General features: G+C 39.9%; 1 long non-coding RNA gene across 1 annotated transcript; it reads right to left on the bottom strand.

The window, feature by feature from the left end:
- Window positions 1-99,195: 99,195 nt before the first annotated feature.
- On the bottom strand, window positions 99,196-220,402 carry LOC309845959. Its single transcript, XR_014301622.1, has 4 exons — window positions 220,302-220,402; window positions 186,838-187,046; window positions 128,744-128,859; window positions 99,196-100,105 (listed from the first exon to the last, which is right to left on the bottom strand). It is a non-coding gene; the product is annotated as an uncharacterized lncRNA (long non-coding RNA).
- Window positions 220,403-288,358: the final 67,956 nt, after the last annotated feature.

The raw sequence follows: 288,358 nt of genomic DNA, 5'->3' as shown, positions 1-288,358 counted from the left end.
GACCCTGAGATCATGACCTGAGCCGAAGGCAGCGGCTTAACCCACTGAGCCACCCAGGCACCCTGAGTTTGTTATTCTAAATGTTTGACTTTTCATGTTATTTTTCCCTCCCTAATATTCTGAGAACCTCTTGGTTTTCTGAATTGGAAAATCTAGCCCTGGAGAATGTATCAATGTGCTCAAAGATATCTGTGAAAGTAACTATAAAGATAATGGTATAGTTTTGCCATTGTCTATTATAACATCTACAAATCATTATTTTGTTTCAGTATTCAGGTACATAGAGGAATGCATATTGTTGAGCTTTGCTAATAAAGAATCTCTCCAGAAAAGATTAATTAGTATCCAAGAAAGACTTGGAGATCTTAAAAAATAGAGGGCTCCAAGTTACAGATGGATTACAGGATGGCATATCCACTTCAAAGGGTCAGTATAGAAATGTTTCATTAGCCAAGAAATAAGACACTTTGGATTCACAAAGACACTCTTAGGAATCAATGGAGGGGATTATATAGAAGTAGTGTCAATAACTTTTTTTTTTCTTTCTTTACTTGCAATAATAATACAAGACATGAGTATACATATCTTTGTAGGGTTATGCACTTTTCACATACATTATAAGTCTGCAAGGACATATTTACAACAGGAAAAGTCAGAACCTTAGAAAGGTTAAGTTCAAACAGAAGGATTCTCAGAGTAAAATGAAAATTTCTGCTTGCAAGTCTGTGCAAATATAAATGTTTCCTGGGGTATAGTATGTTAAACAGGCTATAAGAACAGCTCCCCCCCCCCCCCAAAAAAAAACCCCACAAAACAAAACAAAATAAAAAACCTCTTACTAATTTAATATATTCTGTTATTCTCTCTCTCTCTCTTTCTCTCTCTTTCTTTCTTTCCTTTCTTCCTTTCTTCCTCCCTCCCTTCCTTTCTTCCTTCCTTCTCTCAGCGAGGTGCTTTCTTTTGTTGACTTCAAGTTTAGTTTCAGATACAGTATGTTAGACTTTTACAAAGAGAAATCGTTTTTCTTAGTCATGACAGGAGACTGAAGTTAGTTTGGGGGAGGGGCGTTGTTTGTTGTTTGTTTGCCTGTTTGTTTTCTAATGAAAAAATGTGTCCTCCATAACTGATCTCTTATGATCAGCTGTTTCATTACTTTTCCTTTGCCAATGAAAGTGAAAATCAGACCCAAGCACAATGTAGATACCGTGCCACGGTGGACAGGGAGCAGGTGGAGACGCAGAGTGACTGAGTATTTTATGGAGTCAGGCTTCGACCACCTTGGACAGTGGCTGAACAGTCGTAGTCCAGTTAATTCCGTGGGAGAGACCTGGAGGCCACATTTCAAGGAAAAGATTCCAGATGTTTAAAATGAGGAGTTGGTTCTATTTTTATTTCACTTAAGGATGCCTGGTGTCCTATTCCTTGTGCTATAAACAAGAGATGATGAAATTTTCCAATTAAATAGAAAATGCTCAGGCTGGGTTTATGAGGTGCCAAATAATTCAGGGAGAACCCTCCTCACCATGGAACCCTGCCCACATTCACTCAAATATCCAGAATGTTTTGTCCATAACCGCTAACCACTGGGCTATGAGGAACATTGCAGGTGTCTGAATGCTTCAGTTGCTAGGCAGATGCTGTCATTTTGTGTCCAGAGTTGAGAGTTAGCAGGGACTATTTTATAAATATCCTCTTGGGCTTCATTTCGTCTATGAATCTTATTTCTTTTACGGATGTTAATTCTTCCAACTAAACCAGTGTTTTCCAAACATTTTGGTCTCAGGATCCCCTTTATACTCCTAAAAATGTTTGACAACTTGAAAGAGCTCTTGTTTATGTGGGTTTTTAGCTATCACTATTAGAAATTAAAACCTGCAAGTGTTAAAAGCACTTTTTAAATGATCACAAAGCAGCAATTATAAGCCCATTACAGGTTAACATGAATAACACATATTTTTTTTATCAACATACCAATATTGTCTAAATAAAAGGTTTAGTGAGGAAAGTGGGGTTGTTGTATGTTTCTTGTTGTTGTTTTGCAAATCTCCACAATGTCTGGTTTAATAAAAGACAGCTTCTTCATTCAGCCTATTGTGACATCCCGTGTCAGACAGCCTCTGGAAATCTCCAAGTAACCTCGTGAAATACTAACAGTATTTACTGATAGTATTTAGTATTTGACAGAGGCAAGATCATTTAAGTATTATGATCTTAGTATCATGGTTTTGACCTTATGGTGCCTATGACAGGGAGGAGCCCATCATTGGTCTCGGGATAGCCCTTTGAGAACTCCTGAGGTAAATAAACCCGAATAAAATTATGATCAAGTACAGTATCCTGGTTCAGAACTGAGGAAGTATGGACACTGGTTCCTTATTCTCCAGAAGTTAGCTGAATTGTCACCACCTGAGAGGCTTTCCCTGACTTTCCCTCACTTCTCTGAAGTGAGCTTTCCCTACTCTCAATGTTCTGGAGGTTAGTGCCCTGTTTTGTCTTGTTTGTTTGTTTTTCTTTTAGAAACGTATCTCAATTTGTGATTTTAAAACTTACTTTTTTCTCCCTTTCTATGAACCTATCTCCCTCCCTACATTATATACTTCTTGAGTTTTCCTGTCTTACCTACTGTTGTATCCCTCATGTCCAGCATTGTGCCCCGCTCAGAGCCAGTATTCAGTAATTATTTGCTGACTTAATTGATGAGTAAATTAGTTACAGATTTGTTTTACTCACTTTCCTTTTGGCCCTTAGTTCTTACACTGAGATGATCAGTGGACATAAGAGAACTGAGGTAAATATGTTCTCACTCATTCAAAAAATGTTTCTAAAGGACCTCTTCTGTGCTGGTTAAGTTTATAGGATAAAAAGACAAGCAAAACATAGTATCTATCTCGGTCATATCCTTATATAATGGGGCACACTGAGAAAGGAAACTTAAGTTGAATCCTAAATAGAAAATGTAGTTTCTGTCAGGAGAGAAGCAAATCACAGTCTCTGAGATGAATGGAGGCCTGGCCTATTGAAGACGTTGCAAGGAAGTCAATATGGCAGAGTTGTTCAAATGGCCGGAGGATGGCAGAGGGGAACCAGGGAGAAGAGTGAAATGGGAGGCCACAGAGATATATAGTACCCAAGACCTCACAGGCCAAAGTCTTGTGGGTTCTGTACACCTCTGTGGCCATCTAACCCTTCTCCCTGGTTCTCCTCTGCCATGCTCTGGCCATTTTAACAACTACCATACTGACTTCCTTTGCAATTTCTTCAATATCCCAGATATTTTTTTGTGGAAATTGACAGCCTGATTTTAAAATTTATATGAAGTGTAAATGGCCAAAATTAGCAAAGATCCTTTTTTTTTTTTTTTTTTTGGCAAAGATCCTTTTGAAGGAGAAAGAGGTCTTATATAGGTATTTACTAAGACTACATTAACTAAAATAGTATTGACACAAAGATGGACAGAGAAGTTTCTAGAAAGGATAGAATCCAAACACAAATTCACATACATAGGATTTACAACAAATGTGCCACGTCAATGTAGAGGAAATACTATTTTCCAAAAATAGTATTAAATCATTTTGATATCCCTATTAAAAGAATAAATAAATCTTGACCCTTAACTCACACCATATACAAAAATCAATTCTACAAGCATCACAGAAACTAAAGGAACAGGAACAAGTTAAAACCATATAGATTCTTAGAAGATACAGAAGAGTTTTTTTTTTTATGCCTTGAGTTAGGCAGTTTTCTTAAATAGAATGCAAAGAATAGTAGGCATAAAGGAAAGATTAGTTAAACTGCATTATAAGTCAGAATCTTAATTCATTAAATGACATCATCCAGATGATGAAAAGACTAGGAAGAGGGTGGACAAATTAATTGCTATTAATGTATTTCCAAAAAAAAATTCTTCCCCCTCCTCTGTCTCTATATGTCCCCATATATATGTATATGTGTATATATATATGCATATCTATAAAACACATTATTACTGAACATATACATTATACATATACATTATATATGTATATGTTTATATATGCATATATGTGTTTACATATGTAAAGCTGTGTTCCTCAATAAGAAAAAAATAGATAACACAATATAAATGGGCAATAACTTGAAAAAACACTTTATCAGGAAGGATCTCTATATGATCAATGAACATATGAAAAGAAGGTCAACATTGTTAGGTATTTGGGAAATGCAAAAAGAGGCACATTGAGGTAACACTACACATTTGCAAGGATAACTAAGATAAACCCAAACCAAAACTACTCCAAAATATATCAAGTGTCTTATGTGTGCAGAGTATGGGAACTCTCATACCCTTTGCCAAACTGTAGGGAAATACCTTCTAAAAATTAAAAGTGTGCTTATCCTCTAACCTGATTATTTCCCTCCTAGTTGTATACCCCAAAGAAATGTTACATGTGCATTAAAATACGTACAATAATGTCCATAACAGCCCAAAACTGGGAAAAAAATATAAACATCCATTAAAGAAGAATGGATAAATAAACTATGCTATACTAGCACAATGGAATACTATATAGCAATGAAAAATGAATGCATCACAGCTACCTGCAACAATGTGGATAAATCCCACAGACACAAGACTGAGTAAAAGAAGATCGACATACATGGGTCTATGCAATATAACACATCTATAAGAAGTTAAACAAAGGCAAACAGATCTTTGGTAAGAGATCCTACAGTTCCTTTTCTATGGGTTGGGAATGGAGTAAGTAATGAGTAGGAGAAAGGTATGAGGGAGATCTCTGGTTTGCTAGTAATGATTTTATCTGTTGTGTTTCTTTGGTAAAACTTGTTACAATGCATACTGAAATTTGCACCTTTTATGTTATGTATACTACACAGCAATAAAGGAGTAAAACAAAACAAAACAAAACAAATCTGTTGTTTTCTAACTAGAATGGAGGCATACATTTGGGATTCCCTCTCATACTACAGACTCAATATTTTACTCTTTTTTAAGATTTTATTTATTTATTTGACAGAGAGAAGGAGAGAGAGAGAGCACAGCAGGCAGAGCAGCAGGCAGAGGGAGAGGGAGAAGCAGGCTCACTGTGCAGGGAGCCCAATGTGGGACTTGATCCCAGGACCCTGGGATCATGAACTGAGCTGAAGACAGACGCTTAAGGACTGAACTACCCAGGCACCGCACCCCGTCGATATTTTACTCTGTGTCTCAGAAATTACTTTTACCAAATATGTAGATAGTATATAATGTAACTAATAGCTACTTTTTTTTTTTTTTTTTTAATGACAGGGTAGCTGGTACAGAAGAGAGCACTGGGATGCCAGGCTCTTTCAAAGACCGGCAGCAGGCCATGAGATACTTGGCTCGGTTTGAATCGTGTTCGTCAAGCAATTTGTTGATTCTGTTGAGTATCTAATTCTGCTGTTGCTTTGTGTTTAGCTGAGCAACTCTGACTCATAATAGCTAATAAGAAATGTATTTGTAAACACACCAGAGGAGGGACACAGTGCAAGCAAGTCTTTTAGGAGGGTTTTTAATATTCGAGGTTGATAATGGCTTGAGGCACCTTCAAAGGATGGGGCTTCCATGTGGGGAAACAGAGGGTAAGATTAGCCCCCAACCAGGATGGACAGAAGCACTCAGACAGACAAACATCCCCCCAGACAGGGAGCCAGACTGTGGTGGGGTGGCTAGTACCCAGAAGAAACAAGGTTGAAAGGTATGTGATGACTTCAGGGAAGTCGAAGTGAATGGATAATCCATTCATTCATTCACTCATTCAACAAATATTTATTGAGTGTCTACTCTAGAACAAGGACTATTTTAGTCAGTGTTACGGTTAAACAATCACCACAGAGGGACCACATCCTCACAAGGGCTATGATCTAATAAACATGGAGGGTACAGATTCACTTAACATTCCTATTTCCAGGAAGGCAGTTCCTGTGCTAATGAGAATATGTTTATATTTACTTTTTTATAAAAAGTATAGTCTTTTACTTGTACACTTCATCTATTGCTGAATTGTACAGAACACATGGTGAGGGAGTCTTGGTGGGAGTCATCCACCAAGAAAAAGTCATTCTTTTTTTTTTTTTTTAAAGATTTTATTTATTTATTTGACAGAGAAAGATCACAAGTAGGCAGAGAGGCAGGCAGAGAGAGAGAGAGGGAAGCAGGCTCCCTGCTGAGCAGAGAGCCCGATGCGGGACTCGATCCCAGGACCCTGAGATCATGACCTGAGCTGAAGACAGCGGCTTAACCCACTGAGCCACCCAGATGCCTCAGTAATCCACATTCTTATCTTGTCTCCCTATAGGCAACATCACACACCAAATGTGACATTTGGATAATAAATAGTGGGCACAAGTTGTAGTAAAATGCCTCAGTTTATACGTGATCTGTACCAATGCCAACTGAGTGCAGGACTTGCCTATATAGCACAGCATGAATTATTCAACTATTTTGTGTTAAATAGCCATTTTTGGAATCAAGTCTGTATATTTGGGATTTTTGTATTTTACATGGTGGACTTAATTTGCCCTTATCATGAAATTATAAGGGTCATTCTGATATGCTGTCTTTGGCAAAGATTGTACAGTTATGTATGGAAAATGTATTTTAGAATAACATAATGACTCTTTTAAACACACCCATGGACACACACACATCATGGTTGGCTGTTACTATATAACATACTGTGGCAGTCCTGGGCACACTACATATTCTGAAATATTTTTATCATGTCCAAGGTTCCAGAGGTTTTAGAAGTCAAGCATAAGCTGTGGATTTTTTTTCCATTACAATGTAAAAAAATGTATGTATGCAATAGATGTGCAGAAGCAATTCCCAACCAAAAGAATAAAAAACTAGTAACATAAAGTGGTGACTGCAGGCAGGGCGTGCAATCCGACAGCCGAGTGTAAAGTTAGACTCTGCTGTTCACTAGCGATAGAATCTTGACCAAGTGACTGGACCGTGTTCAGTTAGGGCCAGAAAGAAGAAAATGGGGGTTCTGACAGCACTCTGTTCAAAGGGTTATTGGGAATCTTAAGTGAGATAAAGTAGACAGAATTTCTATCTCATAATACGCATTAAAAAAAACAATTTTTAGGAGAAACTTCTATGCCAACCCACTTTATTTTAATCCTGTCTGCTGGCTTTATTTAAAGTCCAGTATATTTCTACAATGCTATAGGCCATTTTCACTTTTCTCCCAGGAGACGAACGTCCCTGTTGTCACTTGGGCACTCCTGGCCTGGATCATCTTGGGTGTCTCTATGAGGTGTAAATGAAAAGAGAGGCTATTTTGTGCCATGATATGATTTAGTTCATCATCAGGTGAACTGATAAAATAGATTGAAGGAAGTGGAGGCATTGTGAACTATAGTTAATCCAAACAGACATCTCATCGATGTCTTTGGGAGTCGAGCCTGGAACTTCTTAGGAGCCAGTCTCCTATTTTGGAAAAAAAATTAACCATTGTTTCTGATTCAGGGTTCATAGTGGGGCATATATGTAAAATTTAATTAGATCCTTTTTTCTGGGGCTAGATTGTGTAGCCCTAGTATTGCCTTCCTCCCCATGCTCTTTATCCATTTTGCATATATCATGTGAATTACTATATTTAAGATGAATATTTGGGTCCTAAATGAATGGGGGAGTAGATGTCTATTTTTAAAATGAATTCTCCTGGGGCACCTGGGTGTTGCAGTCAGTTGAGTGTCTAGCTCTTGGTTTTGGCTCTGGGCTTTGATCTCAGGGTCATGATCTCAGGGTCATAAGATCGAGTCCCGCATTGGGCTTCATACTCAGTGTGGGGTCTGCTCCAGATTCTCTATCCTTCTGCCCTTCCTGCTCCTGATCTCTCTCTTTGTAAAATCAATAAATACATCTTTAATTTGTGCAAATATTTATATCTATATACTTTCTGTTCAATATTCTCCATTTAATTCCTCTGTTTTCCTTGGTTATTGGCTGACATCTGGAAACATTACAGAATCTCTTATCCAGTCAAAAAAAATAAGGTGGGGGGAGGTAGGCAAGTCAGTAACTTACTCCTGGCTTCTCTGAGAGTATCTCTATGCCAATAAAAAGACTATTATTAGGCACCGTCTTAGTCAATTCAGGTGGCTAAAACAAAAATACTATAGACTGGGTGGTTTCAAGGACAAATATTTATCTCTCACAATTCTGGAGGCTTGGAAGTCCAAGATCAAGGTAAGGCAGTTCTGATGTCTCCCAAGGACCACTTCCTGGCTTGTAGAGGGCTGCCTTCTTGCTGTGTCCTCACAAGGGAGAGGAAGCAGGGGAGAGGACTTGGAGGAGGGGGAGCAAGAGGGCGAGGGGAAGGGGAGAGTATCTTCTCATAAGGGCACTAATGTCATCATGAGGGCCCCATCCTTCTGACCTAATTATCTCCCCAAGGCCCATCTCCAAATACATCATATTAGGTACTTAAGCTTCAACATATGAATTTGGACAGGACACAAGCCTCAGTCTGAAATAGTAATATTACTACCCAATTGCTTTCCTCAAGTTCCCACTTCCCTATGGCATAATAACCAAGACTTGGAGTCACCTCACCACTAATACCACCCAAAGCAGGACAAAAAGTGATAGCCCCACTCTTGGCAACATTGACATGCTCTCTAACTGTTCTGTTGGTTGGCCAGTGGGGAAAACAGGAGACACGGATAAGTAAATTACATTTGAAAGAAAACTGACTTCCGTCCAGCTAAGGTTTGTCAGATTTGGTGTATATTCTTGCTGTTGCTCTCATTCACCCAGAGTTTTCTTTACAGTTTGAAGATTACCATTTGAAATGCTCTTTGAGTGACGCAAAGTCAACCCCGGGATCCAAAGCAGCCTTGATGTTCATCAGGGAAATGCTGGTGTGCTGAAATCCTAGTCCACTATGCTTTTTGCCACAGAATGTGGACAACCCCAGCTACCCATTACCTTAGCAGAAGCTCAGAGAGGAATTAAATACAAAGCAGACACCTTTGGTAAAACAAAAAGCATTAGTATCTTTCTGAAAGGCTCCCCTGGAAGATTTTTTGACCCTTCTTCCTTAAGAAATATGTGGCATTAAATTCAGTTCTTATTTCAAACAAAACACTTATATGTCAATTGCAAGAAATATGTAGAGGGGTGAGGTTGACTTTAATATCTTATTGAACAGTGTGACAGGAATTTTTAAATGTACAAACTAACCACGGGATGACCTTTCAAAACTGAAATGCATAGGTGTGGATGACATTTTCTCACTCAGTTACTTATTTTGAAATCTAAATTAAAGCGCACACACAGCACCAAATTAAATATCTCCTCCCCAGAGTGAATATCCCAATTATTTATAACTAAGCAACTTAAACATCCAGTAATCAACAAACATTAACATGTAAATACTTTGTTTTAATAAGCCATAAACATTAATAAGCACATGGCTGAAATTAGTTCTGCTGAAATTATTCATCTGCAACCCGAAATACCACATAAGGGCTGGAGAGAAATAAAACTGTTAAATTTGATTCTGAAAACATTCATGTGAGTTTGCAAAAATCCTCTTTATTTTCTGGTGGATTTTTTCAAGATTTTTTTTTTTCTCCCTCCCCCTGCTGGGAGACTTATAAAACTGAAATGTCAAGTGAGGGTTGCTTTATATCATGTTCTGTCAATCAAAGGAAGGGAGGCTTTATGCATCTGTTGCTAGTATATTGGCACTTTTTGAAGAGTGTTTCGGTGGGAGCGAGAATAAATAAAGATCCTTCAGGCACTTTCTCATTTATGGATGAGGAATCAAAGCAGTCTGAAACTTCATTTTCAGCCTGATACCCTGAAGATTGTTGGCTGATAATTCTGGATGGAACAGCTTATCTTGGCGGATTAGGGAGAACATGGTCTTCCTATTACTTCTGGCTTCGGCCTATTCAGCTGGGTAGACTTCGTCACACAGTATCTGGGCCTTTACATATGTCACTAATCTTATCTCTATCTTTTCAGCTCCTTCTGTTGGAGCTGTGGTTCCCCTGCCTAAACCTCCCATTTCTTCATTACACCATCTGTACAGGCATTAGCTTTCACTAACCGCTTTCCTACACCAGTGCATTCAGTAACGGCAACTTTTGCAGACATGCTGTTTTTGTGAGCCGTTGGGGGCAGAATTTTAGCTCAAATCTTGAGACTCTCACATTGGTTATATTCAAAAGCTCCCTGTAGTCTCTAAGCAAACTCATTTTTTCTCCTTTACCAAATCCGCGTAACTAAATGAAATAATCCCTACACTGTATTATCTTGGACATCGTTAAAGAGAATGTGGACATTTCCCTCCTGTGCCTGTCTGTGCGAGGCTGTCACTCCCTTCCCACCGGTGTGAGACAGCCGTTCTCCCATGAAACTGACAGGTGAACTCCTTGTGTGTGCGACCCATCAAGAGGCCCGTGAGATTTCCTAACTGACGCTGTCCTCAGGATGTCTACAGTCTACTGGGAAGACGGGAATTCACGGACATAACTACGAGGCAAGGTGAAAACCATGCATATACATTTAATGCTTGGATGGTTCATAAAGGGACAAGCGAAAGGAAGAACCCAAGAAGGCTGAGCGAAGGAGGCGGCATTTATAAACAAGCTGTGAACTGTTGCGATGGGGACCCGGAACTCTTCTAGTGTCTGTTTTCCATTTCTTTTGGTACGAGGGATAGAAGTCAAACGTGGTAATGGAACTTGTGTCTCAGGCCAGATGAGATCTGTATCAAAGACTGCTCTCTGCTTATCAAAGATCCATTCTTCACTTTGCTCTGAAATTAACCTCACATTTAGCTGGGCACACTCCTCCCCTGAACACAGACCATATTTGTCAATCTCCCTCGTATCGGCGTGGTGACCGTAAGCCTGAGTTCTGGTCAATGCGATGCAAGTAGAGGAAGCTGTCTTTAAAGGCAGAGGGTGAGCCCTTCTTCTCTCCTCCTGCCCTTCTGGTTCTTGAATGTGGATACGAGGGCAGGATCTTCAGCAGCTATTTGGAAGGTGAGGGCAAAGGCCACACCCTAAGGACAGCCTAGTGAAAAATTCAAAGAAGCCTGGGTCTCTGACAGTGGAGATACCTCACCAACCTTGCCTTCCTCATTTCCGGCCTGTTTTTATGCATCAAGGAAGTACATTTGTGTCTTGTTTTAGGGGTGATTTTTATTTGTTTGTTTCAGTGAATCCTAACAGCCAAGTGAATCCTAACCAACATAGTCGATCCTCCTTGCTAAAATCCTAGTCTTATGAGTATGTATCATGTAATGATACCTAATAAAGTTTCCAGCTTCCCAGCATAGCATGAAAATGTCATGATGCATCCGCCACAAAATATTTATTGGGTTCCGGCAATGTTCAGGGCACTTTTCTAGACAACAAGAACAAAGTGATGGGGCCTGATTCCAGCCTTATGAAACTTAGATTCTACTCAGGGGGGGGGGGGGCTAAAACAGGCTTGCTAAAGGAGGATTACTCAAATAAAGTTATGAAACACAAGTATCAAAGGAGTACAACCCATAACATCATATGAGTTGAGAAGAGACAGAAAACACTTAAAGCTGAGGTAGGTAGGGCTGAGGGATAAAACATAGGATACCCAGTTCAAATGAAATTTCAGATTAAAAAAATAAATGTTGCTCAGTATGAACATATCCCAAATATCATATGGGACACATTTCTATTTTTTTTTAAAATTTCTTCTTTATCTGAAATTCAAATCCCAAATTGAAAGTAAAATTCTAAATTTCAATTGCCCAAACTATTTTCATGAACTATGCTGACACTACAAGATTATTTTTCTGAAATTCAGATTTAACCAGGCATCCCATATTTTTACTTCCTTAATCGGACAGCCCTCTGCCATAAGCTGCTGTGATGTCTTCACAGAAGTGGTGGACAGTAAGCTAAAGGATACGTACAATCAATGGAGAAGAAGGGATGGGGCCATACTTTTTTAAAGAGTGGTGCCCAAGGCCCAGAGCCCAAGCCAGAGCATCAGAATGACATGATCCTATTTTCTTTCAATTTTACTCAGAAACCAAAAACAACAACAACAACAAAAGAAAACACATACACACAAAATGTTAAGTAATATTATTCTCAAAATGGAGTAGAATTTAAAATTTGCATGAATTTTAATATAAAGCAGGGCTTCTGATGGGGCACCTGGGTGGCTCAGTCATTAAGTGTCTGCTTTTGACTTAGGTCATGATCCCAGGATCCTGGGATCGAGCCCTGCATTGGGTTCCCTGCTCAGTGGGGAGCCTGCTTCTCTCTCTCCTCTTCCCCCTGATGTGTTCCCTCTCTCATGGCGTCTCTGTCAAATAAATAAATAAAATTAAAAATATATATACATATATGGCAGGCCTTCTCAACCATGGCACTATTGACACTTTGGGCTGGGATAATTCTTTGTTGTGGGGGACTGCCCTTTACATTTTAGGGTCTTGGGTCTTTAGCAGTCTCCCTGGCCTCCACCTGCTAGAAGCTGTCTCAAGTTGCAACAACCAAAAATGTTTCCAGACATTGTCAAAAGTCCTCTGGGGGAAAGGGGCCAAAGTGATGCTTGGTTGAAAACCACTGGTATATAGCATGCCACTTCCAAAACAATTTTGTGGTTGCGATGGATTATTTGGGGCCTTGCCCCCAAGGATCAATCCCATGAACAAGGTTCTGATGGTGACAGAGAGAAGCATCTGACTGCCAACTGGAGTCAGGGTGTTACTTTTCTGTCTAATTTATTAGCTCTCCGCCCCCGCCCACCCCCCTAGATTTCCCAGATTGTAAACTCCCTGAGGCAAGCCCGAATCCTCTCTCCAAGCACCCGGTGCCCACCTCACGACAGGTAGTCCATCCTTGCGAACTGAGTTGTGGAAAGAAAGGTGCCTAGCTTCAATTTTGAGAATCCCGGGAATCCATGAACGAGCGTGGAATGGAAGAGCGAGGCCTCTGACCTCGGGTAATAAGCGAGGTGGGGCGGCGCCTTCAGTATCAGGGTCAGTTTCGGGAGCCGGGCTTCGCACCAAGGCAGCGGTTCAAGTCCTTCCCCAGACACTGAGGCTTGCTGCTTGGCATCACCCACCGCCGCCCGCGCTCCCCATTTCTAGATTTCTAGCCTCGCCCCACCTAGTCAGGGGCCCTGTTCCTGCTAAGCTGTGAGCCAGGGAGGCTGCTCCGGACCCCACTGACCACCGCCTGAGGGCTCGTCGGTAATCTGCGCCCACCTGGCTCTCCGGGCAACACAGTATCTAAACTGAAAGTAAGCTTCTGGGCTGGCTCAGCCCTCAAGTGTCTGCTTTCAGCTCAGATCACAACCTCAGGGTCCTGAGATCCAGGCCACCATGGGGCTTCCTGCTCAGCGGGGGAGTCTGCTTCTCTCTCTCCCCACACCCTTTCCTTCACTCATGGGCATGCTTTCTCTCTCAAATAAATAAAATCGTAAAAAAAAAAAAAGAAAGAAAGAAAATCCACGAGGAATGGTGTAAAAAAATAATACACATTGTGTGTGTGTATTTGTGTGTGTGCATGTATATTTACATGTGCATGCATGCGCACGTGTGTATGTGTGTGTGGCAGGACTGTTCTCACACACAGTGAAATGATGGTGTGGTCCCTTGAGATTTTCCCTTAGACCTAGTTTATCTAAGAGATGTTCTTTCTGGTGAAGGGGATGGCCCTAGAGAGAGGACTTTACAGGCAGAAACAGTCTCTCTTGCTCAGGCGCTCCATTCCTGCTGCACATGCTTGCCCACAGCCCACATTTTGGCTATCATCTTTCTCCTGGTGCACACTGTGAGGTTATTCTCGCTGGCCTGAGCCACTGTGGTCTTGGGCACCTCAGTGCTTACTGTCTTAAATTCTCCTGCAGCTGTGACATTGAGGGCAGGTCCTCTGTAGGTCTGGGTAAGGCCAAGCCACATTCTTACCTTCTAAGAACCACTGAGAGTAGGCAAGTCAAGAACCTGGCCCTCATTACATCCCAAGCCCAAGTAGGCATTGCTCACGAGTTTTCTAAACGGAGGGGCCCCTAACAACCAGCGCAATCCAGTTGGAGCTGGCACTCCAGATAAAGTCCTTTGTCACACCTGCCTGATGTGGAAGTGGGACTGAGTGGGAAGGGTGGAAGAAGGAACCAGGAAAGGGAGATGGGGGTGGAACAAGGGGCCTCAGCCCAGAGGCTAAGAGAGTGAAGCCCATAGAAAACTCTAGCCGCAGAGGAAGCTGACCTCAGAAATATGTCTATGAGTGAACAGGTGTGACTCTTGCTCTGAACAGCGCTGGGAGAGTACATGTGAGAGAAAACTACAAAACGTTAGCAAAGGCAATATATAGCGACATTGTTATAGATGCTGGTTAATTAATAAAGGAAAGATGAACTGTGAGAGTTGGTTTTGCCACAGAAGATTAATAATAATAATTATAGCCATGTATATGACCTGCTTACTATCTTTGTCTTTCTACCCGTGCAGCAATGAAAAATCCTGACCATATTATCAACTGTAATAGATGAACTCTGTTGTGCACTTTATTTGATGGCAACACTGAACTCACGTGATGCAAAAATTAGAAAAGGAGGCATTTATCGCTCTCTTTCGTTTGCTTAGTGACAAAGCTTTGCTTACCTTATTCACTGGGGTGTTGCCATCTGTTCAGGGAACATGGCCACCAATTCACAAATTAGAGGAGATGATAACACTTTAGAGCTCGCATAAAACAAAAGAACAGAAGAAGGAAACCTACTTTTCTGCACTGGGCTCCAGCCTCCGACCATTGCTGATAAAAAACCACCTGTACTGTGATCCCACCTTTGCATTTCTACTGAAATTGCTTTCAGGTTTATTCAGATCGTCCCTGGCCCGTTCTTGGGGAGGACACTGATACCTTTCCTGGCTAACTCACCGTGATGCAAAAAAGATGGGAACTGAAAACAGTTCCGTTGAGGACGCAACAGGACCAGGACCCACAGGAGATGAGCAGGCTTGCAGCTAGAATGGCTTCACTGCTTCCCACAGCGAAAAGAAAAAGGTAAGGTTGCACAACTTCGATTCGAGAACATTCCTTTCTTACACTCATTTCTTTTTCTCCCAAATTCAGACTTTTATGCCTTTACTGGGGGATTTCCTTAACTCCGTGTGCAAGCTCGGACACTTCCATTTGCTGAGTATGCTCAAAGCCTACTGAAGGGCAGCCACGTGCCAGGTGGGCACAGAGAGTGCCCCAATGAACAACGCATGGTCCTGGTCCATAGCCATCTGATGGTCGATTTAGAAAATAGAAGTATTTACGGACAGTTTCCATTGGACACGGAAAGTGGGAAGACAGGAGGCCATGTAGGATCCAGCAATTCCATCCTACCTCAGGGTGCCTTCTAGCTCAATTTTCCCTAAGATGCTGCTTCATTCATTGAGGCAGATCTCGTCAATGGCACTTCCAAGGGTCATTGCTGTACTTCCTCCTTGCTCATGGAATCCTAGGTTTGTTTGGACCAAGGTGATCAATGACTGCTTCGGGACTGGATGTTTGCCTCTCACCTAAACTCGTAGGTCAAAGTTTAAAATCCCAATGTGATGGGTGGAGCCTCTGGGGGATAATTAGTCATGAGGGTGGAGCCCTCATAAATTTAATTAGGGCTCTTATAAGAAGAGACAGAAGAGAGATGATGACTCTCTGCTCTCCATTATGTGAGGACACAGCAAAACGAACACAGTCTGTAAATCAGGAAGAGGCTTCTCCAGAGACTCTGGATCAGCTGGCCCCTTGATCTTGGACTTCCCAGCCTCCTGAACTGACAGAAATAAATTCCCACTCTTTAAGCTCCCCCGTCTATGATATTCTGTTATATGTTACAGCAGCCTGATGGCAAGTGATGATGGACATAGGCCGGTGAGGACAATTGCATTTTCCTTTGCAATGCAAAGATGTGGCCATACGGCCCGGTTTTACCAACGGGTGGTCTGCTGAAGGTCCTCTGTGAAAGCATTTGCTTTCACACAAAAGAGATCAAAATGGGGAGCGTTCTCAGAGAACAGTCCTCCCCTTCTTTCATGCTGGGGATGTGAGGACATGGAGCTTGGAGTCACAGAAGCAATCTCAAGAATAAATGTGGAAATTCAACATGCTACAAATGCAGAACAAATGAATGGGAAGATGCTGGGTCCCCAATGACACTGTGAAACTTCTGACCAGACTTTGGTATCTCTCCATTCGGATTGTTAACTGTACTATAAAAAGGCTTGTCTTCCAACTGGATGTTAGCTTTTTTAGTTTCTTTGCACCCCAAAGCACTCCAAACTGACATAGCCTTGTAATCAATCCTCCTTGCTAATAAGCCTTAGTGATATTGTGTTGCCTAGCAGACATTGTCTGAATGACTGAGCCACTTCATGACTTTTCACTAATCTGGAGCAAGGATCTGCAAACTCTGCCCCATGGGCCCAGTGCCTGATTTTGGATGGCCTGTGAGTTAACCATGGTTTTTGCATTTTTGAACGATTGAAACAAAAATCAAAACAAGAATATTTTACGATAGGCAAAAATTATATAAAATCAACTGTCAGTGTCCATAAGTAAAGTTTTATGGGAATTCGGCCATGCTCATTGATTTATATGTCGTCCCTGGCCACTTTCACACAGAGGGTATTTGAGTGAAAACAGATGGGCTCAGAAGCCTAAGATATTTGCTCACTGGCCTTTGACAAGAAAATCTGTAGACCCCCTGCTCTACTACATGAATCCCCACTCAAGTCAGGCTGATCGAGACTATATTGTCCCTCTCTTCCCGCTTCTTGCCCTTGACCAAAGGGTTTCCTCCGCTGAAAAGTGCCCTTCCTCTATTCTCTTGAAAAACTTCACATTGATTTATTGCTCTATTGAGTTGATAAAATCACTTTTACAAATATTAATCTGATTCTTACAAAAAATTCTTGAAGATGATAAAGCAGAGGTCAGTATTATTTTATGGAGAGGGAACAGAGGTCAAATGTCAAGGATGCTGGAGCTAGACTGACGTAAGCTGAGCTTTCAGAATTCTACTTGGTAGCTGTGTGACTTCGGGTAAGTCACTTAATTTTTCTGAGACTCAGATTTTCATTTATCGAACGAGGATAAAATACTTAACTCAGTCTGTGTGAAACTAATATGTGTCTGGCCCAAGTTCCCAGAAGGAGAAAGATCTAAGGCTACGAGGTGGAATCTGGCTGATAATCTCAACGTCTGTATGAATTTCCAGTTGGCTCTAAGAAATAGCACCATCAAGATAAATACCAGCTCAGAGATGACTAGGAATACACCCTAGAATTTCTATTTCTTAGACTGGAACTGATAGAGCAGTTAAGAAGCTACGCACTTGCCTGGAAATCTAGCACCTTAAGAAAAAGAAAGGGAGAGAGGAGAGAGAATACAGTGTTTTCTTTCAACCATAGTATACATGGCTCACATGATCAATCAGCAGTCCTTAGTGGTTTTCAAAATGGTGTGCTTACAAAACCCTCCAAGGCTTCCAACATTCCTTCTTATGTGGTTGTTCTAGTTAAAAATACAGCAAAATAAAAGAGCTCACTCTTTCGCTGAACTCCTTGGCCCTGAGACCTCTTTCTTCTTGCCTAAACTACTTCTCTGTCAGCCGCTGGGTGTCTTCTAGCTCCTACAGCATATTTTGAAATTGCATATTTCAATCACCTATATGAGCTAACCGAAGCTGAGTAATGAGTGTCTGGAAGGTTTGCACAAGGTTATTAAAAGTTTCTTAATCTGCCACCAACTTCTCTTTTAATATTGTTTGTGGATTTCCTAAAGCACAGGAATAAATTCCCTTGACCCTCTTACTCATTAACTTGGAGAGTATGGCAGAAAATCAAAGGTACGAGGCTGTTAGGGTATTTGGTCCCTTTTAATAACCTCATGACTATAGCATTGAAAAGATAAGGCTATCATGGCTGTTGATCAAAAAGGCACGAAAAGGCAGCGAGAGCAACAGATACATCATTATGCAAGCAGTGGTTTTAAAACCATTGCCTCTTCACTCATTTTCCTAATGGTATCCTTTAATTAGGGCATATTTTAATAAAAAATAATAAGATAGAGAAAATGTCAGCTTTGGAAAGTCTTCATCGTAGGGACTTTGAGTTAACCTATTAGGGGTGACGAGGGATGGAGTCATTTAAAAGGGGTACGTGTGCATAGCAAGCACGGAGTTTTTACTTAGAGTATTGCTATAATGGGAGGAAAATAGGAAGAGATGAATTTTGAGGCCCAAGAATAGGGCTCTTTTCCACCACTTGTAAGCTGTGACTATTCATTCGAACAGGTCATTTCCTTTCCTTGGGATTCGATTTTCTCATTTGTAATGGAAAAACAACACCAAAATTATAAACAGTATCCACCTTTCCTTGAATACTAAGCATGGCCTTTAAATAATTCAATCATTTCAATAAGACTAAGCCACTATCCCCATTTTATAGGCAAGGAAAGGATACTCAGGGAGGTCAGCTGTTGTGTCTGAGTTTAGGAGCCTCGTAAGTACTGCAGTCAAGACAAAAACTCCTGGGCCCATCAGACAGGACTGTGGTGAGAGTCTGGCGAGAAAAAACAAACAAACAAAAAACAAAACTGTGCCTTTTCAAACCAAAATTGCCGGCACACAGATGCTTTTCAGAAGCACCCTCCAGAGGGTTTTGCCTGAACGTTCAAAGAGAAGGTGGTTCCAAAGTACATTCTAAACACATTCCCATTTTGGGGAGTGAGAGAAGGGAGGTCTGTGTGTTCTTTTAAATGTGTAAGTAATAAAGAATAAATAGAACATGTCCTTTTGGTTTGTTTAGTTTTCAAATCATTCCAGCGCAATTTGCAGTAAAAACTGCTTTCATTCTTATGTGATCAAAGCAGTGCGTGATCCAATCAGGTCAACAACTGCGACAAGCCAGAACAATGCAAACATGCCTAAGCTCCCTGTTTACTAAAGATGTCCGCAGCAGATAATAATGTGCCTGTCCCAGGATATTTAAATAAAAATAAATACAAACCAGGGATACCAGCTTGAAGAGGAGTCTGACGCAGGCACGCAGCTGAGCAATTGTCATCAACCGTCCTCCTTGTTTTCAATTATAACAGAGAGCAGTGGCTGAAGTTTAGACTTCTTTTTTCCCTCCCTCCTCTGGAATTTCTCTGCCTCCCCCCCACCCCCCTTAGGCAGTTTGCTGCCGAGGAACCACATCTTTAAATCACGGAGGCCTTTTTTGTGGCCCTTGGAGAAAACGCCTGTAACAAAATGCACCGGGTACTCACGTGTCCCTTTGGGTTTTCAGCAGGGCTAGAGGGCTCCACCAAAAGGTTAAGCAGGCCACCAAGAGCTCAGCTGTAAGCATTTCATTCCTTATTCACACCAAATCCATGGAACAGGGATAAAGGCTGCAGTGTGCGCGCTTGCCAAGGACAAACAATGCTGCCCTGTCAAGAATAAAAGTAAAAATTGACTTTTGGGAGACTGCAGTATTTTGGAATTTTTAATCCAACTCTTGCAAGCCATTGCATTTTTGTATTCTCTCCCATGTCCCTTTCCAAACTGTTTTAATTCTTAGACAGCCCGTTATCACGGGAGGTTTAGGCCTAAAAGGGCATGAATGATTGCCAAAGGGGATGGAAAGGGCCGGTATATCGCCTAGCACGTAGTAGGTCATCAATCAATGATCTTCATTGTCATTACACTCTTCTATTTGCAGAGGCGGGCACAGACTGAGAGGTGGACAGTTGACCAAGGCCAGAGACTGACAATGGCAAAGGCCATTGGGAGCTGTGTCTCTCATGTGGCCATCACATCTCCTGCTTTGTTTTCACCTGTCAATCTTTTATCATAAAACTGTTCTTGGTAGATGCCAGAAAACAATCACTTTATGAATGATTTTCCCAGGCAAAATGAGTAGAAGGCCTGTCACCGATGCATTTATTTGATCCCTGTAAAACCTTGCTATGAAGGTACTCAGCAGTGAGTACTCTTGAGAAGTAGGAGAAAACAGTGGTTAGGGCCCCAGGGTCTGGAGTCTGATCTGACTTGCAAAACCACCACTTCCTGCTAAGTGTATAACCTCTGGTAAGTTGTGGAACCTCTCTGTCTCTGATTCCTCTTCGGTAAAGTAGAAAAATACAGACTCTATTATAGGGGTGAGGCGAGCATTAAATGAAGAATACAAAAAAAGCTTCACATAGTATCTGAAAACTGCTAAAGTACTAATCAACTCTAGGTGCTAGTAATATCAGTTTTGTTGTTATTTTAGTCATTAGTGTAGAATAGCATTTGGTGGGTTTTTTTCTTGGGGTTTGGTCAGATAAGTGCCTAGAAACACTGTGTTTCACATATAACCTGGTTCATGGCATCAATTTACCCATAGTTAGCAGAGTGTCTAGTGACCGGTAGAAAATATTTTCAAATGTGACCAGAGCAGCAGAACAAATGAAATTGAGGGGCATCAAGAGTATGTAATTTGTAAAGACAATGGGCAATGTGTATGCATTCAGAATTAGGAGGTGTGATCTTATTTAGGGACACTGAGATGGTACGTCCACACTTGATGTCTCTGTTACTTAAGACTCAGTATCGCAAAGTTGTTTTCATCTTTTTTTTTTTTTATTATTAGTGGAGTGATGGAATTTATTGGTTTATATACACAAGGGATCCAAGATTTAGGTTCAGCTGGATCTCAGTGATCAAATGACAGCATGAGGTTCTAGATTCTTTCTCTCCACTTCTCAGCTCATTATATTTTGTATGTTGGTTTCTATTTCATACATCCTATCTATGGCAGCTTAGGCTAACAAACTCATAGCCCCAAGTCCAGCAGATTAAAAAAAAGTGTCTATCTTCTGTTTCTTCCAGTAAAATCATGGCACTGGTTTGGCTCTGACTGGGGCATGTGCCTATTGCTGATCCATTCACTGACAGCCAGTGGAATGGAAGTTCTCATGGGCCAGTTTTCATACTGACCCCTGGAGCCGGGTATGGTGTTGGCCCACATGGACCAAGAGTGGAAGAAATGTTGTCCCCCAGGGACAATGTAGGTTCTGTTCTGAAAAGATGTGTTCTGGACAGATAGAAATAATACATGTCTCATTTATTCTTCTCCTACCACCTGAACCCCCCCATGTTGCATCTCCACTTCCTTATACCAGGGAGATCAAATGAAACAAGATGGGATTGGGAGGGAGACAAACCATAAGAGACTCTTAATCTCACACAAAAAAACTGAGGGTTGCTGGGGAAGGGGGGTTGGGAGGGGGGGTGGGGTTATGGACATTGGGGAGGGTATGTGCTATGGTGAGTGCTGTGAAGTGTGTAAACCTGGTGATTCACAGACCTGTACCCCTGGGGATAAAAATATATTATATGTTTATAAAAATAAAAAATGTAAAAAAAGTAATACACGTCCATTCTAGCACCTAAGTTTGGGGTAGGCATATCCCAAATGGATACCATGTCTATATATTTGGTCTCCCTTCATAGCCATTCTTCCATATTTAAATAAAAGGACCCTTCAATTTCCCTGCCTCAAGGACTTCCTCTTCCCCACTACCACACCTTTAGCATCTACTGCTCTAACCAGCATCATTTCCACTGTGTGTTAGCAGCACTGGCGTGAAGAGGGAAGAGACATAGCTAGTCAGTAAACCCAGCTGGCCATTAAGCATGTATATCTCATGTTGTCTTCATTAGAGACAATGTCCCCCAAATAGTAATCTTTCCTACGCACATTTAGAATGCACTGAGAGATAGAGATCCAGGACTCAAACAGAGGGGGATTAAAATTTCCCCCATTTTAAGCTGATTTTTAGAGAGTGAAGATTTATGGGCTTCCTGTTACTCCCTGAATTGAACATATATCCCCAAACTGCAGGTCTACACTGTGGATAGCCGATCCTGCCCCACTAATTATACCCCATGAAACAGTGTAAACAGAGGGAAATGTGTGTTTTTTTGTAAGCACAGAGAGAAAAAAAGAAAAAGGGGCAGGGACTGGTTTAAGAATCCTCAAATCACTCTAACTCAGACTTGACATTACTGACATTTTGGGCCAGATAATTCTTTGTTGTAAGGGGCAGTCCTGTGCCCCATAAGAGGTTTAGGGCCATCCCTGGCCTCTACCCACTACATGCCAGTTGTATCCCTCCTGGTGACAAATGTCTCTAGACATCACCATGCAAGGCAAAATCACCCCTGGTTGAGAACCACCAAGAGCAGAAGGGAGAGGGCAAGGGGTGGTTATTGAATTAGGACTTCCACATGGCAACAAAGTCAGGGTGGGAGTACAAACAGTAGTTTCATGAAATGAGTAAACAAAACAAAACAAGCCCACTTTGTTTGTTTGGGCAAAAATTATCCTTACCAAAAAGCCAAGCATTGGTACTGACATGGAAGTGAAGAAGTATAGGAAAGTGTTAAGCAAATACTTATTGAGCACACTTGCTGTGTGTCTGCACTCTTAACAGTTCTCAGGGTTGTAGTGATTTTAAAAAAGAGAGAGAGAGAGGAAGGAAGGAAAGAAAGAAAGAAAGGAGGGAGAGAGAGAGGGACCGAGAAAGACCGAGAAAGAATTAAAAAGAAAGAAAGAAAGAAAGAAAGAACGAAAAGGAATAATGGGCTCTTGTACACAATTAGGAGTTTTAGGAAAACAAGTAAGTTCAATATTTATTTGGCAGTGACGTAAGTAAATAAGATAAACAAGATCATCATAAACTCTATATGGAAACCAGGAAATTAGATTTGTGAAACTGTTTTAGAAAAATGTGCTGGCCACTGCTAGAATTACTAACTGAGCAAGATCTAATCTTCAAAGTTTGAAATAATGGTTAATTTTATGTGAAGATAAGCCTGAGAAATGTATGACTCTTAAGAATGCCTGTATTAATATTTCTGAATTCACAAATTTGAAGATTCCAAAGGTCTCAGTCCATATCCCTCATGAATGTCAAGTGTCTAATTATATATAATCACCACTGCCTTTTCATTAATTTATTATTTAGGTCTGCAACACTGCTGTTATTTCTTCTTCACCTTTATTCATGTTGCTTTTTAATCAGGTTTCAAAGCATTTCACAAGATCACGTCTCATTAAAACCCAATAAAACTAGAATCAGGAAAAAGTCTAGGATAAAAGAGATACAATGTAATCCCAGTTGTCAACAATGTATTTTTTTAAGGTCAGCAAATTACTCTGAGGTTTGTTACTCCTAGCAACTTCTGAAGAAACTGGAAACACCAGCAAGAGGGAAGACTTTTGTTCTTTTAGGGAAAACACTGGTGTTGTCTTTAGGCCTGCCACCTGAAGGAAAATGAATGCCCAGGAATTCCATTACTTTTTCTCTTTAATTTACAAACTCCTAACACTCCATTTTGCAGGTCTTCTCACTGTTTGGGATGGGTTCTGCAGATTTGGTAAAAATAATAATTATACCTCTTTTTTCAATGCGGTATTAACTTTTCAAAGTGCTTTTGTATCTATCTGAGCTTCCAGACACCAGGGAAAGGTATTATTAACTTCCTTTTGTACGTGATCAAACTGAAGCTCAGAGAAGTCTAAGATTTGCTGAAGAGGTCATATAGCCCACAAATGACCTGTAGCTCCCAAGACCTACTGCTTGTATCTGTCATCCTTTCAGTCAGCATTTGCAAGAACATTGACCACTTTTGGTCCGCCATATTTAAGTTCCATGGCAAACCTAGACTGTCCATGGTTTAGACAGTGCTGCATGGTGCAGGCTACAGTGAGGGGGTCAAATAGGGGCTATCTCAAGATAGCTGATCAGAAGGAAACATTTTGTGGGTATGCATTCATGCATTTAATCATCCTCTACTTGGTCAATATTTGCTGAGCATACCTCATGCATCAGCAACTTTCTAGGTATCTCAAAAATACAACCCCATCTTCAGCCTCTTTATAAAAACCAGAAAATAATCTCTGCCTACCATCTAAGTGTTTGATGGTCAGAAGTAGGTAAATCACTTTGCAGCTTATAAGCTCAAGAAGTCTCATAGGGCATAGACCTCAGGAGACTAACAGTATGTGCACCCACACAGTGTAGAACTATATTGCTGATTATACAATTATACAATGAACTGGTTGGTTTTCTCAGCCATATTCAAATCCAAGAGCAGCAGTGATTGTCCAAAGTATCACAACTGACTCTATGACACGGTATCATATTTAAAAAAAAAAAAAAAAAAAAAAAGATTAGTATACCAGTGAAGCAACTAGAAAGTAAATGTGGCAATATGTATTAAAGACTTTAAAAATATAGCAACTTTTCCATTTATTTTATTTTTTTAAAATTCTTGGAATATAGCCTCAAAAAATTTTCTAAATATTCAAAAATCTATTTGCATATGATGTTACATCCCTATTTAATGATAGTGAAAACTCTTATAAACTAGTTATCTAACAATAAGGTAATGGTTAAGCCATTGTTTTCCAAAGTGTGCTCTAGGGACACCAGTATTATGCTATGCTCCATGGTGAAAACTGTTCCATGTTTAATTAGGTGTGAGAAATGAGCACACTAAGTTCTTATCCTGGAACTTCCCAGTACATGATAGTATACTGGAGATGTTATAAAGTAACATTTTTAACTTTTCCTTTTTTAAAAAAGATTTATTTATCCATCTGAGAGAGCGTGAGCAGGGGGAGAGGCAGAGGGAGAGGAAGATAAGCAGAGTCCCTGCTCAGTGGGAATCCTGACCAGGCAGGACTTCATCCCTGGGGCCTGAGATCATGATCTGAGTGGAAATTAAGAGTCAAAATCAAGAGTCAGGCGCTTAACAGACTTGCCACCAAAGCACGCCTTACTTTTCCCAACTAGTTATATTCCAATCTATCTACTTCTGGACCCCAGTTTTTGAGAAACATATATTAATATGGACTTAATGACAAGTTAGGCAAATTATAATCCATTCACAAATAACATGCAGGCATTAAATTGCATTTTTTAAAGTTCAGAACAAGAGAATAATTAAAATATAATTTTATTGAGAAAATATCAGATAATTTGTATATATATAAAATTTCTATATATGTATATTAAATTTACATATATGCATATAAATATGTGATATTTACATAATAATTATAGTAAAATGTAAAAATGCAAAGAAGAATTAAAGAGCCAAAAGGAAAAGGCCATACACCAACATTCTTAAAGGTGGTAATGGGGTTATGTTTTAGCAATTTTTTGTTCTCATTTTCCTTACTGTCCAGATTTTCAGTAACACTGTTATGTTACTTTTAAGATAAAAAATTTCTTTAGACACAGGAACCAAAAAAAAAAAAAAAAAGAAAAAAAATGCAGCTACAATAAATAACTTGGTCAAGCTCAAAAATACACTGGTAAAGTTAGTATCTTCCAGGATGTGTGGATAATAAGCAAGTCAGTAGACTAAAACTTAAATGCCCATATGGGTATGATACAAAATTTTGCTAATCTCTGAATTATCAGCTGGTTTCGACACATGAAATGGAGTATGACATGTATTTAAAGTTCTAAGTTGAGCTGGAGAGTAGCGTTTTATTCACTAGGGAGCTCTGTCCTAAGTGTTTATTTTATTCTCTCTTCTTCCGCCACCCCCACTCCCTTCTGGATCCATCTCTCCTCCACTTCTTACAGAATCAACAAGCATTTGTAACCAAATGCCCACGCCATGGCATTTCCATTGGGATCCACTTGACTGTACTTATCCAGTTCCTTGGAAATGTGCAGTCTTTGTGTTAACTTTGCACATGCTAGGTACTTATAATAGAAAGAGACAGGAACCAAGATGTTTGCTTTTTCTAGTGAGAGAAAATAAAACAAGAAGACAATCCAAAGGAAGCCATAGTGAGATCGCCAGTAGATAAACATTTCACAAGAGAAATGATAACCACTATTATGAGAAGCAAATGCAGCCTTTTTTTTCTTGGCCATAGAACTTTAAAACAGTCTCTGAAAACATCCCGTTATCCCTCAGCTAGCAGACACACATCTTCCAATATTTGACAAATACCATCTTGAATCTTTTTTAGTGCAGGTGGTTCTAACTATGTCATGCTGTTACTCTCTTCCCAGTTAAAGTCGCATTTCTTTTTCAAATTCCTTCTGCACAGCAGAAGAGAACCTTAGCAGATGGATTAGGGTAAAGGAAATGGTACATAATGAATCACATTTGAAACCCCAGCATGCAGATCAATATATAAATATATATAGTCCTCCTCCTCTCTGCTTTCAGTGAATTTGAGTGTTTCACAGACTCAAGAGGCCAGAATCCTGCTTTGTGCTGAGAAAGCTCAAGGCAGCTGTATCTCGCTCCTTCAGACTGACTTCTCTATCTGTCCCCTGCACTCCGGTGACAACCCCCCACCCCGCCCCCACCATTGTCCCAGCCCTGGACTGGGCTTTTGAGCGCTTGTAGATACCAAGGCCAGAATCACCATCTGCTAGAACACCAGGAAAATATTCCAATGATGGAATTGTGTCCCCCACCAAATTCATACGTTGAAACTAATCTCCAGCGCGATGGTGTTGGGAGGTAGGGCCTTGGGGAGGTGATTGGGTTATAAGGGTGTAGCCCTCTTGAATGCGATTAGTGCCTTTCTGAAAGAGACTCCAGAAACCCCTCAATCCTTTTACCATGTGAGGATGTAGCAAAAAGATGGTCATCTATGAACTAAGAGGAAGTCCTCACCAGAACCTGATCTTTGACTTCCAACCCCTAGAACCAGGAAAAATAAATCTCTGTTGTTTATAAGTCACCTTGGTACTTTGTCACATATGGTCACATATGCTATTTTGTTCTAGAACCCAAAGAGATGAAGACAGCTTATTTTCCTCTTTTCACAAAAGGTATGACAGTGGGGAACTTAAAGTGACTTGGCCTAAGTTGCAAAACATTCTAGGAGTCTGAAGCCAAACTCCAGAAGAGAAATGGCTCATTTGACAAAAATGAGTTGCACCAAATCATGTTGTTAGTTTTTTCTCCCCTTAAAGCTTTACTGTATGACACCAACGCTTATTTTTTTCTTTCTACCTCAACTTAACTAGAAGCGTTCCTTAAAACACAGCATGGAATAGTGTAGAAGACCAACCTTCAGGCACGTCACCACCTATGTTCTCAGCATCTTGTTACCTGATTAGGATTTTGACATACAGGATTGAACACTAGGTGAGAGCACCATTACCAAGATTATGTGAGGTCTAATCTTGCATTTTAGTACTAATAGGAGTAACTTTGAGGTGGGAGCAGCTGCTTAATGGGTCAATTTGTAGAATCCCACAGCTTTTGAAATCAGCCAGTGGACTAGTGTTTTGGAGCAACTACTATTTGCAAAATACTTCATTTTTAGTCTGACTGAGGAGTAAAGTATATGCATATATGGGGGAAAAAAAAACAAGTGTTATAGTGCATTTTTAATACAAGAATAAAAGGAATCCCAACAATGGACAATAATTTTGTGATAAGCTCTTTTTAGTTTTTAATTTTTAGGCTTTACAGTTAAATAAATTTTATTACCGTCTATCCTTGATATCTTTGCATAGAAGTTTTAGAACTACCTTAAGAGTTTTGTTATCACTTTCTTATTTTTTCTTTCTTTCTTTTCCTTTTTTTTACATTTGGGAACAAAGCTTCTTGGAAAGTTAGAGCGTGATTTATATCTAATTGCAACATGCCAAACAATTTCCATTACGAGCTATCGCCTCTTTGAGGCAGGAGTGAGGCAGAAACTTCTCAGTTTCTTTCCATCTGAAGTGACCAAACAGGCAAGGATGTTGATGATGGTACGCATGAGGAAAGTATTCGCTGTGACTAATCGTTTTGAAGAAACAATTTTTATGCCATAGTAGATAAAGTTGTGAGAAAGGCATGACTTCCAGGGTCAGTGTGAAAGCTGAAGGTAATTCGTGCTGCATATGGTACCAATAACGAACAGAAAGACTGAAATGTGTCAGAGGTCAGGTTTTTGGATCCCCATTTAAAGAGCTTTGGGGTGGGGGTGGGGATAAGATACCTATTAGAGAAGCTCCATCAAGAGGACAGGCACACATTTCAGCCTCACTCCCACACAAAATGCGACTAATAGACACAAAGAGTGACTTAGTGCTTCTTTTGTGAGTGTGCTCACATAAAATGCTAAGAAAATCTGAAACAGAAGTGGGTGGGCCCCATATAATTTTATCAGTCCCTGGCTCCCAGCTACCACACCATTCAATTCCTTTATCCTACATTAGCAAGGGAGTACTTGGTTGATCACGGACCCGGAGTTTCCCATTGAGAGGTTGTTTTCAGGGCGCCCGGGAGGCTCAGCCATTAAATGACTGCCTTCAGCTCAGGTTGAGCCCCCATCAGGCTCTCTGTTCAGTGGGAAGCCTGCTTGTCCCTCTCCCACTCCCCCTGCTTGTGTTCCCTCTCTCACTGTGTCTCTCCATGTCAAATAAATAAATAAATAAATAAATCTTTAAAAAAAAAAAAAAGAGGTTGTTTTCTCATGGAAAGCAAATCAGAATGGCATAGAGAGGAAAGGCGCAGGTAGTTCAATCCCTGATTCTTTCCAAGCCCATCAAACCCACGCCTCTTTTTATGACTGCATAACTTTCTCCTTTGCTCATTTCTATCACCTTCATTTTGCTTCCTTGTTGTAACCAGATGGGAGCTTCTTGGCTGAAGCCAGTAAACAAAACGGATGGTAGTGATGGTGAATCCTGAAAAAGACCCGTGAAAGTTTTGGCAATAAGTAAATTCTAGTAATTGGGATTTTTTAATGAACAGAATAAAAATTAGTTATTTCTAGGAACCCTTTTCAGTATTTTTCTGGGGTTAAGGGATGAGGGGGAGGAAAGGATACTTGTTAATTATGATCAGGAAGGCCACACACACCAGGGACAGACACATTGTGTCCAAGTGAGAGGAATTCCAGGGAGCCCAAGAAGAGAGGCAAGGAGATTGTGAAGGTCAAGGGGCAGGATTGCTGCAGCAGAGCCTGGTCTTTCCTGGGGGTAGATCTGCTTCAACTGGACCTCCAATTCTGGAGAGTGATATGTTGGGAAATGAGTGAAAACTGGCTCTGAATGAAAAAAAAAAAAAAAAAAGTTTAAACTTAAATGTACTTAAGTGGTACCTAATTCAAGGACCACAGCAAATACACCAACCAAACACCAGTTAATGCCACTAGTAGTTTCTATGCGTGTACAGAGAGATCGGCACGTTCAAGTTCCACTGGAGGGAGGAATAGAACGCAAGACTTAACAGAATGGATTCTGATAGTCGGAAAACATCGGCAGTGGAATCCTATGGCCAGATAATTTACTGAACTTTTCTTTTTTTAAAGATTTTATTTATTTATTTGAAAAAGAGAGAGAGAGAGAGAGAGAACGCATACATGAGTAGGGGGAGGGGGTAAGCAGATTCTCCTGCTGCTCAGGGAGCCCGACATGGGGCTCAATCCTAGGCCCCTGGGATCATGACCCGAGCTGGAGGCAGTCACTTAAACAACTGAGACACCCAGGCGCCCCTGTTTACTGAATTTTTCTGAGACTAAGTGAAGTTTTCTGGTAGGCAAATGCAAGTAGTGTCTACTTCACACATGAAGGAGAAGCAAAACAGCAGGTCAAGTCCTGTTTTATAGCATTTGTGATTTTCATGCTATAAGTACTCTCATCATGGCTGATTTCAGGCTACTGAAGTGACATCACTGAATGTGCACTTGGGAAGAGATGTGGGGCTGTGTGCTACTATATCCTGTTTCCACCATACAGATGCACTAGTCACAGAGAACCTCAAGGGCATCCAGAATCGTACAATTTAGTAAAATGCACAGGAAGTGATGAGTTTTGAGTATTTATTACCTTTTAAGATACCTAACTGAGGGGTGTCTGGGTGGCTCATTTGTTTAAACATCTGACTTCAGCTCCGGTCATGATCTCAGGGTGGTGGGATCGAGCCCTGCATCCGGGTCTCTATTCAACAGGAAGTCTGCTTGTCCCTCTGCTCCCTGCCTCAGCTTGTGCTCTTTCTTCCTCAAATAAATAAAATCTTCAAAAAAATAAAATATATAATTGATTTACTTAAAAGTTTATATACTTTGGTTTTTAGTAATGGCTGTGCTTAACAATGTCTTTATAAAATTCTTAAAAAACTGACAACTGATCTCCAGGAGCCTGGAATAGACTCCCGCCCTCCACCTGTTCTGGTTAAAAGTGAATCTGCCTTTTTTTTTTTTTTTTTTTTCTTGTGGAGAAATAGGGTATCAAGGGGAGCATCACTGGACTTGATTTGTTAGACACAGAAACTAGACATGTTATATCTGGTTCACAGGTGTTAATACTTAACACAATTAGCTTTTTCCGTGTAAAAACAACAATCCCAGTAACTCTCTCAGGTTTTCCCCCAAATCTGAGATCTGCCAAACCCTACCCAGATGCCCGGAGTCAATAATTTATGAAGGGATTAGGGATGAGGGGGAGGAAAGGATACTTGTTAATTATGATCAGGAAGGCCACACACACCAGGGACAGACACATTGTGTCCAAGTGAGAGGTATTCCAGGGAGCCCAACTGGAGATGAATCAAGTCAACCGGCATTTCTTCTGCTCTTCAGAGCCCCCCACCCAGGGGCTTCCTGTTCACTTCTTTCTAATCGAAAGCCCATCAATGAGATGTCTTAACAAAAAATGCTAGCGACTGTGACGTTCTCGGGAACCCGCAGTTGACAAAGGCATTACAGTACTGTGTCATGCAGGCTGTTAACGAAATCCAGCCCTGGTGATAATGTGTATATTCATTCTGTGTAAATGATTAAGTTCAAAAAAACCATACAATGAATCATGGTAGCAAGGCCAGACTTGCTTTGATTAACTACACTGGTATAATGAAACCCAACAGAGCGATCACTGAAACATTTAGCTTCAAATGTAAATCTTCTTGAACTCTGAAGAAGGGGGGAAAAAAAAAAGCACATTAGGCAACGAGAGATGGTGTAGAATACAGCCAGCCATGTTTCGTGTAATGAAAGTCGAGGCAGTTGTAAAGAAAAGGGAATGTTTAAAAGTTGTTATGCTGTGTTTGGCAAGAATGAGTCATTTTAAAAGTGTCAATCACGATAATCCAACATATTTTTAATCTAAAGGTCAACAGAAGCAGTTTCCAAGGTGGTACATTACTTACACCAAATGTGAAAGCAAGCAGTTCTAAGATGCCTTCAAGTGTTCATACTGTACCGTAATGTGTCTTGGAGAATTAATCTCAGTTCTAAATTGAAGAGCAGGGATTGATCAGGGTAGAAGAATTTTTATTTAAAAAAAGAAAAATCTACTGAAGTAGCTGGTGACACCGTCATTCTGGCCAAAGCGCCCTGTAGCGTTCTCATTATTCAAATGCCTCTCAGTAAAGGCAAAGCGGTGTCTTCTATGGAGAAGTCATTATTTTCTTCTCTTGGGGGTAAATCATCTGCTTGTTCCAGCATCTACAGAATGAGAACTCTTCCCTTACAACAGCCTACAGGTCATTTTCCCAAAGGCAAGAGAAAGGTAACGCCTATGAGGCATGAACCCAGTGTTCTCTGATGGACTGGCCAGAACCATTTGATCCCTGCCTATTTTCAGTTTTGTTCTTGAATGGCTTTCAAATGTACCTTAAATGTGCTTGGGTCATGTTGTACACTTCAGCATTAGAAATATTCCACGAGAGAAAAACTCAAATTATATTCTCTCTTTAAGGTTTATGGGAACCTGTGGTCTTCCTTATAGAGAAAGCGATTGCTACCCCGGCAGGATGGGGCTTTCATCTTGTGAGTTTCATATGTACAGGTTAAACATATGAGAAGTTTTATAAGGCTATAGAAATCGTGTCAGAGAAAACGATCTGTAAGAGGTCGGAGTCATATAAAAACCACTGGACACATTCAGTTTCATGATAAAGCTCTTTCCCAAGTTATTAGACCACATAATTCAATCTATGTTATCACAGGGAAGCTCTGAACCGACCATTGCTGTAGATTATAGTAATAATTCTGCATGCACACACTTGGGCTACACAAACACCCTTGCAGAACTGGTTGTAGACGAGTACTAGGACAGTCTCTTGCATCTCTTCTCATAAATCTAACCGATAATTTGTTGTTGTTACCACATGAATTAACACCCTCTTCATATTTAACAATACCTGGTGAAGGCAAGTGTACATGTATGTTACTCTTTCTTATAACCTCCCAAGAGCAAATTAAATGTGTAATTGTTAATGGAGCTTTAGTTGTGTTTTCAGAATGTTTTTGGTGGTTTGGTCGAATGAAACAAAAGAAATCAAAGATGAAGAAATCATGCTATTGCATTCTGTTTTTTTCTTAGAAACTTCTATGGATGAAAATGGTTATATTGAGACTATTACTATCAATGCATTAGGCGATAAACATTTGGACCTTCTGATACTTCTTGTTTTTACTTCTTTCCTCCCTAGATCCTTAAAACATGTCATTTATCTGCAAAGTCTGAGCCTCACGACCATGATTCCAAGCAGCTGCAGCTACATGCAGAATTCATCTCCCAGTATTTACATCGTACGGCTGATGCACAGACACATGGATTATTCCGCCGTTTTTAAATTTTTGACTTTCTCTCAACTCAGAAGTAACAAATGCTAATATTAAAAATATTAGATCAATCAGAAACAGAAAAGACAATTAAAATGATATATAACCTCACCTCACAGGAAAAAAAAAACCACTGTAAAAATTGGACTGTACATAGGGTGCCTGGTTGGCTCAGTTAAGCGTCTGCATTCAGCTCAGGTCATGATCCCAGGACCTGGGACTGAGTCCCGCATCAAGCTCCTTGCTCAGCAGGGACCCTGTTTCTCCCTCTGCCTGTTGCTCCCCCTGCTTGTGTGCTAGGGCTCTCTCTCTTCCTAACAAATAAATAAATAAAATCTTTTTAAAAAATTGGGTTGTATATTTTCTGGTGTTTTAGACATGTGCACATATATGCACACATTAAAAAAAATACATTTGGGATCACATTGTGTAGCATGTCCATAAAGCCTAGAACATAGGTGAGAAAAGGTGTCTGTCCTAATATCTTTATTAATTGTATTAAATTTGCTGACATTAGCAAGGATACATTACTATTAGTCCATATTATTTATTGCTCTTATGGATTAGAGATGTCATTGAAGGCATTACATGTGTTTACCTATGGTTCTGTATTTTTTTTTTAAAGATTTTATTTATTTATTTGACAGAGAGAAATCACAAGTAGACGGAGAAGCAGGCAGAGAGAGAGAGGGAAGCAGGCTCCCTGCCGAGCAGAGAGCCCGATGCGGGACTCGATCCCAGGACCCTGAGATCATGACCTGAGCTGAAGGCAGCAGCTTAACCACTGAGCCACCCAGGCGCCCAATGGTTCTGTATTTTTACAGACACACTATATATGAGAGGAATATACATGGATATATTTTTCTTGTGTCATTGCAAGTTCTGATCTTGGCATGAGTATTAAAAGTCCTCACATTGACAATGGTCATAAATATAGAATAATTAATATGTGTCATGCCAGAAAGGGAACATTTCACAAATATGCTGGATCAGTTTTCTAAACAGCCAATTCACAAACTCTCTGTAGATTTATTTAACCCTTTTGGGCTCAGTGACCAGAGTATAAGAATACAGCTGGAAAAAAAATCCAATGACTAGAGACATGTAAAAATAGCATATTTCCTTAAATCCCTTACCTTTCCCAAACACTACTTATTTAGAAAATTAGATGGGAGGGGTGAGGAGTCAGGGAAACAAGTGTTTGCCTTGGCCTTGGCAGTCTCACAGTCAGACGTGGTCCCCGAGGAGAGCACAAGGAAAGAGACCGTGCAAACCATCCCCACACAGGGCTTCGGTTATACTGACTTTCACAAAACATGCCTGCCCTGTCATGCCCATGAAGTTATTAAAATTAAAATTAATTCCAGGATCTCCCAACACAGCTGCAAGACAAAGCCAGCCTTCTTCACCTTCTGAGGAAAGCCTTCACTTTCCAGAGTAAAACTTCAGAAACTCCACTGATCAGAGTGATTACAGACTTCAAGTATATGTGTCTTGGAGCTGTGTCTGTCCCAATGCTCCTCTAGCCTAGATACCACTCTCTCAAAAAAGTGTCCTGAGTCTCTGAGAGGCCGCAGTGGCGATCATCTTTGTGTGCTATTTCCGTCTGGCCTGGCTCATCAGTGTTACAAAATGGATATTGGGAAAAATCTTTAGCCTGAAATGAATTCGAATGTTTGATGCTACCTTAATTAGGTGAAGTGTCAATTTTGTACAGCCTTCCTGCCACGGCCAGAGATAAAGATACTTTTCTATATGATATGAATACTTTCCCATCTACCGTACAGGAGCCCAAAGCCTAAAACAATGAAAGTAGAAGTCTTGGGGCACCTGGGTGGCTCAGTGGGTTAAGCCTCTGCCTTTGGCTCAGGTCATGATCTCAGGGTCCTGGGATAGAGCCCTGCATTGGACTCTCTGCTCAGTTGGGAGCCTGCTTCCCCCTCTCTCTGTCTCTGCCTGCCTCTCTGCCTAGTTGTGATCTCTCTCTGTCAAAAAATAAATAAAATCTTAAAAAAAAAAAGAAAATAGAAGTTTCTTGTCTATAAGCTGATGGTTTGAAACGCAAACAAATACAAACCTGACCCTGGCCCATCTGTAGTGACGAAAGAGGGAATTTTTAAAAGTACTTTGAAGTCACACATATAAGAACTTTCTGTATAACTTGCATGGTTTTGAAATAGGTATGCTATTTTCGAATTACGTCTCCATTTATATTCTACAGTGGGCAAGTCTCCCTCACTGCAGCTCAGGAACATAGATACCTTCAGAAAGCAGGGAGGACGGATGTCACCCTGCCACCTGCTGATCTGAGAGGGAGAGAGGAACATGGGGCAGTGGACAGACAGGCTCCCACTGCGCCCGGCCCTCCGATCTTGAGAGCTTTATTGGCTGGTTTGCCCTTGGAGAAGAAGGAGACGCTGGAACAAAAGTCAGGGCTTCTGTGCAAATGAATCCTGCATCAGAGTCCAGGAAAGGACAAAATCAGGGAAAAGAGATGGATTCTGGGAGACTGATCTGCTCTCCCAAAGAGGCTGAGTCAAAAACTGCAATATTTTGGACCAGATTTTATTTTATTTTATTTGTTTATTTTTTTTTTAAAGATTTTGTTTATTTATTTGACAGAGAGAAATCACAAGTAGATGAGAGGCAGGCAGAGAGAGAGAGGGAAGCAGGCTCCCTGCCAAGCAGAGAGCCCGATGCGGTACTCGATCCCAAGACCCTGAGATCATGACCTGAGCTGAAGGCAGCAGCCTAACCCACTGAGCCACCCAGGCGCCCTGGACCAGATTTTAAACAGCTTATCTTTCTCCCCCTTACTACCCATGAAGATGGTAACAGCTTTAGGGAATAAAGGATCTTGATTTTCTCCACGCATCTGTGTGTAGTTTGAATACTCTCACAATTTCAGGACAACTTCTTTCAAGTGAAGCATGGGGAAGCTTTTCACCTTCGTCCAGAAAGTTTATCTTCCTTTGTTCTCGTTATTTTCGGTACTTAAGACGCCATCCTCCTCTCCCCTCACCTCCTGTCCAGCTACTTTGGAGTCCCACCTGTGACATTTGGGGCCTTTCTCTGACCCACATTCCCCTCACTTGTTTGAACCTGGGAAATCCCCTCGTTTGGGTTCTCTCAATGCTTTAAATCCTAATTAGCATCCAATGTATCCATTAGCATTAGAGGTATTGACCTGAAGATGTCCCCCCTCCCCCAAAGGAGAGTGATCCCCCGACAGGAGGAACTAGAATGTGAGCAGCACCTTTCCAGCAGTGCGGGGGGGTGGGTGGGTGGTGGTGGTGGTGGAGTGGGTGGGTGGTGGTCAAAGGAGATTCCCAGTGGACACACCAATGAACCGGTGATGAGTGCACAGATGATGGCGAAGTTAACCATGCTTTCTTCCGGGATGTTGCATTTGTTGGTGCAAATGACACTCTTCCTCCATCACAGTTTAATGTTAAGGAAACAGAGCTGGAGCAACAGCTTACAAATCAAAGAGGATACGAATAATCTGACACGTAATCTGCACTGTCCTTCTGACTCTAGACATCGGTCCTATGCCCAGAATAAAGAGGGTGTTACAGGGCACAGTAAATAAAAATCTCTGATATGCTCAAAGAATCCCAAAGCTTCATTTTACCTATTAAATCCCCGCATCAATTTAAAAAAAAAAAAAAAAGGATTCTTAGACTTTCTATGGACCAGACCAATGAGAAAAGAAGTTGGGGGGCGGGCGGGGAGAATCCACAGCAATTGCGTATGATTCAGGAGGGTTAAATAAATATTCATACTTCGGCACAATCCTGAGAAGGAAGAATTTTTAAACTTCTTCCAAGAAGTTTGTCTTCCTTTGTTCTTGTTCTCGTCCCTATGCCACAGACAACTAACCAGCATCAGGGAGGTTAGGAAACTCGACATCACACAGAGAATGAAAAGAGAGAAACAGATCTAACACTCAGTCCAATTTTCTTTCCACCGGGCAGTGTTTCCTGAGACGACAGGCATCATGGGACCCGAGACTTGGTTATGCAACCTTTAAATATAAAGTCATTGTCTCTTCTGCTGTTGTGCTGGTAGGCATTTTTAAAAAAAATATTTTATTTATTTATTTGACAGACAGAGATCACAAGCAGGCAGAGAGGCAGGCAGAGAGAGAGGAGGAAGCAGGCTCCCTGCTGAGCAGAGAGCCTGATGCGGGGCTCCATCCCAGGACCCTGGGATCATGACCTGAGCTGAAGGCAGAGGCTTTAACCCACTGAGCCACCCAGGTGCCCCTGCCAGTAGACATTTGAACAAACTTCTTTGGGTTGCAAAGCCACTAAGCACCTCAAAACAAAAATGAGCTAGTTGCGAGCATTCTGCTTTGGAGAACATCGGTACGACGTCCAGCTCTAGTGACAGCTTTCATCTCCAGCAATTTCACATGTTTGATCACTTACTTGAATCTGTTGCATATGTAATCAAAAAAAGAAAAAAAAAATCTCTCTATTCTTCCCAAGGACCATAAATTTGTGCTGGTGAAAGCCCTCACTGCAAAGCAGATGGTCTCAGAGCAGACAGTGAGGTGAGTGTTCGTTTCAGTTCTTGGAGAGGGAAGGTTACACAAGGGCTGGATTTTAGGTGTGTGTGTGTGGGGGGGGGGGCTGCTGTCAGAGGAGAGAACCTTCTATTTGTCCGGGGAAAGAGGGAGTCCTCCTGCCCCACTGGTTGATTTAAACAGAACTGCATTGTGAAGTTGACAGCCTAAACTAGAACACAAGGGCAACCGGTGCCAGATTTCAGATTTCCTTTTTAGATCAAAAAAAAAATTAGACAAAAATACACATTCTGCAAACAGGCTACACTTATCCTGAGAGGGCTGGCACCCTCCCAGGGGGGCATGAGTACTTCATGATTATGAGTCTGATAGAGACCTCTACTGGCTGAGTCCTTCCAGATCAGCCGCTGCGGGACCCTGTGAGCCACCGACCCCTCATCTCTGACAGCCTGTAAATAAGTGAAAATGATAATCATGATTGATTTTATCTGTTCATACAGAATTACAGTTGCACACTTGGTGTGCATGCAAAGGTTGAAACATTCACAGAGACCTGGGTGGGGTTGGTAAAGATTCAGCCATTTGCTTGTTCACTTTGAAAATCTCGTTACGGCATCTGCCCAAGGAAAGGTAAAGAGGCTTCAGCTCCCCTATCTGAACAAACAGAATCAGAAGTTCAAATCTGAGAGTAGAGCATCATGGATGACTTTTGCTTCTGCTATAGAGGACCAGTTGTTCTGCCTCCGGGGTCTAGTGGAGTACAGGAAGAGAAGGTGTGTTTCTAAAACATGAACTCCAGGGACATCTGGGTGGCTCAGTTGGTTGAGCTGCTGCCTTCAGCTCAGGTCATGATCCCAGGGTCCTGGGATCGAGTCCCACAATGGGCTCCTTGCTCAGCAGGGAGCCTGCTTCTGCCTCTGCCTGCTTGTGCACTCTCTCTTTCTCTCTCTCTGTGACAAATAAATAAATAAATAAATAAAATCTTTAAAAAAAAAAAAACTTAAAAAAAAAACCCAAAGAAAACAAAATAAAAACAAAAACATGAACTCCAACAATATCAAACCTGCAGCAAATCCTACAGTGCCCCAGCAATGATGTGTCCTCATATTAAGTGCCAATTTATGGGGTACTTTTAAGATGCCGATGGATCTGCACTGGGGGAGAAGCAGTTCCCACTAGCAGAAGCCCCCAGATCATGTTGACTTCTAGCGGCTCTGCTACGTGTCTGCTCCTCTGTGGCCTCTGGCGAGATGAGGCCAGTATCTGCGATGCTAAGACTGGGCCCCTATTAATCAGCATGAACGAGCCTCCTGATCTTTATCGGGAGGGAGGGATCCTGAATTGGAGGACTAAATATAGGCAAACAAATCCAATAACTAAACCCTCACAGCCAAGACATAAGCAAATATAAATCCCACTTGTGTTATTATAATGCCTACCAACCTAATTGAGAACACATTCATTTTAAGCTAAATAAATTACTGCTACAATTATATAACCTTGAGGTCACCTCCTTTAGGAGATGGCTAGCACTTGTATTAACTATTCCACACTTTACTGTAAGTGGCCTCGGCCAATCAATGCCAGATAAATGATGTTAAAATATGCATTTAATTAACTCAGTCTTTCATTTATTTGCTATTTTAGCCTAGGGATGAAGAAGAACGGGAAGTTAAATTGTGTGTGTTCTCAAACAAGACTTCAGAATGAAGTGTTTTTCTTTCCCAGTCAAAGCACCGTCTTCCTTGTTAATCTGGCCAAGGCAGACTTCTTCAGACTTTAACAGAAGGCAGTACCTCCTTCTGAGGAGCAGGGCCTTGCCTGGGTCATGGATAACCCCATACTCAAGGAAGTAAGTCCTTTCATTTTCCTTTGAGAGATGGGTTTACCAACTGTCTTTTTTTTTTTTTTTTTTTTTAAATTCATGGTTTGATCCCTCTTGGAACATGAGCAGTTATTATAGCATGTTTCCGATCACAGGGATGCAAGGGCAACAACATCGCAAACTTAGGAATTCATGCGTTATTTTATCGTTTTCGAGATACAGAGATGTCTTCAGCTGTGGTTTGGAATGTTCTGCCCTCTCCCTCATGCCGGGTGTTGGGCAATAAACTCCTAGCAGAGCTTATCTAGTAGGCAATATGCTTTTTACCAATCTCTTCTTTGGGATTTGCTTCTGCTGTTGCAGGCATACTATCGTTCACGAAATGCTTGTCCGTTTCCCCCTACATAGCCCAGATAGGCCAGTCAAAACCATGTGGCACTGGGCTGTGAAGAGCAGTGACGTGTGTTATCTCAGGCTGAAGCCCTTAAGAGCTGGTGAAAAACCTTCCTTTCACCTCTCTCTTTCTGTTCCATGATGTTCCCGAAAGTTGGGAAATGGCCGAGATTTAAAATGAAAGGCTCACATTTTGCTGAGTCACGGTGGGGAGGAGAGTGGCTTTGAGGGGGACTCTGATTTACAGTGCTTTCTGCATGAGCAAGAAAGAAACCTTCATCTTCTTAAACCAGTGAGATTTTCAGGTTTGTGTATCACAGCATAATCTAGGCTATGCTGACAAATATAATTGGCTTCAATGGTGATAAACAAATCCATAATCTATAGAACTAAGTAACCACCTCAACTGTAGTCATTTGGATCTAATTTGCATGAATATTAATTCTCTTAAACAAGAAAGGAAAATAATGATAGTCCACAGACTTTATACCTTCAGAATCAGCCACTTGTTCATTAATTTTTAATGAGAAACATTTATTATTATGAATTCCTTGACAAGACTTTGATTTTTTTGGGTAAATGATGACCATAATTAAGCTCCTCATAATGAACACAGCAATTTTTAAACAGTACAATTTATATAATGTTTCTCCTCTGGGAGGCTCAGTTTTCTTAATAAAAAGCAACAGTGGATATATGGGTACGTTTTCATAATGCATGAGGGTTCGGAGTCATTATTATGTTCTTCTCTATGCTCATCCTTCGTTCATCGTATCAATACATATCCTCTCTGCACTTTTGTGCAGAACTTCAAGATAATTTCACCACAGGAGATTTTAACTAATAAAATGCCGGCTTACTGCCAACATAACTTTTCCCCCCATAATGTGCTTTCTTGTTATCATGGGCTTAGTGGTTTCATTTATCCATATAGTTTAAAATCTTTCTGACTCTCGTTCACTTCTACAACACAAAAATGTATTCATGCATGCCCTAAAGTCAATCATTAATTAAAATACTAAAATTATTTTTTGGTAGTATTTGATATCAGGGAAAGAATAAAAAAAGGATGAAAATAGAAACCTGCTTGCTCCATTAGGAAAGTCCTAATGGGTTCCATATTACCTTGGATTGCAATAGGAAATGCTAGATGATGCTTGTCTATACAAAATACACTTTCTGCAGTTGTCTACCATGATATTCTTGTAACTATTAACACCACTGCTTTGCTCATCACAGCTGTGGTAAAGACAATTAGGAACAGACCAGTTTAAAGGTAAAGAGGCCCAAACTGGGCAGATCCAGCTGACATTAACTCAATGTCCCTCTTCTGTCCCACCTCACAGGTTAGATGTCAACCAGCATTTGGAATCCCAGTATATTTTTGCAAAGTCATTGTTTTCACTCACTTTCTTCTAGGTAAAGCCTGGTCGCTTTTAAGAACTTTTACTAGTTGAAGCCTTCATTGCTCTGCAACTTAGTATTATAATCCTACTTCCACCCACCCTACTTTGCATCCTGATGTCCCTAAGCTTGTTCTGTTTTTTCCCCATAACACTTTTCACTTTCTAAAAATACTACATACACTTACCATATTTGCTATCTAATGTCATACCACACTAGAGTAGAAGTCCTAAAAGAGCAATGATTTTGTATACCTCTGATTTATTGATGGAAAGACTAGCACATAGAAGGTATCAAGTAAATATTTTCAAATACATCCATAAGTCTATGAATAAATAAAAGTTCCTTTGGTCCAATTACAAAAACACTCTAAGACTTATTTTTTTAGCTCCTTTCCCCCCTTCCAAATCCCATTTTGCCTCTGGCCATCTTGTCCAGGAGTTTCATTCATTCTTGAATTGACCTTGTCAGCTTATTACATGGCTGACCTGCTTAACAATTCTCAGTCTCTTAGACCCCAATTGGTGTCTTCCTTTTCTGGTGTGAGGGTGATGTCTTTCTGGAGAGAAGACCAGGATAATTTTCTATGTGAATTCCCCTGGACAGCCCTGACCATAAATGGTGAGGTCTTATGGATGGATTTTGGTGAACATTACACATTTTAACTGAGATTACTTGAAACCCAATTTTAAAGTTATCTTTAAGAGACTTTGTCTTGTAAAATCAACACCCGCACACATGGTGATTTAGAAAAGAAGAAAATAAAATCACCCCTAATTCTGCTATGAGATAAATCCACAGCTAATAATTTAAATTGCATTCTCTATCATTTCTCTTATAACTGAACTCACTGGTTAAGTTAAAACCAATCAATTAATTCACAAAAACAGAGTTTAAGTGATCACATTTTATACAGTCTTTCGAAGCTTGCAAGGGGATACAATAAGAAAAGGAATAAAAATAGAATGCTGAGAATTAAGAAAAAGAATGTTTCATAAACGAAGGGTAGGTTTGTAGAGCTCTCTGATCCCGAGTCACTGTGAAACAACTTGAACTTGTTCACATACAGAGCTCCTATCAACAAAAAGAGCTTTGTAGGGAAATGATTTTCGAGAAAGTTAGGAGGATCTAAATATAGGCCAAATTAATCACACTGTTCAGTGGTGCTAGGATGACCAACTACATTCATTCCCCCTTTATCTGTGAGGGGTCTGTTCCCAGACCCCCAGTAGATGCCTGAAACCACAGATGGTACTGAACGCTACATATACGATATATTTTTTCCCATACATAATACCTACACTAAAGTTAAATTTATGAACTAGTCACCATAAGAGATTGACAACAATAACTAATAATGAAGGAGAACAGTTATAACAGTATATTGTACTAAAAGTTATGTGAATGTGGCCTCTCTCTCAAAATATCTTATTGTAGTATACTCACCCTTCTTCTTGTGATGATGTAAGAGGAAGAAATGCCTACATGCTGAGATGAAGTCAGGTGAATGTGATATAGCGTTGGGCTGCCACTTACCTTCTAAAGAGGTAAGGAGGAGGCTCATCTGCTTTCAGACTTGGTTGATCATGGGGAACTGAAACTGTAGAAAACAGAACCAAAAATAAGGTAGGGCTGGGGGGCTGCATATTCTAGTTTCCCTGAAACTGAGGAGTTTCTTGGGAGGATGGCCTTTCGGCGCAAATATTGAGACAGTCCGAAGTAAACTGGGACAAATGGTTATCTGAGGGGATATCTGGGGAAAATATATATACATATGCTTGTATATAAGGCTTGCCTTAAGTAATTATTTAGTATTTGGACAGTAGAAGCATAATTAAGGACTTTTTGATTGAAACTTAAATATATTAACCAGAGAAGGAGTATATAACAAGGAACATTCATCAAAACTAAATAAGAAAGTCAAGTGGGCTGACCCTGAAGAGTGCTGAAGCATCTCCATCTCGTAGGAAATCAGTGCTTATCAATGTCTTTGCATCTGCGAGGCAGAGTCGGCAATGAGGAAAGAATGTAATTTAAGTGATTTGGATTAAATGACGAGCAGAAAAAGACCCCCTTTCTCAAGACCCTGACAGGAATAGAATGGTCAGCTGTGGCTGTAAAACAGGCCTCAGACGGAGTCAATCTTAGGTCAATTAGAAGAAAGAAAGAAAGAAAGAAGGAAGATCATATATTTGCTCCCAAATTGTTAAACAGCTATGCTGTCTCTGGGAAGAATGGCAAGAGAAAATTGTGAGCACTCAGACTGCCTCCCCTCTGTTTGTGTTTGTTTACTAATTTTCATCAAGAAAGTGGCTTTCAGAACGTTCTACCCATGAAAACAAATTAAGAACAACTTAGAAATCCTCTGGCTCTTGAGAGAAAATGATAATATTAAAAATTGGTTTAAATTGAGAAGAGATTTTTCAAAAGTCAAAATTCAAGGGTTAAAAGAAAAGGTTATAGAGTTATAGCACTGTCTTTACAGAAATCTTCCTAAAATGGATGAGGTTTTTGAAATGACCTAAACACTAGGTTTATGTTAGATATTACAAAGGTGCTAAACAGGTGCCTTTTTAAGGAAATAGTACTTGCATCACGGAAGTGGTAAAACAAGACTGGCTTCAACAGAAGCCATTTCTACTGTACGAATTCTCTAGAGCTATCACGGTGACACTAGTAACTCATGACTAAGTAACATACAAACAAGAACTTAAGTACAACACATAGACTAGAAACCAAAGAGATTCTCTAATCTGGCTGAGTTCAAAATACCAGTTTCCTCCTTAGATAATTATAACTCATATTTGAATATCACTTTCAAATTTAGTTTCCCAACCACTGTGATGTGGTTGTTAAGATTATCCCCATTTCACACACAAGGAAACTGAGGCTGAAGATATCTGTGGCTTATTCAGACTTTCGGCTATTTCCGGGACTAGGATTGCACTCAGGTCCTTTGGCTTTAGATGTTATCCTATAAACATAAAACAAACTCAGTGCAATCTTAAAATCTTTTGACTATTAAGGAGACAATGCCTTTCCAAGATGCTCTTTGCTTTATGTTACCTATATTAGTCGGTGTAGAAAGTCTGTATCACTCATGTTGGCAATTGCAACGGCCTGAGACTTATCACCACTTTCCTGTTAAGATCCTCATGAAACCTCATGGGGTTGAGGCTGAAAAATCAATGCCAGATGGTTTGGGGATAAATATTCCTGAAAATTCCACTACTGTTAAGACACCCAATGGAAATGTCCTTGATGCTGATAAAGATGGAGATAACACAGGCAGCCCATCTGTCCTTAGCCACATGGCTTTTACTAAAAGAAAATCTCTGAGGGTACAATGAATGAAGACTAGATACAGGCAGAGGAGCATCCAGGAGACATTCCTGTGTGACTGCTGGTCATTAGCTAATTACAAATGCAGATAATTAAGACAAGACTCCGAAAGTTGCCCCATTTTGTGGGATTAGCTACTATTGCTGAACATGGAGAAACATGGATGATAAAAGCATCAATTCTGTTGACCGCTCTGCTTCAAAGAAGTTCAGTGAGCATCACGATAATTTTTTTACTAGAATGTGTTACTCCACTTTTCCCCCCAAATCTCTTTGAAATGGCTTTTAGCAAAAGACATAAGTGAGAAAAATTGGACCAGAAAGACAAAACGCGAACATGGTCGGATATGAGCACCAACAGCAGCTGACATATTGCAACCAACTGGTACAGAGCTGTGATTATGACAGCAGACTTCTAAATCAAACTAGGGGCATTTCAAGCATTTCAGACCTTCTTATAATCAAGAAAATGCTTAATAATGTGATACTAGGAAATTCAAAATCATTTGTTTTCTCTTTGATAGTGACATATGAAATCCATACATGGCTTCTTTCTGTGAGCTTCATCACGATGTTGTAATCACACTTAGCAGCCTGGAAACCAGGTTTCCAGGAAAACATGCAAGGTAATGAACATTCTTACCAGGAGGTATCTACCTGGAAGCACGTATCAGCGAGAGACGATCGTTGCGGGTGCCCCATTGATGTGCATTCACTGATGTGTTTTGGCAGGGTCAGGAATGTCAAGGCTAGAGGGAAATTTGTTTAGGGCTCCTGTACTTTGTTTGCTTTAAAACAGAATGACAGTTTCTTGCTATATGATTCCAAGAAGCAGAGCCACTGATAGCCAACTCTTCAATATGCTTTAGAACCATCATTTCAACAAAGAGTCTATCTAAGTTTCAGGTTGGAATTCGTGTTCAATCGCTTAGCAGTGGTATTTGTGAGTAGCTTTTCAATCCCTGCTGTTGCCCAACTTTTTGGTAATAGAATTCCTCCATGTCATCATTGTCAGAAAGTATGCTGGGGCATCAGTAATCAACCACAGTATCAACTCTAAGACTTCCTATGCAGCAGATCCCTAACTTTGTCAGTTCATGGTGACCTTGGTGTCTTAGTAATTTTTTCATGGTGTCTCTGCTCTAGGCCAAAAGAAATACATATTTAATAGTTGCTTATTAAGTATTTAGGTCCAAACAATATGTATTTGTGTCCTAATAAATTAAGAACTATCTGAATAAAGTAGTACACATATATTGAAAGACAGAAATACTATTTTTATTTTATTCTTAGGTAATCACAGTTATTTGCTAAGAAGGTAGATGCACCTGTTGTACACCGCACAACTTCTTAAACTTGGAATCATATTGGACACTGTCACCCTCATTTCTTGGTCCACACTGATTTTTGCCTACCACTTGCTTTATACCACACTATCTGCTAAATATCCAGCTACATAAAGATATGGTGTCATCAAAGAAATGTAGTGGAATCTCATGTTGAAAATATCAACTCTCTGGAGCTACTGGTTTGTATGGTATCAGAATTTCTTGTGACTCAGTATTGCCGTGCTCCCTCAACAATTTAAAGTGTCCATGGTAGCCTCTGAGCTCAATGTGGCATGCTCAGGTCACCTGGGTGAAGAGGTGGGGAGCTGTGGTTCTACAGAATGGTCGTGACAATATATGTGAAAAAAATAATAATATTCTGAGACACTGCGCTCAAGAGACTGACCAAATTACCTGCAGAAACCATGTTGAGCATCTTCTCAGAAGCAGAAGTTCCAGTGGATGAGAGAGAGAACGTGGGTATTGAGGACAGTAGGAGCGATGAATCTGGGGAATTGTTCTTGTTTTCAACAAAGGAAATGAAACTATAAGAACATTGTGTTTGCAGGTGGCCTGGCCTTCAGGAGGGCTAGATGGGGAATATTTTAGAGTTGAATTAGACACTTTATGGTCTAAATGTATCATCTGAACTTTCTATAAATAGTTAATTCGGAAGCTCTAATCATACTCTCCTTCCCCTTTTCTTTTTCTTTGTATTTTGTCTTAATCTGTTCAGGTGGGTATTCCAGACAAACAATGATGGTCAGTTGTAACTCTTCAAAAATTTGGCCTTCTAAACATGCCAGTCAAATGAAGCTTACCATAGGCTATCTCATAGTTTAAGTGCTTTCTGAACAAACGATTCAGGAGCAAAAAAAAAAAAAAAAAAAAGTCTGCAGCAATCCACATTACTGTTAAAGAAGATCAAAACCATAACAATTGAACTGCTAAAGTCTAGACATTCAGGGAAGTCATATACTAATGAGACCTTATCATTTCTACATTTCACTCTGTTCAGATTTGCTAGAGAGCTTTGGGGCAAGCCATCAATTGAGGGAAACAAGACCTTGGCAATGATTAACACATGAGCTGGTTTTTCATTAGAAAAACATCATAATAACATGTTATTCATGAAGGTTTGCTGGGTCACAGATATGTGTAAGTAAACAGAGTATTGTGTTGTGAAGGAATTTAATTTTTGCCCTGGCGTAACTGCCAATTAACCTCATGGTTGTAGGTCAAAGCCACCTTGCTTCCCTGGACCTCACTCCTGGCACTAACATGAACAGTGGTGTGGGTTAGTTGTTCCAGGGCCTTTGAGTTCCAACACTGAATACTCGAACCTCCCTGCCAAAGAAGATTCTGGTGTCTTCTGAAGAGCATAAGTATCATTGGCTCAACTAGCTAAAGAGGTGAATTAAAGATAGAAAGCACTGCTGCTGAGTTTTTTTTTTTTTTTTAATTTAACAATGGTAAAATAAACCCACGTAAATAAAATCTAAAATGTATCATCTTAACCATTGATAAGTGTCTAGTTCAATAGTGTTAAGTCTATTCACCTGGTTGTGTAACCAGTCTTCAGAACCTTTTCCTTTTGCAAAACTGAAACCCTCTACCCATTAAACAATAACATTCCTTCCACCAACCTCCCGGCAACTACCCTTCTACTTTGTGTCTCTATGATTTGGACTATACTTGATACCTACTACAAGCAGAATCATACAGTATTTGTCTCTATGTGTTTGGCTAATATCACTTAGCCTGTCTTTGAGGTTCAGCCACGTTGTCTCATGTGGCAGGATTTCCCTCCTTTGTAAGGTTAAGTAATTTTTATTGCATGTACATGCCACATTTTGTTTATTCATTCGTCTGTCTGTGGATACTTTGGTTGTTTCCACCTTTCGGCTATTGTGAATCGAGCTGTTATGACTGAGGGCGTAACCGCTGCTGAGTTATAAAGGAGAGGAATGCATATTTACTTTCCCCAAGCCCCAAGGAAATTGCAGTACTGTCAATACCCTTCTGATTTCATCTCGAGAGTTTCCAGAGGTAAGGGATATAGGTCACCAGGGTGCTTAAACTTCATTCTGGGGACCAATGGGAGGATTATTTGAAATATCATTTCCAGATGTGTCTTAGGGCTAAAATGTATTTCCTTCTGTTTTATCACCAGTCATTAAAAGAAACAACAGGGAAAGAGAAAAACAAAGTTATATCTTCCAAAATGTGAAAGGTCTTTGCCATTGGACAGTTTTAATGTGAACTCGAATCTCTGTACACATCTAATTTTTAATTAGTTACAGATCGAAACCTTTGTGAAAATATATTCTCTCAGGGATTTCAAAATTTTAGCCCCACATATCATTACATCTGCCCTGCTTCAAAAGTGTTATATAATAATAATATCTGCAAACAATTTATGTGTGAGTCAAGTTGGGCCGTTTTTTAAGCAAGAGGGTCAGAATTTTCAAGGAGGTCTCTTTCTTTCTTTCTCTCTCTCTTTCATGTGAAAGGAACTCACTCTTTAAACCAGATTAATTCTCCTCCTGCGTTTAGGTGTTCAATCACTAATTAAATACATAAAGTGTATTTTTTTTTTTTTTTTTGGTCAGAGAGAGTGAGCACAGGCAGACAGAGTGGCAGGCAGAGGCAGAGGGAGATGCAGGCTTCTTGCTGAGCAAGGAGCCCGATGTGGGACCCGATCCCAGGACGCTGGGATCATGACCTGAGCTGAAGGCAGCCACTTAATTAACTGAACCACCCAGGCATCCCTAAAGTGTTTATTTTTGACTTAGAAGCAGCAAAGTATTGCCTGATAGCTCAAGCTACTTCTGTATTTCCCATATTTGCATTTTGTTTGTTTTTGTACATTCTGCTACCTCAAGCACTTTTTCTGTGCGAGCTATATAAAGCTCTTGTTGAGTGCATCTAGAAAATCTTTTAATGAAGAAAGGCTTTCAACATCACTGACAATTTTTTTTTTTATTATAGTCACATATAAAATTTTCGGAGAAATGTCATCAGGGGGACCCACTCTAAATTAGATCTGTACTTTGAAATAGGAAAAAACAAGTTCTACTAGAATAAGAAAATAAATCACTCAGAATTATAATTTCCCTTTTCCTGTATCTGTGATAAATATAGGTATAGAGGGCCCAAGTATGCATTACTCTACGTAAAACGCCATGCTTACGGCCACTAAAGCAGCATTGTCTGGAGGAAGGTAATGTGTATGTCATTTAAATTTTTTCTAGCAGCCACCTTAAAAAATATAAAGAAATAGGTGAAATGTATCTTTAAAATATATTTTATTTGACCAACCTATCAAAATAATCATTTCAAGTTGTAATCAAAATGAAAGTTGCTAACGAGGTAATCTATTCTTTTGGTGTTAGAACTTTGATAATACATCTTAATTTGGACTCTCCATATTTCGAGGCTCAACGGCCATGTGTTGCTGGTGGCCACCATATTGGGCAGCACCCATGGTATTAGATGACTATTTTCATTTGAAATCTTCAGGCTCTCATAACAGTTTATGCACAGTTATATGTATATATGCATTCTAAATGTTCTAAATTTTTGAAAAGTCCAATCTTCATATATTGGTGAGGACCTGTCCCACCCAAAGTATCCTTACTTTACAAAGCAATTCTCATCGGCTCCCAATAAGTAAGAGTGTCTGGTATATTTCAAATGATTTAATATATAGAAAAGTATTTTCAAACAACTTTTAAAGAGCAATACAAACACTATGTAAGCCAAAAAACAACTGTTTATCTTAACACTAAAGGGATCGAATCTGAATTTAAACCTCCTCCTGGGTAATAAATTGAAAAGAGGTGAGCCAGGATAGCATACCATCTGGAATACCTATACTCCGATATTTTAAAATGGCAATTATTATATTTAGGTCACATTTAGACATTTTCTGATGTCCAAGGTGTAAATGATGTGCCATTATCTTCCCTTTGATTCCAGGATTAAGTGCGCACACACACACACATATACATTATTAAAGTTGAACAACATAAATGTAATATTACATGTAATAATTAATTTGGGGCTCTCTGTACAGAGAAGGACAGAATGGTAAAAGCTGGATCTCATATATTTTCTATTTCAGCTTCCTTGACTTTACAAATGAAGAAAGACCAAGCATTACTGAGTCAATTGTAGGTGATCGCACACCTATTTAGCACCTAGCCTCCAATCCTTTCATTTTAATAGAGCTAGCGCTTCCTCTTCCCTGCCTTGTTCTTCCATCACCTATCTTTCTCTACTTCCAGCTTCCTTTAGGTGTTATGGTAAGTGCCAAGCTCGCTGGACAGTGATCAAACCAACATGGATGCATTCAGGCTTGGTGATTTTCTCAGTTTGTCTCATAACAACTAATCATTTGTCTAGCCACAACCAGCAAGTTTTGATGTCTTTGAAGATATCCCAAATATGTTCTAATTTGTCTACTCCAATTTTACCAGACCTACTCAAGAGACAGTAAGTAATCGACAAACACAGGCTGGGGGACTTTGCTGGGAGGAAAAAGCAAAGGAAGGGAATTCCTAAATGAGATAAACAAAGAGATGTAAAAATGCTTGATGCACTTAAGACAGAGTCTAGTGCCAGTGGACCCTTGCGTCTGTGTCAAGGAGTGATGACAAAATGGCCAGGGGAGGTGGAAGTGTCCGTTTGTGAAGGGTCTTGACTGCTGGGCTAGCTACTGAGTTTGCTCTGCAGACAATGGGAAACCAACCACTGATCTGTGTGTGTATGTGCGCACGTGCATGCAATCACGTGAACAAGTGTGTGTTTTAAGCAGTACAGTGACATGTTTGGTCTGTGTTCTAGAAAGTCCGTTGAGTTAACAATATAGCAGAGGGATTTGAAATGGAAAGGCCAGATGGGAAATGGATTCAGTGGATGATAAGAGAGCTGATTTGGATATTAATTATGATACTACCTAACACTCATTGAGACTTGTATGCATTGTCTCATTTAAATCTCATCCCAGCCATGCAAGGAAAATTTTGCTACTACTCCCATTTTACAGTTAGGAATTCAGAGAAGTTAAGTAACTTGTTTAAGGACAGGTGACTCATCTGTATCAGTTGTATCTAAGCATTCTTTTAAAATCATGTATTGAATAAAATAAGATTTGATCATTCTTTCCCAATATAGGTATTTTAATTTATACATTTACATATGCATTATTGCCTGCCCATGTATTAAATATTAATAAAGCATATTGTTTTATTACAGCCCAGTGGATCATGTAGTATACTACATGAGGATAACAGTTTATGACTCTGGTTCCATTAGAATCACTTGGGGAAACTTCTAACAAAACAAAACAAAACAAAACAGTAAAGTCCAGGCTCTCATTCGCAGAGGTTCTTTTAAAAACATTCTCTGATGGGTCATCAGACATTCATACTTCTAAAAAGTTACTTAGGTGCTTCTGATGTGTAGCCAGGGTTCAGATCTCTGATTAAGAACCATCCTGATTAGAGCAATGTCTTAGAGCAATTAGGAGACACACATGGTTGTAAAAATCAGACCCGAAAGTACTATGAAATTGTTTTTAAGCCATATCAAGTGGATAGAAGAAAGATAAGATACAGAGAATCTGAGAACTACAATCCAAAGGATTGATTTTACATATATATATACACATATATATACGTATATATATGTGTATATTATATATATATATATATATATATATATATATATGATCTTCCACTTTGTAACTAAAGAACATTCATGTAGTTTTGAAATGACTACGGAATATATAAAAATTATCATAGTCTAGGTTTTCAGAACAATCAAAATATAAATTACTTGGTCCAAATCCAAGAAGCACCAGGTGGGACCAGCAATGAAGACAACCAAAAAACTTTTCTGATGGACATTAAAGGGGAGTCTGATAAAAGAAACACCTCATGCCCCTGGATGGAAATGCCCAATATTTTACACATTATCCATTACCTCCAGTTTAAGAATGAAATTCTAATCAAACTGACTTTTTTGGACTAGAAAATTGGGAATTGACTTAAAGTTAATATAGAGAAATAAATAAAAATAGGGAGAAAAAATGTGCATACAGAAGACAAGAATTGTAGTTGTTAAAAAACACATATGTCACTAATTTAAACAGTAGGTACTGTGTAAGTACAAACAGATGCATGGTACTGACAAGATAATTAAAAAAAAAAATGAGACATGAGGATTTAGTGGATTTAAGTGGCACCCATGTCAAATCTGGAAAGAAAGGAAGCATAATTAATACCAATTTTTAAGAAATTAACAATTTGGAAAGCATTGTATCTCTATGTTGCAAGTCACACCAAAATAAGTTCCACAGAGCTATTAGACAACAGAGAAAGCAGCAGTGACAATCTAATTACTAGTAACTAGATAGGTATTTCTAAGCACCAAAGGAAAAGTAATAATAATAATAATTTTGGCAATGTAAAATATAAAAAGTTCCATCTATACCATTAATGAAATTAAGAACCAGAGGCAAACTATGAAAAACTTTTGCAACCAAATGGCAGAGGGTATAGAAAGAGTTTTTATGAATCGATAGGTGGAAGACACACGTCTCAATAGGCAGATGTGCAAAAGACAATCAATGTGCAATTCTCAAAGGAGAGAGTCTAATGGGTGAATGAAAACCCAAAACGTGTAAAGAATCTATGCCTCCCTGAGTTAGCAATATAGTAATCAAAACTGAAAAATAAATAAACAACTGAACACTATGTCTTTCAATTATTTAAAATAAAGTAGAATATTTACTGTAGAGAAGACTGGATTAAAGTTAAAAAGGGCACTATTGTAATTCCTGCAACTGAGAGGATTCATTGGTATAATCCTCATGAAGGGCAAATTGGCAACATGAATGAAAAATTTAACAGTATTCTTTGATCTAAAAATTCTGCTTCTAGCAATCTATGTCAAAAAATATCAGAGATGAGTCAAAATTATGTTTTTTACAAGAAGAATTATACTCATTACAATGCTATACCTAATAGCAAATGTGAGAAAAACCTAATGTCAACAAATCAGGGAATAATTACATAAATTATGGTAAACCCTACTAAACAATGATTTTCGAGAATGGAAAATCAAGAATCTCATGCAAAGATCAAGTGAACGCATGTTAAGGATTTTATTCTACTCATTAATTAATGAGGAAACCAGTAAGAGATTAACACTGGCTCAAAGAACATTTTCTAACAATTTAATAAATGAATATTGGTATAATATGCTGATTTATTTTTATTTAAAAATTTTTTAAAAAGATTTTATTTATTTGTCAGAGAGAGAAAGGGAGAGAGAGAAGCAGGGTTCCCTACATGGGGCTCAATCCTAGGACCCCAGGATCATGACCTGAGATGAAGCTCAGATGCTTAAACCACTGAAGTGCCCCTAATATGCTGATTTAGTTATAAAACTGTTTAATATCCTACAATGCAATATATCCTAAATTATGGAGTTATATTTCCTCTTGAAAATACTTGTATTGCAATTGGAAAAAAAATCTACACATTAACGTGTGACTTCAGTAAATCTATACCCTTTATTACATACATAGTACAGTTCATTCTCACAGTCTTTGGGAGGATTTGCCTTATTTAGCATTGAAAGTATGTGCCATATTTTTGCAGTGTTTCCAATTTTTTGTATTTTTCTTAACAAGCCCCATATGGAATACTAGAAATCATTAAAATGTGTAGCATCGACAAATACTTAGGCACATGGAAAAGTAGTGACTCTATTTCGGTAAATGGGAAAAAAGAGAAAGTAAAGGACTGTGTGGCATTTGATCCTAGATTTAAAAAACAATAGGCAAAAAATATGCACATAGGAAAACATGAACCATGTTCTCAAAATGTTAATAGTGGGCCTTCTGGCTTCAGCTCTAATATGTAAAGGGTTTAGAAATCATCATCCCCCTTCTTACAACAAGAAAGAGCTAAACGAACTGACCCAGCCAAGAGCTGAAGTTGTAATTGAAAGTGCAGGTCAACTCACTACCCTGAATCTGGAGAGAAAGGCAAATCCAGAGTCACAATGGACATCTGCTTTCCTGGAACAGATTCCTCTGGAGCTCTAAGACCGGTAATTTTGACAAACTGTCGGAGGCGGAGTGTGAACTAATCTGAGAAAGAAAAACTCCTGTGGGTGCCATGGTCTTGCGGGATCCCCACATTTTAATTAGAGTTTTGCTTGCAGAAAATCCACCAGATTCTTGCAGTGCAGATCCAAGAATGAGCTACCTTGTGGCTCTGTTAAGAGCTGGGAAGACTAATCTTTGTGAAACATACCCAGAGGGTTCTCCATATCAAAGGCCTCCTCCCCTGGGAAAAGGGTTTTACAAAATTGAGCTTTATTCCAACTGGGAGTAGAGATTTCCTCCCATCCTAGTTCCTTCTAGACTTCGAACAAAATCTAAGGTAGGATAAAACAAAAAAGCTACACCATTCAGGAAGAACTTGTGAAGGTCAAGAGCCTTCCTGGACAGAAGGGGGCTCGCTAAAAAACTGAGACTGAATAAAAAATAAAAAATTTAAAAAAAAAAAAAAAAAAAAAAAAAAAAAACTGAGACTGAATCATAAGACTCTAGAACATGTCCTCTCTCTCACACCTACCATGACACCAGTGAGCTCCAGAAGAGTAACCCTGGGTTGTAGCTCAGAAACCCTTGAGAGGACTCATATGTTAAAGGCTTCTTTGTGTTAGGAAGGGCTCTGGAAGTAATGAACATTAGGTATTAAATAAGACTGATGAATCACTGACCTCTATCTCTGAAACTAATAATACATTATATGTTAATTAATTGAATTTAAATTTTAAAAAGTGGAAAAAGTATGTTAAGGGCTCTACTGCAAAAAATAGTTGAGAAAATGAAAAGAAAAGTATGAACTTTAGGGACTTTAGTTAATACTCAAGTACCATTATTAGTTTCTTAATTAAAACAAATACACTATAGTAACATAAGATAATAATAAGAAAAACAGAGTGTAGGATATATGGTATCATCTCTTCACAATTTTTCTGTAAACCTAAAACTATCTGAAAATAAGGAGTTTATTTTAAAATATTAAAATCGATTTTCTTTGGGTGGTAGTAATTTAAAATTTTTCTCTCTGTACTTTTGAGCATTTTGTCTATAATGAACCCGTATTACTTCTAAAATAAAATAAAATGTATTCTAATATTTTAAAATACATACTTTGTAAAAAAAATAGTTTAGTGAAAAATAGGACAGTGAAAATAGTTTATTTTCAGATTGTTTCTTATATACATCTTTTCCCCTCCAGTTACATGGTAGGTTTCCTGAGGGTAAGAATCAGATTCCTTTCTTTCATTCTCTTTCTTCTTCCAGCAATCCATCCCCATAATATCTATATTAGGGCTCTACTCATAATACAAGATCAATACATATTTGTTAACTGACACTAACTAGCTTTACTGACTTAAATTGTTAGAGTGATAAATTACTGGTTTGGTATTTTTGCTCATTTTTCATGCGGTCAAATGTATGGTCAAAATAGACATAAAGAAATGAGTCATCGACTAAGAAGTCCAACATCGTTCATTATTGGATGCCTTAGAACTGGACTTTGTTTAAAGACTGGCTTCTAATTGTTGGAGGGTTTATATCGATGCCAATGGATTTGGCCAAGTTGAATTATACAATGAGTTATGTCAAAGATCATAAAGGTCCCAAATAAATCCAGTGTTTTAGCAAGAGTTAGCTTTACAGTCTTCGAAAAAGCCGATCTGATAGTGGGCACTTAAAGTATTATTTCAGTATGAATCAATTTTTCACCAAGAGCATAATTTTCAGAAACTTGCCTTTGGGGTTGAGTTCTTTTGCCCTAGTCTCAGTTCTAACTTCTCTGTTCCCTTTGCGATGACAGAAAGTTTGTACAAAACAGTCCTGGCCATGTTTCTGTTATGTGAGCGGGCCAAACCAAACTTGAGTCACAGTTGTCTTTGTTTTATGAAGATTTAAAGCCAGCCTTGTCCTCGTGCCCTTCAATCGTATATACAAGAAAGACTGCAGCCAACAGCAGGAGGCCCCAGCCCAGCAAGGCCACCCAAATTCTGCCTGCTGCTTAGGAGTGGCGAGAACACACTTAAGAAATCCTTCAAAATTTACTTCACACCCAGGAGCATAATGGGAAATGGCTCAGGGTTCGGGGTCGAGCTTGTGTGTGGATATGTAAAGTAGCGTGCAGCCTTTCTGGCCCAGAAATGACCCTTCTGTGACATCCCTTTCTGGGTAGAAAAAAAATGCGGGGAGGGCTGTTATTGGCACATGTTTGTGAGGCTTGGATAATTGTTCGCACCTGCTCGACAAAGAAATCCTTAAATATGCCCTAGGTGTTCCAGAGAACTCTAACTGTGTTTCCACGGCTCCCTTTGCGCCCTACACTTGGCGTTTGAAAATAAGAGTTGTTGACGATTTCCGTATCTCTTTCTTTTTTGTGGGGATTTTAGCAAAACTGAAATTAAGTTGGTTGAGATAAAACTCCCTCATCTCCATCTGATGACAAAAGGAAACTGACCAAATGTCTCTTTCTTTTTTAGGTTATGTATCAACATACATATAATCTTAGAATACAGAGCAATCTGCTGTCATAAAACAGGATAAAGTAAATGACTGTGCCGTACTTGAATCGCTCCTTACACAAAACCCTGGGTCGGCTCCCCACCCCGTTCAGCTTGCTACAATAGTCTTAGCTTTGATTGCCACGCAACTGGGCTCATTTGGAGTAGCATGCCTTACTGTTAATTTCCTCCCCCATTCCGTTTTGGAATTAACTTGTTAAATTAATCTCATCTTCATTTATTTTACAGTGTCTTCATGTTTAAATGCTGATTTTATGAACATCTGTTTCCACCACAGTTGCAAACCCATTACTTTTATGAGCTATACATATTTTAAAGAGATTTACTGCTGACCTTTGTTGGTGAATTGAATGTTTTTGTTGTCAGTAACATTTCTGTAATTGATGCCATTGTTACTGCCACCCAGATAGTGGTTTCAAATGAGAGACGTTTGGGGGAATCTTTTGACTTCAACACATTAAATCAGACAGACATCGCTTGAAAATTGTGTGGCTTTGGAAAAAAAGAAGTGTGTTAAATCTTGCAGCATGAGGCAAAGGTAAACAGCCACTCAATTTTCCTCTACTTTGAAACAATTTTAAAGTTTCGTATTTGCTAAAAGCGATTTTTTTTTTCTTCCCAGTACTTGTCATTTAATAATACAATTGGGGAAACTGCGCTGCTAACATAACCGCTATGTGACTGTCAATAAATCCATCAATCAAAGTAAGACGAATTGTTCATTCAGCTTTCCACCCCTTAGAAAAAATACTGTTTTTCAGAGTCCAAGAGTAGGGCAAAACACCACCTAAGCATTCAACCTCCAGTCTCTGGGGAGACCTTTTGAATTCTCTTTCTGTGTCAGGGATCCAGTGAAAAGTGGAAGAAATTTTGTCTCTCACAGCAAGCTGACAAAAGTGGCAGAATGTTCAAAATAACTCCCAGGTATGTAGGCTGAATCTCACCTTCATCCTGGAGAAGGTAATCAGAGTTGGATACCCTACAAGAACTGGATGGAAAAGCCATACCTGTAAAGATGACAGGTTTATTCTCTAATCCTGCCTATGGAAAACTTGCCTCTGGTTATGATCATTCTAATTCTGTACACGGCTGTGTATTCCCAATTCTGGTATAAGGAATCTGGTTTACTTGAAAAATCACCTACAATTGTGTGTCAGATTGTCTGTGTGAATCAGAAGTAAGCATCTCAACTCTTCTGATGGACAGTGCATTTTCTTTGTTTCTATTTGGGTGCTTCTTTAAGTCTTAGATAATGAAAGAGCAAGAAGTATATAATAGGCTGCTAATTGTCTTTTCAAGACATTACATTATGAAATAATGTTATGAAAGTTCAAAAGGACATAATAGCTATGTAAAATTGTACAAATTACATATTTAAATTAACTTTTTTCATTCTGATAAAATACTGTCTTTTTACTTTTCATAATCTAAAACATAAAGTGATAATATTTTTATTCTTTCAAGAACAGGAAATAGTTGTAAATCACAATTATTATGATGTCTGTGTTGTGTCTTTTACCATTTGCGTTATCTGATAAGAAAAAAAAGAATGCATTGCTCTTGCCTTTTTATCACCAAATTGCTTCCCTTTTTTCCCACTTCCTTGTTATAAAAATAATACATACTTATCGTAGAAATCTTTGAAGATACAGAAAAACATCAGAAATAAATCAAAATTATCTGCCATATACTGTAATTACTTCAAACATTCAAAAATATTACCTTTTTTTTAAATTTTAAAGATTTTATTTATTTATTTGACAGAGAGAAATCACAAGTAGGCAGAGAGGCAGGCAGAGAGAGAGAGAGCAGAGAGCCTGATGTGGGGCTCGATCCCAGGACCCTGGGATAATGACCTGAGCTGAAGGCAGAGGCTTTAACCCACTAACCCACCCAGGCACCCCCCCAAAATATTACCTTTTTTTTTTTTTTTTAAAGATTTTATTTATTTATTTGAGAGAGAGACAGTGAGAGAGAACATGAGCGAGGAGAAGGTCAGAGGGAGAAGCAGACTCCCCGTGGAGCTGGGATCCTGATGTGGGACTCGATCCCAGGACTCCAGGATCATGACCTGAGACGAAGGCAGCCGTCCAACCAACTGAGCCACCCAGGCGCCCAAAATATTACCTTTTGATTATGGTTTTGTATCTGGATTTTATCACTAAACATTATGCCATTTTTTCTGCACACTTGTGCATTTTCCATCAGAGATTTTTACAATACTAGATTTAATTATTTGTCTCAAAAATGACTTGTATAATTTTGCACACATAGGTTGATTCTGATTTTTTAAAACATCGTAAATAACATTGTAATAAATATTTTTGCATGTAAATCTCTTTGCACATAGCTAAAATTTCCTTCAGGACAAATTTGTAAAATAATTCATGGGGTAATAGATTAATTCTGCCATGGGTAATGCATGTATCTGAAAGTTTCAAAAGTCTCAAAATTTCCCTTGAAAAAAGATATACTTATTTGATTTACAGTCCTATAGCAGAGTATGAGAGTGATCATTCTACATGCTCATCTATGATGGTTATTGGATCTTCAAAAAAACAAATCAACACAAAACAAACAAACAAAAACCAGAACCCAAACTTTGACAGATGAAATATATTTCATTATTGTCTTAATTTGTATTTTAAAAATTCTTGAGATTTAGCTTTTTAAATTGATTATTTACCATTACTGTGCTTCTTCTGTAAATTTATTGTTTATTTTTTGGTCCATTTTTCTATGGGTTATTTGTTTCTTATTGAATTATAAGAGCTCTCTGTATATTAAAGATTCTATATTATATCATATTCATGTGCCAAGCATTTTTTCCATTTGTTGTTTGTCTTTCTACATATAAGATTCTTCTATGTATAGAAGTTAATTTTTATGTCACCAAATCTATTTCTTCTTTCACTAATATGCTTAGAGGCCTTCTGGCATCCAAAGATGATTTAGTTATTTTATGAATTTTCTTTTTGTATAAATATTTAACCTACCAGGAATTTACTCTGGGGTATGGTGTGAAATGAAGATTTTACTCAAGTTTTTTTCTCCTATAGTGAGCTAATTTTTCCTGCTTGATTTGTCTGATACACTTTCTTCACAATTTCATCTTTACCATGTACATTATTCATACACATCTCAGGGTCTTCTGGGGGCTCTCTGTGATGCTTTATTGACTATTCTTATTTATTGTTATTGCATTTTAATAGTCATCATATTATAATATAATACATTTGCTGGAACAGGTTGAATAATTTTTTTCTCCTCATCCTTGGGAATACTGCTCCCCAGGTACCTAACATGACCTTATGGTCCAACATGAAAAATTCAACATTCTTTCATGAAAAACTTTATTTCATTAGTTTTAAGATGTACTCATCTTGAGTTTCACCTCCAAAATTGTGATTTGTCTTTCCATCAGGGTTAGCAAGCAGTAGTCATGCAATAGTTATTAATATATGCACCAGCTTGGTCTTAGCTGGTCATATTGCCCACTTCAATTACATTTGATGCATTGTTGATATTACACATGTTGAATTTATACAATTTAGGATGTCCTCAAGATTATACTGTGTTCATTAAAAAGAAGTTATTGTATATGCACAAGATGCAAAAATGAATCAGAGGACAGATTTGTTGTTGGAAGAGGGACTTAAATTTAATATTATCTAGCAAGAGAAAATGCGATGTGCTTTATCTGACCTAAGCAACGCAGATGCCTTTCAGCAGATGAAGCTGTTACTAAGATCCAGGAAAAGGATTGCTTATCATGCAACTAAAGACAGGAAAAGTTGCCAAATCCCTTGGAACAGATGAAAGAAATTTCAAAGCAATGAGGAACATATGTGACTGGGTCATTCCTTGGGTGGGACTACTTTCTAAGGCATCACACATAAGTTATCAGAAACTTCTTCTTGACTTTCAACAGAAGCTACTTAGCTTCCAGCATCATATCTGATTGGATAAAACAGAGTTAGTATCAAAACTTGCAAAGTGGCTATAAGTGACTTGCAAGAAAATACTGGAAATAGCAGTGGAGCACTTTTGAAAAATTCTGAGTCATCAATTCTCCTTAAGGCACCAGGGATGATATGACAAAATTTCTGTCTAAATTATATTAAAATGTAATTGTCAGCATTGGTATTATATAAAACAGTGGTGCTTCTTATGATGAATACATAGTGTTTTAGACTAGATGAAAAATAGCTGTTGCCTTGATTTTCTTCATTAGCAATTTACTGCACACACAGGGTGAATCTGCATTTGTCTATGAACAGATTTCAAGTTCCAACTGGTATTGTATTGATAAATTTCTTGAAGGACATAAGAACACTGCAACTTCTATGTAGAAAAGACACTATCTCACTTAGTAAGCCCGAGAACTTGGAAGTGGTTCTTCCAAATCTACTTTATATCTAGGGCTTGACTTTTCAAGTTTCTTTCACTTCCAATATTTTTTTAGATGGCCCCAGGGCATTTGGGGGCAGTCCATCTTTACGTGAGTTCTATCTATACTTTCTTCTTTTAAGATTTTTATTTATTTATTTGACAGACCACAAGTAGGCAGAGGGGCAGGCAGAGAGAGAGGAGGAGGAAGCAGGCTCCCCACTGAGCAGAGAGCCTGATCCCAGGATCCTGGGATCATGACCTGAGCTGAAGGCAGAGGCTTTAACCCACTGAGCCACCCAGGTGCCCCCATCTACACTTTCTAAGAGGACCTTCAGTATCCTGGTTCCCAAAACAACTTCTCTTCTGTGAAGCCTTCTCAGAATGAGCAGAAAATGAATGGCTTCTATTCTCTTACCCTGAGATGAGTTTGAATTTGAAAGTCTACTTCCTCATTCACGTACTTAACTTAGAGTCCAAAAGCAAATGTTATCTTTGTTGTTCTATCTTTACCAATCTCATCCGTGTTCCTAAGAGCTTTGGACTACTCTCCCTGTCTCGGGTGGTTGATGTTCTCTTGCTGCCAGAGACCTCCTCTGTGTGACTGTCTTCCTAGACTTTCCTGGGTTTTCTTTCATTCCCTTTTCTGTATTATCGGGTACTTTCGGCACTCTTAAAAAAGTGTCAAATGCCTCCTTTACCTTTTGCCTTTTCCTACTCCATCTTCCTTTGCACTAAATTTGCAATCTCTGGAAATCATTACCCAGAATGCCAATGTAGGTCAATTGATGTTGCTGTGAAAAGCACTATAAAAAGGGAAGCATACAGCATCTTTGTGCTCATTACAGAGAAAATACAAGCCATACAATGCTGCTTGGAGGAAAAAAGGTGACATTTATGCTCGCTCTTACTAGGTAGTATCACTCCAAAAAAATCTTTAGGAAAATAAAAGTTTAATAAATTATAGACACAATGTGCTCAACATATGATAACATAACTTAAAATAATCATTTTTTTCCTACGGACTTGTGACGCCAGCTTTACCGTATACGTCATTCTTACAGCTACCATATTGTCACGTACTCTGTATTATAAATTCCATCTGTGAGGAAATCCTAGATCCTCGTGCATAAGGCACAGATTCTTTCAGGGAATTACTTTCAGTTAGGAAGAGTCTTGTTTCTTTATAGTTTGGTCATTTAAAAATATATCCATAATACTTTTGATGCGGAGCCTGCTTCTTTTTCCGTGGAGCAAGGTCTAGGCATAGTGACAAGCTTCGAACGAAGAGAACATGGCAACAGTAATGGCAGTAATGGGGACTTCTGAGACTAGGTCCTAAAAGGCATCACATCTTCCACTTGGCTCTCTCTTTCTTCATCACTCTCTCTGCCCTTTTGTGAGTGCTCAAGCCACCCTAAGAAAAGGTTCAGGTGGAAGGGAACTGAACGATCCTACCAGCTGCTGGGGAGGAACTGAGGCCTCTCGCCAATGTCCTTGTGAATGATCAAAGTGGAAGACTTCCCAGCCCAGTTAACTGTCATATGATACATTATATGTTAATTAAAAAAAAAAAAAACTGTCATCTGATTTCGGCCCCAGCTGACATCTGCAGTCTCAAAAAGGTCCCTGCTAAGAATGCGCAGCTATACCTTTGAGGAAATTCGTGACCCGCAGAAATTGTGACATAATCAATGTTTCTTGTTTTAAATTGCTAAGTTTTAGAGTAATCTGCAATAGAGAATTCAGTGGAAACAGATGATTATGGCCAAGGTAGGTCATACCTCCAACATCCTTGCTGGTGGAGAAAGCTTCAGTCCCAGAGGGAAGACCTCTGGGATGATGTTGGCTATGGTCTACCTTTACCCTACTAGTTTATCTGTTCTATTTCCAACATCTCAATCTCCTTCCCTTTATCATTTGGTGGAGGGTTAGCCTCATGCTTCCTAGCCACTCTATGGAAGAGGGAAGACTATCTGTTCTATTCCAAAAGTCACACTGCAAGCACTGTGTTATGGATACTTCTGAGCGGCTATTATCCATATTGAAAGATGATGATTTCAAGGCACAGAGTACATGAGGCTAGTATAAATTATTACGCAGCTCTGGTAGAACTGTAATTTAATTTTGGGGATTTGTCATTTGAACTCTGTCTACTTTGAACTAGGGAACCAAACTGATGCATACACATTACCAGTTATAATATTTTAGGTATAGAAATAAACCCATAATAAGAAAAAGGAGGAAAAATGAACTAGTGGTTATTGGTGACCCACCATATTCCAGATCATGGGCTCGGCAAAATTAATATACCAAAAAGAAAGGTTGACATAGTTACTATAACTGCTCTACCTTCCTTGCTCCTGACTTTGATGCTAGTAATCTGTTTAGGCCCTAAATTTGTCTCTCCTATTGTCTTCACAGTCAAATTTCTCGGGCCAGAGACATGGGCTACTTCTTATCTATACCTTTCACCTCTTCTCTTGGGCTTGCCGATTAAAAAAGTCAAATAACAATACCTCTCTTTGGATGTGCCCTCCACCCCCAATTTTCTTGCACTATGTTTTACTTCTTTTCTGTTCTGAAGATTTTATTTATTTATTTGAAAGAGAGAAAGGGAGTACGAGCAGAGGAGCAGAGGGACAAAGAGAGAGAGAAGTACAGAGACAGAGAGAGAGAGGGAGAAGCAGAGTCCCCGCTGATCGGGGAGCCTGACAAGTGGCTCAGTCCCAGGATCCAGAAAACATGACCTAAGACAAAGGCAGACGTTTAACCGATTGAGCCACCCAGGCATCCCTCCCTACCATGTTTTACTTCTATGGGTAGCTTCTACCCTCATCTCTCATGACCCCTGATTCCATTCTACTCTCTGTTGTAGCCCTAAAAGTCTTGTTAACTGATGCCCTGTGAGGTTTTATGGGCACTGAAGGAAAGTCACATAATTTACAGAAGAGTGTTGTGACATTGCAATGAAGAAGAAACAGATCACTGGTAAAAGTGCAAAAAATACATGGCGTCTTGTGAGTTTATTAACTTACACATACACTTATTACACGCCTGCAACTATTTTCTCGGATTTGGGGATGACATATCACTCGAGTGAACACAGTTCTTTCTTCACCTGCATTTACAATGTTCTGTCAGCAGTCAGATTTGGTTAGGAATCTGTGGTCCAAACAGCCATATTTTAGGCACAGGATACGTAAATGAGTAATTTTTCCCACTTGAAAATAGTTCATTCAAATAAAAATATTTATCACAAAGGACACGACTGTTAAAGTAACAGAGCAAATTCCTAAAAGAAATATGAGCATTTGGATCTGCTCTGAGTTACTGTGAAGCCTAACCCTGGTTTATCCCTGAGCTTGACTCATCTGTTTTTGCAACTTGTGTTCGTAAAGTTGGATTCCATGTTCCTTTGGTGTATGTACCTAGTCAAGAATTTGGGGCTTTTCTGTCTTTCAAATGAAAGCTATGCCTGCATTCAGTAAATCAAAGGCAATGCCTTCCTTTTCCTCTTCAACCTTGCTACTTAACAAAATTTCTTTAAAAGGAAAGGTTATCCATGTGATTAGTGAGACAGAATAGAAGAAAGAAGTTACAAGTTGAAATTTCAGTGTCTGTCCACCATCAGCAAACCATCTTGGAGAAGAGGGAGAGGAATTTTTCTTCCTTTCTATTTAAGTTTTTAGGTATTCTTTCGCTCTACAGATCTTGGTTAAAGGAGGAAGAGGGGATTTGCAAAAAGTCAGAGTGGTTAAAATGGGTCACATAGTAAAGAGGCTGCACCAGGGACAGATCAGTCAGGATGCAGGAGAGGCCCATTCAGCTAGACTAAAGGGAGTCTGGGGGAGGAACAGGGATTTGGGGTCAGCTGCCACATGTGGAAGGGAGCCACAGGGTTGGAAAGAATATATTTCCAAAGTTTTTCTGGATGATTTCCCTTAGGCGATTTTTATGAATGGCAGCAGTAAAAATTTACATTGTTTTTCAATTATTATGGAATCTGGACTAATGCTTCCTTAACATGACATTATGCCCACAGGGGTTAGGAGATGGTTGGCCTTTGTATGGATAATATATTTTATAATTTTTTTTCTTTCTTTCTTTTTTTTTTTGTTAAGGAAGGAGCAAACAGACTCCAGATTACTCCTCTTCTTTAAATATCTGAGACCTATTTATGATGTTTTTCTTAACAACAAGCTGTATAATACACAGTAAGCTCTTCAAATTAGTTTTATTAAGACTGAAACTCAAGAAGTAGCCAATGAAACATAACACGCAGGCATAAGGGAATGGCAAAGCTCACCCTTTACAAAGTGACTCCATTTGACTTTTATCTTCTACCATGTTCTGGGACCCCCACTCATCCCCTTTGTCTCCAGTGGTTAGGCCAGGGCTTTGTGCCTTGATAATGTTATTCTGTTATCCCCTATCTGTGACATTTCTGAGTACCTCTGAAGTCTGCCGGACTTTGGTTTTGAGACTTGTCACTAGGTTCTAGCTTCCTCACAGCTGATCTTATCAGCCGTTTTTGTTTGTTTGTTTGTTTTGCTTTGTTTTTTGTTGTGTTCCATCACTAGGTGGTGGGCTTCATGGACTCCCTTGGACTATACCACCATTTTATTTCTAAGCAACCTTTCAAAAGCGCTTGTGGCAAAAATGCAACAAACAAAGACAGTACTTATTTTTACTAGAAATGCAATCCAGTGAGATTTACTCAGAACGTTTTTTTTGGGAAACAACAAATAAGCAGAGCTTTCCAGGGCTTAAAATGGAGATGCTCAGTGTTATCATTGAATCATTTATTGTTTGAAGGTCAAAATATTACTTAACAAAGAATCTGATATATTGTTGAGTATTAAGTGAAGAGCTAATGTCTGTCGTTTCTCAGAAGGCTTAGCTGACTCTTGGTTTTGGACCAAACCTCCCACTGCAATCATATAAATTTGGTACTTGCACAATAAATATGGCTAAGTGACTAAGTTATGATGAAAAGATCAGAGAAAGTGTTTTATTTTGTAAACATAAAATATCTAAGAAGCTAAGGTAAATACTTAGTAAGAAGCACTATTCATTGATAGGAATTGTGAAAGCTGAATCATTAGTAGGCAGACTGAAATTGTAGTTGAAGTTTTCTTTTATCTTTTAATAAATTTTTAATTTTTTTTAAATAAACATATAATGTATTATTAGCCCCAGGTGAGTAGTTGAAGTTTTCTTAAGAAAATTCTACCAAATAGAAGGTCCACACATATATTTTATAACTTTTTATGGAATTTCACTAAGTTTGTGACCAACATCACAAAAATATATGGTTATATGGGTCATGGAAACAAGCATTAGTTATATATCTCAGAAACTCTTGACAGGGTGTTTTGCGCACGGGGCAGGTGGGGGTAGGGATTTGATGATCGAAGATATTTTCCTGATATTTTGACTGTATGTACAGGAAGGATGATGTTTCAGACTTTCCCTTGGACCTCTTCATTATAAATAACTCACTATTTGGTTTTTAAAGATTTTAAGTTGGAGTAATTTAAAAAATACTAAATGAGCTCCTGATGAATATACACACATGTACTTTAATTCACTAAGACCCACAAAAATTCCAGATAAAACCAAATTTCATTGATCTCCTCCCTTGCCCCCCACATCCCCAAATCACTAGAGTAAAAGTTTTCAAGTGGTTCCTGGCTAAAAGGAAAATTTAGACTGTCTCATACTTTCAGATGAAAGAGATAAAGTTTGAGAGATTATGTGAATGTGAGGGGGTAGGGAAAAGGAGGGAGAGAGAGGGGGAGAGAGAGAGAAAGAGAGAACTGCAATAAGAGAGGGAAATGGAATAATGGACTCAACTCCAATTACCTGGGCTAATGGAGTGTGGATAAAAAAAAAAATGGTGTACGATCAACCAATCAGCCTGAGGGTTTTTTTTTTTTTTCTGACCAGCACAAAAATTTCTTTCTTTCACATGTAGAAAACATGGGTCATGTGAGAGGTAGGACTGGAATTAATCTGAAGAAAGCTTTCTAGGCTGGTGGTCAAGAATCAGATATGTTCTTTGGTTTTTCTTTTCTTTTCTTTTTTTTTTTTTATTGGACTCCTTTTAAGACTGGTGCATTAACTTTCTTCCTTTAGCAAAAAGAAAATACTACATTTTTCTTCAACCTTATTCCCATGATACATTCACACTTCAGCCCCATCTCTACCAACTATAACATGAAAGGGGGAGTGGCCTAGCTGATATGCTGGTTCTATTTCCCCCAATAACAACATAATTGTCATTATTATCAGGTTCCTTTATTAAGATATTTGGAAGAATATAGAGGAAAACACATTTAAGAGAAGCTGGGAGCTGAACCTAAAAATGCAATTCTAACCACATAATTCTGAATAACACAATGAGGAAGGGAAGGGGGAAGAAAATGCAGATATCAATATGGGGGTATTAAGGAATTCTCTAGTGGGGTTCATGGGTGGCTCATTTGGTTAAGCATCTAACTCTTGGTTTCAGCTCAAGTTATGATCTCAGGGTTATGAGATTGAGTCCCACATTGGGCTTCACACTCAACAAGGAGGCTCTCTCCCCGCCTCCCTCCCACTCTGTTCCTTACCCTCCCCATCCCCTGGTTGTGCGCTCTTTCTCTCTCTCAAATAAATAAATAAATAAATAAATAAAATCTTAAAAAAAATTCTCTAGTCGATTCATCTTTTAAAACAAGTAGTAATCAAGTGAGAAGGGCCAGATTACCAAAAGAGTAGTAATATAGGAGAATAGCATGAACTTTCGTAAGAAAAGCACCATAGGGACTGATGCTAGATAAGAGTCAAAAAGTACTTTAACCATTTTTTTTTTTTGGAAAATAAAAATGAATCCATGTAGTTGACATTCATTGTCTCCTTAGCATTTGTTCCTATGTCTCCCGCTAACAGTACCCCAATTGTCCTACATTGAATTTACTCTCATACATGAGACTTGTGTGGGAATGATCCCATTTTCAGTTCCAGAGATGGGTCTTGATTTAATTAATCCAATCAATTTATCCTTTCCCTAATTTAGTTCAGGGATGGATATCTGACCCAGTGACAAAGTATGAATCTCATAATAAACGTAGGAGCTATCAAACACCGATTCTCTCAGATGAAATGGAAACCATAATAGACACAGGGGAAAGAAAAGAGAAAAAAGTGGATCCAATGAGTTACTAGATCATTTCTCTCCTAAATTCAGAATTATTTGTGGAATTTTAAGTTTTGTGAGATAATAAATACTCTTTATTATTAAGACTGTTTGAATTGAGTTGAATGTTGCTACCACTTGCAACCTAAATATTCTTAACTGAGCAGAACACTGGGAATACAGTGTGAGTTAACTGAGTACTACATTTGTTTCGAGTAACTTTTATTTTCCTAGTATTTAGAAATTTTAAATGTCACAGCATCCCCAGGAGTAGAAAGTAGAGCAGTAAATTTCAACAGACCCAAAACCTAACCTATGAGAAGATGCTCACTTGGAAAATTGATCTCGAGAGGCAGAACTCCCTGACTCATTCTTGTAGGAATGTTTGGGGTTATTGCCAGTTACTTGCATCTAGTGGATAGGAAGACATTCAGAAGCTAGAAAAATCAAAAGGAAAGAAAAGAAAAACTTGTAGATCATGGCAAAGGAAGTTTAACAACTTGAAAGTGTCTTAATAATGATAAGAAGATATCTTGGTGGAAAGGTGTTTTAATGTATTTTGAGCATCAGGGAGGCCTGCCTCTACACGGAGGACTGATGTTGCCTCCTCTGATCTGTGAAGTCATCTGTGTGAGGTCATTTGTGTTTATTCTTTAGCAACATTAAAGAAACTTATCTGTTGATGTCTTTCTGTTAATCACAATATTGTTCTGATTAAACATTGTGCTGTTGATTATTATTGAATACCACCTGATGATGAGAAAACTGCATTTCAGCTACATAAATAACATGCTGAAGATCACACAATGAGTTAATGGGAGTTCCTGGGCCTGAAATGTTGACTCTATCTTCCAAGACCATGTGTTTCCCCAAACATGATTTTGCTTCTATCTTCTCCTCAGGGAGAATAATTTTCAAACTGGGGAGGATAGATAAAGCATTTCAAAGAGGAAATTAAAGTATTAAATAAAAAAGTAGGCTTAGGAAGCACCTGGGCTTGCTAATCAAGTCTCAGACTTCCAAGCCCAGTTGAATTATATATTATGGGGCAGACAAACTTGTAGATGACTTTAGCATTTAAGAATCTGTGGGACAGGGATGAGAAATATTGTTCTCCAAGGGGAGAAAAAGAGGGTTCTAGAATTATAGACTGGTGTTTTACAATTTCTGACCTGGACTGCTTCTCTGAGGTTTAGAGCTATCTATCCTAAATCTGTGACATTAACATTAATGTTCATTTTGATGTGGTTAAACAAATGTTTTCCAAAAGAGTTCAGTTTTGAATGGCTCGTATTTGTGCCATGCTACATTTTTTTTTACTATTTCTACTAGTTAGGGTTCTTTGAAAAATAGAGTCAGTAGGAATTGGCTCATGCAGTTAAGGAGGCTGAAAGTCTCAAGATGAGCAGTTGGCCAGCCAACCAGAGCCCCGGGAAAACTGATGGTGTAGTTGTAGCCTGGAAAACCAGCAGACTCCAGACCCAGGAAGTGCCAATGTTTTAGCTCATGTCTGAAGGAAAAACTGACATTGTAGTTCAGAGGCAGTCAGGCAGGAGGTTCCACCTTAAGCCTTTTTATTCTGTTCAGGCTTTCAACTGATTGGATGAGGCCCACCCATATTAAGGAAGGTCATCTGCTTTATTCATTCTACTGATTTAAATGTTAATCTCATCCAGAAACACCTTCCCAGACACATCTGTAATAATATTTGACCAAATAGCTGGCTAGGCACTCCATAGTGCAGTCAGGTTGAGAAATAAAATTAACTATCACAGGAATATTGATCGCATTTGAGGAAGCTACAATGGTGGAAAGTAAAGTTATATATTAGATGCAATAATCACCATTCAAAGTGATTTTGAAAAAACTGTGGGTAAAGACTTCTGAGACAGTAGGATTATAAAATTAATATCTTCTAGCACTGAATGAAATACATTTTAAAAAGAAGAAGAAGCAAACATATGAAATCCCCCAAAAAGGAAGGAACAAAACAGTAAAAAATTCACAGCCAGCAACCAAATGAGGAAAGAGATTGAACTTCATGTTATATAATTTTAAGAGTTGCAGCCAAGGAAAGAAACTGATCACTCTCTTGCCACACAGCATGGCTCCTAGCCCCACCCTTGGAAGTAGAATTGAGGAGAAAAAAGGAGTTGATAACATTTTAAGAATTTTTACAAAAACCCTTAAGTAAAGAAGCAGATTCAAGAATAACATTGACAGAGAGTGAAGAAAAAAAGTCCTCTATAATAAGAGGCCACCAAATATAAGCACTGGGTCATGGCGTAAGCAGTCAGGTTATGACAGCATGACATATTTCAGAGAACTATACGAATTAGGGCAAAGAGGTTATGGAAGTGGAATATGTCCATAGTGGCTGACCAAATAGCTGGCTAGGCAGTGGCTGGTGGGGGCTCTAACAGAGGTACTCAAATGGGATTTCTAGTCAGCCTATTTTCCCCTGTGTTCACCATCCACCACCTCCCAGGATCACTAAACTGGATGCAGAAAAAAATGGTTTTCAAATATCTATTTATTTATTTATTTTTGGTGGGCAGAGAGGGAGAGAAAGAGAGAGAAGGAGAGTCTTAGGCAGACTCCCTGTGAGCACAGAGCCTGACATGAGGCTTAATCCTAGGACCATGAGATAATGACCTAAGCCAAAACCAAGAGTCTAATGCTTAATTGACTGAGTCACCCTGGTGCTTCTGGATATAGAAAATGAAAGAGCAACACTAAACTCAGGGAAGCTGAGTGCCTGATAGAGTTTCATTCACCTGCTCTATATCAGAGCCAACAAAAAGTCTGAAGAGAGTGTCTAATGTTAAGTAGGGGATATACTACAGCTAAAAAGGTTGAAAGAAAGAAATACAGCATACAAAACCCAATAAAAAATACAACTTGAAAGGAAATATTATCTAGGAGATAGAAGAAAACTCTCCATGGATATTTTACACTATGGATTTACAACATGAATTTTAATTAGAAGGTGAATTCAAAAAGCAAAAGATAAAGAAAGTAATAAACCAGCCCAATGGGAAGAAAAGGGAGTTTGTGAAGGTAAGAAGACAAACTGAGGTAAAACCTACACGGTTATTCATGGAGATGGAAATGAATAGTTGGGAGCAGTGAGAAACAGGACAGACACAGCTGACAACAAAAGATGTAGGGGAGATAGAACTTGAGATGATTCTGGAAAAGTCAGAAGAGAAAGGCTACACTGGAGGACAATGACAGAAGAGTCAATGATACATAGCAAGGACAAATATCATCCAACATACACATAATTGACACCACTTAGGTACACAATCTAGCAAAGAGAATGGCAAAAAAATTCAGAGAGAAAAAGCAAATGAAGAAACAGCTGAATAGTAAAATCAAGAGAATCTCTGCATATCATAAAACACTTTATATTGAATGATTAATGTTGAAGCATATCCTGGCAGAGGTATTAACATTTAACATTCAAGAAGTTAGGCATCCAGAGTGAAAAATCAGACATAAGTGGGAAAAAATCAGACTGGCCTCCATGTTCTCTGTGATGGTTTAGTAGCAACAATCTTGCAGAACTCGGAGTGAAGGGGTGGGTAACCTGAGAATGTCAAACTCAGCCAAATTGTAGTCCTTGTAAGAAGAAGGCCACAGAAAGATATTTGGGAAAGGAACCTGGGAATACAACATTCATGAGTCACTTTTGAAAAAAACAAAAACCCCAAACTTCATAATGATGTTACCATTCTACTGAATGAAGACTCAAAAGAGCCTTGAGAATGTAGTAAAATTGAGAATGTAGTATTGGAATTGAGAATGTAGTAAAATTATGTGGTAAAATTATTATGTAGTAAAATCAGTAGGTAGTAAATTTACAAGAGAGCCACTGAAAATCAGGTGGTGAGAGGAAGTTGTAAGTCTAAGAACTTCTTTTTCATGATACAGAAACCACTAATAATGGAAAAGCATAATGGTTCTAACTTTGTAATGCTTTCCCACAATTTTCTTTTCTTTTCAGAAATAGATTTTATTTTTTTAGAGGAGTTATAGGTTCATGGCCAAATTGGGTGGAAAGTACAGAGTTCCCATTTACCTCTTGCTCCTTCACGTGTCCCACCTCTCCCAAGATCACCATCCCTCACACAGTGATACATTTGTTACAATCAATGAATTTCTATGTATCATTATCACCCAAAGTATGTAGTTTACATTAGAGTTCATTCTCTGCTCACTCATTTACTTTCTACTGTTTGGACAAATATATAATGGCATGTATCCACTATTGTAGTATCATAGGGAAGAGTGTCACTGTCCTAGAAATCTATGTTCTGCCTATTCCTCCCTTCCTCCCTCCTCCTTTTATTTTCTTTTTCTTTTTATTTTTTAAGGTTTTTATTTATTTATTTGACAGACAGATCACAAGTAGGCAGAGAGGCAGGCAGAGAGAGAGGAGAAAGCAGGCTCGCCACTGAATAGAGAGCCTGATGTGGGGCTCGATCCCAGGACCCTGGGATCATGACCTGAGCTGAAGGCAGAGGCTTTAACCCACTGAGCCACCCAGGTGCCCCCTCCCTCCTCCTTTTAGCCCTTTGCAACCACTGACCTTTTTACAGTCTCTATAGTTTTTCCTTTTCCAGGGTGTCATATATTTGGAATCAAACAATACATAGACTTTATAGATTGTTTTCTTTTACTTAGTATCTTAGTCTGATTGGACTACAATAAAAGGGGGGATTATAAATAAAGTATTTATTTCTCACAGCTCTGGAGGCTGGGAAGTCCAAGATCAAGGTGTCCACAGATTTCATGTCTGATGAGCATACAATTCTTGGCAATAGACTGTCTTTTCTCTGTAACCTCACATGATGGCCCTTGAACCTCTTTTATAAGTGCACTAATCCTATTCAGGAGGGCTCCACCCTCAGAACTCCTTAAAACCCCACCTCCTAACACCATCACCTTGGGAGTTAGTATCTCCACATATGAATTTGGCGGCGGGGGGGGGGGGGACAAAAATACTCACTCCATAGCATTTAGTAATATACATTTAGGATTCCTCCACATCTATTCATGGTGTGGTAGCTCATTTCTTTTCAGTACTGAATAATATTTTACTGTCTGGACACGCCTTGGCTTTTCCATTCACTGGCTGAAGGATATCTTGGTTACTTCCAAGTTTTGACAATTACAAATAAAGTTGCTATAAACTTCAACATGTAAACTTTTGTGTGGACATGGCTTTCAACTCATTTGGGTAAACACTAAGAAGCATGATTACTGAATCCTGTAAGAGTGTGTTTACATTTGTAAGGAACTGCCAAAGTGTCTCCCAAAGTGGCTCTACCATTTTGCACTCCTGCCAGCAATGACTGAGGTTTCCTATTACTTTGTATCCACATCAGCATTTTGTGTGTGTGTTTTAGATTTTGGGCATTTCAGTAATAAATTATGTGGAGCATCTGTATATCTTCTTTGGAGAGGCATCTCTCCAGGTCTTTTGCCCCCCACCTTTTTTTCTTTTTTTAAGTAGGCTCCATGACTGTGGGGAGCCCAACACAGGGCTGGAACTTATGACCCTGAGATCAAGACCTCAGCGAAGATCAAGAGTAATATTCTTAATTGACTGAGCCATCCAGGTTCCCCCTTTTGTCCATTTCTTAATCAGGTTGTTCATATTTTTTTATTTTTGAATTCTGAGTTCTTTGTATGTTTTGGATAGAAATCCTTTTTTCAGATGCGTCTTTGGCAAATATTTTCTTCCAGTCTGTGACCTGCCTTCTCATTCTGTAGATATTGTCTTTCACAGAGCAGAAATTTTGAATTATAATGAAATCCAGATTATTGATTCTTTCTTTCATGGACCATGCCTTGGGCATAGTATCTAATGTCATATCCAAAGTCATCTAGGCTTTTCCTATGTTATCTTCTAGGAATTTTACAGTTTTGCATATTACATTTAAGTCTAAGATCTATTTTGAGCTTTTTTTTTTTTTTAAAGGGTGTGAGATCTGTATCTAGATTTTTTTTTTTTTTGCATGCAGATGTCCAGTTGTTCTAATACTATTTGTTGAAGAAATCTCCTTTCTCCATTGTATTAATTTTGCTCTTTTGTCAAAGGTCTGTCTGCTATATTTATGTAAGTCTATTTGTAGCCTTTCTATCCTGTTCCATTGATCTATCTATCTATTTCTTCACCAGTACTACACTGTTTGGATTAGCGTTAGTGTAGCTTATAGTAGGTCTTGAAGTGAGATTTTGCTCTTCTCCTTCAATTTTCCAATTTTGCTCTTCTCCTTCAATATTGAGTTGACTGTTCTGGGTATTTTGAAATATACATTTACAACTAATTCAAGTCCACATTCAAGTAACACTATATACCACATCATAAGTAATTCGAGTATCTTATAATAATAAAATACTCCTAATTCCTTCCTTTCATCTCTTGTATCATTACTGTCATTGATTTCACTTATGGTTAAGCATACAGAAATATGTCTGTGTGTGTGTGTACATACATACATGTATAGACATGAAAAATATAGGTCATATAAAAACATACATAATTGAACACATTATTACTATTATTTTGAACAAACTGTTATCCTTTAGACTAATGAAGAGTAAAAAAAATAAGATTTTAATTTTTTCTTCACTTACTCATTATCCTATGCCCTTCCTTTCTATATGTAGATTCAAGTTTCTCACCAATATCATTTTCCTTCTCTGAAAAACTTCTTTTAACACTACTTGCAACAAAATTCCTCAATTTTTGTTTGTCTGAGACAATCTTTCATCTTTACTTTTGAAGGGTGATTTTACACTGTATAGACTTCTATGTTGGTGGGGCTTTTTTCACTTAACCATTTAAATATTTTAGTGCACTCCCTTCTTGGTGGCATGGTTTCTTAGGCGAAGTCAGATGTAATTCATTTTTTTTCTTCAGGATTTTTACGTATTTCTTCAGAGAGATGGAGAGAGCACAAGCAGGCAGAGAGACAGGCAGAGGGAAAGGGAGAGGCAAACTCCCTGCTGAGCAGAGAGCCTGATACAGGGCTAGATTCCAGGACCCTGGGATCATGACCTGAGCTAAAGGCAGAAACTTAACCAACTGAGCCACCCAGAGTCCCCAATTCTCATCTCTTTTCTTCTATGGGTAAGTTGTTGTTTTTCCCTGGCTTCTTTAAGAGGGTTTTTTTTTTTTTCCTTTGATTTCATGTAGTTTGAAAATGATATGCAAAAGTATAGGGCTTTTGGTTATTTTTGTTTTTGTTTTGGGTATTTATCCTGTTTAATGTTCTCTGAGCTTCCTGGATCTGTTGCATGATATCTGACTTTCATTTGGGGAAAATTTTCACTCATTATTGCTTTGAATATTTCTTCTATTTTCTTTCTCTTTCTTTTCACTCTGGTATTTTTATTTAGCATTTGTTATGCCTTTTTTAGTTGCCTTACAGTTTTTGAACATTCTATTCAGGTTTTTTTGTCTTTTGTTTTTGTTTTTACCCTAGTCCTTTTTCTCTCTGTTATTCACTTTTGGAAGTTTCTATTGACATATTGCAAGTTCTGAGATTCTTTCTTCAACTATGTCTAGGCTACTAATAAGCCCATTAAAGGCACTCTTCTTCTTCTTTTTTTTTTTTTACAGTATTTTTTTTCTAGCCTTTCTTTTTGATTTGTTCTTAGAATGACCATTCCTCTATTTACATTACCCATCTGTTCTTATATATTATCTACTTTTCCGTTAGATCCCTTAGCACATCAATCATAGTTGTTTTATATTCATGATCTGATAATTCCAACATCCCTGCCACATCTTGGTCTGGTTCTGATGAGTTCTGTCTCTTCAAACTATAGTTTTTGCCTTTTAGTGTGCTTTATAATTTTTTCTTAATGGTGGACATGACGAGAAAAGAAACAGAGGAAAATCGGCATTTAATGATGTGATGATGGTCAGGTGTGATGGGAAGGAAGGGACATGTTCCACAGGCTTATGATTAAGTCTCAGTGTTTGAGTGACCCTGTGTCCTTGGACTGTGAACTTCACAAGTGCTTTTCAGTTTTTAGCCCTCTAGTTGGGATAGGATGGTTAGAGGAGTCTGGAGTTAGGTATTTTCTTCCTCCCAAGTTGGTTGGGCTCTGATAAACCTCAACAGGCCAAGCTCTGATAAAATAGTTCTTCCTGTGGTCAGGTCTTGACAATAGCAAAATGCTCAGATATGCTTCAGAATGGTTAATTTCTTTCCTCCATTTGAGGGAAGGCAGAGGGGATTTTTCTCCGCTCTTTACTGAGAACCTAGTGGAGCTCCCAGAAATAAAATTCATAAAAGTGTGAGACTTGGGGTCCCCCTGGAGGTTTTCTCTCTCAGACTTGTTCACACTGAGCCTCCAGAAATTTGTCAGTGACAGTTCAGGTCTTTCTTTACCCTAAAACTGATTCCCACAGAAATTTCTGGCTTCTGAGTTTTTGGTCCTGTATATAAGTTGTGATTCTCTATACTAGTTGTCTGTCTCTTCATTTTGGGGGCTGTGGTTTGCTCTTTGACTCACTTCTCTGACAAATCTAAGAAGGTTGCTAATTTTTCAGTTTGTTCAGCTTCTTACTTGTTAGGATGGAGTGACGGTAACTTCTAAGCTCCTTACATGCCAGACCAGAACCCAGAAGTCCACAATCTGCTTTAGAGTTTGAGTAATATCATAGAATTAATATGTCCTGTGGAAAAGTCTCATTTATCTGAAGTTCAGCAATTCCTTCAGTTTTACTATAGTGTCTTTCTTTCTTTTAAAATAATATTAAATTTAATGTTTTTAAAATGAAAATGTGTTTAATGTTAACTATACAATTTTTCTTACCCACTTGAACATTCATTTATTTCTCTGTTTCAATTTGTGAATGGAAAGGTGTAAGAATAATGTTTCTACTTTGGAAGGGTGGCATTTTCAGTGATTTATTGCTTTCTTTTTTTCTATATTGCTTATTTTTAAAAATTATATGTGTATCAATTTTATAAAAATAACAAATGCTTTTAAGAGAAATACCTCAAAGAGACTGATATAAGATAGCGGCATTGAAGGGTCCTGAACTCACCTCCTCCCATTTACATAACAAACCTATAGCTACACAAGAAACAATTCCCCATGTAAAGCACCTGAAAGCTAGCTGAACAGCACATCCATAGTGAAGGATAGAAGGGCCACATCCAGACCAGTAGGAGAGGCAGAGACATGGTCTCACAAGAAACGCCACACCAGGTGTCAACCAGGTCAGGAGGTATCTTCTAATATTGAGTTTGTCTTTTAGGACTGAAGGGTTTGTGCCCCACATTAGGCACTCCAATCTTTGAGACCTGTACCAGAGAGATGAACTTCCAAAGTAACTTGCCTTAAAAACCAACAAGGCTTACTTTCAGGACAACTACAGGGTTATTGGAAACAGAAAATCCACTCTTAATGGGTTCACACCCAGACCCAGTTTTTCAGGGACCCAGCACAAAAGCAACAACACAAAAGGCGCCTAGACCATATTCAAAGGAGACTTACTAGCTAGTCTTAAAGCATCTGCTGGAGAGCCAGGAAACTGTTGAGACTCTTCCCAGAGATGGAAGCACTGGCAGCTGCCATTTTTGCATTCTCCTTCTTTGTTTAAGCTGGTGCTGGCAGATACCATTTTCACCCCACCCCCAACAGCCTGCAGCTCTGGTAGGAGTGCCTGCCCCTGTGTGCTCCAGCCAAGGTCTGCCCCATTCCAGCCAGCAGGCACACACAACCAACACAGGGATGCCCCTGAAATGCCTGGCTCTGTAGCCAGAGGAGACTGTGTTTCTGGGCCCATTGGTCTGAAATAAAAAGAGAGACAGTCCTTCATAGGTTACCAAACAGCAGACTGAAATACACCCCCAGTCTATGTGAAAAAGACTTATTTTCTTTTCCTGGAATTTCAGCCTAAGGGGCAGGTTTCAGGTTTTCCAAATCACCAGAGGCTAAAGAGGCACCCCCAGGGAACACAGGCAAGAAGACATTAGTGCTCTCCCTTGACTTCCTTACAGATCACTAATACCACCCAGAAAAGAGCTCAAGCACTCATATAAAGCCACAATTTTTATAACTGTCACCCAGGGAACACCTGCAGATCTCCTGGTCTGGAAGTCACTACAGTTTATGATTGTGGACCCATAAGACTATATACTTACATACCTTAAAGCCTCCTGCCTGAGGATCTGGCTTACATTTATAGTTCTTGGAACATCCTCAACTGGGATCTCTCAGGTTTCTAATCAGGTTTCTTATACAATCACAAAGGTTTGAGAAGCAATCAAAAGCTAGGATAAGGTTGGACAATAAGGCTGATCTCCTATACAAGGTTACTCTCTCAAGACTGGAATAGGTAGCCATTTCACCTAATACATAAAAACAAACTTACAAAGAACAAAAACAAAACAAAACAAAAAACCTTAGGAGTCAAGCAAAATGAGGAGAAGAGAAATATATTTCTAACAAAAGAATAAGGCAAATCCCCAGAGAAAGACCTTAATAAAATTCAGAAAAGTAATCTACTTGATAAGGAGTTCAATGTAAAAGTCATAAAGGTGCTCACTGAGTTTGGAAGAAGAATGGATGAACACAGTGAGGACTTCAATGAAGAGATAGAAAACATAAGGAAAGGGATGCATGAGTGGCTCAGTTAGGTAAGCATCTGCCTTCCGCTTGGGTCATGATCTCAGTGGCTGGATTCGAGTCCCACATTAGGCTCCTTGTTCAGTGGAGAGCATGCTTCACCCTCTGCCTGCCACTCCCCCTGCTTGTGCTTTCTCACTCTCCTTCTCTCTGACAAATAGATAAAATCTTAAGAAAAAAAAAAAAAAGAAAGAAAAGAAAAGAAAAGAAAACATAAGGTTGTAACAGGTCACAAAGCTGAAGAACACAATAGCTGAACTGAAAAATACACGAGATGGCTTCGACATTAGGCTAAATAAAGTAGAAGAACAGATTAGTGACATGGAAGATAGGGCAGTGGAACTCACCCAATCAGAGCAGCAAAAAGGAAAAAAAAAAGTTTTTGAGTGAAGACAGATTAAGAAACTGGTGCAAGCAGAATAACATTCACACTACAGGGGTCCCAGGGTCCCAGGGGAAGAGGAGAGAGACAAAAGAGGTAGGAAAATTATTGGAAGAAATAATAGCTGAAAACTTCCTAACTTGGGTAAAGAAATACACATCCAAATCCAGGAAGCACACAAAGTTCTAAATAAGATGAACCCAAAGAGATCTACACCAAGGCACATTATAATTAAAATGTCAAATTTAAAGATACAAAGAGAATATTAGAAATAGCAAGAGAAAAACAACTTATTACATTTAAGAGAACTCCCAAAAGATTATCAACTGATTTTCCAGTAGAAACTTTTCAGGCCAAAAGAAAGTGGTATGATATATTCAAAGTGCTGAAAGGAAAAAAACTCCCAACCAAGAATATTCTATCTGACAGGCTTAGCACTCAGACTTGAAAGCTAGAGGAAGAGTTTTCCAGACAAGCAAAAAGTAAAGAAGTTCATCATCACTAAATCAGCCTCATAAGAAATATTAAAATGACTTTTTTTAAGCTGAAAAGAAAGGCACTAATTAGTAACAAGAAAACATATGAAAATAAAAATTTCCACTAAGGGTAGTTGGTTAATCACTTATATAGCTAATATGAGGGCTAAGAGATAATTATAGTAAAATTAACTATAACACTAATAATTAAGAGATACACACACAAGACAAGTTGTAAAATATGACATCAAAAACAGAACACATGGCAAAGGGGAATATGGAGTTTTTAGAATACACTCAAACTGAAAATGCTATCAACTTAAAACAGACTCTTACATGTATAGGATATTATATGTGAACTTAATGATAATTACAAACAACAGTCTACAGTTAATACACAAAAGACAATGAGAAAATAATCTAAACATAACTCTAAAGAATTTTACCAAACCATGAAGAGAGCAAGACAAGAATAAAGGAAGAGAGGAACTACAGAAACAATGAGAAAGCAATAAACAAAGTTTCAGTAAGTACATACCTATAAATAATTACTGGAAATATAAATGAATTAAATTCTCCAACTAAGAGATACAATGGCTCAATAGATGGAAACAAACAAACAGACAATAACAAAAACAAAAACAAGACCAACCTCCATGGCCTATGGGAGACTCATTTCAGATCTAAGGACAGAGAAAGGTTCAAAGTGAAGAGATGGAAAAAGATAGTACATGCAAATGGAAGTGAAAAGAAACCTGCTGTAGCTACACTTATATAAGACAAAACAGACTTTAAAACAAAGACTGTATAATAAAGACAATGAAGAGTATTACATAATGATAAAAGCATCAATCCAACAAGAGGATATAATATTTCTAAATATTTATGCACCCAACATAAAATCATCTAAATGTATAAAGCAAGTATTAACAGACCTAAAGGGATAAATGGATGACAGACAGGCAATAATTCTAGTGGGCTTTAATACCCCACTTATATCAATGGATAGATAATCCAAACAGAACATCAATAAGGAAACATTGACTTTAAACAATACATTACACCAGATGGACTTAATAAAACATCCCATCCAAAAGCTGTAGAATACACCTTCTTGTCTAGTGCACATGGAACCTTCTCCATACTAGATCAAATATTAGGTCACAAAAAAGTCTCATTAAATTTAAAAAGACTGAAGTCATATCAAGCATCTCTTTGAACCAAAATGGATATGGAAATTGAAATCAATTATAGGGAGAAACCTGAAAAAAATGATCAATATGTGATATTAAACAATATGCTACCAAACAACAAATGTATTAATGAAGAATCAAAGGAGAAATAAAAAATACCTGGGGACAAACGAAATGGAAATACAACAGTCCAAAATCTATGGGGTGCTGCAAAAGCATTTTTAAGAGGAAATTTTATAGCAATACAGATTTGATATCTTAAGAAACAAGAAAAATCTCAAATAAACAATATAACTCTACACCTAAAGGAACTAGAGAAATAAAAACAGGTGCTGTTCAAAGTTAGTATAAAAAAGGAAATAATAAAGATCAGAGTGGAAATAAATAAAAGAGAGGCTAAAAAGACAATATAAAAGATCAATGAAACTGAGGGTGGGTTCTTTGAAAATATAAAAAAAAAAAATTGACAAACCCATAGCTAGACTGAACAAGAAAAAAAGAGGGCTCAGATAAATAAAATCAGAAATGAAAAAGGACAAGTTACAACTGATATCACAGAAATATAAAGGATCATAAGAGAGTGCTATAAGCAGTTATATTCCAGCAGATGAAACAACCTAGAGGAAACTGATAAATTATTAGAAACATACAATTTTCCAAGGATGAATCATGAAGAAATAGAAAATCTGAACAGACCAATTACTAGAAAATCAGTAATCAAAACCTCCCAACAAACAAAAGTCCAGGACCAGTTGGCTTTCTGGGTGAATTCTGCCAAACATTTAAGGAAGATTTAATACTTATCCATTTCAAACATCCAGAGCACTTAAGAGGAGGAAAAGTTTCCACTTATTTTGGGAGGCCAGCATTACCCTGATATTAAATCAGATAAGGACACCACACACACACACACACACACACACACACAAAGAAAATTACAGACCAATATCCCTAATAAGCATAGATGCAAAGATTCTCAACAAAATATTAGCAAATCAATTTCAACAATGCATAAAAAGTCTCATATACCATGATCAAGTGGGATTTAGTTCAAGGATACAAGGATGGTTTGATATCTGTAAATCAATCAATATAGTATACCACATAAAGAAAATGAAGGATAAAAATCATATGATTATCTCAACAGATGCAGGAAAAGTATTTGACAAAATTAGCCTCCATTTATCATAAAAATTCTCAACAAAGTGGGTACAGAGGAAATATACCTCTAATAGGCCATATATGAAAACCCCAGAGCTAATGTCATGTTCAATGGTGAAATGTTAAGAGCTTTTCCTCTAAGATCAGGAACATGACAAGGATGCTCACTCTTGTCACTTTGATTCAACATAGGAGCAGAATTCCCAGCCAGAGCAATTACAGAAGAAAAAAATTACATAAAAGGCATCCAAATCAGAAAAGTAGTACAACTTTCACTATTTGCAGATGATATGATACTATATATATAAAAAATTAATATTGTTAGAATGTCCACACTACAGTGCGTCCCTATCAACATCTCAATGACCCTTTTTACAGAACTAGAGTAATTCTAAAATTTTAAGGAATCATTGAAGAACCTAAATAGTCAAAGCGATCTTGAAGAACAAAACAAGAAGTATCATACTCCCTGATTTCAAAGCTATAGTAGTCAATACAGTATAGTATTAACAAAAACAAACAAACAAAAAAACCACCAAAAAACAAACAAAACCAAACCAAAAACAAAAACAAAAACAAAACAAAAACAAAACAAAAACAAAAAAAAACAAAAAACAAACCCAGACACATAGATCAGTGGATTAAACCCATACAATTATGGTCCATTAATTAATGACAAAGGAACCAAGGATATACAATGAGGAAAGGATTGTCTCTTTAGTAAATGGTGTTTGAAAAACTGGACAGTCACATGCAGAAGAACTAAACTAGACCGCTATCTTTTACCATATACAAAAATCAATTCATAGTAGATTAAATACTTGAATGTAAAACCTGAAAGCATAAAACTGCTAGATGACAAGCTCATTGTCAGCATCTCAGCAATGTTTTTGTTTGGTTGTTTGCTTGTATGTTTTGGATTTGACTCCAAAAGCAAGGGAAACAAAAGCAAAAATAAGTAAGTGGGACTACATCAAAATACAAAATCTATGTGGTGAAGGAAGTCATCAACAAAACAAAAGGTAGCCTACTGAATGGTTGAAGATATCTGCAAATCACAGATCCAATAAGGGGTTAATATCCAAAATATATAGATAACTCATGCAATGGGGAAAAAAAAAACTAAAAAATGGACAGAGGATCTGAATAGACATTTTTCTAAAGAAGATACAGATGGCAAGAGGTACAAGAAAAGATGTTCAATATCACTAATTATCAGGGAAATGCAAATCAAAACCATAGTTAGATATCACCTCAAAGTCTTTTAAAATAGCTGTGAACAAAAAGTCCAGAAATAACAAGTGTTGGTGAAGATGTGGAAAAAAGGAACCCTTATGCACTGTTGGTAGGAATGAAAATTGGTGCAAACATTGTGGAAAACAGTAGGCATATAGTGTGTGCATGTGTGTGTGCGCGCATGTGTGTGTATTTCACACAATGGAATACTACTCAGCCATAAAATGAAGGGAATCTTGCTATTTGCAATGACAACGGATGGATCTAGAGGGTATTATGCTAAGTGGAGTAAGTGAGACAGAGAAGGACAAATACTGTATGATTTCACTGATATGTGGAATGTAAAAACTAAAACAAACAAAACCAAACTCATGGAGAACAGACTGATGCCTACCCAGGGCAGGGAGTTGGGGGGTGGGTGAAATGGGTGAGGGGTCTCAATTGTAATGATGGTAACGAGACTTACGGTGGTGATCACCTGGTAGTGTATACAAATATCAAATTTAAATGGACACCTAAAACTTAAATAATGTACTGTACCAATTTTACTTCAATGAAAAATCAGAAATACTTCAATAGGTTAGATCTGTGGGCCCATAATATGAAGTGTAACAAGGACAAATGCAAATTTCTGCTTTCAGTTGTCAATAATTACAGAGCTAGCTCCTGAATGGCACTCTTAAAACCAAATTAAGGTTTTTGCTTTCATGTTCAGTGTGAGCTTTTCATCCATAAACGCTGGCAGCAAAGAAAGCTTGCAAAGGTCCTTGACTAGAGTCCTGAAGCTTCCCTAAGGTGGAAACCAATTTACATGTATAATTCTATTCTCATTCAGAATTACAAGTTTTGTAAGTAGTACGGTTATTGCAAAACTATGTTTTTATTTTAAACATAGATAAGAACAGAAATAATACAGTGAATAGCCATGCATTTGCCACTTATACAATTTTAGCATTTTGCCTTGTTTGCTTTGGATCTTCTTTTCTTATAACAATGGATACAATTGTACAGTCTTACAAGCCCCTCCTGAAACCCACTAGCCTATCCTGCTCCCCAGAATTGAGATTGTATTTATTGTGCCCCAATTAAATTTTGGTAAAAATCACATCCATATGGTATCTTCCTGATTTTTTTTTGGAAACTTCTAGGTTATATTGAAATTGTTTGATCCCTTCTCACTCCTAGTGAAATTGTTTTGTCTATGTATCCGATAGAGTTGTGGTTTGTAACATATGGTAGGATCTGTTGTAAACACTGAAAATACCAGAGATTAATACTTGAGTCCAACCTTGAAAAATCCCATTGTTGAATTTCATTAAAATTCAAAGTTCCTCATTAAGTATTAATAACATTCATTCCTGTTTTGCACTTAGCAAGAAAACAATGAATTTCATTTGAGGAGCAACAGGAGCTGGAAACTGTTCACAGGTCTTAGCTGTCCTGTAGGACCTCATTGCTCTTGGTTTTGTACACAGAAATCCCACTCGTAGAAAGAAAGCAGGTGATAACATCTGTCTTGCTTCACTGTGTAGGAAAAAAACAAAACAAAACTGGGCAGAAATAACAGGCCTAAAACATTAGGCTGCAAGTGATCTGAAAAAGTTAGAAATTGGTCTTCAGTTCAGGAGGACACTGTCTCAATCCTAATGACTTATCAATCACTTTTAAACCAGGGGGCTTTGAAAGATTTCGTGTCATGCATACACAAGAGGGCCAAACAACCAGTAATCTACCTCGCCTTAACTAGAATCCCACTGATGCCCATCAAATTTAAAGTTGAAAGTTCAAGAGAGAGGTAAGGCAGATCAAGCTGTCTCTGTGGTCTGAAACATCTTCCGACCAAAGTACATGAGGTGAGAAAGGGAATCCATCAGATATAATACATGAGTGACCAGGGGGAAGCTGAGTGAAATTCAAAGCACCAGAAATCCAGAGATAAAGGAAAAGAACAAGAGCCTACCTCCTTTTGTAAGAAATCTCAGAAATATCTGAGGAGAAAATACCAAAGTTCTAGGTTACAGGGGAGTGGTAGATAAATCAAGAGATGAAAGATGAATAATAAAGAGTTCTGTGACTTGTATTTACAAGCTGCCTTCCTCTAAGAAGTTCATAGTACTTTATGGATAACATCTAATTAAACTTTACAACATGCCTAGAAGTGAGGAATCAAGTGTTATTGCCCCTATATTCTAGATAGGAACCCACATTACTCTGGACCTTGTTTCACACTGTTAGCAGCACATTAGAGAAGGCACTTTAAATCTGTTTTTCCTTTTGTCTGTTGTACTTTCTTACTGAGAAATTTGAAAGTGTTGTACAATATTGAGAATAGTACAAGAAATAGGAATGAATCAGTATTTCTATTTACCGGACCTTTCTTCCCAAACGGATAGTCTCCCTTTCCATGTGCAAACCACTCTAAATCTAAAAATGACCATGCAAGATAGGAATAGAATTCCTATTTCACAGAATGAAAAGCTGAGCCTCCAAGTGTTTGAGGCATCATTCACCCTCACCCAGGACACGGCAGAGCCAGATGGAAACCAGTTCTTCTCAATAGTAACATTCAAGCTTTGTTAACACAATAGGAAAGGCATTCTGACCCTCTGGATTCTTCTTCTTCTTTTAAGATTTTATTTTTTTGACAGACAGAGAGCACAAGTAAGCAGAGAGGCAGGCAGAGAGAGACAGGGGGAAGAGGCTCCCCATTGAGCAGAGAGCCCAATGCGTGGCTCGATTCCAGGACCTTGAGATTATGACCTGGGCGGAAGGCAGAGATTTAATCCACTGAACCACCCAGGAGCCCCAACCCTCTGGACTCTAAGTATAAAAGCACTGGGGTGGGTTGAAATGCACAGATAAACATTCTCCTTAATATCTTTAGAAAGCTCTTCTTCATATGGTCCTTGGGTATCTCTCCTGTAACATTTCTGAATATACCCCATTCCAGCGGAAACTGGGTAACTTCCGGTTCTCCACTGGACCACAGTATAGCTCTAGATCCTAAACCCTGACATTTCTTGTCTCCCTAGCATTCCACTCACCCTTTTATCTGCAGAATGGTTCATTATTCCCATATCCCAACGTAGGTGTCACTTCTTGGAAACGTTCTTTAACTCCCCAAGGGAAGAGTAGGGGCCCTTCTTGTGTTTCTACCCAAACCAGGACGAGCATACTGGTAGCACTTTTCACTTTGTATTTGTAACTGCTTTTCCTTTGTCAACTCCATATCAGAATGACTTTTCTCTTTTGTCCACCACCCAAGCCTCAGCACAGGGCCTAGTGGCTGGCAATAATCGGGGTTTAATAAACTTGTACTAAATGAATGAATCTTGAACCTTCAGTTATTCATATTATCCAGCCCTCAATCTGCCCCAGACCTTTACCTTCCTTCCTGGAACCAAGCAGGGACTGTCATGCAGAGTACGTCCTTGATTATCTTCTTTCTCCAAGCCTGAGAAGCTTGGAGACACTCTTAGTTTCTCCAAGCTAAGAAAAAGAGACACCAGGTATCTCCACAGAGCTACCACACCCTCATAGGAAGTCTGGGCCTTTGGAGGTGTTCCTTATGCCTGCATTTCTTTGATGCCCAGTTAGATAATTCACACTCCCTTCTCCCAGTCACTGGTACCCTGGACACTGAGTGAGCCTGCCCAGTGCCACCCAAGTTGGCTGAAAGGTCAGTCTAGTCTTCACTTTCCTTAATTAGTTTAGATGTCCTAAATTGGGAATCAGACTCACTCTACTATATGGGTCATTACAATCTCCCTCTCCATCATGTTACCCAAAATGTCTACAATTGATCTCCAATTGTTGCTTCTACCACTTTCATCACCTCCATTCCAAGGCCCTGCCCTAATTTCACTCTACCTTCTGGCTGACTTCCTACTAAAGACACTTCCTATGAAATCTCCACTAAAGACTTCAGCTGCCACCAGCCACTTCTCCTCCCTCCCAAATACACCTGATTTCCGCAGGCTCTTCTCCGCTATCTGTATCCACTGGAGGGGGGGCAGGGGGGTGGTGGGGGATTAATCCAACCTCAGCCTGGCAGTCAAGGCTGAACTCCTTGTTTGGATAAACAGCCTGAACAGAATGAACAGACAGATGGCTGTTCATTCATTCTTTCTTTCTTTGGTGAGATCCCAGGTGAAGAGAACTGAAGGAACAATGGATCACTGCCCCCTCTCTTCCCTGCTTTGTCATCTCAGAAGGGCCACAGCTAACTTTTTAGAGGGAAGAGAAAATCCACAAGAACTCAGCAGTTATAGTGTCAATAAAGTATACTTAACAACATGTAGTTCTTACACAATGTATTGTAATTATTCATAAGGGGAGAAAGGCTACAAAAGCAGTGGTAAAAGGAAAAGAATATCTTAAACTTTTCTCAACATATAAGGTAAATCATAAATGTTAAAGCATTTTATTGTCTAATTTTTAAAAATTTTTAGAGATGGCATTAACCCCTTTTAGTGACTATTAATCTTTTCCTTCAACATTAATTTACTGAGTGTGATTTACTATGTATTTGGAATATCTTTAACGCTGTATAAAAAAGTCTTTAAAAAGTGAGTGAATCTAACATTTCTAAGGCTTTCCTTTGGAGAGCAAAATTCTTACCTAAAGGGTCAGACAGCTACATGTTATACTGCTTTTATCTTTCTGTCTAACCCATCCATGCATTCTCCGTTGGCCAAGTGGTCAAATCCTTCATAATAATTTTTAACATTCTTCTTATTATTTGTTACACCATTGCAGGACATTAACACATGTCTCCAAGGATCTTTGATGTCAGACATCCTTCTGTTCTGAGAATGGGACGGAGAGGAGAAACAAATCCTCTGAGACAGTCGAGAATCAGGTAATAATCAAGAGCTCTTAATAGAAACACTGACCAGCTTTAAAACCATCTAATGCAAAATAACAGCAGCTTGACAATAGGAGATGAGTTTTGTGCTGCATACTATGGAATATTCAGAAAGATCCAAGAATAAGGTCTTCTCTGCAGAGCTCAGAGACAGATAGGATGACTTTTTCTCTATGGTTGATTTGTTAGAAACTAAATCCAAGGAGATTTTATAGACTTTTAGTATTCATAAACCCTTTTCTTTCTCCATATTTGAATAACACCTGGCACATAATGCCCCCCTCCCACCCCCAATATTATCCCACCTGTGAGTCATAGCAGATGTCAAATTTCTTTTTTTTTTTTGAAAAAATTTTTAAATTTTTATTTATTTATTTTTAAAGATTTTATTTATTTATTTGACAGACAGAGCTCACAAGTAGGCAGAGAGGCAGGCAGAGAGAGGGGAGGAAGCAGGCACCCTGCGGAGCAGAGAGCTTTATGTGGGGCTCAATCCCGGAACCCTGGGATTATGACCTCTGCCTAAGCAGAGACTTAATCCATTGAGCCACCCAGGCACCCCAGATGTCAAGTTTCTAACCCAGGCTCTGTCCCATAGCAGATGCCAGCATCAGCATACTCTTCCTCTAGTTTGGGTAAGGACATTTATCCTAGATGGGAATTTTAAAAGAAATATATGGTGCTTAGCATTTGGAGACATTACGTTTCATCTCCATAGAGAGACCTGACTGATTTAGAAAGGGCAGTGAGTTCCAGTTTGGTCTATCGTAACTGCTCCTCACTGAACCAGCTCATTGGAGTCAGGGCATTCATGAATACCCAGATTACTCAAGCATCTCATCTTGTTTTGAATCAGTAGCTGTGGTTTTTGCTGTTTATGGGCTGTTGACAGCAGAGTAAACTTTCACATAAACTATAAAGATGGTCACCTCAACGGTGGGGTCACAAGGTATGTATTGAATGTCTAAAAGTATCTCTCCAAGCTCTGTCAAAATGACCCAAATTCTCAGCATTAGAGACACAGCACTGGGCTAATAAGAAAATACATTAGCTGGAATAGGATAGAGAGGGCTCCTAAACATGTCAGCAATCTTTGGCAAAATTTCTCTCTTAGTGAGGATGGCTGACACTTGGTCCCTAGGGAACGGAACACAGGACAGCTAAATTTTGATAGGAAAAAAAGCTCATGGATTGGCCAGGAAGGGTAGATTTGGGTGGAACGTGGAATTTGTAGAGAGGCCAGGGGAGAAGGAAGTGCCCACTGGCAGCAAGAAACATCAAAAACAATTGGGAAGGCATCACAAAAGCCACATTTTGAAGCCTCACCCTTTGACCCTCACTAGACGTAGGGAAATCGTATAGAGAACGTTTTCATTTTGGAAGAGCTGACATTAAGTTCTGCCTCCTAGTTTCAGCAAGTGAACACAGAAATCTTAACCAATCTTGACAAATGTAGATCTGTTCTCTCTGTGTTTCATACCACGTGCTTCTCTGCTGACTCTTCAATGATTTTTACCAATCCTTGGCCCAGCCATCTTGGAAAGAGGCCAATAAAAGCAAAAGAGAAACAGCAAACGCAGCTACTTGAGTTGACTCAACTTGTTGGTTCTCATCACCACCTTCTATCCCTTGGTCTCTGCAAGGGGCGAGTCTGTGAATGTCAGAAACTCTGCTTGGGTCAGGCTTAAGCAAACATAGTGTAGGCAGCTGTCTAAAATTCAATTTTAGGATTCTACTCACTTTGACACTTCCAGAAACTAGATGATGTCCTTTCACAAACCTTGTTTTTCATTTCCTCACAGGAGCCCAGGACTTTCAGAAAGCAGACTGACTTCCCCAAGATGGCACAGCTACTAGGTGGAGGTCCGGGATCTGTCTGAGCACAAAGGCTTTGACCTTCCCTTTGAAGGTGTAGGTGTGGCCATTTCCTGGGTGTGGGGAGTAAATCTTGGAGAGGGGCTGAGGGTTGGGGGAATGTGAAAATAGAAATGGTGTGGGATCTGTGATGCACTGAGACGAGGCCCTAAACAGTGAAGTCTTAGGTGCATTAGAAATCATAACATCCTGCCATTTTCAATTCTGCCCAATAGTGGAAGTGGAACAAATAGTTGGTGAGTAACTATAAATTGAGGATGTGTAGGGAAACCTGAGGTCAGGACCTGAGGTCCCAAATAAAGAAAAGTGGTAATTTCCAAGGAGGTGGACATGCTTTATGTCTGAAAGAATGAACAAGACAGAAGTTAAGAAGGTGGGAGTTAGAGAAGTAGAGAGTTTTGAGAGAAGTGGCTGGATTTCAGGTGTGGCTTCATCAGCGAGTAGCCTAACTGCATAGACCTGCTGGTACCGAGTTAAGGAGGATGACAGTGGGGCTGGGATGTCAGCAGAACTGTCAGTGCAGGCATGTTGAAACTGCTGAGAATTATAACAAGAGAGGAAGACAAGACTAGAGATGTTGCCCTGTATTTCTATCTTACATTTTACTAGCTCTAAGAAATATATCACATATTGTTTTCTTTAAGAAAAGAAAGAAGCTTAGAGCAACTTATTTAGTTAGGGGAGTCTACACTGCTGATTGTTTAGGCTTATGGAATCACCCCAACCAAACTCATTTCTGTCACGTTCTACGTGCCTGAGGTGAACAAAAAGTGGCATTATTTGGACGTCCTTATCTAACTTACTTTCTTTGGTGGGTAGACCTACTGTCTTAGTTGCCTATTATAAACTTAATAGGCTTCATGTTTACTTATCTATTCTAAACTAAACTGCTCACTCATATCATGTAACTTTTCGGATTTGGGGTTCACGAATAGGGTATTTTCTTTTCCTTTTTCTTCTTCCCCCATGCCAGGAGCCAGTGGCCCCTGTCTCTTTCATCATAGGTAAGTACAGATTTAAATCCACTTACTTAAAAAAGCATGCAAATTTGTATTTGTAGTTTATTCATAATTATTCTTCATATCTATGCATAAAGAGTAGAAGGAATTATATAAAATATTAATAAGGTGAATGAGGATGGTGGGCTATAATGTTCTAGATGTCTTTAACAATTTTCAGAATTTATTTTTTTTTACATTTTCCATAACGGTAATCTGTTATTTTTGTGTAAAGAGAAAACCAACATCATATATGTGTGACATATAATAAACATGTAAGCAAAATGATACTTTTCTTCCCATCCACATTCATCATGCCTTGCAAGAGACACTATCACGAATCAAGACATTGTTCAAAGAAGGGGAAATGGAATCCATCTAGAGCACCTGCTGGATTAACAACTGCTTATTAATTCGGGGCAAGATTGCATATGTGAAGAACAGCCAATAAATCTGTCACTCAGTGTACAGTATCTCATTTGGAAACAGAGGTGTTTGAGAAAGACACAGCCGCATAAGCAGATGAACTAACCTGATACACCTTTCACCCAAAGAAGGTGATGCATCATCTCCCTCAATTAGGAACAGGCTCAAGTCTGGTAACTCAGATAATTGGCACCGAATCTGATATCTAAACTATATTAACTGGAGTTATGGGTTAAATGGTGTCCTCCCCGAATGTATGTTGAAGTCTTGACTGCTGGTACCTGTGAATGTGACCCTATTATCTTCGAAGACGTAATCAAGTCAAGATGAGGTCATTAGGATGAGCCTCAAGACAATACGGACTGGTGTCCTTATTAGAAGAAAGAGAAGAAACAAAGAGATGCAGCCGTGGCAGGGAGAATGCTTGTGATGACAGAGACAGAGACTGAAGTGTTGTAGCTACAAGCCAGGGAACCCCAAGGCTTGCTGGCAAATCCCCATGAAGCTAGGAAAAAGCCAGGAAGGATCCTCCTCTACAGGTTTTAGAGGGAACATTGCCCTGCCAACATCTTGATTTCAGACTTCTTGCTTCTGGAACTGTGAGATAATAAATTTCTGTTGTTTTAAGCCACCTACTCCCTGGTCCTTTGTTATAGCTCCTAGGAAATTAATACACCATGAAATCACAATTGCTTATTTAGAACCCCGGACATTTCCTTAATAAATTATTTTCTATCTGTGTTCAAAAATTTGATGCTTGTAAAGGTGTAGAAAGGGAGAGCATTTCGGTTTGCTGGGAGTCTGTTATATAGTCTGCTATATTCCTAGTGTGTCTGCAATTTCTACGCAGATTTAAGTATTCAAAGTAAAATACGGTAACACAAGCTCTAGGCACAGAGGGCAGTCAATCAAAGAGAAATATTGAATGGGGGAAAACTTATATATCAAAATCAAAGCGATAGGTATATCATGTTGCCAAGCTACTGGGGTGGAAAAGATTGAGTTCTTGGCAAAGGGAAAATAAATACATTTTTAGAAATGAATGGTATTAGACTAAGTTAATAACTGTTGGCATTTGCTGTTTAACAGCTACGTTGTTTTGTTTGTTTTTTTGGTTGTTGTTCTTTTCAGGAACAACCATATAGGCTGGAAGAGAGTGGTCATTCCTTTTTGGTGTAGTTAACTGTGAATACAGGAATACAAGACTGTGGTTTGCTCACCAACATAGCAGTGTGTCAACGACCAGATTATGTTATTGAAGAGGAAGGAAAACCAGTCTCTTGACTGGGGCCTTATAAATTGAAGTTCCAACATGGGGGATTAGAGTATGAATGAATTCCAAAATGTCAAGCCAGCAAGGATTAAGGAAGAGGCGTATGGGTTGTAGCTTAGCATGAACTATGTAAAGGCATGTTTATCCCGGGGCCTGGTGGAAGCTCTGCGACTGTGCTCTTGGAGTGGGACCATGCTTAACTCCCCTCTACTCCATTGCTCTCCTTTTTATGGATGGAGCTTGAGAGCAGTTTTAGCAGTGGGGGACTGAAGACACTGGATGCAAAAAACACTTAGCTTAAGGGTCAGGTTTTTATAGTAATGGATGGAAAAACCAGTTACCCAGTCCATGGAGACCATGAGAAATGTGTGAAGTTTCAACATCTATTGCAGGGAAGGTATCCCCATTCCTAAATAGCCATTGCCAGGCAACCCAGAAAGCTCTTGGGAACATTTCTGGAAAGTTTTGGGCAGATTTTATTTCTGTCATGTTTGTCTCTATGGAAGGATTATAATTTCTGCTCCATTAGTGTGAGTGACTTGGCATTGTGACTTGTTTTGGTCAATGGTATGTGTGTGGGGGTGACATGAGATAACTTTGAGCTGAGGCTCTACGAGTCATCACTGGTTCTACCACCTCTTTTTTCCCCTCTGCTTGAAGGATGACATGTTCCAGATAGGGGCTTCTCTTTCAGACTTTGTTCCCAGATAAGCAGGACATGGAACACAGCTATAGTCAACACATAACATGAGTGAAAAGTTAACCTTTGTTGTGGTAAGCTGTTGAATATTTTCACAAATTGTTCTACAGCACAGCTTCGCAAAAGCTAACTACAACATAAACTCCAGGAAGGCACACCCCAGGGAAAGCAGTTTCATGCTATGCCTAAAAGCACAAGACAGTATCAGGACCTGAGGTAGAACAAAAGGGCTAGAAGTCTAACAATGATAATTAGGCCGCACATTGGTGAGCCACGGGATGAACGTACCTGGACAACAGTCTGAAGACTGATCTCAAACTAGGAAAGAAGTCAATGAGGGAAAAATGACAGATAGGGACATCATTGAAAATACAATTAATAAGAGATTAATACTAGATGTATCTGTAGTGTGCGTGTGTGTGTGTATGCGAGAGAGAGAGGAAGAGAGAGAGAGAGAGAAGGAGGAAGAGAGACAGCTTGTGTAATTTAAGATTGGCTGGTTTAGCAGTGGCTTGTCTTCCAAAGAGATTGGAGTTCAAGAATCTAATCATTAAATTGAGTGATGAATGAGGCAGCAATTCCACTTGAAAAATGCAGGAACCTGGGGCACCTGGGTGGCTCAGTGGGTTAAGCCACTGCCTTCGGCTCAGGTCATGATCTCAGGGTCCTGGGATCGAGTCCTGCATCGGGCTCTCTGCTTGGTAGAGAGCCTGCTTCCCTTCCTCTCTCTCTGCCTGCCTCTCTGCCTACTTGTGATCTCTCTCTGTCAAATAAATAAATAAAATCTTTAAAAAAAAATGCAGGAACCCAGTTTTGGGAAGGCTTTACATGGAAAGGGGACCAAGAAATAAATGCAACAGGAAGGAAATAGGAGAAGGGAAATGATTTATGGGGGGAAACCGATCAAACCAAAAATCCGGCCAGTGAGAAAGGAGTCAAGACGTAGTTATAAGGACAGTCATAAGGACTGTCCCATGTCTGAGAAACTGGGATACCAAGGTTAGAGCAGAACTGGGAGTAATTTGGATCAAGAGTAAAGCAGGGAGGTGTCAACTTTATAGTTGTCTCCAGGAAACTTTGTGGAGTCTGAACGTGGCATGGGATACTGTCAACTCACCTCCTTTCTTTCTTCTCCTTCTCCATTCTAGAAGTGGAAAACATTGCTTTTGCCACTCCCAGCTCATGAGGTCTATGGCCATTAATAGGATGGCCTGATTTGACCTCTTGCAAAGGAATTTTGAAAGGTGACAACTTCCTCCATCCTGGGTCTTCTCTGCAGAGGGCAGCATGTAGCCTTCAAATGTGGGGCTCATTGAGCCACAGAGAGATCCAAATCACACCAGAATCTTTACGGTCTCCCACAGATGACATCCCTCCCTTCAACAGTTAGTGCAAAGCCTGAATCTTGATTCACAAAACTGGGGGCCATTCTAGCATCCATAACTAAGTAAATAACAGATTTTTATGATGTGTTCAGACAAAAATTCTCTCTACTTTTTACTGCTTATCCTTCCCTCCCCCTACCCATCCTAGTCCACACACCTTTCTCTTTAAAGGGAAACATAAGTCTGCCATTTAATAAAATCCCAATAAGGATCCTTCTTGAAAGGACAAGGGCTAATAATCACTCCCCCATTTAACATTCCAGTCACATGATGGTGAAGGAGAATAAATCAGTTAAGCAGCAAGATACAGCACAACTAATTTTCATGTAAAAAGGGGGGTGATTGCTTTTTTTTATAAAACCATTGTGATTTTTTTAAGCTGTTAAAGCCCAAACATCCTTGTCTATCAGTTTATGAATTATTAATAAAAAAAAAAAGGAGGAAAAAAAGAGGCTTTCTTGTCCTAAATATCATCTGCTAAGCCACCACGGCCTGAAGAGGCTCACACTGATTCCTGATTTACATAGCCCCAGTTGGAAGTTAATGAAGACTGCTGAGCCACCTTTCAACATGCAGATAAACCTTCATGTATTTAAAAGCAGGGAATCTGTGCTTGTTCCTGGCAAATTATTCATCTAAGATCTGAAGTTTCTGACACCGCCTGCGTCAGATAAACTGTCACCCAAATTGCAAACTAATTAGTGATTCAAACATTTTCGAGCTGATTGATGACAGAATAATTTACGCTTGTTTCTCAGCTTCCAGCTGGCACGGGCTGCTGACTGGAGCCCTAATTAACGCTAGTACATCAGTCATGTTCTGCCAAGGCAGCACGTACAATTAAAAGGCAGTTTAAATGGAATATCACATTAAAAAGGCTGGGAGATGCAAATGTGAAGAAACAGCGCTTTAGGAAGAAATGACAACAAAAACCCACAAACCAAAACAGAATGGAAAAAAAAGATTTTTTTTTTTTTTTTTAATGGAGAAGTAAATTGTACTCTGCACTGAGTATTTAACAACAACAAAAAAAATAAATAACCAAGAGGAGCCAGACTGGGCATACTAAATATTTTTGTATTTAAGGAGTTTTATTGAGATGAGTGTTTATTGCTCTTTTTAATGCAAACAGTTTGGATAATAGCCCTTTAAATTTTTTCTTGGAGAAAGGGGGCCTCCTCCTCCCCCTCATCAGCGGGTGGGATTCTTGGTCTGGCTCAGGCATTTTTCTTGGGTCTTTAGGGATTTTTCCTGGGTTCATGGACCCAGCCCAGTTCCGTCTTCTCCCTGTTGTCTTTCTTTGATGGCCCTGCTCTACTGGTCTTTAGCACTTAGTTTACCAACACCTTTGACATTGAGGACTGCCTTGCATATTTATTCTTGTTTGTTTGTCTTTTTCCTCCAATACTTAATTTTTTAGAACGGTTCTAGTTTCATAGCAAAAGTGAGCAAAAAGCACAGAGGCTTCTGTCATATCCCCACTCCTATACTCACACAGCCCCCTCCCCCCGCCACTGTCAACAGCTGGCACCAGAATGGTTCATTGATAAGATCTATGAACCTACACTAACTAACGTATCACGATCACCCAAAGTCCACAGTGGACATTAGGGTTCACTCTTGGTGTTGTCTCTGGGTTCTGACAAATGTATAAGGACATGTATCTACCATCATAGTATCATACAGAATAGTTTCACTGTCCTAAAATTCCTTTGTGCTGTACCTATTCATCCCTCCCTTCCTCCTAACCCCTAGCAAGCTCTGATTTTTACTGCCTACAGAGTTTTGCCTTTTCCAGGATGACATATAGTTGGCATTGTACAGTGTGTAACCTTTTCAGATTGGCATCTGTCACTTAGTAATATACATTTTCACTGCCCCCATGTCTTTTCATGTGTTGGTAGTCCCTATCTTTTAGTTCCGAATAATATTCCATTGTCTGGATGGGTCACATTCTTCCATCCACCCACTGAAGGACATCTTGGTTTCATGCAAGTTTGGCAATTCTGAATAATGAAGCTTTAAACATCTATGTGTAGGTTTTTGTGTGGACGTAAGTTTTCAGCTCATTTGGGTAAATGCCAAGGAGCACAACTGCTGGGTCATCTGTCCACTTTTAACATGTATGCATATTACCCTCTCTGTGAGACTGCAAGCTGTTGAGGGCAAGGAGCACATTATATGTCTTCGCAATTCCATAAGACCATGGTATACTCTTTTGCACAGAACAAAAATACCATATTATGTTTTTTGTTTTATAGGTTTTCCTATAGCTCCTCTCTCTCCTCCTTATTGGTTATACTTCCTGCTTTCCTTAATAGTCCAAGATCACTACTCATTGTCTTCATACTCATACAATTATACCCTTAATAACAACGCTCATAAATTTCATCAGCCAAGTGGCACCTATTCAACTCTGATGTTGTGAGTGTCAAAAGAGCCACAGACAGTATGTGAACAATGAGTATGGCTGTGTTCCAATAAAACTTTATCTACAAAGACGGGCTGTGGGCTGGGTTTACATTAGAGGCATTGTTTTAAAGTCACATATTACTATTGACTAGTAGAAATTAATTGCTTTTTTTTTAACAGATCTGTTGAGTTTGATTAATCTTTATTACAAAATTTGGTATCAAGTGTCATTTGGTTGTTGCCAACATTCAAATTCACCTTCAACAATGAAGAGCCCTCTCTACTGAGAACACAAACATTTGAAATAAAGTGAGATAGTATACAAAGGGAATAAGAAAATCAAACAGCTAGGAGCATTTGAGCCAGGACATATCATCCTCCAATGAAATCACTTTTGAATGTTCAGGGCTGACTAAATGCTGTGAAAACAACCCTAAATCTCAATGACTTAACAAAATAAGCTATTTTGGTCTTTTCTAATAGTTCAGTGAAGGTCAGTAGGGGTGAGAGGGAAGTGTCCCACCCCAGGGTTCTGTTTTTAGGGACTAAGTTTCCTTCCTTTCAGTGACTCAGTCACCTCCTGCATGGTCTTGAAGATCTCCAGCAGTTGTTGGTGTGTGGCCAACAGATGAGGAAACAGAGGGGAGTATGGATGATTCTGCGTAAGGGTTTATTGGCAGGCCTGGAGTGGCAGGGTTCCTTCTGCCCACATATCATTGGCCAGAGCTCAGTCACATGACCACATCTAACTACGATGGAAGCTGGGAAATGTAGTCTAGTCCTAGGGCCAGGAAGTAGAGGAAATGGTCAGCCTGAACACCTAGCCAGTTTTAATACAGGGCCTTCGAAGGCTAAGAGTTAGTGTGTTGTTGGTTTTTAAAAAAGTGAACATATTATACTATCAAACTGTATATCTATATCTATATTATGTATTATACTGTTATACTATATATGTTCATATCACATATGACATACAATAACATAACATATACTCCATAACCACATGTTATAACTGACGAGTGGTAAGAAGTCTGAGTACTAAGGTCCAGTTAACATGTACATTTATAGTTTGTGATGAAGAGAAATGCTTCATTAGTTTGACCAAGTGGATACCTAATGTATTATAGGAGTATTACTGCCAGATTTTTAACCTCACACCCTCCTGAAAGGGAGCCAACATTTCTAAATGTTCACCCTGACAGATTTAATTTTAAGAAAAATGACACAAGTCAACTGTAAAAATAACCGATGTTATTTTTTAAAGTTTGCTGGAACTATATCAAGGGTAAGGTACCATGTGTGGTCATTTAAGAAAACCACAGTTTTCTGGGTAACATGTGGCTTTAAAACTGGGGATCTTCTTTTCTGGAATGAGGAAAACTGTGTGTACTACGGTCTCCAGAAGATTATAAAGTAGAGAAATCAGAGGATTTAGTGCCAAAGTTTTAGTTTGTGGCTTTGATTAAAAAGTATCTGAGAATTTGGGTAAGTACTTTCTCTGTGCTTCAGGGAACTGTCTTATAAAAGGGAGATAATATTGACCTTGCAGGGCTATTTTGAGGGTTAAATTATAAAATGTATGTGGAAGCAGGTTTTCTACAAATTCTAGGTCCCTCCTAGCTCCACTACTACCTTAGTCACTGACCAGCTGTCTGAACTTGGGAAATTCTTTTACTTGTCTGGGCTCAGTTTTCTCATCTGTAGAATGAAGGTGTTGGATTAAAAAATGTCTAAATTCATGGGCAATGTATGAGAGTTTCATATATTTGTTGGCTCAATTGGTATATTTCGGGGACTTAATAAAAAGAGAATTTTGAAAATAAAGTCATACTTGAAAACTGGTTTTTATGGTCTTACATGTATGTGTATCCGTATGTCTGTCTGAGGCAGAGTAAAGAAAGACACAAGAGGCCCAGTGTGCACTAACCCTGATTTTCAGTTACTTATAAACCAGGATATAAGATAGAGCATAAATCATCATCTCCATGTCCTTTTATATCTGCCCTCCTTTAAATATTCACTGAGCTATAACATACCTTATGACACTGCTCTTGCCTCATTTGCTCTTAAGGTAAACTCTGTGTATGCATCTTACCCCTCTCCTAGATTGTAATTTCCTTGAGAGCAGAGTCTATATTCTGTCTTGGTCACATTAATAAAACTTCCCATAGTGACCAGAATAATAGAGTGTGGCAAAAATGTTCTGTAAAGGGTCAGGTAGTAAATATTTTTGGCTTTGTGAGCCATATGATCTCTGTCCCCACTACTAACTCTGTGGTCTTAGCTCAAGGTCACAGGCAGACCATAAACAAATGAGAGTGGCTATATTTAAAACAAAACAAAATTTAAAAACCCTGTTATTTGCGGACAACGAACTTCAAATTTCATATAACTCTCATGAAATAGTCTTATTTTGATTTACTTTTTTAACATTCAAAAATGTAAAACACATTTTTAGCTCATGGGTTGTATAAAAAGCAGGCAGCAAGCCGGATATGGTCCAGAGGAGATAGTTTATTAACCCCTGTTGAATGCTACAAATTCTTATTAGTTTTTGCTGCTGAATTCAGTGAAGTAGGTATTTATTTATAAATTTTTATTTTCAAAAATGGTATGTAAGGTGCCATTCTCTCCCTATCCTGTTCAAGCTACGGTCCCTTGTAAGTGACTCAGATATCTGCAGATTTCCATGTTATGCAGAAATAGAAAGAATATTCATATAATAATTTTTTCAAACAATAAGAACAATTACGTGGGACTGTAATAAGCTTTTCTCATGCATATAACAAAAGTGGGTGTTGGGATTACTTTTTACTTAGCTGATGAAGTGAAGAATATTAATTACTAATGTTATGATAAAAGGGCAAGAGAGTAGGCAGTGGCACCTGGAGGAGAATCCTCCCTCTATTTCTTGCCAACTGTGTTCTTGGGCAAGCTACTTAATTTTTCCGAGTCTCTCCTCTTCTGCTTGCAGAGACAGTAATAACCCTTCTTGCACGATTGGTTTCAGGGTTGGAGCTAAATTATGTGAACATCTAGGTCAGTTCCTAAACCACGATCCACTGTTAATAGCGGTTACTTAACATCATCTTCCTCTTCTGTTCCTTCTGCAGAGTGGACAATTTGGGATCCCCGTAGTTTAAAACATCTTTGTAAAATAAGAACAAGTATTGAGAATTTCCTGTGGGTAGTTGAACATAGAATGCAAACATGGGAAAGCTTCACGACTTTGTTTTTATAACTTGTAGCCAGATGTCACTCCAACTGAGCAGAACTCAGCACTGAGGTAAGCGGAGGAGAAACACTGTGACCATACTGAGAAAAAATTAATTTGGAGAACATTAAGCAGACAACCTTCTCCATCTTTGTTCTCATCTATTGTTAGTTGTTAGAAGATCCCTAGAACCTGAAAAAAAGGAAATAAAAAGGATGTATGGTTGATACAAGAAAATGTACCAAATAAAGAAGTCTATAGACAGTAAGGGCTGTGAACATTTTGAGGTCAAAGTATATTCCATTGACGGGGGTTATAAATCAGTTCTTTAAACTTAAACAACTTATTAAAGACAAACTTGCATGGGATCGTGACGCAAGTGTTATTTATGCATTCTGCTCCACTTAACTTTCTACTTAGCCATAAACCTAGCTACTGGGGCTTACAGGATGGGGGTAATTCTGAGAAGGAACAGCTGTTTTAACAGCAGGTTGTGGGAAATGCCACCCCAGGAGGAGGGTCAACCGACATGACTCATCTAGGTCAAAACACAAATCAGAAAAAAATGCAAGTTGACTTATAAAATGAGTCTATTACTCATCGGAGTGGACAGTATTGACTACAGGTTTAACACATCAGCGGCCAAAATATTTGATTATTAACTGTCTAGTTACAGCAACTCTCCTTCTGAACCCACTCAAAGCATCTGGTTAATGCAATGTTTGCTGCCTGCACTTACTGTGCCCTCTTTTGGACAGCAGGAATACATACTGCTTTTGCTGTAATCACATAGTACATAGGTTTGGGTAGAGGTTTGCAATTTATGAAGCACAATTTCAACTCAATAGCATCTCTTATGGATTGAATTCATCTCCCCAAAAGATACCAAGATCCTAATGTTTACTATGCGGGAAGTGACCTTACTTGGAAATAGGGTCTTTGTAAATGACTGAGTTAAGATGAAGTCATTAGGGTGAGCTCTACTCCAATGTGACTGTTTTTCCTTTTTTTTTTTTTTTAATTTTTTTTTTAAGGGGAAATTTGGACACAGAAGTATATGTGCAAACAGGGAAAATGCTATGTGAACACGATGTAGAGATTGGGGTAATGTATCTATAAGCCAATGAATGCCAAAGATTGCCAGCAAACCTTCCAAAGGAAGAAGAGAGCCATGAAATAGATTCTCCTCACTGCCCTGAGAAGGAAGCAATCTTGCCAATACCTTGATGACCTAGGAATTCTACCCTCTGAAATGTGAGACAATAAATTGCTGTTGTTTGGGCTATCTACTTGTGGTACTCTGTCACAGCAATCCTAGCAAACTAATACAACATTTGGTGATGATACGTAACAATATTCCTGTGAGGTAAATATCAGTATTCCAACGAAAATGAAGATCCCAAACTCCACGCTTTCTGCCTTATGACCATAGCAAGGTCAGGGTCTTGTGGTTCAATGAACTTCATGCTCAGCTGTGAGACTGGCACAGTCCAAGTGGCCTCTCCAGGTAGTGATGTATGAGAGAGTGTGTCAAGATATTTTTAGCTCTAAGTATTAGAAAACCCAATTCACAATGTCTTGAACTATTTGGAAGTCTTCCTATCCTACAGAGAAAGAATTTCTGAGATAGGTCAACTCCAGAGTTGTAAATGAAGTCAATATATTGGTTAATGACATCATTTAGGACTAAGACTTTTTCACATTTCAGCTCTTCAGTTTTTAGCATTTGGATTTTGTCCTCAGTCTAGTTCAATGCTGTCCTATGCAAATATAAAGCAAGCCACGTATGAGATTAAAATTTTTTTAGTAGCCACATTAAAAAAGGTAGAGAAACTGGTACCATTAGTTTTAATAATATATTGTCTTTAACTCAATATTGAAAAAAGTATTTATCATTTCAACATCTATATCAACACATTTAGTAGTGTGGTGTTTGGCACAGGACTTCTCATTTTGAACTAGCAATGTTTCAAGTGCTCAATAGAGACCTATGGCTGTGTTGAACAGAGTGGGTCTACTTACTTCACTGTTCTAAGATTGCCACAGGAAATGAGGCATCAGATCCAATCCTAAAAGTGTCCAGAGGTCATCTCTTCTCTTTTTCTGTGTAAAGAAAAATTCCCCATAGCTGGCTTGCACACCTCCCTCGTGCCTCATTGGCCAGAATCCCTTCTTGTGCCCACGCCTACTCCAATTACAAGCAAGGAGAACAAGACCCTAAAATTGGCTCAGGCCAAACAAAACTCACTTTTTGTTCCCAGAAACACGTATGTATGTGCAGGAGGATGGATATTTGCTTGTTTCTGGCAGAGAGGAGGAAGATGAGAGATGGACTTTGGAAATGGAACAAAAAATGTCTTCTAAAGCAGTAAGAGCAAGATGAGTAAGATGGTGATGGGGCAGATAGCAACAGTCAAAGTAAGTCCTGGTAGAAAGACAAAGGCAAAGAGTTGTGCTTTTTAGCTTGCAGTGGGTGTGGGTGCTTTATATTATTTTTTTTGAAGATTTCATTTATTTATTTGAGAGAGAGAGCACGAGAGAGATCATGCACACATGAGTGGGGAGGAGGAGCAGAGGGAGAGGGAGAAGCAGACTCCATGCTGAGCATGGAGCCCAATGTGGGACTCGATCCCAGGACCCTGAGATCATAACCTGAGCAGAAAGCAGACATTTAACCAACTGAGGCCTGTTGGCCAACCAAGTGCCCCAGGTATGGGCATATTAAAGACTATACCTGGTCAGGGGCACCTCAGTAGCTCAGTCCGTTGAGCATCTGACTCTCGATCTTGGTTCAGGTCATGGTCTCAGGGTCATGGGGTCTGCCCATGTCAGGCTCTGTGCTCAGCATGGAGTGTGCCTGTCCTTCTCTCTCTGCTCCTCTCCGACTTGCACTCTCATCTCTCCCTTTCTCTCTCGAATAATGAAATAAAAATAAAATCTTAAAAAGAAAAAAGGACTATACTTGGTCAGTCTACAGAAAAGCATTGAAGCTGAGGGTCCGACTGTAAGACAGTATAGCTTCTTAGAAGTTTAAAATTAGGTATTTATAACCTAATTTTGACCAGGCCATATTCACATGATAGAGACAGAAGGAATAGTTGGTTTTGGCTATTGATAGAGAATAGGAGAACAGCATTTTTTCACAGCTGTAATCATGATAAGGTAGGCACAGTTTATGGTATGTGGCTGAATTTTTATTCCACTAGAATTTGCACTAGATAGTACCAAAAATATTTTTATAACCAAGAGGATAGTAAGAGAATCCGCTTGAATTAAGTGTGCCTTTCTCCATCATAGCTTGTCAGGCCCACTTCAGGTATGACCTGAGTCATCTTTTCAGAAAGCAGATTCTTGTTCCATAAACATGGAATTGTGACTTTTCCCCCCTCTTACAGAAGTAACTTATATTTTATGTTCTCAACACATTTTTGAAGAAGCTAACATTTCTGGGACTAGAAATTGAATTAGGTTGATGGGTCTTACCAACATAACAAGGCTACAGGTATAGGGTCTGGAGTTGGGTCCTGCCATGGTGCTCATATTTGCCAAAAGAGATGACGACCAACATGGATTTCCCCTAGTTCACAGAGTAGGATGCTTGAGGACCAGACATTCTGTTCTACCACAGCTATAGGGAACAAAGCAGAAAGAGACATGGGAGCATGGCACCCACCACCCTTCAGTTCAACCTCAGGTTGCCTTCCCTCTTGTACTCTTGCAATTTCATGGACTGGCACGCCTAACCTGCTCAAGTTTCTGCATTTTTGTTTTGAAGATTTTCTTTCAGAGTCTACACTGAAACAGCGACAGAGGGCGCCTACTCAGAAAGGGAAAAAAAAAAAAAATCACTTGTGATTCTCAAGAGGCTCGTTCGTCTAAGTCTACAAGGCTGATGAGGTGTTTGCCTCCGAAACACTCTGTGGTAGCCAAGGGGTGTGAAATGTGACTCATAGCAGCACTTGACCTCTGGCTCACCAGTGCACACTGCCAACATGTTCATGGAAAGAGGCAAGTGTGTGGAGCTGTTGCAGTCAGGCCCTCTAATTCCAGAGCCCCATTCTGCTGCCTTACAAGGGACTTTGGCATTGAGGGCTGCTCATCTGGGCAACACCACTTCTCCTGAGCATGCTTTAGGAATGTGGTCTTTCTGGGAAACATAATGGAAAATGACAGATTTAAGTCAGGTAGTGAAAGCTGTAAGAAATAACCACGAACCAGCCGACCCTGCAAACAGAGAGAACTCTTGCCTTCTAAAGCCCTATGTATTAGGGAATGGATCTTAAGTAGGTGAGCTCTTCTTTTAGGCAATGACATGCCCCCACCTTGGTGTTCTCACCTTCTTTTCAGCCTTTCCTTGTGCTGACTGTTTGCTGTCACAGGCAATTTTAGTAATGTGTGTTAAGACACTTAACTCAAAGGCTATCCTAGGGACAGCTGACTATCTCCTCGGTACACATCTGTAGTGCTATGTCAGCATGGTCATCTCTTCCCACCTCCCTCCCCCATGACATTCTGTGTTCTGTTAGGACTCCTAGAACCACTACTCACAGGACCTGTTATTCTGAAAATTAAATTCACAACGAGTGATGGTATTTGGATGCCCACCATAGGATGTTACTGATGTTTTAAGACATGCTTTCTAAAAGTTTTACAAATAATACACAGGCACATCATCCTGAAAGTGGTACCTTCAACCCATGGTATTTTCTTGGGATCTAGCCAGTAGAGTTAGAGCTTTTCTTTTTGACTTAAAGCATCTTTTCTAAGTTTCGGGGGACACTGGGGGAAAAAAGTCTATGTGAAACAGGCAAGTTCTACAAATAATTCTTAAGGGAGGGAAAGCAACTCACTTCATTTTACAAAGACAAAATGTCACATTGAAACTAGAGGCCTGTATCCTGTCACTAATGCAAAAGAAAGAATGGTACAGGCAGAGGGAGAAATAAGTGAATGAATGAGTTAATCTGAAGGAGCCAGCTTGACCTACGGCATAGCTTGATTTAAGCTAATACTTTCGAAGTTGACTTAAATCTTTCAAGTAATTCCAGGAGCCTGGTTGATGGTATGAAGTACTAAAGTATGCTGGTGGTCATTAAGCATTAATCTAGTTTCTAGACTCCATTAAGCTGTTACCAAGAGAGGAGCTTATAGAATAGGAGTAACTACTCTCTATCTCCCGGTGGGGACTGAGCTTACTAGCTGATTAAACCAGGGACCGCGTGACGTTGGAGAAGTCCTCATGTGCTTCTGGCAAATATAAAAGGGCCGTTCAACAAACAGAGACTGGTTTGAAGGTGCAAAAACCACACAAACTGTATTCAGCCAAATTATTTCAAAAATAAATTTAGAAGATTATCCAGGGTCTAAGCAGTCATTTGCAAAATCAACAGTTTTTCATGTCATTTTCCCCTTTCCTCGTGTATGTTAGTAGACGCGACTGCAGCATCTGCATTCGTGGCTCTGGGAGAAGGAGTCAGCGGCCGAGGCTGAGAGAGCTTTCTGTGTTTCCTGGCGTGATGACAGATGAGTGCACTTGAGGAAGTGGTTTACTAAAGAGACCCGAGTAGCTGGTAAGAGTGGCTGAACATGTCGTGTGGGGCAGGGCTGCCCCATTCCCTCTGAGCAGGTTCACGACCTTTGAAGACTGGCATCTGGCCAAGCTGTCTGGAGGCATGGGTAATATTTTGGAAAGGAAAAATGATGGAGGCATCCACTGTTTAGAGATTCGGGCTCTCTTGTCTCTCTCCTTTTTGCCTCTCTTTGTCTCTGTCTCTTTCTTTCTCTCATATACACACACACACACACAAACACACACACAAATGGATTAATGTATAATGGACACCTAAAAAATTATAAAACTCCTTACAGTTTAAGACTGGTGACTTTCAAGTTAATTTTAGCAGCAGAAAAATTACTTCCAGGTAAGTTTTCGGTCAGGACTCCTAAATATGAAAGAGAGACAAGTAGAGCTCCAGTTGTCGGATGGAAAGGTTAGCCTGCTTAGCCTCCTCCTTAGCTCTGGCCCTATTCCTCCTCCTCATTTCTAGGCCTCTGGAACATGTCCTGGAGCTCAAATCCAAGAGAACCCTTCCATTTGGCTTAAAAAGGAGATGGCCACAAATTATCTGTAGTCGGTAACTTGACATGCACATGCTTAAACATTTTCATGAATGAACCTGGAAGTTTTGGTCTTTGTGGAAACTAGGTGGGAGATGTCACCCCTTTGTAACATGGGCCTTAGAGATATTTTTGCAACAGCACAAACTTTATTTCATGTCTGTTTTTCTTTTTTTTAAAGATTTATTTATCTATTTTATAGAGACACAGAGAGAAAGAGAGAATGCCATCAGGGGAAGGAACAAGGTTGCACATCTCAAACAGATTCCCTGCCGAGCAGAGAGGCCAACGCAGAGCTGGATTCCCCCCTCCCCACCCTCAGATCACAACCTAAACAAACCAAGAGCTGGATACTCAACCCACTGAGCCATCAAGGTGCCCCTATTTCAGATATATTTTTGAAGCACATCAAGCTCTCAATTAGAAACAAAGATCTCAAGTCACCATTTTCAGTTTGAAAACATTTATTTATGTATAAGCATACACATACACACACACACACACACACACACACAATAATTCTCAAATACAAAATCTTTTGCCTGAGGTAGAGGAATCAACAAGCAAAAAAAGACTTTGCATCATGGATGTACCAGTCCCATAAAAGTGGGCAACAAGGTTATCATCTCTGATTTTTAGTGTCCTCATCTGTCAAATGGGAATAATACCATCTGTGGTAGGCTGCATCGTGCCCTCTAAGGATATTTACATCCTAATCTCAGAACCTATGAATATGTTGTTACCTTAGATGGCAAAAGGGATTTTGCAGATGTGGTTAAGTCAAGGACCTTGACATAGAAAGAGTCTTTGTAGACCCTAAATGTGATCCCATATCCTTGTGAGAGGCAGAAGGAGACATCTGTTTACAGAAGAAGAGAATGCAGTGTGACTCAAGCGATGTGGCCAAAAGCCAAGGAATGCCAGAAACCAGTAGAAGGGAATCTTCCTTGGAGCTTTCAGAAGAAACTGCCCTGTTGACACCTTGTTTTTTAGCCCTGAAAAACTCATTTTGGACTTCTGGCCTGCACAACTGAAAGAGAATAGGTTTCTGTTGTTTTAAGCCACGAAACTGGTAATCTATGGCAGCAACAGTAGGATACTAACGCAACCTCTGTCATACATGATTTTTGTGATTACTATAATGAGATCACACACTCATATGTGCACCATGTCAGTGTACAGATTTTAACAAAGAGTGTTGCTGCCCTTCTTCTTTCTGCATGAAACATGTAATTGAAAAGGGAATTTTATGTTTGTAAATTAAATCACTGAGTGCCTATAGGAAGGAAGACTTAACTACTCAATGACTAGTCAGAAGATGGCAAGGCACTAAAATTAAATCTGTAGATTTCCAGGGGTAAGACCATTATTGTGGCGATCTGACGCTTTTTCCTTATTGGCATTTCGGTGCTTATTTTCTTGAATGGTAAAGCCTAACCTCTTGGATTATGAAGGGTTTACCGAATGTCTTTTTTCCTGTGGATTAGTTCCTTAATTATGTTTGGCAGAGGCTAATTTTTTTTTTAAACATTTAAAAATTTATTTATCTGAGAGAAAGAGAGAGAGAGAGAGCACAAGCAGGGAAGAGCAGAGGCAGAGGGAGAAGCAGGCTCCTTGCTGAGTAGGCAACCGGATGCAGGCTCGATCCCAGGACACCAGGACCATGACCTGAGCCGAAGGCAGAGTCTTAACCCTCTGAGCCAGTCAGGCACCCCTGGCAGAAGCTAATTTTAAAGTAAATTTGAATTTTTGATTGATGATGACAGGGGAGGGGGAAGCCAGCCCATGAAACAACAGGTGGTACCTTAAGAACTGACTACCTATATTCTGAGTTTGAAATAGAAAGGCCATTTACAAATATGTGTGTGTGTGGGCAATGCATGTGAGTCCTTGATGTGTATTTTTTTAATTTGGAATCATATGAGAGAGGACTAACATTTGAAGGATATTAATGTTCTGTTTGGCAAAGGAAAAATATTGTGGGAGAAAATTAGCTGTTGGAATAAATTACGATATTCTCCATTATTGAGTGGGTGGCATATAATCATCTCTCTTGATTCCCTGAGATTGTTTAATCTTTGGGATATTTGTTTATGATTATATGCTTTTCTGGTCATCTTTATTGAAACCCTGTAAGAGGGAGGTGTAGGACTATTGTGTAAAAGGAAATTTCAAAATGGAGCAAGCAAGCCCAGCTGAGAGAGAGAGAGTCTCTTAAAATAGAGCCAAGAGGTCATAGGGAAGAGGGATTTATGCACATCCTCATCACCTCATCTGAGAGACTATGAACTTCTTTTTAACTGCAAGCCCTCAGCCTGGGCTTAACTTCCTCCTCACCAGGACACCTGAATGTTCACATTGTTCATTCCCCAAGGGGCCAATCGGATTTGACAGGTTTCAAGCTTCCAAATACATATTAACTCAACCAATACCAGTTAACCTAGTTTTAGTCCCTGTTTTGCACAGAGGACCTAAATGAGAATGTTACTTGTGTCCTCTCATCTTAGAACTATTCCCCTTCTTTGTCTTCCTTGGGAACAAGAGCCAGGTTCCTACCAGTCTATTTCCTGAATTTTGCACTTGAATTGCCCAATGACTGTTCGCTTAAATTTTCAGTGAATTCTTCCTTGGTTGACAAGTGGTTCTTAATACGTAAGCTTATTCCCTAAACAGGTATTTGCAATAGTGATCAGATCATTCCTCACCAAGAAATGGACAGATCTGTTTTCCTACATTTATAAATACAGCAAAGGGGGCACTCCATTCAATGCTGCCAATGTCTTATTCAGTTTAAGGGAACTGTGACATAGAACACTAGCAAAGAGAGCAAAGTGTGGATGATAAACATTCTTCATCCATTCCACAAAATTTAATAGTCTGGTGTTTGTTTAAAACAACTTAAATAATCATTTCTTTCCAAAACTAGACTAAACAGTGTCGAACATTCTGTCCTGTTTCAGCATGTGAGCATAATGAAGGTAGAGAAAAGAATTAAGAAAGATTACAGGTGATTGTTGTTTTTTCCTGGGTAAAGGCACTTTAATTCTCTTTTCTTTGGTGAGACTCCCAAAGAGGGCCTTCTGTACCCTTCGAATGTAGAGTCTTTTGTAAAGAGAAATGGTCAGTTAAAATCTAGCCATTGTTCTGTTCTCAAGCAAGTTAGAAGGGGAGGGTATAGGTTGAGGGAGACATGAATACAAGGTCTTTTAAGATGGTTTGAAAAGAGACCACACAGCTTACCTCTATTTAACTCTTAATTAACAAACTAAACAAATGTTGGGAGAAGAGTTCTTTGAGATTTTTTTTTTTTTTTTTTTTGAGTGGAGGCCTAATCCCTTTAATGTGTTTGGGAGTCGTAAGACCACAAATCTCAAGGTAAACTTAAAAAGTGAATTTTGAAGTATCAATTGCAAGACCAATTTTTTTGTTGTTGTTCTATTTTCCAAAATTTCAAAAACAGTTTCTAACAGTCCCTCACCCTCAGTTCTGGGAGAACGAGATTCCTGAGTGTATGTCCAAGGACCACAACCCTGTCATTCACATCTTTTCTTAGTACACAGCTTCAGGGAATCACATGACACCGACCAAGTTAAGAACAATATTTCAAGCTTTCAAATAATCTCCTTGAAGATCTATAATAGAATTAAACTAAAAGCAAAATCATTGAAGTTTTGTGTAGTTTATATTTTATATTTTGTGTGCTTCATTTTTAAAAATAATTATATTTTAAATTATTCAATTGTTTTTGAATACCTGACACATATCCATGAAACACGACTCAAAAGGTACTGTGAATACACCCCTTATTCTTGTCTTCTGACCATCTTGGTTTTCAGAAACCAAAAAGCATAAGATACCTCAGGATAAACCTACCCAAAGAGTAAAAGTATCTGTACTCTGAAAACTATAGAACACTTATGCAAAAGTGAGGAAGACACAAAAAAGTGGAAAAACATTACATGCTTATAGATTAGAAAAACAAATATTGTTAAAATGTCTATGCTACCCAAAGCAATCTACACATTCAGTGCAATCCCTATCAAAGTACCATCAACATTTTTCACAGCACTGAAACAAATAGTCCTAAAATTTGTATGGAACCGCAAAAGACCCCAATATCCAAAGGAATACTGAAAAGAAAACCAAAGCCGGAGGTATCATAACTGTGGACTTTAAGCTATATGCCACAGCTGTAATTATCAAGACAATGTGGTACTGGCACAAAAACAGACATACAGAACAATGGAACAGAATAGAGAACCCAGAAATGGACCCTCAACTCTATGGTCAACTCATCTTTGACAAAGTAGGAAAGAATGTCCAATGGAAAAAAGATAGTCTCTACCACAAAAGGTGTTTTGAAAATTGGACAGCCACATGAAGAAGAATAAAACTGGACCATTTTCTTACATCATACACAAAAATAAATTTAAAGGGGTTGAAAGACCTAAATATAAGATAGGACTCCATCAAAATCCTAGAGGAGAACACAGGCAGCAACCTCTTTGACTTTGGCTACCAGCAACTTCTTGCTAGACATGCCTTCAAAGGCAAGGAAAACAGAAGCATAACTGAACTACTGCGCCTTCGTTAAGGTTAAAAAGCTGTTGCCCAGCAAAGGAAACAGTCAACAAAACTAAAAGGTAACCTACAGAATGGGAGAAGATATTTGCAAATGTTTTATCAGATAAAGGGCTAGTATCCAAAATCTAAAAGAACTTGTAAAACTCAACACCCAAAAAACAAATAATCCAGTCAAGAAATGGGTAGATGACACAAATAGACATTTCTCCAAAGAAGACACACAAATGGCCAGCAGATGCATGAAAAACTGTTCGACATCACTTGGCATCAGGGAAATACAAATGAAAACCACAATGAGATGCACAGAAAGGAGAACTCTCTTACACAGTTGGTGGGAATGCAAACTGGTGCAGCCACTCTGGAAAACAGTACAGAAGTTCTTCAAAAAGTTGAGAATAGAGCTACCCTATAACTCAGCAATTGCACTACAAAGGATACAGAGGTTCAAAGGGGCAAATTCATTCTAATGTTTATAGCAGCAATGTCCTCAGTAGCCAAACTTTGGACAGATGAATGGATAAAGAAGATCTGATATATATATCATTCATATATATATATATATATATGCCAAAGCTATAATTATCAAGACAATGTGGTACTGGCATATATATATATATCTACCTATCAATATACAATGGAATATTACTCAGCTATCAAAAAGAATGAAATCTTGCCATTTGCAATGTGTGGACAGAACTAGATGGTATTATGCTAAGTGAAATAAATCAATAGGAGAAAGACAAATATCATATGATTTCACTCATATGTGGAAGTTAAGAAACAAAACAGATGAACATAGGGAAGGGAAGAAAAAATAAACTAAGACAAAAATCAGTGAGGGAAACAAACCACAAGGGACCCTTAATTATAGGAAACAAACTGAGGGTTGCTGGAGAGGAGGTAGGTGAGAGGGTAAGGTAACTGGATGGTGGGCATTAAGGGGCACTTCAGTGTTATAAGCACTGGATGTAATATGCAACTGATGAATCATTAAACTCTACCTTTAAAACTAATAACACCCCATAAATTAATTGATTTTTAATTAAAAAACCTTGCAAATACATCATTTTAACCATGTTGCAGTACACTAACAGGAGAAATACTTAGATGTATTTTTGCATTTATTTGTATTTTAAATTTGTATTTTTATTTTGTATTTGTAATTTCTATTTGTAATTTAAATTCCGATAGATTTTGAAAAACTGTTCTTCACAAAGCTTGTATTAACCTTTGATGTATGAGATTGTCTGTTTCTCATATTCTCATCAACACCATGTTTTACCAAACTGTTTGAAATTTGGCCATACTGGGGGCACCTGGGTGGCTCAGTGGTTAAAGCCTTCGGCTCAGGTCATGATCCCAGGGTCCTGGGATTGAGCCCCGCATCGGGCTTTATGCTCAGCAGGGAGCCTGCTGCCTCCTCCTCTCTCTCTCTCTCTCTCTCTCTCTCTCTGCCTGCCTCTCTGCCTACTTGTGATCTGTCTGTCAAATAAATAAATAAAAATCTTAAAAAAAAAGAAAAAGAAATTTGGCCATACTGAAAAACACAAAATCTTGGCATTTCTCTATTTATGAGTGAGGTTAAGCATTGCTTTATATCTTTAAGGGTCATTTTATTTCACTTTTTGTCACCTTCCCCTTTATATCCTTTTCCCATTTTTCTACTCTCTTGTTAGTGCTATTGATTTGAGTGTATTCTTTACATAGTTAGGAAATAAGACCTTTGTGATATGAGTTGAAACATTTCCCCCTACATTTTCATTTGTCTTTTTTTAAACTTTTTTAAACTTTTGACTTTTTTTGACTTTTTTAAACTTTTGACTTTTTTATTCTATTCTTTTTTTTTTTTTTAAGATTTTATTTATGTGACAGAAAGAGATCACAAGTAGGCAGGGGGGCAGGTAGAGAGAGAGAGAGAGAGAGAGAGGAGGAAGCAGGCTCCCTGCCCAGCAGAGAGCCCAGTGCGGGACTCGATCCCAGGACCCTGAGATCATGACCTGAGCTGAAGGCAGAGGCTTAAACCACTGAGCCACCCAGGCGCCCCTCTATTTTATGTTTTTTTAAAGATCTATTTATTTGAAAGAGAGAGAGAGCATACATGCAAGCACATACATGTGTACGTGCACACACACGCACACCAGAAGGAGGGCAGAGGGAAAGAATTTCAAGCAGACTTCCTGCTGAGTGTGGAGCGTGCCTCAGGGCTCGATCTCACTACCCTGAGATCATGACCTGAGTTGAAATCAAGAGTTGGATACTGAAGCAACTGAGCCACCAGGCACCACTAACTTTTGACTTTTTAATCATATTTGTTATATTTTTGGAACTTTTACAAAGTGTTTCTGTCACATAAAAACTTCAGAATTTTTCATAGCTAATTTTAACAGCTGATTTTGTCACTTTATCATTTTCTTTTACAGGTTCAGAGTTTCAGGAATACTCAGGAACGCTCTCACTTTGATGTTTAAAATGGTTTTCCATGTGTTTATCCAGGACTTCTTTCTTAGACCCCATATCTCTTAACATATTTTCAGAATTGTCTATTCTCATTTATGCTCCTTCTAACTTGGCATTCTCTAATGTGATGATTTTGCTTTTCCTACTTATTGAGCTCTGCTTATTCATGTTTTATTCTTTTGCTATCTTAGTTTATCTTATCCAATTTTTAGTACATGTGCTTTATGTTCTTGGATTGTATGCATTCCTGTTCATTCAAAATTTTCATGTATTTACAGCAGCTTCTCCATAGCATGTTTTATTCATTTGCTCTTTTTTATTCCTATTACTCTCTTCACATTCTTCTCTAGTATCTTCATATATTTCCTGTGCTTGCTCATTTTTGTTTATCACTGATTTTTGAGTAAGGTGTGTTTATTGGAGGTTCATGTGGTAGGAGGAATAAAGACCGTGTTTCAGGCTGCAAAAAAGTCATTTAAATAATGGGGCTGTTGTGCGAGTAAACAATTTCTTTTAGCCTTTACTTTTCCTAATTAGGTTTGACCCTGCAGAACTACTCATAGTGCCAACTTTTTTTCTCTGCTCTCAAAAATAATTTGGTTCGCAAATATGACTGCCCAGTATGTTTCTTGACAATCAGTGCTACTTTTGCTCTAGTAAAGTTGTCACCTCAGTGTTCCACATAGGGGAATTTTGGTTTTACCTCTAGACTTGAAGTAATGATTAAAAAAAAAAAAAAATATATATATATATATATATATATATATATATATATATATATATTTGAGAGAAAGCACATGCACATGCACAAATGGGGGGAGGGGCAGACGGAGAGGGAGAGCAGGGAGCCTGACACAAGGCTTGATCCCAGGACCCTGGGATCATGACCTGAGATTAAGGCAGATATTTAACCAACTGGGCCAATCATGTGCCCCTGGAGCAATGACTTTGGAGAACTGTTTCTTGAGGTTGTCTCTGAGACCTGCAACCATAAGCATTCTCTTCCTGTGCTCCCCCTCTTGGACCTTCAATACCTTTTTTTTAGCTCTCCTTGAGTTTGTAATTTCTGATTATAGATGTCTCCAAAATTTGGCAAGTATGAGTTTGAACTTTTAAAAAAATATATGTATTTTTTTTATTCTCAAGTGATCTCTACACTCAGTGTGGGGCTCCAACTCACAACCTGAGATCAAGAGACACATGCTTCAGACTGAACCAGCCAGCTGCTCGTGAACTTTCATCTTTTAACCTTGTTTCTCTAGGGTAATTTTGAAGAGGAGAAATATAAAACAACCATGTTTACTCAGCTAAACACTGGAATCAAAGATTATGTTCTGGGCTGCAAGAAACTTTTTTTCCCCTTAAGATTTACCTATTTATTTTAGAGCGAGAATGGGGTATAGAGGGGCAGAAGAAGAAGGAGAAAGAAGCCCAAGCAGACTCCACACTGGGGGTGGAGCCCGGTGGGGGCACTCGATCCCACGGCCCTGACATCACCACTGGAGCTGAAACCATGAGTCGGATGCTCTACTGACAGAGCCACCCAAGTGCTCCACAAACCTTATTTTTTGGTGGGAGGATGGAGGGGACAGAGGGAGAGAGAGAGTGTTAATCAGGCATCATGTCCAGCACGCAGACGACCTCAGAGCTTGATCTCACAACCCTGAGATAATGACCTGAGCCAAAATCAAGAGTCACATGCCCAAATGACTGAGCCATCCAGGCACCCACCCCTTCTGCAAGAAACTCTTTTATTTTTATTTTTTTAAAAGATTTTATTTATTATTTATTTGACAGATAGAGATCACAAGTGGACAGAGAGACAGGCAGAGAGAGAGAGAGAGAGAGAGAGAGAGAGGAGGAAGCAGGTTCCCTGCTGAGCAGAGAGCCCAATGCGGGGCTCGATCCCAGGACTCTGGGATCATGACCCAAGCTGAAGGCACAGGCTTTAACCCACTGAGCCACCCAGGTGCCCCAAAAAACTCTTTTAAAGATACATGGTTGTGAGTGTAATTTTTTTTCTTAATCCTATGGGTACTTAAAGGACCATACATACACACCATATTAGTCAGGGTTCTTCAAAGAAACAAAATCAAGAGAAGATCTAGATGGATAGATAGCTAGATAGATAGATATGAATTGGTTCATGTGATTATGGAAGTTGTGAAGTCTCATGATCTACCATCTATAAGCTTGAGAGATTTCTCCTGATAACTCATTAGAACAGCCACTTGCCAATACTGACCTTACAAACCAGCACAGTATCTTTATTCTCGTTCATATAACATAAATACCCACTCTTTATCTTAATAATTATCTCCTCACCCTGAAATGGCAGGGGCAAATCTACTATTTACAGATCCCCTGTTACATTTTGCCTTAAGTTATTTTGGAGTGAGTTAGTGTTTGGTCAGCAAGCCACTAATAATATCTGAAGAGTTCTGGTATGCCAAAGAAAAATAGTGGGACCAGGTATGTGATTTTTGTCAATATTGCCAAACATTACTTTAAACGGCAGTAAAAACCCACATACATAACAGAAAAAACAGAGGTGCTTCCATAACCACAGCACTGAAGGATGATAAGAGTGGGTGTACGTAATTGAACATAAATTCCTGATACTTGTGTACACTGAAGACAGTCGAGAAGTAAGCTAACAAAACTCGTCTGTCCTTCATGTACTGGAAGATTCTTTAGAAGCAACACTATGATGGCAGCTTTGTCAGGAGGAGGAGGAAATGGATGACTACAGATTCCTCACCAAGTGTCTAAAAACAGTGTTTCAGAATTCCACCCATCAACCTGAGGAGATGAATAACTGAAATCACATTATACCTATATTTTCTGAAGTGAAAACTGTCAACATTACTGTCACAGACAATGTTCTGACTGAGCTAGAAGGAGATTTTTGGCAGTTCACAATCTGTTAGCTCGTATTTCCACAGCTCTGGGGAAATGGCCTCAATACTTCAAGACCCAGTTCCTGGATCGTCAGGGAGCAATCAGGGTCAGAAGCAGAGTCATTGATCCAGTACCTTCAAAGTTCTAGAAGAAAGACACATTACATGGTGTCAACAGATCTGATCAAGATAAAGGAACAGATCTGATAGTGATAACCCCCTAGGTGTGTTATATACAGAGATTTTGCTTGTTATACAGATATTGCTCAATGTTTATTAATGTCTATTTATTTTTTTAAAAGATTTCATTTATTTATTTGAAAGAGAGAGAGAGAGAGATGAGAGCACAAGCAGGAGGAGGGACAGAGGGAGAAGCAGACTCCCTGCTAAGCACGCAGCCTGATGCACATCTCCTTATCCCAGGACCCTGAGATCATGACCTGAGCCAAAGGCAGACACTCAACTGACTGAGCCACCCAGGCGCCCCTAATGTCTGTTTATTAAATATGATCCCATGCACACTGTTCCAGGTGCTGCAGATATAACAGTGATCAAGCAAATACCCTACACTTCATGAACCTACCGTCACATTTTGTATAGTTGCATGGGGACAGGAGCAGGGGTGATATAGACATATAATGCCCAAGTAAAAAGTAAGATATTTCAGATTGTAATAAGTACTATGGCAGCAAACAGATTTGGTACAGAGAGTGATGAGAGGGATGGTAGTTCATTACCTTCTATGGGTAATAAGAAATTCCCCTCTGAAGCGGTGGCTTTGACCTCTGACACATCACTGCATAGGTCTACTCTACGTGCTGTATGTATATAAGCCTTTAAAGACCAACAGTCAATCTTAGTGTAGTGAATCGGCCAGTGATGAGCTCGATGGGCCAGGGAATGGAAGCAGGATATTTTATTGGAGGAATTAAGGGCTAAGACAGTCATTTTTTTACTCCTGCACTGGTTTTATGCATATTTTATACATGTATAGAGAATTATTAAATGAATATATTTTAAATATGAACATTTTGTAACCATTTTTCTTTTTTTTTCTTTACATATAGTGATTATATTTTTTTACATGGAAAATTTAGTGGCTGAATTTTATACCTGTACATAGAAAACAATGAATTATTTTATTACCTTTTTTTTTTTAAATAAGCTCTATGCCCAGCGTAGAACCCAACATGGCACTTGAACTCACAACCCTGACCTCAAGACTTGAGCTGATATCAAGAGTCAGATGCTCAACTAACTGAGTCACCCAGAGGCCCGAGATCTACGATTTTTTAAAAATATCTCCACATAATGTAGAGAATGTTCATCAGACTAAAAATACAGTGTACAGAGTTAACAAAACACAGACACAGGCATGGTCTCACTTAATCTTCAAAACACAATACCCCACAGTGCCCAAGGGTAGGTAGTATAGTTGTTTTGCAGAAAGGAAAGTGATGCCCAGAGAGATTCCATCAAACCCACTCCGTGGGGGGTTGTGGGGGGAGCATGGGAACCATTTAAATTTGGTGTTCTTCCCACCAAACATGCCAGTCTGTATGGGGACCACTTAAGTATTTTAGGAGAAGACCTTTCTGTGGAATAATATTCAGGCTGATGCATAAGGAGTTCTATGATCTAGACATGTTACTACCAAGGTAGCAAAAAAATCTAAACGTCAGAAATGTTTTTATTCTGATTTGGCAAGAACTTTATTTTGTAGTGTAATGAGTCTTGAGCTCAGAGAGATAATGCCTTCATCTGATCAACTTGAGCAGAAGAATGCTGCCGAGATCTCATTGTAAGTTTTTGCAATCTAAATGAATAAACAATCTGCTCGGATCCTAATACTGTGTAAAATATTAGTCAGTTGCAGGTCATTAAAAATACAATCTATTTTTAAAATGGGAAACTCTCTATCAATTTTTTTTTCCCTTTCTCCAGTGACTCAAAATGCCTCAGGAACTTTTCCTCAGATATTCTCAAAACGATACACCTTCAGGCTGAGATTACCCATGGCACATTTGTTAAAAAAATGTTAAATCTGTTTCCTCTAAGTAGCCCTGCCGCTAGGTACAGTGATGAAGTGTGTGGTATGAATTTTCACCCAGCTCTGTCTCCTGGGTTAGAATCCCTCTCCCTCTCGGTAGCCTTCTGTCTTCACAGCTTCAGGAATCTGGTGACCTGGTGCTTCCTATTCTCTGCCTGACTTGTTAAAACAGACTCAGCCCAGAGTCTGACATTCATTAATCTTAGGGTACAAAGGACCGATCACAGCCTGAAGTGTTTACTCCCCAGTGGTCATTTATGTTTTAATAAGGATCAAAACCAAGCTCCAACAATAACATTTTAGATGTAGATACAGTGAAGGCAGAAGAGTTAAGAACCTCTGTGAAATTATGGCAGGCAGTTGTGGCATGGACTTATTTCTAAAGTCACCTGCTTCTGAGCCACTGAAAACTGGACTCTCCATTGATGGTTCGAGAAACTTAACTACCTTATTTTTCACTGATGAGCAAAATAAAATGTCTGTCTGTTAGATTTTCTCACGGGTTTAGCTCTCTTCTCTACCTCATGACCATGCAAGTTCTGACATGCACCGAAGTAATTAAATGTCATGAAGCATCCTCAAATTTTGTTCATGCTCAGCCAAATTCATATCTTCTTCTACACCTCTTAGTAGGTGTGGAGCCAGAGCCTGAAGGAAGATTGCACACATGGGTCCATTCAAAAATGATGAGCTAGATAGAAAGTACCTTCCTGCATGGGGCAATCTTGGCAGCCACAATCTAAGTGGGGCCTTCTCCCTGCTGATTTTATGCTTTGGTTAAAGTAAATCTGAAAGAAAACCTTAGGATAAGAGGTAGAGTAATAGGAACAAGAACAACAGGAGACACAGTGAGAAATATTTAATTCCGCTGTATCACAGAATCCTCACGATGAACCTGTGAGGTGGATGTTGTTATACCTACACACAGTTTACAGATGAGGAAATGGAGGCACGGGGTGGGTATTTGACTTGCTCCAAATCCTTGCAGAGCTGGGATTTGAAGATAGGTAGTCCTGGGGCACCTGGGTGGCTCAGTTGGTTAAGTGTCTGCCTTTGGCTTAGCTCATGATCCCGGGGTCCTGGGATTGAGCCCAGTGTCAGGCTCTCTGCTCAACGCAGATTCTGCTTCTCCCTCTCCCTGCGACCCTCCCTTTGCTCTTTCTCATTCAAATAAATAAATAAAATCTTTAAAGAAGAAGGAAGATAGGTAGTCCTCTGTGAGAGCCCTTATGCTTGACTGCCACAATATACTCCACTAGAATGTAACCAATGGAACAAGGTCCCTGAGATGGAATGTTTGGGATCCAGGACATAGATCAGAAGGTTAGCTTTACTTTATTTTATTTTTTTAAAAAGATTTTATTTATTTATTTGATATATATAGAGAAAGACAGTGTACCAGTAGGGGGAGCAGCAGAGGAAGAGGGAGAAGCAGACTCCCCGCTGAACAGGGAGCCCAATATGGGACTCGATCCCAGGACCCTAAGATCATGACCTGAGCAGAAGGCAGAGGCTTAACCCACTGAGCCACCCAAGCACCTCAGGTTAGCTTTACATAAGAGGAGAGGAACACCTGAGGGGTTAAAAGGAAAAAATGAAAGGAGGTACAGTGAGTTCATAGATGAGACAGACTGGAATCTGAGAGAAGGTCCCTTTGAACATTTCTATTCCATTTAGGCAAACAGGAGGCAAAGTTTTGCTTGGGAGCGAAGAGACAGTAAGAATTTGAGAAGAGTAGAGAAAGCTTTCAACAGAAAGTTTGGGAAAAGGAATACTGACCAACCAGAAAAAAACAGAGGGATTTCCAGGCAAACATGGGTTTTAATTTTGAGAGTGGAGACCACAAATCTATTGTGGCACCAGTCTTTGTGCTTATGGAATAAGAGGATAGTTTTAATGATTGATTGGACTTCTTTGTTTCATACATACTGGAAGGATGTGAAGACAGTGGAACTTGGACTATTTGGAAATGTATCATCGAGGCAACTGTGGGGTTGGGCCAGACAGGATGGGAGAGCAGACAGGAAGCAGTGATAGGAGAAAGAGAAGAGGTCCGAAGATCACAAACCTCAGTAGGGCCTGAATATGTGAGTGAGTCAGAAAGCTGGGAAGATAGGAGGTGGTCAGAAGTAGGAGATTTGAAATGGTAATTTCCCCTACGGAACAGTCTCGATAATGACAAGGTCTAAGGTGTGGTCATGGATGCTGGTGACTGAAGAGGGTTGAATGGGTGGAGAGCAAGCTCCTTAGAATTAAGTAAAGGAAGAACTGGGTATTAGGTTGTTTAAAAAAATGGGTTGTGGGGCACCTGGGTGGCTCAGTGGGTTAAAGCCTCTGCCTTCAGCTCAGGTCATGATCCCAGGGTCCTGGGATCAAGCCCCACATCGGGCTCTCTGCTCAGCAGGGAACCTCCTTCCTCCTCTCTCTCTGCCTGCCTCTCTGCCTGCTTGTGATCTCTGTCTGTCAAAAAAAAAAGAAAGGGTCATCCAAGGGCACATGAGTAGCTCAGTGACTTGTGTTTAGACTTTTCATTTCAGCTCAGGTCATGATCTCAGGGTCACGGGATCGAACCCTGTGTCAGGCTCCACAGGCAGTTCAGAATCTGCTTCAGATTCTCTCTCTCCCTCTCCCCCTGCTCATGCTCTAAACAAACAAACAAACAAAGTCATTCATAGGGAATTAAAGACCCACTGGGTATTGAGAAGAGCTGAGAATAGCAGAATGATTATAAATTCAAATCTTAACTAAATGTGGATCTTGGCTATGAGTTTTGTAGGCTATGACTTTGAAGGGAGAAGACGGTAGAAGAAAGAAGTGTATCCTACAGAATGACACAAAACGCAATGGAACAAGATTTTTACCTGAGTGTGGAAGTTCCAGAAGTAGCCTTTATACATTTGAGCTTATTTAGCACAATTTCTGGCATACAGTAGGTTACGAAGAAATGTCTGTGGAAGTGAACTAAGGAGGGGTATGAAGGAGTGGTTGCAAGTGATCTGAGAAGAAAACACAGGCAGTAAAGACCAGAATCAGTGGCAGACTAATTTATAGAACAGATAGAAGGGCAGACCATTTGTTAATAATTTCCTCCTGATTCTGCTTTATTGCCTTTTAGTGCGTTTTAAACAGAGATTAGGGAGTGCAAAGGTATTCCTTTCTCATCACAGCAAATCTTGAAGAAACAAGTCTTATCAGCATTTTCCAAACTTGGAGCCTAATCTCATTCAGGACACAAGAGCAAAGACTAATGCGTGGGACCTCAGGCACTGTTCTGAGTGTGTGACACTTTTTAACCCATTTGAAATCTCCTCAGGGACGAAGCCATTCAGTTCGGGAAACCACGTGGTAAAATCAAGGAAAACACATTTTCTTATTGACCAGAGGTCCTCAGCTCTTGTCAACCACAGCATAGGACATGTTTATAGGTGTAACAGGCTCTCATACTAAGATTTTGACAGAAAGCTCAGAGAAGTCCGTTAAAACTGTGGCACGATATATCAGGTAGCTTCCCACAAAGGTTCTTTTCAGTGACTTCCTGGTAACAGTACGGCGAACTATTTCACTCATACTAGAAAACTGAACTATGGATAGGGAAGACTGATGGTACTACAGGAGGGACCTTGAATGTTGTTGAATTCAGGAGAACCAATGAACTATTTAGACATGTAGGTGCGTTAGCTCTCATCAGAAACATCACTCTACACAGTTCCCTCCCCTCCCCCAAATAACACCAGCTCATCCACGTGTCTGTCACGTGTCGGGGTCATGGTAAGAACATCTGCCTTAAATCATCGATACACAATACTTCTGTTTGCTCATACCTCTTCTGACCTTTTTTCTCAAAATCACTGGGACAGAGCAGGCCTGTAAAAACACTCTCCTCATATCCTTTGAGGCATTCAGCTATGGCTCTCTTACTTTTATCCTTTTTCCATAAAAGTAATTAAATATACGGCAAATGGAGCTAATAGGTGGAAGGAAGCTTTTGTGGCAACCAAGACCTTTTTGTTCATTTTCCTATGAAAATAAGTTACTTTTTTCCAACCCCATCCGTGGCAGATGCCAAAACCCATCCTGTTTTCAGCGCTCCGGGTCTTTCCCAGGCATCTTGGCACTGACTGAGTTTATCAGTTTCTTTCTGAACTATCAGGCTCCAATCAGGGGGTCGGGGGGGGGCACTGGAGCTACAAGGTGGGGAGCAGAGGGAGGAACGGGGAATTGAAGCACAAAACGCCCGCTTTACTCTTTGTCTCTGATGGGGACTGTGTGTACAGCTTCTCTTCGTGTCCTGTCTTCTCCAATCCGGACACCGGGCAGGTTGATTCTTCCCTCTCTTCCATCTTAATCAAACAGTGAATCAAATGGGGAATGTTAATGTAAACACGGTCTTCTTATTTCATTTCAGCACTGGAGGTGTCTCTTGGCAACGCAGGGTCCTGGCGCCCTGATGGACTGAAAAAACCAATGTTTATAAACCATTCTTTTCTCTAGACTTGCATAATAGAGCAGAGGTTTTCTGTTATCAGCTCACAAAGTGGGCAGCTCTCTCCCTTCTTTAGCCTTTCAAATGATTTGCATTTAGAAATGGAAATTTCCTCCAGGGTCAGGACTAGAAACCAATGAAGTTTTGGTTATCTTTCTTTCTTTTCTCTCTCTCTTTCTTTCTTCTTTCTTCAGTCCTCCCATACCTCCTGATTTTTCTGTCAGGACAAGCATCCTTTCTTCAAGTGGGATAGTGTGTGAGATGTCAATATATTTAATGGATCACCACTGAACTGCTCTCGGTCAAGTTGAGGTTAGGGGCCTAGAAGCTACCCGCCGGAAATGCCCGTTCCTTTGCCTTTCCAACATTCCCAGACATGACAACATGGAATCCATGACTCAGTAGAATGTGGCTTGAGAACCACTCTTCTTCTCTCGTCTGGCTATTTTTATAATGTGGACAACATTCTGTTAGCAGCAGAATTGTCTTTGCAGATTTCCCTTGCTCCCACCATGACTGTCAGTAGATTTGAGAACAAGATGACTCAGATGCTTACGGAAGTCGGAGAACTGCTGAAAATGTGCCAGTGCCTTATGGAAATTTGACCCAACAACTCCTGGAGATAGTGCCCCCCTAAAAAGAAACAGGTGTTTTTGTCCACCACACATATTTACTGTGTGCCAGCTATGTGTTTAGCATTGTGCCAGAGGTCCTTGGGACTACAGAGTTATTGGCACAATTACTCAAAGAACCATTTTTCTGAAATACCTTTGTGTTACAGTGTAATTAACATAGGGGATCCAAAAAAATTAAGAAAAGTATACAACAACAACAAAAATAAGAGTCACACATACTCTCACCAATCAGTAAGAAGTACTGATTATTTCCTGCTAGTCTTTTTTTTTTTAATATTTTATTTATTTATTTGATAGAGAGAGATCACAAGTAGGCAGAGAGGCAGACAGAGAGGGAAAAAGCAGGCTCCCTGCCGAGCAGAGAGCCTAATGCAGGGCTGGATCCCAGGACCCTGAGATCATGACCTGAGCCGAAGGCAGAGGCTTTAACCCTGAGCCACCCAGGTGCCCCTATTTCCCGCTAGTCTTATAAGGTGGATTTCTTATGCAGAATTTCAGACGAGGTGGCATTTGAAGGTCACATTTAGGGATAGTGGTTTTTCCTGATATCTTTTAAATCCTAGTACTGAGGAGGCTACTTTTAACATGCAGGCAGTAATAGCAATTAACATCTACGAATCCTTCCAGCCAGTACTTTGGGCATCTCTGCAAATTTAGTCTGTTCCATTCAAATAATTTTTACGGCAGCCATCTTCGGGTGTATTATTAATAATCAGACAATGGTGAGCACTCTCTTTAGGTTGTATTTTCTATCAAAATTGCATGAAGTCTGTATATCCTATAAATAGCATCTACATATAAATTGTTATGCATAAACACACTCAGAACCCCAGCAATAAGTCCACCTAAATGATTTCTCAGCCAATGAATTAATGAATCAATCATATTTCCCTAGCGAGTTTCTTTCTGGTGCTCAAGGAGAAAAGTAGAAAAAATATATATGCATATACATACATTGATTAACTACTCCTTGCCTACCTTATGCATGGAATCAATGAATTATTTAAAATAAATGCCAATGCCTGGCAGAAAAATGAATCTGTTCCTTTAGCCACTGATGTGCTATTAAACATTGAGAAACTCACCTTATCCTTCTGTATCTCAGTTTCCCCTCCTAGTGTCCGATGCATTTTGACTAAACTGGTATTTTTTTCTGCTTTTTGGAGGTATAATTAACACACAAAATGGTAAGACATTCAAGGTATACATTGCAATGAATGGATATATGAGTAGGTTGTGAAAGGGTTCCCCTTGTCTAGGTAATTAACATACTTATCACCTCACAGAATTATTCTTTTTCTGTGTGTATGTGAGAACCTCTAAGGTCTACTCTCTCAGCAAATTTCAATTAGGTAACACAGTGCTATCAACTACAGTCACCATGTTTCCATTAGATCTTCTGGACTTTATCATGTCATAGCTCAAGGTCTGTACTTTCCCCAACCTCTCCCTATTTCTCCCACCCCGCCAAGTCCCTGGCAACCATTTTTCTACTTTCTGTTTCGATGAGTTTGACTTTTATTAGATTCCATATATAAGGGATGCCATCCGGTATTTGTTTTTCTCTGTCTAGCTTATTTTACTTAGCATAATGCCCTCAAGGTCTACCCATGTTCTCACAAATGGCAGGATTTCCCTTTATTTTTTCTATAACCGAATAATATTCCACTGTATGTATGTGTGTATGTGTGTATGTATGTATATGCAGATAGAGAGGTAAATAATCTCCCACATTTTTAAAATACAATCATCCACTGACAAACATTTAGGTTGTTTCTCTATCTTCGCTATTGTGAATAATACTGTGAGGAACACGGGAGTGCACGTATTTCTTTGATACCCTGTTTTCATTTCCATTGACTGTATACCCAGAAGTGGCCTAACTGCACTGATAATATTAAGAAGATCCCAAAGTCTCCTCACTGAGTGCAAAACTCTGGGGTAGGAATGGACAGTATACGTAATTGAATCTCTGGTTCGGTAAGAACATTTGTAAGCGTCTGCTGCATCGTATGCACAACATATCCAGCTCACAGACATGTGGTGTGAATTCATAATATAGCTACAGGTGCCAAAGTAACAGAGGGGGATGAAGATCAGTATTAAAATTTAGTTCTTGGGACACCTGGGTGGCTCAGTGGGTTAAAGCCTCTGCCTTCAGCTCGGGTCATGGTCCCAAGGTCCTGGGATGGAGCCCCGCATCGGGCTCTCTTCTCGTCAGGGAGCCTGCTTCCGCCCCCCTCTCTGTCTGCCTCTCTGCCTACTTGTGATCTCTGTCTGTCAAATAAATAAATAAAATCTTTAAAAATAAAAAAATAAATTAAAATTTAGTTCTTCCCCATTTTCACAGTGGTTTCTGAAACTCTACGTTAAGGCACACACAAACCCAGAGTACAATGTAACTCCATGATGATTTATTACAGTTTCTCTGCACAGCTACTAATATTCCTCCTCTCCCTGACTCCTCCTTGTCCTCTTCTTCCTCCACCACTTACTGGAGTTTTGGGATTGTGATGAGCCGCCTGAACTGTCCCCTAGGTTTGCTCCTGATATCAGCCCTAAGGATACCTAAGTTGTGCCTCAGTTGTTATGCTAAAGACAGAGGTCAGGTTTCTTAGCAGGTCATTTCTGCTAATCTCAAGGAGAACTAGGAGGTTGACCGGCAGTTACCTTTCTATACCACAGCAATTGTAAAGTTAACCCTCACCTCTGTTTCTATTTCCCACTGGTCTCCATAAAGTAGGTTTTTGTGACCCTTCTCTCTGTGGAATTTTGTGCCCTACCATTGTTTATATCCATGTACTCATTTTCTCCAATCTCTCCCTCCTTAATATTTTTAATAGCAAATTATCAAACTATAGCCAACTATGGCCCTGCACGCACATATGAAGACCCTATCTGTGCAGCAGGAAGGGTAATTTCATTTTACAGATATTTCTTACTTATTGAATCCATCAGAGACATTTTTCATCTCTGTATCTTTATTGCCAAGATTAAACCTTATTCACCACTCTGGAAATAGATAAATAATGGAACAGATTTTTTTTTTTTTTTAAATCTTCAAAATTCTTTAGCACAATATGGATTGGAAAAATTTGGAGAGGCAGAGATAAGAAGCGAGAAACGCCAATAGATAATATTTGTGGCTTTTTCAGATTGACAGAACCCATAATTTATATTTATAACACCACTCTATTTGCCATAAAATACTAGATGCTATCACGAGATGAGCTCAAAAATGTACGAACAGAATGAAAGTTCACAAGGAAAATGCATATGTGAAAATTCATTATTGGGTTGAAAGATAGTTTAATTATGATATATTACATTTTATTAACACCTCTATCTGGGGACATGGATGTGGAATCTCTTTCCCGAGTTTTCTACTAATTTTGGCTGGCTGAATGGAAAGTGTAGGATGTAACCTTTTATGTCTTTCTTCCATAGTTAGTGGATTTATTTCTCTGCTTTGCTAAAGAACTAAGGGAATATCATTAGAGTGAGAATGCAGGGGCTATAGGACTCTGGGATGGCCACAGAATGGTTCAGCTAATCTCTTACCTGTTTCTGAGTTTACAGGCAATTCTATTTCCACTCACTGAAACCTGCCCTGAGGAGTGTCTAGAATTGGCTAGGGCTGCAGAGGAATGAAAGCTAAATACGATCAGACCCTTCTCATCAGGAAGTTGCAAACATACAAAGTAACGCAAGTTAAGAGGCATCTTGGCCTTAGTATTAGAAATATCAAAATAATACAGTGCAAATACTGGGGAGGGGAGCAGAAAGAGGAAGAAAACATTATTTTGGTTGACTCGCAGTATTGTTTTTTTAAAGTGGTTTCCACACCTTGCGTGGAACCCAATGTAGGACTTGAACTCATAGCCCTGAGATGGAGACCTGAGCCAAGATCAAGAGTCAGACACTTAACCGACTGAGCCACCTAGGCATCCCTGAAGTGTAATGCTTTATTCTTCTCTAATTTAAAGTTCTGAGAGAAACTAGGTTAACGATACAGCTTAATAGGATCATGGCATTTTCTCTTGAAGACAGAAAATGCCACTGATTTTTGACTTCAGAGGAAAAGAGCCTTAGAATAAGAAAAGGAATCTTTAGCTACAGGTCTTTGTGTTGGTTCAAGGAGATTTTTTAGTTTCTTTTCAGACTTTAGGAAAAAAATGCTTCTGAATAGGATCACCAAATCTGTGGCTGTCCTGTGTGACGCAGGGCAGGGGGACAGGTCCCGTCTCCTGTGCCACACTGGCCACTTCCCCATCCCCTGGCCTATCAGCAAGAGGCCAGAAGCTGCTTGAGAAGCACAACCAAACCCTCCCATTTCCAGCAGACCAGCTTCTGTTTTCAGAGCACGACTAACTTGGAAAATCCGACAATTACCTGAACTGTATTTTCAATGTGGGCTGAGACGGAGACCGTGTATTTATCTTAACAGAACTGCAACTGCATTTCAAATTCTACCTTATGTGGAGGCTCTTTCAATATAGCACCTAAACAAATAAAGGGACTGGGAGATTTTTGGTTTCCTCTTTTTTTTCCCCCCCCTTTTCTTTTGATACCCTCCGCCAAGGCCCTTTCTTGTTAATTTTGTCAGCTAGTTGCTACTTAAAGCCGACTTCCACAGAGATGTATCTGCAGGTCGCTTCATCAAACATTCACTGTTCAATGCTGTGACAGCTGGTAGCAGGCGTACACACTCTCTCCTTGTTTGGTTTTCTGATAAAACCTGTCAAGTACTGGTTGACTATAACTGAATTTGTCACCCTCTCAGCAAGGTTACACCTCTTCTTACTATGAAATAAAACAATAAAACAACATTTCAAACCTCTCTTTGCTACTCCCACCCCTTGGACAAGCAAATAGATGAAGAGCAGGTTTCAACCAGACTACCGCCAACAAGGTCCATTGTTGAGGCAAAACTCTCACACGTCCCCAAACCTAAGCATCACTCTCGAGAGAGCACTTGCTCAGGAGACAATACCATGCGGAGAAGGTCAGAGAATGAGAGTCCTGGGCTTGTGTGCCCTTCAGACTGAACATCTGAAATCTCTTCCCTGGGGCAACAAATCATCCCAACTCAATGCTTGGCGGCTGAGAGCCTTCTCTGTGGACTTTTTTCCACCTTTTTCAAAGTCGTTTTTTTGGATGCTCCCCCACCCCCACCAAGAGTTGAGCAAAGTCAAAGAAAACTGAAAGAAGTAATCTCCTACACGATGTGCAGCTTGAAGGATGGGAGCCTGTGAGGAAATTGGAAGTGTGAATTCCACTTTTTGATGGAATAAGGGGATAAAATGTTTCAGTGGGAGAGTCATCTTTTAGCAGCTATCAGGCAGCCGTGGCAGAGAATTCTGTTGGCCTCATATACTCACACGGAACTGCATCCACTGTGTCAGTCAGCTGATCGTCTGGAAGCTCCCTTGCTTCCTCCCCACCTCTCCCTTCCTTCTGGTACATCCTACTGCAAGTTTTTTACTGGAGGGTTTTTTTGGTTTGTTTGTTTTTTGTTTTTTGTTTTGTTTTTTTACCTGCCCCTCAGGGTGATAACGACACCCAACTTCAAGGCTGAAAGCTGAAAACAAACTGAGAACTTACCCTGTGCAGGTCTCTTCTTCTGGGTGTTGACTGACTTCCAAAGCTGTAGGCTTGTTCACTTTCCAGTGCTTTTAGGAGTTGGGTTTTGTAGTTTGGCCAGAGTTCACTGTTCTCACCTAGGAGAGGGAGCACTGAGGTGACCGTCTCGAAGGAACTTAGTTATGCTCAAAATGGAACTCCACAGGCACCATTCTTACTACTCACTCTGACATATTTATTATACTGAGGGCTTCCGGGGTTTTATTATACTGAGGGCTTCCGGGGTCAACGTTTTACCTGATATTGACCTGAATTGCCAGACTATGTTTACACGGTGAATTTCTTTCAGTTGCTTAAATATCCCCTTTTATTCCGGCTACTCAGTGTTTTGTTAAAACAATGTTATAGAAATGGTTGAAAATATAAATAATACCCTATAAATTGTTTCACAGAGGTCTTTTTTACAAACTGTGATTTTTCCTCACATAAAATATGAGTTTAGAGATTATGTGAGAAAAAAAAAGTTGAAAACATCTGTCTTCTCTTGTAGCAAATTCTTTCTGGTTGTTGATTCAACAGCCATTTTGCAAATTGAAGAATTTTGTTCCTTTCATTTTATTTAAATTGTTTATAAGTAAAAGGATGTGTTTAGTGGTCTCTCAAAAGAACAGATTAAGGCTATATCATTTTTCAATTTAAAAGTTTTTTTTAGCTTTATACAGAGTTTAAAAAAAACACAGCTTTTTTCTTTTCTTTCTTTTTTTATTTGTACTTTTAAATGTTAGGAACATTTATGGTTGTAATTAAGTTTGCGTAAACATTACTTTTTGAACTCTAAAGAATCACACTCATTTGAAAACCACGTTCCTCCACTGAGTTTGCTAATGTGCGAAGTAGGGAGAGAGGCTCAAAATTTACAAAAAGGAAAATGTGTCAAATAACATTTTGTTCTTTTATAGTCATCTTATTTGCCACCGATGGAATTCTCCTTCCTGGGCTGCTTGCTCCACATCAGGCTAATGTTTTTTTTTTTTTTTTTTTTTTTTTTTTTTTAAGAAAAGTTGATTATCAACATCTCATATGGAGCTGTCAAGCAGGTGCATTTCTTTTCTTTTTTAAAAATATTTTATTTATTTATTTGACAGGCAGAGATCATAAGTAGGCAGAGAGGCAGGCAGAGAAAGAGGAGGAAGCAGGCTTCCTGCTGAGCAGAAAGCCTGATGTCAGGCTCGATCTCAGGACCCTGGGATCATGACCTGAGCTGAAGGCAAAGGCTTTAACCCACTGAGCCACCCAGGGCCCCTCATCTCTTAATCCTCAAAGTGCCCACTTTCTTCTGGCTGCTTTCTCAAATTAGGTAGCATATACTTATATTGGAATCAGTTTAATCTCTGCGTCATGGATCTAGTTGGGGAAAAGGGTAGCTTTTTTTTTTTTTTTTTTTAACTTTAGGAAGGCTTCTACCCTCTAGTCCCTTCCCTTCAAATGTGCTTGACTTATTCCTGAAAGACTCTGGCCACTTCACTGCACTGAACACATCCTCTTCGCTCCGCTGCAAATGGTCTTCTTACGTTTCTACGATCTAAGAACTGATAAATTCACCATGGCTTCTTAGAGTGTGTCTGACTACAGTAGATCCTCATCGCTTTTTTTTTTTTTTTTTTACATTTTTGTGCTTCTTATTGGTGACTTTCCCTGTTTAAAATGGTCCTAAAGCATATTGCTAAAGTGCTATCAATGTCTAAGAGCAAGAAAACTCTGATGTGCCTTACGAAAAAAATGTGGTCTTTTAGGTATAAGATATTGTGCTGTTGGCCATGAATTCAATGCGAATAAATCAACAGTATCTATTAAATAAGGTGCCTCTGAATAGAAACACACATAAAACAATACAAACACACATAAAAAAATTCATCAACTGATGAATATATTATGACCAGAGGCTTACAGGAACCTAACCTTGTACTTCCCCTAGGAGCAAAGGCTCAGCATTCTCTAATTCAGTGTCAGTGGTGACCTAATAGATTACAACTACAGTGTATAGCCAGAATTATCTGTACCTCAGTTCTTTCTCTTTTGCAGGTGTCTCTTCCTTCATCTACCTTTCAAACTCACAAACAGTTAGTTATTTTAAGTTTAGAGGACAGATAAAACACTGTGGGTCAAAGCAGAAATCTGATAATGGAGGACTTGAGGTATGAACTTAAGAAAGGACAGGATTCTGACAGGCAGAGAAGGAGGAGATGGAGGCATGGCATGAGGAATGAGGTCAAGGTGGAAACGTTCAGGAATATGTGAGGATACATAAAGGAAAAAATAAGGAGGCCAGTGAATCCAGCAAAGAGAGAACATGGTGAGGATAACTAGTAAATAAGCTTAGAGAGAAAGGGAGGTTCATATTGAGTAACACTGAAGGGTAGTTTAAACAAAGAAAAAAAACCCAAGGAAAAAAAATTTGCTCTCCAAGGAATTTTTCTTATTGCCTGGATCACACACTTACACACATACACATGCACACACAAGTGTAATGAAAAAGCATTACAACAAAGAAGCATACATCAAATCTGTTGCAAATTTTTATCTCCTGAGTACGAGGGCAATTTTCCAAGGAATTAGGCATTGATGAAGTCTGAACTTTCAGCATGTCTGTTTATTATTTGCTCAAATTAAAAAAAGTTCTCTTGAAATAAAAATGAAATAAAAATAATGTTTATAATCGACATGTGTCAGGATGATCTTAAATCATACTATTGGGTGGGTGAGAAATAAAATTAACACAAAAGCAACAAACAGCACTTGTGAGTTGACATCAGCCCCTGACAACTCATCTCAGGAGTTTTGTGTTTGTGAAAAATGGGGGAGGGTAACACTGGAAGTGTTTTTACCAACTGACTAAAGCAGCACTTACTTCCGTAAATACCATATAATATAATCTGTACAGTCTCCAAAGAATTTAAAGCACTCAGAAATGGCTTGCACATTCCATGCTTTTGTCACATGAGACAGGTGATGTGCTTTGAATGCGGCACCATTTTGGTATGAAAACTGCCACTTACTGGGAGTATATTTGTAATAAAAAGGGCTTTTCCCACATGAAAGCACATCTTTAAAGTTCCATTTCTCCCCAAATGTAGATGCACTGGGGGTCTCATATGTGCTCTTCACAGTTGAATTACTCTATATTGTATTTACTCAAGAAAATCCCAGTTGCTCTCCTTCCCCTTCCTTTTCCAATTCCTGATATAATATTGCCCTCTGGCAATTGGTTCTGAAACTCTGAACTGCTACCTGACTTATATTCCACAACCATCAAAATCATTCTATCTTTGGGGGAAGAATTCAGGGATTGATCGTAAGATTAATGAAGACCAATGAGGTGGCTAATCTCCTCTTAGTAAGTACTTTTTCAATTAAAAGCTATTTTGATTTATTTGGGTCTGAATTATTTGGATAATTACATACTTCAAATGATTCCAAAAGTGCCGTATCTGACTTCATACTCCTTCCGCACTTAAAGCCTATGTCTCCAATGGCTTGCTGAATAACTCCACAAATTTTGGCTGGCCACCCACTGTTTGCACAGTGCTACACAAGAATTCACAGACAATAACATACAATAAATAATGACTCATGAGTGCAAGCATCTTGCAATCTATTTTGTTGCATTAAAACAAATGCACAGCAGGATAGAAGTATAATGTTGGAGCAGCAATCAATTATTGTTGGAGTCTGGACAATGGAACAATAAATAAATACATGGTATCTCACGAGCTGAACATGCAACGGGAGACAACCACAGCAGAACATGAGTGGAGAAAGTGGCAACATAGGTGGCCAGAGAAGTCCCCTCTGGTAAGATGATATGTGAGCAAGATTTGTGGGAAGTGGGTGAGTACATAATGTGGCTATATGTGGGAAGAGCTTTCCAAGTACAGGGAGCTGCCAACACTGTTGGATGAGGAGTCTATGTGTATCTTCTGTATATACATAGAAGGTATGTATTTTTTAAAACTTTAACCAGTACTTATAAAGTACTTAACACATACTAAGTACTGTTCTAAATGACTACAAATATTGAGTCATTTAATCATTACCACATGATCCAAGTTTTCTCAACCACAGCACTATTAATATTTTGAGCCAGATAATTTTATTTTGAGAGCTAGCCTATGGGTAGGCTAGGCTATGGGTAGGATGTTCAGTAGTACCTTTGGATTCTTCCCACTAGAAACTAGTAGCACCTCCCAAGATGTGACAAACAGAAATGTCCCCCAAATTGCCAAATACCTTCCAAGAGGCAAAATCATCCCCACTGAAGACTGCTGATGTAACCCATTTGTCATTTCTAATTGTCATTTCTAATTATTGAAAGAAACACACAGGATGATGCATCTAGCAGGTTGAGTTGGAATCCAAACCCCAGTAAGAGTCCTGGAAAACATACTGTTAACTGCCATAGGTGCCCAATTTCTGGGACACAAAAATAAAACTTGAAGCAGTTAGAGGAGGATTAGCAATGGGGAAGGAGGTAGTAGTTAGAAGATGAGGCCAGAGAGCACCATGGGGTGGGGTGGCATTTTAAGGACTTGGCTTTTCACTCTAACTTATAAAAGGAAGCTTTTGGAAGGTTTGAACAGAGGACTGATAAGATCTGACTTACATCTTAAAATGATCACTTTGTAGCCTTAGTGGAGAGGAGGTTAAGAGTGGACGAGGACAGAAGACCAGTGGGAGAGTCCTGCTGTAGTCTAGAAGACAGATGATGGTGGTATGGAGCAGTGTGGTAGAGATGGAGATGGTTGAAAATAGAATGATTCTAGAAATATTTTGAAGGTAGATCTGATAGGATTTGCTAACAGGGTTAATGTTATATGAGTTGAAAGGGAGAAGTCAAGAAAACAGAGAATTTTAGCCCAAGCCACAGAAAGAACGGACTTGCCACTTACGGAGCAAGGAGGACTATAGATGTTCAGGTTTGAGGCTGGAGAAGGGTTGAGAATCATGAGTTATGTTCAGTACAAAATAAATTTGAGATGGCTATCAAACCCTCAGATGGAAATGTTGAGTACACACTATGAGACTACATAAGGCTGGTGTTGGGAGATAAAACTTTTGGTGTCATCAGCATAGAGATGACCTGTATATCCATAATACTCAATGAGATCATCAAGGGATTTACCAAAGATAATGTAAGAGAAGAAGTTTAAGGACTGAACCCTGAGACATTCCAATGTTCTCAGTCAGGAGAAGGAAGAAAGGTGGAGAAAAAGAGGACTAAAATGGATTTCCACTAAAATGGAAAGAGGGGAACAAAAAGTGGAATTTAACAAGCCAAGTGAAGAAGGCATTTCAGGGAGTATAGAGAAATCAACTGCTTCAAATGCTACAACTCAGTCCTGTAAGATGAAGTCAAACAATCATCCATTAGATTTGACAATGTACAGATTAATGATGAACATGACAAAAGCTATTTGTACAGAGGTAGGTATGGAAGACTGGCAGAGTTTCAAGACAATGGGAAGAAAGGAAGTAGAAAAGCTATATGCCTGTAGATATAACTTTTTCAAGACGTCTAGTTGAGGGGAATGTTGGAGCAACATGGGTTTTTGTTTTAACATTTGAGGGAATTACAGCATATTTCATACTGATGAGAATGAATCTATATAGAGAGAAAAATGGATGATTAGAAGAGGGAGGAGACAACTGAGGGAGAGATGATTTGAATAAGTAACTGGGAATAGGATCAGTGCAGAATGGGAGAAGTTGCATATGGATAGGAGCAAAGACAATTTATCTATAGTAAAGGCAGGGACAATACGGGGCAGAGAAAGTGGGTGCAGATAGATGCAGGAGGACTGGTGAATAAAATGGTGGGAATGTATACAAGTTCTCTTCTAAGTGCCTTTTAAACTTACTTATTCAAGAGAAACAGGAATCAAGAATATTTTATTTATTTATTTATTTATTTAGTTTACGATAAATAAATAAACAAATAAATAAAATATTCTTGAGCAGAGAGCCCGATGTGGGGCTCAATCCCAGGACCCTGGGATCATGACCTGAGCCAAAGGCAGAGGCTTTCACCCACTGAGCCACCCAGGCACCCCAGGAATCAAGAGTATTAAGTGATTGAAGAGGGAGAAGGAGGTGATGGAGGTGAAAGGAAATATAATAAATAAAATGGTGCTCTAAAATTTTGGAAGAGAAAATAAAGTAAAGAAACTAGTTTTATTGCTGGGCAGCAGTAAGGATCTTTTGAAGGGTTGGGTCATGAATGAAAGAGAAGCCCTTCAGCACAGTTGTGGGCTTCTTACCAGCCATAGTCATCCATCTTGGCACAGGTCCAGAGTAGACAAAGGGAGGGGATGAAGCAGAATTTTGGTTCAGCTAGAAGAGTACTGAACAGGGAAGAGATAATGACAGATTTTTGAACTTGAGGTGGGAGTCAGAGGACATGGGGCAACATGCAGTCAGAGCAGTGGGACAGTTTGAATTATAAGTCTCTTTGTGGCTGAGGAATTGTTGGGATTGAAGTATAAGATGGAGTGAGCTAGGAAGTTAGATGGTAGAAGCCAGTGGTCATGGAGGGGTGCCATCTAGGGAGTGATGAGTAGACAGAGCCCGAGACTGGTACAATTGTCTGCGTGCATCCAGAGGTGATGAGGGGCTATGGCAAGAATGTTAGAGACAGTGGTTGCCAGCCACGTCTTAGAATGTTCAGAGGCATAAATCAAGCAGATGAAACAGTGTCTTAAAGCTGTCTCTCTCAGATTTTAATTCTGTACTGCTATTTATACATACATGCACATATGCACAAATTATTAAAACATACAGAAAGGGACATAAAAAATCAAAGTAGAAAATATCAAAATTATTTGTTCTATGAACAAATCTGGAAAATGTGGACATTTTGCTTCAGAACTTTTTCATTCTGAAAGAAACACACTATGGATACAGTTGAATCCTCTTGACCTTTCTAACTCCCTCTCCCTTCCCAAATGTTTTTCTTCCCTCCCTTCCCTGAAGGTGGCATGCAACCAAATCTTTGTAAGTTGGCAATACGGACATAATAGGTAGTACTGACTGAAATAAATAAATAAAAGGCATCATACTGCGAGTGTATTCAACATCTATCCATCAAATAATCCATATTAGATTGCTTTCACTAATTTCAACTGCTGTACAATTTTTAATTTAATATTATATTACTATAGTAGTTTGCTTATCCATCTCAGTGGACACTTAGGTAGTTCCACCTTTTTGCAAGTACCAATAACGCTGCTACAGATGCCCACATTTCCTTGTGAATGTATGTGAGTATGTCTATATACTTAAAAGTGGAATTATTGCATCGTAAGGGATGAACATTTTCAACTTTGTTAGATAATTCCAAATTGCTCTACATAGCATTTGCCCACTTATAATTTCCCCTGAGGTATATAGACCTTCTCATATCCCACATGTCGTGCTAGACTTTTATATTTCTCTAGCTATCATTCAAACTTGGTATTTCCAAACTTAAATTTTTGTTAATCAATGAATATAATGAGGGAGAGGTAATATCAAATGAGTTTTTGATAATGGAGAAAGATATAAAGCCTTCACTTTAGTATTCATAACGAAGTCTAAGTGGGATTAAAAAAACTCAGTATGTGTTATAATTTCAGGGATAACCACTAAAGAATAGAAAAACACTGTATTACTTGCCACTGGTATATAGAAAAACACTAAAAACATTAAATGCATGATTATTTACCTTGCAGGGTATTCAATAACAGATGTGAAATAAAGATTTTTAGCAAAGAATAACTGAGGGCTTACCACCAACCAATCCATATTAACAGACATTTTACAATATTATGTGAAAAAGAAGGAAAGTGATCCTAGCAAAAGGTTTGAGAGCCAAGGAAGAGTGGAGAGTGAAGGAATTGGTAAAAACGTGGGTAAATACTTAACTGAATAAAACGTTAACTATATTATTAAATTTGAGGATTATAAATACAAGACGTAATTACATATTGGGTAACAGTAATAGGTAAGAGAGGATGTATGAGAGACTGTTATTCTTAAGGTCTTGTATTATTCAAATGAGAGGTACTGATGATTAACTTTAGACTCAAAGAGAACAGAAATAACTTGTATAATATCAAGGAGGAAAGAGAATGGAACAGAAATAATATTAATTCCAAAGAAAAGAGAATAAAAAAGCATAGAAAAAAGTAAGGCAAATAGAAAGCACAAATAAGATGGCAGAAAAAATTTCAAATATTTTATTAATCACATGAAATATAAATGTAATAAATTATTATTTGCAAAAAATATTCTGAGGTTGGATTAAAACAAAATTCAACTGTATGGTATCCATATGAGGTCCTCGTATATAAAATAGAAGGACCAGGAAAATTAAAAGCAAAAGGATGGAAAAAGATACACTAGACAAATAATAAGAAAAAGAAAAAGAAGAAAGAAAAAAGAAAGCTATGTAAGTATCCGGAAAAATAATGCATAGGCAAAATAAGGCATTATTTTGATTAAAGAGAGCTAAGCCAATTGAAATACGGTTTAGAATGATGGGCAGTTTCAACAAATTCAGCATGTTTATAACATATTCAGCCATAATTTCCCCCTCCTCATACTACGAATCCATCTTTGTTTTTAAACCTTAACATGCCTTTTTGTATTCATTTTATCATCATTGTCAATGCTTATTTATATTGCCAAAATACTTATTAGTTCCTCTGCTTCTCATTGCTTATTAATCCTGAACTTTCCTTCTATAATTATTATCATTATTATATTACTATTAGTTTGCAGAAGTACATTCTTTAATAAGTTTTTCATAAGGATCCATGTATATTAACTCTGTCTTTATTTTACCATTATTATCGAATGATAGCTAGAGGAATATAAAAGTCTAAGTTGATTTTTATCTTCTCTCAGTCCTTTTAAGACATTCTGTGACTTTCTTATGCTTTGACAACTGTAATTCTCTATTAGTTGAAATATGACTCAAACTTGGGTTTTGTTTCTATGTGTGTGAGTTTCTCTTAATCCACCATCCTTAATGGATGAAAGTTTAACTGCCATTTCTCTGGGACAATGAGCAAAAATTTTCTTGATTCTTTCTTAACAGAAAGTTTAGTCTTGCAAGATTCCAGGCTTCAAGCATAGTTATTAGTACCAGTCCCTTGCCTTGCATGGCTAAGAACCATGATACCTGTCTTCCCATGAGAATTTATAATCCAAGCCCTCAGCCTCAAGGGCTTCTTCTATCTAAGTCTAGCTCCCAAACCAGTCAGGCTGACATCAGATTATGCTTACTTTTTTTGCTTTCTATTCTCTATTGTTGGTACCTGGAGATTTAATTTATTCCTTCTGAACGTGGTTACAGATTTACAAAAATAGTTTTTTGTACGTGCTCCATTTTGCCTCTTGTCCTCCCTCCTTACATAATTATGACATGAGATAGTTACTTCACTTTCCATGCATTTTCTTTGTGGAATATAGTTATGTTTAATAGATTATCTGTTAATTCTTTCCCCTGTATATTATGAGTTATATGGTGCCTTATCTTACTCACCCATTCTCTAGCACATGGCTTAACACATAATAAGCACTTAATAAATGTTTACTGATCAAATAAATGAAATTCTTTCCACTTTTCATTTAAATAATAAGATATATTTGGGCTTCTGGGAGCATAAATTCAAACCAAAAAGAGAAAATTTTGGTTCACCATGACTTTCTATTCTCAAAGAGCAACAATGGGTTTATTCACTGTATAGAATTTAGAAAGAGGCCTTTCCTCATATCGATTCAATCTGCTTTCATTTTATTCTCTATTATAGAAGTGAGCTGTGTCATTTCCATCATTCTACAAATTGTAGGTTCTCTCAAACATTTTGGCTGTTTTTTTTTTTTTAAAGTTTGTTTATTTATTTGACAGAGACAGAGATCACAAGTAGGCAGAGAGGCAGGCAGAGAGAGAGAGGAAGAAGCAGGCTCCCTGCTAAGCAGAGAGCCCGATGTGGGGTTCGATCCCAGGACCCTGGGATCACGACCTGAGTTGAAGGCAAAGGCTTTAACCCACTGAGCCACCCAGGCGCCCCCCATTTTGGCTGTTTTAATTCCATAGAGCAAAGCACTGAAGAGTTAAAAAAAAATTCCAGTTGCCAAATGTAGATATAATTTCATAAATTAGGAAATTTCACTGGAAAATTTTGCTTCTCTTTGACAGTTAGCAAGGCATTGAGGTTCTCATCAAGGTAATAAAAACTGCACATTAAAATCAAAGCATTTTTGTCATTTCTAAGTTCTCCCATTTAAAGAGAGGAGTGAAAGAGTTCTTTGGCTCCTGGAATCTATTACAAGTGAACGATCAAATCAGTTCTGATTTAAACACTGTCACTTGGATTATGTTTATCTACTGCCTGGTAATGCCAAGTTAGCAGGCCTCAGAGATGAATCCCAACACTGATTGTCAACTTGACAACCTGAAGAATGAAGAACGTTACTTTATTCCTTTCTTCCCTACAGTATATGTCGGGATTTGGGGGCTGTTATGTGCTTCGAAGTTTCCTACTCCTTGAACAAGTAGAAGTGTCCAGCATTTGGTCCCTAGCAGATTCTCCTGGCCCCCAAAGGGCCTTTGTGATTTTCCAGGAGCTTATTAATGAGCTTATAATTGACTAAAATATGGACTAAAAAAATTGCAATCACTGGCTCAAGCTATAAGACAAAGAAATAACTATGTTGCATAATAGTGGCATGTAGAATTTTTCTATAATATGTTTATAGCACAGAGTGAAAGCAACAGTGCTTGCACCAGGAGACAGGAAACCTAGTTCATAACTCCTAGCTAGATCACAAAAATGCTGTGATATGTAATCAGGATCATGAAGCAAGATGCAAGTCATCCACACCCTTTAGGCCTGAGTGTACTCATCTCTAAAATTTTAAATTTGGACTAAATGATTGTTATGTTCCATTGAAATCAAACATTCTGTTTTAAAGCAATGCAGTGACTTCAAAACCTATTACTACAAATTAGATTGTATAAAATAATGCCTGAGAGAGAGACTTTCTCTGTTTTCAGATAGTTAAAATAAAGCATTTATATTTTCACATCACCTTAGACATGGTCTTACCATAACTCTTGGGGCCTTGGTAAGTCTGCCTCCTCCTGGACTTCCAATCAGCCTGTCCACAGAGACATGTGGCTCAAAGAGCTTAAATATGGCATTAATTCTCTATTTGTAGCAGTGCTAGCTATTCAGAATTACATTTGTAGTGATTAAGTCACCCTCCCGAGAAAATGTTATGAAGTAAAAAGGTGGCATAGGAATTTAATAATGTCACACGGGAGGCATCTGGGCCCTGGGCTGTTTATGTCACACAGGAAGTGTCCCTGCACTGAGCAACTGAAGAATTCATCTTCCGTTGGGTCTCTAAGAAGAGCTAAATTTATACACTATATGTTTAAAAGTCACTTTGAAATATAATCTCCAGTTAGATAAACTGAGATGTACTACTTATTACTAGGTTTAACAAGTGGAGAACAAAAAGGCTGTGATCTGTAATCAGGATCATGAAGCAAGATGCAAACATCCCTTTGTAGACCACACTATATGGGATAAAAGCAATATGGGCCAGATAGGACAAGTCCAGAGACTAATCTCAGAGCTTCATTACAAATCCATAGCCAAGTTCAGAGGAAAGTAAAACTCCGTATATCAGAGAGTCAAAGTCAAAGATGTAAGCAGAAATTGGTATCAGTATGATCCATTTGAATCCTGAACTCACAGTGAGTTGGAGTTTGGGATATAAATATTTATAATAAATAATTTTTATTTAAATGCATTGGATACCGCAGAAAACAATGTCAGAAATTTAGAGCACAAACCAGATATTCTCCAAAGAACGCAGAGGAAAGAAAAAAGAGATTTAAAAGATGAGGAGAAAGTATTGATTGGAGAAAGGATAGTCTGCATATCAGGAATCTCAGAATGAGAGGAAATATTGAAAAGGAGAAATATCTCAAGGTAGATCAAAAGAAAATTTTCCTGTATTGAAGAACTCATAAGTTTAAAGTAAAAGGGCACACTGAGTGACAACTGAAATTAATAACTAAGACGTACTACTTGATGAGATTCCGTTAATTTTTTTTGACTGCCAGTATTAATGAAAAAATCCTGTGAGTATCCAAATAAAAGAAAGGGGCTACCAACAAGGAAAAAATACAAGATGGGCAACAGACTTCTGTGCAACCCCAAAAGCCAGAAAAATGTAAAATCACTATGGAGTTTCAGCATAAAAATATTGTTACAGAAAAATTCTGTATCATATATATATATAAATTTATTTACTTGAGAGAGAATGAGTGAGAGAGAGCATGAGAGAGGAGAAGGTCAGAGGGAGAAGCAGACTCCCCAAGGAGCTGGGAGCCCGATGCAGGACTCGATCCTGGAAGTCTGGGATGATGACCTGAGCCAAAGACAGTCGCTCAACCAACTGAGCCACCCAGGTGCCCTGTATCCAGTATATTTATCATTCATGTGTGAGGGCAACAAAAAAATTTCTCAGATTCTACAAAAGGTAAAACAATCATGAAACATGAGTAACATTCCTGAACAGATGCTGAACAGTTATAAGCAGTTGAAAAATGAAATAAATTCATAAAAACCTAAATAATATTGAAAATATGGTCTTAAATATTAAATAATAATATAATAAGACATAGAGAAGTCACATTATCACAATTACGAAGCATGTAGCATTAATATAAATTTTTGAACGAGAATGTATGTGCCTGTGTGTGTATATACCCACCCCCCATATATATACAAGAAAAATGTAATACCAATAATTTTGGCCTAAAATGTCAGGTCATTTTAACCATAAAGCAATGGTAGGTAGGAATGTAGGGAGACTGACTAGTGCTTCTGGTCCTCTCAAGACAGGGGATCTGAGGTGAACATATAGCAGCCTCTTTGAATTTAGGGTGAGGAAAATTTGAATTTCATTCCACCTCAAGGCTTATATCATCTTACCCTGACTATGAAGGACTAATAATCAGCATTAATAAGCAAGCACCCAAATAACACACTAACTGGGAAAGTTACTGAGTTCTAGCTACCTGTGGTACTTTAATCATGACTCATCTAAACTCTGATTAAGCCGAGTATTAACTGGACAAAATAGACAATAAAATGTCCCTGGAGTTTTATTTATTTATTCTATCTGTGACCCTGTGGCTTACATTATCCTTATTAATCTTGAGTTCATTAATTATATACCAATCGTAAGAGTTGTACACAAAAGTAAAAATAAACAGGAAGTGGGGCGCCTGGGTGGCTCAGTGGTTTAAGCCTCTGCCTTCGGCTCAGGTCATGATCTCAGGGTCCTGGGATTGAGCCCGCATCTGGCTCTCTGCTCAGAGGGGAGCCTGTTCCCCCTCTCTCTCTGCCTGCCTGTCCGCCTACTTGTGATCTCTCTCTATCAAATAAATAAATAAAAATCTTTAAAAAATAATAAAAAAAATAAACAGGAAGGTTCAAAATAAAGTGTGTTAGTTTCTCAGGGGCTGTAACATAGCCCACTAGCTGGATGGCTTGATTTATTGCCTCAGTTCTGACGGTTCTACGTCCAAAATCAAGGTGTTGGCAGGGCTGGTTTCTTCTGGATCAACATTCAGGGGAGAGCAAGAATATGATCCATGCCTCTCACCTAGCTGCTGGGGTTTGCTAGAAATCTTTGGCATTCCTTAGCTTGGAGATGCATCACATTGATTTCTGCCTTCATCTTCACATGGCTTTCTTTCTGTGTGCATATTTGTGTCCCAATTTCCCTTTTTTGTAAGGAGACCAGTCATACTGGATAACGGGACCATCATTCTCCATTATAACCTCATCTCAACTATCTGCATCTGCAACAATCCTATTTTGAAATAAGGTCACATTTTGAGATGCTCGAAGTTATTAACACATGAATTTGGGGAGAGGCATAATTCACCCCATAACATAGAGGAATGGGCAAAATTGTATCAGGAAAATGGAAAAACAAAGCCAGGGCTGGCAACAGAAATATTAGACAAAGTGGAGTAGAAGGAAAAGAAGGATTAAGCTGAAAGTTAGATCCATACAATATAATCCAAAGTCATGAGTATGCCTGTACTAAGTAATCTAAAACAAAAATATTATAAATAAATAAAAAATAATAATCAGAACAACTTTAATGTACCTTTCCTAATCTTTGATGAATCAAGTGAACAAAAAGTTAATAAGCTTGACTTAATAGACCTTTACTGAACTTTCTACCTTTCAGGAAATTAGCATTTCTAACTTAGTTATAAAATATTTATAAAAGTTGATAGCAATCTAGGTCAGAAAAGGTATCAATTCCCCAAATTATAAATTTGTCGAGGCTTTGCTGTCTGACACAGAAAAGTAACACTAGAAATTAATAGCAAGATGACTTTTTAATTTTGAGATTTAATCAATAACTCCTAGACAAAAATAGAAAGAAATATATGCTTACTGATTATTTAGAATATAGTTTTAATGAGAGTTTTGATTAGCCATAGTTATGAGATGGGGCCAGAACTCTACACACAGGAAAAAATTATAATAAGTAAGTTTATAAGAGAAGAATAATGATTAAGAAAATGGGAATCAGTAATTTATATATTAAATAAATAAAAGATTAAAAAGCCCAAATGTAAAATTGATTTTTAAAAACAAATAAGCTCCAGTTATTTAAAGCAATTAAATAAAAAGCATTATTCTGGAAATTAAATGAAAAAAAGGAGATAAAACTTAGGAACATTAGGAATAAAAAAGAAGATACAATCTCAGATAGATAGAGGTAAATATTAGAATGCCATGGAATATTTATATTAATTAATTAGAAAATATTGAATCTACTTAGATTACTTTCCCAGGAAACATCACAATTAAAAATTAGAATATATGACATATTTATATTAATAAGAAGTATTTTATACATTTGTAGGAAACAGAAATGACCAAAACTGACTCACAATGAGATAAAAATCCAGAATGTATGAATGACTATAAGAAGTCAAAAGCACTGTCAAAAGATTTGTCAAAAGATCAATGTTACTGGACCCAGATAAAACCTAAATGATGTATCTAATAAAAGGTTAATATCCAAAATGTATAAAGAACTCACACAACTCAACACGCCTCCCCCCAAATCTGATTTTAAAAAGGGCAAGGGCGCTTGGGTGGCTCAGTCAGTTAAGCATCAGCCTTTGGCTTAGGTCATGATCCCAGGGTCCTGGGATGAAGCATCGGGTTGGGCTCCCTGCTCAGCAGAGAGTCTGCTTCTTCCTCTGCCTGCTGCTCTGCCTGCTTGTGCTCTCTCTCAAATAAATAAATAAAATCTTAAAAAAAAAAAAAAAGGGCAGAAGACCTGAACAGAGATTTCTACAAAGAAGATATACAGTACAGATGGCCAACAGACACATCGAAAGAGGCTCAACATCACTCATCATCAGGGAAATGTCAATCAAAACCACAATAAGAGATCATCTCACACTTGTCAGAATAGCTAGAATCAAAACTACAAGAAATAACAAGTGTTGGCGAGGATGTGGAGAGAAAAGAACCCTCACGCACCACTGACGGGAATGTAAACGGATGGGCTTACTGTGGAAAACAGTATGCACATTCCTTGAATAATTAAAAATAGAACTACCATATGATCCAGCAATTCCATAACTGGGTATTTACCCAAAGAAAATGAAAACACTAATTCCAAAGATATGTACACCTGCAGCATTATTTACAATAGCCAAGACATGGAAGCAGCCTGAGTGTCTACTGATAGATGAATGGATAAAGAAAATGTAGTATGTATCCACAATGGAATATTACTCAGGCTATCAAAAATTTTTTTTTAAATGTGGATTTAGACTATTCTGAAGTACACACATATGAAATCATCTTATTTCAATCAAATAACATTGGTCCAATACCAAGTTCTGAAAGCTGTAGTATATTAAAAGGCAAAAAACAGACCCAAGTTTCACTTATATTTTGAAAATGCAAAAATCATAAATTAGTTAAAAATTGAACAGTAAATTAAAGAACAGCATAGCATGAGTGAGTACGGTTAATTCTCAAAGTGAAAGGACAGTTCAGTACAAGGAGCTGCACTAGTATAACTCATTATATAACCAAGGCTGAAGGAAGAAAACACATTACCCATAACTGCTGGAAAGCACTTGATAAAACTGTAATTCACCCCAAATAAAAAGCTCTCAGAAAATTAAAAATAACAGAAAACTTCCTCAACTTAGTAAAGAATATCTCTCACACCAGTAGTTGACATTATACTTAATAATGAAAACTTCCAAATTTTCCACAAAAAAAGCAAAACATAGAATTCACTATTGCTCTGGAAGACTTATTCCAATTCATAAGATGAGGGGAAAATATACAAATATGCATGAAGAAAGATTGTGAATTATCATCAGTTGAAGATGATTTGTTAGAAATGTAAATAATTGGTTAAAAACATTAGGACTAGTAAGATAGTTCAGAAAATGGTGATTATAAAATACATAAGAATCAATGGCTTTCCAAAGTTTCAGAAAGATAGTTTAAAAATGTAATGAAAAAAACATGGTTCCATTTACATCAGCATATAGGTCAATGCATTCTCCAGTATACGGCAGTTACATTGCACAGGCTGTTAAGAGTAACTTTATGGAAGCTGATTTGAATGCATGGAGAATCTTATCATGCTAGTCCGTGGAAATACTTAATGTAAAGATATTGATTGTCTTCAAGGAGGTCTCCGGGGTAATATTTTTACAAGTTAACAAAATTACTGTAATGTTCGTCTGGAAGACTAATTGCCTGGGAATAGCTATAGAATTTTTGAAAAAAAAAATAAAAAAAAGAACACTGAGAGAAAACTTACTTTCTAGATTAAAAAACAAAACCAAAAACAAACCCCCCCAAAAAAACAAAACAAAACAAACAATGTAAGATTGAACTGACCCCAAGTAAGAGAAAAGAAAAATGAGAGAAAATTAAAATTCCATGAATCAATGCAAGGACATATAAAGTTTTGAGGCATATTTATTATGCTCTCTGAAATTGGTGGGGAAAAGGATGACTCACCAGATGCTATTGGGACAACTGGCTGATTTTTGGAGAAAAAAAAAAGTTAAAGTATTGCTTTCCAAAACAAGCCAAAGTAATTTAGATATATACATAAATACTAAAGTCATTGAAGTAGATGAAAAAACAGGTGAATATTTACATAACCTTGGGGAGTAGAAGTCCATTCTAATTAGGATACCAATTACCAGATGGCATAAAGGAAAATATTTCTGGGTTTTGCAAATATATATATATATACATATATATATATATACACACACACACACACACACACACACACACACAAACAAAAGTTCTTATATGTCAAAATTGCTATAAACATAATTTATAGGTGAAAGATAAACTAGAAAAATGTTTGCAAGTCATACATAATTTTTTCTCAATAATTAAGAAGGAAAAGATTTATGAAATATGACAGGCAACCTATAAAAAATATGAATAAATGTGAAAAAATCCAATCTCACTCTAAATAAAGAAATCATAAATGAAAATAAGCAACCATGTTGTGACTATCAAACTGGACAAGAATTTTTAAAAAATTATAATGCCTTAAGTTGGAGAACACTGAAAAATTATAATGCCTTAAGTTGGAGAACCTATAGTGTATAGGGAAAATTTTCTGAAGGGTTATCTGGCTAATTTTAATTATGCTGTGAACAAAACATTCATTTTCAAGTTAAATATCCCAACAAAAATGTTTATGGAAGGGTACAAATATAGAATCAAGAGACTATTTCAATACAGTTTATAAGACTAAAGAATTAGAGACAGACTGTCCACAACTTGGAAACTGGCTAAATATATTATGGGAGAATCACAGAAGAAAGAATTCACAGAAGCCATTAAAAATTACATGGGTATGAGACTGTGGGGAATCATTACAATCTATCATTAATTTAAAGATCAGATTCCAAAAGAACATGTACAACTATTACCAATGTATTTTTTTTAGAGAATTTATTTATTCATTTGACAGACAGAGATCACAAGTAGGCAGAGAAGCAGGCAGAGAGAAAGGAGGAAGCAGGCTCCCCGCTGAGCAGAGAGCCTGATGCGGAGCTCTATCCCAGGACCATGAGATCATGACCTAAGCTGAAGGCAGAGGCTTTAACCCATTGAGCCACCCAGGCGCCCCTACCAATGTATTTCTGGAAAAAAAAGTAACATAATATATTACAGAAAAGTAACATAATATATTAAAGTAGTATATCTGTGTGCATAATATTTCATTTGTTAGAATGAAAATAAGAAAGAAGTCATAGTTACATGTAAATAATAATGAGAGACAATTGGTTGAGAGAGATGTACTGGCCTATGGTATTTGGGCTCAGATCAAGTAGAGTAGAAACTCACATCAGAAGCATCCATCTTCAAGTTCTAGATCTACCCCCTTAGTAGTGGGTGACCTTGGGCAAGTCATTTAAGAAGTCTTCACTTTAGTTTCCTATTGTCACTTGCAGGCTGAAAGGCTATTTACCTCCCAGGTGACTGGGAATCAAGGGTGATGTACATAAATTACTATTCCAATAACATTCTTAGTATGAAATGATTTTGGCCGGTACTAGGTAAGGAGAAAGACAAGGTTCTAAGAAATCAGACCTATAGAAATACTGGAAATGTAGGATATTTTTCTTATTTATTTTTAATTCCAGATAAAAGTGAAGAAGGCACAAGTAATGCCTAAAAGGCTATAGCTATAAGTATAAATTTATTTATTTTTAATTCCAGATAAAAGTGAAGAAAGCACAAGTAATGCCTGAAAGGCTATAGCTATAAGTATAAATTAAAGATTTTAGGGGGAAAAATTTGACTATCAATAAGAGAGTCTAGCACGGTTCTGGAAAAAGGAGGCTCCTTTAGCATGGAGACTCACCAACCAGTTGGATTGAGTGTTTATTCTCCATATAAGTCATCTTTGGCAGAGTATAGGAAGTGAGACATGGGAGGAAGCTAGTATTGCCTGTTGCTTAAAAAAGATAAGTGGAGGGCACTGAACATTGAAAATACCTCATGCTATTGAATTCAGATAATGTATCAATAAGAATCTTATTTTTAAGACTTGTAGTGGTAACGAGGAGAAAGATACAAAAATGAATGGGACGGAGGACTTAGTTACTCTGTCCAAGAATTGGGAAAACATGAAAAGGAGACACTGGCTAACCGCTAATGAAGCTGTCCGTCCATGAGGATTAACTTTGCATCTTCTATACCAGTTACAATTTTAGCAGAAATTGAAATCTTGTAGCTTTGGCACCTAGTATTGATATAGGTAAAAATTACCTCAGGAAAAAGAATGGACTTTAAGAAAACTTAAAGAAGTTTAAGAAGCAAGAGGGAAAAATGGACACCAAACCCAAAAAAGCAACCATGTACGTATGTTTTTAGGGCCATCTCTGTTATCTGCGCAGACTGACCCCCTGATTTGGAACTGTGGTTACTTTGAAAACTGGTTGGCGATATGAGATCCAAAGTCTGACAACCTTTCAAGACACAAAAGAAAGCACTGTTCAATGTGAAATACGCTTTTGTTTTTGTTTTTGTTTTTCTGAGTAATAGCCACTTAAATCGTCTGATACAGATATTTTCTAAAATCTGACCAAATATTACACCCTTTTTATGTTATCTTTCGACTCGGCCCATACCAGATATCAGGCTAATTATGTCAAAAGACAACAATAATAATCAACCCTCAAAAGGTCATTTTGCTGGTTACTGGAAATGCTCAGAATAAATCTGAGAAATTTTATATCCGTTTGACTAATGGCCTGTTAAGACAGGTAGAAATTCTTGTTTGATTCTACACTGGTCAGCTCAAACTAGTGGTTTCATCTTTTCAGCAGATTTTTACACCCATTTCTCATTCCTTCAATAAATCTTTATGGAATGTTTTCTCATTCATTCATTCAACAAATATTTATTGAATAGAACAAATTTAACTGAGCATAGTAGACCTGGTGCTAAGTCCTAGACATTTGGCAGAGAACAGGATACCCAAGACAGTTACACTTGCTTTTTTTCTCTTCCTTGAGCACACATCTTTAAAAGGCACTGTGACCTTTTTTAGATTTTTTTCCATGGCTTTCTCCCTTATGTCATCCAGTCTCTGCTCAAAAGTTACCTCTTCAAAGATGCCTTCCCTGTCTACACTCCCTCCACACCTTCCATCTTTGTCTAGCTTCTCATACTGCTTTTTTATTCACAGCTCTTGTTACTGAAATTTTATGGCATTTATTTTCTGTCTCCTCCTAGATCTAGCTCCATACTAGCTTAGAAGAATGCTTGACAAACAGTAGGAGATCAAAATATTTGTGGAATGAATAAATGAATGAATGAGGTAAGTTACAATTGTTAATGGAACTCACATTTTAGTGAACCGTGAAAGGCAAGGAAGCAATTACTAATGGAGAGTGTGCTGGAGAGTCATCTCAAAGGCTATTCCGGATAGTAGTTAAAGGCAGTTTCTCTGGAGAAGAGGCTTGAGCTCACTACTGATGGGAAGGTCCTAGCTTGTGAGCCTTCCAGAAAGAGAGGCAAAGTCCCTCAGGACTGGGAAGTAGACTAGTACTGCCGAAGACCAAGGGGCAGAAGAGAAGGGAAGAGAAGTGTGAGATGCAACTGAAAAGGTAGGAAAGGGGGCAGATTTTGTGAATTTTTGTGGGCCAAGCTGAGTTTGAATTAGATATATAAATTCTGGGGATATCAATTATAAGAGTCAACCACTCTATTGAGAGAATGGATTGTGGGGGAGGGGGACTCAGGAAGGCCAGATATTGCCATGAAATGGGTGAGAAATGATGTGGCCTAAATCAGAGTGATAGCCATGGAAATGGAAGGAAGGAATATTAATGGACCAACAAGGAATATAATTTTGAAGTGAAGCCATTTGGACTTGCTGGTAGATTAGAGATGAAGATTTGAAGACTGAGGGCAATAGAAGCCTCTGGAATGATTCCTGGGTTTGGAGCTTGAAACTTTTGCAGAAGGTGGTGCCACTTACTGATACGTAAATTGTCTGGTCTCGGCATTAGGTGGTAATTATACTGGTTTAGAATGCTTTCCAATTTCACTGTGAGATTATTTTGCCCTTTGACAATTTAGAACTTAAATCTGTTTCTATTGTCACAGCAAAACCACCAAAACTTGAGTTAGTTGTCATTTCAAAAAATGCTGCTTTTCTTCCTTCTGATGCTTAATTTTGAGTGAAGATAAATGCGATGTATGGAAATGAAAACAGAAAATATGTCTTAATTCTTCTTCAATGGCATCATGCTTGGTAGAAAATGTTAAAGTTATTGACAAAACTGATATTTAGAGTGATAGACTGGCTTTAATTTCCCACCTTCTCCCAGCATAACTGGTAATGATCTAGTTTTAGTCCACATTGTCTTCTGAAAGTTGGTCAACCATAGAGAGAATTCTATTATTATAATCAATAATATAACTACATAGTTTTAATTAAAATAATTATTTAAACAGGATCCTGAAACCCTAAAGATACTGATTTTGTAATTGTTAAAATGAAGAAATTTTGTACAAACAGTTGAGTTTTAAAGATATCTTAGTAGTCTAGAATAAATAGTATTGTTTGGAACTCTTTGTGGCTTTTTTTTTTTTTAAATTTTACTTATTTGTTTGACACAGAGAGAGAAAGATCACAAGTAGGCAGAGAGGCAGGCAGAGAGAGAGAGAGGGAAGCAGGCTCCCCGCAGAGCAGAGAGCTCCATGTGGCGCTTGATCCCAGGACCGTGTGATCATGACCTCAGCTGAAGGCAGAGGCTTAATTCACTGAACCACCCAGGCGCCCCTGTTTATGTCTTTTTATCAGTTTGTTTGTCTAATAGCTGCTCTAGCAGAGAGTGTGCTCTTTGTGGCCTTCTCCATCTAAAATAATACTATAATAAACTTCTCTTGAGATTGTGTCTTGAGATTTACAAAGTATAATTCTATGTCTTCTTGTGATTGGCAATTTTTATTTTCTTCATAAAAGTGTCGCTCAATAACAAGAGGCCGTTCTAATGACAATTTAATGACAGACCCTCCAATGACAGTTTATATTGTCAAATTATTCACTTTCGCATTACCCACATCCCTTAGCTCGTTTACCATGAGTACTTAGTTATTCTTTTGGGTAGTATATGTGAATTTTTTCTCTCTTCCCTCATCTCTCTGTAAGGAAATCTTGGAGGCTAATTAGTTCATCGATCATAATTTCATTTTTGGAAGCGGTAATTCAATTCTACTCTTTCTCTTAGAGGAAGTATTTAATCATTTCTTTCTTTTGAAGTGAATTCACATACAATCTCTTCATGACTAGATCAAATGTCATGGTATTTCCTACCTAAAAGGGCATTGTTACTGAAGCTATTGGGTTGAAGCTAAAGATAAATTGATAGTTTCAGAAACCAACTTTGATAAGTTACCTCTCTGGTAAGAGGATGTCACCTGAATGATACTGTCATTTTTGAAAATGTGCATGACATTTACTACGATATGACAAGTGTAAATAGGTGATCTTAGGCTATGTCTCAAAACCTGTTTATAGGACTCTGCTGGAACGAAAATGATTGCACCTGAATCTTCCTGCTGAACCAGCCAGCAGTGGGTCAAGATGAGGGGAGTCACTGATTCTTCTGTTGCTATAGATGGCAGCTGGGTTTTTTTTAAAGACAAAAGTTAAGAGAATATGTCTTCCATTTAGAATGTAAACTCCTTTTGAATATTTTGATTAGGCTTATAAATTTCATAATTTAAACTTTTCAAGTATAAAGTAGCAGTCAACGTATATAGCATAATCATGTTCTCATTTACACTAATGAAAAGGTCTAGGGATTACTGTAAATTCAGTTTGTGTCCTTGCATGTGTGGAAAGAATTAGCCAATAAAGCTGGGAGCTCCAATGACCATACTAACCACATAAAGGGTCATTTGTTTAGGATGAAGACAGACAAAATGCCATGACGAGATATAGGAAAAGTAGAAATAAAGCAGTGATGAAAATATTTGTGAGGATAAGAAATGGAAAAAATGGTACTGTTCCACTGATCCCCCCAAATTCAGGCAGCCTTTTAGACTATGAGTCCATGAATGAAATAGAAGAGCAACATATAGTTGAACCCTAAACAAGAATCTGCTGCTGGCCCTCTCTTCCTATATTTCCTTTCATGGATGGACACACTCATTGTTCTTACTCAGCCTCACTCCCTTTAACTTCCTCCATCCCAACTTTGGTATTAAAGGTTTATGCAAATTAGACTTCACTTTTCATAAAAGAAAGCTGAGTAGCCCACTGGCAGAGCAGGAATGTAAAGCTGGCAGACTGGAAGGTGAGCTTCTCCTGAAAGGTTAAGTCACCCCCAGAAGTGGCAGCCCAAGTTAGTGGGAAGGTTGAAAATTGAAACCAGTATCCCTGTCTTTAAACTCTCAATCATCCTATCCCAGTAAATGTATTCCTATTCAGTTCTCTCAGGGAATACTGGGGAAAAGTTTTTAAACCCCATTAACGGCTGCAAGAAGTGGTGTAGCAAATTGCAGTAAAATAGAACTGTACAGGAGAAATGGACATATTTTTGTCTCTACAGGGAATGCATTCTTCAGGTTCAGTTTTATAATTCTGCATGGCTGGGCGCTAGGATTTTTGTGGGACAGAAAAAAAAAAATTATTCCAAATGCCAGTGCTTGCCTTAGTTGGAGATGGCTGAGGGGTAGAGTGAGAATTAATTTTACTGTCTCCATTCAGAGTTAATTTAGTGTGCTGCCATCAAACTGAAACAGCTGAACTAAAACCACCAGTAGCAGAAGCAGCAGCAGCAGAAGCAGCATTGAAGGCTGTCTCTTAAATGGTGTGGGACACATCGGAATGTAAGGGAAGAAATTAAGATGAGGGTTCAGGGCTGTTTAATCCAGGTTGAATACCTGGTAGACTAATATCCTCAAAGGATAATATGATGTGCTCTTCACAAAATGTCCTTCAAACACAATATCATGAAGCTAGAGAAAGGAAGATTTCTTTTTAAGGAAAAAGATTGGATTTGGATAAAATTGGTAACACATCTTTGTTGGGAATTGAATTTGTTTTTTGGATGTTAAGGAAGTTATACTTGCTGTAGGCAACATTTGTGAGTAACATTTGCCAAAATGAACTGATCAACTATTCTTATTATTGTTTTAGGATAAAAGTAATTCTTAATTAGCATTTTCAAAATTTAAGCAAGATTTACCGGGCCATTGAAGTATTTTTCATTAAATTTGCCAAGGTACTGCTATTTTGAGTTAGTAGTGTAATAGTTAGAATCAGTACTATGTAAATTCAATCTATGAAGATGCTTTCAGATTTTAGCTATTCCCTGTTCACACCCAAACATAACACTTTAAGTATGTTCTACAAATAAGAAGTCTCAATTTATATGACATCAAACAGAGCAAATTTACAAAACAAGAAAAAATTTACTTCAAAACATGTACCTCGTTCAGTCCCTTTAATCAGTGTCTTATTTCTTTGTAAACTCAGGTTAGACATGATGCATACGTCAATTGCTTTTTCTGTCAGAATTCTGGCGCCTTTCACATATTAATTGTGTTTATTAATATTAATCACTTTTTTCCATTTAGTTAGAGTTGCGCTTTCTGATCCAAATGCAACTTTTTAGTACCTCTCATCAGTCAAAGTGCCATAAATGTTTCCCCTACATCCTGTCTATTCATTCTCTCAGAGGGCAATGTAATATTTTTTATTCTTTTTTTTTTCTTTAAAGATTTTATTTACTTGATAGAGATCACAAGTAGGCAGAGGCAGGCAGAGAGAGAGGAGGAAGCAGGCTCCTTGCTGAGCAGAGAGCCCAATGCGGGGGTTGATGCCAGGATCCTGGGATCATGATCTGAGCCGAAGGCAGAGGCTTTAACCCATTGAGCCACCCAGGTGCCCCAATATTTTTTATTCTTAATGGACAAATTTTTTTCACACATCTGGCTGGACTCAAGTGGGTCCTCAAGCACAAAATTGGTAAAGAAGAATGATAAAAGCTGTGACTGCTTCCCAGGGATGCAGCTTTTATTCAGTTAAAAAACAAATGTGGTCAGAGGGAGCCAAGTGACAAAATAATGAGGAACTGTGCTAAACTGCCTTCTGGTTCAATGACTGGATTTTCTGTATTCCCAATACAGAAGAGAACTCCTAGAAAGCCAATTTAAGACAAAAATTATACCCTAGGGGCTCGGGGGGTCGGGGAGGCGGAAGCATCTTTAAAACTACCAGACAAGGAGGGATAAGAGATAACAGTCTTTGGAAATTACTCATAAAATTCCAAATGCATGAAGAAAATTAGTCCAGCAAAAAACACTAATAAATGCAACAATGGGAAGAATATATGCAATAAAAAATCTATAGAGCAATCTGATAGAGACTTTAAAATCCATAAGTTTAGAACTCTCAAAAGGATAAAATGATAATAACCCATAAAACAGAACAAAATAAAATATTATTAATCCAGAATTAGAAAATAGAAATTAAAAATATAAGAAATACAGTCATTTAAATTACAAAAATCAATAGGTGAGAATAACAACAGACTTGAAATCAAAGAAAGAGTTAAGGGACTGCTATATAAAAATGAAGACAACATTAAGAACAAATTGTAGAGACATAAAAGAATAAAAAATATAACAAGAATGCAAATGAAATAGAGGATGGGACAAGAGGCTCCAATGTATTTGTAATGGGAGTTCTAGAAATAGATAATAAGGAGTGGAAGTACAATAATATTCCAAAAGAAATGGTTGAGAATTTTCAATTATTGAAGAAAGGTGAGTTTTCAGATTGGAAGTTTATACTAAGTGCTGAACTAGATAAATAACAATAAATCTATGTAGATACCTAGAAATGTAGACATTTAGAATTAATGCAATTTTGATAGAAGGCCTACAATGGACAGATAGATATATACATTAACTATGTAGGTATCACATTAACTATATATCAGAAGTCATTGAATTTATATTTCTAAAAGTATTGAAATGAAAAAACACTCAACTTAGAATTCTATACCCAAATAAACTATCATGAATTAAAGCAGTTGAATAATATTGTAATAATTGTTCTGTTAGATGTATTTTTCACATAACTGTATGTCTTGGAGAATATTCCATGCTAGTACAGGGTGAACAAATTATTCTTTCCAATTTTTGAACAGTAGTCTATAGAATATATGTAGCATAATTAATACTTAATTGACAGTTACCTTCTATCCTCTTTTTCAGCATCAATTAACAGTGTTGTAAGAAGCATCTTTAAACAGTTTTTTTCATTTTTGTGAAAAATTCCAAGGGAATATCAAGGAATCACAGGTTAGAGAACATGCAAGATTTAAACAGGTACATACCAAATTGATTTTGAAGTAACAAAACCAATAGATATGATTCTTAATGAGATTAAATATATTTTCATGTATTTAAAAGCTTTTTGTGTTTGCCTTCTATGAAATGAATGCTCCTGCACTTGTTCAAATTCATGTTGATGTTTCTACTGATTATTGATTTGTAGGTTTTAAAACATATGTTTTCAGATATTTTCTTTGTTAAAAGCATATAATACAAATATATATTTCTAGTATGTCACTTGCATTTTAATTTTCTTTTTTTAATTTTTAAAAATTAAAAAAATTATTTATTTTTTGACAGGCAAAGATCATAAGTAGGCAGAGAGGTGGGGGGGTTGGGAAGCAGGCTCCCCGCTGAGCAGAGAGCCCATGTAGGGCTTGACCTTAGGACCCTGAGATCATGACCTGAGCCAAAGGCAGAGGCTTAACGCACTGAGCCACCCAGGAGCCCCTCCTCTTTTTTTTTGGTAATCTCATTGCTCCAGAAATCCAAACTAACCTCAACTTTAAGTTAGTGACAATATTTATAATATTGAAAGAGTATGTGATATAAACCAATATTTTTTTTTTAAAGATTTTATCTATCTATTCGACAGAGAGAGATCACAAGTAGACAGAGAGGCAGGCAGAGAGAGAGGAGGAAGCAGGCTCCCCGCTGAGCAGAGAGCCCGATGCGGGACTCGATCCCAGGACCCCGAGATCGTGACCTGAGCCGAAGGTAGCGGCCCAACCCACTGAGCCACCCAGGCGCCCCTATAAACCAATATTTTAAAAGGATGGATAACTATTTGTATCACCAAACTAGAAGAATGTAGACAATTGGAAAAGCACATACTAGAAGCAATTATTGCAAACAGTTGGTTTTTATGTGGCATCAAATGTCTCTAAGAAATGCTCACCATAATTTATTTCATTTTATCATAAATGTTTGTGAAAATAACCTAAATAAATACTACATTTTAAAAATATAAATGTGACTGTATTTATCAATTTTGATTTTGTCTTATTGCAAGAAGTGCTTTTATTCATTCACATTATATAATTTTAAACAAAATCACCCATATGATAAATTTGGGAAAAGTGATTTTAAATTCATATTAGCTCTTGTTAGAAATTTTTGGCTTTCATGAAAGAGACTTAATTGAGACTAGTTTAGACCAAAATAGAAATATATTGACTCACATAATGAAAGGGCAAGAAGGGCAAGAATGTATCTAGTCCTCACTATAGGGAGTCATAGTCTCTCAAAAGTATCTTACCTCCTGGGGTGCCTGGGAGGCTCAGTGGTTAAGCCTCTGCCTTCTGTTCAGGTCATGATCCCAGGGTTCTGGGATCAAGTCCCGCATCAGCCTCCCTGCTCAGTGGGGAGCCTGCTTCTCCCCCTCCCACTCCCCCTGCTTGTGTTCCCTCTCTCACTGTGTCTCTGTCAGACAAATAAATAATATCTTTAAAAGCAAAAAAAGTATCTTACCTCCTCTTTTCATCTCTGCTTCTTCACATGTTCAAACTTTATTCTCTCAGTTCAGATTTTTCCACATCAGTGGAAACACAGCCACTAATAACTATGAGACTTATGTCTTCTAGCCTTCTGTATAAGGCCTGTGACTCATTATCTCTGATACGAGGTTCTTAGTCTCCGACCAATCTCTGTGGTTAGTGAAGTTAAGGTTTTACAATATCAGCCCAGAATGCCTGAGCAGGGGAATTAATGTATCCCAAAAGAGGAGGTGCATTCCCCAAAGGAATTTGGGGACAGATGAAGCAACTGGTGTCCACTACCATGATTATTATAAAGCTGGAGATATAAAATCATGGGAGAAAAAAATCCTTTAAAAATTCCATTTTAAAAATTATAGGGAAATGAATTAACAAAGTGTTTATTTCTGTCTAAGATGTGGATTATGGGTTGAACAGAAATAATTTACCTGCTAGTTACTGCCCTTCTGGCATTCACACTTCCCTGTTTGGGGCATTATCTTTACCTTTGCTCCCTTTCAGTAGTCCCTATTCTTTTTAAAATGTCAATTCTATTATTGACTTAAATCACATTTTTAACTATACCAATTTATACCCCCATTATGAAGTTCCTATTGCTCTATATCCTCACCAAAATTTATATTCTCAGTCTTTAAATCTTTTCCAAACTGAGTACCTATAAGTCGATATCTCATCAACTTGCATTTCCATGACTACTTCTGAGGGTGTACATCTTTTCATGGACAGGTGGCCATTTCCTGTTACCTACTCTATGAATTTCCTATTCCTATTCCTATCCCTTTAGCCTTTTTTGTTTGTTTCTTCTTATTACATTTTGGGAGCTCTTTATAGATTCTAGAAATTAATTCTTTGCAAGCTGTTTGTGTTGCAAACATCTTTTCCCAGGTGTGGATTTTCTTTTAAAAATGGCATCTTCTGGGGTGCCTGGGTGGCTCAGTGGGTTAAAGCCCCTGCCTTCAGCTCGGGTTATGATCCCGGGATCCTGGGATCGAGCCCCGCATGGGGCTCAATGCTCAGCGGGGAGCCTGCTTCCTCCTCTCTCTCTGCCTGCCTCTCTGTCTACTTGTGATCTCTGTCTGTCAAATAAATAAAATTTTTAAAAAATGGCATTTTCCGATGAACAGCGGTTTTTCAATTCAATGTAGTGAATAAATAAAAAAAATTTTTTTTTCTACTATAGCTTTTGTTTTCATATGTCTTATTCAAGGAATCTTTTCCTGACTTGATGACATAAAGATTCTCTACTGATTTTTTCCTAAAAGGTTAAAATTTTGCTATTCACATTTTATTCTTATCCATTTGGCATTAATTCCTATATATGGAATGAGGTATAAGTTCACTTCCATATTATATCATTAGATACCCAACTACCCTGTGACTATCTATCAAGAGTCTTTCCTTTCCCACTGATCTTCCATGCCAGGTCTTTTTCTATTTCAAGATGACCTGTTATTCTTATCCATATAAACTTTGAATTGGTTTGTTAATTTCCCATTGGGATTTCAATGCAAATTTCAACTGAATGCATAAATCAGTTTGGAGAATGCTGACACCTCTATAATAGTGAATTTTATAAACCAGGCCTATCATTACTTTTTAGGTACTCTTTGATGTATTCATTATACATTTTATAATTTAATTTTCTCCTCAAAGTTCTTACACATATTTTATAAAATTTATTCCTCTGTATATTATTTATTATTATTGCAATTGGTATTTCTTTTGAAATTACCTTTTCTACATATTATCTGAAAATGAAAATGCTTTTGGTATTTGTATATTGATTTCATACCCAAGAATCTTGCTAAATGCTCTTATTAATTAGTAAAAATAATTTCTTGGATTATTTCTGATTTTCAGTGTAACTCTGAACAGTAGAAACACTCTTTTTCTTGACTTAGTTCGCTGACTAAAAATCTCCATTTACTTGTCTTTTTCCTCAACAGTATTATATCAGGATCCCTTTTAAATGTACCTTTTTATTTTGTAAATATTTTATTTACTTATTTCAGAGAGAGAGAGGGAGAGAGCACGCACAAACTGGGGGAAGGCAGAGGGGCAGAGAGAGAGGGAGAAGCAGACTCCCCACTGAGCCCAACCTGAGGCTTGATCACAGGACCCTGGGATCAGGACCTGAGCTGAAGGCAAATACTTAACCAACTGAGCCACCTAGGCACCCCTAATATTTCCCTTTAAAAAACATCATTTGCAAAGGGTGTATTGTATCTCAGCCTGAGAATATAACAGAATTTATTGAATTATCTTTCTGTTGGGAATACCTATGTTATTGTCATAATTTATTTTTTTTACTAGTATAAAAAAGTTTTTTTATTTTTTACATAAGTCACTGCCCAAATTTCTCAACAATTTCTTATGATACATCTTAATAGTAAAATTGTAGTACCAAGGAGTAGTGTCCATTTAAGATTCTTAATATGTATTGCAAAATTACTTTTTAGAAAGGTCATTATAATTTACTGACAACCGGCAGTGCATGAAAACACATGTCTCACCACATCCTCATCAGTATATGAAATTATCCTTTATTTTCTTTTGCTAATTTGATAGACAAAAATATTACTTCATTTTAATTTGCATTTATTTGATTACTAGTGAGGTTGACCTTTCCCATACAGTATTTTTCAAGCTTTTGGTGTTTTCTGTCTCTTAACTCTAGGAGAATCTTATCAATATGGAAGTGTGTATCATCAAAATGAAAAGTTGATTATAGATATTAGCCCTTTAAAATCTATTTGTATTTGTATTGTATTATAATTTTATTTATGATCTTTTTTATAGCTCAATGAAATTTGTTATTCTTGTATTATTAAATATATCAGTTATTTCTTTGATCAATGTCTTTCATTGTTTGTATGCATTGTTAGAAAGTTAACCTATTCTTTTTTCTTGGGCATTTATAAAATGTAATGGAGCTTAGTTGTACCATAAATTTATAAATCATCAACTCACACTAATTCAAATCTATAAATATTTCCTTCTAAAATGCAAATTCTAGATCTTAGATTATGTTTTTATTTTGTATTCTCAGGGCTCGGCATATTTTCTGCATAATAGTTATCCACGAAATATTTATTGAATAATTGAGTAGTCTGTGTTTCAACTTGAGAATTTCCTCTGATCTTAGTTTTAAAGAAAAACAGAATATAGTGTCTCCTGGTTTATTAATTTGGTATCTTCCAAGTATTGTAGAAGATAATACTTGTGATCTTGGCTATTTTTGATAATCCTAAACTCTCCATGGGCTTAACCTACCCTATTAACACTCAAACAGCCCACGGATTATCAATGTTCATTAAGTAGGAGTTGAGGGTATGACCTGAGGTCATAGAATAATAATTTTCCCTTTGTGTGATGTGACATTTCTACATTACACACAGAAGCTCTAATTTTTACTCTGATTTTGACCTCTGATCTCTATGCTCTAACCAAGAGAAAAGAACTACCTGTCTGAGTTAGTTGAGTTGAACTGATGTATTCACACTTTTAAGATCATCACTTTTAGCAGGCAAATTTTATTCATATTTTAAAACATAGCTCAGATATTAAACCTCTTATTTCAGCTTTCCTTCTCCTATGGAATTAAATGCTTCCTCATCTGTTCCCGTAATTCTTTACACATCAGATTATAGCCCATAGAAGTGAATATTTGTTGAATGCTTACTATATGCCTCCTCACACTTACTCTGTGGGACTGACACTATGATCACCCCCAGTTTTTCAGAAATGGATACAAACTTAGTAGGGATGACTTGCCCAAATTTACACTGCTCATGTGTCTCTACCATGATTTAAAACAGGTTATTTGACCCCCAAGCTGAAGCTCTTGTCTCTCATTTCAGTGCTCCTTAATAAATTTTCCTTAAGAACAAAAACAAGAATATGAAATTTGGCATTTCTAGGACCCGATTCAGTTCCTGGAACTTAGTAGGCTTTCAACAACAATTTCGTAAACTGGCAAATGGGATACCGGCCTGCCTAGAAGGGCCTGTTTGGCTGTGGACTTGCTCACTTTCTATGAAATATGGTCTTGAAATGGCTTGGTTGTTTTAATCTTATCCAAACTAACCACATGTCTCCATAAAACAGCGACTACTTTGCCCAATGTGACCAGGGGTTAATTTTATTTATTTATCTATTTATTTATTTATTTATTTTTTAAAGATTTTATTTATTTGTCAGAGAGAGCGAGCGAGAGCGAGCACAGGCAGACAGAGTGGAAGGCAGAGTCAGACGGAGAAGCAGGCTCTCTGTGGAGCAAGGAGCCCGATATGGGACTCGATCCCAGGACGCTGGGATCATGACCTGAGCCGAAGGCAGCTGCTTAACCAACTGAGCCACCCAGGCGTCCCTAATTTTAATTTTTTAAGATATATTCTCCTGCATACACTGCTGGCAGGCGTAGGCTATTGGATTCACTAGACAGCATTAAAGACACACCAACAAGTTGTGAGTCCCATTATCCAGATAAGGTTCCGTCTTCCCTCTGGTTCTTGTTCTTCCTTTTTTGTTGTTGTGCCTGCATAAGAATCTGACAGGCAAACAGAATTCGTGTATCATTTTCTCACTGAGGAATAGGTATAACCAAAAGGCAGCATTTCCTACCCTTGTTCCTCTTTAACACACATCTACAATAAAACTATTGAGCTATTTTAATACTTTTCCTGTCATGCATTCAGGACCCTCTAAAGTTGTCATCAGCTACTATTTCATTTAATTCTCTGGCCTTCAGGGTAATGTTAGAAAATTGAAGAGATTAGGAGCTATCTCTTTCCTGTTCAATGCATTTGTGTTGTTGTAAATTGGCACCAACCTTCAATCTCACGGTCAGGGCTCTCTAGGGTCCTCCCACTGATATGACAGCCCAGTCAGCATGATAAATGGTGCACACCCTCCAGCGGGACAGATGATTCTTCCCTTTCTGACTCCACAGTTCTCTCTCCCATAACTAGCAAAGAGGCAACATCTCGCCATCTGATTGCCTTGAGTGGCTGGCCCATTGCACTGATGTTCCTCGAGTTAATTAGAGGATACAGTTTCTCCGATTAATTATTTTAAGTCCACTGACAAAAATGACTTTGACCCTAGTTAACTGGGATAAAAGAAACCTCCCATCCAGAAAACTGAACTTTAAGATTTTATTTTTCCTTCTGCACCTGTTCTCCTAGTGGAAAATTTTCTCATTTGAGGGTAGAGGCAATTCCACTGAGTGAAAACACAGAGTTCCCAGTAAGTCCAATGACCCTAGCTGAAGGATTTGCAGTTTGCAGTCTTTTTGCATGTGTTTATATATGACCGGAAAAGAAACAGTGACACTTAACACTTACACAAGCAGAGAGGGAAGAAAAATATTCACAAATACAGAAATACTCCCTTTAAAATGAAAGCATGTTATTTCCGCAAGGTCAGTGCATGAGTTCATACTTACATACAGATTTATATACATATGTTCTAAATGACTGGCCATGGATACAAGGAATAAATGAGTTGATATTGCTCAGAGTCATTTATTATTTTCCTATAAGAACAGTTCTAGGGATTTGAGGATACTTGGGATTCATGTCCTTAAAAAGCCTTTCATTTTTAGGACACCTGGATGGCTCAGTTGGTTAAGCCTTTGTCTTCAGCTCTGGTCCTGATCCCAGGACCCTGGGATTGAGTCCCACATTGGGCTCCTTGCTCAGCGGGGAGTCTGCTTCTCCCTCTGCCTCTGCCTGCCTCTCTGCCTGCTTGTGCTCTCTCTTTCTCTAACCAAAAAAAAAGCCTTTCGTTTTTGTTTTGTTTGCTTTTGAGTCGCCTCTCTCATAAAGATGACAGTATTAATACAAAGTTTAGTGTTGTGATTTTCCCTGACCGATCTACTTTAACCCTTTCAATGAAAAATACCAAAATCCCTCAGCAAGCTGCCCAGTTTTCTGTCCTTCTACCGCTTCCTTCTTGAGGACTAAGCCTGGAGCTTCTCTGTGATGGTCTGACTATTCCTCACCTGCCCTTCTGCCCCAGGGCCTGTCATGTGAGGAATACGTGGACAGCACACGCCATCATTCCCCACTCCCCACCCAACCATCATGGTCTACCACAAAGTTTTGAGTGCCAAAGTGAATGGAGCTGGAGAAACCATTTGTCAGGACAGCTTGGGTGGCACATCTGGGGTGACAGCCAGGAAGTACACATGTTTATTCCATTAAACAGGGCCTGAGCATGCTATTTGTTAGTAAAAATTATCTATGATTCTCCAATGAAGAAAACTCTTTTGTATGGCATGGGGGCGCTCTGTAAAATGTGAACTCAGTCTACCTTCCTAATCTTACAAACCTGTGTATGCTCTTCCTTCTTCCCTAGAACCACAGGCTTTAGCCATCCAGGGGCAAGAATCTGGCCTGATCTTTTGACTTTTTCCCCCAAGCTTTTCCCTCCATTCCTAACCGCTGTGCGCTCCTTTCGTTCCCATGTTCCACTTCTTAAACGATTGCCCTTCAGCTCCAAGCTAATTCTTCTGTACTTTGCTGTGCTCAATGATGCTTTAGCCAGGTCTACAAACTGTCTTCCCCAGATGCACTTGTCACCTAGCTTCTGCCAAGGGAGGTGAAAGAGAGAGACTAGGAAGCAGGAAAAGGGAATAAGTGGCTTCCTTTTTACTTCCAGTTCTTGCTAGCATCACTCTAGCAACAGAGGACAGGGACGGGCCCAGGGTCCAGGCCCCAGCCGCTCTGCTCTGCACACTCAATGAGGTTTGAGAGCCCCCTGCATGGGAACCCATCTTCCAAACTCCTATGTTCTGGTAAACTCACCTCTTCCCTTTTACTTCCTTTTTAATAAGAACATATCAGAGTTGAAGATTTATTGTGTATGTAATCTGCTCAGACACAGATAACAGAATCAGTCCAGAAATATACATGTCCAGGGCAGGAGACGAGATTGCTTTGATCTTGTATCAGATGAGTTCTGGACCAGGCAGAAACAAACGGCAGAGATGGAGGAATTACGGACAAGATGGGGGAGATGAGAAAATTCTAGATATTCATCAACTGCCCACGAACTTTCACCAGCCTCCCCCAGCCTCTGACTTTGGATAACCCCGCTTCCTTCAGGCATTTTCTTAAAATTGTTTTTCTCTTTCACTTCAGCCTACGCTTTCGATTCTTCTCCCACTTGTTCCAGAGAGGGGGTGAGTTGACATTTGGGTCTAGAGCACTCCCCATCTCTATTCATTTCATTATTTCCTAATATAATAAAATGTATCCCTTAACCAGTGCCACATTGAGCCATGTGGGAGCCCAAGGCAAAAGAAAATGTCAGTTCTACTACTGCTAAAAGTTTTCGGATTTGAATTTAATTTCTTACCCTTATGTTTCTAGTTAATTTAAATATTTACTCCCAGGCATTTATAACAGAATGAACACCTTTCTCATTAGACTTCTCCTAATTTTTGGACATTATACTAAGTGCCTGATAGCACCTCCAGACTCTCTGGACCAGGCATCTCCCAAGTGCTTCCAGAGAGGGTTTATCTGAGAGGAAGTCTCCATCATCACAACCCCCTCTGTCTTTGCTGTAAGAGGAGCCCTGATGAGGGAGGTTGGCTCTTGAGGGGGTGTGCCACTTGGAAAGAGGGACACTCCTCACCTCTTCATAAATATTTCCAGTGTCTGAACTGTCTTTTTTTTCTCCTGAACTGGAGACTGGTGATTGTTTCTTGCTTGAAAACTGCCAAGTTAATAAACAGTAGAGCCCCTAATGATTCTAGAGCAAGAGGAGTCGGGAGATTGATGGTGGGACGTTGAGAAAGGTACTGGTAGGGCAGGCTGCAGAGCAACGCAGCATTTCCTGTGGGTCCAGCCTGAAGGGCTAATGCTACTAGGGGTCAGGCTTGCGGATTGGTGTGAATTCCATCCACCCCCTCACTGCCACCATGCCCCCAGTGGGCTGCCTGCTGGGCAAGGGAACCCCAGCAGCCAAAGTATACAGAATGGGCCATTTGCAGAATTCTGAGGGACATGGGACAGTCACTCTGAAGTTGCAAACCCTCTTGAGGGGCTGTGCCGTAGGAGGTCTCCATGGGCCCTTCAAAGAATGAGTAATGAGCTTTGGGGTTGATTCAGAAATTGAACCCATTTCAATGGAGGAAATTTTGGCTGGTCAGGGAGAGAAAGAGAAGCCATGGCAACCAAGATAGGGAGAGCAGCCTTACTGAAGACAGTAGAGGAAGGGAACTGGTACAGAGTAGCAGGCTCAGTAGGGGAGGGGGGTGTCAGAGAGCACCCTCTTCTGCCCGGGTCTGGGACATGTCCAGGATGTCCACCCTGCCCTTGGCAGAACAGGAGGGCAGGGCATGAATTAAGTGTGAAATTTAGGTTTCAAGAAGAGGACTGAATCCTGAACAACTACTAAATGACTATTCTAACATTCAAGATAGATGAAACATACAGTTGAACAGAAACATAGATGAAACATATGCTTGAACAACATGGGGATTAGGGGTGTTGATTCCCCTACCTGGTCGAAAATCCACGTATAACTTTCGACTCCCCAAAACTTACCTACCAACAGCTCACTGTTAACCAATAATATAAACAGTCAGTTAACCAATATTCTGTATATCAGATGTATTATATAATATATTCTTACAAATATATCTTTTTCTTTTTTCTTTTCTACTTGTAGAACTATGTAATTCATCTTCAAGTTTTTTTTTCGAATTGTCACACATCTCCCCAAATTTTCTGATATATTTATTGAAAAATATCTGCATTTCTGTGGACCTGCATAGTTCAAACCTGTGCTGTTCAAGGGTGAAATGTATATGGAACTAAACTGAGTTTTCCTTAAGAGAACCAATAAATCAGGGGAGGGAGTGTGAGGGAGTAGAACTGGATGTTATTGGGAAAAATAAGACCATTTCAGGTCTATACCCCAAGGAGTAGAGGCTCTCAACAATCTGGTCACAGATTGTTAGAAGGTAAGAACGGAGTGTTCTTCTCTCTGTTCCCAACTGCACTAGAGCAGTACACTGGTGTAAGAAAGGCAGGTAGAGAAGTCTAGAACAATCCTTGGAAGAAAAGCAGGAAGAGTGTCCCTGGCATTCTTCCCTGTGGTGGATAAGTGAACTGTAATGTATCTTTTCTTTCCTCACTGTCGGTCTTGATCTTCTATTTTGATTTTAATTTTCAGTAGTCCTAATATCTAATTATTTACCTACTTCTTTTCTGTTGTAAGATTTAAAAAAAAAGGCTATTGTAAAGCTATGCTAAGAGGCTGAACAATAATTTTCTCTAAATTATTACAAGTCCTTCAAAGACGGAGCAGGTTATGAATACATAAGCCAACAGTAACAACAGCAATAACAAAGACAAAATCCTATCCTGTGCCTCTGTACAAGTCACCTAAAATCTTTTCACTCCATTTCTCTCAGCTGCCAAAGACGGGTGGTAATTATACATGGAGTTCGTGAGTTGTTAAGAGGTTAAGTAAGATGAAGGGAAAAGTTTTTAAAAAACTGTCAAATGCTATTCAAATATAACATATCATTATTCTTTATAATAAGTATTTGTTGAGTCATACTGTGCAGGGATCAAGAGATAGAGTTAATAAGAACAGAAATCATGTGATACGGCCATGGTATAGGCACAGTGGTAAACCTTAACGTTGGAGAACTCATTTGCCTTTCATGTTCTGGAATGCAAAGCACAGCCGATATGACCAAAGACACTTTGAGAGGGCAGAGATTTTTGAGGTGATCTGGGCAATTTTCAGACGATATCTTGGGGTCTGGGGAAGTGGAAAGAGTGAGGCCAAGTACACAGGATCCAGATCCCAGCCACACTGCCAAAGCAGACCTAATTAGTGTTAATTATTGGGCAGAAGTCTCGGTAAGATTTCATTTGAAATAGTCCAGCTGCTGCTCTTTACAAGGTTCAGAGGGTGCTGAGATTTGCCCATAGTCATGAACTTAATCTGGGGAAAGTCAGACATCGAACCAGGATCAGATATTGAAGCAGGTCTCCTGCCCACTGACCGACCACTTGTCACATCATATGATACTTTTCCTGGGGCTCAGATTCGGAGCTCTTAGTTGCAGACCTACCTTTGGCCAGGCAAGATAGGTACAAACTTTGGCAAAAATAGAACACTTTTAGAGGAAGCAGACTAACTTTTTAATAGAACACGGATACAAAAGACAAGAATTCCGAGTAGCACCTCAAGGGAGGACTGCCTTAGGAACCTGGGTTCACAAATAGAATTACATTAACTTCATGTGTGTAAGGGATTTTCTAGGGACTCAGTTCTAGATGGCTGCCACTCACAACCATGACAAATTAGATTTGCCAAAATTAATAGAAAGTAACAAGCATTATTTGATTCAGTCATATTAGGTGTCAAATATTTCTTTATGGTCTTGGATTAACATAGAAGTAGAAAGGCTTGTAGATGGGGACATGAATAAGAAAGAAATGGCCAAGAAGTAGCCTCTGTGCATGAATGGAGTAAGAGGCATTCAAGAGTTGTGCTCAAGAGATATTTTTATTTTTTTTTCAGGAGACACTTTTAGTTATGGTGAAGAATGAACTTGCCTTCAATTACATCAGATAATCATTAGTAGGTGCATCATCCTTTCTCTAAGAAAAGGACATTTTCACCTAAATAAGTAGGGAAAACCTCTCCTTCTAGACAAGGGAGAAGTGTCCACTAAGTAATGTAGTATAAACACTGAAAATTCTCATTCTTCTCCCTTTACATGCAGACTGCCTTCTCTAAATTAACAACTGCTCTACTTACATTCCAGACCTAAGGATGCCATTGTGATCTTCAAATTGGGTATTCCCTAGGCTTCTTCAATAAAACATTTGCAAAAAAAAAAAAAAAAGAAAGAAAAGAAAAAAGAAAAAGAAAGAAAAAGAATGAACTTGCCTTTTTGCAAGTGAGTCAAATAGTTTTCTGCAGATGGCAGGCAGTAAGTATCTTGAGGAAGGGACACTTCTGTCTGACTCTCAAAAAGACCCCTAGGGGTTACAGTGGTACTATTAGCCATAAGATGTAGGAAGAAGAGCTACTCTGAAGGATCACCCAGAAATTCCTAATAGAGTAGGGGATGGGTCATGGCATTCATTCTCCACTGAACACTTCGGCCTCCTGCCCAGCGACCCAATGGCCTCCTAGTTCATCTGCCACTTCATGAGTTGGATCCCTTCCCTGATCCACATTCTTAAAGATCTTCTGGTAAAGCAAGTCCAATGCTGTTTTATCAGACCTAACAAGTTCAATGTTAGGAACACTGGGCTTCTTTCCCTTGCTTTTGAGCTAACACCAAAATGCTGCATTCAGATTATAAAGTTCAAAGATTTTGTCCCAGACTCCTGACCCCAGGCCACCACTGTGGTCTCACCCCAGCCTTTGCTCTGACCTCATGGTACACACTGAGCCCCATTTGCAGAGTTCTGAGCATACTGTGATCTCACTCCTTGGGCTTTGCACACACACTGCTTCTTTGGCCTGGAAATGTCCTTTCTTCATCCTGCAATTCCTACTCATTCTCCAGGTCTGAGATAACCATCACTTCCTTAGAGAAAAATTCCCTGATCGCTAATCCAGGTTATTTTGAGTTCTCCTCCTCATCCCATGTATATCAAATCTCATGACATTAATATTTTCTTGTGGTAACTTGTGTGACTGGGAAATTAAGTACCATTTATAACCATGGATGTCTTCTAAGGGCTGGGTCTTATTCAGATGAAGAGCCCCATGGTTCTGTGGAGTGTCTTGGGTTTGAGTAATCAAAGTTGGGGTTGCAGCTGAGTTATATTTAGGGATGGAAAGATTTGAATTGTTCCACATAAAAAAATAAGAGAAGTTTTTGTTTGGTTTATTTCCCCTATTTATTGGACACTTACTATGTATGGGCCAGGCCTGGTCTAATGGCCTCCTATGTATTAACTCGCTTAATTTCTCAACATCATTCTCAGAGAGGTACCATTCTTATCCCTATTTTATAAGGAAGCAATCTTTCCTAAGGGTTCACCAGAAATAAGTTATATAGCTGGAATATGGTCCTAACAGAGAAGGGGCACAGGAGAGACAGCAGTGGCCAAGTAGACAGGCAGAGATGAATAGTTGCTTGCAAGCCATATCATATGCAGGAGGCTGAGATCAAGCTGTTGAGGTGTCAAAGGGATATATTTTAAGAAGGAGCATTTCTGTTTGACTTGGAGCTCATTTATTCATTCTCAACAATTTTATTGAGCATCTACTACATGCTAGGCACTGCTCTCAGATCTGGTACTCTGAGGTAGGGGGAGGCAGCCTTGCTCATAAACTGAAAATTAAGTAGAGACCTGGAGAAATCAAGGGGAAATATCATGCATCCATATATATGGGGAAGAGGATTTAATCAGAGGGAACAGAAAATGCAAAGACCTTGAGTGGGGGTATATTTGTTGTTTCTGAGCAAACTTCTGGTAGTTGTTATATCTGTAGCAGGATAAGCAGGGTGTGAATGCTGGAGATCAGGTCAACAAGGAGTTGAGGGTTGTAAACAAGTAGCCCCTTTGGGCTTTTGTGCTGAGTGAGATAGGAAAGTGGAGGGTTTCGAGCAGACTAGGACTTGATTTGATTTACATTTTATTTTTTTCAAGATTTATTTGAGAGACAGAGAAAGAGAGCTCATGAGTAGGAGGGTAGAGGGAGAGGGAGAGAGACTCTCAAGCAGACTCTGCTCTGAGCATGGACCACAACGCAGGGCTCCATCTCACAACCCTGACATCACGACCTGAGCCAAAACCAAGAGTCAGACGCACAACTGACCGCACTACTCAGGCTCCCTGATGTGATTCATGTTTTAAAAGGATCTGCATAAAGAATGGACTTTAGAGGCAAATGGGAGATGAATTAGAAGATTGTTGTAATAATCCAAGTGAGAAATGATATCGATTTGGAGGTGGTGAGAAGTGGTCAAATTCTAACTATATTTGCAAGATGAAGCTGTCAAAGTTGCTGTGATGTATTCCTCCATCTCTCAAAACTTGTGCTAAGTCTCACTCTCTAAAGCAGGGCTACGAATGGCGCATGTGTGTGTGTCTATGTGTATAAATAAAGGAAGAGGGCTGACTCTCATGTCTCGTGAAAACATAGTACAGAATAGCACTAACATATACCAGACAGTGAAAAGTTTCCTAAACCAAACTAATTCAGCAGAAGAAGATGCTCAGAGCCAGACATGGGATTTATAGGTAATGCGTTGGGGATTCTCACACTCCTGGGAAGCACAATGGACTTTCCAAAATACAGGAAATGGGATTCCGTGAATTCTTAAATTGCAGAATATTCCAGCCAAAGTCTAGACTACTTCTGTCTCCACTTTCTTCACTAGATTGTGAGTTTCAGGAAGACTGGCATTGGGTTGCACTTCTATTATTTGTCTTTGTGAACCTACTGGCTGGTACCAAGTAGATACTCAACAAATGTTCCTTGGAGAAAGAAAATGAACAGCTTCCACGTCCAAGAGAGGCTAATAATGTTCAATGGTTCCTGTTCATACTAGAGGTCCAGAATTAGAAAGAACAACTAAAACTCAAAACCTTATTTCTTCCTTAAGAAAGGTGAACCAGACCACAGTGGGCCAAATATAGAAGCCAGTATTCAGGTGAGCATTTTCCAAGCATCATTTTCAACATCAGCAGCAACAGCAGCATCCAACACTTTGTCAACATTGTGTGAGAGGCAGCTATGGGGAAGAAGGATGCAAGCAGAGAGACAGAAAGTTAAAACAGGTAATGGGGAGAAACCTTGGCCATGCCACAGTAAGACCCTGGGGCCAGCGACTAGTTTTACCACTTATTAGCTGGGTGCACTTGAGCAAGTATTTTATTCTCCATGCTGAAACATGAAAAGGCAAGTGATTATAAAAACTGGGCTTTATTGGGACAATACCTCATGAAGACCCTATGAATTAAGTGAGACCAGGTTTGTGAATATGCTTTGAAAACTTCAAAGCATGGCACATGTGTATAGTGTAATTGACCTTATAACATCTTTGGTGAAGATACAGAGAATTGTAGAAGGCATTTGATGGTGCTAGATGCTAGCATAAAGAATTAATGCCTTAACAGAGGCAAAAAAAATCTTCATTTTTCTGTCCCAGGCAGTCTATTATACTGGTTCTTGCCACCATGCCCTGTGTCCTTCAGTGTGTGATAACTATAGGAAGGTGTCAGGCAGTACCAAAGAATCCATGGTTCTTTCTTAGCTCTTGCTCCCTTCTGGACTTAAGGCATATTACGGAATTACTGTAAGCCAACGAGTTTCCATCTGTAAATGAGGGATAAAATTTGCCAGCTGTCTCCTAAACTCCCTGGGAGGAACTGGGGTTTAATAAGATAATGAACATTATTCTCTCCATATGCACTCTACACCCTTGGCTCCCATGGTCTTCAAAAGGCTCTCCATAGGCATACATGCAGATTCAAAAATCAAATTCAGACGGTCATACGGCAAGCCTCTGAGACTCACGCCAATGACTATTCATCACAAATTAATATTAATATCCATTAGTTAATGTTTTCTATTAGCGACTGTACAATTAATCAAGAACAATATGTCACAAGGCAGAGCCAGCTGTAGGTGGATAATTGGGATGTAGGTGACTTGCTTTCAGTGGCCATCATATCACCTTTGCTTGTCTTTTCGAAACGTCCCATCGCCTCTGTTACTTCTTTCTCTGGCCACTAAATCTAATCACTGAATCCACATAAAAGCATTTGGAAAGCACAGAAATATTTACAGGGCATGAAGAAAAGTTGCACTTTGAAGGAGGGTTGCGGGAAGAAGAGAAGGTATAAAATAAATGAAATTGATCAGTAGTTAATGACAATAATAATAATAAAAAAAGTAACAATCACAGCTCTCACTTATTACTTATTGAGTGCCAAATATGTAAGGCCCTGTGAAGAATGAGGATTCTCAGAAATAGCCCGTGATTTCAGAGGCTGACATTTTCCCTTGGGCTGACCAAGACCAAGTCCACGAAAGTGAAATGACAATGCTATAAATAACAACACAACATTCAAAATGGGCACGAGATTTCACAAATAAGTACAGACTCCTGGCCTGGATTGGCTGGGTTTGAATTACAGTCCTGCCTCTTGCTAGCCCTGTGATCTGAGCCAAGTTCCTTAGCCTTTGTGTGCTCCAGTTTCTTCATCTATAAAATGGAGGACGCAATTATTCCTATCACACAGGGCAGGCTTTGAGGATTTTATGAAATCATACAGGCCATGTACTTAAACTGCCCCTGTGCACATAACAAAAACACAAACAACTATGATGCACTGTGACCTGTAAATATGATTGTGGAGACGCCAAGGCAATGATAGTTCTGAAGAGGGAGTCTACACCATCTGATGGAGAAGGGAGGATCTGAGCTGGATATGACCCATGAATGACCCTTAGAAAGGAGTGGAACATTCTAGATGGGGCCACTGTGTAGTCATATAGGGGTATCATATAGTAGTATGTATGTAGTCATGTAGTCATATAAAGTATGTAGTATGTAGTCATATAGTCATATAAAGTCATATAACTTAGTCATATAGGGGTGTAGAATATCACACCCAGAAACCAGACCAAAAGGGCCTTGAGCCCCCTTGGTGGCAGATATTAGTGTCTTAAGAAGATGAAACTGGTAATGATATGTGGAGGACTGGAATGAGGAGAAATTGGTGGAGGCCAGGTTAAGAAGAGAAATTTTAGGCATCACTGAGAAAGAAATTTGGGGTCCCAAGGAGCCCCTTAATTCCGCATATGCATAAAGTGGGTCCTTTCCGTAGGCTTCCTTCCCATCCTGAGAGCTAAACGTGAAGGGAGATGCTAATGACCTTTCCAGAATGCAGAGCTAATGGTGTGCAGAGTTATAGGTAGAATTACTTAGTGGAAGTGCTGGCAGAATTTCTAAGGGAAAAGTCGCATAGCCGTGCACATGCTTGATGATAGTAAAAGTGGGATGAGCGTGACTTAAAATCAGATACGTCCTTCGTGAGCCACGGAGCATTTTCCTCCACGTGAAGTTGTGCATTTGCAGCTTGTCAGGACTTGCCTGCCGTCTTTTGAATATTCAGCCATCAACCTTTAGAGTGGAATTAGTAGCACTTTAATTTCCTGATAACACCTAAATTAAGGTAAGAGTTCTAAATACTTTATTAATAATGTACACACTAATTAATAGAAATTACTTTTCCAGCATGTATTATTAAAGGATGTGTTCCAACATGCCTTTTTATGTTTTCCAATTTACTTGCTTAGAAAACTGGTTGCTGTTTCCCGCTTCTTACCCCAAACTATTCTCGATGCATTCTGTGCAATTTGGAGGGAGAACTCTGGGTTTGAGAAGAAAGCCTTCTTCAGTTCTTTCTGACTCTCCATTGAAATGATTTTTTTGTTGAAATAAGTTCTTTCATAAATATACTTAAAGTCAGACACTCTGGACCTAAAATTTTGCCCTTCAAATGATGAGTTCTTTACATTTTTAGCTGTGGCTCTACAATTTCGAGTATGAGAAGGAAAACTGGAACTTTCCATTGAAATTCAAACTTGAATTTTTTTTTTCCTTAATCGACAGGATACCTACTGCGTTTTCTTTTTGCAAGTGGAAGGTCTTAGAGTGCCACATTCCTGACACAGCTTTGTGGCCGTGTGATGCGGACTTAGCTCTAATTCTAACTTATTGGGAAGGTAAACTCTCAGGGAGACACTAGAATGGTCTAAAAGCATGGGTCAGTCTGTAGAGTTCAAATTCGGATCTTGACACTTCCTCAGTGTCAAAAAGTACTCAGTACTCAGCCTCTGCCCGTTCATTTCCTCATCTGTAAACTAGGGAGGGCTATGCCTGTTCACAGGGTTGTTGCAAAGACTGAAAGAATCGACATGTAAGGAGACTTAGATCAAACTTAGATTTACTCAACAGACCCTACCAACAGGTATCCCTTTTCCCTCCTCGGGGCGCGGTGGGTGACACTGACATCCTGGCTCACAGTGAGTCCAGGTAGGCACTCCTGATTTTTTTTTTTTCCAGTGAACCTTCCCTTAATATATGCCCAGTGCCTGTGCAGATCCTGCCGGGGGCCCGTGAACTGGTAACCCAGGGCTCAGGTTTCTGAGGGAGCTAGGCAAGAAGTCAGCAAAGAGGAGTCTCCAGCGCCTCCTGTCCTACAGGCTTAGAGAGGAAAGTCTACACTGTACCAACGACTATTTTGCTAACAGGCAGTCTAGCTTTCCAAAGTAATGAACGCCAAGCTACGGGGAGTCTGTACTGACATAGACTCCATAGACCTCACTTTGGTCCACTGAGATGTGACTCCTTGATGCCTTCCTCTCCCCCCACCCTATATGCAGACATCCAAGTAATCATCCGGTCATTCTTGCCCAGTGAAGGGAGGGGAGCTGTAAGAGAGATTAGATTTCGTGCATACTGTTATTTTTTTCTCTAATAATTAACAGAGGACTACTTCTTCCTCTTTCCTTTTCTTTCTTTCTTTCTTTCTTTTTTTTTTTTCCTTTTTCCCAGAAGAATGTTTCAAATTCCAAGGCTAAGACTTGCCAAGAGCTCCTGCTATCATGGGACTGAAGATGGATTTCCCTCATGGGACCCAAGGAGGCCATTGGTGCAATTTATTTCTGTCTCCGTGCTCAGTAATAGATGCGACCTTGTGTCTCACAAGGCTCTCCTAACACCCGTGTCCCTGGATATGAAGAGTTAAAACATTCCACTACTCTGTAGGGAGATGTAGATACCTTGACATTCAGAGGCATAGTTCCCAACCTAATCCTTTCTAAATCAGATTAGTCCGTCCCATTGCTGACAGTTCACTGACGAGTGCATTCCTCAAAGAGAATCTCATCTGAGATGCAGAGCGTTCGCTGCAGTTTTATAGTATCAGGGTGGTAATTCATGCCCTGAGTAATAAAGAAACTCATTAAATGTAGAATCTCGGCTCTTGCTTTGTACTTAGACCTCCCAGCAGTTTAACTTATGCATGAGTCCAAATACTTTAAGGGATAATATAAAAATTATCTACTATTCTTTCATATCTAAAATTGGGCATTTGTTTCTCTTCACTACATTGCTAACATAACTAGGAAACAATATATTACCCTAATTACATGTTATTTATTAGAAAGGAAGCAAATAAGTCATTTGGAGACAAATCCCTATAGTTATTCATGGAATTGCTTTAGATGACAAAGATAGAGTAAAGCCGGCAGTCTTTCATTATATTTATTACACACTCTTTGTGCTAATGAACAATCACAGGCTTCACTGAAATAACGGTCTCAGCTCCAAGTTGTACGGAATGCTATATGGGCCATATTTATCAAGAACAAGTCAAGGCTTTGCTTGTCCTTTGTGTCATTGCTTTCCATTGAAGGAAGAGGATGGAAGACAAACAGAAGTAGCTTGGGGGATTTTAATAAGCACAATGGAAACCAGTTAGCAGATTAAAAAAAAAAAAAAAAAGTCTTCATGCAACCTTCAGTGGCAGCCCACTCTTGAAAAAAAAAAAAAAAAAGATCATTTATTATCCCATAGTAATCCAGAGTAGGGTCACGCCTTCCCTTGAGGCAACAGGGATATATACACACACAAATATGTATACCTATGAATTAGAAATTTTGATGAAAAAGTCTCTTAAGATTTTACTGAGATACTTTAAATGCTTATTTGCTTATCCTATAAATGGAGGCAAAAAATGAACATAGAAAACAAAAAAATTTTTTGAAAAACTAACCTGAGAAAAGATGGGGACTTTCTTTTAGCTCTTGGTTTTTTAGATACTATTAACTCCTCCTTGCTGTGGGAGCTGGCCTAAGAGGAGAAAATTCTCTTAGGAGAAACACTTTCAAAAATAATATGAACAAATGAAACAGATTTTTTCTCTGAATGTCCCCTGCACCCCCCCCTTTTTTTAAATAAATCATGGCTCCTGCTGCCTCTTTAGGAAAAGAAAATCTTCAGTATGAAGGCAAGGGGAGAACCATTTTGTTCTTATGTGTTTATAAGCAAGCTGTCTGAAGTTGTGGGAGCTTCAAGAGGAAAAACATTTTCAGTTCCTTTCTTTTGTAATAATTGAGCCAATATGTTAGCACTTAGAGATGCTGCCTCATGGATAGGACCAGAACTGTATCCGAGGATTAAGCTACAGATAACAAAAGGGCACAAGAAAATCTAGGATGGAATGAAGCCAAGAAAGTCAGCTGGGACCATCTCTTCTTTTGAATTACCAGTTACCCTTCAGTTGCTTTTTATTCAAACATTTGTCTAGATCCTCTTCAGAACTGTTTAGTGCACTCTCCCCTGTACAGGAATATACAGTAGGATTTCCCATCCCAGATCAGACCACTGGTGCGTGGAGCTGGTATGCTAACATTGGCAACCTTCCAGTAATGAGGCATCTGGAAGGCAAACCAACAACAAAGCTTGTTGTCAATTTTGCAAGGCTGTGAACAGGGTTATGCTTGAGGGTGGTGCTGGTGGGTTTGGAGAGTGGGTAGGAGTGCTAGGAAGGAGACAAGGGCAGAGTGGTGAGTGAACAGTTTAGGGCAAGGCATAAAATACTACTGCTAAAGAACTGACTTTCCCATTCCTCCTCGAAATTCCTCTAAGCTTTTTGGTAGAGATCAAAGAAAGTTAGTTTATAAAGCATATATTTGGAAAAACTTGTCCCTGAGTTGAGAGCAGGGAGAGGGAGAGAACCTAGGGTAGCTCTGTAAATGCTGTTAGAAGGGTAAATCCTGCTAAATCTTGTCCATGGCTTTGTTCTCTGGTCCCCGGGGAACGAGGTGAGCTGCATGGAACTAAGGTGACCATGCCACCTGGCTTGCTTCCAAGTCCTATTCACACCTGTTGTCCTGGAATGACCTTTAATAGTGATGCTTCTTTATTCTCAGTGTCCTAGTTTGGAAAATAAATCATAAGGTCACCATAATTATCATCTAGAACTCATCTTCAGGCAACTAGGTATACTGCCTAATTATGGGGAACTTCCTAATTATGTTTTAGGCTCCTACAACATTTCTGCTCTCTAAGTGTCATGGAATATTTTAAAGAAGTCTTCCAATGTGACCTATTCTGATGCAGTATTTTACTGGGAAAAATTCTAAGAATGCAACTTGCAAAGAGATTAGGAACCTATTGCATTTCAGAGTAACTAGGCCAGAACCAGAAGACTGAACCATGTGTGATGCATTGGCAGGCATAACTTGATCTTGGTTGATTTCCCTTTGCTTTATTATCTTTTTAACTTTTGAACAATGCCAAGGATATGCTTGAGGTCCTAAGTCCGTGACAGAGCAAAAGGTTGTATCTCCTGCCATGTCCTTTGCTTCTCCTGGAGGCACATTCAAAGTGGGGTGGTCTTGACAACTACTGTAGAATAAAGGACCCATCAGGGCAAAGGATCCCAGGACTGTGGGCTTGCCCAGTCTTAGATAGATATTGCTAGTCCTAGATTTAAGGCGGGTGTGATGGATGGAGGGAAATGCCCATAGGGCTGTATCTACTCTTCCTAACACCCATATACTTGGCAAACACTTTCTTTTTGAGCCGCAACTAGGTTACCTTATTATTTCTGAGTTTCATTTCTTATTGTGCTGTCAAGCCTAATTGGGATTTCAAAGCCAAAGGATTATCACATAAGAGAAAGTAATTTCTGGTCTATGGAAAATAACTTCTGGCAGATTTTAATTGGGATAAATTCATCAGACAGATTTAGGGCAGGAGTCTCATGATCGAATGCCTACTAGGGTTAGGCTGATAATATAAAAAAGAGAAGACTAAGTTAAACATACAGTCTTCTTGGTCTAATATTTTCCCCCCTACTTTCCATCCTTTCTTTAATAGAAATAGTAACATAGTAAAAGATTACAGATGGTTTAGGTCTATATTTAGAAAACACAATTCATAATAAGTGGAAGTTAACCCAGGATCCTGGTTTCAGGGAGGAGAGAAGATGTGTTTAAATTAGGGAGAATGGAGGTTATATAACCTGTCAAAAAAGGAGGCAGCCAGGGGGTGCCTGTGTGGCTCAGTCAGTTAAGCATCTGACTCTTGATTTTGGCTCAGGTCATGATTTTAGGGTCCTGAGACAGAGTCCAGAGTCAGATTCTCGCTCTTCCTCTGCCCCTCCCCATGCTCTCTTTTTCAAACCTCTCTCTCTGTCTCTAAAAGGGGTGGGGGAGAAGCAGCCAGGCTCAGTTTCAGACATCTTTTAATCTGTGGAAATGGGGTCTTTTGTGATGGAATTTCACGTTTTTTTCAAGAGAAATATAAATCTGTATTTTCCTATAAAAACATCTGTGTACCACTGGGACTGGATTTGTCTTTTGCACTCCTCAAGGTCTCTTTAGGACCCCCATCCATCCATATTCCCTTACCATCTCATCCTTCCAAATATATTCTTTCGAAGCACAAGCCAGAGGACTATCTTATCCATTCTTCTATTATCCCCCTGGTTACTCCCTTCATTCACTAAAGGAAGATACTGGCCCCTGTCCTAGTATCTATCTCAAGATCACACTCATGCAGCATGCTGGGAAGTTAAACACTGATGTAGATGGTCCATTCAATACCATGGTTTCTCAGTTCCTTGGCCTACTCAAATTCCATGATTCTTTCATTCTTTATTCTACCTTAGTCACCCACTTCTATGGTCATTCCCTATACCTTGTCAGTGCTTCACCTTCAATTTCACACATTCCACTCTCTAGCTGCCACTTCCCATTTTCCACTTTATTTCCTCTAATAATCAGATCCAGTTCTTCAAAGTTACCAGAACTACCAATCCACTGACACATGTTTTTGCTAAGCTTAAATATAATGGCCCATCACCATAATCACCCTGTTGCATAAATCCTCATCTCCTTGACCCATTCACTCCACCAAGCTCTACTAGTTAAAAAAAAAAAAATCAACACTGAAAAATCCAATTTTAGACCTACTCTGCACCTGAACCAAGCAGCCCATGTGGTTGAAGAAAAACACACAATCGTATAGAATGGTTTCACTTGATATTAATCATTTTAAAGTGAAGTGTATTCTTAGTTTTGTCATTTCTCTTTCAGTTCACTTCCCACTATCCCTCCAAAAGAGGCACCATCTTCTCCTTTCTCTTCAAACCTCCAAAACTTCCATCTTCTTCAGTCTCAGAAACTGACCTTGATTTTATATTTTATATTTTATATTTACTGGGTAAATATAATGAATAAGAAAGAGCTTCCACAACCTCCACCAAGAATCTATCAACTTCCTTTCATATACACCTCTGTATTATCCTTTTCCCTGTTATGATGTTTGCTCCAACCTAATACTCAATCCTACACATCCATTTGAGGCCAGCTTCCTACGGTCTGATCTTTTCATTTTGTTATCTCGTTCTGTACCAGATCACTCTTCTGAACATAGAAATGTTAACAATAACCCTCACCTTACTCTCCTCCGTCTTCTTTGCCCCAATGAACCCCTACAGCGCAGGCCTATTTTTCTGCTCCTTTCACAAAACAAACTCCTAAAAATATTATCTATACCACCTGTCTCCATTTTCTTACCTTCCATTATGTTTGAACTCAACCCAGTCAGGCTTTCTTCAAGATATACTTATGAGACAAACCCAGCTCTATGATCTGCAGTTGCATTTTCTGATTTGGAGGGCATGAGATACTAGGCCTCCATAGTACTTCATAAAATCTTGCATTCCTGATACCATTTTAGTTTAACATTACCCCAGGAGGTAAACAAGGGAGGAGTTAATCTTTCATTATGCAGATGAGAAGAATGAAATTTTGGAGTTTGAGCAACTTCTTCAAATAAACATAAATGGTAAAGTAGTAGCCACAACAACAGAAGTCAGAGCTCTCCAATACTTTCAAAAAGATGGAATAAAGAAAGTACAGACTGGTCACTGTAATTGAGGTTCATTATATCTGAAACTTTTAAGCTGAAAAGGGCCTTGAAAATTATTTATATGAGAGAGGCTAATTGATTGACCTCAGGTCATACCATTGTTTAAATTTAGTAGTAGAGCCTAGACTCAGTTTTCCTGATTCCTGGCTAATGCTCTATCCCAAACACCTATCTCTGATTTGAAATGCAACACCACTACCACCAACAACAGTAAATAGCAAGTATGCCCCTGATGGGTACACATGAAAACAACACTGCCGAAAATACCAATACAGCAGCAGTGACAAGAGCAATGGCCATATGCTAATGTTCTCACAGGTCATTCCAACAATCACTTGCAACAGAATCTTCCCTGTCATGCTTAATAGGAATGCCAGTTGTGTGCTCACCCCAGTTGTGGGGTTTCAGGTTCTCAGGACTGGAGGCCCAGGAACTCACATTTTAAACAATTTTGCTAGGTGATCTTTAAATACCATTAGTCTTGAGGACCATTATATGACTAAAATGGACACAGCACAAATTTCCATTTGTAATTTCACCTTTGAAAGAAACCTGTCAAGTGCCTTGATTGTTCATTAACAAAACAAACAAACAAAAAGCAAAAGTCATCAAGCTCTCTCTCCCCATAAACCATTAGACTCCTATTCATTTTCATTTTCTTTTGTAGTTGAACATTGCCTTAGTGTTATGTGCTGTAGTGTTTCAAACTTCAAAACAAGCTGCCTTGTGTAGCTAGGGGAAGGAGTGTGACTCATGGGTCAGGGAAAGGACTCACATTCTGGAAAACACCAGGGATAAAGTAGGTTCATTCACCTCTGCCTCACAGAACAGGTGGTGCCTCTAGGTCAGGGTGAGAATATCAGGGGCACCGACAGCAGGCTTGCCTAGTGATGAATGGGATGGAGCAGAGGCCATGCAGGGATCCATCTCTGCAAGTGATTTATATTTGTGGACACATATAGAGGTTGCTGGCTCTAGAAATATTATGGGGGCTAGATACCTCAATGCCTCAGCAAATTTAATGATGCATGGAGTACCACTGATATGATATTCCTGGAGGCCCAACTATCATGTTCCTAGCTCCCTCTCCCTTTGGCTCAACTGTATAAATATTTAGAGAGCACTCTTGCCCAGGCCCAAATCACAGACTGGCTTCACAGTTTTAGCTTAGAGGAAACGTTGATGTAGAACAAATATTCAGGGCCATGAAATTTTCTTAGATACCCAAAAAAGTGTTGAAATGAGAACTATATATTTTGTAAGGTTAGGGGATAAATATTTAAAAATAACTTGCAGAATATTCAAACAAACGTCATCGTCACATTCCTTGCCAGTTGGGGTAAATAATGCTTAAGGGTTAAATCATCCTATTTACTGTGCATCAATAATATTTCCCGAGCTAGGTGGCTAAAATCCCCAGGATTTTATTTCTTATGAGACTTTTATATTCCCTAGTTTAGAATCAAATATATCACAGGAACTAAATAGTGACTAGATGATTAAAATTAATTGGCAAAATGAATTGGTTATTTTATTTTCATTATTTGGTTGATGTGGTCATAATATGAAAGAAAGAAAGAAAGAAAGAGAAAAAAAGGAACAGAGGGAGAGAGAGGGGTAAATGGAGGGAGGGAAGGAAGGAAATATGGAAGGAAGGAAGACAGGGAGGGAGACATCTAGACAAGGTCAAGTTAAAAGAGATTCAATTCTACCCAAATCCATTCTAGCAAACATTACCTGGATGGCTAGGTTAGTAGGTTTTTTTTTTTGTTTTTTTTTTTTTTTTTTTTTTTCTCCCTCTCTCCCTTTGTATACATGAGCTCTCACCCCTCACAAGTCATGGAGTAAGAGCCTAGGAACTCAGGAGAAAAATATACATGTCTGCTCTTTCTTGTAGCATTTTCTAAATAGGCTGATGTATGTCCTTGCATTCATGCGTGATTTTTGCCAGGGTCATTGCAACCAAATGGTTTTAGAGACTGGGTCCTTCACAGGGGTACTAAATTAGTGGGTAGGTAGGACTGAGCTCACTGCTGTGGGCGTGCATTCACCTGAAGCATGAGATGTCCATTTCTAATTATGACAAAGGCTCCATATGGGCTAGTTGTAGCCCTGACCTTAGTGGCTTTAATATTGAGCTTTGACTAAGTATCTACTCTCTTTTGGGTAGGTTGTTTACCATTTGTATCCATTGTTTATATAACAGGCATACTGGGCTTTCTGCTTCTCTCTTATCAAGGTAAAGACTTGATGATTTGCATTGATGCACAAGCTTCTGCTGCAGGCAGGCCTAGAGGTTTGAATGGGTTGCTCTAGAATCTCATCACTATGGGTCTGATGAAGTGGGGATAATGTTCTGGTTACACAGGTTTTTTTTTACTTTTTTTTTTTTAAATTAATTTCAGGTATACAATATAGTGGTTTATCAATTCCCTCCATCACCCAGTGCTCATCAAGACAAGTGGACTCCTTCATCCCCATCACTTACTTCACCCACCCCCCGACCCATCTCCCCTCTGGTAACCAGCAGTTTGTTCTCTATAGTTAAGATCTGTTCTTTGGTTAATCTTTTATTTCCCTATCTAAAAGACTACAATAAAAATCCATATACCCTAAATATGCTACATTGCAACATATTAGAGAACACCATTATTTCATCATTTTAGGGTCTCCATGTGCATTTGATAGTACACACCTCAGAATAAAGCTGCTCTGATATATCCGGCATGTATTTGAGTATCTGTAGGGATGCGTGAGTGGCTCAGTCGGTTAAGCCTCTGACTCTTGACATTGGCTCACGTCGTGATCTCAGGGTTGTGAGATCTAGCCCCATGAGGTGAGATTCTCTCTCTCCCTCCTCCCCCATGACCCCCAACTCGTCCTAAGTAAATAAATATATGTATAATGTATGTGTGTATGTATATATGTTATTACTTGAGAGTATAAGAAATCTACATTGTTCTTTTTCTTCTTCTTCTTCTTTTTTACATATAGGCCCATGCATATCAGCTTAAGTAAATGAGCATGTGACCATGCATATACACATCATCTTTTTTTTTGTTTTTAAAATTTTTTGCATTTATTTATTTGAGAAAGAGAGAGTATAGGGAGAGGAGCAGAGGGAGGGGGACAAACGGACTCTGCCCTGAGCATGGGGCCCAATATAAGGCTCCCTCTCACAACCCTGAGATGATGACCTGAACCAAAATCAGGAGTTGGATGCTTAACCTACTGAGCCACCCAGGCACCATGACACCATTTTTAATTAAATATCAGGCTTGACCTGTGCCCTGGATGTAATTCACTGCACAATTATTTGGGAACCCATCATGATAAATCTGTATTGTAGATTATTTCAAATATTTTTTTTGAGAGTTTGGAGCCCTCAGAAAGGATGAATACCCAACTTCTGCATCAACTTGGATGGGACTAGTGGAGATTATGCTGAGTGAAATGTCAAACAGAGAAAATCAATTATCATATGGTTTCACTTATTTGTGGAACATAAGGAACAGCATGGAGGACATTAGGACCAGGGAAAAATGAAGAGGGAGAAATTGGAGTGGGAGACAAATCATGAGAGACTACGGACTCCGGGAAACAGTGCTTTAGAAGGGATGGGGGGAGGGGGATGGGTGAGCCTGGTGATGGATATTAAAGAAGGCATGGTTTGCATGGAGTATGGGGTGTTATACACAAACAATGAATCACAGAACACTACATTAAAAAAAAAAATCAATGGGAAATTTAGATTGTTTCCATACAGTGGAAGAATGAATCTGAATCCAGGGTATTCTCCACGGAGTTTCATTCATCCCATGTCCAGTGGAATATGTTAATGGAAAACTGCGGAACTCTTTACTGTCAGGCCAACTAATGGTTTCTCTTTCAGAATGAAGGTTTGAATCACCAGCCAGGTAAAGAGTGAAAGCAAAGAATGAGAAAATGTGTCATTGTATTGCAGAAATCAGACTCTTCTCTGCATATGACATTTAGACATAAAAGCCCATGGATGCTGCTAGCACCAACCTATATGTTATTAGGAAAGCTTAATTGCTCTCTTACTTTTTTAAGATAAATATAAATAAAGGGCTCAATATTTTCTCCCTATCCCTTAGTGGGATGTGTGGTACAACCCCTGGGTAAAACACACTTGAAGATCATTTTCAAGGTCACTGACCAAGACAGTGGGTGATTTTGCTCACTAACTAGATAGACGAGTGATTTCAAGGACATCAGGAAGGTCTCCCTGTCCAAAATAATGTCTGGCTTTCCGAGTATCTGATTCAGAAATTATCCAATTTCAGCCCCAGACCTTTGTGAAAATTAAAATCATTGAGCATCACTGACAACTCAGAATGGATTTAGTTCATCAGACTTATAGATTTTGTTGAGTAGGAGGAAAATAAGATGGCATATCAAGTGCTATGGTGGAGAGGGCCCTAGGGATGAAAAGGGAATAAATGGATCTATTTGTCACCTCTTTGTTGTGCTAGGAAATTTCACATATTTATCTCATTAACTTCTCTGAATAACTCTGTGAATTGGTATTAGCCACACTTTCACAGATTAGAAATCTGAGTTTCAAGAAGTTACTTGCTCAAACTCATACAGCTTGTAAGTGGCAAAGCTGCTTCAAGCCTAGATTTGTCAGATCCTGTAACAGATGCTCTTCATACTACAGTATTTGCAAACAAAGACCAACTTTACTAATTTCATTGACTTTGTTTCTGATTATTACTATTTTTTTTGTTAGCAGAGAGTCTGGATTCACAAAAGTATATAAATAGAAGCAGATTCTTTTGTTGTTTTATTTTTTATAAATAACTTGTTTTTCAATCTCAGAAGAGGCTTTAATTAAATGTTAAAGAAGCTTGGAAGAAGAATAGTTGGACATTTTTGTCTCAAAGCTGAATCACCCACTGCCTCAAGAGTTGGGAGAGCCAGACCTGGCCTTCCGTCTCACTTAGTGAGGGAGGGTTCTTCTGCTCTGACAAGGAAGGCAACTTTCTCCTTTCTATGCAATGCGGTCATGACTATTTCGTACTCACTCCTTTCTTCTCACTGGAAAGGTGGGGAGGGTGGCAGTGGCTCAGTGAGGGAGGATTACCCTATGCACGAGGTGGTCCAGGCCCACTTTGCAGGCCAGAGGGTAGTTCTCCCTTCCCAATTTCGTGGCCCCAACACTGGGCTGGTAGCCAGGACCCTGGTGATGGGCTATCACCTAAATCATGGTGATTCTTTCGACCCTCAGTAATTATATCTCCAGGCTTGGTTGGACACTGTCACCATATGTCCCTCTTAACCTTGGCTCACCTTTCCCAACCAATGCCTGCCCTTCTATCATAAATATAAATGGCAGGGTGGGAGCACTCCAAACTCTCAGAAAAAAGTTTGAAATCATCCATAATACAGATTTATTGTGATGGGTTCCCAAATAATTGTGCAATGAATTACATCTGGGCACAGGTCAAGCCTGATATTTAATTTAAAATGGTGTCATGGTGCCTGGATGGCTCAGTAGGTTAAGCATCCAACTCCTGATTTTGGTTCAGGTCATCATCTCAGGGTCATGAGATGGAGCCTACATTGGGCTCCATGCTCAGGGCAGAGTCTTTTTGTCCCCCTCCCTTTGCTCCTCTCCCTATACTCTCTCTTTCTCAAATAAATAAATGCAAAAAATTGTTAAAAACAATAAAGAAAAGGATGGTGTGTATATGCATGGTCACACACTCACTTAATTTGACATGCATGTGCCTATATGTTAAAAAAAAAAGAAAGAAAGAACAATGTAGATTTCTTACACTCTCAAGCAATAGCATATATACGTACACACACACACACATATGATACAAATACTTATTTGTTTATTTACTTAGGACGAGTTGGGGGGGTATGGGGGAGGAGGGAGAGAGAGAATCTCACCTCATGGGGCTGGATCTCACAACCCTGAGATCACGACGTGGGCCAATGTCAAGAGTCAGGTGCTTAACCAACTGAGCCACTCAGGCATCCCTACAGATACTCAAATATGTGCCAGATATACGAGAGCTGTTTTATTCTGAGGTGTGTATTATCAAATGCATATGGAGACCCTAAAATGATGAAATAATGGTGTTCATTGATATGTTAAATGTTGGAATGTAGCATATTTAGGGTGTATGGATTTTTATTGTAGTCTTTTAGATAGGGAAATCAAACTATTCTAACCAAATATTTGTAGAAGTTCTGATATCTGTATCCAGAAGCCTTCCATTTGGACAATACAGTTCAACAAGCTCAAGCTCTGACAGAGAGCACAAGGCAAACTATAGCTTTACAACTTGCTGGCCGTGTGACTTTGGGCAATTGACTTAACCTTCTGGGACTTCACTGTCCTCACCTACAAGTCCGTGCTAATCAAAACACCCCATGGTGATGTTGTGAGATTTTTATCAAAAATAGCAGAGACCTAGAATATGCCAGGCACATAATAGGCACTAAATAAACATCCGCTCCCCCCACCACTAGCAAGGGGCGTACCAAAACACACACGCACATGCACACATACACTCAAGCCTGGAAATCTACTGCTTCTCAAAATAGTCTACTTATGGTCTCTGTAGCATCTCAGTTTTTCAACCCCAGAGATAAGACACAGTGTTTTTCTATGTTAATAAAGTTACTTTATATTCTGAGCACACCACTTTCCACTTTACAGGCGGAATTACCATAAAAGAAACAGGTGGGATTTTATCAACTGTCCACCCAGTAGGCTTTCACCTCCCCAGGAACAGAAATGGGTTGGCGGGGCTGGGGAATCTTAGTGAAGAGAAACCTCTTTACACCGCGCAAGCCGAGGGAATTCGCAGCTGCACATGCCTGGAGGCCTCGGGAGGAGCTGCTACCGTGGCAGCTGAGATTCAGAGTCAGTCTATCTCAGGTCATTGAGGCTGGAGGAAAGAACATTCAAAAATTCTCTGCATATCCCCCTCCCTGCCCCTCCCCACCGCCCCTGCCAAACCCTTTTTAAAATTTCTTTTTCCTCTTCTCTCCCTTTTAAGGTGATTTTGTCTTTTTGGAAAACTAACCGCTACATGAGATTTGCTCTGTAACAACCTCAAGATTTAGTGACTTAAAAGAGTAAACACTTACTTGGCCTATGACTCTGGGGTTGGCCTTTTTGGCTGGGCTTCCCTCTCATCTCAGCAGGACTCACTTCTGTGTCTGCAGTTAGCTGGTGGGTTAGCCGGGGGCTGGTCAGTATATGAAAGCCTCAGCTGGGATGGTTTGTCTTTGTTCCCCATGGCCTTTTGTCATCCAACAGGCCAGCTTGGGCTTGTTAACATGGCAGATGGGCAGGGCTGAGAGAGAGAGAGAGAGAAAGCAAGCAAAGTATTTCTTGAGGCCAAGAGTTTGGAAATGTCACCCTGTCATGTCCACAACATTCTACTTCCCAGCCAGAGCGAGCCAGGGCAAGTCCAGATTCAAGGGCAGGGCAAAGAGACGCTTTCTCTTCATGAGCTGGACCTATAAAGTCACAGCGCCCAGAGATCTGACATAGGGAGAGACGAAGGATTATAGTCATTTTCACAACCTACTGCACCCCGAGAGCTCCAAATCGCAGCCTGCGTGGGGGCCGCCGGAATGACTAATACGAGAGGCGAGATGCAGCCTAACAAGCAAATGTACCAGGCAATTGAGAGGCTGATGAAAGACCCAGCATTCAGAAGACATTTTTACACATTCTTTCTTCTCTTTCCCTAGAGGTGATTTTATCATTTTGGAAAAGCTCGGAGTGGCGTCTGCATGAGCTGCTTTGCAGGAGGAACACTTCCTGGACTGGCATGACCTCGGGGACGGTGGCCTGGACCACCTCATCGCCCCCCCCACCCCGCCCTCTCCGCTGACTGCGGCGATCGGACCCCTGCAGCACAGCAATCAGAATCGAGCACCCTTGGCGGGGGTGCAGAGCAGCTGGCCTCAATCACTGCGGCTCCACTGTCTCCTCTCAGGCTTTTAAGGGCTGCCGAGAACTGAGTGCACGGGAATCCAAACAAGCCTGAAGACCGCCTGCTCAACACTGGCTCAGGATCGCCAAGCGGGGAAACAAAAGACAGGGTGAGGATAACGACCTGCTGGAAATGGGATTCCGGAGACCTTTCCTCTCACCTGGCTCAGAGGGCTCCGGGCTCAGACTCCCAAGGGCTCTGTGCGCCTCTTGGTGGGGAGCTCGGGACTCGGGCTTCCCTGTGGCTGGGTGCGCTGGAAGGCACACACCGTGACCAGGGACAGCTGCTCTCCTTGGAGGAGGTTTTACCCACCATTTTTTACCTGTGGTCAGTCCAGGAGAGAAGAGACTCTGAATTGTAGTCACAGAACCCAAGGAAAGGAGACCCACACCAATCTCTTGCTGAGTGCTGCTTCTTTAAAGGTTTTTTTGTTGTTGTTGTTTTGTTTTTTAATTTTCCTTTTTTTGGCCCAGACCCAGACTGTAGTGTGGTTATAACCGAGGTGGCATTTCCTGTCCCTCAGCACCTTACTTCCTCCTTGGCTCTCCTTTCCCGTCTCGGCCGCGACACACAATCCGATGCAGCCAATCCGGGAATATGCTACAGGGAGTAAGTGCCCACAGCTGGATCCCGCGCACTGGCGTTAAATGAGAAGACCCCGACTCCATGGACCATTTATTTTGTTCTATCTGACAGCAGTCAGAGAGGCACCGGGACAAACTGCAGGAGGATATTGCCCTCTGCCTTCTGAGCCCGAGGTGGAGGACCATTACAGCGGGTCCTGGATGATGCTACAGAGCTTAAAGAAACGCCACTGAACTACTCTCAGGCAATCGATTGGGATATTAGGGTTTTCAGTTTTCCAATACTTGGCTCTTTACAATCCAGTTCTATAAAGATTTATGTAGCATTGGGGGATGGTCCGAGAGGCAGCATCTGTGGTTCTGAGGCTGTCAGTCAAGAAATGAGGCCAAATGATGCCTTTGAAGTGCTGGTCCTCTCTGCAAGAGATTTTCCGGGCAGACGTGGATCATGTCATTGCTCTAAGCCTGGCAGGCAAGACTGGACTTGAGTTCGCAAGTCCCATCTGGCACTTACATGGTGCCAGGCACCCATCAGTTTACAAATGGGGACTCATTTAATCTTCAGACCTCAGGTCTTATTCTTCTTATTCTACCGATGAGGAGACGGAGCCCAGAGAGGGTTACTAGTTTGCTGGAGATAGCATATGGCTTGTAACGGTCAGAGTTGAGATTTGAGCCCTAGAAATCTGCCCCAGGGTCTATGTTCTTGATCACTATTCTCTGCTGCCTGTCATGTTAATGAACGAGTTTTTTTTTGTTGTTGTTTTGTTTTGTTTTGGTCTAACCAGACTCCACTTTCCCCCTGGATTATTAATTGTTGAGGGGGCCTGGGGAGCAAGAAGAGAGAAACGAGGGTTAATAAGGCCATGCTAGATGCCATGCCTGGCTCTGTACGGTTACCACATTTAATTGCTAGAAAGATGCTATGCGCTATTCTTACACACAATCTAGATACAACACTCATAGGCTCAGAGAGGTTAAGTGACTTAATGGACAACACACAGCTATCAAGCCTTTGGCTCTTGGACTGCCGATGTGAGCTATTCACGAATATGTCTGCTAGATGGGAATACAGTCCTCTCCTAGCTCTTTCCTTCTTATGATGATGGGGAGATGGTAAGATGGAGATTTCAGCATGCATCCCAGGTCCAGGGTTTTTCCCTCCAAATTTAGCACTCTGTGCAAGATGGCTTACTTTGCTATTATATGATCTACCAAGTAATGACAGCAGTAGGAATTCTGGTGAAATGAGTCTGACTGTCAAATAGCTTTGGGTTATTATAAAGCACAAAAGCAATAATAACTGCTAACATTTTTTGCTCTCTTACTATGTGCTCAATACTTTCTGCACATCTTTCTCCATTCATTCTCTTGACTAACATGGGTGTCTACTGTGATCCAGATGTTGTACAGGGAGGGAGGGATTATTTGTTCCATTTTATAATTGTATAATCTGAGACTGAACGGGAAGTGAGAAGGCATCCCCAAAGATACATGGTCAGGAAGCAACAGAATCAGGACCATCAGACTCTGGTCTCATGATGCTAACATGCATAATCTCAACCATTTCACATACTCACTAATCACCCAGAAGTACCAACTATTTTAAAATGAGGAGACAATAATCTGGCTTTGGGTCATTATGTCTTGTGCCTACGGCTGCTTAGGTCTGGTGAAAACCAAGAGAGAAATACACATTTTGCACCCATGTGACCTGCTTCTTGTTGGCTACCGCTCCTCCTTCCTGTTACAGGTGGTAATTTCTAGTACTTTTGGATCTGTTTCAAGAAATAAATTCGAGTAATTGCATCTTTTACAACGTTAATTATTTTACAAAACATTTTCTATGTGAACCCTGTCAGTCAGTAAATATTTGCAATAGTAACTATTGTGAATATTTGACACCTATGGAAATCAGGGGCTGTTAGCCCAGCTCAGATCCCGGTGGGGCGTCTGTACGGAGACACAGTGAGCTCGGCTGATGCCCCAGGGACTCTGCCACTTTCCTTGAGTCTAAACTCACAGTCTGCTTACACCTCAGGCATGTGTAAATTTCCATAGAAATGCGGAGACGTTGGGAGATCTGGTCGTGGAAGCTCCATGCAGAGAAAGGACTCATTGCTGTCAACCAGAACCACTCAGCCCACCCTGGAGGTCGCCTGCAGCTTTTGTGGACAGTCCCCTAGTGGCTTCTTTCCCCAAGCTCCTGTATCTCACTGCTGGAGATTCCCCTCTGGCCTGGGAAATGCCAGGGAGCCAACCTATTAGAGAGGCATGTTGGTAGATAAAAAGCCCAGTTTCCTAGATGTCCCCTTCATACTTAATTGCCCACAGCAGAGGCTCAGTTGTGAGCCTACCTTTCCTCGGTCCTCTTTCCTTCCTTTTGTCTTGTCCTCGCCCTCATCATACTGCAGGACCCACATCCTAAATAAATCGCTCGCAAGCAAAACCTTGTCTCAAGTTGTGCACGGGGGCAGGGGAGATGGGTCTCAGAATAAGGCCTCCTCCTTAATCACAGGTGTTTCTACGTAGTCCATTATTCCTGTTGTTAGTTCTGACCTCTTAGCTTTTCTCCACCCAGCATCCCTGTGATCCTTCTCAAAGGCAAATCTGCTCTGGGCATCGCCAGACTTAGCCATGTTCCCCGGAAGGAGTCCCAATGCCTTGGACTTAGCTGGGTGTCAAAGGCCCTCCGTGGTCCACCTACTGTGTACTTTGGGCTCCTTGTTCAACACTTAACGCTCTGGTCCTTGGCTCCAGCCACACTGAACCACCAGCCCCGCTCTCCTCCTCCAGGGCCTGCCGCAAGACGTGCCCTCTGTTCAGAGTGCCTCTCTGGCTTCCTGTCCCTCTCCCCACCCCTGCCCTATCTTCTCCACGTTAACCTTCACTTGTCTCAAGCCTCCAACCAGAGGTCACTCCCCTGGTGAATGAAGTTCTTCCAGACCTTCCAGATTCGAGTGAGTTATCCTGTGACACCTTACAGGACAAGTCAACCTGTCTCTTGTGCCCTATGGCTTTGTGCCGGTCCCGTCCATGAACGTGTCTTTCTCACCAAACAGAGTGCGAGCTGCTTGAGGGCTGGACTTGCCTTTTCATCTTTGCATTCTTAGGACTTACAGCCTGGCATGGGGTAGGCAGGGGTTTAGGAAATGTTTGCCGGGAAACAGTTGCTCCTGGAATTATAGGGCTGGTTGAATCTTTTCCCCTTTTGGTTTTCTAGGTGTATACATGTTTTGTTTTTTTCTGTGAGTGGTCTGCCGGGCCATTTTGTCATGTCTGTTCCTGTGGTGACAAGACACCATGCGGTAGGCACTCTCCCCAGAGGATGTGTTCCAGTCCTCACAGGAGGAACCCATTTGAATCCCTCAGTTCGAAGCCCCTTCCTGAAATCCTTTTCCGCACTCCATGAAGGATGGAATGCTGGTCCTGACAGTTCCATCTCAGCCAGCCACTGAGGCAAACCAAAAGAGTCTTTTGCCCAGAGAGTACTCCTGGCAGGACTATCCTAGGGGTGTTTCACGGCTTTATTAAATCTCTGACCAGTTGCCTGTTCTTGTGTTCCAGGGCTCTGGCACTGGTTTCTTGCTCTAAAATTCATCACTGACTATCTAATGAAGCACCAATTTAATGTGCAAGTTTGGCCAAAATGGCAGACTTTAGAGGAGGAGTGAATAGCCATTCTCCTCATCAGATTCCCCAATTCCAAGAGCTTTCAAGTGGCTCTGGCTCATAGGCGCATCCTCCACGCATTGTCCCTCCCTTCCTGTCACCGTAAGTGCTCTCTGAAGAGCTCTTACTGGCCTTTGCTGCAGATAGTCGCAAGCCTTCCCAGGCAGCCTCTACACAGCAGTAACCTCCTAGCTCCCAGGATTTCAGATTTGAAGTTTCAGAAACATTCCCTGGGTTTCTTTCACTTTTCAGAGAATCGCCTGCGGTGTGGGGGGTTGCTCAGGGCATGTTCTAGCTGGCCCTAGTTCTTGTATTAAATGGTGAAAATATCTGTAAAATACCCAGCATTGCAGCATTGACACTTAGTAGGTTCTCCATGAATATTAACTTCTCTCACTGCTCTTGCTGTTGACTGATTCAGTGTTGAAATCCCTCTGTCAGGGACAATCACTCTCCATTAGAATGCTGCCACATTTATGCCTTACTCAATTCAAAGGTGGGGCCTTCTAGAAACTTCTGTGTACTAGGAGTTTCAGTGCCCCTCAAGAAACGAGGAGTGGGTGAAGAGAACTAAAGTGCTCCATATTGTTAGCATGGAATTTCAATAACAATGCTCTTCATAACAACAACAATTACAGCAGTTGTCTCATTAGATGCATGGAACGTGCTAGAAATGTTACTTGTAGTATCCCTATTCTTCAGAACATTTTTTTCAAATGCTCTCATTTTATTGGCGATGAGGAAATCGAAGGTCAGAAAAGTCAGTATCAACTGAATGGCGTGAATCAAAGGGGGTACAGTCAATTAACAGTGCTACTTGTGTCCTGCCCACTGCTATTCAACCCCCTTCTGTCAAACCACCCTTTCCTGCTCCCTGAGAATATCTTGGCTGATCCCAGAGCTTCCCAAGCTCATTTCAGATACTCAGAAGCCTCCTCTTCATATTTTTAAGAAGTCCTGTGAAATCTAAATCAAATTTTGCTCTCTCGTCTGAATAAAAGCTCCTCCTCTACCCCAGCCCGGGCTGAACCTAGGCTCTGGGAAGTACAGTGGGGAATGAATGCTGGTTTATAATTTTAGCACTTGTGCTCCCCTTGCTCTAGGGTCCAGGCAAGGAAGGGAAGGAGAACAGACTGTGTGTGCATTTTACAGAGTTGTGTTTGTGATTCTCTCTTGGCGGTTCAATGCCCTCTGTTAAGGCCTATGTCCAAATTCTCACTATATATGGAAGGCTTTGGGCACTTCTCTATGGTTTCCTCCATGACACCTCATAACCCCTTTGTTTCCTCCCACTTCACTTCCCCTAACCTTTCCTCACTCTCCTATCTTTCCCTTTGGATAGGATAGGAGTCAGGGACTCCTTTGGATAGGGCAGGTCGGGGACTTCTGACCTGTGCTTTTTGACTTTGGAGATGAATCTTCTCTCTGTCCACTTATGACTCCCCTTCTCAGCCTGTTTCTAGGGGGTTGCCTCACCTGGCAGGCAGCTCTTAAGGATAGAGGCACTTCTGACACTCATGGGGCCCAAGGCAAGAGTATCAACAGAAGCCCACAATTTGTAAATATTTACGTATGTCTTAAAATTGTAAATCAAGCTAGAAATTATTTAATGAAACGTGTTCTATCCTTATTCCCTAACAACCATGTCTTCTTAATCCTTGTATCTAGGATTCTTATACTCCCTGGAATTTCATTCCAGAATCTGGCTCCTGAAGCTTGAGGTCTCAGTCCACTATTGATCTCTCTTCTCTCTCATCTGTGGTTATCCCAAAGGGTCTTATGCGTACATGTGTAGACAGCCCTGTTCTCACATCCACCAGCAAAAAACTAGCTCCTGAACCGCCCTTGGGCCTAGGCATATGCACACAATGATGAGGTTGACCCTTGGGAGTAGGCCTGCTTTGGGGTCATTGGGGAGAGAATTCTGCAGTCCCAGGGACACAAGTCATGGTCTAGAAGAAGCCATAGTGTCCGGGTGAGCATATCCTTAAGGTGGGCATGTGTCCCTCGTGTCATGAACCAATTTCTCTGAAAGCCAGGAGCATGGCTGGGGAAGGCCAGAGGAGTTCACTAAAGTGCCGGTGCCAGGGAAAATTCCTCCTTTCCTAATCTAAGGTGCTACTGGTCTTGAGCATGGACCTTTCAAGACAATTCCCACCCATCTGTCCTCCACAGAAGTCATTCAGCCTCCAGAAAAACTCAAACACTGCATTCCTGCAGGTTGCCCCTAGAAGATTTTTGGTCCTATACTCTCTCACCTTACGTAGGTGAACCTATAGATGGACCCTCACTCTTATGCTAACAACCACACCTTCCCAAAAGCAGCTCAGGGAGCCCTCCTCATCTGGCTTGAAGGTCATCAATTTCTCTTCACTGCTATATCCCCAGAGCCTTGAACTGTGCTTAGAGCCCAGTAGGGACTCAGTTCAAATTTCTTAAATGATTGAAGGAGTGGATAGCAATCCTTTTGCTTCCTCTCCTGGGGAACTTCCTAATAGGACACGTTGTTCTCCAAAGACCCCCGTTCTAATCAATCTCCTCAATGTATCCTTATTGGGGGTGACTTATTTTGGGGGAGATGAGCTATGAGTCATCTCTTGATCCTGCACGGATGAGTTGTGGGAGAAATCAGTCTGCTCTTTGGGCTTTAGTTGGAATTCTAAGGCAACAGAAAAAAAAAGAAAAATCCATTCAGCGAGTTCCATAAAGCTTGCCTCCTTCATACAGCCCTAGTGGCAGAGAATAATTTGAACCCAGCACTAGCTTGTTCCATGGACATCAACTCTCATTATGCCAGCACCCCATCTGAACAAGACGGGGTACAGCTTGGGAGTCTGCCTTAGCACGCTGCCAATCCCGCGTGGCTGAGGGCAGCCTGACTTCTCACTGCCCAGAGTTGAATCTCCGACACTTAGGATACACAACTGTTCCCGCGTCTCATTTGGCGGCCGCTTTCTGTCCATCAGACACCGGCCTCCCGGGAGGACGGGAAGCGCCCCCAGCTAGTCTGAAAGTTCAGTCACATGGCTGCACAGATTACTTGGGACGGTTCCTGTGATTCAGCGACATTGTGATTTGTACAATTAGAACAGCTTTCTCGCCTGAGGCCTTCGAAGAACAATTACAAAAACAAACAGCAGCAGCAGGCATGACCACAGATTAAAAAAAAAAAAAAAAAAACAGAACAAAACAAAACAAAACAAAAACACAAGAAAAGGCGCCAAACACGACAAAGGCCTCCCCTTGCTCATCTCGTTCAGGGGAAGGCAGACACAGTGTTTGATCCGAGGCCTCTGGGAGTCAGCTTCCCCAAGAAAAATAGCAGTTAGCCTTTTGCATAATTACCACAGCGGACACTAACCTGTTACTTCACAGTTCTTCAGAAGGGAAAATGCCAGGAAGATTCTCTCACTTCTTGAGATTCAATCTCAGGAAGATTTCCTGAAAAATCTCAGGAAGATTCTGGAAATTTCCCCAACGAGTGGTGGGATGAGCAGCCCAAGCCAGCAAATCTGGGGCTGCTGAAAGTCAGGCTGTTGGCTGGGCTGATGGGAACATGGTGTCTGGGCTCTTCCTCCCAGAGCGCCCCTCACTGACTGACGGCTCTCTTTGGACGCTAGCATCTTCCCGCTCTAAAAATCCTGGGCGTGGGGTGCCTGGGTGGCGCAGTGGGGTTAAAAATCCTGGATGTCCCCTTTCTAGCATTCATGCCATCCGTGCCTTTTAATTTTCAGAGCATGTTTCCCTGTCATCCCACTGTGTTTGAATGAAGACCATTCCCAGAGAGTCTGATAATCCCCCAAACCAGTGTCGTGTATTATAATTTACCCAGTGGGACATCTTGTCATCCTCATTTTGTAGATACAAGAGAGAAAGGGTCAAGAGGTCAAGCTATAAAGGTAACAAATGGCAGAAACAAGTCAGGGACTCAGGTTCCCTTAATATCAAACTCTTCCTTACGTTTGCTATATTGGTTGCAGAAAGGAGAGAAGATTTCCCCAGTTTCTCATGCCGCCATATTTTACCAAAATCTTAAATTTTGCTCCAGGTAAACACACACACACACACACACACACACACACACACAGAAAGAGAGAGAAAGAATATATGTTTAGGATAGAAAAATTAGAAACCTAGAAAGAGAAAACAGAATAAAAATCACCCAGAGTCTCACCAGGCAGTGATAACCCCTGTTAGCATTCCGATTTACGTGCCTGACACCCTCTGTGTCTGAGTATACCTAATTTCAAAATTGGTCTCATAACAAAAATGCTGTTTTTAACTGGCTTTTCACCTAGTGGTGTTTTATGCACGTCTCCTTCATGTCCGTAAATACAGAAATTTCCCTGTGATAAATTTTTGATTTACAAAGTTCAAAGAATGAAAGAAAGCTAAGGTTTGGAACTAAAAGCATACCAATTCTGCCTGCCACAGACAGAAGGCATTAGGAGTCATTTTTATAGTGTCCAACTGGGTTTGTAAACAAGTAAATTTCCAAACAGGTTTTTGGAAACCAATGAGTTTGTACAGGAATTTTCTCTAGAGTGCTCCCTCAGCTGCTTACAAGCTGCATTGTATTCCACCCTCTGGGTATACTGCATTTTGAGCAGTCCCCTGCCGCTAGATATTTTGTGGTCATAAAGAGTTCTGGGGGGGTGCCTGGGTGGCTCAGTGGGCTAAGCCTCTGCCTTCGGCTCAGGTCATGATCTCAGAGTCCTGGAATCGTGCCCCGCATCGGGCTCTCTGCTCAGCAGGGAGCCAGCTTCCTCTTCTCTCTCTGCCTGCCTCTCTGCCTGCTTGTGCTCTCTGTCTGTCAAATAAATAAAATCTTAAAAAAAAAAAAAAGAGTTCTGGGATGGACAGTGTTCTTCATATAACTTTGCTCATTTTTCTGATTATCCAAGGTCAGCATTATTGGACTGTAGTTCAGTGCAGGGGTCAGAGGCTTTTTATTCCAAATGTGCACGGCTGGGGGAAGTGATACTCCCCTCAGAGTCATTACCCACACGGAGCTTTCGGTACCGAAGTTCCTCCAGTCCCTTAGAAGCTCTATCATTGTCGCCGGGGCTAGTGGTTCCATTATTAGACACATATTCCTTTGGATTATGTCTTTGTCCTCCATGAAATGCAATTGCCTCCAGAAAGAAAGCATCTCTTGAGACTGAGGCAAGGATATCCCTTTATGTTGCCTCATATTGGTCTTTTTAATTGTTCATGAGTCATAGAGAGAAGCAATGGAGAAAAGCTGTTACAAATGTGGGCTCTGGAGCCATCCTGTCTGGATGACTATGACAATTACCACTTACTACCTAGGTAGTAAGTGGTAATCGCGGCCCAATTGTTTAATGCCTCCATGCCTCAGTTTCCTTACCCACATAATGGATATCCTAGTATGACCCAACTTCATCCACTTGTGAAGGTTAAATGGAAAATGCCAAATATAGAGACTTAAACACAGACATTCATTCAATAAATGTACTCATTATTATCTTCCCAATGAGACTATACTCAGTATAGCCAGTGACCACGTATATACCCTCAAGACTCAGTGCTTCCCTACAAGTTGGCAGTTTCTGAGGGCAAACATCAGCCACCGACTGTCTGAGGGCTTCCTCTGATCTCTGGGGGTGTGTCCAGACCACACACAAGGCAGGCTGGGAGTTAATACCCTGTGAGGACCTCTCACCAAATGACAGTGGGAAGTGATGTATACATGTCATACCTTTCTTGCCCTTAAGGTAGGACAAGGCTGAGGCATGTTCCATACCATGCCACAGAGGGCCTCCGGCAGACAGAGCCCGAGCTGCCCTGGTAACATGCTCACAACACCCTCTGTGTTGCATCCTCCGTTCACAGTTGCCCCCCACCCCCACCCCCACCAATGGGAGAGGCCCGGGAATAAGTCCCAAGGGAGCAAGGGGAATCCAGCCATGTATCAGAATTATTTGAATATGCCACAGTAACACAAAACAAAGCACAGTCTTATTCACCTCATACTTTACCAATAAATATTTGTTTAATAAATTAAGTACCTCCAAGAAAGTGCCACCTGGGCATTTGGCTTTCTTCTTATTTATGGAAATTCATTAGTGAGTGCTGTCTTCTGTCAACTCTGTCACCTGGAAAGCACAGGGTCATCCCAGGGGAAAAAATAATTCCTTTGATAATTAACTTCTCTCTCTCTCTTTTCTTTACCCTTTTTTATCAGGGATGGCGAAGTCACCTGCCTAGGGGGGTGAGGCTGGAAGCCAATTCAAAACTGCAGTGAGCTGACACTCGAATGTGGTAAAGGAAGTGGCTCCTCAGGTCCTAGTCCTCGCTGCCATGTGGCATGAAGGCCCTTTGCTCCCAGATCTTCTTGCTGTACACTTTTGTGTGAGAACCTTATTTTAAATGACTAACAATGAACTCCATTTTATTTTTTTAATTAATTAATTTTTTGGTAAGCATCTCATCCACAGGCACAAACTCTGCTATCAGGGACCTTCTGACATGTTATCTCAGCTCTTAGCAATGACCCAAGTTCACCTTGGTAGCCACAAGGACTAATTTAAATGATCAAGTAGACCACAGCACCTGTCCCTGGTTTCCGTAAGGCTCAGAGAAGCTGTGTCCTGAGAGGGAGATCATCCCTCGTTTTCAAACCTGAATTCCCTTCACATGATGTGTGGCCGAGTTCATTTGCCTCCCCAGCGGACACTGATCTAGAATTGTGCAAGCAGATCTCATTTCCAGACCTCATGGAAAATTAATTTTCATAATTCTCTCAGTTCCTGCCTGTCTATACATATCTTTCTTCATTAACCACTTTATTTCCATCCGAACTGCCTTTGTCCCACATCTGGGAGGTGAAGCCTGCAGCAACTTTTAGCTGTGTGTTAGCAACAGGCGTTCTCCAGTCCTGAGCTACTGGTCTCAGTGTCTACCTTGCAGTGCCCTTTAAAAGATGAGTATAGTACCAAAAAAAGCATTAAGTCCCATTATGAATAATTAAATCAAATAAAATCTTAGGGAATATTGCTCTAGTGAGAGATGCCTAGGTGTCTTTGAACCCACAGTGGTTCTATGCTCAAGTTTAATAAGTTTTCTGATTGTATAAAGGATGCTGTAAGCTTACACAAAAGGCTTCTCATGGGCCCCCTGCTCCGAAGAGACCCTCTTGCAGGAACAGCTCTATTCTGCTTTGATTTTGAAACATTCCCTAATTAAGCTGGGCCCCATCCACCTACAACCTACATCTCGCCAGTGGCTCCCTCCTGAAATTGGCACAGGGTACGGCCTACTAGCCATCTGTTTTTGTTCCTGTTTACGTGGGTCAGGTGGAAGGTTCTACAAATGAAACTCATCATTTAGTTGGGGTCTACGGGGCCATCCCCTATGAGGGCTTTTCTTTTGTTGTTCTATGTTTGGAGAGAGGTTTGTTTTCCCTTTTCTTTTTTTAATTAAACTACAGATTTGGCGTTGCTGCCACAGAGCTCGCACCATGCTCTGTCGGAAAGTGGGTGATGAGGCACTAGACGTTCGGGCTGGGTCAGTGTCCTCACCCGACCTGAAGGGAACATCAGTGCATGGCGGCATTGTTTGTAGGGAGCTCTTTTCATGCTCCTGCAGAATTACTTGTTTTCATACTGGCATAAATTTTTTTAATGCTGTGGCTTGCTTCCTTCCTTCCTCTCTTTCTTCTTTTTTTAAAGCAGTGGAATACATTTGCAAACAAATTCTCATGTGGTATTTCTGTATCAATAAAGATAGCTGCTTCTGTTGGAAAGCACGGAGAAGGCAGAGGGAGAGCACTCCTGTGGTCCTGCCCCAAGTCCAATGGCAAACCTCTGAGCCCTGGGCCCTACCATCCATCCGGGTGGGGTCTCTGGGCCACCCGGAGTCACCTTGGAGCCTGTTAGAGATGCAGAATTCTGCCCACCTCTGCCCACTCAGCGTCACAGGCTGCACAAGCTCCCTAGGTGATTCCAGTAGACATTAAGGTCTGCAAAGCACTCTTAGAACTCTAGTCAGGACTTCCCTCGATGGTCTAATAAAGACCGTCCCACTCACCAGATTCAAATGTGGCTTATTGGTTTCTCCAAAACCAGTTGCAAATCGTGATACTGAATGTGTTTACGTTGAAACTGAAGTTAACTCAACTTCAGTTTTCTTTGGTATTCTTTGAGATAATGGAAAATAAGACTGAATTCAACCTTGGGCATTGAATCCAACCCTGAGTGGGAATATGAGAGAGATTATTCATGGCTCTTTCAGAGAAGCATCTGTCTCTAATGGACCCTGGGCCCTCTGGATACATATGGCCATGCTTCCTACAGTCACTCGCAAGTGACATATCTCCTTGGGTGATCTTTGGCTCCACAATGACTTCCGCAAATGGGCCCCAGTGTATCTCACAGTGCCACAATTTGCTCAAGTGAATATACATTAAATATCTGGGTGGAAATCCAGAAAGAACTCTATCCCCAGGTGATGTGACTGAGAAATCATCGAACCTTTCAATGTCTCAGGTCATGTGATCAACCGGTCTCAGGTTTTCCTGGCCTTTTCTGGTTTTAGCACTAAAATTCCCTCATCCCAGGAAGCCCTATAGTCCTGAGCAAAGATAGTTGGTCCCTACAAGCGAGGACAGGCATGTTTAATTAGCCAAAACTGAGCGTTATGGTGGAAATGGCGAAACAAGCTCTTAATTTTATATTTTCTTCAATGCCCAAGTATATGAATTTTAAAAAGTGGCTTAATAATATTGTTTCAACACTTATTACTTAGAGAGCAGTTGCAAATGATTCCAAGATATGAAACAGGTGTTTCTGCATGGTCCACTGGATGGAATGAAGAAAAATGTCCTCCCAGATTACCCTACAGATGACGTATCCATTGGTTTCTACTTTCACATGAAAAATGTGCTCAATCACATAGGCGACAGGATTCCATCTGGCCTATCTGTAATATCCAGAGCCCAGTGGAAGCCTCTGTGTCATTTCTAGATTCGGACAAAAATCTCACAATGCTTCATGAAGCAATTAAAACAGGTGTGCATCACCCACACTTGCTGCTTCTGCAAACAGCACATATCCTCATCGGCTGGAAAATGACTCCTGGCGTGGTGAGGCATGGTTTCATGGCCACCAGCACCCTGTAGGTGCTTCTGGGTTCCCTTTAGAGAACTGTCACCTTCTGTATTGTCAGGGAGGAATTTTACTCCCCAAGATCTTCTAATTTACTATCTTTGTGTCTGGTTCTCATCTTCTTCCACTTTAATATAGCCCTGGGTTCCAGCAACATAGTGATGTTTGAACTTCCTGTCTTACTTACATAGACCACAGTGCTGACCGCTAGAATGTGAGAGGCCAGGCCTCTGCAAACGCCGAAAGACTTGAAAAATATGGAGTGTCATTTACAATTTGAACTATATAAAATACTATGAATGGAAGCTTCAAGCCTTTTAGGCCAAGGGATATCACACCTGATTAGTACCTGAGAAATACCAGGGAAGTTTGGAAAAAATATTGATGCCTGGGTCCTATGACACAGATTTTCATCTAATTAATCCAGAGTGAGGCCTTGGCATGAAATTTTTAAAAGCCTTCCTGTTGATTCTAATGTGTTCTAGGCTCTCATATAAGAAAATTAGTCTTCTATATTCTCTAATTTAGTGTTATTTATTTGTTCCTTCTTTCCTTTGTTCATGCATATCTGTTTGCCTTCACTTAAATTAACTGATTAATTGATCCATTCATTCGTTTAATCCCTTTTGCTTACTTCAGCATTGCACAATATTACCTTCAGTGAAAGGAGAGAGAACCCTAGGCAGGATGTTTTTTTTTTTTTTTTTTTTAAATTTGGATTTTTTTTTTTAAAGATTTTATTTATTTATTTGACAGAGATCACAAGTAGGCAGAGAGGCAGATAGAGAGAGAGAGGAGGAAGCAGGCTCCCTGCTGAGCAGAGAGCCCGATGCGGGGCTCGATCCCACGACCCTGAGACCATGACCCAAGCCAAAAGCAGAGGCTTTAACCCACTGAGCCACCCAGGCGCCTCCAAAATTTGGATTCTTTTAAGGTTATCAGATCCCCATGATACGGTTCTAGGGTAAATCATGAACAGAAAATTTCCCTGAGTCTAAGCACAAACTCAGGTAAAATATTTCACTTCTTCATTTTCTACCTGCTGTAGCTGTACCTGAAGAGTATATAATAAAAAATGCACAAGTTGTTTCTAAACAATTTTAAAAACTAATTGGTTAAGGTCAACTTTGACTTCTGAATATAAGCTTGTGTTAATTCTCTACTTATAGTCATTAAATGTGCCGTTCAATTACTAACATTTAAAGATGTCATCAAACACAGGGTAATTCATGCTATTTTAATCATAAAGATGATTCTGAATGTAGTGGGAGAAAATTTATTCCTCATTAACAACCTTGTCATTTTGAAATCTCAGAATATTCTTGGATCTAAAATATTGTACTTAGAGATCTTTGAATCATTTTATCATTTTTTTGGGTTGTCATGGAAAGGAGTGCTGGACACAGGGTCCAGTGATCCTAACCAGAGTCATCTTTTACAAAGCAAATCTGATTATTATCTGATTTATTTCTACAAAGAAAATCTGGTTATTGTCCTAGTTTGGTGGTGCTCACACTTTAGGCAAATTTTCAGCATCACCTGGAGGGCTTGTACAAATACAGAACACTGGGCCTCCCATAGAGTTTTTCATTCAGTAGGTTGGTGTGAGAAGTAAAAATGTGGGGTGTGCACTTTGAGAACCATTGTGTTATACAACATCTCTACAGGCTGCCGGGTTCCTTGTGCTTTTTTTCTTAAGGTGAAGTCTAAGCCCAGCAGCACTGATGTCACCTGGGAGCTTGTTAGAAACTCAGAATTTCTAGACCTATTGTGTCAGAATCTGCATTTTAACAAGACCCCTGGGTGATTTTTACATTCAGTAAAGTTTGAGGATCACTGGTCTAAGCCCAAATCCTCACTTTTCAATTTCTGGGTCCACGCCTCCTTCTCTTGAGCCCCCTTCTGCCCATTTCCTTATATCGCTATCAGACTAGCCCAAGTTTCTTCGATCCTTCTATGTATGCTCTTATGGTTTTAAGGTTTCATAAATGTTGTTCCCTCTGCCTGAACTGACTTTCCCTCTTTTTTGATTGACAGGCTCAATTTATCCTTCAAGACGTAGCTCAGACTTCCTTTTCTGGGAAGCCTGTCCCGATTTCTGTATGCAGACTATTTCTTGCATCTCTGCCCTGTCACTTACATCATTGTATTGTAATTATCTGTTTAATTGCATATTCCTCCCTGTGCACTATAAGCTCTCCAATAGCAGTGATATGTGTCTCAACGGTCTCTGTAACCACATCCATCAAGCATAGAATATGCGCTCAATAAACATGGCGTGAATAAATTGGTCAAGAAATTGTGACACTTGGAGCATCTGGGTGGCTCAGTTGGTTAAGTGTCTGCCTTTGGCTCAGGTCATGACCCCAGGGTCCTAGGATGGAGCCCCATGTGGGGGGGGGGTGTCCCCTGCTCAGTGGGGGGTCTGCTTCCTCCTCTCTCTCTGCCTGCCACTCTGACTACTTGTGTTCTTTCTGTCAAATAAATAAATAAAATTTGAAAGAAAAAAAAAGAAATTGTGTCACTTTGTCTGTGAGTCTGTTTACTCATTGTAAAAAGAGAGGATAGATTACGGACTCCCTAGCTGCCTCCCTGCCATCAAATTGACAGCTCTCTCTATAATTCCAAGTTATCTGAAACTTTCTACAGATATTTATTGAACAAATACTGAGTGCTGAGCATGTGGCTGTAGACAGGACAATGACCATGGCCTCTTGCCCTGTGGCCTTTCCAATCTGCTGAGACAGACAGACCATAAACAAGTCCTAACAAAAACAACTTATTTTCAATTGGATTCAGTGCTTCTCAGAGGACATGAAGGGTATTATGGCTTATATAAGAGGGGAAGTTAACCCAGTCAGAGAGCCTAAGCTCGTCTTACATTATTCGCACTAATATTTTAAGAACTCAAAACAAAGAAGAAAATAACTTTCTGGGTATGTTCTTGGACAATATCTTGGTAGGTCCAGGAAAAGTATAAGCTAAGAAAATCAGCTAAACTAATGAAATGGGCCCAACTAGAATCTTCTCTGATTCTTAACTGTTATATGGCTTTCTAAGCGAAAAGAGCTTGGAAGGCAGCACACAATCTAGAAACTATACCGAACAAAGAGGGGCAGTGATGCAGCTACCGTGCATGGCTGGGTGTAGGATCGGGCTTAGTGGAGGGGACGCTGAATCAGGCAGGAGGAGCTGAGGGTTCTCGTCCTGAGTCTCCAGTGAAAAACTCTGAAGACTGAGCCTCGGTGTTCTCAGTTGTGGAATAATGAGGATGAATGGATGCTCTGTAAAAGCAGATATCTTCCCAGGGACTCAGAAAGCTGCCAACCCCTGTGTCAGATAGTGATGATTTCCAGAGGACACAACTGGGTGTTTCCTTGGTGGCACAACTATTCATTCTGGAGCCACTTGGGTAAATTAAATTGTCTCGTCCCATTCCCCCCGCCCAACTGTCCCTTCCGGCTGATGGGACTGGAACAGTCTGAACATGGGAGATGGGAGTTCAGCCTTGCAGACAGCTACCCTGGGACAGACTGTGGCAAAACCAAGCAGGAAGCATCCCTCCTCCCTCGGATGCGTTCTTCATTTTCAGTACAAGTTCGGCTAAGCTGCCATTCAGCAGTTGCAGGAAGAGATATAGCATCTGAAGAAGCCGAGCCAAATATTTGATTTGGATGATTATGCTGCAGGTGTCTCATCAGACCTGCAGTGCTTAGATTACTAATTATTTTCCCGCAACCTAGTGCCTCTTGCAGGGAAGACAGAGCATGGCAGGAATCACGAGGGATGGCCTAATAAATGAGACCCTAGACAGCTGATGACAGGGGTGGCTGGAGGAGCAGGAGCAGTAAAGACAATGCAATCAGTGGGCAGAGAAGAGGGTGGGCCCCGTCAAATAGTTAGACTGGGAGAAGTGGAAATAGGAGCTATCTATGGTCACCTCGCTTGGTTCAAGGAAAACAGCCATCATTTATAATGTTGAGTCATAAAGGGCTGCTCACGACTACACAATCTTCAGGTAGGCACTCAGATGCCATCCAGAATACTTCCGTTTTCATATACCTTTTAGTGTCTGGTGACAAGAAAGAACTAATGTAGCTTTCCAAGCTGCCTAGATCTCTTACAGCAAGAAGATAATTTCGTGCCAATAGTCTCTTTTTGCATACCAACAAAGTGAGAGATATTGAATTATCTTGATTTTGACAAAGCAAAGTGACAACGGCTTAGTACAAGAGACTAAGTGCTTTCTGCAAGGTGACACAGCTGGGAAATATTAGGACCTTGGCTGGGTCCTTCTGAGCCCAAGACCAGGACCTTGCTGGGTGCCATCTTGCCCACTTGAGCAGTAAGAGTCTTTCAGCTCATTTGGGGTGAGAGAGCTCAGAGTGAGAATGTTCATTCCCATGACAGCCAGTGGGCTCTCAGCTTCTAGATCCATAGACTACCTCGGTTCTTCCAGATCTCTGTCTTTGTGAAATGGCCATATATATGTTGACAAGCAGAGACCTGTCCCTGCATCTAGAGTACATGATTAAGTACAATCTATATATTGATTACATGCAATTTTAAGTCTTTAGCCCAGATTTTTTTTTTTTTTTTAGATTCAAGTGCGTTTTTCTAGCTACCTACTGGACTTTACTCTTACATATTCGATGTATCCATGGCCACAAGTCCCAGAGCCCCAGACCTGTTCTTCTCCTTTTCTCTATGTTAATCGGACTGCCATACTCCAGCTTTGTCAAGACAGAAAACTGGTATCATCCTTATTCTTTCCATACCCTCTCAGCATACCCTCTGCTTCTCACTGGAAGGGTCAGCTTCCATGGCATTGGCATGGGTGACCTATGCAGTCACACAGAACCCTGCGCCCAGAAGGGCCTCATCCTTGGGATTTAATGCTCCCACTGCTGTCCTGAAACTATTCTTATTTTTCTTTGAACCTGTGTTTTACGAAGCTTGATAAGATGGTGAGATAGGGTGGGCGGGGTCATGGGTATGGTCATATACACCCATCCACTGAGCAGTGGGGTCAGGCTCTGGACTCCTGTGAGGATCTCCACATGCCCTCAGAATATTCCAATGCCCAAGGAAGAACTACATGCAACAGCAAATAAAACACACTACACCAGGTTGAGAGACACTGCAGGAAAATCCAAACTTTTCCCCATCTTTTGAACAAGTAACCCATCATTTATTTTTTGCACTGGGTGCCACTGATTATGTTGCTTGTCTTGCTAACCAGCTGTAAAGTCTTCCTTATTCTATCCCTTTCCTAAAATAAGACAAAACAAAACCCAAACAATCGAATCTATTACATAACTTGAATCTATTTCCTTCTGTTCTCATTGTCACTGTCTCATTCAGGAAATGATTCCTTTCACTGAAATTATTACAACAGCTTCCTCTCTGGTCTTCTGGTCTCCGGGCTTGGCCCCTCCTCCAGTGTTCTCTTCTGCATGATGAGGCCAGAGTCATTTTCCGAAACAGCATCTCTTACTCTCTCACCACTGTGAAATGACCTCAACCCCATCCCAGATGGTTGCGGATTATTCTTGGGATAAATGTCAAACTCCTTAATAATGTTTAACGAGGTCCTTTATGAGTTGTTTACTACTTGTGATGGCTAATTCAATGTGTCACTTTGGCTTGACACACTGACATTTAGTCAAATCTCAGTCTAGATGTCACTGTGAAGGTATTTATTAGATTAAATGAACACTGAAATCAGTAGACTTCAAGGAAAGCATAGAATGGGTAGGCCTCATCAAAGCAGTTGAAGGTCTTAAAAGAAAAAGCCTGAGATCCCCTGAGGAAGAAGGAATTCTGGCTCCAGACCACCTTTGGACGTGAGTTGCAACATTAACTCTTCCTCAGATTTCCTGCCTGGAGGCCAACCCTACGCGTTTGGACTTGCCAGCCTCCATAATCACGCATGCCAATTCCTCAACATCTTCTCTCCCTCTCTCACATTCCTTTGAAGTCCCATGTGTCTCTCACCTCCCAATATCGGCCATTTGTGTTTCTTGTGAAAGGAATACTCTTTCTTGTTATTCTCAATTTATTAACGCTGACCTGCAATTCTGGGCTACAGGCCTATCTTAAATTCTCCCAATCACAAAACAGCGGCCATCTTCTTGACTGTCCCCATCCCTGAGCTGTATACGTGATAGAAATAGGGATCATGTCTATTTTGTTAAGACTTTTATCCCCAACACAATATAGTAAGTATCTGGCTTAGTAAGGGATTCTTGAATGAATGAACAAATTAAAAAAATGAGTCAATGAAAAAGGGCCTAGCTTTGTACTGTTAGAAAGAATGACAAATTTACACAACATGTGGCATTAATATGGCCCTTGAATGCCAAGATCTCATACACCCTCCTTACGAGGTTTGTTTTAAGGAGATATTGGCAGGCTTGATGATGCTAGTTAAAATTTCAACCTGATAAAGAAAAAAATAAATGGATCCTCCACTAATTGCCTTATCTCTTTTAAAGCCTGAGGGCAGCCGTGAAACAACATTAAAGGATTAGATTATATTTGATGGTCTGTGAGGACTATCGTTACTGATGAAGAGTCAAATCTCCGATGTTTTCTTTGTGCCTGGAGTACCCATTATGGATCAAAGAAAATCCACAAACACAAATAACTATATATTCTGGGAGGATAAAGAGGTCCATAAACAAAGTAGGAAAAGGAGAATCTGAAGTACTAAGTTTAGTTTCCGTGGTTCAACCTTGACAAAGTGTGGGGCTTAGTCAGTCATTTCCTTATGACGAAAGAATCATCAATGCCAACAAGGGACCCGTTGTACGTATCCATCATGGACAGGCCAACAACAGCTATATTGAGACCACCCCGGTGTAGTGAGCGTAAAGTGTAGGAGGCTGCCACAAATTCTCCTGGATCCTAACAAGTATCTAGCCCCCAGGCACTGTTTCTTTTCATCCTGGAGCCATTTTCTTATAAATTATTGACACACGGGACCAGGTCATGGATGAATGCCCATAGTCTCTCCAGACATAAGGTTTCCCTCTAAAATCTGTTCTTTCAACCCAAAAGAGTGGGTTCTAGGCCTCCTGGGGCATGGCCAGGTCTAGGTGTCGTGTGAAATGGTGCGGTGAGTGGCTCGTGGGATGCAAAGTTACTTTCGGTTCCACAGCGACACCTTTCCTCCTGCCTGCCGTCTGCTGCCGTTCTGTAACTGCCTGCCTCTCGCTCCGTAATAAATAGGTTTGCTACTTCTACGGATGCTGCCGCCAAGGCAATTGCCCCCTCTCTGTGATGCGAGCCTCCCTCCCCACCCATACTTCACCCCACAGGCTGCCTGGCAGAGGCAGGGGGCAAGATGCACAGCGTAATAAATCCCATCCACTGCTGAGCCGAGGGATAACAGATGGATAGGTTTCCTCGTGCAATTTCCACTTCGCTTGGTTTGGGTATAAAATAGCAGAAGGGTGGTTTCTTCTTGTGCAATTTTCAAGCAGATGAAACCGGGGGGCGGTCTGGGAGGCTGGGAGGAAAGCGAGGGACCGGACAGTCCTTTCAAAGAAGCCAAATGAACAGGATGCCCTGAAAGCCCGATGAAGGACCCAGACTTGTTTTCGCTGCTAGATAGGAGTCAGGTCTTCCTTTCAAAGCCGCCTGCTCATCCCTACCAGGCATGGCAAAGGCAATGATCCTGGGAGGCCAGACAGTCTGTTGTTCATGTTGTTATAGCGTTATGGTGATTGCAGTACAAATTCTCAGGGTGGAAAAAAAGGTATAATGACAGATTGGGTGATTATACCCATACTTATAATTAAGCTGTTACAATACAGACAAGCGCCTGCTCTCTAATGTCACCAACAGAAACCTCTTTGCTTGGAAAGGAAAGTGACTCACTGGCAATTAGGAGGAGTTCCCTCCAGGACCTCATTTTCAAACCTTATGAACACTCCAGTAGGAAGATGTGATGCTTGCTTGAATTACAGGAAAAAGTACTGAGATCCAGGAGCGACCACCTGATCTCCAGGTACAGGAAACGGAACTGGTTAGAGGAGGAATTATTACCATCACAAATAACCTCACTGCGATGCATAAAGGACTTGGCTCCTGCAAAGCACTCATCATAGTGTTTATATCTAGCTCTGTGGGGGCAAGCTGACTCTGCGGTTTCCATTTTAGGCCTGACAGAGAGCATGAGAGGGAGAACACCCAGCAGGCAACAGAGCGAGCTGGTGTCCAGCTGGGCCCCCTGGCCACCTGCCAACATGGTGACTTCCACTGGCTGTCACTTGCCTGGTGGTAAAGTAGGTGGTTTCTGCCTGAATAGTCCTCAAAACCCCAGACGGATTGTGTTCAGCTTTTCCAGTAACTCAGAACTTTTCTCAATTCCAAGGGAGTCAAAGAGGCTCATCCTTTTTCTTCTTTCTTTCTTTCTTTCTTTCTTTTTCTCTTTCTTTCTTTCTTTCTTTCTTTCTTTCTTTCTTTCTTTCTTTCTTTCTTTCTTTTTTCTTTTTGTCCACCACTCCTCTTTGGTTGAAAAGTTTCATTTCCTTTCCTCGGCAGCCATCTATCCTGCTAGATGTAGCTACTACAGGGGGGCTGACCACTGTTATCTGCCAATATGTGCATGGGATTCTATTCAGGTGATCCATAATGCAAATGATGAGTAAACTGAGAGTTTAGTGATGAATGTCTTCAGTGATGAATGTCTTCCTTTGGGTGGCAGGCAGCTGTTGTGAGATTTGCACATGCAGCCCCCCTCCTTCCATGGTGTGTGTGAACTTGGGCTTTCCCTTGGAAAGGCTTTCATCTGAGGAAGAAACCGCCACGAGGCAATTATTTGAGTTCATTGGTGGTCTTCTTGGAATCTGTGAACCTATCCTGTATACTATATCTGCAATTCCAGACAATACCTGTCCATGTCCAGAGAGGCAACTTAAAGACTAATTAGTTAATGATGTTTGCGATGTGTCTTGAAGATGTAAGGCACATGACGTGATAGAATGAATGGTACCATATTCACATAAAAGTCATTCTTAGTTGCCAATGTTCGAGGAACTCACCAGGAACTAGTTTCATCAACACAGAGAACACATGATTAATGCCAAGTACTTCTGAACTTTAAAGAATGACCACGGTGGTTGAAACATTGAGGGGGAAATGGTGGAAGAGGTATACAACAGAGCGGAGACTTGATGAGGAAACTGTCAAAGGGAGAGAGAGAGCAAACAGGAGTCTTTCAGGGGGCCTTTCCCAAAGTGACTGGGAGAATATTTATAGATTTTCTTGCCTGGTGTCCTTTCCCCTCTTCTGATGTACCTGCACCTCCTTTTGGAGGATCTATCTCTCCTGCTCCTCTCAGCCTGATTTGAATAGGGATGGCCTCTCACTCCCACCTAAACCAGCCAGCAAATTTTGCCAAAAGGATTTGTTCAGAGACTTCCCTGTGACACAAGGAGCCCCAATCAGCAGAACCCCCAGCCCTTGTGTCCGAACTGTTGGTAACAGAACATCCTGTGTGACAGGAGGCAGAGGGGATAACTGTGCAAGGCCAAGCCATAGCAAAGGCCATAATAAAGTACCAAGTCCCAGTATAAACTGGTTTGAGCCCTGTATTCAGTCACGCCTGGACCTTTAGTTGCATGAAGCAAGAGTTTCCTTTCTCACAAACAAAATTTAACCTAGCACTGAGTTTGGGTTTTGGTTACTGGCAACTCAAAGAGTCTGAACTCATGTAGTTCTCATCAGCCTTGTACTGGGGAGTTTAGTTCCAAATTCAACATGGCTGAAGCTGTTCGATCCCCTGAACTGCCTTTCTCCCAGTGGTGTCCTTTTTATGAAAGCTTGGTCACATTCAGGGATAGCATCCTCACTGCTTGCCCACCATAAGCTAGGTGCTGGGAAAGATACAAAGATAAAGAAGATGTGGTCCCCATTTTCAAAATGTATGGTCAAATTTGGGGCATATGACATGTATTCAAGGCAAGATCATGTATATTAAAAGGAATCTCAGTCACTGATTTTAGAATTTGAAGATGTGAGACTGACTACAGGTGTCTGGGAGAGGGATTATGAAAGGAATGGAATCTGAGCAGAGGTGTAACCACTCTCGAGAGGACAGTGGAACCCAAGATTGGGGAAGAAGCTTTCCAACCAGGAGGAGCTATGTGAGCAAGGGAGGAGCAGAGGATTCCTGGACAGGGAACAGTGGAAGAGTGGATGTGCCTTAAGTCTCCTGAAAGCCAACAATGAGAAATATGGTTGGAAATATTAAATCAGCCCAGATTGTGGAGGGTCTTTGTACCAGGCCTGGGAGTTTGACTTTATCCTTGAACAGTGGGCATGTGTGGAATCTTCCAGTCAGAGAAGAAAGAGAATTATAGCTGCACATAGACTGAAGGGGAAGAGAGGTGACAGTGTCTGAGAACTCTTTGGAGATTATCACCATTATTGCCATAGTCCATAGGTAAGAGATAATGAACTCCTCACTGCTGACCAAGATGGTAAGACTAGAAAAGAGGCTTGGATGAATGGAAAAGATGTCACAATATCTTTATTGAGTAGAGTGGACTGGTTTCAGCAGCTGATTGGATGTGGAAACAAGGGAACAACATGGTTTTTAATCTGGATCATGGGAAGATGTCACGCCATGAACAAAATTAGGAAATAGGGCACTGTGTGGGTGAGGTATCTCTGTCTTCTTAACTCTCCCAGAATTCCCTTCCCTGTGGTTTTGGACGAGTGCTGGCCACAAGGCACATGTCCCATGAGACCTGAAAGTGGAAGGGAAACAGAGCATATATATTTTATGCTCTGGATTTTGGTGGAGGGTGGCAGAATTGCGGCAGCTCGTGGATGTTGAAACTGATCTATGTGCACCTGGATATACACCTCTTCCTCCTCCTCTTGCCAGATATTCTGTAGCTTCCTCAAGGTCTAGGCCAACCACAAATGCACTTGGAGGGGAAGGCCACCGGATTCTGTTGCAAGTGACCTATGGCAGCACTTGGAGGCAGTAAGAGATTGATTGATGTGTGAGTTCTCGTTCATCTCCGTGGTTACTCCTGTCCTTGACCACACACTCACCCAGCTCTATTTTTCCAACTGCCAATCTGGCCGACCCCTAGGACTTCAGGCTCAACACCAGGCACAGAATCAAGAGCCCTACAGACATTCCTCTACCAGCTCTCATGACTGCAGAAACTCTAAACCCCACACTAAATCCTTTATTCCACGTACAGTCATAAAGGTACTACTACTCTGATTCAGGAGGATCAGCCAATCTGAATCCATTCCCTTCACACCCATGGAACTTGAGATGTTGGTGGCACATTCAGGTAGAAATGTGTATCAAAGGCAGGTGGAATGATGGCTATGCCGTTCAGGACCAGAGAGAGACCAGACAGTCTCGCACATAGAGACCGTAATCAAAGCTGAATGAAGCTGTGGAAGCAGGCTATAGAGAAGGCCAAGGGCGGAACTCTGGACAGTGCCTACACTGCCAGCCAGAAGGAGCAAAAAGAGACAGGGAAGTAACCTGAAGTTAACCAAGAGGCCAAATGAGACCAAGGAGAGCACATTTATAAAACTCCGAAGACAAGGTCTCTGGAGAAGGTGCTTGTGCAAAGTCACAGCACAAAGGACAGGCACTCTCTTTTTTCTATTGTTGAACTTAGCATTCCAGAGGAAACCTTGGGCATTATTTAGTTCAACTCTCTCGTTTTACGGGAGAAAGAACAGAGGCCCTTGAGAGCTTTCTGGAGGTCGTGGAGCTATTTTGGAGCAGAACTAGAAAGAAAATCCAGTTCTCTGGCTCATGTTTTAATGATCTTGCTACTATACTGCTCTTCCTCCTCTTGTTTCTGATGCTGGTGGAATCAATGAGACAATATTGAAAAATATTGAGTCCCCGGGAGGAAAGATTTAATGATAATGCTGACATAAATTTCAATATTACCTTGTCTCTAAGGTACACAAAGCACTTTACGTAGATTGTTTTTCTCAAAAGAGTTGTCTGCCACAGGGGAGTGGCAAATGCTTTTATGAATCTTTTACAAATGGAGAAACTGAGTCATGCGGTGGTAACTTTCTTTGTACAATGACTGTAATGCCCGTTGAAGGCGAGGACGCCTCTAACGCTCCTGACAGTGAAGTTACGTGAGCGTCATGGACGGTTCCACGTCTAACAGTTATTTTTTGAAAGAACAAACTCCCCACCCCACCTGTCTACAGTCACAGGAATAACTGGGTGGCTCGTGAAACCCGCTTCCTTGCCTTATACTTAGAAATTCATGTGCGGTCTTCAAATTTTCATATAACGATATGCTCTGGGGAGCCTAGTAGGTATGCAAACAATATTCTTGACTTAAGTATTCTCAGGGGTACTCCCTTGCTTCTGTGATCTACAGAAATGGGGAATATGAAGGAATCCTCAAAGTAATTTTTTTACATCCTTTTTTATCAGTAGCTTCAACATGCCCCGATGCAAACGCCTGGGAATGTCAGCAAAGCAGCAGCTGACTAAGTCGGGTTTCATCTCCTGGACAGTGGTTTGGATATTTCGTTAAAACGTGCTCACTCATCACCGGTGGTGGGTCAGATGGAGTGAAATGAAACAGAATGAGGCTGGAGACGCCAAGTGGGGGAGAACAGAGCCTAGTGGACAAGCAGCCTGGAAATGACAATGAACCCTGAGAGTTACCATATGCCCAAGGGCCACATCCACTTCTCCTGACTGGCTCTTACACTTAGCAGGCTGTGTAAGAGTTTAGGAGAAAGACCATATTTAAAGTTTGTACTGTGTGTCAGACACTCTGTACCAGTATCGTGCTTCCCAGGTGCTACAGACAGGATACTCAGGGTTGCCTTCCCTAGTTTCTCTCTGTGGGTCTATTATGTAATCACCTGTCTGTCTACCTATCTATCTACTTAGTTAACTTACAAATATAGAAGGCAGTTGGCAAAAATGCCAAAGTTTAGTAAAAAAAAAAAAAAGTCTGCTAAAGATCACTCGGGGGAGGGTGTGGATACAAAGGCGCTGCTGTCTCAAGAAAGGCTCCCTCTCAGCTAGCACAAACTAGAAGCCCATCCACAAAGGTGGGCCACCCCTTCGTGGCCGCATCGATTTCGTTTCTCGCACGCAGGTGGTTTACCGCTGTCCCATGTGCGCGCGGCGCAGCCCTTCCCGCGGTGTGTTGCTGGGAGGGGAGGATCATAATCACCCCTGACTGGTCCCGGCCCTTTCTCTCTCTCCCATCCTTTGTGTCTGCAGTTCAGACTGCCTTTTGTCATTCTTGCCAGTGGAGTTTTCAAAAGCAAGAATCTCTTGCTTCCTCTGGCCACTCGGAGAGTGTACAGTATATTTGATGTCTGGAACATCAAACAAATGCTTGTGCTCACAGTGCAGAAATAATCCCAGACAAAAGAAGACTGTGGCCATGTGGAGAATACGAAAGAAATGGGGACGGGAAATTACCAGCCAAGTCAAAGAAGAGGCTGTTTCTCCAACCCGGCTCACCCGTGAGAAAAGGGAAGTGTGAGGCTGTCTGGACTCTGCCCAGAGCTCAGTGCCCCCAGCCACCATGGATGGTGACCGTGCCAAGGGAGGCCGCCCCTTGTCAGAATCATTAGCTCACCCCTGTGCCTTTTATGCAGGCAGGGTCTTGAGTGGTCTCGTAAATGCTCCTACACTTGGGCACGGCCATTTAGTTGTGAACATAGAATTGCTCCCTGCCTGCTCCCCCCACCCCCACCACCTGCCCCAGGAAGAAACTGATCCAGACCTAGTTTTCTACTTTAAACCCAGGCGGCTCAGCATCCGGGGAAGCAGAGTTCAATGTTGTTCATTCTTTCTCTCCCTTTCTGGGCTCCTTTCTTTTCCGGAGCTCTTCCCCCTCTTTGCTGGGCTCACAGAGAGGCCCAAGAGTTGACAGGGATCCTTGGAATTTCCTCTTCCGCACCTGGCCCTGTCCCCACCTGCTCGTCCCTTCGCCGGCGCCCCAGCTGGCTCGGTGATACAGCCCTAAGAGTTAAGGGGTGAATTAATTGGAAGAGGAGGGCAGAAAAGCCAGGGCAGGGAAAACCGTGCAAATCAAAGGGTTTATCTCCCCGGAGGGCTGCTCCTGGGACTGAGGCACGTTCACAATAGCAGTTCAAGTTCACCTTGTGTGAAGGGAAGGAGGTGTTTTAATGGCTCTGTAGCAAGAGGGGAGGAGAGAGAAAGAGGGATAGAAAATCAAAAGAGAGAGAGAGAGAAAAGGGAAGATAGAGAGAGGTGCAAATCCAAATGTCGATGTGTAGACATAGTGAGGAGAGCCTGCTGGCTGACAGGGTGATTTATTGGATTCTTCCAGTTAATCACTGCCGGCCTGTGGCCAAACGGATCTCCAGCAAAGCTGAAAGGCAGCCGAGGGAAACAGGCTTATAAGCATAAAGCCGCATAATGGTGTTCAATGAAGTGTGAGACTTTTAGTTCAGTCTCGCTGAGCCGGCCGCACCGCCGGAATGTCAAAGAGGGATTGTGGGTGGAAAAATTATGGATTTAAACTGCTAGCTGTAAATGAGGTCAATATGTCTGGTTCATAAACAGTCCGAGCCTATTCCAAGAATGCAGTGAGGGGGAAAATTAGCGTGAAGCCAACACTGTAGACAAACCTCATTGAGATATAATTGCAGCTATAAATACAAGCGAAAAGCTTACCGAGTGCAATAAAATACAGACACGCTTTTTTATTCCCCCTTCTTCTTCCTTCTTTGAATCTATGCATTTGTTAAGGGTTGTGCATCCCTAATGCCCCCTCCATCTCTCCCTCCCTCTCCTAGTGACACCCAGTGTTGCAATTAATTGAGTGTTCTTGATCTCCCATTCCATTTTATTCAGGCGAGATTGGAAAAAATCAAAAGAGCACATCTAAAGCATTTTCTTCCCTTTTGCTTTTCTATTTGAATCAGGTTGAAATGTGTGGAAAAAAAAAAAAAGCAGCGCTTATTTTTTACGAAGGGGGAGAAATCCAAGTAAAAAGGCTTTTTAAACTAATACATCTGTTAGATGATTTGAATCTCCATTTAATGAAGGGACATCAAAGGCACCTACAGGATCCTATGGTGGGGATTCTTTCAAGGGCTACCTGATCTCGGCTCATGAAACACTGACTCAAAATTAATATATTTTTTTCTTCTTCCTCTTCCCTTTTCTTAACTCCAAAGGCTCTCATTACTGTATTTTTGCACTCGAGCTCAAAGGACAGAGGACAGACATTAGCAAACTTGCTTCGCCCAGTTTAAAAGCCGATACAGTAATAAATTGAAGTCTAATAGCTCTGGTCAGGCTGTCTTTCCCCTTCAACCAATTGATTTAAATGGCAGTAATTTGGCCAGCAAGGCTAGTCCTGTTTAAATTAAACCCATTAATATAATAGCAAGAGTCCTGAATGAAATCCATCTGCAGAAAAGGCTCCACTGGTCAGTAGTTTCATAACTGCCAGGGGATGTCCTGAAACACCCACAGTCGTATAAATGGGAATTACAGATTATAGGCAGGACCCGGAAAAGGGAGAGAAGGAGAGACAGAGAATGTGGGATAGAAACAAAACAGTGTGAGAGCACGCATTCAGTACCAGCGAGAAACCAACCTGAAGTTTTCGAGGGAAATGACCTTGGTTATTAGTAACAGTGAAAGGTTAATTGTATTAATAACAAGACGCAATGTTCCTGCGGGGGTTGGGGCGGGGGGAGGTTTCAGCATCCTTCCTCCCGTCTCACTAGGGAGGCGTTTTTCCTCTTGGACTGTTCTGCCTGGACCTCATGGCCCAAAAGGCCAGAAATAATTTCTTTGATGCAGCGACCTGGCCCCAAAGGACAAAAATCATTTCTTCTAAGCAGAGAATGTGGTCCTCTCGGCTGAAGATGCACGTGCACGTGTCACGGCAGGCCGGCTTTCGGGACAGCATCCCTGCCAGGTCCGCCTCTGGTTCTGAGGCAGTTGGCACGAAGGTGGTCACCTGATTTGGGAGTCAGGAATGCTACCGCCGCTTCCGCCGCTGGGTCAGAGTCTGTGGTGAAAGCCGAGCGCACTGTCTGCCATCTGTTCAAAGGGAAAAGAAGCTTCCCGAACAGACCAGGGAGAGCTTGAACTGGGGAAGCTTTGGAATCATGGAGATTCGGCAGGTGTGCGCATTTGAAGGTGACAGTAAAATAACGCCACACATGTTCACAGGTGGCCGATGAAAGTTTAATTACTTTACAGGCACACTCAGAAGCCAACACTTCAGGAGCCAGCAGGAGGTGGCACGGGTCTGACAGCAGGACTCGGGCTTGGGGACCTGGAGCTTCAGGTTTAAGTCTGTCTGTGGTTTATCCGCTGGGAGTCATAGGCAAATGTGTCAGTCTCAGTTTGTTTCCTCATTTCAAAAAGTGTGTCTGTGGGGGTACTTGTTCTGTATTCCTTATAGACTGTTGCTGCCATGGAAAAATATTTAGTGACCTATAAAACCTTAAAGAGTGGAAGACAGTAGTAGTTGTCACAGCAGCCTTATGAGGTTTATTAACAAGGCCCTCGTAATGATAAGGGAACTTGCATAGATTCATGGGATCCTCACTGGTCACTCACCATCTTTGGGACACAGTGGTAGGGTCTCTCCCACACACGAGCTCACTCCTCAAGCAGTCATATGAGGTAAATACTATTACCCTTCATTTTACAGGTGAGGACGCCTTTGTTTGGAGAATTTGGGTCATGGCTCTCCACTATTTCAATAAGAAATAGTGGAGACAGAATTTGAATCTAATTCTTCTACATTCAATGTTACTGTTCTGTGAGGATATGGGGCGTTCCCATTCATTAGACTTACCACCCTATTTTTTGTTACTCAACTATTTGTGCTTAATTTAGCTCCGTGGATCACAAATCAGAATGCACCTTAAAAATCACAAATATACTTATTTGTTTGTTTGCTTTAAATAATGATATTCAGGGCCCACTCCAAAATTTCTGACTTGAGAGCTGTGTTAGACCCAGGGTGAGAAACACTGGCTTAGCATATCAAGAAAGGAAGAATCAGAATGAGTATCTCACTGCTCCTTCCAAGCTTTGTATGTTGTTCTGTGTGATTAAAACATATACACATATGGGGCGCCTGGGTGGCTCAGTGGGTTAAGCCGCTGCCTTCGGCTCAGGTCATGATCTCAGGGTCCTGGGATCGAGCCCCGCATGGGGCTGTCTGCTCAGCAGGGAGCCTGCTTCCTCCTCTCTCTCTGCCTGCCTCTCTGCCTGCTTGTCATCTCTCTCTGTCAAATAAATAAATAAAATCTTAAAAAAAAAACATACACACATATACACACACTCACACACAAGCACACAGAGTTTACAAACAAGAAAAAAACCTACAGACTGCTGTGACTGCTTCCGTAACTCAGTCTTTTCAACAGCAAAACAACAGGGTAATCGTAGACCTTCCCTACAAATGCCTTCCTTCCCTTAGGCACTGCTCAGCTAAGACAATATTGCTTATCCTCTTAATGTGGATAACATGAGGCTATCCCACAAAGCAGAAAGGTTTAGCCTCTGGGTGACAGACCTTCACAACCACCACACTCAGGTATGTTGTGCAAGTGGAGGTGGGCAGGGCACTCAACAGGTGAGGGGGCAGCAGCAACAGCAGAGGGCACACCGGTCTCCATGTTAAACTGATTTTGAAGGAAATTTTTTTTTTCTTTTTTTTTTTTGCTTCTTCTTCTTTCATGGAGTGATAAACACAGCTCCTATGTTCCCTGGTTAGTACAAGACATCTCCTGGCGTTTTTGTTTTTTTTTTTTTTAAGATTTTTATTTATTTATTTGATAGACAGAGATCACAAGTAGACAGAGAGGCAGGCAGAGAGAGAGGGGGAAGCAGGCTCCCCGCTGAGCAGAGAGCCCGATGTGAGGCTCGATCCCAGGACCCTGAGATCATGACCCGAGCCGAAGGCAGAGGCTTAAACCACTGAGCCACCCAGGCGCCCCTCTCCTGGCGTTTTTAATGGCAGAATTGATCCTTCTGTGAGAACTATCAGCCAAAGAACACCAGATATCTAAAGAGCTGGGCCCTCAGATATACAGTACATAGCATGCAGATTCTAGAATGTAGGCAGAATAGATTGTTTTAATCCCTATTTCACTTGTAATAAAATAGTAGATAGGTGACTTGCCTACAGTCATAGAGCTAAACTACATTATGATTGGGGCATGTTCATTCTTTTTTTTTTTCCTTAAGTTTTTTTATTTATTCATTTGAGAAAGAGAAAGAGAGAGTACAAGCAGGGGGAGGGGCAGAAGGAGAGGGAGAAGCAGACTCTCGGCTGAGCAGGGAGCCCAATGTAGGGCTCCATCCCAGGACCCTGGGATCCTGACCTGAGCTGAAGGCAGATGCTTAATAGACCGAGCCACCCAGATGCCCCAAGGGTGCATGTTCATTCTCGAACAAGTAACCGAGTACCTTCTATATCCCAAGCAATATATTTCCAGTCCTGGGAAATCTGCTTTCATGGAACTCAGATTTTTGTTGGGAAGAGACAGACAACAAGGCAATAATAAACAAATGCATAAAATGCAAAGGGTGCAAAGTGCTATGAAGAAAATTATCAGGGTCTGGGGACCAGAATGACGACCGATGGCAGGGGAGTCCTTTCAGATGAGGTAGCATTTGAAGAGACCTGAATGAAGTGAGGGAGGCAGCTTGGGGAACAGCCTTTTAGGCGAAGGATCAGCAAGTACAAACTCCCAGAGGCATGGCTGTGCTTTTCTGTGTAGGGGGTTCAAATTTAGTTTCTTAATCTAAGGCTTGTATTCTTTAAATTAGTCAGTATAGTCCAATGGGTATCATATATCCTGGCACATAGTGTCTTCGCAGTGTCTCAGTCTGTGTCCATAATCTGGGGATATAAGCCCGTCTTCCAAGGGGACAGACAGGAACGCAAACCCTTCTCTCTACCTATGAAGGTTTCCTGGGAGGGAAAAAGCATCCAGGAAAATAACTCACATGGGGGTGCCTGCGTGGCTTAGTGGGTTATGCCTCTGCCTTTGGCTCAGGTCATGATCTCAGGATCCTGGGATCAAGTCCCACATCAGGCTCAATGGAGAGCCTGCTTCTCCCTCTCTCTCTCTCTGCCTGCCTCTCTGCCCACTTGTGATCTCTCTCTCTGCATCAAATAAATAAATAAAAATCTTTTAAAAAAGAAAAGAAAAGAAAGAAAATAACTCACACAGAATGGCCATGGATCAGCGGGGGCAAAGAACCCTTCTGCTCTTCCCTGCCTCTCTCTTCTGCCTCCAGTTATATGCAGCTCATTATAAAACCAGAAGATTTTGCTTCCTTTTATGAGCTTTTCTCATGGGTGGACTGGTTTGCTATGCAGCCAGTGCGGGGGTTCAAAAGCCACAGAAAGCCTTACTTCACGGCCAAGCCTTGCACACTGCCAACTGGGCTCGGCCATTTGAGGAGTCATGCGAATGCCATCTAAATAGCAGAAATAGAAAGTTTCACAATGCTGCTGGGTCAGTTCCCACTGCCTACAGACTGCCATCTCCATCAAAGAAGCTCCTTGTTTGGGGAACTGCTGCCCTACTCCATTTTTTTTCACTCCCTGACCGCAACCACCACTTAAGCTAAAATGCTAGGAAATGCAGGCTAGGTGGGATGAGTGTAAGACAGCAAAGAAGTAGTTGGATTACAGGTCAACTTTCCCTTTCCAACGAGCAGAAATACTGAGACATGCTTTCTTTCAATGTTTGTTGTGCCCTGCCTTGAATATCTAATATTCAGGGTTAGAATCAATATTTGTAAATATTTGCTTGAAAAACCATGCTTACCAATAGATATGAGTCTCTATATGCCTACCGATAAATGGTAGCTTAAGATTCTTGCTCCATTAACTATTGCATGGGAATTTTGAAATATAACCTACAGGTTTGGCCTTGGAGTACACACAGACACTCTGTCCCTTCACCTAAGTACTTTGCTTGCAGAAGCTGGCAAAATTGTTGGGTACATGATATCCAGTTTTTAAGAACTCATCTGTTACAATAAATCATCCCCAAAAGATAGACTGTAACTTGTTTCACAGGCTCTTCACTGTTTAAAACTACATCTCCTGTATCACAGCCTTCATGAGAAATTGATCAGGAAGAAATCGATCAGGAAGAGCCTTCCTAGATTTGCAAACCTCTGCCCTAGCATAGTACACTCCACAACTTCAGCCACCATTTAAGCCTATAGCCCCTGAGGCGCTCAGGCTTCCTCTCCTTCTCCTGCAAGTCCTCAAGTTATGCTTGTTATTCCACAACATGTGCAGAGGGCCGGCTTCATCATTTTCCCCAGTTCACAGTACACGCTAATGACCTGTGCACATGGTCTCCTTGTTGCCTGCCTTTCTTCCCCTCCTCTTACCTATAGCCTACACACCCTTTGTCTTCCCTTCCTTGTTAGGCAACCATTCTCATTTGTGTAACACACATCATTTTGCCTGAGTGTATTTTTGTAAAAGATGTATTGTTTTCTGCACACAGTTTAATCTATGTAAACAATATCTGGTATATCGTAACCTCTCTCCTTTTCTAACTCAGCACCATGTTTTTTTTAAATTAATATTTTAAATAATTATTTGATAACTGCTTTTTTTTTTTTTTTTTTTTTTTTTTTTTTTTTTAGAGCAGTCTCAGGTTACAGAATAACTGAATGGCAAGGCCAGAGTTCCGTTATAATCTTGATACATTATTATTAACTGAAGACCGACGTTTACAGTAGGGTTGGCTCTTGCTATTGTACGTTCTGTTTGTTTTTTTAAAGATTTTATTTATTTATTTGACAGAGATCACAAATAGGCAATAGAGGCAGGCAGAAAGAGAGAGGGGGAAGCAGACTCCCTGCTGAGCAAAGAGCTTGATGGGGGCTCGATCCCAAGACTGTGAGATCATGACCTGAGCCGAAGGCAGAGGCTTAGCCCTTTGAGCCACCCAGGCGCCCCTGTTCTGTGTGTTTTAACAATGTATAATGATATATACCCATCATTATAATATACGGAGTAGTTTCACTGCCCTAAAAATCTGTGCTCTACCTGTCATCCCTCCCTAACCCCTAACCTCTGGCAATCACTGATGTTTTTATTGTCTCCATAGTTTTACCATTTCCAGAATATCGTATACTTGCAATCATACAGTACATGGCCTTTCAAACTGGCTTCTTTCACTCAGTGTATGCATTTCGGTTTCCTCCATGTCTTCATGGCCCAATAGCTCATTTAACACCAAGTAATAGTCCATTGTCTCATACACCAAGGTTCATTTATTCATTCATTCTCCTACTGGAAGACATTGGTTAATTCCAAGTTTTGGCACTGATGAATAAAGCTGCTTTAAACATTCATGTGCAGGCTTTTATGTGGATCTTGTATTTTTTTTTTTAATATTTATTTATTTGACCAAGAGATAGAGAGCACAAGTAGGCAGAGTGGCAGAGAGAGGGAGAGGGAGAAGCAGGCTCTCCACTGAGCAGGGAGCCTGATGTAGGACTTGATCCCAGGACTCTGGGATCATGACCTGAGCTGAAGGCAGCCGCTTAACTGACTGAGCCACCCAGGTGTCCCGGATTGTATTTTTAAGATCCATCCATGTTATTATTTGTACAGTCAATGTACAAACAGAAATGTGGTTATCCCATTCTCTGTGGCCCTCTGTATACTCTGCTGTGCGTCCTACCACTTCTCATTTTCCTCTCTTCCAACGATGGGCATCTACAGTGCTTCCAAGTCTCTGTTACCATGACTAAACTGCCATGATCATTACCATGTCTATGATAGCCCTGTGTAAGAATGTCTTTCTCAGATACATTTGGGAACAGAATGTATACCTGGACATATACAGACTTAATTTGACTAGTTGCTCTCCAGAATGGAGGAAACAGTCCATTTTCCCCCAGCTGGGCATGAAAATCCCAAGGATCCATGCATCACAAATACTTCACAAATACTTGCCTTGGCCAGCTGAACTCTATCATTTTTATACCTATCATTGTATTCTGATGGGTGTAAAAAGACATCTCATTCCTCTCTCAATCTGCATTTCTCTGATTACTGGTTTGAGCTCATTGACCTTTGAGCTCCCTCTTCTTGAAACTGCACATTTATGTTCCTTTAAAGTCTATCTTCTCTCTACATAAAATGTCCTTAAGGCTTAGATAAGCCCATGCTCTCTCGCATGTCTCCCTCCCTGGGAGCATAGAGTTGCTTTTCTCCCACCACACACAGTGAATCTTTTCACATCTTTCCAATGCCCAGTTGCTCCACACCAAGCAGTTAAATGCGAAGGGTGCTCTGATATGCCAGACCCAAATTACTCAAATCCCATTGTGGGAAAAATGCACAGAAAAGGCACACAGAGTTTTGTACATTATAGCATCCATTTTATAGAAAGAGGGTTCTTCATGGTTACAGGAGAATATATGCTGAATTCGCATTAATTAGAAATGACAAGCTCAGCAAGAGTTTCAAAAAGAAACTAATTTGCCAATGGATTATGTATAGGTGCCTTGTTGAATGAAAACTGAAGTCTATTACATTGCACACCATCATGTGTAATATTTATGTCTTGTTCAAGGGTCTTGTTTGCAGAGTAAATACACTTTTAGTTTTACCTAGCTGCTTAGTTATTAATATGGCTGAAGAAATGAAAAGAATTATTGTCAGATTTTTTTTACTGCTCACAATTCTATTAAAAACCAGATTAGTTCAGTGAGATCATACATGTCATTTATTGATACTGTCATTTTTGTTCTATGTACTTTTTACTACAAGGATTTTTTTTTTCCTGAAAACCTTTTTTTGAAAATGGGAATTCAAGTATTCTCAAACTCAGTGTTTTTCTCCCCATTTCACAGTCAATATCTGCTCATGACTTTTTTTTTTCTCCTTAATGGTTAACTTCTGAGAAGTTTCCGGTATGAACTAATGGAGGGGCGCTCCCCATTTTAAAAGTGAGGGAAGGATTTTGTTTTGTTTTTGTTTTTAGATAGAGACAATCCCAGGTAATTACTTGGGGGCAGAGATGTGCTCTTTTGGTCTAAAAGACTCTTCTTGTATAAAAGAAATCTTTGAGTTGTTTTTATAATTCCAGAGAACAAAGGTCTGCTCCGTGTGGTTGGGATGTGTATTTCAATGTCTCCTTTGAGTTTCCTCTTCCTGTTTCTGGTCTGTTCCTGAGGTGTTGTTTATATCCTGCAGAAGTTTGTTTCTTGTCAAAAATTTAAACAAGCTATGGAATTCCCTAGCAGGGGATCCTAAATGCACGTCAAGTAAGTTAATAAGTGAATGTGGTAAAGATTTAAGGCTTGATTTCCTTTCCCCACGAAGATCTGATTTTTAATAGAGGTATCTTGAAAAAATGAAACAAATGAACTTTCAAAGCCATTAACCCTGAAAGAAGGTTCTGGGGTGACAAGAGGTTAATGGGGGATATTTTGAGTAAGGAGAATTAGCCAGACACCATCAAATGACACCTCATAGGCAGGTACCAAAGTTACTCACAGTTCAATTTTATTCCACTTGGAAAAGTCATCAAGACCTCCCGTGTCCGGGCTTGGCCTGAGATGGTTATGAAAATACCCATTTTTTCACAGTTTAATAAGGGAAATGGAAACATTGACATAATATGATACAGTTTGAGAGGTTTTGTTCATAAGAAGTGCACAGTGAAGCCAGAAGTAGGAAATAACTCATCCTGGGAAAATCCCGGAGGCTTTTGAGGAGAAGTGGCCTTTGAATCCTATTCTTTACATCTTAGAGAATGAGGAATTCAGCAAGTGACTAGTTTTGAAGAGGATGGGAAACTAAAATTACCACAGACCACTCTTAATATTATAGATCACCAAGAGAGACAGATGACCTGACAAATCCCCCAACGCCACATGCTTTGAGACATTTTGCTAAAACAGATCCAGATATGATGGGGGCATACCATTCAATCATATCGACTCCTCTTGTATTTGTGTCACCTTTTCCAAGGGCAGAGTCTTTTCTCTTTTCATTCTTAGGTTGCCTTGGTACATGCTTGTGTTGTGACAATCAAGGTTGATTGTCTTGGATTAGTTATACTGTTGAGTTTAATTTTCCTTTTGAGCTGTTAACCATTCCAAATGTGCTTGAGTCTGTGATTAGTTTTGCTGTGGAGATTTTCTGTTTGGGGACGTGGGTAGCTTTTCAACCTTGCTTTTCTGGCAGTATTATGCAGATTGAATAAGAACTCTGGTTATAGGGAATTTGGGGAAACAAAGACATGTTAAACCAATATTATGTTTGTATTTATTACCTCTGAGCACATTCTGAGCAATGAAGGAGGAATGGCTGCTACCCTGAGAGGTCAGAGTTAACAAAGAAATGACCAAACAGGCTTCATTATAAAGCCTGACTTTTCCCCTTATGCCCTTCCACTGGGCTTAATCTTCTCTAAGGAATAGTGGCAGCCAATAGGGAGAGGCCACTCTCTGCCTTCTGTGAGTTTTTTGAGATGGCTATACCGTTTCATCACGCTCTTGAATAAATGAACAGTGCCTAAGTACCTGTTACTATTGCCATAGAAGGTGAGAGTTCCGATTCCTGGGCCCTAAGAAAAGGGATTTGGGCAAGGGCACAAGGGCTTTCTGTGTATTTACTGCAAGTAGAGTGATGTGCATCTTTACAGAATCATAAGAAAACATGAAGACTGAAGGGGAGGTATTTAAGCACGGTAGCCAGGAAAGTCAGCTTCCAGTCTCGGGTAAATGATGGGCTTTTGAAAGTGAACCTCCCAACACCTCGCCTTTCTCATCTGTAACGTGCAGTTGCACTCGATGACTTCTCTCAGACCTTTTCCTTTTTGTGAAAAGTTCGATGTAAACGGTGTTGTGCAATCCGAGTTTTTGAGAATGGCGGTGGAATTCTCATCTGTGACATTATTAACTTCCCCACATATCTCCACAGACTTCATTCTTGCTAACGAAAAGCTACTGTTTAGTTTTTAGACAGAGTGGGGATAGCACTGCATCCAGTGTGTTAAGAGAGATTATCACTTTCCCAATATCCTTTGCAGTAGGCTTGGCCACATGACACACTTCTGGATCCTAAAGATGCTAAGACGATGTTTGGTGGGAGTTCTAAGAAGACTTTTGCTTCTCCTGATAAAATTAGATGCCCATTCTCCTTTCTACCTGGAATGAGGGCAGGAACTGTAGTAGCTGTTTTGTGACTATGAGGTAAAATCAAGTTGTACTGGACATCTGAGTAGCACATATCTCTAGAATTATTATATGACAAAAGTATATTCCTCCTTACTTGGTTTAAGCCATTATAGGTTTCTTTTCTGTTACTTGCAACACTGTCCCTTCCCTTTGGGCCTTAAAGGCCAATATATGAATCCTAGTGAGGTGAAATTAGCCTCTTCAGGATAGAGATGTTCATTTACAAGGTGAAATATTCAGATTTTAGTCCTGCTCTATAATCTCTAAAGTAGCTGTTCTCTTAAATATGTATGGAAAAGTCAGAATCTTTCAAGGTATCTATGTCATACACCTGTAGATTGTATAGCCAAGATGACTTAAAGCAGAGGCTGGGATAGGGATGTTGGGGGCAAAATGTGATATAGAAAAGTTAGCTTTATGGGGTTTCACTTCTCTCTTTCCTACTGTTATACTTTGGAATTCTGATTTTTCTATAGAAGGACAGTATACTCAATTATAACAAGATGCTAGATAATCAAAAATTACACCCCAGGAAATAGTCCATAGGAGCATATAGATAACAGTTAAATCACAGGCATCTGCACAAGGAGGTCTTTTTTTTTTATGGCTAAGGAAGAGTTTTCTTTAAGCAATCTTGAAATAATATCCAACAGGTAAAAAAATCTACCATATGAGGCCAGCCTGGCATCTGCAGTGTAAGTTTATAAAGACCTGTTTACAGACTTTATTCTCACTAATAGAGGAAAAATTGGGAATGCAGAATCATAGATTACCCTAAATCATTTATACCTGTTTTCTTTGGATGCAGTTAAGAATAAGCATTTTGATACGGACCTGCATTTCCATCCATGCACACACATATTCTGTACTCACTTGCTCATAAATCTCTTTTCAGTTTATTTTTATCACAGAGATACTGATGTATGGAAGGGGGCACCAGAGAGGCACAGATAACTACCATTTCACTGTAATACAAATTTGCTAGTAAACCGTACATATCAATGAAGTAAGTATATAAGACTTCACTGACACAGGAGGCTATGGTTCCTAGCCTCTGCTAGTTTGACAGAAAACCACATCCTGGATCTACGGTAGTACAGCACGAGTTAAACACTATACTCCCACTTCGAAGCACAATGTATCTTTGATAGGCACCTCGACTCTCCCACGTGCAGAGCCATGCATATGGAAACCCTTGATCTATGGACCATCAATTCTCACTGTGTTTAGAGAGATCCCCAACTGGGATCTCCTGCTACAGGAAATACTAGATATGATACAGAACACAATACATTTCAATTAAAGCAGAAAGAAGTTGCTCCTTCATAAAGTGCAATAAGAAGCTAGAAGATGTGTCTTGAATGTAAAATGTGATGGTGAAAGTCTTGGTAATATTCGACAGCAGTTTTCCAGGTCATACAATAACTCGGTACAGATCACACCACCATCCCCTACTCACCCTCGACATTTTAATCGAAATCTAGGTGAAATCCATGTTTAAGCAATTGACTGCTTTGTCAGGACAAAAGAAAGAAGGACTGAGTTAAAGGAGACAGTATGTACAGACTGGGCCAGTTAGAGAGAGAACAGCTCAACTGTTAGGCTTTGGTGATATCCCAAGCAGAATGGCGGTTGTTAGGAACGAATGTTTGGGGTATTTTAAGTACATGACTTCCCTTGATCAACATAGTTCAAAAATAACCTGCAGATTTGAAATCAAGGAGGAGACTCTCCAAGTAGGGAATGGGGAAGTAACCCTGGTCCTCCTCTCCTGCCCTTAAGTTGCAACTTTCCCTTTGAGAGTTTTTAAAGCTATCATCAGGATGGTCTGCTACCAGGGGTCTCAGGTCCCCCTTTCAACATCCTTCTTTCAGTCAAACCCAAATTCTTCTCTGGTTTTTCCTCAACATGGTTGGCATTTTCAAGGGAAACTTCACTAAGGAAGACAAAAATAATGATGTAATCAAAGACAAGATCAAAAGAAAACCCCATCAACATAAGAAAAAAAAAAGAAAACCACCAACTTATGAAGTACAAGTATTATTTTGTCCAAAGAGCTGAAACTACTTTATTGGCTCTGGTTTAATATCTTCTGGTTCCTGATCTTCACGGGGTGTATAAATCTTTAAATTATATTGTTGGAATACATTTTTTTGGCAGGGGGGAAACAGTTTTGTAGACCACTGGCTCCTATTCCATTTGTAAAGGAAGAAAAAAATTTTTTTCCTCTACCTGTCTTGGGTTTTCCAACGAAAGACCTATCAATTAGGTGCAGAAGTCAGATTTACAAAAGAAAAATAAACAGAAGGTTATTAATATGTACATTGTGCAGAGGCACCTGGCACAGTCGGTTAAGCATCTGACTGTTGATTTGAGCTCAGGTCATGATCTCAGGGCTGTGAGATCAAGTTCCACTTCCGGCTCCACACTGAACGTGGAGTTGGCTTGAGATTCTCTCTCCCTCTCCCTCTGGCCCTCCCATTCATGCTCTCTCTCTCTCTCAAATAAATAATCTTTAAGAAATATGTGCATCATGAATACACATAGGGGCACCCAGTGATGAGAAACCCAAAGTGGTGGTTCAGAATTTGGGTTATATACCATCTTAAGCTAAAGAAAAGAGGGTGCTGGTAGTTTCTGGGCGAGGGGCTAGGTTTAAAAAGATGACCAGGAAAAGTATGGTAAACAAGGATTGTGTAGTAAGAGACTTACATTGGTGCTTTCTCCATTGCTAAGAGTTGTTAAAGTCCTCCTCTTCCTCTTTAAGGGAGAGGAAGACATCTTTACACATGGAAATGTTCTTTATAAATGTAAATTGCTTTTACAAAAGGAAAACTCCTGCTCTGTTATTAGAACTTTTCCTGCACTTGCCATTCCTCAGTGACTTTTAGCTCAAAATAATTCATATGCCAAAGAGACATATTTTGGGGTGACATACTCTGGTCTCCTTCACAATGAGAACCAAACAAGACCTTGTTTCAATGTTTCAGCCCTCTCTGGGCATCTTCGTTAAACTCCTCGTCATGGCCCTTCCACTGGGAATGGCTGTACTGTCTACTTGGTCACCCTAATGCTGTGATGTCCACTTCATGGGAAATAAATGACAATATTTTGACTGTATCATACACATGTGCTCTTACTGGGTTCTGATCCATGGTCTTGAAACATGTTTCATCCACTAAACTTGGACCACCAAAGAAAAAGTAATTTCAAATTAATTTAGATATTAATTTAGGTATTATATTTATTTTTTTTTTTTAAGATTTTATTTATTTGTCAGAGAGAGCGAGCGAGCGAGAGCGAGCACAGGCAGACAGAGTGGAAGGCAGAGTCAGACGGAGAAGCAGGCTCCCTGCGGAGCAAGGAGCCCGATGTGGGACTCGATCCCAGGACGCTGGGATCATGACCTGAGCCGAAGGCAGCTGCTTAACCAACTGAGCCACCCAGGCGTCCCGGTATTATATTTCTTAAAAACAGTAAAGGACATTCATAGTTCATAGCATAGCATTTCTACCTTTTTTTTTTTTTCTTTTCTAACAACTTACTTCACACCAGCCAGGTGCTTTTGAATAATTTACCTACAAATCCCTTATTAAAAAAGGTCCTGTCTTCCCTACCCCAACCCCCAGGAGAACTTTTCCCTAACTCAAGCCAATGCATTTCTTTTTCTACTCCACTCTTTTATTGGACCCTGCTCTCTTCTTTTATCCTACATCACAAAGGCCTGAATTACTACCTGCTGATGCTGGCAATGAAGTAGCAGAAGCTTCTCCACAAGTTAGAGAAGAAGAGGAAGAAACCGAGAAAGTGTAGCTGGGATCTTTTTTAGTAGGCAGAGGAAGGGGCAAGATTGCAAAGTCTTGTGTCAATAATTTTTGTTCTTCTACACTTTGAATAAGGTTGTATGTCACTGTCCTCAGACGGCCACCGTCTTCATTAAATGGTGAACTAGAAAGGTCTCCTACTTTACTCAGTCCCTTCCTACTCAATACCCTTGCTTCTACCTTGGTTCTTCATCCAGACCATTGTGTCCGGGTTCATCCTGGATTCTGAGATGACCTACTTTTAATTCTTTGAGTTGCTGGTATAGCAAAGCTGGGGTCCTGATATTTGGAGTCTGATCAGTGAATAATCCCAATTCTTTCAATCGCTTTTTCTCCATTACAAAAGAGAAAAATTCTTGTTGCCCCCAAATTCTGAGATGATCTGTCTCTTCCCCTAGGCATATTTACCAGAGACCTCAGATACGTGAATTTTACTTTAATAGGGCTTTTAAGAAAGAAATATGAAGCTCAGAGTAGCAAAGGCACACTTGAAAGAGTTGCAGCGATTGAGAACATAGGATATTGGGAATGTTGGAAGTAAATTCTTTTTTTCTGAAATTTTCAATACACTTTCTGGATCTGCAGTCTCCCATCCCCCCCTTGACAAGAAATTCTATGGTTCATAGGAACACACTGGTTTAATAAAATTGGCCTTCTTCCTTCTACTAAAAGTTTACCTGCGAGAGCCCCGAACATAATAAAATCAGATTATGAAGGCAATCATATTTACTTGTAATAAATCAAATCTTGCAGACATCAGTTAAGTCTCCCTACTGCACTGGGACAATATCATGCGTGCATACATCAATACCTGAGGTGTCAGAAATATATTTCATAAGTTCAGAAAAATTGCACATACACTTGCAGCACCATTATGAGCAGTGAATTTGTAATGTGAACATTATGATGTATAAAGTGGCTTTGTTCCTACATTTAATAAGCACCACATGTCAAGCCCACAAACATAATGGAATTTGCTGGTGATTTCTTACCATTAAATGTAGGTTATTGTTTTCAGGGAAAAAAAAAAAGAACTTTTCCATGCTTTACTAACATTATCCATTTCTAAGCATATGACCTCCTTCAATATAGTAGCAGACTCTTTAAATTAGTAAATAAAAAAATAAAACCAGACCCACCACTGTGACACTGAATTACGTTGAACTAAAATAACTGTTGGCCCCAGCCTTTGTCTAGAATTAGCTGCTATGAAAATCTATGCCTTTCCTTTTGAAAAACATCTTTTAAAATTGTAGCAGGCCCAAAATTCACTGTCTCCTATAGAAAGGTCCCAGTTCAATACAGCATTTTCAGGATAGATTCACTGAAATTTTATGACCTTTTCCTCCGACCCAATACTTCAAATGGCTAGCTTATTTATAAAGGGTTATAAAATGGAGTTTGAGTTTAAAGAGTTAGTAAATTTTATAGAAGTTATTTCGGAGGGTTGGCATCTGTATTTAAGTATCCTATAATAATTTAGTAGGTTTATAATAAGAATGGGTCCATGCCGCTCTTTTCAGAATCTCTGAGGAAGTGGTGATAAAAATAAGTAAGTGGACTCCCTTTTCTTTCATTTGTTTTCCAAAAAATCTTGTCTCTGCAATCTGTGTCTGTGAGATCTTACTGCATTAGGATATTAGCTTGTGTTCCCTTAGTGGAGGGGGTTACTGTTAGAGAAGTTTGAAAGACTAGACGGGGCAGCAGTAAAATTGATAAACGCATGTGGAACTGATGTAGGGTGCAGGAGACAAGAGGATTTCAGATGCACCTGATGATACCGGAAATGTGGGTTCTACTGGGCAACAGTAACATCCATCAGCCAAGGTCATCGCTTTATACTGTCTCAAGCACTGGCATGTGGAAAGATTTCAGACTCCCTCTGAGCTTCTTTTTCATTCTTTTCCACTCTGTTCTACATCTTTCCACCTGTTCTCTCCTTTCCCAGTCCTTTCTTTTCCATTCCTCGTCATTTTTTATTAGAGTACATCCTAGATGCCTTGACTATTTTAAGCATTTGGTAAATGAAATGTTTGATGAAATCTCTACTGTTATGGGTCTTAGAGGATAAGGAGAGAAGACAGAGACAGCACAACAAGGCGTCACTGATAATAGCAGATTCTAACACTTTGGGGGCCCTGACTGGCTCAGTTGGTTAAGCATCCAACTGGTGACGTCAGAGCAAGTCATAATCTCAGGGTTGTGAGATCGAGCCCCATGTGGGACTGGGCACTCAGTGGGGAGTCTGCTTGGGATTCTCTCTCCCTCTCCCTCCTCCTTACCCCACTTTTACAAACACACACATACACTCTCTCTCTCAAATACATGAATCAATCTTTTTTTTTTTTAAGAGAAGATTCTAGTACATGCTCGCATGAGTGGTTACTGACAACAGTTGTGATTTATGAGAGAAGAGAGAGCACTAAACAGTGCAGGGCTTCGGCGGGGATTGTGAAGAGGAGTGGTTTTGTATTTGTGGACAAGAATACAGACAGGAGGAAGAAAAGGCCTGAGAACTTACTTCCCACTTTCTGGGAGGAAGGAAATTCATTACTGTTTAATTTTGCTCTTTAAATTCTGCCTAAAGAAATTTCAAGGACCTCTCTAGAAAAAGTTCACCATGTTTACTTATCACACAGTATTTTCAAATGGAACATTTTCTCCCTTTTGTTGTCTTAGAAATAAGCATTTCCATTTCCAACTGCTCTCAAAGATGCTACTTTAAAAACCACCCACTCTGGGTCTCTGAAATAAGTTGGTATTTAAAGACTCCCATGTCTTATTGTTCATAAGACTTAGGTTGGACACATACAGTAGAAAAGCAAAGTTCAGTGCTGTGAGGAACTGAAAACACCCATTTTATTGCTCTCAAAGTTAGGGAAAAAGACAGAAAAGAAGAAAGAGGAGAAGCAAACAGAAGAAAAGAAGGAGGGAGATAAGCCAACAGTGCACTTTAACACTTACTATATGTCCAGCTTTGTGCCAAGTTCCTCACATCTATTTCCTCCTTTCAACCTCACAATGACCCTTTCAGGAAGCTTTTAAGGTCATCTCTATACTTATGGGCCAAGAATACAATAAAGACAGAGAGATTAAGAAATTTTCCCCAAGTTCCATGCTGCTAAGGGGCAGAACTGTGTGTGAAATTCGAGTCCACTTGTTCCAAAGCCCGTGTGATTATTCACCGCATGCCCCCCTTCCCTGCTAATAAGACTATCAAGAAAGGCAACTGCCTGATATTTTTGTCTGTTTCCAAATTTGCCTGATTCAACTGAAAAGTAAAGCCCTCAAGATCTCCAGGCTTGGACTTGATGGGCTTCAGGTCCTTTCCTTGTAGTTGATGGCACAGAGGCAAATTAAACTGGTGGACCTAATGTTCAGTTATCCAGTCAAAACTTTTTGGGTGATTGATATAATTGTATTTAATCCGTGGTAAAGATTTAAACATCATTAGCAGGTAAAATGTCTTTCTCATGTCTGAGTTGGGAGGGTGTGGCATATATGCTTGCGAACAATACATTTCCATTATTTTAAGCTTTTATATATGCTTTGTGGAGGCAGCCCTGTGAACTTCAAGCTCCAGTATCAGAAGCAAGGACAACCGCCTTACAAAGATGACTTAATCAGCTTCCCTGATGGTATAAGACCTAGTGAGCAACAAAGCCCCAGTGGTTCTCCTTCTCTGATGGGGTCCTAACTGCCGTGCAGGAAAGAAATTAGTTTAAAAAAAAAAGACCACAAAACTCCAAGCACAGTTGCACAGTAGTTAAACATAACGTGGAGAGGAATACCATATGATGTTGACAAACAGAATAAATCTGAACCTTAATCAGCAAACAAAACTGATAGCTTATGACAAAAGTTCTTTGTTTCCTCTAACACAGACTGTTTTTTTTAACTTTTTTAGCTTGTTGATGCCTTTGTTAGTGAAACACATTACTGACCACTGCCTGCATTTTCACTGTTTTTAAAAGCAATGATTTTTATTTTCACCAAGTCACCAAACAAGCCCTGAACATCGGATGCTCTTTCCGTAAAGTTGAATAGAAATTCTGGGATTATGTCCCATGGATTGCTGCATACAACATAATTAGCATTTTTTAATATTGTAACTTTCTTTGGAAAAAAGGTAAAATTGAGTATTTGGCAGTATTTTCATTCAAACCCTACCAGAGTCCTTGTGAGTCAAGAGATATCACAATTAATTATCACTGCTTTCAGCACAATCTGGGTCCAGCAGCTGGTGAGCAGGAGAGCTAGGAATAGCACTCTGGTGGCCGTTCAAATCCCCACAATCATGCATTATTTCCTCATGGAAATAGCAAATTTCCAATTGAAATTGTAGAGTTCCTGGGACTTTTTATTAAAATGACGAAAATCAGATTCCAAATTGTTTTGGATCTCAGCAGAGGAAAACCTGTTTGTTATGAAACTACACAACCTAACAAAAAGGAAACATGTTCAGTTCATTTTCTCCATGAACGGCAGCATTTACATATCTCAAAATTTGCCTTTGAATTATCAACATGATATTTTTATACAGCAAAGTAACATCCTGTAAATTATCCTTTACTTTTGTTTAATTTTCTCTTTTGAAGACTTTAATCAGATATTCAGAAAACAACCTGGGACTCAGCCGCTTGAAAGGCATTTTGTAAGTAGGCTTGGCAAAACTAAGATTCAGTAGTCTTCCTTTAAATGATGCTTTTTTGTCTTTAATCAGGTCATCAGTTCAGCTATAAACTCTTAGAAGTATCCCAGCCCATCCCCAAATAGATCTGTGATTTAGTATCTTTTCCAAGGCAGAACATAAGAACAAATCTAATCAGCACAAGTTCACGGTGTCTAATGGTTTAAGCTCGGTGCTGGTGTTACTCTTTTGCTTGATCCCATATAACTTATTTATATTAGTATGGAGAACTTTGCTATAGAATATTCATCATTTTGTCAAATCCCACTTCCCCTCTTTATCCTGTTCTGCAAGCTGCAACCAATATAATTACCTCGTACATCCATTTCAACACATGACAACTCTCTTGTCCTTAAAGAGGATCCTATGTAAAAGGTGATTTTATAAAAATAGCCTGCTATGTTTCAGTTGTCTTTTTAAAATATTAAGATGGAGGAAGGGGGGGAGTAATAGAAGCTATTTCTTCCAGAGATATATTTGTCAGAGTAACAATTAGTTATTGGATTATTTTTAACTCTATTATGCAATTTAACTTATTTTCTTGGGTAGTCAAAATAGTGAGATTAAAGCTGCTGCCGATGTGTGTGTGTGTGTCTTTGTGTCCACGCATGCACGTGTGTGTGTGAGTGTGTGACATAATTATGATCGTTAAGAATAAAATATTTTTAGTTCAGAGAAATCAGACATTTTTGCAGAGAAAGTAAGTGGGAAATGATCTCGTGTCCTTTTGTTGTGTCCTTGTGTTGTGTTGCTCTGTCCACAAAAAGGAGGGACTGTAGATACATCAATTAGAGAGCTGCTGGGAACAAAATCAGTCCCTTACTTCTAGAGGGAAGAAAGAAAGAGGAGAGGCGGAGAGAATAGGAGAAGAAGCAATCCGAGAAGGATTCATGTACCTATAAACCAACAAGTCCTAAAGAGACAGTGCTTCACTTCTGTAAATCGTCAAGCTATAGTGCTTGCAACCAAGTCATTAGTGACTTTACTCAACAAAGCAACTCAGAGTAGATGGAACAGGCAAAACTGCCACTAGAGCATAAGACAGAATATGACCTACTAGTAAATGAAGGGTTTAAAACCAAAACTAGATGTTGCATACTACTCGAAGAGAGTTAAATCAGGGGTACTGATATTTCTTTTCATTACATCTTGCACTTTTTAAGACTTATCATACAAAGTAGTAACCAACGTGTTTAGTAAAATATATTTACTTTGACAGAAAGGCAAAATTGCCAGGATCACTCGGGTGGGAGAAAACACATTAACTAGCCTTTAGGAAGCCTGCCTCCTGGTTTTAACTCTGCTATCAGATTTTTATTTTTTTTTTCCCGACTTGGGTCACTACTTAAAAGGCTCTTATTTCTAGACACGTAAAACAGAGAACTGGGTGGGCGGGAGGCACCTGCATGGCTCAGCTGGTTAAACATCTGACTCTTGACTCTTGAGACTCTTAATTCCAGCTGAGGGCATGATCTCAGGGTCATGAAATCGAACCCCGAGTCGGGCTCTGTGCTTACTGGGGAGTCTGCTTCAGATTCTCTCTCTCTCCCTCTGCCCACCCCTGCCCTTATGCCCTCTCTCTCTCAAAAATACACACACATACATACATACATACATACATCTTAGAAAAAAAAAATAAAGCCAAGAATTTGGGGTAGACCAGTATTTTTCAGACCTGGTTTTCAGCTATGAAACTATCTGTTCGAGCAGAATTCTTACGTGGAAATGCAGGGTGCAAACCTGGAGTGGCTCTGCTTGAAGCTGAGATGAGCATCATATAGCCTTCCATGCTCCCACCATACCCTGGTGTCAGACAGCCTGGGACAGCCTCCACTAGAACTGCAAGACTGGGAAGTTAACCACCCTCCAGGGGCTGCTTTTGGAATGATCACACTTTCATGGAGCCCTTGATGCGCTTTTTTTCTCCAGCCAAATCAGTCTGAAATCACTGATTTAAGGTGACCTGATTTGGGGACGTGCCTTATATAATTATCCTGGTTTTCTTCTCCTCTGGTTTCTCACTTCAGTCATATTTTGAATTTCTCTTGTCACTGGCTCTCTCCAATTATTATTAAAACTGTCTCCCATGTCACATTAACACAGCAGCTCTCCTTTGCTAATCTATTTTCTCAGGGAATTCTGTAATTTGGATTACAATTCCATAGCCTGGAAGAACTCTTCACTCACCAGTTTATATCAACTTGCCACTATCCATTAATACCCTAAAATGTTCAGGTTACCCTCTATTCTGAGCATATGCTGATGTTTTACAATAACAAATGCTTTATGTATAGCTGTGCTAAAGCTTTGCATATGCAAAAAAATGATTAATGATGAATTCACTTAGTCATAGTGGTCTTACTTTATGTTTTAACTAGAACAACCTATTTGTTTCTCTTGAGGTTGCCATTATTTCATTCATTACTAGTTGGAGAATAAATAGAATTAGAAGAGTATTTCGCAAGTGTATATGAATCACAGATTTATGTGTTCAATTTATTTTTTGAATCGGAGAATACATGAGCATGGTTTTAGATGTCTTGAAGCTTTACAAGGCTCATAACAAAAATTAGCATTTCTAATTCTATTTTTCCCTATTCCTGATTCTTATCTTTGGCAGGTAACCATTAATCCCTTAACATTTCCTTCTAGCATTTGCCACCAGATTTCTAAATTTTTTTTTATTTTTAATTTTGTTTTAGATATTTCCTACCAACCATTGACCAACCCATCTAAACCCACCACTATTCCTGCCAAACTCCTAATGCAATTATATAAAAATTTACATAAATCAGCAGTCCACGCTGACATTGTTATGGCTCTGTGTTATTTATAGTTGAACTCTATAAACTATGATGGTTCTATCTCTAGGTGCACTTTTTGTTTTTCCTGGAGTTAGTAATTGCCTTGCTCTTTCATTTTTTTCTGTCATCTAAGTACTTTTTATTTACAAATTGTTTAGAAGTATAATTCTTCACTTAATATATCTCCCAAACATCAGATAATTTGTTAGTTTTATATTTTTCATATATGCTCCAATTTGATCTTTTTGTTCTCTTTTCCTGGTACACAGGCATAGTTCTAGGATTTTAAGCCACTGGCTTGTGTTTTGGGTTCTCCCTCAGTGTTTTATGTTGTACTTTCTGTTCCCTGAATCAAAAGCTTTCCTCTTTCTTGATTTATTACCTCATTGTGGTGTAGTACATTCTTTAGTGGATTTCTAATAAATGGTACATAGAAACTACATTTCTTAATAATTTGCATATCTGAAAATGTCTTTTCTGTACCCTTACATTTGGCTGATAGTTTGACTCCACACGGACTGTAGGCTGAAAACCAGTTTCCCTCAGAATTTCAAAGGCATTTAATCATTGTCTTCCAGCTTTCAATTTTGCTTTTGAGAAATCTAATGTCATATTGATTCCTAATCTTCTGTGACATGTTTTATTTTTCTCCTCTTTGAACATATTTGGTATCTTCTCTTTAGCCATGGTATTCTGAAAATTTACAATAATATACTGAACGAATGGCCACTTTCAATCTGAGAACTTACAGGCTTTGATTTTAGAATTTTTGAGTATTTTTTATTTAATCATTTTTTCCCATCTGCTTTTTTGTTTGTTTTCTCCTTCAGAAAATTCTGTTATTTAGATTTTGAACCTGCTGCACATCCTTTCATTAACTTATATTTTATCTCTCCTCTCTCATCTCTTTTGTTTGTTTGTTTTATTTTGTTTTGCTTTCTGGTTGAAGAAGTAACCCAGAAATCACCTTATCTCCCATAAGTCTTAATGAATTTTTTATTTATCCTATCTATATTTAATTTCAATAGTTCTTTTTTTTATTTTCTGAGTGTTCCTTTAAAAAACTAGTATTCTTTTTTTTATTACTGTAATAGCTTTTCTTATCTCTCTAAAGATAATAATAATATTTTATAACATAATTTTCTCTTCTACTATTAGTGTCATGAATCCTCAGAGTTCCCATTTAGTCTTTGTTTGTTTTAATCCTGTGTTTCTGATAGAGGCTTTCCTCAAATCTCTGATGATCCTTAGCTCTCCCATTTATATTTGAGACACTAAAGGGCTGATTAGAAGCTCTATGTCCGTGATTAGGACTCGTCAGGTGATCCAACAGAAACTATTTGTTTAATTGAAAGATTTCCTACTTTCTGTTTCCTCTGAGAAGAATCTGACAATCTTCTGTCTGGGGGTATAAGCTAGGTTGCCAGTATTCTCTGTGCCTGGAGGAGGAAAGGGGCTGGTAATGTCACTGTTCTCTATGTAACATTCACTTAGTCTCCTGTTTTCAGCTGTGTCCGATATCCTGAAATACCCAATCAGTCTTTTTGCTGGGGTGGAGGAGGGACAGATGCTTGGCTGTGTGCAGCTCGGGGAGGGGATTTAGACTGGATTGGCTATATAATTTGCAGGACCCAATTCAAAAAATGAAAATGTCGAGTCACTTATTCAAAAATTATTAAGAATGACAACAGCAGAAGATTAAGCCAAGTGAAAGACTTCTAAGTGTGGGACTATGTGCAATTCACAGGTTGCATGACCATGAAGCCATCCCTGGGTTTAGGTGCTTAACTGCTTCTTACATGAATTGCAGAATTTCAAACTGGTTTTCCTATTTATAGGAAACTAGTATTCTTCAGAAGCACCTTGTGCCTCCAACACCTGGGTTTCCCAGGCTTCTATGGCACAAAAGAGCTTGCTTCTTGGGATTCCTTTCCTCTCCTAAGGCTCCCTCTTGATTTTGGTGTTGCTTTGAGCTTGCAAAATTGTGTTGATGTTGTCCTCTCCTCTTACTCTGTTTGTCCTTATAGGTTTCTGTCTTGTTTCCACAAATTATTTTCTGTCATTGGAAGTACTCAGTAAATATTACTTGGGGAAAAAGGTGAAATAAGTGCTTGCCTTGTATCTGCCATGTTTAACAGGAAATCTGAATTTTAGTTTTCTATTTCTTAGAAACCATTTCCCCTCTACTCCAATGATTTTTTTTGGACAGATTTATACTTTCTTACTGTAAGGATCAAAATCTTTATTAGATTAATGAATTACTTTTTAAAATAATTTTAATAAAAAAAGTTAATCTTAGCAAGCAGTAATGAATAAAATAATAAATTAAATAGCTTCTCACTTATTTTGGTCATTTAGTTGAGTTAGTTTTTAGGATGTACCTTCCATATTAAAGTACCTATATTAACTAATCATTCAACATTTAATGAATATTTACTGAGTGCTTCCTAGGGGTCAGGTACTGCTCTGAATGTTTGATTACGTTACATAACTATAAAATACAACTGTATTTGGTAGTCTTAGAACTGGGAGGGGTCTTGAAGAAAATCAAGTTCAATTTCCTTATTTTAAATAGGAAGACAACAAAACCCAGAGAGATGACTAGATTATGGATGGCTTTAAGAAGTTGTTAGTTGCGGGGCACCTGGGTGGCTCAGTGGGTTAAAGCCTCTGCCTTCGGCTCGGGTCATGATCCCAGGGTTCTGGGGTCGAGTCCCGCATCCAGCTCTCTGCTCAGCAGGGAGCCTGTTTCCTCCTCCTCCTCTCTCTCTCTCTCTCTGCCTGTCTCTCTGCCTACTTGTGATCTCTGTCTGTCAAATAAATAAATGAAATATTTAAAAAAGAAAAGAAGTTGCATTGCATCAGTAAATTGATAATACATAGGACTGGTTTCTTAAGTGTTTTGAAAGATAAAGCACAACTTAAAACATTAAAGTATAGATGACATACATACTATGTGTTATAAATATTTGGTATGGTGAAGTATATGAAAATGTACAGAGTTCTCTGACATTTTGAATGTTTGAAAAAGCAAATCAATTTAAAAGACTAAAATTTGCTAAAATTTAGGGGCACCTGCGTGGCTCAGTGGGTTAAGCATCTACCTTCGGCTGGGGTCATGATCTCAGGGTCCTGGGATTGAGCCCCGCATCAGGCTCTCTGCTCAGCGGGAGCCTGCTTCCCCCTCTCTCTCTGCCTGCCTCTCTGCCTACTTGTGATATCTGTTTGTCAAATAAGTAAATAAAAATCTTTTTAAAAAATTTAAAAGACTAAGATTTAGGAGAAAAATTATAATTTACCCTATACAAGTGAACTAAATAAAAGCTGTTCACCAAAAATCCAAGAATAGATTAGCCTTAGGGAAGGATGCACCATTGGCAGTATTTCCTAATGTAACTCACTTGGGGCAGCAGCAGTACCCTAAGTGTCGCCTTGTTCAGGAGGTCTGGGAAAGAGTTAAGCAAGAGAAAGCCCAGGAAGGAATGAGAGCCAATTCACTACTAATGAGAGTTAGGGGCTTTCAGAGCAGCATCACCAGTTTCACAAGATCCTTAGAATTGTGATGACACCCGTGGCTGAGATTCCACTGCAACACCTTTCAATGAATGGGGTGGCCTTGGGAGGAAACCTGGAAATAAACTTTCGGTTTGATTTTCATCATTGCCTTCTTGCTAATAGATAAAATGGTTCTAAAAGGCAAAAATTAGGAATAGTAGAGTCTTGAAAGCAAAAAGCAAGTAACAATTTTCAGGATCATTGGCCATCCTTTTGTACTGGTTGTCCCACTCAACAATGACAATCAAATAGCCAGAATTTATTTCCTATCTCTGATGCACCAGGAACTGTATTGGATGCTTTTCCTACCTGTTCTACTTGAATTTTATGGTAACAATGCTGCAGTGTAAGTGTTTCTACATGCAGGAATTAAGGCTTATCCAAAATCAAAGTGTAAGCAAGAGTATCAGCTTTGGAGTCCACTTTTCTCTTACACCAAAGTCCATATTCCAACCAAACACGTAGAGACCAGCTTAAGACACAATCAAGTAGGTTATTTTGGTGTGTATTTGCTCATGATTTCTTTTTGTTATGTTAACGACAAATTGAAATACTTGGAAAAGTATGGAAAAGAGTGGGCTGAGGAAATTAATGTTATTAATAAAGGTGGTTATAGAAAACAGTGCTGTCTGAAAACTACTCCAAACTCTATGTAAAGCAGAGCCCTCTGATTCCAGCAGCTTCCATCTTACTTCTGACAGCAGATCATCAAATATAATACGATGAAGCCTTAAGGTAAATACAGCAGATAATGAGAACCAAATGACAGATCACTCTAATCTTCTGTTAGTTTGTCCTCCCCAAAACTAAATTAAACCAAATTAAAGCATAACTACTAAACAAAACTACTAAATAAACATAAATAAATAAAACATAACTACCAAAACAATGAATATGCACTTTATGACTACTATGTTTATTCAAATGCATATAAACATTTCAGAAGATTAAAAACATCTTGCTTCTCCGTGGAAACCTCTGACAAGAAAAGTGTGCCCTTCAAACAAGCAGAAATCGTGAAATATATCAAGAAAACTACTAAAATATAAGATGGTTACCGATAGGAAGCAAGGACAAAATTGAGCATGAACTGGTTTTTCTTTCCTTTCTTTTTTCTCTTAATTCTCCCAAAGGATACTCCCTTGTTTTGAAAAAAGTTAAAAGTTGTGAGAGACCCCAATCTGTGAGAGCTCTCTTAGTATACATGTATAGTGTATGTCTACATTTCTAATTCAGTGATTTCTTTTTCTTTATTAACAATAAGAAAGGATGACATACAGATTTAGAGCAAAGAAAAAGTACATGGACTCCAGATCCTGTTTTACCTGGAAGAAGAAAGAGGAAAAGTGGAAGGAGGAGGAAGAGGAAGAGAACAGGTGTGGGGAGAGGAGGAAAGGAAAGAAGGAAAGAAGGAAGGAAGGAGAGAAGAAAGTATTTTGACTCCCTGGCATCAGACAGATACATGCATAACTAAGGCTGTATAACTAAGCGAACTTCAGGAAAGCTAGAGCACTTATTCCTGTCAGAGGAAAAATACTTGGTGGGCCTTAAGACTAGTTACCCAGCTGCCAGCGTTATTCATTGCTTAAGGTGTGATGAATATGTTCTTTAACTCAGGTAAAGTAGAGTTCGAGTTTTTAAAAAGATGGTTTGTAAAAACTGTCAGAATCTCTGGTAGGCTAAACTTGTTATCTTACAAGGAGAGTAAAATCTCCAACTCTTTATAATCTTGGCATGATGGCAGAAGATAGGAGAGTCCTGGGTCAGAGACAAGGACTTTATTACTCAATGCACAGGAAGCATAGTCGTGCTTGTCTCCCAAGTCCCACCAGGGTGACATGAGGGTTCTGAGTAGACACAACAGAGGAACCCTGAGCTTAGGGGAAACTGAATCCTTTTTAATATGCAATGATCTTTGCTCCTGCAAGGGCCATTAAATTTATTATCCAGGGAAGTATGCAAATTGACCCTCTGTTCCAGAATGAGACTCTTTTATCTTTAAGGTTTTTCGCTATACAAGCATCCTTAGAAAGATAGTCCAGAACAAAAAGACACGCAGAAACACATGGAAAACTGTCTCCTGATAAACACTCAGGGATGATATACAAAGTATTATGAGCTTGGATCAGTAACAAATTTCTAAGAAGAGTCCAGATCAGAAATTTGGTAACTTGTCAGCTGGATCTACTCAAATGTTCCATCATGTGTTAGTGATGGACAAGATGATGACTAGAACAGGAAAGACTCCCCACTGCCCTGCCTCCAGATATCAATCTGCCTCATATGGCTTCATGATTAGTAATCCAGTTAGTAACAGGATTCTTGATTACCAATGAGATCAATTATTTTGTTTGAATTTCATTCTTCAAGGTTGGCTGAAGTCCATTTCCCTATATTTCAGATATCATATATACACTGAGGGACTTGACTAGAAGGTCTTGAAGTCCTTTCTGGTTGTGTACATGTTGCACCTATACGTTATATGTATCTGGTGATTATCTGGGGATTACAAAGCCAGATGTCTACGGGAGCAGATGGGCAACTAAATGTAAAATGAGCTACATAGGGACCATGGAAGTGTTTCTCGAATTTGGAACCATTGGCATTTGGGGTTGGATAATTCAATGTTGCTGGAGGCTATCACATTCATTGTAGGATGTGTGATGGCATCCTTGGCCTCAATGTGTTAGTGTCAACAGCACACCCCACCCTTAGCCGTGACTATCAGAAACATCTACAGACATTGCCAGATGCCCCAAGGGTCAAAATCACCCTAGACTGAGAACCACTGGCTACAGAAAACCAAACAGCTCAGTGTAAAATGCACAGGCTCCACTCCTCTCCAGTGGATTATTGCAAGGTGGGGATACTGGCTGGCCCAGTTGTGCCAAACCTGAAAATTTTTCAACAGAAGCCAGAATTCTAGATATTTTTAAATCTCAAAGCACTCAGTTTTAAAATACTGGTATATAACCACCTTTCTCACATTATTTCTAGGGTATGACTATGAGGATGAGACATTTGAGGATTTGTAGTCACTTGTGAGCTGGACCATCTCCAACTAAGGAACACAAATCTTCTTGGAAGTGTATGTCTGGGATAGGCCATTCTCGAGTGTTGGCCAATAGCAAAGAGAGTGATAGAGAGCTCGGGAAGTATGTAAAGCAGTTTGAAATTACGGGGCAAAGAGGCTACCCAGGGAAGGGATGAGGTGAAAAACCTGTTGCTTTCAGACTGAAATGTCTATCCTTCCTGGACTGTCCCCGGTTTCCTTTTACTTACCTTGGCTGATCCAAGGTTACACCCGTATCATTGCCGGGGAGCATCTCTACATGTCCTGGCTCTCCAAGAGAAAATTGGACTCATAGGACAAAGATGTATTATCACTGCTCACCCATCAACCCTATGCATCATTTGCTGGTTTATAGCTACCTGAAAGACGAAGTATGCAATCTAACGGAAACAAGCATCTTTATAAAACCTAGCAATTTCAAAGCATTTAATTCATTTGTACTAAGACTTCTGCTCTATTATGCACTAGGAAATAAATGTCTCTAGTCTATTCTGCCAAAATAATATATATATTTTTTTATTTTCTTAAAAGATTATTTATTTATTTATTTATTTGTCAGCAAGAGAGATAGAGAAAGCGCACAAGCAGGGAGAGCAGCAGGCAGAGGGAGAAGCAGGCTTCCTGCTCATCAAGGAGCCCAAGGCAGGACTCGATCCCTGGATCCCAGAGCTGAAGGCAGACACTTAACGGACAGAGCCATCCACGCATCCCTATTTTTTATTTTTTAAAAAAGCCAACTTTAATAGTAATACTGCATTTATGGAACACGGAGCAACACAAAAGCAATTGTTTGGAGCTCATAGCGGAATGTATACACTTGTCAAATCACTAAGTTGTACACCTGAAAGTAATGTAACACTGTGTGTCAACCATACTCAAATGGAAAATTAATGTAAAAGCAACTTTTAAGATGCCAGTTGCTCTCTTTACTTGAAGATCATGCTGAATGTGTCAGATCTACTAGGAATATCGTAATTAAGAATTACAGCTTTATTTTCACTATGCATTAATAGTAATTAATTATGCTACACAGCGATGAAGAATAACAACTTTATTTCCATTAAAAGAGAAAGAATTCAGAATGATCAAAGGAAACAATACCATGCTTCCATCAAAGAACCAGTCAGGGGAAAGCAAATGCTCTGGATTTCAGGCTGACTGAAATCCAACCTCCACCCGTCTTTCCTACCTGTCCTTTCGTTTCCAGAAACCATTTCACTGGCTTGGAATCCCTAAAGTCCAGTTTTGACAAGACTAACTCTCTAAAGCGTGAGAAGACAGTGATAGCAGAGTCTAGCAGTTTAAAAGTTCTGTGCTCGGGAAATATTTCAAAGGGTGTTAGACTGAATAAAGAAGTCTACCGTCTTTCTGATGCCAAAGAATCTAAACTTCACAACACGGTATCTTTGGTTGCCAAGGTGTGTACTTTGTAATTCAGTGACCAAAAATGGTTTCTGCAAGCTTTACCCCCCTCCAGTTCTCCCGAGAAACAGAGTTCTGAGAGTAAGTGAGGGATGGAGGAAGCTTCGCTCTGCGTCCCAGGCCAGTCTTTGTGTCACCGAACTCCCTGCTCCATTTTTGGTTGTCCACGTTCACTACTAAATCCGTTCTCAGGAAATGATCTGCTATTAACAATTTTGTGTGTGTGCTGAGTCAACATTTTGACTTACCAAGTAAACCTTATCTCCAGCTACGGAATAAGTGGCTGTTTCTTGTTATAGAAATTGCAAGCAACAGCTCTGAGATGAAGAAAGAACCTGTCATGTAAGAAGTCTTGTCTTTAACCCTCGTAACCGCAATGTGTGCATGGCATGGAAAAGTTCTTAATGCTAAAGAAACAATAGTACCTATTATGACTGTGTTTGTGTCAAATTCTTATGTAGCTTGGCACAGCCTAGGAAGCATTCTGGACTTAGCAGTGATATGGTTTAACCTGAAATTTTGGATCTGAATGAAAGGAGATACAGGCATGAAAGCAAGACGTCCTGGAAGGTGTTTAGGCATGTGGCCAATGACTCATGGAAACTTTGAACGCTATTGGCTAGCTACTATGCTCCATTCCGTCCTCTTTCTCACCCTTATCTAAAGTTCTCAAAGACTTCATGGAAAATTTCACCAGTGCCAAAAGTCCTCCCAAAGCTATGTAGGTAAAGGGGGAGGGTGCAAACTCCTTTTAGATCTTGAGAAACTGGACACGTCCTTCTCACTCAAATGCTGATGTAGACCAGGTCACTGTGGATAGTAGCTGAATCAAAATATTGTCAGGCACTTCAACCTTGAGTATAATGCAATCCAGGTGATATAATCTTTTATATCACTCTCACTAATGGTTGTGTTGAGCTAGTTCTTGTTCTTGGATAAAAACTCAAGACCATACTCATTTGGTCTGGGGTACCCATCACTTTCATCCTGCAACACAGTCTCAATTGGGTAATTGTCTTGGTCAGTGGGCTGCTCTAACACAGATACCAGAGACTGGGTGGCTTAAACAAAAAACATTTAATTCTCACAGTTCAGAAGCTGAAAATACCATGATCAAAGTGAGGGCAGATCCAGCGTCTGGAGGTCACTGCAGAGAGGGAGAGGGAGCAAGCTGTCTCCTGTCTCTTCTCATAAGGACACTAGTCCCATCATAAAGACTGTACCTAACAACCTAATTACCTCCCAAGGCCCACTTCCAAACACTATCACATAGGGGATTAGGAATTCAACATATGAATTTGGGGAGGACTACAACAGTTCATTCATAGTAGTAATCATAAAGTCCATCTTGATTTAAAGTTAACACTTTAAACATGATTTGAAATTAAAAATGGTTCTCCCCTCTCCTGCTCTTGTTTCCTTCATACTGGAAGCCTCTTGTCCACAAAGAGCATGGTCAACTTCTCTCTTTCCAACCAGTGTATCAACCTTTTTCCTTTCTCTGTTATGAACCAAGTTTGGCTCCCTGGATGGGAAAAGATGTTAAGAAGTCAAGCATGTCATGTAATGGGAAATGGTCATTTTAAACCAGGGTTGCTACTTTCTGGGATCAACAGATATTAATTACAATATGATTTTCTTCAATGGGCAATTTTGTGAGTTCCTCAGAGACTACCCTACTCACTTCCTTCATTGCTGAGGACATCTCATCTGAAATTCACTTGATGAGGACAAATATACCTGTATTCTGGCTTAGTTCTTCCTCAGATGCTAAGAATAGATTGGTCAGTCCAGCACCCTCTGCTGAGGTCCAGTGGCCCTTTCAGACAGGCTCTATGATGCCCCAGTGCCAGCCAGCCCTCTCTCATGCATGGCACAGATCTTGTACAAAGGGATCAACCCCCCCCCCCCCACTTTTTTCCCTGAGAAACTCTAGGATGGCAAGTCCTCCATGGGGCTGAGACCATGGCTAAAATCCCTGCAGTGTCCACGATATGTCATATCTCACCACTTCACCTACTTCCATCCTTCCTAATCCATCAAAGAGACAACTGTTGGGAATTGGGAAGAACAAAAGCTCTCAAATGATTACCATGAACTGCAATTTACATGGTCCCTCTTCTTATGCACTATAAATGGGGGAGTTGGCAGAAACAAGGTAATCGATCACTTGAGATTTTGTGAGGGTGAACATGACAGATTTCAACGTCTTTGTTTTATAGTCATCTACTCCCCAAAATGAGAAGAGTTGCTGCATGGTTCTTTTATCCAAGCATCAATCTCTGCGAGGAACTCTCCCTAACTCTTTTCTAATAAAAGCACTTTTCAGTGATCTAGTATCAGAATTTTCTCAGCCTAGATCTAGGTTATATTCCAAAGAGGCCATCTGTAAGATTTAAGGCAATTCCTGGTGAGTACAAGGGCAACTTTTTAATGTAACTTAGGGCATTGATAAAATACTTTTCAATCTTCATTTTTCATTGGTTATTCCCTGAAGAGCGTATCTGTCCCAGAGATCCCTGACATTAAGGCCAGAAGTGAGCTAGAAAGAAGAATCTTCATTTTATGTATAATTTATGGTCACCAAATTGGATAACTCCAAGGCTACAATTCATATCATGGCCAATGTGCATGGCCTCAGGTAGTGGCCTGTATCTGGTTCTTGTGCTTTTTTTGGGGGGTGGGGGCAAAATAAATTCTTTTTTTTTTTTTTAATAATAGTTGCAAAGTACATGGTGTGTGTGTGTGTGTGTGTGTGTGAGTGTGTGTGTTGTATTGATTAGAAATGGGCTTTGAAGAAGCCCAAAAGAAAACATCTCATTGTTCTCTAGAATATAAACTCCATGATGGTAAGAGTGTTTTCTATTCATCGTATTTTGTTTTCACGGATGAATCCTAAGCACTTGGACTAATTCCTGGCACATAATAGAGCCTCAAAAAATATCTGGTAAATAAACAAATTTATTACGTTTCATTCTTCTCCATAATAGAGAATTGAAATGATATTCCCCATTTCCCATGTGAGTTTTGAAAAATATTTAATTTATTTTACCTCAAAAATAAAAGACATTCTAGAAAAATAAATTTAATTTTGATAATTTATGAAGCTTCAAATATGTGCTAGTTACAGTCCTAGATACTGTCACATATATAATTTGATTTTCCCAATGACTGCAAAGAAAGTATGGATATGCATGTTTTCCCAGGTAAGTAAACAATCTTAAAGAGATTTAGTTACTTGCTAAACAGCAAAATAAAGATCTAAACATTGGTCTTCTGACTTGAAGTCTAGTAGTTTATTCACTCTATTGAAACATGTGTTTTAATTTTTATGTAGGCATTAATTTTATTCTATGACATGCTTCATTGTATTATATATTGCAAATGCAATTCCTGTGTTGTAGTAAGGAAAGCTCTTCAAACCAGAGGAGCGGAGACACTTAGAATACCTTTAGCATTGCCCCTAATTTTTTTTTAATCTACTCTTCCACTCGAATGAAATGCATTTCAGGTTGGACCAGTTCTGGTACAGATTTGTACTTCCTATGAATATATCAGATATGTGGGGCCTGAGGCTGAGTGATAGAGTGGGATGGTGTTATATAGTACTGATAGGGGCGTTTTTGTTTTGTTTTGTTTTGTTTTAAGTAGGCTCCATGCCCAATATGGGGCTTGAATTCATGACTCTGAGGTCGAGACTCAGCTGAGATCAAGAGTCAGACACTCAACCAAGTAAGCCATCCATGCACCATAACAGAGGCACTGTAATAACTAATAAAGGTGTCCGGTTGACAAAGCACCTCTCAGATCTAAGACTACTTTGAAGGAAACCTGTTATACTAACAACAAATGGATATTGAAGATCCCCTTACGATCACAAGCTTGAATCTCAATTTCTTTCTTTCTTTTTTTTTTTTTTAAAGATTTTATTTATTTATTTGACAGACAGAGATCACAAGTAGTGTAGAGAGGAAGGCAGAGAAAGAGGAGGAAGCAGGCTCCCTGCTGAGCAGAGAGCCCGATGTGGGACTCGATCCCAGGACCCTGAGATCATGACCTGAGCTGAAGGCGGCGGCTTAACCCACTGAGCCACCCAGGCGCCCCTTGAAGCTCAATTTCTACACCAAGGCAAATACTTACTTGACTTGGTTTCCAATTGCATTAAAAAAAAAAAAAAAAGGCCAATTATGGGGAATAGCCCAGTTCTGAGAAGGAAAGTAGAAGAGCAACACTGAATTTGAAATATGACTGTGTGCTTCCAATTTAAGATTTCAAAAATTTTTGAGTATTTGATGAAGTCCAATGGTTTATTCAAAACACGATTAAAATAGGAAGTGCTAGGTTTTATTTCTGATAACCCTATTAGGATAGTTTAAAATAGATAAGGATTAGCCATATACTTTGAATTTCCTAATTCTGGCCAAGTTCCAAAATAAATCAGAGCACTGAGCTTCAGTGCAAATGTTCCACCACTAGGAAGGATTTCTTGAAATACAGAGGCAAGCTTAGATGGTTTATCCCCCACACTCATTCTCTATTTCCTTTTTCTCACTCATCTTATCGCCCTGTAATTATTGGTTTATTTCTCTGTCTTCCATCAATAAATGTATATTAAATGAATCAATGAATAACCACAAGGCAATGATGTAGCCAGAATATGTTGCTTTCTTGGAGAACTCCAATTTAATATTTGCTTATGCCATGCTGTATCAAGTGTCTATATTACAAATTACGTCCCGACGTTTCTCATACTGTTCTCTAGATTTCTTCCCATTTCTAAGTGTTAAAGTGCATTCTGTAACAGTAACAAAGAATAAGCCACAGCTCTCCCAGACCAGTGGTTCTCAAACTTCAGAGTGTCTCCCCATCACCTGGCGAGATAACAAAGAACAGGGGAGCCGACTGGTTGAGGAAGGTGGGCACTGGGAGGTGGGCTGGTCTGTTCATTTTAAAAAAATTTTATTTATTGATTTGAAATAGAGCGAGAGTGAGGGAGAGAGTGAGCACAAGCAGGGGAAGCAGCAGGCAGAGGGAGAAGCAGGCTCCTCCCTGAACAGGGAGCCGGACGTGGGGCTCGATCCCAGAACTCCGGGATTATGACCTGAGCTGAAGGCAGATGCTTAACCAACTGAGCCACTCAGGAGCCCCTAGTCTGTTCATTTCTGCCAAATTTCCAGGTAATTCTGATAACCAACTGAAGTTTGAGAACAGTATTTCTGGTGGGAAAATGACTGAATTATTACGCAACTCTTCTTCCCATTCCTGATATCCTGAGGAGGGGCCCACAAAGGAAAAAAAGGCATCCCTTTAAAGGAATAAATAGTGCTAATAAACAGCAGTGTTCCCTAACACCTGTAGCAAGCATTTTCTATACATTCCGGACCACCAATAGCCAATCCAAAGCCTTTTGAGGGGCGCCTGGGTGGCTCAGTGATTCAAGTCTTCTGCCTTCAGCTCAGGTCATGATCTCAGGGTGCTGGGATCGAGTCCCGCATCGGGCTCTCTGCTCAACAGGGAGCCTGCTTCCCCTTCTCTCTCTCTGCCTATCTCTCTGCCTACTTGTGATCTCTGTCTGTCAAATAAGTAAATAAAATCTTTGGAGGGAAAAAAAGCCTTTTGAGTTGGAAGGGAAATACAAATTGTTTAGAGGGCTTTCATATTAACTTCAGGGTCTGCGTGTGTGTGTGTGTGTGTGTGTGTGTGTGTTTCCATAGAATCTTTTTCTCAAAGGAAATCTTATGTGGATTCTAAATATGCAAAACCCAATAACAGTAGAGTTTTGTGTGTGTGTTTTTTTTTGAAATGTATATGGTCAAGAGTGAAGTGGCACCTGGCCCCTTGCCCCTTTTAATGATTTTTCAGACTTTCCATGGACTATCTTGAATTGGTAGGGCACGATTTGAAAACCACTGGTATTAAAAAAGAAGAAGAAGAAGAAGAAGAAGAAGAAGAAGAAGAAGAAGAAGAAGAAGAAGAAGAAGAAGAAGAAGAAGAAGAAGAAGGAGAAGAAGAAGAAGAAGAAGAAGAAGAAGAAAAAGAAGAAGAAGAAGAAGGAGAAGAAGGAGGAAACCACCATTATAGTCTGATACCATTTCCCCCATCGCATCCTCCTGGATTCTTTTCGGGGGATGCAGTCAAAGCTGAAATGATAAATCATGCAAATCCAACTTATACCTGGTTCTCACATTTAGGAAGCCACCTACATGCCAGGAAATGCCTGCCAGATCTACTGAAAGAAAAGGCAAGATGAAATTCTTGGCTTGGGTTTGCCCCTGGACAGAAAGAAAAGCGTAAAGAACAACAACGCTGAACATGCCAGGCAGACGAGCTTCCATCCTGCTGTTGCCAGTTTGGCTTCCTACTTCCTTCTTCCCCTTTTAGGAAACATGTGTCTTTTTCAAGGGGAAAGGGATAGGGACAAAGTTCCTTCTGCTACTTCTTCCACATAGGGTCATGTGCCCCACTGCCCTCAGAAAATGATAGCTTGACTTTTCCAAGGCTCAGATTGGCTGATTATTGCCTTGTTTAATGCAATCATGTAAGCCAGAAGTGAATTTTTTAAAGATTGTATTTATTTATTTGGCAGGCAGAGATCACAAGTAGGCAGAGAGGCAGGCAGAGAGAGAGGAGGAAGCAGGCTCCCTGCTGAGCAGAGAGCCTGATGTGGGGCTCGATCCTAGGACCTTGGGATCATGACCAGAGCCAAAGGCAGAAGCTTTAATCCACTGAGCCACCCAGGCACCCTAACATATTTTCTTTTAACTTTCAATAGCTTAAATTCCTCAGCAAACTCAAAACCCTTTTAGAGGGGCAAGGGAGTACCTGATATGGATTATTACCCGGACCTGATATTATTACCCAGATGGGAAACTTCCTAGAGCCCTATCTACATTATTTCAGATGCAACCTATCTCACAGGAAAACTGCAGAGATGATAACATTTTCTACTTTTAATGTACAAACTAGTATTCTCCCAGACTGCAAAGAAGCCAGGACAAGAAGTGTAAGTCTTAAGAACAAGACGGAATGCTTCTTCAGGAAACCTGCAACTACTCCTCTGGTACGGACAGGACAATCTCCCTTTTACAATTATCTCATAGGATTAAGTCACTAGAGGATACGCTCCTTAAATCTACTTTCCAGAAAACAATTGTGAGAAGGTTCTAAAAGCGATCCTTAATTCTTTTTCTAGGAAGGCAGAGAGAAATTTTATTTTTCCCTTTATCAGAAAAAAAAAATCTTAGAATCATGGGAGCAAGGCATTTGGGGGATGTACAGGGATTTTGACTCTATGCTCTATCCTGCTTGATTGTCAGTCTTCAAGAAAAATTTGTTCAACTCGCGGAATTTAGAGATACTTATGGGAGAAAATTCTCCCTTGCTCCAAGAAGAACAGAGAAAGAGAAAGAAGCAAATTTCTTATTTGTATTAAAATATGCATCTATAGCGGGAGAGTACAATCCAGTATTTGTGTATTTAGGAGCTGGTGGGAACGGGCAGCAGGACGTGCGGGTAGCTCTTCCCTGCCTCCTGTATCTTCACACTCGCACGTGGACCGAAAGCCTGCATGCGTGAGCTCGTTGCAATATGCAGCTTATTGTCCATGTGCAGGCACAGATTTTATGCTAGCAAGTGTATGTATCAGCCAATGTCAAGTTTTCACTTTCAGAGCAGCACCAAAATTTTCGTCTTTAAATTCCTAAGTGTCATATACTTTCCAAAATTTCATCTTCTCTGGTTGCTATACCTAGGCTCACACATTTAAAAGGAGCTTAGCATTGAAATTGATTTTTTTCCATCCTGCCACCAGTTTTGCCCCATTTTGATTTTTGCCTTTCAAAAGGCAGGCACACAATATAAATACGGAAAGCGGTAAGAAGGATATGCAAAATAAATGTAATTCAGTTTGATATTAGACCAAACGGTCTTTTATGTAAAATATATGAAAATAAAAAAATGAACTCAATGAAGTCAAAAAATTTTACTGCCAGCGTTGAGTATATTGATGAGGAAAAATTTCACTTCCAGCATGAAGAAATAGAAAAAGATCAAATGGCCCCTTTCTTTGATACAACTCTGAGTTTTTAATGATCTGGACACACTTCGTGCAAAAGAAATCCTCATGGTTCATTATAAGTTGAATTTTGACCAATCTAGAATGTTAAATATAACTGAGTACCTTGGCAGTGATAAGAAAAGAAGATATCCTGTCTAAAATTCTTGGAATATGGCCTAAAAAAATCGGTTGAGAACAACAAAACCTTATCCACAGTCGTCAGTGCTTACAACCTTCTGACGTGGAAGAAAAGGAAGTTAACTCTATTAGAGACTCAGTGTTTGTACCAATTTCTCTTCAAGGTGAGAATGTTAAACTATTATTTATTGCCCTGCTACAGGATCTTAGGAATCTGAAAATATTTTTACTTCCACTGGAATAAGTTATAGGCTTTTCCTGGATGCCAATTCCTCTGTTTTGAAGCAGCATGAAGAAAGAACACCATGTTCTGATGAAAATCACTGATTCTTAAGGGGAACAGAGAAAGACCTCTTTAGACCGAGCTAACATGTATCTCCTGGGTTGGAACATTAGGTACCTGATCCTGGCTTAGTCCTTCTTGTAGCTGGGTCACTCATGCGGTCGAGGCTCAGTTCCAATCCCAAATGATAATTACACACACAGTCTCTCTCTCTCTCTCTCTCTCTCTCAATCTCCTTCCTTCTAGCAAAGATGAGTTTGGGGTGGGGGAGAGGGAGTGATGGCTAATTATATGAGTCAACTTGACTAGGCCACAGTGTGCCCAGATATTTAGTCAAACATTTTTCTGCGTGTTTGTGAGGATGTTTTAGGATGAGACTAACATTGAAATTGGTGGATTTCGAGCAGAGCAGATGGGCTTTACTCATCTCCATGGCGTACATGAACCTCATTCAATGAGCTGAAGGCCTGAATAGAACAGAACGCACTCTCCCTGCAGCAAGAGAGAATTCTCCTTCCTCAGCCTTCCTCTGCGGCTGGCCATGGCTCTCCTGCGCCTCAGCCCACCAGCCCACCTTGCTGAGTGTGGCCTTTCCAGTAATCTCTTTGTGAAGAGTTTAGTAGCTCCGTGTTTCTGTAAAGCTTGGAAGAGGCAGGTGATACTTGAATTTCATTTCTGGGGACTTGGAAACTATTGGCTCACAATGGGCAAATCATGGTCACCAAATTCCCTGCTGGTTTGATGACTCCCTGATTGGTCACATAACAAAAGTGGAGCTGGTGTTTTGTCAGGAGACACTGAAATGCTAGCTAGGAATCCCTTAACATCCCCATTCATTCATTCATTCATTTCACCCTCCCATTCATTCATTCGTCAAACAATTAATGAATATTTACTGTGAGCCTCCAAGGTGCCAGACAATGTACTCTGCAATGAACGTTTGAGACTGTAGCAATCAAGAGATGGCAATCACACGGCAGGTTTTATAGGTGGAAGTTCAGTATAAGAATTATTAACTGTAATATATAAGGAATATATAAGGAAATAGATAAGGAAACGCTGTATGGTACCCTAGGGCCCAGGGAGAGCAACCAAAGAAGGACAAACTTAGTGACGTCCTTGGAGAAGGTCTGGTTCAGCCACTGAAGAGCAGAGATACTGACACTTTCTCTAGGCAAGAGCTAGTCTGGAGCTATTGAGCTGCTGCAGGCAACTGTCTAGAGTGCAGGTGGGGAGCGCATCTGAACTTGGGCATGGCCATGAAGGCTTCCCTCTGGGGCTGCCTGGGGGACTTTGAGGGTCCCTACAGAGAGGGCTGTGGACAGGTTATAGCCAGTCCCAGGCTGTAGGGTGAGGGGTGGTTTGCATTCTGTCTGTCTGCATAACAATGGATGTCTTCATCCCCGTCTCCCCACCCCTCACCCCACAATCAGAAATTACAGGAAGCCCCTTCTTCCTTCTTTCAAAAAGAAGGTTTAACATCATGCTGGGTTTAAAGGAGAAATGCTTACAGGAATTCCCTGGTTTATCACAGAGCATATATTGAAGGATGCATTTGGAGCGGAGAGGCAATAAATTGATAATGTCATACATGTGAACAAGTTGCAGTCCCCGGCCTCAAGCTACTCCCTGTTTAATATGGGTCAAAGACCACTAAATTGGGAGTTATTCAATAGTATGACAAATGCTATGACAGAGCTAAGCGTGGCATCCTAACTATCCAGTCATGGTGGAGAATGGGGGTCAGAATCAGCCACAAACCCTCCTTTTTAACACTACTCCCACTGGTCAGAGACTCATGAGTCTACAGTCTCCATAGAATGTGGCCTTGACTTAGGCAAACAGGGTTAGAATTATCCTCCAACAGCGCTGCCTACAAACTGCTCAGAAATCCCTCCAGACAACTTGGCTTCTATCATCCTTCACTGAACACACTCCACATCTTATAATCACTGAATTATTTTCATCACCTGATCTGAATCAGATTTCTTGCAAGGTCTTTAGATTTCAGATTGTTAGAGTAAAATGAACAAATAAACAAGCAGAACAATACAAAAGCATTTAAAGTCACAAGTTGCCTTCAGGAAGAGGAGGGCTGGAAACCCCACCCCCATCCCTCCCCACCATCACCATGCACACAAACACGATCCTAGAAGAATGGGAATAGTTCCCTGAGTCAATGCCCCACACTAAGCCTACAGCACTCATCGGATGGAAAAGTAATTTCTTCTTTCATCTGTGCAAAAGAGCCAGGTTCCTGCTCAAGCTTCTTCAGCCAGCAAACACTCAGGACCCTCCTAATACGGAGTTTATACCAGACATTATCATTTCCAATGACAGAACGTTCTAGAAGTCATAAAGAACCATATAAATGTTGTTGCTGTTATTACATAAGATCATTGACCTTCGGGTTGGAAGATATTGCTGAAAGGAGTATTTTTCATGTGTTCAAGTATGACAAAAAAGACCAACAGGGACCATAGCCATGTTAAACCTTTTCCTTCAGTGCAGCTGTCCTTCCTCGGGCTTGTTGCTAGCTTTTCTCTTTTTACTTCTTGGGGTCTTCAAGCTCGTGCCAGCCCCAGGAGAGCTGGCGTGTCCAACACAAAGCACTGTGTGGGGAAGCATTTTTCTATTCAGTCACAATGGGCTCGTGGGTTGGATGAATCATTCTTTGCCATTTAAGACTCATGGATGACAGAGAGAAAGCAAGCACAGGAGGAAGCCTGTCCAGAAAAGGAACCCCAAACCACAAGGACAAAATACTCATCGTCGTCATCATAAGGTGAAATTTGGGTTGCTTAGAAATACCTTTTTCATTTTTAAAATAAGCATATTTCTCTACTCTTCTCTCAGGCAGAAGAGGTGACAAAAAAGACTCAACTTTTCCGAGAGTAATTGTTTTAGCTCAGAAAGAACTGGGGTGGTCCCTGGTTTAGGCGGGATTTAGCAGCTGCTTCTGTAAACGCATCCTTATCGAAGAATGGAAATGGCCTCCTGCTCCTGCTCTCAGCCTCCTACTGGAGGAGAAGCTGAGGAAGTTCGGAAAGGTATCTGCCCATACTGGAGGGGGAACATTTTCCAGAAATGAAGGCAGCCTTCTTTCTGAAAGTCCTATGTGCGCCTGCATTTCTAGCAAGGCTGCGAGTGTAGCTTGTTTGCTCTTTGTTAGCCTCCTCGACCACATTAACTCAGAAAGATTTCATGGTACTATTAAAATTTTTTTAAGGGAAAAGAAAAAACAACCACCACCACCTGGTTTGTTATTGTCCATATCCCCTGGTAGGATGATGAGCCAGAAAATACGTATAAAACGTTTAACCATAAAACATCCTTCTCTCCGAAATCTCCTTTAGGAAAAGCTGCATTTGCTGATGCTATAAAAAGCTTTATATCATATTGCCTTGTTTTCTTTCTTTCTTTTTTATTTTTTCCTTTGCAGGGAGAAAAGGCTATTTTCTCCTGAATGGGACAAAGAAGCTTGTCTCCTGTCTCCCGCTTGACGCTTTCCCAGGTTTTAATGAAACCCTCATAAGTGAGTGGGCCGTCGACTGATTATTCGAGTCCAGCCCTTACATGAAAATATAGCTAAAATATAAAGTATTAGTTACACAAAAGGGAATTTGTCAGATTTCTTAATAAAAAAGCCCCCGATGTCATAAAAATATCCTTTCCCTAATCAAAATATCACCTGAATGAAGTCATCATGTTTAGCCTGATTGCATTTCCCTCATATATGTGCAGCTGCATTTGCTTCTCCATAAATGTCATTTGATTATGAGAAAATAAACAGGAAGGGACTCAAAGGGAGTGAGTACAGGGCCTGCTTGTTTACCTGCGGCAGCTTTCTTAGCTGCAGAACAAATGTCATGCAAATGGTGCACCAGCAATGAGCTGCCAATCACCCTGGCTTGGCATTCATGATGATTTGCTAAATCATTTAAAGAGACATGCTTTACTAAATGAAAAAATATCAGCAGCAAGGGCTTGTGTTTAAACACGGGGCTGAGTTATTATCCCAGTAGGCCGGAATGAAATGAAGACATCTTCCAATTAAAGCTTGCAGATGAACCCAGACAAACCCCCCTTTTTTCATAAAGACAGGCAGATTATGACGGGGAAAGAACAGGGACAGAGGCTTTCATTACACGCTGATTATGGTGATAAAATTCCCAGCGCTGTGTGTCTGCGGGCCCAACTTCACATTTGAAGGTTTTTAATATAATTTCCTTAGGGTGAAATGCTGAAGATTTATTAAACTTTATGAAGGGCTTACAGATCCAATTTAAGAGGACATATCATAGGGCAAAACTGACAGACGATAAAATACATTCCAACTATAAGAGAAAAAAAAATAAAAAGCAAGGAGAAAGTTGAGCCGTGAAACTGTTTTTAAACATTTTTTGTTGGTGGTGGTGTTCAAGTGAAATCAATCATTTCCCCCAGTGTTACAGCCTGGAGACTCCAGTGAAGTTTCCTTCACGCTTTTTACAGAAAGTAGATATTCGGGCCATAGAGGGGAAGCTTGAAGAGCTTGTTTAATTTTATTAAAAATATATATATATATACAATCAACAAAATAATTTTGAGGTCATGGATTCATTAAAAACTCTCAACATTTAGAGTTTTCCTTCAATGCAACTCGCACGCCCCCTCTTTCTTTCCAGCATACTCCCATTAAGACATTATGCTGGTGGGAACGCACCCCTCTTGGCTCTAACCATTTCATCCTGACTCTTGTCAGAAAGATAGATTTAGCAACTTCTATGGGCTCTTTTTTTACTCCCTTCCAAAGTTTCAAAACATTTGTGGAGACCACTTCTCTTTAATTAGCATCATGATTTCATGAGCCTGGGCTCGTGCAAGAGAGAACGCAGGACTTGGTCAAAATTATGGTATAAGTGACATAGGACATTAGTTTCAGGGGTACAATGTAATGATTCGATATTCGTGTATCATGTGACACGATCACCAAATACATCTAGCAATCACGGGCAAGATTTCTACGTAGGAAAACAGAGAACAGGATCTATCTTCCACTAGCCAGTAAAGAAAGTTTACTCGGTACCTATACAGTTTAGGTAACTCGTAAGCATTATTCGTCACGCAAAACAGGCTGTAGGTAGGAAAGCAGCCACAGGAAACTGAGGTCTTCTGTCACCTTTACCTGGGAGGCCTGAGTCCTTGAAATTGCCCAAATAGCTCTACAGACACGACCTCTCTCTCTGGATTTTTCTATGGGTCTCCCTCCCTCTTCCCTTCCTTCCTTCCAATAAGAGCTTTTAGAGGTATAATTTGCATGGCATCAAATTTATCTGTTTTAATCGTATATAATTCAGTGATTTTTAGTAAATTGACAGAGGTGCATAGCCCTCATCACTGTCCAGTTTTGGAACGTTTTTATCACCCCAAAAGATCCCCCATGCCTGTTTAAAAGCAGTATCAAAGGGTGTCTGAGTGGCTCAGTGGGTTGGGCCACCCAGAAGGCAGAGGCCCAACCCATGCTCGCAGGGTCCAGGGATCCAGCCCCAAATGGAATGGGGTTCCCTGCTCAGCGGGAAGCCTGCTTCCCCCTCTCTCTGCCTGCCTCCCTGCCTACTCTTAATCTGTCAAATAAATAAATAATCTTTAAAAAAATAATAAAAAATAAAAGCAGTATCAATTCCCACCCTGCAGCCTCAGGCAACCTCTAATCTGCTTTTTGCCTCTATAGATTTGCCATTTCCAGACACTGCGTATCAGTGTAATCAGACAACACACAGTTGTGTCCAGATCTTTCAGTCATTTCGGGGCTACGCCCAGATCCCACACTTGTACTTAGTGGGGACTCAATTTATATTCAAATCATGCCAGAAAACAGGTCAGGATCAGCCCTGTGGCTATTTTCTGGCTTAAAATAACGTTCTGTGACGTAGCCTTGATGGAAGTCACTAGAAGGGTGGGAGGAAATAAAGCCCCTCAGATTTTATTTTATTTTTGGTAGAATCAAAGAAAATCCATATCATTTATAAAGAATCTACTGTGTTTTCTAAAAGATACCTTGCTCCTTATTAGTAAAAAGTTGTCTTCACTGACTATTGCATTGCCCTCTTAGACAGCCCCTGGGACTAGGAGCTAAACTCCTCGTAGGAGGTGAAAGGAGAGAGGACAGTAAACATGACACCTGAGCCTAGCCTGAATATTGAATCAGGAAAAATAAATACTATCGTTATATGTTTAGGGATAACTGGTGAAATTTTAATACAGTCTGCATATAGGAAATAGTATTCTATGGATCTTGGATTTGATCATTGTCCTTAGGATGTCTTTGTTTTTAAGAAAAATGCACCAAAGCATTTGGGGTAAAGGAGTGTGTGTGTGTGTGTGTGTGTGTGTGTGTGTGTAAAGAGAGTGGGTGGGAAGGGGAAAGAGAGACACAAAGAAAGAGTGAGAGAGGTGAAATGTTAATAATGGATGAATTTGGATGAAGGTAATACTGGAATAGTCTTTGTATGATTCCAGCAACTCTTCTGTAAATTTTAAATTATTTCCAGAAAAAAGGTAAAAATACAGCAATAGTGTACTTATGGCAATGGTAGTTATAAATCTAAAAAAAAAAAAAAAAAAAAAAAGTCAACATCTTTCTGTGTCTGCTCTTTGCTCAGGCTTGGGCATTTTAGACCACAGGCCATCAAAGGACAGGATGATAACATTTATTGAACACTCATTACATGCCAGGCTTTGCTAAGTGTTTTGATTTTTTTTTCCCCTTCTAAACAAAAGGTAAGAAAGCGGCCTGATTGCTAAATGCTTTGTATTTAAACATGATGGCAAGAAAAAGGGTGCCCCATAGCTTTTCTTTACAACATCTTAACCACAACCCAAACACACCTATCGATTACGAAACACTGAGGCTGGGTTGTGCTTCAGTTTTCTGGGACAGGCTAGAAGGTGCTGGAGCCCAGTAGTTGATCCAGGCATCTAGAAGGATATACTGGACAGTGTGGTTGCATCACTGAAAAGCCAAGAAAAATGGTTTCATAATAAAAAAAAGTCACCACATTTAGGGATATTTAAACAAAGTATACATGTGCAGTATGTGTGTGTGTGTGTGTACACATTCTTACTAGTTCCTCACAACAACCTTTTCACACATAAGCTAAGTGTCTGCTTCAGTCCAGATTGAAGAAATTTAGACTCGCTCAGTGTCTCGCAGCTAGTCAGTGTGAATGGAAGACTCCAGACCCCGTTGGCGCGCTATCCCAGATCACTCTCCACATCTAATCCACAGTGCCTCCACTAGCCCCTCCGTCCGAGTATGAGAAATAAAAATGTGTCCCCTATTTTCTTTGTCAGGATGGTGAGAAGATTTAAGAAACAAATACATTATGGTATGCTTAACAGAAGCAAGAAAATAAAGTTCCTTTTGCAGAGCATCTGAAACATTGGGCACATGACTGTAAATCAAAGAAAACCTGGTTTCCAGTCTTCTAGCTGTGTCTCTCTCATGTACACTAATTGCATATCCCACAGATTAATAATGGGACAGAGACACGAAAAGAGAAGATACTGCTTGTTACCCACATACTGATAAGAGATTTATTTACCAACGCAACTACTCATGACTCATAGTGGATAGGAATCCACTATGAGCAGATTAATCTGACTAATATAATATAATATAAATATGTTATTTTATCATATAACATAATGATATTTGTAATTGTATGACATATAATAATGATTGATAGCAATGGAGGTATTTTCTGTTATTTCTTCAACTACGTATGTTCATCATTTGGTAAATATTCCATATGTGCATTTTCATTTTTTCTTTTGTTGTTTTTATTTCCTTTTTTTTTTTCTTAACACCCAAGTTGCTGCTACATATTTTCTATGGAGGAATATGACTTGAACCTCTGGCTCCCCTCTCATTTCTTTGTTCACTTCTAATTATAGCTGGAAGGTGCTTTGAAAGATCTCCTTGACGATCAGCATTGGGTTTTCTGCCCCCTACACACACCTTCCCCATCATCTTCCAGAACTGAAGGCTAGGGGAAAGTTAAATTTTGCAATACAGAGTTCTTTCAAAATTAAGTTTCATTTAATCATATTCCCGGGACATTACATTGATACACCTTCCTTTAAGGTACATAGGGAACTGGCAATACTGTTGTTGTACGATTTGATAAAAATATGGAACATCCCCCAAAGGCATGCTAGGAACAAGAAGGCAGGGCAGCATGCCTTCTGTTGAGTATCCAGACAATGGGGTTTCCAGTCTGCGGCTTTGCTGTGCAACTAGAAACACATCCTGAACCCCACGCTTGGCTTGGACCCCTTCCCAGGCTGGACGCTACAGTAGCTAGTGAATTCTTGCACTCTCCCTTCCCAGGGTCCCCAAAACCTCTCCATTGCTTTATTATTACAACGGAGCTGAAAATAAGAAAGACTAATGGGAAACACAAGTGTTAAGTCTGTAATAGCTTAGATTCCCAGGTTATGTAACTTGTTAAACTACTGGCTAACAGAACTGAAAGGAATCTTTGAGATCATCTGAACTGACGCCCAGCGTTCTAGAGTGAGGCGCTAGTGTGCTCAGAGCTGTGGATAACACAGAAGGGAAGAGCAGAAGAGAAACGAAAGAAAAATTTAAAATGGCAGAGGAAGGAGGTAAAGCAAGAGAGCAAAGGAACAACAACCAAAAAAATGGAATCAGTTCTTTTCTTTGGGGAATTGTAAAATGATGTTTGAATTCTGAGAGTGAGAAATAAAAAGTGGAATTAGAAGGTGATACTGAGAATCAGAGAAATGCCAAATAGAGTCGTCTGCCCTTTATGGATAAGTAGCAGTGAAATTTAAGAGACTTAAAGACTTCAAACAAATATTTATTAAACCTTAATATGGGCAAGGCGTTCTGCCAGGTGCTATGGGCTACACCAAGATGAATCTGTGGCAGTCTGAAGGTGTGGCCATTCTAGGTAGACTGAATAGCATGAGCAACAGGGTATGGGCAGATGGGGCTAGGAATCTTCCAGAACCACTGAAAAGTCCAATAGGTTAGTGTCTAGGCTTTACGTCAGCTACCACTGGAAAGGATGTTGCCATATGTTAGAGGAGTTCGGAATATGGTGGAAATGACGAACAGAGGATATTGACTTTGTATTTGCTCCCTGTTCTTTTAATTTTATGCAGAACACTGGACAGGAAGAGGAGGTAGAGCGGTGGGTAGAAGGACAGGGTAAAGAGCAGGTGAGGGGTGAAAAAGAGCCCAGAAGCAGAAAGCTATCCCAGGGGAACCAAACCGAGAGGATAAACGTGGGCCGTGGCAGAGGAAGGATGACAGATTCAAGAAACATTAGAAAAGAAGACTGGAAATTGTGATCTGATTGGATAAGGGAAGGGAAGATTAGGAAAAGGTTCCGCTGGCAGATTTCCCTGCAGGGCAGCATAGATTGGGGTATCCAGATTTCCTTTGATTTATTCAACAAACAGATACTCAGCTTCTTCCGTGGACCAGACCCTTTGCTAAGTGGGCTGTGGGTAATACAGAATCGGGAACTTAGAGCCCGTGGTCGAGACAAAACGAGACACACTAAGGCACTGTACAAAATGGAATGCCGTAGCTTGTGTAACAAAGATAAAGAATCAAGTTCCGTGGGGTTTTAGGAAGAGAAGGAATCATTTCCTAAGTGAGAGGGCAGGACGGAGGAAGAATTTAGGAAGTAAGAGGTAGGAGGAAGAGTAAGAGATCGAGACTTACAGGGACAACGTTCAGGAAGGGTTTAGACTGGTGGGAAATGTCTCGTCTCCTGTCTCTCTCTCTCTCTCTCCCTCCCTGCCTTCCCCCTCATCATAATCTTTATCCACATATTTCATACAGATAGTATTAAGATTAGCTAAAATATGTAAAGGCCTTCCATAAATTCAGAACAAAAGCTCCAGAGAAATATGTATAAAATATAAATATAAATGAATGAGGCTGCTTTTATTATCAGCTTCCTAATACTTTGAATATAGCTACACAGGTGATTGCTCAAGACAGTCCCAATCAAACTTGCCCTGGTGCTCCCAAAAGGGAGAGAGTAAGAGATTTTATTCCAGTTTTCTAAAAACAAATCTTCCCTGAGCTCATTGAGCTACAGAGATTGTTTTATTACCTGGGATCTCTAGAAAAGTTGAAAATCTGGTAGGTAAAAGCTGATGCTTAGCTTCCGAAACAAAACAAAACAAAATAAAACCTCATTGTGGGCTTTTGTAAGTAATGTCTGCTCCGGAGGTCATGAATTGAAAAGCCACAATTCTAAGTTCAAATCAGAACCAGCTCAGGTTTAAGGCCATGCCGGTGTTATAATGAATCTGAGTCATCTGGAAAAGTAAATTATCAAGAAGCTACTTTCAGCCCTTGGCAAAGAATTCAGAACTAAATAAAACAATATCACGTACATCTTATAACAAAGAGTATTATGAGGTTTGTGTGCCGTTTCTGACCTGGTTTCTCAATGAACCAACTCAGAGGGAAGAAAAATCACTGCCGAGGAGGAAGGGCTGGAATTAAGCAATGTTACATAGTCCTCTTCAAAGGAGTTCGAATGGCCCCTCGTGAAGCATGGGGAAGCCTCAGAAGAGATTTGGCATTGATGTACCTGCACTGATAACCAAGGTCAGACTCTTGGGGGATGGCCTGGCGAAGACCAAGGGCCCTGGGTTAAACTGCATTCTCCAGTAGTGATTCTCCAACAGTGGGTACGGTTCTCACTCCGGTTTTCCGATCAGACATGAAAATACTAGCAACTTCTGTTTTCCCCTTTCAAAGACCTGAGTAGCGTCTTCATTTGCAATGTGGGTGAAGAAACAGAGCATACAGAAACCTTGTTCCTAGTGTAGAGGTTTATTAAGGGAAAAGCAGCCAGGAGAAGAGACTGTCAAAGGTCATTATCCATGCGTGGTAACCCACGCCCCTTATCCATGTGTGCTGGTAACCCACGCCCCCTCAGCTCCCTGTGGCTCCTTATGCACAAGGCTAGAGAACTCGGGACCGAGTTCTGGCCTGGGTCCCAGAGTGGTCACCTGAGTTGTGCCATATGATTGAGAGAGGAAAATGTTTTTAGTTATATGCACAGAAGCAGACTGTCAGCAGATGGTATGAACAATGATATCCTTCCTTATTTTTATTCTATTTTAAGTGGTTGGAGAGGTTCCTGATTATGGAATTTAAAAATTTGTGTAGTACTCATTCACAAAAGGAGACAGAAGAAATTGTTTGGATAATCAGGGTAATAAGTCCTTTATGGCATATTGTTCAATGATTGATATGTATGCAATACACAACAGCATCAACAGTATTATCATTTTTTAAAAAAAAAATTTTTAAGATTTTATTTATTTATTTGACAGACAGAAATCAGAAGTAGGCAGAGAAGCAGGCAGAGAGAGAGGAGGAAGCAGGTTCCCTGCTGAGCAGAGAGCCCCATGCGGGGCTCGATCCCAGGACCCTGGGATCATGACCTGAGCTGAAGGCAGAGGCTTTAACCCACTAAGCCACCCAGGCGCCCCAAGTAGCATCATTTTTGATCATCACACAGACATAGTTTCTCTATTAGTCAATTCACTAGGCTATCCCTAGTACATAATTCTGATTCCTAGTCCCCATAGCTGCTGTAGGGGGATGCAGGAGAAACCAGATCCAAACAAACCACACAACTATGTTTACACAACATGGTTCAGAATTCTTGGCCATGGCTGGGCCTCCTGATGGACCAAACCTGTTTTACTTAGTTATTGAGTATCATAACTATACTCAGGGCCTAGGGAGCAATATGCCAAGTTCTAGTCAATAGCTAACAGTAACAGATAAACCTGTAAGCATTCCAAACAAGAAAAACTAAGAGTTGGCATGATTTGTAAATTAGCTCTTGCTTCCATGAGCAGCTATTTCAATAGGGCACCTTATTTTGATACCACCCCCTAGCCCTCCATCTAATTCTTCATTTTTCTTCCAGTCTCTGGCCTGGGCCAAGAAGTCTGCCATGCATTAGCTCTTGATTGACTGCTCTCTGCACTTTCCATCTCCTGTTCTATGCTCGTGCGTATTGATTTTCAGTATTGGATCTCTCCCTCCGTGTCTCATCCCAGGGACTATTAAGTCTGTAATGTATTCTTTCTGCAGTGCAACACTTTCGGTTGCTTGAGTATAAGTAGAGGCCCAGTCACAGAATCTCAGAGCTAAAAGGTACCTTTAGAGTTTATGCAGGTCAACGCCATCGCTTTACAAATGATGAATCTGAAGCTTAGTGGGGGTACACGCTTTGCATGAGCTCAAAAATCGACCAGGTACGAAAAGTTAAGGATCAAGGACCCAAACCCATGGGCTCCGTAGGCAAGTCCAGCCCTATACTCTCCTACCTGCTTGGTGCTCATCGCCTAGAACTCTGCGACTTGCTAATGAAGTGAACCTATCAGCCTATGGGCTTAGCCGTAACAAAGGACATACTAGGAAGGGAATCCAGAATAGGGTGTTACATATTAGAGGAAATTCAATTATTTAAGAGTTCTAAATGCCAGCGAAATTATAAAAGATTTAAAATATTATTACTATTACCCAAGAGACTTTCTTGAGGCACCCTGGGAGAAGGGAGAAAATTAAAAAGAGATGCTTCCAACATTTCAAGCAAGTAGGTTTCTATGGCTGGCCAATCATCCTCCTGCATTTGCCTGATGGCTTAGCATATCCAACTGCTTATTAATTTGTGTTCTTACACCAGGGGAGGATAGAAGCAGGAGAGAGCTCTAAGTATACGACCGGTGGATATGGGAGGCAGGAAGGACAGGGAAAAATGGTTCATACTGTGGCTCACCGGCTGCAGATTTCCCATCAGCCCACCCTCTCCACTCATTCCCCACCTTCTCTGCACTGATACTTACCTGGGCTTGGGCGACAGGGAAAACCTTTATGATCTCTACCAACTGTGTCTGTCAGATTCCTTTGACCTCTGTATTTTGATGGGAGTCAGTCAGTGGGAAGCCCTGGCAGGAGAAGCCCTTCTCCCACACCACTACTTTCTCCCTGCTTAATGCTGTGGTTCCAACAGTGTTCCTTCCCTCAACGATAGTTCCTGGGAGTTGGCTTTTCTCTACGGCTCCAGCTCTCACTAGAATCCTCTAGGACTATTCCATTGCCTGCCTCTTCAAGTCTTGGGATGGTAACAGCTTTTCTTGTTGCTAGTCTCTGGGTGCCTCAGTGTCCCCCGGAGGTCCCCTCAATGCCACTCTATAAAGACACTTTCACACTCTGTAAATTGTCTCCTCACACTTTCAGCTGTGTGGGCTTTGAGCTTTCTTTACGTGCCTGGGCACTGACTGAAACAGTTCATCTGGGGTTAATCATAGTCTGAAGTCACCATTTATCTTCTTTGCTGCAGCAGCAAAGCCATCATCATAAAGGATAGGATCAATTCTTGTTCATTTTATATCTCACGGATCCACTAATCCATGCGAAATGCAGCTAAACTCAGCAGAGGGCTGCCCCTCACCTCCACCTCCATTTCTGCTTTCCGTGTTTGCTTGATATTAGATGTGAAAACGATCATTAGCAGACAGCTGGATACAGGAGCAAGGTTTATGGTGATGTAGCCTTAACGCTTCCTCCTGAATCATGGAGACCAATATAAGAGCTTTGTTGTTGTTGTTGTTGTTTTAACACAGAATTTGGTAACATTCCGTGGACAAACACATGCCTTTTCTTGTTGGACTACTGCTGGAGGAGCACCTATACCTGAAAAAAAATCAACTAAAATACACCAGCTTGATTTAGACAAGGGCATGATTTCTGGGTAGCTTTGAAACTGGCCCCAATTTTCCTTTGTAAAAGAATAATTCTTGGCTTATTTTGATTAAAAAATTATTACATTTTAATTTAAATTTAGAATTATTTGATTTTAAAAATTTCTCTCTTTTCTCAGTCATTGTAGAGCTATCCACTGTTGAGTGATGAGAATTCATTTACTAATGCTTCTAGACATTGCCAACTTCTCTTTGGACTGTGTGTATCATTCCTGCCATTGGAGGGGGGGAAAAACTTCACCTGTTTGTTGTTATTGTTGTTGTTGTTGTTTCAGGGAAAAAGTGCTGTGTGTTTACTCTTTTCCATTAATCTCTGTGAGTTCAGGGATCTCTGCGGGAGGACAAAGATGCCATTTCAATAAAAAAGAAATGGAACAAGAGGCAGAAAGTATGGATCTTCGATGTTTTTGTCCTAGATGTTGATTGGGCTTAGGTTATAAGTCATTCATTATTTAATCCCCCAACATTTATTAGGCTAATATTTACTTATTCTTATGAAGAGCCAGGAGCCGAGGGCAGAAAGATGACTAGAACATGCGTATGTCACGAAGGCCTCGCAATCAAACATGGAAGGAGGCATCTGCAGAAGTAGCCTTCCTTCTCTAGGTTGGGAGACGGTGCCTGCTGCTCCCCAACCCCCACTCATCTATTTAGTTTGGTTTAAGAGGGAGGGGGATTCAGGTCCGGACTCCTTGTCATCACCATTTTGTACCCAAGTTCCCAGTTCCACAGTGGGGAGCAGCATGTGGCAGGAGGGTCTGAAAGAGGGAAATCCAGCTCCCCAGCCAAAGGTTGTTAAAGAGAAGCTTCACCTGCTAAAAAAAAGAAGGAAGGAGGGTACAAGTAAGGAAGGAAGTGCACTGGGTTAGGAAACAATTCCTGCAAAGGGCCGGACACTAAATATGTCTGCTTTCGTGGGCTACCTGATCTCAGTCCCAGCTACTCCCACCTGCTTTGTAGCACGAAAGACAAGAAGTTAATGGATGGGCAGGACTGTGCTCCAATCAAATTTTATTTATGGCAGACTGAAATTTGAATTTCATATGGCTCTCCTGTGTCATGAAATATTACTCTTCTTTCAATTTTTTCCCAAACATTTAAAAATTAAAAAAAAAAATGTTAAACTTATGGGCCATACGAAAAAAAAAAAAGCAGCAGTCCAGATTTGACCCATGGGTCATAGTTTGCCCATTCCTGGCAAGGAAGCAGGAGGAGAGCTGAATACTACTAGTCTGCTAGAACACCTAATAATTGGATCTCTAAACCCCTTCAGGGCCATTATATCCGCTGATGAGGTTAAGTAGTTAACTAGGTCTAACACATTTTCTGAGACCACAGGTCAGCCTTTGTGAGCCTCTCTTTTATTTATTTATTTATTTATTTATTAGGATTTTTAAAATTTATTTGACAGAGAGAGAGAGCGAGTGAAAGTAGGAACACAAGCAGGGGGAGTGGGAGAGGGAAAACAGGCTTCCTGCCAAGCAAGGAGCCCAATGTGGGGCTCGATCCCAGGACCCTGGGATCATAACCTGAGCCAAAGGCAGACACTTAACGACTGAGCCACCCAGGCACCCCCTGTGAACCTCTCTTTCTTGATGTAAAATAGACTACACTACCTGGCCTTTAAAAACTCTTTACAGGTTCTGAGGAAGATAAATGAAATAAAATCCACAGAAAGTATTTCATGCTCTTAGTAAGAAAAGCATTATATAAACCTGATGTATTATGAAAGAAAAAAAAAAAAAAAGCAAACCTGTCAGAAGGAACTGAAAAGCCACAAGCATCATGCAACATGACTGAAAAATGCTGCCCAAGATGGAGTTCTTCCCACTAAGAGAAATGATGTGGCTTTCCCTCTTTAACATGGTCTTTCTATAGTTCATCATCCACTAAACATCATGACCTTATTTGTCTATTCTTTTTCTTTTTCTTCTTTTGCCTACCTCATTAATATGTTGAGAGAACCGCAAATAGATTGTTCTGGGGCACTTTACTGGCTCCCACACCTGAAGCAGCTTACAGGGCAGTACTGACCCCACCAAGGCCCACACTTGTCTCTCAGGGGTCATAATTATTAGAGAGATTACCCCTGTGTAGAGCATGGTATCAAAAGCTTTCTTAGAAAGCCCAGGTAAAAACGGCCCATGGTGTTCCTACAGTCAACTCATGTAGACATTTTACATCAGATTGTCTCTTCAAAGGTAGTAAAATGTGATTCTTTTTGTGAATTAGACTTTCCTTATTATTGGTAAGGTGAGGCATTTCTTAGTATTTTATGTACTTTTTTCCTCAGGATGAATTCTTCTTGTATCTTCCTCTATAAAAATAATTCTCGAAGCCTGTGTTATTCTGATTATCCTCATCTTATTTCCCCCTCCTAGAGTGGACCAGTTGTATTAGACTATGTTTTGTCCACCACGGGTTGGTCCACATTTTTGCCTGAAAGTTTTGAGTTTCCTGTGTTTCAATGTTATGACTTCCAGATTTTGCTCTATGGAGTGCAGCTGTAATCTCTAAAAGCAACTAAAACAAGATTCTGTAATATCTTCTTTATTATGAGGGAATTTCTTTTTTCTAATGGAAGTTGTCTTGGCCTCCGGTTGTTGATAGATTTGTCTCAGAAATTATTTAATTTTCTGTACATCACATCATTTTTTTTTTTAAACCTTGAAAGCTTACTGTTCAGAGTATAATTAGGCAAAGACACACTCAAGTGGAAGACCGTAAAGAGAACTTCACGTAGTAACAGAGAGGCTACCCTTGACCTGCGCGAAGATTAAAATTTAGTCTCTTAGCTTTCAGAGGTGGTATTCTTTTCTTTTAAGATTCTTTTCTTATTTATTTGAGAGAGAGAGAGAAACCAAGTGAGCAGAAAGGGCAGAAGAAGAAGAGAAAGAAGACTCCCACTGAGCTGGGAGCCCAATGTGGGGCTCGATCCCAGGACCCTGGAACCATGACCTAAGCTGACAGCAGACATTTAAGCAACCAAGCGACCCATAGTGCCCCTTAGGGTTGGCATTTTCTCTCTCTCTCTCTTTTTTTTTTTTTAGATTTTATTTATTTGACAGTGAGAGACACAGCGAGAGAGGGAACACAAGCAAGGAGAGTGGGAGAGGGAGAAGCAGGCTTCCTGCTGAGCAGGGAGCCTGATGCAGGGATTGATCCTAGGACCCTGGGATCATGACCTGAGCTGAAGTCAGATGCTTAGAGACTGAGCCACCCAGGTGCCCCTAGGGTTGGTATTCTTAAGCCTTGTCTTTTCTATAATGTCCTTGGTGTAACATACCTTTTCTTCCTAACCTTTAAGCTTCCTTTCCTTGTCATGGATTTATTTATTTGTGTTCTTGTTATTATTATGCCAGCAACATTACCATGTCCTATAAGGGACATGAACTAGCCTCATGTTATTCTATAGTTCTGCTCTCCCATTTACTTCTTCCCAACTTCCCTCTTCGTGCAATGAAAGGCTAATCTTCTATAGCGACCATTCTCCTCCTGGTAGATGCAAACTTGTCATCTCCGTGCAGGCAGACTAAAAGGTATCTTTCCAGAGCCTTGTTTCATGAAACTCGAACCATAATTTATATCAGATGGAGAAAGATCGCTCCTAGTACAAGGGGTAGAAAAGAAAAGCACTTCTTTCCTTTTAAAAGGAATTTTGAGTAGTTTTAATAACACACCATTCTGGGCCATTGCTATTGTGTCTAAGAGGTACCAATGTCCCTCACTTCTGCCGTTTGTGCTTAAAACAGTGTCACTTGAATTCAATCAAGTACAGTTCTCTGATTACTTTTATTTCTGGGACAGATTTTCAAGAGCAACTTCTAATTTTAGGTATTGTAGCTGAGATTCTTCCCATTCTCTGTACTCCACTGATGTTCTCTGTGCATTAGCGTCCTTCTAAAGGCGACAATCACAAACACTCCATAGACGAGGCAGAAAGCGTGTATGGAAGAAGTGCAGAGAGGGAAGGAGCTATTCTCTGTGTGTTCGTGTTCTGCGTGTTTAATTTCACATGACCATTTCACAAAGAAACTACTTTTCAAAACCTTTTAATGACTGTAATCTTAGAGTCTAGAATACAGTGAAGCTGATTCAGATGATCTAGAATAAAGCACAACATCTCTTTTCTTTTGTCAATAAATCAGTCTTGTATTTATACCTATAACACATACTGCATCCTCCTGGATATTTTATTTATTTATTTATTTATTTATAAAGATTTTATTTATTTGACAGAGAGAGAGACAGTGAGAGAGGGACCACAAGCAAGGAGAGTGGCAGAGGGAGAAGCAGGCTTCCCACTGAGCAGGGAGCCTGATGTGGGGCTTGATCCCAGGACCCTGGGATCATGACCTGAGCCGAAGGCATACGCTTAATGACTAAGCCACCCAGGCACCCCCTCTGGATATTTCAAATGTGTACCTTTCTCTCGACAATTTTCCTTTCTACTATTAGTGCAAAACCAGAGCAGATGACCCGAAGAGGAACCTGAATAGGTGTATCAGTTAGGAAGCTCTGAGGCTGAATTCTGAAGCAGGTGTACCTCCTAGGTTGTGGTGCTCTGCCAGATAAAGACAACTGTCCTGACATGAAGTTCTCTTGAGCCAATTTCCTCATTGTTCTCAATGGACTGAAGCTTGAGATTCTTGACCATCTGAATGCAAAGACCTGGGGTGGGCAGAGATTAGGTTCAAGGCACGAGCCCCAGAGACATTGGTTGGAAAGAGTAAGAGTGTCCTAAGGGCTGAAGAACAATGCCAGTGCAGAAAGATGAAGGAATCCATCATCCTCCTGTTTTAGGAATACGGAGACACCATGTACGTCTGTTCCTTCAGAGCCAGACTGTTCACTAGGTGAACTCAGCACTGTGGTTCCCATTAGGTCCTTAATCAAGCTCCTTGAAGTTGAATGGGGATCCTGTGTGGGTCGGGATGTCAGGCATTTCCCTGAGAATCTAAAGAGTGAGTACTTAGAAGGTGTGAGCACAAGTTGAGGGAAACAAATAAGGGAAGATGACCTACCCCTGGGTTAGCTCCGGGGAGAAGCCACAACCTACCACAGGCCTGGCGGGCAAAAGCAGTGGGCGGGTGAGGGTCATGGTGGTCAGCGAGGGTCGAGAAAGTCCTCGAGGCCCAGCGGGCAAGGGCTAGGGAAGAAATAAGCCTCTCCCTACACTTGCCTCTGATTTCCTCAGAAGTGGCTCCCATCGGATGAAACCACTCAGCCGCAGAGGGCACAGGAGCCCCTTGGCAGCACGGTCCTCAGGATCCAGCCTCCTGGCCAAGGATGAAGGCAGATGAGCCTGCAGCCGAGCTGGAGGGGCAAATGGAGAGTGCCCGCACATTCTCCTCACATAACCCTGCTTCTTCGTTTTCCTGAAGTTCTTGGCTCTCCTTCTCGATTTTCTCCTCCCGTCCTTATGCTCTCAGTTTCCCTGCTTAGCAGTGTTTCCTCACTGTCTGTGCCATCTCATCGCGCGATTGGCACCGAAGGCCTCCTCCATCTGCCTGCTGCGGCGCCTCCCACCCGCTCTGCACAGCTTCACTTCAACATCCAGTGGGCCCGTAGCTCTTCTGTCACGCTGTCGCCCTCACCTGCGGGGGCTCTGCCTGGTGTGTCTCAACTGCCTTCCGGAACTGGAAATCTTTCCGGCACCAATATTTTGAAGTCACGCTTTGAGGTTGCAAATCTGTCACTTATATATCCTTTAACATAGCACCATTTGTATTTTGAGTGTTGCGTAGTAAATCGTAACTGCCACCAACTAAAATAGATATAGGAAATAGGAAGTGTGGGCATTTCTTATAATTTACCATTCACGTTGAATCTTCTACTCAATGTGACTGCAATAACAGCTCTTGCATAAAACACCAAGTAACATGTTGGCCTGAACTGAACAAAACTGCTTATTCTCTCCAAATTGCATTAAGCTTAGAGTTTCAGGCCTAGTGGGTTTCTTTGCACAGGAATTTTGAAGATGCCCGTTGATGATATGTCTCCTGGCAAAGCCCACTTGAGTCACTGAAGTTGTTCGTCATGTGGTCACTGTAAGTACAGGAATGTAAGCACTGAGGGTTTTCATAGAGCAGTTGCCCCTGTCACAAGAACCCAGGGGTAAAGCTGATCTCAGTAGGATGCACCGTGGTGCTGCTTCTGACACAGTTGGTGTATCTGTATCCTCTGGACATTATAAATCTTGAGTCTGTGAATTGTGCTTCTCTCTTCAGCTTCAGCGGGTCAGGATCTCCAGGAAATTTGAGATGCGCCCCTAGCGAGCATTTTGTGAACTACATCAGCATCATCATTTTTATTTTTTCACCTTCATTGCCTTACATTCAATCTATGAAAATGCTGTTGATTCTACTTCCAGTATCTATTTGGATCCATCTAGTCCTCCTCCAACTTTACTCTAAATGTCCGCTGAAATGCCAAGGGAAAGCCGACAGTGTTTCTCTCCCGGACAGCTGCCCTATCCTTCCTCACTCCCCGGTCCCTCCACCCCCCTCCCCTTCTTTTGCAATTCCCACTTGCCCCCTCCACCCCAGTTTCTTCCACACATAGCACCGTAAGGAATTTCTAAGAGTGTCAAACTAATTATTTCCCCTAACTTTTTATTTTGAAAAAACAAACAAACCAAAAAAACCCCAAACAAACCTAAAATAAAACTTGCAAGAATCATACAAAGAACATCCATGTCCGACTCACCTAAAGTTACATTTTACTCTGAACCCTCATCGTGTATTTCTTCACACAAGGGCATCCTGCATAGCCATAATACTGCCATCACACTTGGGAAATTTAATGTCTATACAATACTATCATTTAAAGTACAGTCATAGTCAAACTTCCACAAGTCTCAGGATAAGTCTTCAGAGCTACTGTTTTCTGCCAGCACCTGTGTATACGTTTTATCCATGACAGGATCTGGGATCATGCGTTGCATTTAGCTGTCATGTCTTTTTACTCTCTTTGTGAAGAGCCTTGGTCCACAGTGTTGTAGAATATCTCTCAGTTTAGATTTGTCTGATTATTCTCTCCTGATTAGCTTCAAGTTAAAATTTTTCATCTTTATCCTTGCAGGAGCACTAGAGTGGGTGGCGTGCCCTTGGTCCACCCTGGGACCGGCAGAGACTGTGAATTTAGTCCATAATTGGAGATGTGAGGTTTAAACATCCGGTCAAGGTATTGCCCGCCAGATTTTTCCATTGTCAATGTTCCCTTTATCAGTGTAGTTTATATATAAAATGCAGGGTGATGATTCTAATTATTTTAAAGATACAGATCTAATCTTTAGAAAAGTTATAGAGTTAAAGCCCTCTGAATTCTCCTCTACCAAATGGTCTTTGTATGTGCTGTCCCTGGCTCTGTGCTCATTGCATAGTTAGTTCCTTCTTATGCCTCATGTCTAGAATGAAATGTCTGTCTTCCAAGGAGCTCGCTCTGATTACTTGAGCAAAGCAGGCCACTGACCAGTCACCAGTTAGTCAGTATCGTAAGACCCTGTTTGCTTTCTTAAGATGTGATTATTTGCCTGGCTATTTATTTATTATTTATAGCTATAACTATAGCTTTAGGCTATAGGCTGTGAACTCTTGGGAGGAGAAATACCAGGACTGTCTTTATTAACCAGTGTAATCCTAATGCTAGAATACACGGGGTCATACACATGGTAGAGCAGTCAAATAAATATTCACGGAATGAGAAAATCAATGTACATCTGCATAACTGTTATAACTCAGCTGATTTTACATATTCATTTTTTAAAAATAATTTTTGCTGTGAGAAGGCCAAGAAAATGGGGCAGTGATGTGGAGTTCTATCCCCAAATTCATACTTTCCCTTTCACAGTGTGGGGTTGTCACTGGGAAGCAGCTGTGCAAGCAGGAACTACATTTCCCAGCACCCCTAGGACCCAGGTGGCCATGTGATCAATTCCTACCAATCACTTCAGGGAGTGCTAAGTCTGACACTCTCTGCCCCTGCGTTTAACAAGGTAGTGGGACTTCTCCATGGGCTCTTTCCCCCTGCCAGCTGGAAATTAAAAACTTCAAGCTGTCAGAGCTCAACATAGCCAGAGATAGAAGGATCCTAGATCCTGAGTCATGATAAAGAAGCTACCTGTCAAACTGTGATAAGAATGAGAAAAAAAATGTAAAGAACCTCTTAGGATGTACATCCATTGAAAGCTTGTGATTTGTTTATAATAGCATCTAGCCTTACTCTGAATTATATAGAAGCGAATACAGAAAATTCAAAGAAGAAAAGTGAAAAGCAAGTTGTGATTAATGAAGACTCACTGCCATATGACTATTTTTGGCAGTGTTAGGCTTTCCAGATTCATCAAGCCATACACAGTATGATTAGGCCTCCATTCACGGAGACTCTGAAGAGACTTTTATTCTAGAGTAGAAAGAAAGACCACCCTTGTCTTCGGAAGACGGAAAGATGCAGTCACTTAGCGTTTAGAGATGGCATGATTAAACCTCCTCGTTTCTGAGATCCTACACCTGCTGCCAAACTAATCTAGGGGAAATTCCAGTATGATTTAGGAGACAATCCATCAAATCCTTTTCTTGTTGCCTCTGGTGAATTTTGTTTGCTGTGGGTAGCATTACTAATGGAACAACAATCTATCTAGTAATTATTTATTATCAAAGCAGTAAGTAAAAGGATTCACTGAATTTTAGAGATGAAGGAGATTTTAAGCTTATTTCACAGTGGGCCCAGAACATGTAAGCTCTTGCCTCTGAGACTGTGATACAGAGTTTGCACTGGCCAAGCTACCCTCAAAAACCAGGGCTCCTGACCAAAGTAGTTAGGCACCTACTGGATCCAGGGCTCTAAGACACTCAGACCATGGCTCAACAGAAGTGGTATTAGGAGAGCCTGGGTGGCTCAGTTGGTTAAGCTGCTGCCTTTGACTCAGGTCATAATCCCAGAGTCCTGGGATCAAGCCTCACATTAGGCTCCTTCCTTAGCAGGGAGCCTGCTTCTCTCATGCCTTTTATTCCCCCTGCCTGTGCTTGCACGCTCTCTCTCTCTCTCTCACTCTCTCTGTGTCAAATAAATAAATAAAATATTAAAAAAAAAAAGAAGTGATTTTAAAGGACATCAGTGGACATTGTCCCTGCTTCTGATGTATTTCATTTGTAACAGAAAAAGTAGGCAGTACATTTAGAAATATGTATTAAAAGTGTGTACAATTCTACCTTAAATAATGTGACTTTTTCTAAACAAACATAACCCAAACACATTTAAATACTTGTGAATCTTTAAAGGTTATGTATTTATTTTAGTGAAGGTGTCATTATTCATTGCAGTTTTTAAATTTGTATTCAGAAATATCCTTAGGAGCTCAAATTGTTTTTTTTTAATCCTTGATTACAAAAATAATTGTATATACTCTGCAAATTAGAGAAAGAAGAAGAAAATTAAAACCATCCATAATTTGATCACTTAGAAGTAAACATTCTAAACACTGGAAAGTAATTTCTTTTATATAAATGTGTTTGAGAGTATGTTGTGTGTGTGTGTGTGTGTAGCCTATATAATATATACAATATATACACTATATAATACCTAATTTTAGCTATCATATTGAGTTAGACAGCATATATAGATTTTTTTGTTCAGTATGCCAGCTACTGCAAGTTACTGGGTAAAAGTTTAAAGGCTGTTGATCTTTAAGAGGGTGCATTCTTTGGACTGTCCTTTATGTTGGTAAACATTCATCTTTGGAGTTGTCATTTGAAAACAAGCAAAAGATATTGGAGCCAAGCCTAATCAATGAGAGAAATGACTCATCCAAGGAATGCATTTTGAGTGAAATAGAGGGTGGTTAAAATGTAGTGAGACACTGTGAAACGTCAGAGAAGGTAGGTTTAAAAGGGTTTCAAAATATTTCAAATAATGGATGTACTCCTCAATAAATACATATGATAAATAAATACATATGATCCTATGATGGCTACTTAGAAGAAATACAGTCATCTCAATGTTTAAGGTCTGGTGTGGCTGTCAAAAAACATCAGCCTCATGAGGTCGTAGACATTTCTGGACATTTGTGCACACCGTCACATATAGTCAGGGAACAAGGAATCAGTCTCCACCTCACATGTATGCACAAGAGAAGACTAAATCTCACCCTTTCATATATCCTTATCCTATTATGAGGAAAGAGGGAAAGAAGACAGAGAAAAACAAAAGATAGAAATAAGACAAAAAGAAAGAAAAAGAAATGAAAACAGAAAAGGAAGGAGGGAAAGAAGAAGGAAGAGAGAAAGAAAAGGAAGAAGATGAAGGAAGTAAAGAAATGGAAGAAAGGGAGAAAGTTAGGAAGGCTGGCTGCTATCCCAATACTCCTATAAAATAGTTTATCAATAGTGGTTTATCACTACTTAAAGATGACTTTATGAAGCCAATTTAAACTTAGTGCCAACTGATGGCTTTTGAGCATTTAGGGATAACAGTACTCTTGTGTAACTTTTCCATTCTGTAGGAAATCCAATTGTAATAGACCTTGAGAATGAGCAGGGAGTGATGGAGATACACACTGTTTGGTGTGAGACCCTGCCTTCCCAGTTACACAGGCTGCAGAGAACAACTCTGCAAAACCAGTTTTAGGCTGAAGAAGCCCATCAGTGTATTCAGCCTATATACCCAGGGCTGCCAAGGAAGGAAGCTCCCAAGTACCAGAAGTAGGTAGCTGCCCAAAGTTTTCAGAATCGAAGTACTTAGCCCCGAAGCCCCCTGAGCAGAAATGGAATGTTGATGCCTTTATGAACTCATTACCCTGAAGTGTACCAGTGTGCAGAAGGTGCCCATGAAACCCACTGCCTTCGAGGATAAAACACCCTCCAGAATTTTAGCCTATATTTAATTCTACTTTAATACAAAGCTCAAAAGAAAAACTTGACTTTAAATATGCACTTTTTTTCAGATCCAGAAAATCCAGTCACTGCTTTCAATAAAGTTAAATTTACTATCACTCCAGTGAATGAAGTCTTTTTCCAAAATTATGCACTCAAATACACACATGGCTCAGAAATAAAAATTGCTTTTCTGTCTCCATATGACTGTTCTACATGTTTCTGGAATTAAGCCCTCGTATGTACCATCCTTACAACAATGATTGGATGGTTCCATAATAAACCCTACTCATAAGCAATTACAATGAGAGATGTTGGAAGGATTGCTCATCTCTTATTCTTCCATTTTATGTTGTGAAATACTCTTCAGTAATATCAAAATAAAGAATGACAGATTAAATATTGAATTTAAAAACTATTTCAAATGTGCTGTTTTCTAAATGTGCCCATCAATGAAAATTCAGGGAAAGAAAGTAAATAATATAATTATTAAAGAGAATTTGTTTTGTGAATATTCACAGGGCCAGGCAAACTCTTTGATAGAATGATGCAATAATCAAGGTTTCCGTTCTGGGAGCTCACATTTTGAGAGCAGCTAAGACACAAACAGACGAACACAAAATAAGTCCAGGAGTTAAACATCACCTATAAACAGGAAAAGAAATGTGGGTCACAAGAGGGGATTTATGTCAAAAGAGCCATTTTTATTGCATTTTTACCTTAAAAAATCAGAAAGATTATCTACCTTCTCAGATTTCAGTAACTTAAAAAATCTCTAATAAGGTAAGTAAAAGATATGGAAATAGTGAATAAGAAATGGATTTTTCATTCAAAGGAGTGGTGGAGAGTAGACCTTCAAAATAAAACCATTTTGTAAGCTTGTATTAGGCATGGTGGGCACAATAATGGACTCCCAAAGATGTCCACATTCTAATCCCCAAAACCTGTGCACATGTTACTTTACATAGCAAATGGGACTTTGCTGCAACTAAATTTAAGGATCCTGACCTGGGGAAATTATAGTAGGTTATCTGGGTGGGCCCAGTGTAATCACAAGAGCCCTTTATAAGAAAAGAAGGGAGTCAGAGGAGCCGGAGATGTGACCACTGAAACAGAAGCAGAAGTGATGGGGCCATGATGAGAGCAAGTTGGGCAGCCTCTAGACACTGGACAAGACAAGGAAACAGACTTGCCCCTAGAGCTTCCAGAAGGAATGCAGCTCTGCCAAACCATTTTGGACTTTTGACCCCCCGACTGTAAGATAATAAATCTGTGTTGTTTTAAGCCTCTAAATGTGTGTAAATTTTGTTATAGAAGCAATAGAAAACTAATACATCATGCTTGGGGGGAAGGGCTCACTTTTTAAAGAAAATTCACAGAATCAGACTCAACTGCTCTCCAAACAGGTGATTTCTCATTTCAGAAAGGGTCATACCAGATGAATCAGTAATTTGATTCTTTTTTTCTTTTTTTTTTTTTCTGATTACTTTCTGGTCCAGTACCACCTTCATATTAAGAGAAGAGGAAAATAATGTTCTTTCTCATACCTCTGCTGGGTACCAGTCAGAGTCATGATTTTAAAAAACTTATTATTTCATTTAATCCTTACAACAACTCTAACAGAATCCTATTTACAAATAAAGTGACGGAGTCTCAGAAAATAAACAGCTCAACACATTTCAGGTTGATGATAAAACTAGAAAAATCGAATAATGGGACAGAGATTAGAGTGTAGGTAATTCATATATTGTTTAGAGAGCAACTATACAAAAGATAGATGGAGGATGGATAGATAGATAGATACATAGAAAGACAGGAAGGCAGACCAGCAGTAAATAAAAGTACTGGATAAATCGCATAGAATTTTATAGATAGAATTTAGTGTGGCCAAAGTTTGCAGAGCAAAGTCTGGCCTAGATAGTTATTAGGGGGAAAACAACAACAACAACAACAACAACTTGGGACACTCCACCTAACCTCCTGGTTTCCACCTCTCTAAAGAAAAGTAACAATAGATGCCTCTCCCATAAAGGATCCCAAGGAATAGAACTGAATACTGTGACACTGAAGAGCTCTTTAAATGTTGATTCAACACTCTGTGGTCTGCTTAGGATCCCCAAACCAATTTGTGACTCATTCAACACTAAGAGGTTACCTGTTCTGAAGGAGAAAAAGAGACATTGTAAATCAGGTGGCAATCAGTGATTCTAAAGGGAATTGAACACATTCTTTGTCCAAATGAACAGAAGATGTTGGTTTGAGTTGTGGGCTCTTGGTGAGAAGTAGATACAGCTGAAGCTGGTTACCAGAGGGTGAGCACAATGAAGACAATCTTCAAGAACAGCAGCTCCCAAGACATCTTGGGTAAGTGTCTGGAGTTAGGTCATCAAGATGAATGAGGTCACCTAGATTTAGTTTAGACAACTGCAAAGCAGAACAATATGACCCAAGACTGGCTTAAGACCTCAATGTAACTACAGAGCCAACGGCAGCTGGAAACTCTTAAGGACTAAATGCAAAGGAGAAAGTAATTTTGACATCAAAGGGATCAGTTTGACAAATGAAAATCAAATTGGATGGACTTTAATGCAAACAGCTGGGTGTGATGCAACCAAAAGAGGCAGATTTCCTGTAGTCAGCCAAACAGATTTATTAGAATCCAACATACCTCCCAAGGAGAATGTAAATATGGAGTTTTTAATTTTCAAGTCTTGCCATTCCAAACAATGGAAGGGAGAGTGTGGTAACATAAGTAATCTGTATAACCACCCTGGGGAGGAGCTGGTGGCTATGCGTCTCTATCTGCGCCAAGGCATTTTTCTCCGTTCCTTCCATGTTTTCCTCCCTTCCCTTCCCCCATCTTTCCTTCTAGTGTATAGTCAATTTCATCTTCAGATAATCTATCTGAATGTGAAGTGATGGATTCAAAGAGTAAATATTTTCCTGCTAAAGGATTTCTGATATTGGAAGCTCCTTTGAATGAATGGGCCAGGACTCCATGACACCCTGTATGAGTGAGAATGAGAGATAAATTTACTTCCTGACATGTACCAAGTTAGGCTTGCCTATGAAACACACCAAACGCAACATGGATATACATCGGCTGCTTTGAACCGAACGGTAGGTAGCTCACTTGCTGATGGAGAAATCAAACTCAAGGTGAGTGGGAAGAAGAGCAGAAGTTTATCATCAGACAGCAAGGCACTCTACTGAGGGGCTCGAGGGACATCTGTCTGCTGTTTTGTCATCATGATACACCCTTCTTCTGTCATCAATAGCAATTCGTTTGAGTCAAAATGCAAATATCCAGTACAAAAGGATTAGAGCTGTTGGAAAGAGCGAGACTATTACAAGTCCTATTTTCCTAATTCCTCAGTTCTAATATAATGGAAACTCTTAAAGACAAACACTTATCCAAGAAGCACAGAAGCTGCTCGATACTGCTTATTACTGTACACCCGGAAGTTGGGCAAACTACAGGACACCTAGTAGGCACACAATATGTATTTAATATGTTCATGAGTAGCAAGTGCCAGAAATCTGTAAATGGGTCTTGGTGTGAGTGTAAAGGGAGGGATAAGGTATCTTCTGTTTCAGTTAAGTCAGCATTCTCCATACGTTGCAGACCTGCAGAGCAAATTCAAAGGTATAAAATCCAAATTCAGGATTACTTTGGGAATTCAAAGAAGACCAAGCAGAAAAAATATCCTCTAGTTTTTGGTGTCATTCCATAGGGACTGTTTGCCTCATTTCAGAACCTATGCAATGATGTCTAAGCAGCATGTAGCAGATTTTAAGCTAATATACCACTTATCTGCTTTGCTGGTGGATCAGTGAATGATTTCATTGACCTGAAGCTTTGTTCTTGTTCCTGTGCCCTCCTAGATGATGCCATTGATATGCTGAAGAAAGACTACGTGCAGGTGAGAGCTAATGGACCCAGCAGATATTAAGCCTGTTTTTTTTTTCTGTTTACTACCTACAAGTCCTGCTGGTTTCAAGTGTTTGGTTTTTTCATTTGAAGGTATGTTTTGTTGACATAATAAGCTATTTAGCACTAGTCCTAAATTGAAGTGAAGGTTTCTCTGCAAACTTCGGCTTGCAAATCAGCAAAACAGAAAATGGAGTAAATGAACAGCTATTTGTGCCCAGAAATTCCTGTGTACAATTAGCTGATGAATCAAATCCTTGGGAACTCAAATGGAGATGCCTTTTACTGACAATATTTGGGGTAATGGCATGTAAGTCTTTCTAGATTTAGTCATCTTTTAAACAGTTCAAGACTTTAAAATGACAGTAAACTGAGGCACTAGGGATCTAACTTTTAAAAGATGATTTTGCAACCTAGATGACATATTTATTTTTTAGAATAGTGCAGAAAAGACAATGTTATTGTTTTATATATGTCTCCACATGTGTGTATGTACACATTAGTTATAAAGTCTCAACACTCAATTAGGATGGCATTAGCTTACCAAAGCCAACATGGCTGGTGAAGAAGTTCTAAACTAGAAACAAAAATGTAAAAATATATTTTGGATATCAGATAACTTCAGTGTTAGCAAAGAGAGTGAGATCAACTTTATCTGGCTTAAGCAGTCCTGGACTTTTCAGACACATGGGGTGACTGATCATAGCAGCAATTGGTTTTAGATTAGCTAGATGAAATTAACATCCTTGCAATAGTAAATGAGCTCACCAGTTATGCTGAGCAAGACTTGGTAGGTCTACATTTAATTTTAAGATAGCTTCCAGAATGCTTAGATCCATTCAGATTACTTTCAGTTCACAAAAGTTGCCTTTTCTTCTATTTTTTTGAAACCTGTTCCTTTTCTACTCACTTTTTACTGCTGACTAAGAAAACATAAGACAGAAATTCAACAGAATTCACCACTATGAACCCATCACATGGCTAAGATTGATCCCATTTAAGCAGATCGCATGTATTTGAGGTGGACTAGTCCTGTCCCATTTTCAGGCCCCATGAATATTTCTCCTTTTGTCTCAGCCAGGAGCAAATGGGTCTATTCAGGACATGATGGGGCTTTTAGGAAACGGTTCACCACAGAACAAAATAGTTGTGAGCCAAAGTAGTTTTGAGAATAACACTAGACTTCAGACTGTGTGGACCTAAATAAATAAATAAATAAATAAATAAATAAATAGATTGAATTTTTTAAAAAGTGACTTCACAACAGCAGGAAAAAATGTAGAGAGGAGCTCAAAATCAGTGTCAGTCATTTGTGGGTCATTCTGACTTTGCAGAAAGGGTTATCTCAGCAGTTAGGAGTTTTCTATGTAGTTAGCAATGGGAGCCAGAGAGGTTAAAACAGCTCATCACTTTATCAGGATTACTGAGGGTTTGAGGGAGGCCTTAATGGTCTGGCAGTCCTTTTTGTCACAATTTAATGGCATATCGATCTTGCAGAGTGAACAATCATGACCTTCAACTGTTTACAGATGCTTTGGAGGGAAAAGGCTTGAGGAGCTTATTCCAGGGAAGCTGAGAAGGTTCAGCCCTCACTAGCCAAGTTGGGGAAGTCAAACAGCAATCAAAACATCCTGGTTTGGGGCAACTGTCCACTGGGGGTGGCACTTACAACTGGGAAGATCACAAGTGCTTTGAGAAAAGCCAGTGGTGTTACAGGCAATCAATAAATCAACCAGGAGTGTCATTAACAGAGAGAGGAGGGGTGCGTGCATATGTGTGTGTGTGTGTGTGTGTGTGTGTGTGTGTGTGTGTAAGAGGGGCTCTTGCATCAAGTTGTGCATTTCTGCTGGGACAAGTTTTCAAGAAAAGGTTTCTCTTAGGTGCCTGCAAGTTTCAGAACCTTTATATCAGCAGGCTAGTAGACCTTGGAAGAAGTAATCACGTTTCACAAGACAAATCTGAGCTAAGAACAGCATGAAACAGTGTTTTTCTCCATAACATAATTAATCAAGGGTCATGGAAGGCACTTTCTGGAATTCACATAAAACTGACTGCTAACATGTGGAGAACTGCTTTTTGAGAGAAGATGAATGCACTGAAATTGAACTCTCAGAAGGGGCAGAAGCTGGGATGTTTATTGGCTCAGTCTATTTCAATGAATTCAATCTACAATGGAATCCCAAAGCAAAGGTTTCAGTCTTGGTTTTGTTGAACCTCTACTATGTGATCTGCAAGGTCCTGGTGGCTAGATGAGACATACAACATAGTTCTTGCCCTCAAAGAGTTTAGAAGTACTCTAGCCAGTCATAGATTCATATACTGTTTCTAGCGGTGAGGTTCTAACTCTTCAAACCCTGTAGGGGGTTCGATGGTGCCCCCCTCAAGAGATCTGTCCATATCCTACTGTTCAAACCTGTGAGTGTGACCTTATTTGGAAAAAGAGTCTCTGCATATGTTATGAAGTTAAGAATCTTGAGATGTGATCATCCTGGATTTCAATGGGCCCTAAATCCAATGACGAGCGTCCTTGTAAGAGATCCACAGGAAGTGAAGACAAAGACAGAGATTAGAGTCATGCAGCCACAAGTCAAGGGACACCAAACACTGAGGGCAGCCACTAGAAACTGGAAAGGGTGGAAAGGAGCGCCCCCTAGAGCCTTCAGATGGAATGCTGACGTGTCAGCACCTTTAGTTTTAGCCTTGGGCTTCCAGAACTGAAGAATAAATTTCTTTGCCAAACTGGTAGTGATTTGTTACAGCCAACCTAGGAAATTAACATTTACTTCTACTTAGGTAACTGACTTTACAGTAATATATAACGAAATCCAAGGAGTATGATAGCTACAGTTACTATATTGTAACAACAAAATGCACCTTTATTGTTCACTAGTAATTCATTTGTTTTCCCTCAAATTTATATATACAGGACTTAAAAGGACTGCACAGAGGGAGAGGGAGTTTGCCTTTTGTTCTGTTGAACAGTGAGAGGGGAAAAAAGCAAAATGGTAGGTCTTTATAGCATTGGCATTAGTGGGTAGAAAGAAGACCTGGTGTAACACTGAGTATCAGTTTGGGGATGTCTCAAATTTTAGGAACAGCAGCTCAAGATCACCTTCAGTTATCCTGACTCTGTAGGAAGGACTACAGTAATGGGGAAAGGAATCAAAATTGGTATAGGCCATGAGTTCAACTATGCCCCTTTGGTTTCCTAAGACACAGGGTTGATGACATTGTACCAGGCTGGGTCAAGCCATATGCTACTTCTGCTGCAATGGATGCTCTGGGAAATGCCCAGAGGACTGAGACCTCCCCTTCACTCATCCAGCCCTTGTCTTGCAAGAGATAGGGCTGAAGCTATAAAGCATCTTATATTGGCCCAGCTTCCCTTCCTCTGACCATTCCTCTGACAAAGACATCTCTCCACCATGCCAATATGACCACAGTTCACTTCTAGCTAAAGTCCATCAAAAACAGGAACCTGGCCTTTTGTAGCCTTCAGGACCTGTCCCCATCTAACTCTACTTCCTGCCTAGGTTCTCCTCCATGGAGCTGCACTTTCACCATTTAAGTTTTTTACATGGTGTCTGCAAAGGTACCATGCTTCTTACATTGTGTTAGTATCTCTTTTAGAATGCTTTCCCCAGTTATCCACCTGGCAACACATTATTCTTCAAATCCAGCTCAATGTAGCCTCCTCTTGTGAGAATCCCCCTAACTACTAAAATAGAGTTAATTATTCTCTTTTCTAGGCTATCACTAGCTTATGCTGTTATAGTCATTATACTGTACTACAATTTGTTCATATAACCATCTCTCAAAATAGACTGTGAAGAGAGAGTGTAAAAACTTTGCCTTCTCTGTGAAGGTAAAAGCGTATTTACTGTGTCATCATATCTCTAGTGCCTGGCGTAGTGCTGGACAAATAATTGGTATTCAATAAATGTTTGATGAATAAATGAAAGAATGACTAGTCCTTTCTGTGATTAGTAAGCTCTTAAAAGCTCTTAAGACATGTACATTCCCTCACAAGTCATTAATGTACAAGGAGCTTGTCTCTGCACTTCTAAGATCTTTGAGAAAGGAGATTGCTTTTTCTCTTGTTTAAAAATTTAATAAGCTTAATATTTTCTGATAATAAAAGTAATGCAAGTTCCTTATGGAAAATCTGAAAAATAAGAGTACATCTGAAAACAGAACTCCTTTCTAGTCCTGTCACCCAAAGATAAACACAATTGATTTTTATTTGCATATAATTAAAAATACAACCCATTTGTTCATGGGAACAAATAATTGTGACAAAGTATTATACATATGAAAACACAGACAACCACATACTTATTCTTCCCCTACACAAATTATGATGATTGTCTATATTAGCTCAGTAACACAAGCTGCTGTAAAACCCAACCTCAAAAGGTATAATGGCTTAAACACCATAGAAATTTAGGTCTTACTTGCATTATGTCTACAATATATGTTTGTGATTAGTAAGATGATGGACCGAGGCTACTTCCATCTTGTGGCTCTGCAATCTTTATAACAGAGCTCCTAGGGTGTTGATGTTTCTCTAGAAAAAAAAAAATCATAGGTGATTTTACGTGGGTTGGTCTAAGAGACAGGTGGGGAAGTGGCATGGTTTATTTCCACTTACATTCCATTGGCTAGAACTTAATCTACATGGCCCTATCCAAGGACAGAGGAGGCTGGGAAATATCATTTATCTGTGTACTCGTGAAAAAAGAAGATGAGTATGTCTAACCATTACTCAGTCTCTGCCACACACTGAATATATTCTTTTCTAACTTGATTTTTTTTAAAAGATTTTATTTATTTATTTGACAGATGGAGATCACAGAGAAGCAGGCAGAGAGAAGGAAGCAGGCTCCCTGCTGAGCAGAGAGCCTGATGCGGGGCTAGATCTTAGAACTCTGGGATCATGACTTGAGCCGAAGGCAGAAGCTTTAACCCACTGAGCCACCCAGGCGCCCCCTAACTTGATATTTTTATTTAAGTAACATTTCACTGGAATGGTGTAATAACATTACCCTAGTAGAATAATTTAGGCAAAGAGTAATCTGTTTGCTTTGCTAAACTGCCGACTTTCAAAAATACTTAAAAGCAACGGTTTCATACATTGTGATCATAGGTAGTTAGCCACATATAAATCCATGACACTTAAATCATCATTGTGGATTTTACTCTTTATCAGCATAATATGACTATACTTAGCAGTACCTTTTACCTTGGGTTCTATTTTGTTTTAAATAAATGACATCACTCATGCTTCCCATTTGTTTGCAAATGCTAAGCCAACCTCCTAACATTTCTCAATTGCTTTGTTTTACATGTGTCTTTTATGGGCTGTCTATAGTTGGATTTTTGACCAAATCCTAGAGTTGTTTTGTGCTTAAATGGAGGCTGTTAACGTTTCTGATATTTATTTATCAATTAACCTGTTAGTTATACATCTGTTTTCATGGTTTGGTTCCTGAGAGTCATCATCTTTACAAATAGACTTGGGAACACATTTTATATTAATTTTGTCAATCAACATGCTAGTTTGCACTCCTATTATTATATCTTACAA

The sequence above is a fragment of the Mustela nivalis genome, assembly GCF_964662115.1.
Source record: "Mustela nivalis genome assembly, chromosome: 13".
In the NCBI taxonomy this organism is placed as follows: domain Eukaryota; kingdom Metazoa; phylum Chordata; class Mammalia; order Carnivora; family Mustelidae; genus Mustela; species Mustela nivalis.
This window is presented reverse-complemented; position numbering and strand designations above follow the sequence as displayed.